The 246,846-nt window shown below is 38.2% G+C and overlaps 14 protein-coding genes and 4 long non-coding RNA genes across 48 annotated transcripts; 6 read left to right on the plus strand and 12 right to left on the minus strand.

The window, feature by feature from the left end:
* Positions 1–213: 213 nt before the first annotated feature.
* On the minus strand, positions 214–1,333 carry LOC124294958. Its single transcript, XR_006904864.1, has 4 exons — positions 1,273–1,333; positions 900–1,032; positions 577–659; positions 214–244 (listed from the first exon to the last, which is right to left on the minus strand). It is a non-coding gene; the product is annotated as an uncharacterized LOC124294958 (long non-coding RNA).
* A 5,122-nt stretch (positions 1,334–6,455) lies between these two features.
* On the minus strand, positions 6,456–10,906 carry LOC107220204 (tudor domain-containing protein 3). Of its 2 annotated transcripts, none has more exons than XM_015658695.2 (11): positions 10,644–10,906; positions 10,398–10,473; positions 10,067–10,266; positions 9,835–9,982; positions 9,509–9,742; positions 9,288–9,433; positions 8,973–9,215; positions 7,932–8,634; positions 7,703–7,816; positions 7,521–7,620; positions 6,456–7,349 (listed from the first exon to the last, which is right to left on the minus strand). In XM_015658695.2, the coding sequence occupies exons 1-11, from the start codon at positions 10,667–10,669 to the stop codon at positions 7,189–7,191; spliced, it is 2,151 nt and encodes a 716-aa protein (XP_015514181.1). In that variant the 5' UTR covers positions 10,670–10,906; the 3' UTR covers positions 6,456–7,188. The 2 variants fall into 2 exon arrangements, with proteins under 2 accessions (XP_015514181.1, XP_015514182.1); XM_015658696.2 differs by having other exon boundaries at positions 6,456–7,346; positions 10,644–10,905.
* Positions 10,907–13,575: 2,669 nt separating this feature from the next.
* LOC107220205 (CD151 antigen) lies at positions 13,576–22,202 on the plus strand. The gene is made up of 7 exons (XM_015658697.2): positions 13,576–13,779; positions 17,765–17,864; positions 17,975–18,169; positions 18,459–18,629; positions 20,629–20,721; positions 20,860–21,000; positions 21,610–22,202. Exons 2-7 carry the CDS (start codon positions 17,787–17,789, stop codon positions 21,655–21,657), a joined length of 726 nt encoding a protein of 241 aa, XP_015514183.1. The 5' UTR covers positions 13,576–13,779; positions 17,765–17,786; the 3' UTR covers positions 21,658–22,202.
* Positions 22,203–22,906: 704 nt separating this feature from the next.
* Positions 22,907–29,508, plus strand: LOC124295208. 2 transcript variants are annotated; one of them, XR_006905104.1, is made up of 6 exons: positions 22,907–23,239; positions 25,101–25,370; positions 25,721–25,839; positions 26,059–26,192; positions 27,952–28,074; positions 29,061–29,508. It is a non-coding gene; the product is annotated as an uncharacterized LOC124295208 (long non-coding RNA). The 2 variants fall into 2 exon arrangements; XR_006905105.1 differs by lacking the exon at positions 26,059–26,192 and having other exon boundaries at positions 22,911–23,239.
* Positions 29,509–31,324: 1,816 nt separating this feature from the next.
* On the plus strand, positions 31,325–40,106 carry LOC107220202. 10 transcript variants are annotated; one of them, XM_046744321.1, is made up of 18 exons: positions 31,328–32,463; positions 33,027–33,132; positions 33,362–33,495; positions 33,577–33,675; positions 33,766–33,879; positions 33,941–34,048; positions 34,142–34,516; positions 34,598–34,873; positions 35,058–35,306; positions 35,400–35,526; positions 35,619–35,762; positions 35,869–36,346; positions 37,286–37,429; positions 37,887–38,183; positions 38,380–38,554; positions 38,730–38,921; positions 39,591–39,707; positions 39,766–40,106. In XM_046744321.1, the coding sequence occupies exons 1-18, from the start codon at positions 32,311–32,313 to the stop codon at positions 39,952–39,954; spliced, it is 3,477 nt and encodes a 1,158-aa protein (XP_046600277.1). In that variant the 5' UTR covers positions 31,328–32,310; the 3' UTR covers positions 39,955–40,106. The 10 variants fall into 10 exon arrangements, with proteins under 10 accessions (XP_046600279.1, XP_046600277.1, XP_015514170.2 ...); XM_015658684.2 differs by having other exon boundaries at positions 31,330–32,463; positions 35,394–35,526; XM_015658686.2 differs by having other exon boundaries at positions 31,331–32,463; positions 35,394–35,526; positions 39,769–40,106.
* Positions 40,107–40,509: 403 nt separating this feature from the next.
* LOC107220196 lies at positions 40,510–42,623 on the minus strand. Its single transcript, XM_015658677.2, has 2 exons — positions 41,892–42,623; positions 40,510–41,023 (listed from the first exon to the last, which is right to left on the minus strand). The coding sequence occupies exons 1-2, from the start codon at positions 42,313–42,315 to the stop codon at positions 40,929–40,931; spliced, it is 519 nt and encodes a 172-aa protein (XP_015514163.1). The 5' UTR covers positions 42,316–42,623; the 3' UTR covers positions 40,510–40,928.
* A 2,154-nt stretch (positions 42,624–44,777) lies between these two features.
* On the plus strand, positions 44,778–52,151 carry LOC107220203 (lysophospholipid acyltransferase 5). The gene is made up of 9 exons (XM_015658694.2): positions 44,778–44,848; positions 46,844–47,038; positions 47,374–47,481; positions 48,403–48,525; positions 49,361–49,476; positions 49,561–49,719; positions 49,837–50,064; positions 50,155–50,463; positions 50,871–52,151. The coding sequence occupies exons 2-9, from the start codon at positions 46,939–46,941 to the stop codon at positions 51,141–51,143; spliced, it is 1,416 nt and encodes a 471-aa protein (XP_015514180.2). The 5' UTR covers positions 44,778–44,848; positions 46,844–46,938; the 3' UTR covers positions 51,144–52,151.
* Positions 52,152–53,806: 1,655 nt separating this feature from the next.
* Positions 53,807–57,680, minus strand: LOC107220208 (extensin). Its single transcript, XM_015658699.2, has 3 exons — positions 57,542–57,680; positions 54,613–55,089; positions 53,807–54,514 (listed from the first exon to the last, which is right to left on the minus strand). Exons 1-3 carry the CDS (start codon positions 57,554–57,556, stop codon positions 54,371–54,373), a joined length of 636 nt encoding a protein of 211 aa, XP_015514185.1. The 5' UTR covers positions 57,557–57,680; the 3' UTR covers positions 53,807–54,370.
* A 5,819-nt stretch (positions 57,681–63,499) lies between these two features.
* On the minus strand, positions 63,500–69,243 carry LOC107220209. The gene is made up of 4 exons (XM_046743123.1): positions 69,205–69,243; positions 68,324–68,380; positions 64,372–66,985; positions 63,500–63,787 (listed from the first exon to the last, which is right to left on the minus strand). The coding sequence occupies exons 1-4, from the start codon at positions 69,241–69,243 to the stop codon at positions 63,735–63,737; spliced, it is 2,763 nt and encodes a 920-aa protein (XP_046599079.1). The 3' UTR covers positions 63,500–63,734.
* Positions 69,244–78,340: 9,097 nt separating this feature from the next.
* Positions 78,341–80,901, minus strand: LOC107220197 (glycine-rich cell wall structural protein). The gene is made up of 3 exons (XM_015658678.2): positions 80,817–80,901; positions 79,362–80,021; positions 78,341–79,200 (listed from the first exon to the last, which is right to left on the minus strand). Exons 1-3 carry the CDS (start codon positions 80,829–80,831, stop codon positions 78,928–78,930), a joined length of 948 nt encoding a protein of 315 aa, XP_015514164.1. The 5' UTR covers positions 80,832–80,901; the 3' UTR covers positions 78,341–78,927.
* A 12,391-nt stretch (positions 80,902–93,292) lies between these two features.
* Positions 93,293–94,811, minus strand: LOC124294994. The gene is made up of 3 exons (XR_006904897.1): positions 94,384–94,811; positions 94,150–94,310; positions 93,293–93,790 (listed from the first exon to the last, which is right to left on the minus strand). It is a non-coding gene; the product is annotated as an uncharacterized LOC124294994 (long non-coding RNA).
* Positions 94,812–101,443: 6,632 nt separating this feature from the next.
* On the minus strand, positions 101,444–122,983 carry LOC107220198 (polyamine-transporting ATPase 13A3). 3 transcript variants are annotated; one of them, XM_015658680.2, is made up of 10 exons: positions 122,643–122,983; positions 108,997–109,081; positions 108,675–108,902; positions 108,457–108,587; positions 108,204–108,360; positions 107,922–108,126; positions 106,355–107,651; positions 105,735–106,254; positions 104,345–104,526; positions 101,444–103,713 (listed from the first exon to the last, which is right to left on the minus strand). In XM_015658680.2, exons 1-10 carry the CDS (start codon positions 122,656–122,658, stop codon positions 102,254–102,256), a joined length of 4,281 nt encoding a protein of 1,426 aa, XP_015514166.1. In that variant the 5' UTR covers positions 122,659–122,983; the 3' UTR covers positions 101,444–102,253. The 3 variants fall into 3 exon arrangements, with proteins under 3 accessions (XP_015514166.1, XP_015514165.1, XP_046600380.1); XM_015658679.2 differs by lacking the exon at positions 122,643–122,983 and adding an exon at positions 110,604–113,337; XM_046744424.1 differs by lacking the exon at positions 122,643–122,983 and adding an exon at positions 109,295–110,295.
* A 3,424-nt stretch (positions 122,984–126,407) lies between these two features.
* Positions 126,408–141,985, minus strand: LOC107220207. The gene is made up of 4 exons (XM_015658698.2): positions 141,517–141,985; positions 129,673–129,758; positions 128,664–128,888; positions 126,408–128,077 (listed from the first exon to the last, which is right to left on the minus strand). Exons 2-4 carry the CDS (start codon positions 129,751–129,753, stop codon positions 127,499–127,501), a joined length of 885 nt encoding a protein of 294 aa, XP_015514184.1. The 5' UTR covers positions 129,754–129,758; positions 141,517–141,985; the 3' UTR covers positions 126,408–127,498.
* Positions 141,986–142,987: 1,002 nt separating this feature from the next.
* On the minus strand, positions 142,988–146,535 carry LOC107220194 (hyaluronidase B). Of its 2 annotated transcripts, none has more exons than XM_015658674.2 (5): positions 146,282–146,535; positions 145,836–146,050; positions 145,355–145,781; positions 144,618–144,828; positions 142,988–143,690 (listed from the first exon to the last, which is right to left on the minus strand). In XM_015658674.2, exons 1-5 carry the CDS (start codon positions 146,518–146,520, stop codon positions 143,388–143,390), a joined length of 1,395 nt encoding a protein of 464 aa, XP_015514160.2. In that variant the 5' UTR covers positions 146,521–146,535; the 3' UTR covers positions 142,988–143,387. The 2 variants fall into 2 exon arrangements, with proteins under 2 accessions (XP_015514160.2, XP_046599038.1); XM_046743082.1 differs by lacking the exon at positions 146,282–146,535 and adding an exon at positions 146,125–146,238.
* Positions 146,536–152,180: 5,645 nt separating this feature from the next.
* Positions 152,181–209,717, plus strand: LOC107220200 (probable phospholipid-transporting ATPase IA). 16 transcript variants are annotated; one of them, XM_046742811.1, is made up of 23 exons: positions 152,181–152,359; positions 153,469–154,164; positions 181,629–181,980; positions 194,253–194,464; positions 194,544–194,642; positions 194,739–194,849; positions 194,943–195,190; positions 195,318–195,598; positions 195,700–195,994; positions 196,089–196,327; positions 197,040–197,404; positions 197,627–197,764; positions 197,977–198,129; positions 198,224–198,421; positions 198,692–198,791; positions 199,761–200,005; positions 202,621–202,746; positions 202,911–203,051; positions 203,387–203,505; positions 203,600–203,734; positions 203,953–204,057; positions 207,544–207,641; positions 208,871–209,717. In XM_046742811.1, exons 2-23 carry the CDS (start codon positions 154,162–154,164, stop codon positions 208,966–208,968), a joined length of 3,861 nt encoding a protein of 1,286 aa, XP_046598767.1. In that variant the 5' UTR covers positions 152,181–152,359; positions 153,469–154,161; the 3' UTR covers positions 208,969–209,717. The 16 variants fall into 16 exon arrangements, 15 of the variants coding, with proteins under 15 accessions (XP_046598767.1, XP_046598765.1, XP_015514168.1 ...); XM_046742809.1 differs by lacking the exon at positions 152,181–152,359 and adding an exon at positions 152,428–152,578; XM_015658682.2 differs by lacking the exon at positions 152,181–152,359 and having other exon boundaries at positions 153,410–154,164.
* Positions 209,718–215,379: 5,662 nt separating this feature from the next.
* LOC107220195 lies at positions 215,380–218,466 on the minus strand. Its single transcript, XM_015658676.2, has 2 exons — positions 218,162–218,466; positions 215,380–218,093 (listed from the first exon to the last, which is right to left on the minus strand). Exons 1-2 carry the CDS (start codon positions 218,464–218,466, stop codon positions 215,582–215,584), a joined length of 2,817 nt encoding a protein of 938 aa, XP_015514162.1. The 3' UTR covers positions 215,380–215,581.
* A 5,565-nt stretch (positions 218,467–224,031) lies between these two features.
* LOC124295002 lies at positions 224,032–225,150 on the minus strand. The gene is made up of 2 exons (XM_046742910.1): positions 224,821–225,150; positions 224,032–224,403 (listed from the first exon to the last, which is right to left on the minus strand). The coding sequence occupies exons 1-2, from the start codon at positions 225,116–225,118 to the stop codon at positions 224,348–224,350; spliced, it is 354 nt and encodes a 117-aa protein (XP_046598866.1). The 5' UTR covers positions 225,119–225,150; the 3' UTR covers positions 224,032–224,347.
* A 2,206-nt stretch (positions 225,151–227,356) lies between these two features.
* On the plus strand, positions 227,357–229,037 carry LOC124295003. Of its 2 annotated transcripts, none has more exons than XR_006904909.1 (4): positions 227,357–227,412; positions 228,401–228,476; positions 228,560–228,625; positions 228,979–229,037. It is a non-coding gene; the product is annotated as an uncharacterized LOC124295003 (long non-coding RNA). The 2 variants fall into 2 exon arrangements; XR_006904908.1 differs by lacking the exon at positions 227,357–227,412 and adding an exon at positions 227,752–228,293.
* The last annotated feature ends 17,809 nt before the right edge of the window (positions 229,038–246,846 follow it).

The raw sequence follows: 246,846 nt of genomic DNA on the forward strand, positions 1-246,846 counted from the left end.
GAGAAATCTCAATGTGAGCTTATTTCTATAAGATTTATTGTAGTGCTATATTCGTAGCTGTACCTGTTATTCTATATTATATACTGTCCTAAATTTTAAACACACAGCACAACAATGGCTGAAAGCACAATGGCAAGAAGAGAGGAGCAATTTGCATCTTAATAAATCTTTTCTTCTTTATACGTAGTACAGCGATGTCACGTCGGAGGATATGTACTGGTGGATCACTAGGTGGGGCACAGAACTGAAACATAATTATGTTGAAAATCTTCAACATCTCTTACAGAAAGTAGGTACGTTGCCAGACCTTATATACCAACAATGAATATTCATGGATGCTATATTCATAAATACTTACAAAAGTAAGCTAATATTTTACCCGCAATTGCTTATTACTGATAACTTGATATGATAATATTCCCTCCCCGCCCCTCCCCGCATACATCTACTTCTACTCCTACTCTACTCCAACTCCTACTACTACGACTACTCCTATTCCTACTCCGACTTCTACCACTTCTACTTCTACTCCTACTACTCCTACTCTAATGAATATGATAAAAATGATATACTCACAGTGTACAAGTCCTGGTCATCCTCGTCCTCTTCCTCGCTCACCTCGATCACCCGGAACCACCGCGAACTACCTCGGGTTATACCTTGAATAGTAATGAATATTTTTAGTATAAGAACACATCAAAAATATTGTTCAAGGATTAATATAATCAATTAATTAATTGATAATATAATCAATTTTATTAGCGCATTTCAAGCTACTGAACATGTGCTTGCGCGGAAAATGAATTGAAATAATTTATTGTAAACGTGACAAGTTTGTAATATTTCAGATGAAATATAATTACAATTGCCATCAAATATTATAAAAATGTTTTACTCACCGAGCACTAATCCTCGTCCTCCTCGTCCACCTTGTTCTCCTCGTCTTCCTCGTCCTCCTCCTCGTCCAACTCCGAACACCTGCAATCACCGCCAATCACCTCCAACAACCACCGATAACCACCACGGGTATACCTGCAATAGTAAGAAATATTTTCAGTATAAGAACACATCAAAAATATTGTTCAAGGATTAATATAATCAATTAATTAATTGATAATATAATCAATTTTATTAGCGCATTTCAAGCTACTGAACATGTGCTTGCGCGGAAAATGAATTGAAATAATTTATTGTAAACGTGACAAGTTTGTAATATTTCAGATGAAATATATCTACAATTGCCATCAAATATTATAAAAATGTTTTACTCACCGAGCACTAATCCTCGTCCTCCTCGTCCACCTTGTTCTCCTCGTCTTCCTCGTCCTCCTCCTCGTCCAACTCCGAACACCTCCAACCACCGCCAACCACCTCCAACCACCTCCGACCACCTCCAACAACCACCGGCAACCACCTCGGGTTATACCTGAAATGGTTATTAATATTTTCAGTATAAAAACACATCAAAAATATTGTGCAAGGATCAATATAATTAATTAATTAGCAAATAATATAATAAATTTAATTAGCGCATTTATAGCTACTAAATATGTGCTTCCGCGAAAAATCAATTGAAATAATTTATTATAAACGTGAAAAGATTGTAATATTTCAGATGAAATATAATTACAATTGCCATCAAATATTATGAAAATGTTTTACTCACCGAGCACGAATCGTCGTCCTCCTCGCCCACCCTGTTCTCCTCGTCTTCCTCGTTCCCCTCCTCGTCCACTTCAAACCACCTCCAACAACCACCGATAACCACCTCGGGTTATACCTTGGAAGTCGAGTTTCACCAGGTAGCGGACCTGATGCGCAGAAACTACGGAGCGCTTGTCCCGGAAGTCGAGTTTCACGACGTAGCGGACCTGGAGCTCAGAAATTACGGATCACTTGTCCTGGAAGTCGAGTTCCTCCAGGTAGCGGACCTGAAGCGCAGAAAGTATGCAGCGCTTATCCCCGAAGTCTAGTTTCACCAGGTAGCGGACCTGAACTGCAGAAACTACAAAGCGCTTGTCCCGGAAGTCTAGTTTCACGACGTAGCGGACCTGGAGCTCAGAAACTACGGAGCGCTTGTCCAGGAAGTCGAGTTTCACCATGTAGCAGACCTGGAGCTCAGAAACTACGGAGCGCTTGTCCCGGTAGTCGAGTTTCACCAGAAAGCGGACCTGGAGCGCAGGATCCAAGAAGCTGAGAACCCGGCACTCGAAATCTGCAGAGCGCGATTCTCATCCGTCCGCTCTACTGCGCGGTTGTTTCCAGACTGAGGAATCCGGCTAGCAGATTTTCAAGCAGATCGATCGGCAGAAAGTTACATCTAAACTTTGGTTTCGAACTTTAATACTATGTGTGATGATGTATGGTGATATGATATGATGTACGAGTACGGATTATTATTATATACATACTCGTATAATGATTTTAGTTAAGTTCATACAATAAATACGCACTTTATCCTTCCTGCCGATTCCAGACTCAAACGGCCAGGCCCTTCGATAGTCAGCCGTTGACCAAAGATATATTCTTCGGTGAACGGGTCAGCTAATAACGCTGCGGTTTTCTGGCAGTTGAACGATAAAAAATTTTGCTCGTACCTTGCAAATGTGTATTAAAATACACTTGAAGTTTCAGGAAGCTTCGATCTATCTCTCCCTATCACCTCATTATGTCTTTAAATCGCTACACTGCGTTAAATACTGTCTCATATACGGAGCATCCATTTCATCTCGATCAAAATTAGCGCATCCGTGATGTACTCGTATTACAGCTACTCTGAATTTTTTTCCAACCGAAGATTTTTCGAAAAACAATTCTGCTTCTCTACCCAACGTAGATACATCACTTGCAACTAGCTAAATCAGCGTTTTGATTTTATGCTAACGAAAACTTAAGATCGAGAGAGCAAATGAAAAGTTTTTGGAATAATTACGAATAATAATGTTATGGAATATATCGAACGCGTGTCGTATAGAATCCCATTTCGAAATAAATAATCCTTCTATTACCATATTATAGCCGTATTATTGTAGATAATCTAGTTTATCTCCAGGAAAATTATAAAATTTATAGTATGCATCACGTATTAATCGTAAATGGATTATATATGTTGATACCGTACATGGACCGCATATACGTATATACATTTGGGTCTCCGCATGATAATTACATCTGATCCATTATTATTTATGATCCGTGTATAAATTTTTCTCTCGGGTACCTATACTTTAACTAAATCACTCTTTTGCTACGAATTTTGCAAGAAATTTATTCTCATTATTAATTTCTTGTATCGCCGACAAGTCGGTAACGCTGCAAGACTATAAGTACAGACAGGCTATGTACTGGCTTGGGCTTATCATTGCGAAGACTGTGTTACTCGGATGGTGAATGCAGCCCCAGCATCAAGTCGAAATCGAACTCTCTGATGTTCTGCAACAAGTTTTCAACTCTACCGTTGGAATATCTCAGGGGGCGCAAGCGCACGACGATTTTCGGTTGTCACACTAAAGCCCATTAGGGCAACTGTCTATATCACGGTCTTACATACAGGTTTTGAAACTGTGGTGGTGGGGGTAGGCTAGGAGTGACTCAGATATTGAATCAATTTGTAGTTTACGGTTTCGGCACTGCGTCGCTACTATCTAGTAGGGCTGAGTTACAGAACGTCAGAGGTGACACGGGTGACCCTACTAGGTTACAGCGACCCTTGCGGCCAATCTAAGAATTATTGAAAGCGCACTCAAGAAGTGGGTCACCCCCACCACCAGAATTGCAAGACCTGTATGGGTGCTTTCCATTTATTAACTCAAATCGACTTGTGTCGGTATTTCTGTTGTAACCGGCTAATCTGGGCAAAGGAATACACCAAAAATAGCGACACAAGTCGACTTGAGTCAGTAAATGGAAAGCACACTATGTAAGACCGTGATCTATATATTCTTCAGTCAACGACCATACAGAGACCTAGTCACGCCGACGGTCGTACATACAAGTATGGAAACTGCTCGACTTTTTTGGCGGAGGGGGTGTCCCGCTTATGTGTAGCAAAGTCCATAGTTCGCTGAATGTTCGTATGGAACGCTACATGCAAGGGGTCCACAGCCGCGCCTGTTCAGTTTCCTTGCGAGTCAAAGATGGATAGTTATTTTGTTTTCCACTGACCCTACTCATACCACTTATTTCTTCAAACCTTGAAATGAGAGTTTATTAAAGTATTTGTGAAAAATTCATCACAATTAGTACAATGAGTTTTGAAATTTTATTTATAGAAAAAATGATATAAAATCTCATCACCAACAATAAAACCGCAGTTATTATATGCTCAATAGCGGGGATGAAAATTTGAAGCATTTTTTACATTTGTGTATTTCAATTCAAACGCTCAAGCTTAAATTGAGTATTTTGGATTCCGCCTCACCATGTAAATTACTTTTTTGGAAAAAGCAGGCAAATAACATTTTGTGCAGAAAAATTTCATTTTGGATAGAGAATATATATCAAAAGCATATATAAACAGAGGTATTTGAAGAGAAAAATGCATGCGTCATTACATTTTTCAAACGTTTATTGATTTACACTTCGGCACACAGCACCATCTCATCATTATCTCGTTATATAATACTTTTCGGAACAAACTTTAAAATACAAAAATTCTCGAAATAAGATTGCGTATGATAATTGTTTAGGACGCCGCCATCTGGTAAAATATCGGAACCCCTTGCATATCGCGAACCATGTGGCCAATATTAGAACTACACAATTCACGGACCACGGTCATGAACAGTAAGCGGGACACCCCCACCCCAGAGTTTCCAGACCTGTATGTACGACCGTGGTCAGTTCCATAGACACGGTCTTATATACAGGTCTGGAAACTCTTATGCTGGAAGCCACGATTCATGGAGACTAGAGTAAAGGAGTGCGAACGCATATGGCGGAATCGTCGAAAAGTGGTTCGTGAAAGCGATGAAAGATCTTGTAGTCCGGGATGTATCCGCAAGCAATACCGGCGCCTGATTACGAATAGGATACATACGTGAGGATCGACGATTCAAAATCACCGCGCTGACGGAGCTCGCAGTGGTAGCGCTGCCAGGCGGTTACAATCCGCAGATCGTTCATCACTCTCACCGACCATTTGGCTAGCATTGCGTTCGGACCATAGACATATAAGAATAGACCGCGCGAGCTCGGAGGTAGCCCGCTGGTGAGTGCGATAGCGGGATGCGCGATTAGACAAGGATAGAGGAGGGCCTATGCGCAGCTTTCTCTTTCTACCGCGCTATTCGCCTTCTCAGCCCGCTCACGTGGTCAATTCTTATATGTCTATGGTTCGGACTCCTGACCTCTAGTCTCCTTGCCCCGATTATTCGTGTCGCTTAGCGAGTGCAAAATACGATTCTGACGGCACCACCAGTTGTCGCTGCGGTCTAGTTACCAAGATAACAATAACCTCAATAAATACGATGAATGAGCATGAGTGGGCAAATATACCCATATACATATACGCGAAACCACGGCTTGTCTGGACCCCCCCGGCCCCGCCACCGCTGTTGATAAGATCGCAACGAACCTAGTGGCGACTAGTGTACACAAAAATTGCTTCAATAAGCGACATACCCCCTCCAATGAAGTTTCTGGCAGAGAGAAACCTTTTCTGGACCTGTATATGAGACCGTGTCTATAGACTTATAAAAGTAGACTGAGCGCTCCTATAAGAGGTACTGAAGCGTACATATAAAGCACAGAGATATGTCGGGAGTACTGCTCTCTCTTTTCAATCGGTTTCCATACCGGGTGACAAGAGCGTAGTGGAAGTGAAATAGCTATAGATATAGGCGCATAATTTCGCCTCATTTTCCTCTACCGCCTCGATCCTCGCCGCAAATATCGTCAGAGAGAGAAAGGAGTACTCCCGGCATATTTCTGTCCTTTAAATGTTTGCTTCAAGCGGCTCATAAGAGCGCTCAGTCTATCTTTTATAAGTCTATGGGTCAGGTCACGCCAATGCCAGCGTTTTGCACACGATAGTGTTGGTTATGAAGAACTATTTTTGTACCGGCGGGATCAGTTCCTTGGTTGATGATACGTGAAACTGCGAATACCCTCCAACCTGCCCAGACCCGCCAAACTGTTTTAAAACGCTAAAAATGACCACTCTCTATTATAGTTCTGTAATTATGCGATCAGTGAAAATAAGCCAGGGCTGTGAGTCTTTATCTAGTCTTTATACCTATATTTTCAATCAACGCCCATGGAGCTTCCGTATATTCTAACTGAAGGTATTCTGTTTACCCAGCGTCCACGCCATTCCAGCACAATTATAAAATCAAGTCAGTGACATGTAGTTCTACGTAGTCGACAAAAAATTGCTTCTATGCCAAATTGAAAACCGTTGACGGAAAAAAACATCAGTTAAAGTGAAAGCCAACCAAGTGAAATTTTTTTGACAATTTCTTACATTATTAATTTTATTACTGTGTTAGGAAGGTATACAAGGTACAGAGTTATCGCTTCTTCATAGTTGGTAAAATTATAAATATTACTGTTAATACGAAAGATACATCAGACGCAAATTAAAGTATTCTTGCTTATTACGATTGTAAATTAAATGTAAATCTTGCTAAAGCCACAGTCAATGTACAATTAATACCTTTTTTCAAGTTTATCACCTGGTTTACGATTTTCTACTCAACATGTATTATCGCGTTATGCTGCCTCTTATTACAGTCGAATCGAGTTACAAGCATCATTATGAAGCTCCTGTACTCTTTCTTTGCATGAATTATAGAATCGCACGCGAAAATGGGACTCTGGCACACGTGTTGCTTACAAGGAGATTCGACTGCATTAATATTTTAGATTCTTATCTTCATTCTTCTTATAGCTATATTCGATGAGGGTAAGAGTCAGAATATTTTAGATTCATGATTAATGTGCAAGCTTTAGGCATAAACTTATACCCTCCAACAAATGAAAGTATTATTCGATTAAATTATATCAATACACGTTACACAACGCTCTTAAGTAATGCGCTGTCATGAGACAATGTTGCAGATTGCGGCTGCTGCTAGCTGAGTCAGTCTTTGGTTAATTATATGACAGCTTTGAAGTATTTTGTTTTTCTAAAAGTTTGCATGATTAATATTTGCATTAATAAATTTAATCGAGGCTACCAATACTATGTTAAGAAGCTGAATTCGTATCCTTTTGTGCCCGACTTGGCGAGTGATTACGTTGACCTGGCGGCTGATATATAGGTCGAGTACTGCGATGCTGCGGCCTTCTGTTGTAGCCTCTGGTACCAGTTCCACTACCTCCACCCCCTCTTCGGAACTCCATTCCTGCTACGTTATACGTTTAATCTTTTAATAAGAGTCGATTATTATGGATTTACAAAGTAATTCATTAGAATTTTCTGCTAATAAATGATTTCCTCTCACACTCATATCGGAAAACAAAATAATAGATCAAACTAGAGACCACTGCTGGTCGATGGGTTATTACTTATTACTTACTAGTTATATGATTGCCTTGATTGTTGCGTTGCTGACGATTTTCACCACGTTGTACATGTTGTTTAAAGTCTCGACTACCATCTTGCAGAATGGGACCATCCTAGCAATTTGAAAGTTATTTAATATCTAATGATATGCTTTATTTCAGATGGCAAAAAAGAGAGGTTATTGTAGTCAAATACCTCGATCGTGATTGGTATACAGTCGGCTTGTAACACTTCTTCAAAATTGTTAAAATCCTTGAATAGCACCACGCAAGTCCTATGTGAAACTGCTGTGACCTCTGCGTTGTAATACTACAAGTAAAAGAAAATACAATTAGGACTTCTAATTCCTCTTCAACGAATGAGGGCATGTATTAGTTGCAGATAAATAAGAAGAGACGAATAGGTATATATCCAAGTGGCTCACCCTGTTGTCTTCCCAATATTTGGCCATGCATTTGTCACCAGGCTGCCAAACCCACATACCTTCAGCTTGAGGGATAGCTAATTGATTATTATTATTGCCACCACCTTTTTGCTCATTCAAACTACCAGTCTCTTTACTGTTGTATCGCCCATTAGATACAGTAGGCAGGTTTCTGTTTTGACGATTTCGGTAATTTTGTTCACTTGAACTCCCATTCGGATTTTGATAGCTCTCTATAGAAGTATTTTTATGGGTTTGATAAATCGTGTTTGTTCGATTATGTACATTAGGATTATACGGATTATGATCTTGTTTCTCTCTAGGTTTCGGTTCTGCTTGATAATGGTTCTGCTGTCTATTATTGTTGTAGTTATTTCCTTGCTGTTCAAGTCGATTTCTATTGTTACCGTTCTCACTGGAACTTTCTAAACGAGGAGGGGCAATACCATTTTTGCTGTCAGGAAAATGGGAACTTTTATTAAAGCCCATTTTGTAATTATTTTCATGCTGGAAAGTAGCGGTAGAATTTTCTTGTGATTTTTGAAACCTAGGTGGTTTCCTTTGATTGGAAGAAGTATTTGCAGAATTATATTGCGGATATTGGACTGCTGCAGAGTTAGCTTTACTTAGCTTCGGCTTACTAGATTTCACTTCTTCTGAATATCGTGGTGCAGGCTGATAAGATCGTCCTCCCCTTGGATTTCTGAAATTTGTCAGAAATATTATTCAAAACAATGAGAATTTTTCTAAAAGGGAATCGAAACAATTTTATACCATAACGAAAGCAACTGTAACAAAGTATAAAAAAGAGTCAGGCTATAATGCAATTTTTTCTGACTCTAGAATTAGAATACTGACATCCTAATATTCAGGAAAGAAACTTGATGCGACCACTAACAATTTACTTTAATACAAGCTCTGTGTAATTTTCATTAAATAGAAAACACAGTTCTGCACTGCATTAACATAAAATTCAATATACAAAGTATAGAATATTATTCTGTTTTTAGTTTTTCGAATGGTATGATTATCATCGTTTACCTTCCACCTCTCCCCATTTGATCGGTACTTCTTGATTCAAATCGATCATGGGGTCCTTTACTAGTGTAAAAATCATTCGTTCCTTGGGGCTTGGTTTCTTCTGGTAAATCAGTTTGGGCAGGAAGCTTGTCTTCAAGGAAATCAAACAAAGACACTCTACCACTGCTGGGTTTTCCATCTTCTACTTTTTTCTCAAATCGTTTTCCCTTTGGCTCTCTGACCTCCCTAGCGCTGGTAGAATCTCTGTGAAACACAAATAAAAATTATCCACTTTTGTAACTCATTTTACACCCACCCTCAGATTCTGAAACGTACCCAGGCTCTTTATTATATCTGTTATCGTTACGCTGTAGACTCCGTAATGCACGATCAACATTGTTTCGGCTTAGCTTTAAAGCATACTCGGCCTGTTCAATCGAATACCCTTGATCAACAATCCTCTGTACACTATGATCCAAAAGCTGAAAAAACAAGTGAAAATAATATGGTTGAATTTCACTGAAGATTAATCGTGCTGATCTGTAGTTGACTCTCACCTGTTTATTTCCACCTCCAAATACTTTTTTACTTCCCTGTTTAGCAGCCTCAGCAATAGCATCTTTCCTTTGCGCCTCAAATTCAGCATTCTCTTTTGATGCCCTTTCCTTATCAGCAAGAGCCTTGAAGTTCTTATCTTGTTCAGAGATTTTTATGATTTTTTTACCAAATGGAATCCACGGTGGTGGACCACCCTCTTCTGCTGGCCTGACTCGGGTATGTTGAGCTAATTTCTGTGGCGAATATTAAAAGAATATAGGTTGATATTCACGTCAGTCATATTCAATGCTTTTTACAATGCAAAAGTAGATTCAGACTCCATTACTTTGTTCATTTCCCATTTTTCCACGAGACTAGGTACTTTTCCTCCAAGTACAGAAAAGATGTGCGATGGTTTTAGTAAGATAATACCATGAGATATTGACAACACACCTTTTTTCATCAATAATTTTGTACCTGGTGGTGTATTGATGCTGTGGATTAAGAAAAAATCCCTCATTGTTTAAGCAAGACTTGAAATAGACTTTTTATTTCTGGTTGTATTTTCAATATATTACCTCAGGGAAGATATTGGTTCAATTTCTATAGCTTGAAAATTGTTTTGTCCATCTGTTAGAGAGAGTTTTAACAAACGCGGAGTTGATCGAGATTCCTCGTTACCTTTTGGTGCCGCTACATTACGCAACTTTTGTATTTGCCACACAACATTTCCCTGAGTTAAGTCTCCTTGGCCACTGCTAATTTCCTTAAGATCATACTGTAATAAAATCAGCTCTGTTAATCCATATAAATACAAGTTTTTCTTTATTTCGAGGATCATCACTGAATAATGTTGATACTTTAAAAAAAAAAATATACTCAAATGGTAAACATAGAAAAACTGCTTACATCTAAAGCCTTTTTGATTATTTTTTGTACGTCTCTGGTATCTCCCAAGAGGTTGTAACCTTCGTCTGACAGATACCTAAAAATTGGAGAAAAAAAATTTTAAATACATCAAATCAGCGAGTTGTCTATGCGTTAGACATTTTTGAGGGGTAACATCGTCGTGAACAAAATGGTAAGACTTGTTTACACAAGTGTTGTCTGACACTTATAAACGAGCCTATAAAATAATAAGAAAATCGAACTCACCAGCCCTGTGCACGAAGTTCATCCATTTCTGCCAGGTCGTTAGACGACTCGCCGAAATATTTTCAAGGGGAATTATTTGATGGTTGGATGTGAAGTGATGTGCCGGGATGATCAAAGTGTTTTATTTAAGTTTGGGAATTGTTTACATTAATTATTCATTTTTATTATTACAGCACTTGACTACACTAAAACCGAAACAGCTAACCGTGGTCAGGACACGGCAGATGCGTGTCGGCCATTTTGGATGACCATAGATTATGCTTCGTCGATTCTCGAAAAGACGCGACTCTATCGCCACAACTTTTTCACCCGAAATCGACGCTCGAATTAGGCGGCGACATTGAATCCCGGCGCTGCAGGTTTGTAATACTGTATTACTGCAAAGCAAGGCTGTAAAGATTTTTCGAATCTTTTAAGCCATCGAGTAACCATATATTCGTAACAGATTAATACAGATCCGATTACGTATTCATATGAAATCATACTGAAGACACTGGTATTGACGCTTTTATTGTTGGCATAGCCGTCTAAGAATAAAAGAAGTTTTTTTCATAAATTCATACATGATTATTAGGGTGGAGCGAATTTTGAAAGCCCGTCCCGAAGAATGTTTTTATGGGACCACGTCTTCAGGTTCCCAGATAGTCGTTAAATTTAAACACTTTTCGGCGATTTTGGATCGTACACTAAACATATAATAGCATAATAATATACTACATAAAACATATACAGTACCTAGTTGATAATATTTTAACTGACCTGATGCCCATAATGAGCTCATTATAATATATGTTATAATAATGTTTTTTTAATTAATCTATGTGATGTTACCCGCAACCTTCGAATATGTTTGAAAACAAACTCATTATTATAACGATGCTGATAATTTTTCGGCTTCACGAGAGGTGTCTCTTTTGCAATGCATTGCGGCAATAAGTACATAGATCAAAATATTATTCAATCCTAGTCTTGCTTTTCGAATAAATTATTTTTGCAAGGATCATTCCAGCAGGATTATTCTAACTGAAATCGGTGGTAGCGTATATCAGGTATTGGGTTAATTCTTTGCACAGCAAAACTTGGCAATTAACGACCTATTTAATATAAGAATGCCATCTGTTCGGAGGATAACTTATTATTACTAATTTTCCACGTGGTATAAAACTCACTCAGCAAACTCATTGACCGAATGACACGATTTCACGCGAAAACCAAGCCAACGTAACGGAAGTTTACTGTAACTGCAAAGCGAACAATGACGCATCTTCTGATAAAGGTTTAATTGTCACCACGTATGTATTGATTCATTTGAAACAAAGGTCAGAAATATTTACATTCATTTGTAAGGTACATATAAATCCTCGTATTGCTAATTGTAAGCCAAAATTCAATATAGTCGCTGAGATCCCTGGAGCGAGCATGTGTACATCTATAGATTTGGGCATGATTAATGTTTTGGAAAACCGTCGAACCTCTTTGCAGTAGAGAACTACAAAATAATAGCTCTGCAAAAGCTTAAAAGTAAATGGGTATCTCATTATTTCATATCCCGCAATTTGCAAGTCAGTTATACTCTGCCAGGTATTTTCTAATATCCACTACAAATGAGATTTAAGAATTTGAATATTTCTTTCAACTTTACTCAAGAATACTTCTTCAATATATTATAACCCAAACCAATTTATGCATTCATGTATAACATAGGTGAATTGCTTGTAATCGTGAAACATGTTTTTCTTGTAATCGTACATTGAGTCAACTATATAAGATATTCTGTAAGATGCTTTGTAAATATACATCAATGATATTATCTAAGAAACAACAGAGAGGTCCAGCTATACAGGGCGTGGCTTTTCCGTTGCCGATGGATGCGCTGCTTACAGATTTAGGACATCCAATATTACTTGTACAGTTAGGTATATGGACCAGTGTCATTTTACACCGGATATGTCATCGACTCACACCGTAAGAAGTTTACGATCGTCTTGTCATTCAATATGTAAAAACTGTACAGACATTTTGGTGTGGTGTACGTTACACCGACAGATACGACACCTCCCGTACAGTACAGACTCGAAATAATGTTCTAAGTACAAAAATAATTGCCGCTTGAAGCTAACCGCAGGTAGGTGAGATCGGCAATCCCAAAGACGTTATACGTATTACTCTAAGAGTAAAGCATGTTATTGTTGGTAACGGGTGCTGCCAAGGTATCGGAAATCTGTACGTGACCCCGTGAGTTTGTAATATAGTATATACAGAGAAAGCAGAGAGTCAAACTTATACCGGTGGAATGTATCTACGATACACTACGGCCAAATGCTTAATCGCCTGAATTGGGAAGTGGGAATCAGGCTGTGATCATCATATACCTGTAAGAGCCTTATATATTCTTGTATTATATCTGTACAAGTACGTGACGTACACAACGGAAAAATAAATGAATTTCATTGAAGTGATGAAAATGATGAGATTTTCGTATAGGAACATTAATTTGTGCACCACGATACAGCTTGAAATAAATGACGACGAACGAACGTATGAAACGAAAAAACTGGTTGAATTATTATCGCATTATACGGAATTACACTGTTCTTACATCAAGAAATCCGAGCCCTGAGAATAACTGTATATTTTGAATTTTATCATACACGTTCATTATCGTCAGTTCTTCATACAGAGCTCGAAGTTATAACGTAGATATCATAAATACGCGTAGATTCTTAGGGAACGAAACTTATAAACACAGTTGTGAGCTTTGAGTATTGCATGCAGATGCGTAATGTCGACAGGTGAGTGTGTAGCATCTGTGATCGTAACCGAACCCCACCAGGTCTGAAGAATCGTAAAGTTTACCAGGATACAAAGCGAAGTTTAGTACAGTTGTGTATGGTAGCTTGCATACTGGTGTGGGTAAGCGTTCGTCGTTGCAGCGAAAGTAGCTTCAGTTCAGTTCGTTCCTAAAACCCGTCCCGCGTAGCTGTATAACGCCTCTCCAAGCGTTAGCCGTTATAACATTTTAGATTTCTTATTTATTGGTTCTATTATCGGTGTTAAAAATCAGTGCTATTCGACTTGATTTGTTCCTGAGATACGTCGTGCGGTTAATCAAATCTGCAGATACTTTGTAAAGGAGGTCAGAAAATTATTCACAACCGTTCGTTTATTGTACATAATAGATTGTTAATCTATATATCCACTGCTTTGATGCAAGATTTCGATTTTTATTTTCGTTTCCGAAAAACATAATATTTACGTCTTATATCTTTCACCGGGTCTAAACGTATTGTACGCACAATAAAATATAAGTATACTTGGCTACAACGTATTCATACATAAATCGCGTGTAAATAGCTGGTATGTTCAACTACTCCAAAAACCGTTACGCATTACGACGACACGTATAGACTTCACTGTATACCTCATTCCCTGGTGTGTAAAAAAAAAATCGCTGGTACATCAGGCAGAGGAATAAATGGGTAGTTTTTTCACTTCCCGAATTAGAATTCTTTTCAGAATGCTACAACATGTAGGGAAAAATACGGCGTGGGTCACGCCTATTCAAACTACGGCACCCAAAGCATTTCCACTAAAACCGACCCGCGACAGAATTAACGATTATCCAACTTCATCGAGTGTGATGAGGTATTATGTCAGCTCGAAAACAACGAGACTCAAACATTATTCTGCATCACGAAGCTTCCCCAAATAGCGTCGTTTTCGATATACTCTTTACGCACGACGTAAGCGTCCGCTCTCGGCATTTCGTGTTATAACTGGCACATACAACGCTCGCGTTTCCCACGTATCGAAAGGTGTCGGAGCTGCTTATACTACCGATTCACCTATTGCGTCGTGCATGCTTTTACTACAATGAATTATACCGTGCATCATCTCGCGTCCGTGATCGAGTCTGCGATATACGCACGCTGTACTCGAAGCGTAGCGTAAAACCCTACGTAAAACCGGATGACCTCGCTTCGGGTAACTTTCGGAGACCATCTTTCGTGATGCCGGTCCTGCATCTCTCCGTCTCCCTCGTCCTCGGAACTAGCTGCGTAGAGCCGCGCTACCGCTCCGACTGTTATTCCGCATTACTCTGCACAGCTGCAGCTTCCCTATTATACCTATTCTGCTTCTCGCCCACTCCCAAGATCATCGCGTACAATGCCTGCGACGATGTGTGTCTCACCATTTCGACGCAGCGTCAGCCGCTTGTTACATATTGCAAGCGGGAAAGACCGTTCTTAACTATAACGAATTGGTTACGGAATGGCAACCCTGGATTTTTAAACTTTTAATTTCAAAACTACGATTTCCAAGTTCTCAAACACATTCTTAGATCGGCAATATTAGATATAATAATGGAAATTCACGTGAAGCAAGCGGTTGCGAATGTGCAGGCAGAAATTGCGTTATCGCAATCGAGAAAGAAATCATGTTGTTTTTAGGGTTATAAGTTAAAATAATAATACTTCAGCAGTGTCTTCTGACAATCAACACTCACAAAACTTAAGTACATTCTTACTCGAACTTTTCTGAATTAATTTTAAGTATAATTTTCCAAGTAATATCTCGATTATTCGATTATACATCACACTTTCCTCACTCGGCTTTAACGCAGATGCCGATAGTCAATAAATATGCCTGAAATTAGTCCACTTTTAGTACTCGGTTGAAAGATGACTCGACAAGGCGACTTATCGCAAAGATTTAAATTACCCAAAAAACTGCTTGAAAGAGTCGACTATACGCAGGCATTTTGTCTTCTGTACTGTCTATATATATATGTATATATATATTCACTCTCCCATTCCCGCCGTGAAAGTCAGCCTTAAGTGCGCAGCATGCCGGTTTTGAGCGGCAGGGTAACGTACAAATTTAGGTCTTACCCGAGTGATGCGAGATGTAGGAGTTCTTCGAGGTGCAAGTCAAGTAGGCGTACATGTATAACCAGCTAATCTAGCATCATATCCGCCCGACTGAATGGTTGCACCGAGAATGAGCCTTGGCCCAGAAGGTCAAAGTCAAACGATTCGCTAATTGACCTACTAATTTAGTGCATAGCAAAAGGTAAAAAAATAGTACGAAATTGAGCAGTACATTGATGAAGATACGCATACAAGGTCACCGCTCACAATTCTTCAAGATACTAAAATTACATCTTACACGAAACTTGTGCACAATTCATACAGCATTCAGTGTATCGATTTTCATCAAACGCGAACTTCAGGCAGCGTTTTGTATATACTTTTTTCATTTCCTATCATATCTTTTAAGGAGCGGATTCCTTTCACACAAGAATCGGAACTTGTATCTACGTATCCCTGTTGCATTATCTGTGCTGAAGTTCTTTGTTTTTCTTTTCTTCTTCACTTTTCTGTGCTTGAAGGTAAGTTCTCTCAGTTTCAACTCCTTCGTCTTACTTTGTTTGTTTGTTTACATCACTATCAATTGTGATTCTTGCTACTGATCTTTGTCCAATATTGATATGGGAATAATAAAGCCACCTACTATATTCTTGGAAAATATCACGAATGTCGTAAATTGCCGTCGGTCATAATGTCAGTTACAAGCGACGATAGACGTAAAAATAAAACTGATTCATCTGGTTACCACAAGGCTGGTGGATAACGTGTCATACGTGCTTTTATTCGAAGGCTACACAGTTCTCCCCAGATAACAATTTCCACACTACGATATTGCTACAGAAACAATAATATACGATCGATTCAAAGTTTGAAGTGAATATATTTTTATAACGTCATATATTTGTATAACGTACTTCACTCACGCGGAGGATCAAGTGCGCAGGGTTCAAAAGTGGGATGATAAAGAAAAAAAAATAGAAAAGTCACTTTAAAATACAGTGATAAATATTACAGCTTGACTTTGATAAAAGTATCAAGCACAAGTTCAGCTTCATCTTGCGTAACTTTTGGTGCGAATTTTTACACTTCTGTAACTTTAAATAGTAATGACAAAGTACTCGTTCGTATTTTACGAAAAATATTGCAGAGTGAAAAGATTAGTATAGATATCTACGTGTACAAATATTACCAATGACCGGACATTCGAGTTAACCAATAATTGACTAATTTCAAATAATATTATTTCTCTCGTCACCTAATTAAATATCGAGCGAAATAAATAACAGTTGTTCGCGAATACATTTCGTGATTATACATCAATGAGTACTTTGAGAATTACAAAATCAATCAAAATATAAGTTTCACGTGTCTGCTACCGTAAAGCGAGGTCACATAAAAAGTACGTACTGGACGTACATGTAGCTAGGTATTTGAATAACCAAGTGGAAAATCCTGACATTTAAATGCGTGATGAATCGAGCGCGTAATGTTCGTCTTCTTAGTAAAAATTCTGTTTAACGCGTACAGAAAATGTGCCAAAAACCGCGAGGGAACGGACAGAAAACTGATTCTATGCCTGTTTTCTATGCGGTTCTTGGCACAGTTTTTGTGCGTATCTATCTGCGTTTAACGGAATTTTTATCAGGGCTTGATTGCGCATTACAAAATGCACTCACCACGATTGACGAACCATGGTCACTTCGAATCATTATTGTCAGTGGGAGGACAAGCTTGGAAAGGAATCGTAATTAGTTCGCGCATTTGCAAGCGATGAAGAGTCAGAGGTGTAGCTTGGTTTTTAAACTATCCCGATTACGTCATCGCCGTATACCTCGTACTGCTGTACGCGATTACAAAATAATTTCCTCCCGGTGGTCACCGGGAAAATAATGTGGAGTCACCGATACCTACACGTTCATACGTTCAGTAGAAGGCCAAACCGGACTTGAACTAGCGTTAAATAATATTAATAACTTGTGAAACAATGCAGCATGAGAAAGACAATCACGCGCCGCTATATATGCTGATTCTGCACGTTCTTGCAATGGAAAGTCGGTTAAGGAATATGAGTGTTGAAAATTTTCCACCCGAAATACAGATATGTTAGTTTTAAATTGATATCGTACATATCGGTATAGGAAATGCCTACGTTGCACTTTATGCATACTAATGCATCACTCGTTTTTTTTCAACAATCATTACCATGCATTTTCGCATGAATAAAACATAAAGTGTACATTTTGCTTTCAGTTCAACAAGTAATAACGCAGGAATGGGCTACGGCACTGAAATAGACGGCTGCGGCCGTTTTATGAAGTATTCGCTATTCTTCACGAACTTCATCATCTTCGTGAGTTTACTTTATTAAACATATCCCCATGCTTGGATTTGAATAAAGTAGTAACTTTGACTATAGAAATAATGACAACCGATTCGAATGTTATTGATGATCCCTTTCAGATCGGAGGTGTAGCTATTGCTGGACTGAGTATTTGGTCACTGGTGGATAACGTGACAGCGATCTCGGAATTAATCGGGACGAACTTGCTGACAGGGGCTGTCTACGTATTACTTGTTGGAGGAATCGTAATCGCCTTCATATCTTTCTTGGGATGCATCGGAGCGTCGCGAGAAATCAAGTGCATGCTTCTAAGCGTGAGTAAAGCACCTGAATCATAACATCGGATGGCATAACTGCCTGTACCAAATGACGCCAATTCTTCAAATCTTACTTAAGACGGGGAAAATTTGTAGTTCGAACACGCGCGCATCGCATAACGCCTGTGTAACGCAACCCGCTTAGCACATAAGGATTGCGGTAACCGATTTGTGCAATCGTACAATAGTTACAGGCGTAAATCGACGAGTTACGATATGTCGAGACAGATTTCGTAACTATTTTCTCAAAATTGCAATTTCTACGTTTAACAATTTTTCCTTATAGTACTTCATCGTGGTTCTCCTGCTTTTCGTCACCGTTCTGATCGGCGGAGTTCTCGGCTATGTGTTCCGTGAAAAGGTAAAAACCAGCGTCCAACAAGACTTGAGGAATTCAATGAGCCAGTACGACAAGCACTCACGGGTCAGGGACGCCTGGGACGTCACTCAAAGCACGGTACCTTATTAAGTTGAATTATTATTTTTGGGGTTCCTAACGTCACGAAAAAAAAGAACGGTACCCTTATAGAATCACTTTGTTGTCCATCTGTTTGTCTATCAAGACGCTTTTTCTCACGGGTAGATGTATCAAGTTAAAATTAATATCAAACATTAAGATCTACGGCCTGTTGGAGGTGTAAAAAATTAAAGTTTTTACGTCAACGCGAGCAAAAGATACAGCTATTTATATCACATATTTTAATACTCGCAAACTCCCTTATGAAAACCTATAGGGTCCTTCCCGTTGACTTAGAATCATGAAATTTGGAGAGAAGCAAGGTCTTACAGCACAAGTAGGTGAAGGAAAAAGTTAAAAAATAGTTAATTTGTGGTAATATCACATAAAAAAAAGAACTAAGTTTGTAGGGAACCCTCAGGGCGCGAATTCTACTCGCAGTTATCCAGTTTTTGTATTATAATTACCATTGTAAATTTTTTTCTATTCCAGTTATACATATACGTGCAATACTTACGTTTACACGTTATACCCGTCGACTGATCTCATTCGCCTTAATTTAGTGCGTGCACTGCATAAGAAACTCTTTAGTTAGTACTAATATAAAACATTACTTTTCTGGATTCCAGGGTTGGGATGATCTATCAGATCGATTCCTGCAATTTTTTTTATTTTTTCGGAGTCTCAAAATTGAAACGTGTTTTGTCTAAACATCGTGTATTTATAGGTTTCGCAGAGTGATTATTCATTTTGATTCTGTCCCGTGCAATTTTGTGTCGTTCTTCCGCAGTAACTGAATTTTGTTTAGTTGAATTTGAATGTGATGACTATCAAATAAATTTGACAAATGTCATATTTACGTTTAATTTTTTTTTTTTTTTTCTTTATAATATAGATTTATGTTCAAAAGACTTTAGCCATCCCCTTGGAATACCACTGTACAAAATGTAGACTTACTAAATTAAAATTGATTTTCATTTCCTGGTATCTACAAATACATGGTTTTATCGTCAAAAAGTGATTTTTTTATGTGAAAACAACCCACATGGAAAAATAGGTATTTCAACCCGAAAATTTAGATTCTGTTATATCAACGATATTTTTCTACTTTATACTTTACGAATAACCTGTAGATCTAAGAAACAATCGTACAAAGTCAAAACTGCGTTGCGCAGAAAAAAGGCTCAACATTTTTCTCGAAGCTACAAATCATTGTCTCGTTTCACGTAGAATGAGGTAGGGTACTAGCAGGCAAATCAAACTCTTTATGCCCGGTCGCTATTGGTGAAAATTGCAGTGTGCTGAGCCATAGTTAAAATTATACATTACTCGTATCAAGAATTTTCTTTTCACCGCAGTATTACAGTAGATATAATCACATTTTAATTTCATGACAATTTTTTTTTTTTTTTTTGGGGGGGGCCAAACTGTATAACATATCATTCATAGCGACATCTACACTAATGAGTCATCTTATAGTTGTAGTAAGTGGCCTATTTTTCCAACACGCCTTTTATCAACCACTTCCGTCATTAATATTGCGTAGAAGACGGCTCGTGATGCGGAATTACTGGAGGCGGTATTATTCAGCAGACTATTCACGCATATACCTAAGTTGACGTCACTGATTACTATAAATATAACACGGTGACTCGTAAAGGGACCATTTTGTAAAACTGCATTATTAAATCATTATTCGTAACTATCTGCAAGTAAAGAAGAAAAAAATTATTGCAATTGGAAGGTGAATCGCACACCGTGAACTTGCTTAATTGTATTTAGATGTTAATAAGACCAATTTCATGGCATTTGATGGAAGAGCAGCCAAATGAACTGCAGATAATCCTTTCGGAGAATGGCTGTTAAGATCCTCTTGACAGGTTCTCTACGTTTAATTGTATTACAAATATGCCAATCTTGTCCACTTTTTTCATTCATATTCACCGTTGAAAGAAACACAAAGTCATACTCAAAATAATCATTTCTGTCTCTCACATAGCTCCATTGTTGTGGTGTGAACTCCTGGAATGACTGGAGGCAATTTGAACTTGAAATACCGAAAAGTTGCTGCAAGGAAATATCACCAGGGCGGGTAATAAATCCTTGGCTATTATTATTATCGTTGTTTTTGTTGTTGTTATCGTTATTATCTTTATATCTAAACGAGGCTTTGCGATTTATTGAAAATCGTTGAAGCATTTATAAATCATGCGTCTCATTCTGCTTCCAGTATTTCGACTGTAGTGGAGGACCGGACAAAGTCAATCCTTCGAATACCTACATGGTTGGATGTCTGAACGGTACTCAACTCTACGTACAAAAACACGCTGCTATCGTCGGCGGCGCGGGAGTTGCCGTTGCCTGTCTGATGGTGAGTTTTTTACCGAAGCGTTTTGCCTTTGATTTCAATTTATATCATGTAGATAGTGAACACGTTATTTTTGGTACACTCTAGAGCTATGCGATTAATCGATTCATCATAGAATCGATTAATTGTTTATTAGGGTGTGTCAAAAATAATTATTTTTTTCATGGAAGCAGGTTGAAAAGTTTCATTTAGGCATAAAAATACGTCTGTTGAAATTTGAGCTCTTAATATTAACATTAAGAAGTGGTGCTTCGCACTTTTCTATTTTTCCTAAGACCAACACGGGAAGAATTGTTTTTGTTCCTTCTGATTTTTAAAACTAGCTAACGATGCGTCGTACAGCAAATTCACATACATATTTTTGTAGGTCATTAAAGCTCTACAGTAAACGTCGGTTATCATCTTACGGTAAATTTGCTCTTTCAAAAGTTATTTGAGATGAAAAATTATTTAAGGACTTTAGATAACTTTTGAAAAAATAGATTTATCGTAAAATGCTGAAGGATTTTTTTTCTGGAGCGTTCAATTCCTTACAAAGGGCTGAATCGGTTCACCATGTATAATTTTTCCGAAAAGTTGAAAAATATTTCAAATTACGTGCGTTATTTTTAGTTCTTCGGCATGGTCTTCTCGTGCGCTCTATTTAAAATGATAGAATGACGCCAAGACGACTACGTCCTTTAAGGGGAGAAATCGCCACCTGCCGAATAAGAACTACCTCATGTGTTGTTCTGCGCATTATTTCACAAAAAATCTTCATAATTATTATAGATATAAGTAATATTATTTAATTTCAATCCGAATGATATTATTCAGCAATCAAAATACAGCCTCATTTACTTCATTTTCCATATCGACATGATTACTACATTTTTTCTGTACTTTATTCCTGATTCGCACATTGAATATTATACTATTATATAAGGTTTAAGTATATTTTCAAATTGTCCGCATATATCTTATATTGTATTCATTAATATCATAATAATATATTGTACTATGACATATAACATAATGTGCATAAGTATAAGTCTATAACACGCTAGAGTATGAATATGTAAGCATATACCAGTTTATATATTTTGCATATGATAAACAATACTCGTTCGCACAATTTACCAGTAATTTTACTTTTTATATAATTACACTTTTTGTAAGTTTTTTCCAACGATATTACAATAAAACGAATATCTGGTTTACAGAAATGATTATTATGGAATATTCATCATCCCTATTAATCCCAGCACTATCGATAGGTAATCAAGAACTTTCAAAGCCATCACGGTACTTATCGTGACTACTGTACTGTTGAAGTTATCGGAATTTCGTTGAGATGATAAAAGCATCATTTTATTTCACTTTTAGTCGTTGACAGTGAAGATTTGTGTTTACCTGTATAGATACATGAATAATGAAAAAAAGCAATATCAGGCCGACAGATATTGATTTACTGGGAACGGTATAAATTTTTATAGAGAAACTAACATGGTTACTTTAAGGCAGAGTTTTTCAACGTTCTTCAACTCGCGACCCCTTTACAAGTAAAAAAATTTTGGTCACCTTCCAGGTCCATAATAAAACTATGTCAGTGACTTCAAATAATTTTAAAAATCAAAGGATTTCTTGCAAAACTTGATTTGTATTTTTTACTTTTACCTGACTTGCGACCACAACACTCCGAGTCCCACATGTTAAAAAACACTGCTCTAAGGTGTATGATATAGTATTGTCCATATGTATTTTGATCCGGCATTATATCATCACGTATCGTTCATCTTCCACAAAATATGCTGTATAAATAGTATCTGACCAAACACATACTTTACGATATCCATCACATACCTACTTGTAGCTATTCGTAGAAATAACGTCACGTTTCGCGACTGTTCAGCTTCAGCGCACGGATTGGTATCAAAGCGCCCGAGTCAAAGATGAAATCATAAATCATAATACTTGTTGCGGGTGTGCGAATACAGTTCAATCGTAAGGGCTGTATCCTAACGGAAATATTTTATTTCTTGTTTTCAGTTTCGATTTTTGGATATTAGGATACTCGGTGTAAGATTGATGTCTGATTAATTGAGAAGTGCAGTGAGTTCGCTTATCGTTACTGTTTGGTAGTTAAATTCTTTCGTCTTATCGGAATACAAGATTCGTAAACATCATAATTCTACATGTAGTAGGAAGGCTGCTAATGGTTCATGGAGGAGGATATTGTATTTAGCATTGGCTAAAAAATTTTGTAAGTAGGAGAGTACAAAACGCTATATACGTGCATCGTTTAATTGAACACGAATGGTCGTGTACCAAATTCTGGGAACATTGATAGAAAATTTCGAGTATCATGATTTTTTTCGAACTACAGACCAAAACGATTTTGTAACCGAAAGTTGATAAATAGTAAATATTGTGTCGTATTTCCATTGAATAGGTGATTTTCTTTCCTAAACTTCAGTCTAATCGATCTGGCCGTTTATTCGGAATTCAGGATACAATATTTTCTGCACACACACACGCGCGCGCGCGCTCCACATGCTAGAAAATGCTAGACAACGGTTGTGTTAATAGTGAAATGTGTTTTGAAATAACGAATATTTTTGTTGCGAGCAGACTTTTTTTCGCCATGACGATACAATGTCACTCCGTTTTACAGACATCCGGGGTGCCTAAGATTGTATGTAGAAGTAATTTGATGAAGCAACAATGCTATTCTTAGCATACTGTTATTTGGCGATCGTAGGTGTGCGATTGCGTTCTTGCAATAATCTACAAACGTCTGACAAATTGCCGCTATGTATTACGCGAGGTGTAGTTATACATATAATTCACAAACTTTCACATTTCATATCAAATTTTGACCAGATTGGAACTAGCTGATTAATTAAATTACAGTACTGATTAACTGAAGAATAGTGAAAAAGCAAATTTCAGAGTAACTGAAATATAACATCAAACTATCATTTGTATAAACAAAAAAAGAAACGACTTTACTTTTGGCTATTTTCATTTTGCAACCATGTTTTCTACAGATCAACTCAATGCGATGTAATTGGACTATTATACCAAATCCAACCAATGAATTTTTTTTAGCTCCAAGCTTATTACAATTCTAATAGCGTTACCGTATTTCAAAATATGAGGTTTTAGTTTAATTCACACAAGAACAAAACTGTAATTCGATAAAATGTACACCGTCGGTAGTTCACCGGTAAAAGTAATTTTTGGGGTAATGACTTAAATATCTCCATCTTTAATGATACCAATTCATTTTTTGGTATTACATATTCATCCCCTCGTTTAATGCAAATTCAATACATTTTGCCTAATGTTGGAAATCAATTCACAAAAATCAGCAAACGACCAATAATCGATTGCGATAAAAATGTATTGAATTTGAATTAAATGAGAGTCTTGAATATGTAGAGTTAACGAAAACTCGTTTATTTTAACTTATACACAAAGCTTACACATATGAGATAAATTACTTTATGAAATTTGTACACTCGTTAAAAGACTCAATCACCCATTCTGAAAATTTTTAAAAACATAACAAGATAAAAAAAAATCTGTAATATCAATTCATAGTTAATTATAATATAATGAATTATAGATATGTGTACGGCACCTATGTGGAAAATTTTATCCTAGATTCGGATTCAATGACGCGAAAAGTCTTTAGTTACTCAACCACAACCATGGATCGTTCTAGTATGAACATGTGATTATTTCGGACGCGCCCACATGTGAATTCATATACTTGTAATAAAAAAGTGATACCATTTTCTTTTATCTTATTGGACACCAAAATAATTGGAAGCTGCATTGGACATAGACCGATTGGACACAGAGATTTATTGAACACAGCCCGATTGGAGATCAAGATTTCTTCGACACAGTCCCCAATTGGACACGCAGAATTATTGGACACAAGCGGTGTTACGGACCCGATCCTATCGGGTCCGAAAGATTAAAAATATATTTAGATGCTCGATTAAAACCAAAATTATCGGACGAGAAAGTCTTATTTTTTAAACGAAAGATTCTTCTTTTTGAAGTTTATGTCCAATAAATCTGGTGTCCCATAGAACTTTGATTTATTTTAGGTGTCCAATAACACTGGTGTTCAATAGGCTGGTATCCAAACGGGGTTCACCCTTCCGACTAAACACCTTCATCTATTTAAGTCTCGACTGCTCGTCGAAATGAACTGGGCATGGTGACCAACTAGGTAAGACAGCCCGATGTTTACCGAATTGCCGTCATTCGTAGCATCAGGCGAAAGGAAGCCGCGAGCGAAGACGTAACAGTAGCTATAAACGATAATGCCCTGGATTACACAGCCCATTGGAGATTCATTTGTACTAATTTTAAAGGTAGTAATATCGTTGACTGAACATATATGTAAAGGTAATATCAGACTATACTATGTATAGATATCACGGGTTATAATCTTTAGCGTTAAAGAATTCCGGTATTCTACATAACTTCATGTTCTTTGATACAAATTGCTCACCCAAATTCTTCCATTATAAAGCACAGTCGAAATTTAAACCGATCTCATTCGGTTGTTTATCCTGTAACCAAAAAATTGGAATGAGATAACTCCGCCGATAAGGGAAAGATCGGTATATGGTCTTAGGCTGATTTACATTTACGGGTAAGATAACTAAGAAAACAACTCGCCGCGAGCATTCATTAAAAATGGTCCTGTTGTTGATTGAAGAACGGTCTTGAATACACGTCTGGAAACGATCCTAATCTTCAGATGGTGAGGGAGGCCCTCATTTTGAGGCCAACTTGGTAGTTTCATCAATGGCTACGCGGGTCACCACGTATGCGAGGGTATGATATACTATATTCATCTATTTTAATATTTCACAATAAAATTTGGAACTAACAACGGTTATCTTATACAAAATATGCAAAGAATTATGTAATCGGATAAAGTGTAGACTTTTTCTAACGATCTGTCCAAAAGCGATACAATTATTTGTGTTGATTGCAGTCATTGACTGACGACTATAAAGACAGTTAACCCATGGATAAATTTTTGTGCATCAGTTTTCGGCGGGCAAGTGGGCCCAGGTGGGCCTGGGAGCGTAGGAGGTTTCTGCTCTATCGACTCTATCTAACGGTCTTGTACCGACATTCGTAGCAGCGTAGTAGTGTCGGTATGGAAGCTTGAGATTGAGACGGTACGAAATGAGTACGTAAAACTACGTACTGATTGTAAATGTTAGTACCATATCTTTATCGACACAGTCATTATTTTATTCCAATAATACGGATATGCATTTTCGTTCCATTTGCCCGCAAATTCGGCATTACGCATCTGTTTTCAGACCGGATAATGTTTGTTTTTAAGTGCCAGCTCAGAAACCTTATCCGGTCTGAAAACAGACGCTTAATATCGAATTTTCGGGCAAATGGAACGAAAAATAGAATACGCGGCTTGCACCGTAAAGAGGTCGAGCAGGACTTGCGTTTTACCGGGCTCGCCTTCGGCTCGCCCGGTAAAGTCGCATGCCCTGCAGTGACCTCTTTTCGACGCTTGCCACGTAATATACCATTTCAATGTGACATCATTTTCTTAAAGTCGCTTGCCCTCATTTCTCTGTATTCGACCAAAATTTCTTGCAGAATTGAATACAACGAATTAATTTGAGACATGAGAAATTGTCATAATTATCGAAATAATTATATTTGTTACAATCATTATATAAAAACAACAGTTTCGATTCCTGGCTCGGTCGTTAATTTTTCAAATGACCAAAAATTTTCGAATTTACATTCGCTAGCATTTTTCTTCTCGCTAAAATTGATATGACGTATTTTCATATCACTTCATAGACGGCCGGAACCGTCTTACGTGGCTTTTTAGTCCAGGGCATTTGGATCAAAATCAGCCGGAATAAAGAAATTTTTGGTGACAGCAGATATCGAGATGCGGTTTTCTGCATTGTGTTCAGGAAGGTCCCAGGAAAAAAGTCTATATCAACTGGTGCGGCCATTTTTCGAAATTGCATTCTCGGCCAATAAATGCATTTTGCAATTGCATAATTACTTGTAATATTATGAGAACGACTGGACACTCGGAAAAATCGCTCGGAAATCGTTACTCGTGAGTTTCCGGGGATGCCGAATTCAACTATGGCATTAGAATTATTGGGCTGTATAAATTATAAACGTTTTAATTTAATCTTGAGTCATATTACATGTATTATAAACAATTGCTTCCGGTTTCTCTACGGGAAAAGGTAATGGAGAAAATGAAAAATCACAAATTATGAAAATAACGTTTTATTTAAATGATAAATCGTAGGAGTTTCTATTAATATTGAATTTGGCATCCCCAAAAACCTCCGAGTAACGATTTTCGTTTGTTTTCATGGACGCTGAAATCCCCTCCCGGCACGACCGATTCATTCCAACGCCAGAATTGAATTCAGCATCCCCAAGAACCCCCGAGTAACGATTTCCGAGCGATTTTTCAGAGTTTCCAGTCGTTCTCATAATATTTCAAGTAATTATGCAATTGAAAAATGCATTTATTGGCCCAGAATACATTTTTCGAAAAATGGCCCCACCAGACGATATAGACTATTTTCCTGGGACCTTCCTGAACACAATGCAGAAAACCGCATCTCGATATCTGCAGTTTCCAAAAATTTCCGATTTATTTCCTATCTTCCCTGGACTATTTAACAAGTAGTGTCATACACTTGGTAAACACGTCACATACATACGAAGATCTATAATTGTGCTTTTTGAGTCGAATTTCATAATATATACTTATTATTAGTTCCGTATTCATTTGAATTGTATGATATGAGATCATGGAATAGATTGTGACGTAAATACTTGAAACTTATAATTGTGATTACTGTTTTGTATATTGATGACGTACTTGTGTTGTCAGTTATTAGCTACTCGTTTGCTCACGACCATTTTCAGGGGACGCAACGAGGAGGTCAACTAACATTGCCCCGCATACGTCGATCAGCTCAATCATCCCCGTGAGGAGACGCGAAACCGCGACTTGGTCGATCAGCAAAAATAACTGAAATTCGGAATCAGGTAGGGGGGGGGGGGGGTTTATATTTTATATTATAATTAATAACTCCTATCAATGTAGCTAATTCCAATTTTAAATCGCGAATATCTCGAGAACGGTGATGAATACGGCAAAAATAGCAATAATTCGGGGTCAGGTGGTGGGGGACATTCATTTTCAATATTATAATTAATAACTTCTATTAATTTAGCTAATTACAATCTTGAATCGCGAATATCTCGAAAACGGTGATAGATACGGCAAAAATAGCGAAAATTCGCGATCACCTGGATGGGGGACATAACTTTTTCTATTATAATTAACAATTCCTAATAATTTAGAAAAATCCTAAGGTGCAAACTCACCAATGTTGTCGGGAAATGGAAAAATTACTCGGAAGTCTCTGCTTAAATATGTGAAAAACAAAACAGAACATTTGGATTAATTCAGGAAGTTGCTTTCTTAGTTTTCAATATAATCATCACTGTTGTCCAGTTTTTATAATATTATATAGCGTGTTATGCAAGAGCAAAAGTTTGGCTTAACATGTTGCACCTTGGATTATCAATCAATAATTAAAATAAGTATTGTTACCTCGACGCGGGGCTGGTCCACACTTCCACATGTAGTAGTTCTTGTAGCATCTCATGTTTATTGGTGAAACGACGCACTTGTCAGGTCATTTAGATCTTCACTAATCACTTGTAATCCAAAAATCCGCACTGCAATAACACTCGATTCTACACTCACTTTTTGTACTGTTGCTGTCTGTTTGAACCGACTGAATGAACTTGCTAACAATGCAACTGCGTATTTGCCGAAAATCAGCCAAAGAAATAATTGACACTCGACTCACCGAAACAAAAGTAGACTTCACTGAAATCTGAAGTTATACAAAACAATGGAAACTAGAGACACGAAATTCACTTTCACCGTTCGTAGAATGTTTTTATCTCAGTAACTCGGACTTTCTTCAGGCTACGCACTGACCCTGGTGTATCATTCACAGATGAATATGGTGAAAACACACTGATTGAACAAACAACGCGACATAACTTGATCAACACGGTTTGAATGTTGAACTGATACTGATAACACGTGATTCTGCTCCGATTGTTCGGAAACGACTGATGCCGCACGGCGCTCAGAAGAGTCTGATATCAATTCTCTGAATGACGGAAGATAATAATTCTCCCTCCCTCTTTCTTACTCTTCCCATGGGGTGGGGGTAGATTCGATTCGATAGCGAAAGTTTATAAATTTCCAGAGACCATTCTTCCTGCTGCATGGAAAATTAAAAAACGTATAAAGCAGATACATATAGCAAAATATTATGTGTATGTACTATTTTAATAATATAATTGGAAAAATTTGTCACATTTATAATGAAATTACAAACATTTCAATATGTGAAGCCTGTTATAGTATAATAAAAATTATAAAGGCCCTTTAATAAGTTCACCTTTTTGTTACAAGTTCACGTAAAAGTCATGATTCTAAAATAACGTGAACAAACTATTAGTGTTCCTTTAATACGACAAAAACATTGACGTCGTCGGTAATGTAGTTTTTTACGAAATTTCTACACCATTGCGGTCGTGCTGTGATCGGTCATGTATTTAAATCACATTGACGTGCTGCGCGATCACACATGACGATTTGGAATACGGATATCAATTATATCTCCCTATGCGATCAGTATTGATCGATTCTGTTTATAACACTGTAATTTACGTAACAAAAGGTGAGCAAAATTGTTGGTATACTTAGAGTACAAAATGTGGAAGTACAATCCAACTTCCACGGTATTATAAACTTGTTGATAGTTCCATATTCTCAAATCTATACAAATATCAACATCTGAATTAGTAATTTCAATTGTTATTCTGTCACAGGGGTCACCATCTCAAAAACGGAAAGAGATACGGCAGAACTAACTGAATTTTAGCGGATTTAATAAAGAGGGAAGTATATGACGCAGATCAGAAAGCCGCCATAATCATAATCCAGGATTCGGATGTTCAATGACGAATATCTCGAGAACGGTGATAGATACCGAAAAAACAGCCAAAATTTAGAATCGGGCGGGGGGGGGGGGGGGGGGGGGGGGGAAGTTATATAAGTACGCACAAGCTAAATATTGACTGCCGCTGGAACACCGCAGAGGGCGCAAGCGCGCGACGAATTTCGGTTGTCACACCAAAGCCCACAAGGGTAACTGTCTTTATAGTCTTCAGTCAACGATGCAGTGCACGTTCCATCCATATAGATATAAGAAGTTCCATCTTGAGCACGGTCTTACATACAGGTCTTGCGACTCAATAGAATTCCAATGGTAGAGAGTGGCCCCTCTGTTGTAGAAAAATCCAGATGGAGCTGCGATCGAGGGATGCATCAACATAACCTACAATGTTTGAATAAGTCTTTGACGTTAGGATTCCACGCCCATGTGACGCGCGAGCGCGACTATCGTCATCCTTGTCGCACCGGGCATCCCTCGATCGCAGCGACGCTAGCGGCTTGACACGTTAAGAGGCCCACGTCGAAACTCAGAGTCGCAAGACCTGTATGTAAGACCGTGATCTTGAGTATAGTTCGGTGCAAGAAGGCTAGAGACAGGAGAACGAACTCGGGTGGTGGGGGTAGTCCCATATATGACCGCCGCCTGGCGTCGCTGCTAACCGTAGTGTACATGCGCAGTTTGGTACTGCGCAGTCAAGTAATTCGAGTCCTCCCGTGGTCTAAAAACAGAATGAATGTAAAGATGCGCAGTATCGGATTGCGCATGTACCCTACGGTTAGCAGTGACGCCAGGCGGCGGTCATATATGGGGCCACCTCAAACTCACATTACAATAGGAGTTCGGTCTCCTGTTCTCTAGCCTTCTTGGATCGGTGGTTGATGGATGGTTTTCATAACACTCTTACCTATCAACGCTTTAGCGGCCAAAGTATGAACGCCAAAGCTAGCTTCAAAATGAGGGCCTCCCCACCGCCGACCGTCTCCAGTCGTATGTAGAACCCACGTGTATATATATATCAGTGGTAGAACCCTGTATACAAAACCGTGACTAAGGATCACGGTCTTACATACAGGTCTGGTAACTCCGGCACTTTTGAGTGGTAGGGGGTGTCACCGTTAGTGAGGCACACGGTCTTGTTTCATATCTATCCGCTAGGGGCGCCATTGGCCCGGAGTATGATGGATACAGATATATACCGATAAGATAACCTGCTCATCGAAGTTTTTGACAGTTCATAACTCAGTGTAAAGTGTGTAAACGGTGTAAAAAACCGATTCATCCGCGTTGAGAAATGCCGGAAGCCTGCATCGTCTCGAACTGCTGGAAAACGTTCAAGAACGACAGTGGAAAGTGTTCCGTGTTTAAAGTTCCACAGGATGAAAAATTGCGTCAAAAATGGGACACAAAGATCTACACAAGATCTCAAACTATCTCAAAAGTTGTGAGCCCTCGCTTGATGTTTATGGATTTTATTGACTTAAACATTTGAGGATTCCGTTAAAATAAAACAATTATCACGCCCGCCATGGAATGCTAGTAAACATCTCGATCATTTTTTATTCGCATCTTTCTTCATTTTTGAGTGTTATTCGGGATTGTTGATTCCGAAAAAATCAGCTGTTCGGATCTGATTTATGATTGGCTCACCCCGAGGGGGCAGCGCTGCAGACGGTGAAGACGAGAACCACGGTTTTGCCTCATTATCTGAGTCATTCCCCACCCTACTAGTTTCCGGACCTGTATGTAAGACCGTGCTAAAGATATAACAGAGATCCAGTAGTGGATATCGCTGTTCTTCTGTCAAAATGGATGAGTTAAGTGTTTTGTTTAGTGGTTAAACTGATGAAGCTATGTAACAAAACGATATTTATTTATAGTTTTCGTCCGCAAGGGACGTCAATAGCGAATACCGTTTTGACATTAATGACGGTTATCGAATAATTACATTACTGCAGTATTAAATGAAGGCGCAGTACACAGAAAGTGCACGCTGACATCTAGTGAAAATAACCAAATATATCTACACAAGTGCGCACACTGCATACACATATTCATATACATTAGTTCATAAACAACAGAAATAAAAACGTCATTGACAAGTACTTTTGACCCCTCATTCCTACCAGTTTAAATAATTTATAATAATAGTTATTTGAAGAATAACTAGAGACTATCACGTTTTTACTTATTGACGTATAACCGAATCGAAAAGGATAATAAAAAAAATTAATAAAACATGTCACCCGGTATAAATGATCGCCCACGTTACACAGGTACCGTCCCAAAAAGTAATCGTAGAAATGATAGAAATCGAGAAAGATCCAACAGTAATCAGGTAATGATTGGGCCAACTGATCCGAGGGATGTTTCACACCAACCAAATAATCTGGTAAGCTGAAATCAGTCATTTCAATCTGCATTCTCTTTCTGATAATGTTGAAAAAATACCTATGAATCAAATGCCATTATTATTCACTGTATATCAAAGTAGATTTGAATACAAGGCGAACTTTTGACATGCGCGTGAGCTTCACAATGGATTTCATACTACACTACATGAATAATTTCCTTAATTAATTAATCATAACATAAAAATTATTTTTTACATCAAGACTCACACCTGAATCATTTATCATTTTTGTTAAGCGCATCACACAGTATGTTCAGTATAACGGGTGGTAAACTTTCACATTAGATTCAAGATCTGTCTATAAATAGGGTATGAAGAGGCGGGGAGTTTTTTGCGCTAAGAATATACATTGCCGACACATAAATGTAGTCAAGCTTGTATTCTCAGCTGCAAAGCCACCACGGTTTAGATATCTTCAGTCAATCCAATCAATCGGGCCTCAAAAAGGAAAAATAATCTTTTATTATAGGTGTTTTTACATTTTCCAATTATTGTTAATCCTGAAATTTCATGTCATTTATTCATTCGTACATTTGTTGCAGCTCGAGTGGCATCTGGTAACTGATCCACACAGGTCGGAAAAAAATAGTAATACTCGACCCACCTCATCCACACCTTCCATTAGCTACCAGGACCTCGCAGACTTCGGTATTGATTTCACATTGCTATAATTAAGAAGTTACGGATGCAAAAATTCTTAATTCTACTCGTGGGAAATTATCCTTTTATAAAAATGATCAATTTATTTGAAAAATATTAAGATAAATTTCAATTTGCTAATACTATTCTTGTGTCTGTGGTTATCATAGTACAAGTTGATCTCAAAGTCTATTTTACAGTGCTTCATGTTGATTGACATATTTGAAAATAACTTTAGATTGCAGTAGCCAACAGCGTAACCACATAGGCGAAGATCGTTCTCAGTGGCATAGAATGGCACCACCAGACTCTCACACCCAATCACCACCACCGCAGTTACAGGCGAACAAGCCTACAAATGTAGATAAAATGGTAGAATATTTTGGTTTCAATGAAAAAAAATATCATTGAATGGCTGTTCGTAATAATATCAGAACATTTCAATTTTAACAGCCAGACAGAGGACAAGTTGAAAGTCGACTTAATCAAATCAAGGACTACATTCGGGTGACTTCTACAATGATGGATTCATTGAGTCAATCCAGTGACCCTGTAAGTAAATCAGTTTTGTTCATCCATTTATTACTACATCGCAATTTTCCTGATGTAAACGGATGATACTTGAGTTGGTTGTTGATTTAGCGCGCAGTTATGCAACATGACAAGTTGTCTAAAATGGTGGAGGATCTTTATGACAGTGAAAAAAAATTGACCAATCTTCTAGAGACTTATCAAAATCGGGGAATTCCTGATGAGGTTGTTAATACATTACTTGTGTGATGATCTGTTGTTTACTAAAACTTGCATGCAATTTTAGTCTGGTGATCATCCAGTACAGCAGTCCGACCAGATGAGACGATTCAGTGATTTAATGGATGTTCTAACTTTACAAGAACGATGCATCTTGACTAACCCTAACTGCATGGTGCGTTATACTTTCATAACTCAACACAAAACTTATAGTTTGGGTGCATCAAATCAATTTCAATAGATTTAAATTGTGGTTTACTCGATTCAGAATGGTGAAATTGACGAACACGGAGATGGCGGCAGAGAAGCTCAGCTCCAACGCAAGGTAGAAGAAACTCAAAGGAAGCTTGCCCAGCTTCAGGAACAAGAAGCTTCTCTTTTAGGAATGCATTTGCGAGCTAAAGAAAGATTGAATGCAGCACGTCAAGCCCAACAAGTATTTTTGCAACAGGGTGAACAGGGTAATTCTGCCTGGGAAGGACCAGATAGGCGACTGCATCAAGGGCAATCAAACGCCGATGAACTGGAGTCCGAACACGCTGCACTGAGGGGAAAATTGGTCCAGTTACAAAATAAGAAAAAAAGAATGGATCATCTCGTCGCAGAGTTGCAAACTGTGGACACTTTTGATAGAGGCAGCTGTGTTAGTATAAGATCATTGGTACCTAATCATTTCAAATCTACTCATTAGTTAATCACATCAATTTTTGTATCTTGGTTGCAGAGCTCTGAAGGTTCACGCGCACCGGGAAGAGATAAAGTTGCTGAATTGGATGCAATGAAAGCACAGTTGGCACGCCTTAAGGCTCTGATGGAAGATGCTACACGAGATCGACATCCATCAGAATCTGAAGTCGAACCGGAAGCCGATGAAGAAGTCAGAGTAGAAGTGTCTGCTAATAGTTCTCGTAATTCGATAGATCGGCAGAGTGAGCCTGATGATTTGTCGAGAAGGAAGGCTGGTAACTTTGGAGATGCGCCCTCGGTCGACCAAGTTCAAGTACGTCGCTCGACTAAATTTTTGTTAAGTTTCATACATCATGAAACGTGAAACTCACACTCCAGCTGAAAAGTTACTATACAAAGTTTACTATACTTCATGTGCAACTTATGAATTTCTTCCATCTACGTTTTAAAAAACGAAAGATTTTGAAAAAACATAATTTAGTCTTTTCGATTGACAGGCTGTGACCAGGGAACTCAAAGAACAGTCCGTGTTACTGCAGGCAGCTCGTGCTGAATTGCAACGCCTGAAGCAAACGACTCCTACACCCGTCATTACATCATCAACTCCACCCCCTTCTCTTCTTGGACTGAATTTATCTGAGAAGAAACAGAGTAACAACAATACTAATAGCAGCAGTAATGATGAACGTTGTGAAATGCAATTTGCACAAGCAAAGAGACGTCAGCTGGAAGACTTGATGAGAAAGGTCTGGAGTAGATTTTATACCTATTACCTAGTGCTCAGTAAAATATGAATAGTTTTCTTTTTTTTACAAAAATATACTTTGACACAGGAACAGGTACACTCATCTAGCGTGAATCAAGATGTTGGTAGAGGAGATTGGGGTGGTGTTAGAGAAACCAATTCACAGCTTAGTCACACTAGCGTTGCAGCAAACTTGTGGCCTTTGCCGAATCCTGCCACAGGTTAGCAACGAATATATAGTAACTACGAAGATAAAATCAATTTATAATGTTCATAAATTTGGTTCCCCTTCATTCCTCTTATTTCCTTACAGGGGAATCTAACGAACAAAGTGTAGATGGTGCGTCGATTTCGGAAAATTTATTAGATGTTGGGCCTAATGGTAATGCTACGGCGGCAAATGGTAATTGGTGGGGTGTTCCCCCACCAATTGGAATGGTCGAGCAGCCTCCACAAGGTGAGCTTAAAATCTACTTCATCTCCCAATTCACATTTTTGAAGCTAAGAAATGAAACTCAAATTGTATTGCAAAATTAAGAATCGACGGATTGAATACTGTCTAGCAGGAGTGGTGGGTATGGCTGAATATTATCGACAGCTGTTATTGGGCTCTCAAGCACAACAATTACAAATGATGGGAATGACTATGCAGCAATGCTGCCAATTACTGTGGGCTCAACAACGAGAATTACAATCAATGCGAGCAGCAATTATTCAACTACAATTACAGCTACGACAACCACAGCAGCTACAACAGCAACAACAACATCAACAGCTACAAGGACGGGCCAATAACAATTATAGTAATGTGGGAAATGCTGAAGAGTATTCCAATCTTAACCGTGTCGTGCAACACAATGGGAGTTCATTGGACGCTACGTTGCCACCGAGCTCATCACTCCCTAATCTTGTTGCTTTACCCACACCTACGCCCACACCGGTACCCGTTCCTATACCCAATCCTCCACACCAACAACAACAGTTGAACAACCAAGTTCCACCAGGAAATAGAGCCAACAACTATTGGGACAACTTTCGAAGGTAATTCGTGAAAGTCTTAATGTAGGTTTATAAAGTTATAGTCATGTTTCGATGTTAGTACCAAACTATTCATTTGCTTCGTTTCAATCTCTTAACTCTTCGTATGAATGTTCGATGACCATTTTATTTAATTCATGGTGAACTGGCTGCGCGTCTTTCTGTAGATGTTGATTTTTTTTTTTACATATTACACTATTTAGTATTTTATCATTTTTTCAATTTCAATTTGATAAGGTACCTATTTTCTTTAAGTTTTTCAATTTTTATTTCACGTGCATTATTGTTAAAAATTGAGAGACACCCTACAAGTTCATATCCCCAGTTTAAACACAAATGTTAGTTGAGTGTTTTTGGTAAACGCTCTTTTTAACTTCTTGTTAAGTACCTGATTACCGATTGCTCATTTTTTTCAAAATTCTCAACTGCATATAGAACGTATGAATTTAATTTCGAACGCCAGAGTAGAATTAAAATATTGTACAGCTCCGACGAATATATATAAAATAAAATCATGTTTTGTGTATTCATTTTCGTGTATTTCTATTTACTCGTAACCCCTGTTAAATCATGTTCTCAAGCATTGCTTGTAATATCAAAAATTGAAAGAGTTTCTCTTTAAAAGGCCCTAGGTAGGTTTACATTATACACCTCTTGCCTTACTTTATTGAAACAGCTTAATTGGTGTGTTTTACATTTGATTTTCACTGTAATCACTAACATTAAATTCGTTATGTCACCCTTTTCTTGAAATTAGACTGCACAGCAAAAGTTGTAGCAATATCTTGAAAGATTGATTAACTATTTAAAAGTGTTCCATCTAACAGTTCATTACAATTAATTAGTTCAATTAGTAGTCCCTTTCATATATTTTTGAATAACAGATTTTGAATATTAATGTTTTACGCATGAGATTTGGGTTTGCCGATTGTTCCCTTTCAGTTACTCGAGGCAAAACTTACTCTCTGTGAATGGAAAAACTGCATCGGACCGCAACCCACATACAACCGCAAGTACTCCAACCACAAACACTGTGTCTTCTGCATCAGGTACTGCGTCTGGTGGGGGAAACAACACTGGACTCACGTATGCACAACTTATCAATGCATTATTCATCAAATTAAATCTTGTACTTAGTTGTTCATGGAAGAAGTGGGGAGTTTTTGGGTCAGATCGACTAAATTTTAGACCACCACTATCGATTTGGTTAAAATTAGCGTGATTATTATCTGTTTGAGTTAGGATAAGTCTGTTAAGATTAATTAAGAATAATCCATATTAGTACGAAATGTTAATTTGCTACCAAGGTGTGGTAAATTGAATAGGTCTACTAAAAAAAATTCTATTATTAGAATAAAACTAGTTACCTAGATAATAATAATCTTAATGTATACAAATAGCATACCAACTGGTTTCAACTGAATTAGTGACGGTAGTCCAAAATAAAAGCGGTTGGACTCAAAACTGATAACATATGAAAATGGAAGATTTGAATCTTTGAGTTCACAAAATATCCGATTTATGAAATTATGTTGACTTACAGTAACATTGGATTTAGGTCTAGGAAAGACAAGCGCAATAGGGAGCATGGATTGGAGAATTTGACATTACCAACATTGTTATCGGCTGAGATGCAGTACCCACAAAATCTTCAGCTGCAGTCTAATTTTCAACAGCAAGAAGTTGTTAATTCAAGGAGCAGCTTAAATAATGTCTTAGCCAATGATATGACCTTACAACAGTCGCATCATGTGGACAACTTTTTTGATGAACAACAGTTGGCTTGCACTCGATCAGTATCCGCAAATAACGATGGTCAGGTTTGTCTGCGTCAGCTTAGGTAAGATTGTTATTCCAACAGATGATTAACCTACTAATATCTTAAAGAAAAACTACCGTTAATATCATGTAACGAAGAATGTTTACTAATTCTTAGCACTAAATTAAAAGTCTTCATTCAAAACGCTTCATTTATAATACCAAAGTATTTTACCAAAAGGTCGCAGAACCCTTGAATCACAATTATTCTGATACAGCAATGAAATGAGCGACGCAGTGTCATCGCTAGTAACTGTGAATACTTCAAGACCTGGCTACCTCGTTCGGGTGCTGAGGGAGGTTAAAATTATTTGTGAAGATCACAGGTTGCGTCCTCGTCTCTTGCGTTCACTGAGGGCTCTGCGGGATTCACATTCATCCAATAATCCCTTGGTAATCGAAATTATTATACAGTTGATAATCATTTTCTCAAAATAATAACAATTAAAGGATCAGCTTTTACTCGTATTTTGAAAATAAATTTTAATTGGTTCTAAAATTTGTTAGCGTTACTCAACTCAAATGTTTAAGATCTACTTATTAATCCGATAAAATTTGTTTTGCCTAGGTTGACTGGTTACAAAATGAAACAACTGATCAGACAGCCAGTGAAAGTTGTCAATCTAGTGATGAAGATTCTGATACGGGTACCCTCAATAATACAGTAGGAAATGCAGTGAACCAAGCAGTTGGTGCTTTGTCACTACCCCCACCTCCGTTACCTCCACCGCCATTGTCTATGACGTTACCACTTTTGCCGGTAAAATCAGGTTTAGAAAATTTGGTGATGAAAGCAGTAGATATAATACTAAGACCTAAAAATTCTGTCAACTTTGCTGATATACTACATCTCTGTCATTCTACCAGAGACAATATTTATATCAAAACACATAGTCACTTGGACGTGGTAACGCTTCGGGGTGACCACTAAATCTCCATCACGAAATTCCCTGACTTTTCCAGGTTTGCCAAACAAAAATTTGATAATTTTTCCTGACCAATTCGGATAAATTGGTTATAGCAAATTGATAAAAATATACGTTTTTTTACGTATCATTTTTTTATGAAAGTACGAACTGTCACTTGAGTCGCACTGTCCCATCTGGTCGATGCGCACAATCGTTTGTATTTAGGAATATTCAAAGTTTGAAAAGAATTTTTCCAGCGATGGTAAAAAAATTTGTGTTCGATCTAATTTATCTAAAGCTTGCAAAAATTGTGCGACATATTTGTATGAAAAAAAATATAGGAAACGATTCTCTGACGCCGCAAAAACCCCTGAAATTTCCCTGACTATTTCGGAATTTCCGAATTCTATGTCATTTCCAGATTTTCTAGAATTCCCTGACCAGTGGCCACCCTGCGCTTACATCAGAAGAAAATAAATTTTATCGCAGATAATAAGGAACAATTCTTTCACATCTTACAGGGAGGATTTCAACCAGAAGGTGTGGGCATTAATGCGTCAGCATCTGTAACACCGGGTTACAATGAAGACTTGGCGGAAGCTGATCAATCGCGACCCGAAACTTCTCACAATCCCCAGGTACCTTTCTATTTTACATTCGTATTTTAAGTTTGATTATTACAATTGCATTTTAAAGCAGGTTGCTAGTGAAGAAAATGTTGGTGAAGAAGGTGGTGGAGATGCATCAACAGCTTCTGCCAATGCTTTGATAGCTGATTTGGTAGCAGAAATGGAATATATGGAAGAAGATGGAGAAAGAAGTGACGATATTGGGCTTGATAGAGTTCCTACTCGATTATATCATCAGGCAAACGAGTCAATCTGAAATCTGGCAACTGGCTTTATTCCCGCTTACATTGACCCCATGCCCTCGGTGCTCCCACACTATTATTGAGAATTACAATCTATGTTATTGTTTAAGAGCATCCATGGTGAAGGCTATGTACGAATGAAACGATAAATACGAGTAAATAGGTGCATGGTCGTACTTTTTGTTGCCTGTACATTTGATTTGAGCAATTCGAAAAAGACTATCTAACATTGTATAACTCAATGTGCTGATTGCAAAAAATTTTTGTTTTCTAATATGGCTAAAGATTAAATTACTGTTAACATTTTGCTCAAATATTCGAGATTACCGGTTTGTCCTTGAAATATGCTTGACTAAGCGCATCGTTACCCGATTACAGTACAGAAATATAGTAAGTTCTGGTATACTCACTGCTCTCAATACACCCTAGTTTCATCAACTTTTCCAAGCCCATTATAACGTACTTGACATGAGATATGAAAACCCGCAAAACGCATTATTCTGAACAGGGAAAACATTTATAACACATGTTTGTTACATAGAAAAGTAAATATTTATTCATTTCATATATATAACTTGGTTACTTAATATCGTACCAATTGTAGTCCCATACATTGAAAATCTTGACAAGTATGAGTGGTAACGACATACTGCGTGTCAACTGGTAGTAAAAACAATTCGTGAAAAAAAACATTGAACAATTATTAAATGATTGTTAAGTGCCACAAAATTCTAAAATTCTGCTTCTTCAATTCCACTTTGTGATTGAAATCGTTGATGATGATACACCGAGCACCCATGTGTTTCTAACAACATTCTCTCGTACTCGGCGTCATCGTGGCAGTATTTCAATTTTAAATTACCATTCAATGGATTATTACATTTTTTACTATCGTGATTAACTAATTTACCATGGTTACCTGCTGCGTGGAAACAGCTATTAACCGTAGCCATTAATTCCTGTTGCTCACGATATTTCAATTCACCATTTATGCATAGTCGTGCCGATTTACAACGCATCTCGGCCAATCCACAGTCTTTGGCGTACGTTCTACCATGGTAAGTGCAGCAGTTACCACTACCTCTGAAAAGAAATACTCTCTTATTTAGTGCCTAATTAATTGTGCCCGCCACAGAACAAACAAAAAATAAATAATGGCTGTATCATTATATCAGAATATCATAACGACGTGCAAGTATTATATTATGAAAGTTACAGTCGCTTAATAACTAAATTATTACTAGTCTTAATATTAATTACTTGGGCTCATTCGATGAGTAGACCCAGCAACCTGTGGTATGCTTTACTCTACTATTGATAACGCAAGGTGTAGTTCACAAAGGATTGGAAGGCTCTCAAATTATCTTCGTCTCTCGTTCGATTCCGTTGGCCATCGTTTTTAACAATAAAAGAGAAAGAAGAAAACGCACAGAAAAACATTTTCAAAACTAAATTTGGCTGTTGGAAAAATTGTATGATCAAAAGTTGTCTGTGTAATTGATTTGTTCGTTTGTTCATTCGTTTACACTACTCGGGAATTTTAAATGGTGGATTTCGATTAAATAGGCAACTTCAACGATTAAAGGAAGATTCAAAACTATCTCGCATCAGCGGTATTTTTAGCAATCATTTTCAACACTGGCGCTCTTTGTTCCCGTAAAAAAATACACACTTCACGCCACCAGACAGACGGAAGTTTTTATGTTCTATTCGGCGAAATGAAGCCGAAATATCGTACAGGTAAACGAATGCGTATCTGTATGCGTGATAAAAGATATATTGTATATACAAACACGTATGCAGATAGGTATGTAAATGCTGATAAATATAACTTATGACACATGATTTACGTACATACATATACATATATAGCGCTCGATTATTTCGGGTATAATCCATGAAATCCATACTCAACATACGAAACAGGAAAATGGATAATCAAAAATTATACCTTTCCGTAATCTTTTGAACTGATCCGGGTCAGCGAGCATCAGCTCTCCGTTATTGTTGCGTTTCCGGTTGTATCGGAGCGCGGCATCCTGACACGCTTGCTGTCGGTCCTGGCCGAAAGCGCCGGGTCTCGATACCGGATGATCGTGATCATCCGAAGTATAAACAGCCGGATTAACCCCGCGCAAAGCCTCTGGAATCACGCAATAGTTATTTACGAGATCAGCGGCACGGCCTTCGTCGTCGGTTTCCATTGCACCGTGGCAGTTTCCGCTCGTCGTATCTTTCATATTCACGTCCCAGCAGCTACTACTACAATTACCCGGCTCCGGGTTCACGTTATTTTGCGGCACAAAACCGTAGTACGCATTACCCGATACGTAAGATGCACCGCTGATACCATAATACGCCTTGCTAACGGCCATCGTATTATTCTATTTGATATACAATATATTCACGAAAGAAGTATCAAAAACGGGAAACAAACCACACGCGCAATGAGACTACACGATACTAGAACTGAAGGCTCAATATTTGCACTGCTACTACCAATTACTACCTCACGACACCGTTGCCTGTGGACAACTGAACACTGATCACTGAATCGCTTGGTCGAGAACGGAGGACAACGCGTCGCGTCCTATAACCATTCGCTCCTCCCTAACCCCAACGGCTGGTATTTCTTGTAAACCAGAATTGACTTATCCGTAGCGCCTGTGGTAAGTTGTACAGTTTAGGGTTGCCAGATAAATGGTACTTTAAGTCGCCAAGAGGGAGCGCACAAAGAGCCAAATGTAGCCAACCTCCCAGATAAAATATATATATAATGAAAATATTGGCGGGTATTAAAAGATGAAGTATTATCCAAAACGCAAAATACGAGCACTGATTTTGGGGCTGTACTCAACGTTGATTGTAGTTGATTAAATGTTTTGTCTACAGGTTATTAAAGATTTGCATATTAATTCAGTATATTTCAAAATGTGTTTACGTGGATTCAGGCTTTCCGAGCGTTCGTTCCGTAATACAAATGAATGTTGCGTCTCACGCATAGAGAACGTTTACTTGGCGCTGTTATTTGGGATTTCAAAATGCGTGTACATAAGGCATTACATTACAACGGATATAACGGATTAACACGCATTCTTAAATCCGGTATTGCTACGTCGCTTATAGTAAAACCGGAATAACAGCCGCCGTGTAAACGTACTCATAGACTGAGGCTACGTTCAACATAAGCGCGGTTGAGCGGTAACGAATCAAAATGCATGAAATATGTTATTCACTAGATATAATGAAATTCAAAATAAAAATTCCTCGGAAAACCATTGGCACACCGTTAGGATGGGCCCGAAGGGCTGGTATGGCAACATGAATTTGTATTTAAATAAAAAAATTGTCCACGTTTTAAACAGGCTGCCACTGATAAGTATACAAGTTCTTGTTATAAAACTGCTTAAGAAAAGATGGCATACCGATTGTGTAAAAATTTTGTACAGCTACGGAATAATATTCCGTAATTTTAATCAATACAAAATTTGTTGTAATATTAAGTTAGTACCCTAAATTGTTGATATGTAATATGGCATACAAGTTGTGCGGGCTTATCGTATTAAAAAATGTAATCTATCGTTCTTTACTAATTCGATTTTCCGACGTTGTCACGTTGGTCCACTATCGCATGACCGTTATACATGTGATGGTCATAAAATCGACATCGACGTGGAGAATGACATACGAGAAAAGGAGAATGATAACGAGGATGAGCCAAACTTTGAAATAAATATTCCGGAGTGATGGAAGAAAAATTACTCCATAATTATGATTTATATGCTTGATTTCCAATAAACGCTAATGTCATAAATTCTATTATTATTCTCTAATTTTATAAACCTGAGACCTCGTCAATTGCTATGTTATTTGTTATTCCACCTACATATACCATGATTATAATAAAAACAGAAAGGCATAAAAAAATGTTATGTTTATCTTACAACGGATTTCTCTCTGTCTGCATCTGTTTTTAATATTTTCCTCAAGATTGGACATTATCGACCTGTATACCATTTCTTATTCCACCTACATATACCATGTTTGTAATAAAAACAATAGGACATACTGCTTAAGAACGCAGAAATTTTTTATTCTATCTTGCAATGTTTTTTGGGCATGCCTGTAGTGTTTACCCTCTCAAACGATATACCAATTTAATGTACATCATACGTTTCCATAAACTGTATGAAAATAAAATGGTATAATAATTAAAATCACGGAATGTTATTCCATAATTGTACAAAATTTTTGCAATGTAAACAGTACTTGGGCATATGCAATCGACATGCCATCTTTTCTTAAGCAATTTTAATACAAGAACTTGTATACTTATCAGTGGCAGCCTGTTTCAAATTGCGGAAGTTTTCCTTATTCAAATACAAGTTCACATGACTATACCAGCCCTTCAGGCCCATCCTATTGGTATGCCAATGGCTTTCCGAGGAATTTTTATTTTGTATTTCATTACAAAACACATGAAAGCCTGATTCAAATCGTATTAAAACACATCATTTTCGAACAAATAACGAACCATTTTTTAATATGAAGAGCCCATGATTACTTTTTAATTCATGCATCATTATCATTAGAATATACGGATAATATTGTCCTCTGAAAGTCATATTGAGTAAAATCGTATCCTAAAATCTGTCGGTATCCCACGGTCTATTATAGATTAGAGAAGACAGAGGTGTGCTGGGAGAACTCCTCTCTCTTTTCAATCGGCGTGATGGTGGGAGACAAGACAAGAGAGCTGGATGGAACAGCCATGGATATAGGCGCGTGATTTCTCCTCGTTCTCCTCTACCATTTCGATCCATTGAATTCAGTGTTCGATCCCTGCCACAAATATCATCGGACAAAGGGTCACTCCAGTTTTTCATGGACAGATAGATGGCGCGGATAGTAAGTCGTAGACTGCGGAGTGAGAATTCGATCACACGTAATAATTATGTAATATAGCATTAATTTATTCGTTCCGAAGACCCATTTGTGAATCAGGCACAATTTCTCAAGTTTGTCTTTAGCGGATTCACACGTTATTGACAATTCTTACTGTTAATTGTTCATCGATGACCACAATACCACTATAGTTCGAGTATAATTGTTCCTATCTCATATTCTAGATCCTGATTGATTGTTTCATGTGGTCGCGCCTCCTTTTCGCTAACGATCTCTTTAAGGATAGAGAAGAATTTTTTCAAAGAATATTTTTTGTTTATCGCAATGAAACTGAAAAAAATATTTTTATTTATATTATTATACAAGCTGGCCTGGCCGATCATGTTGTTCTGTTTTTTCCGGTAGGTGCGCCATAATTCGTTAACAATACGCAAAATAAGTTATCAATCACCGCCAATCGGATCTTAACTGAGCATAGCCATGAACCGTCCTCTCGACAATATAAACATATTGTATGAATACGACCTTAATCGATCAAGTAGTTCAGAAGTTAAACGAACACTAACAGACGCAGGGAAGAATTTTATACCTGTATAAAGATAGTGCAGGAATTTTTTTGTCACACAAGATTGCATCCTTAAGGTGGTGCAAGCTGAGCTGTAAGACTGCTGAAAAGTAAAATCCAGGCATATTTGTAATCGGAAAACTAGTCTCTATCGTCTGAACTATGATGGTTTTTTTTTTTTCTTAATCAACAAAATGGTACAATTTTAAAAACTTTCTGACTTTTCATATGATGTAAAACTCATTATTGCCCTACAAATCGGAATTTTCAAATTTGATAGTTGTCTGTAATTCGTAAGGAGGCAAGGTGTTCTTTTTAAGTTGCAAACAGACAGTTTCGAGATAAATGCGTTAAAAGTTTTTTTTGCAGCCTCGATGGGGATAAAAATAATATTTTTTTTCTTCTTTTGCAAGTTACACTTAATCAGTAATTCGCATGCCATACTGTGGACCTTGCACCTCTAGGAGGGGGTCAAAGACCAACAATACAGCAACAACAGCCGCTGCCCGTTCGTTACCTGGGACGATGAGCTTTAAGGTGCACAATGTTTGATAAAAACGGAACCATAAATTGTGCGTTGAGAAAATTTTCAGCCTGTTTGTAGATGAATAAAACACAAACCTGGAAATCCTAGCTGATTCCCTTCGCGAGATATTTAATTTTTTATGATTTTTTAATTATTTTTCAATATCAACCACTTTCGGCATTACCCAGGACCAACGGCGAGGACGTTGTCGTAATATAGCCCCATTTTTATATTTTTTGTGTTTTTTTTTTATTGTTTTCTATTTTCTATTTTTTTTTATGTGAGGTTTTTTTGCGCTGCGATGCTCTTAGAAAGTGCTCATGGTCAACGATTTAAAAAAAAAGTTAATTATATGTAAATTCAGTAAAAAAGACTCGATGATCCATTAAAAAAATATGAATAATTCAGGGACCATTGTAATGATTGGGACATAAACACAACTGTTTCCGTCGCTTTTATTTATTTTTTTTACAAACGTCTTCATGTATTCATTTACAAATGTGTTGCCTTTCATTTTAAACTCTAAATGTTTCCGATTAAAAGATTCGACCAACTTTTTCAGACATATCTGTACAATGATACGTAATCGATGAATGACAATTCATAACGAACTACAAAATACGGTAACAGTCAGCTGTACCAGCTAATTCGACTTATATATTGTTATTATGCACCTGTAAATTATCAATGCGCGTACGTAATACGTCGATGTCGATTTTTTGCTTTTCAAATGAAATGCACACCATGGTTGTACATTCTGTATTAGGCCAAACGAACTTTGATTGGTTTTTAGCGGAGCGATATTCGTTACTGACCAATAACAACCATTTAGTTCCTACGTCACGATTTTCCTCCAATCGAAGCTTAGTACACCAGAGTTTCAGAATTCGAATTTATGTCGCGTCAGTCGTTGCGTCGCTGGACTCCCGTCAGCGGTCAGATCATCGCGCAAATTGGTGGCGACAGGTGGCGATAGCCGCGAGCGCATTTGGAATTTCAAACATGGCCACCGAGGTGATTAGCCAGAGCTGGTTGGCAGGCTTAGCGACATCATTAAACGTACCTGAAGCTGCAGTTCGACTTTTGGCTTCTATTCTACTAGGTAAGTGATGTTTTATATTTCAATACATATTACTGGGTAGTTGTCATTAATCGGACTACAATAAAATGGCGCTTTTCTGAAACGGCCAGGAATCTCGGTCATAACCTAATTCGTACGTAAATTTCCTTGACATTTGCAGATCGCTGCTTGTCATTTTTATTTCATTGACTTTGACAACTGAAGTAAAAATCTTCGATATCGTTGTGAATTTGGGTTGCGGTTATTCTTTGTATCGAGTATTCTTGTACCGAATGTTGACACTTCATTTTCTGTAAATATTCTTATCAATACAAACTTTAACTATCAAATACTAAAATGTTTTGTCTAATTTACAGGTTTTCCATTGGCACTGTTTCACAGATATAAGCTATATGGCAAGGAGCAAACCTTGCAACACATATTTTTTATAATCTCCGGGTTGAGCATTGGGTATTGGAATTACGGTAAGATTGTTATGCTTGAGAAATTTCATACACATTGTGTAATCCTATAAATGTCGTTTAAAGATTTATCTATAGTTATAAACACAATTACACAACTGTTTCAGCCTCTTAATTTCTTGCCTTTTGCTTTACTGCGAAGTTTTTTCTCTATGAAATGCTTCACGAATGTACACTTGGTTTCTTATTAATCAGAGTATGTTCAAGAATATAAAAGGTCATAATCTCAATGCAAATGCAAAATTTTTATAAAATATTATACACTCAAAAATAATAGCTGTTTGAAAGATTGTCATATTTTAGTTTCAGTTGTTAGGGAAGTTTGTCCGGTAAAAAATTAATTACAGCTTTGTGTAAATCTGATTTCATTTCATTTCTAACAGTTTCACAAGATTCCAAAAGAATTCAGTAGATTTCAATACATCAAGAAGATGATGCAAAATTTCTCAACACTTAATTTAGATTTGAAGATTTTGTGGGATTTTAATTTTTTTAAAAAAAGACTTCATACATTTTCAGCAGTTTTAGAGAATTTGAATATTGTAGTAAATTTCACAAAGTGGATTGTAACAGAGTTACAAGTGGCCCTATTTGTTATTTGAGTCAAGAGAGAATTAGTAGTAGAAACTGAATAATGCACAATTATAAAATTATCATCCAAATTTACTTATGCATATGTGGTGAATTAACAGAGTTCTGTCAGCTAATAGTTTTATAATATTATATATTTTAATTCTACAAGTGTAATACTTATCAGTTGATAGCATGAGGCTGAACTACATCTCAGATAAGATAGCCATTGCCTTACTCATGGTACATTTCCTTTTTCAAGTTTTTACACATTGTAATAACGTTATCTTTATTTCGAGTTCAGATTTGTTGTTCATTTTAATAACGCTCATTTTCAATTATAAATATTTCTAGGTACGGATATCCTGCACTCTGCATTTTCACTATGTGTTACCTATCTGATATTGAAGATAGTTGGTGGAACGAATTTATCGGTGATCATGTCCTTTATATTCAACTTGACATACTTGCTAGTGGGTAAGCAAACTTCATTGTTATTCTGAATAATTAGACTTGGAACATATGACGTCTGATGCTATAATAATCGTAAGAATACAGTCAATACAGCCTATAATTTGACTTTCAGTGCCCCTCAATCCAATAGAATGAATTTTATTTTTTTTTTTTCCTTTTGTAATAGCTCTTACTGCTCATAATTTAATTGTAAATTATTTGAAGTTGTAGTACTGCTCAGGAATGCAATGGGTACAATTACAATCATGGCTTCATCTACTCTTTGTGAAGATAAGCTTAACAACCGATACTTTGTTCTGAACAAGAAACGCTATTTACAAAGAGCTCCCATTAAAATGCTGAAGTGGCGATTAAAAGTGTTTTATTCACAAACTACATGTCCCGTGTTCATCGTAACATAACAGCATCATCCAACCTCTGATTGACAATAATAATATATGGCTTATACTGTTTATAATAACATGATAGAGCCAAGCCATGAGACAAGCACATATTATCAAAAAAACAACAAACCTGTTTACAAGTGCAAGCAGTTTGATGAGAATGACGTCATTTTCTTATTTATGTTGTGGGTCAAAGTTGAAGTGTGTGAAGACATGAATTCGATTCATGTGTTATTGCATAAACATATAATGCACTTGATGATAAAAATTTTAGGATAATTTAACTGTAATTTGGAATACACACAGGTAACATATTTTTCCAGTGATTGCAAAAACTTGATCATTAACTGAAATATGTTTGGGCATTATGAAGTTTTAGTCAAAAAATGTTCCCATTATTTGATTTATTTATTTGCTAAAGCATTTATTCATTCATTCTCAATTTTTGTTTGAAGGTTATTATACAACAAGTACAGAGGAATACGATATAAAATGGACAATGCCACAATGTGTATTGACCTTGAGGCTAATAGGGTTAGCATTCGATCTATACGACGGCAGAAAAAAAGAAGTACGAATAAAACTATTTTTATGATTACAAGTTGTTAGGAATGTAACGCACAATTCATTATTTGTTTTTGGGTAAAAAATTTAGGAAATGCTATCAGCATCCCAAAAGGAGACAGCCTTAAAATCGGTGCCATCGTTTTTAGAGATCGCAGCCTACATATATTTTCCTGGTTCGTTTTTAGTCGGTCCGCAATTTAGCATGAACCGATATCTCAAGTACGTCAATGGCGAGTTGAGGGATCCGGTATGTCAGTTTTTACTTAATACTTTCCTCATTCGCTGGTATTTCCATTTTTGAGAACAGTTATTCTTCAATCCTGTTTTACAACGTTACTGGTATTCAATTGTTTGTGTGTTATAGGACTCCTCAAACGAATTGCCACCTTGTATAGTTCCTGGTTTTTTGAGAGCTCTGGCTGGTTTTGGCTACATTGTAGTTTTCCAACTTGGCTCCATGTACGTTTCTGACGACTATATAGTTGACTCATCGTTTTCTAACGAGAGCTTTTGGAAGCGGTGGTTCTTATTGGGACTGTGGGGTCGAGTTAATTTATATAAGTATATCAGTTGCTGGCTGATAACTGAGGGGGTAATAACTACTTACTAAATATTGAATCAAGTTATTTGAAGAAAACTGAGTTGAAATACTTGAACGTAACGCACTATGATTTTTTGTTAGGTCTGTATTGTTTTTGGTATAACTTACAATGGAAAAGACGAAAACGAGGTCCAAAGATGGGACGGTTGTGCCAATGTCAAGCTATTGGTATTCGAAAACGCGACACAATTCAATCATTACATTCTTTCCTTCAATACGAATACTAATCACTGGTGTGCCGAGTATATCTACAAGAGATTGAAGTTCTTAGGATCAAAATTCTACAGCCAAGCAGCGACTTTAATATTCCTTGCCGTTTGGCACGGTTTTCACAGTGGATATTATATATGTTTCTTCATCGAATTCATCATTATGTATTTTGAAAAAGACGTAAGTTTCATTAATATTGCCTCTGATTAATTACCATTATCTCATCAAAGTTCTCAGCGTCAGCAAATGCAATCGTTTCGTTTTTTCCTATTAAACTACAATTAGTAACAGTGGGGTGTCAGTGCGCTAAGAAAAAAAAGTTAAAAACCTGCTTGCAAAATACAGTTTATCGAATTTGAATGTAAATTTGCGTTCATGGTTTTTTTTTTAGATTCCCGAGTTTTATTATGATGTCTAAATTGTGACTCTTGCTTTGCATGAAATGTGTTATCGTCTGCAATCATTACCGCAGAACAATTTGGCATTGTTGGTTGAAACGTATCTGGGGTGTTTAGCATTTCCATCCTCTACCATTCGATACTCGGATCTAATGCAAATGGAAACTATGATGATAATTTGTTTTTCAGATTGGACCTGTACTTAATTCAAATAAGAAGTTGCAGGCACATTTGAGCAATCCTATAATAGCAGTGCTGGTCTGGTTTGTCATGAAAATATACACGTTTGTATTCATGGGCTATGCGCTAATACCATTTGTCTTACTTAAGCACAGTAAATACTTACAAGTATTTGCGACTTTTCATTTTCTCGGACATATACTATTCATGGGCTACCCATTGATAGCCCCATTTCTGAAATCACTTATTCGAGAAAATCGGCAGAGATCACACAACGAATAGAGGATATATGTAAATTCATATTCCATGCGAATTTATGCCGGGTACTTTTTAGAATCAACGTTCTTTTTCACTTTGCCAAATAATCAAAGAAATTAAACGTTTGACACTTAAACTATTGTGATGAACTTTTATGTCGTACTCGATTTAAATGGTCAGTAGATTTGAGTGTTCTTGTATCAATCAACATATTCTGTCCATCTATTATCAATGGCAAAGACGAGAATATTCGATCACATATTATTGTATCGTCATACGCAGTTTTAGTTGAAAAAATTGATTCCTGTATTGAATTTCCAATACAGTTAATTCTGAAACTATCTGTGCAAATTTTTTATTGTTGCGACTAACAACCTGAAAACTCTACCTCCAAAGATTGAGATAGAAAAGAGTATTATAGCTGTAACACAGGTATACAAGTATACATGTAATTAATGGATAAAGTGAACATTATTTTATGGAAGAGTCAAATCCAATAGGAAATTCAATCGAAAGAATATACAATATGATCGAATAGTAGATCCAACAGAGTATGACAGTGGAACAGAGTATTTTGTAATTTTGTAAGTAAATCAGTGAAAAGGTGGAAAATACGTAGAGGCTTCGGCACGTAATTACTTCGAGACAGGGATTTGATTCATGTATACAAAGTTGCGTGATACATGGGCAATTTATTGCGAGTTGTTGAGAATAACGAAATATCTTTTCCTATGCAATCTTTTTGGAAGATGGTAAAGAAATTTCAGAAGCTTTATTGTCCAAAGCTCAAATTTACTCTTATGTCCCATAATGTTTATCATGGTACAATACATTATTTATTTATTTATAATAATATGTATATTAATATAATTTTTCGGTCAATTCATCAATGGTCTTCAATGTACTTTATTAAATTATGCTAAACAAAACTAGGACAAATCCCAAAGTATTTGCCACAAATTAGCAATTAAGTGTGACTTTGTAAGACTATTTCTCATTTGTTCCATAAATATATTTTTGAGCATTGTAAAATATTTTCGTTTATTTCCTAATTCTAGAAGTTATACTACTGTTTGACGACTTTCTTCATCTCTTTTTAATGTGAATTTACCTAAAAATTTATAAAACTGCACGTGTGAAATCTAATTAGCAAATCGTGACCGTTTTATGGTATCGAATTATCAGATAAATTTTATTATTCCAATTGTTGCTATTGTGAAAGCACTGTTTTCGAAATAGTGAATTTATTGTATCATTCAACTTTACAATTGCTATCTATATATGTATTTATCTTCCAGATTTCCTACATTGATCTCATGAAGCAGGGTGATTTAGAATATTTTTGATTGAAGATTATGAAATTAGGTATGAAATTATCCAAAAAAACTAAAGTTGGTTCTACACAATAGTAATACGGAGAAGAAAATTCAATACGACAGCAAAAATTTGTCACCTTAGATTCTATGGTCAAAATAACAAAATATCACCTTAAGACAAATGTTTGATGTATTGTTAATTGTCAGTTTTTCAACTTCAATGTGTACATCAGGACATCTTGTTAAATGATTTAATGGCCGCTTCTGTCATTGCTATGTGCTAAAAAATATTTTTTACGCTACCACCTCCAACAACCAACTAAGTACTTTGTCGTTTTTGACTGGAGGTATCACAGAAAATAGGATTTGTGGCATGTACTCTTCTTGACTCGTGAGTTTCCGTTTTATTCGTCAAGAATTTTATGCGCACTTGCCACGAAAATAACTGTTACATATTATGTATTCAAAATTTTGTTTGGGTCAAGTGGCATAGAATTCTAACCGAACAGTTGATATAGTATATCGATTTTGCAGCAGAGCCGATAGCTCTCATGCCCACATCACAATGATTGCTGAGTTGTTCCACCTCAAATCAACTAACAAACGTTCGCATCTGAACGCCAACTTTTCTCGTTTTTTTCTCTTTACACATTTTTTTAAATCCTCCGCTTTGCAGACAATAATAATTATGGTGCAGCTATCATGTTAAGAATTGATGTCATCTCTGTTAAAACTCGTGGAACTTGCATTATTTGCTTGACGTTGAAGGAAGAAGTCGTAACGAAAATTTGGAGACAATCACAAATAGTTAGGAATCTCTGTGGTAGCATTCTATACTATAGATGATCTTGAATTTTATGCTATTTTGAAACTCTAATAAATTGAGATACTTGGAGAATTCGAGTCTTCGAATTGATAAGATCCGATTTAATGGTCACGAATGTCAATCACATTTGCAATTTTGATGTACTGCCGTTTGTGTGATGTGTCTTATTGACACCGGTGTTGACGAAACAAGTTGAAATTGAATATTTAATGTGTTTTCATCATTTTATAACGTATTTACCAGTTATTTCGAAACAAAACCGGTTGTTCATTAGTTATTGAACGATGATTAAAAGAAAAAGAAGGTCCCAAAATACCAGACTTCGATTGCACGCTTTTCTTCGTCGTTGTCTCTTTCTTTTCTCTGCAGTTTTTTTCTGCTATAAGCATGTTCCGTTACTTGCGATAAATAGGTCTTACAAAATGATTCTCTCCACCCGCCACAAAAATTTATAACACTATTTATTTCTTGATGTATTGAATTGTAATACGCGTTATGAGGCTGTTATTAAACGCGGAATAACGGGAGGGACACATTGAGAAGTCTTTAAATATTGAAATGTTGTATTTTCATAAGTTTTCTTACAAAACAGACAACTTAATATTTAGACTTACTGCCTACATTATAAAAAATATAAAATTACAAAGGTACTTTGAGATAGGTTTATAAGTAAGTATTATGAGTTTCCGCGTTTGCTGATTGACTTTTTACCTTTGTGCTCTGATTAACTCAGTGCTATTAAGAAATTTCGAGTTCTTGTGTTGTATCTGTTACCCTGCCTTTAGTTCGTTATTCCAAACGTCGTCTCATCGTTGAAAATTTCGGTATTGAATTTAACATTTGGCAGTTGCAGCAGTATTCGTATCGCTGTATGTCAGGTTGTCTATATCTCCGACGTTGCTCTATACGATCGCGGTGCTTTGATGTTAACTTTATTCCTAATCTCTACATATTGCCTACTGGCTACTAGTCGAATAGCTCTCTACCATTGAACCATAAAAGCGCAGTCATCAGGGTCATACCGAAACTCGACGTTACATATTGCCAATTGACGGTGATAAATACGCGATAGTGATTAACGATCACCGTTGTATACTGCCAACATATGATTAGTAAGGTCCGCTCGCCGATGGCGCGGGTGCGCCGTAGCTGTCGGAAACCGAACCTGCGGATGAAGATGATGATCCATGGCCAGATGGTGCTGGGGCTCCGTATTCGCTTCCAACAGATGCTGGGTATCCGCCCTGTTCCTTCTGTTCATGAAACATTAAATGAAATGTTATAAAATCACGTAAACAACAAATCCGTCAATTGCGTGCGCCTGGTCTCATCAGCGAATCCAATCACTCACCTGCGTCTTGTATCTGATGAAGTAAACTTCCGGTTTGCTCGGTTGAGTTGGCTGCTGAGTAGGAAGAACGACCTCTGGCGCCTCCTCTGGTTTCTTCACCAAGACGTAGATCAGAGTCTTTTCTTCGTCCTGTGGTGGCAGAGGTGGCAGGACAGGAGCAGTTGGGGTTGGCGGGGTAGGTGCCTTGATGAAGACAATTTTGTAGTGCTTCTGGGGCGGCGGAGGCTGGTGCACGGGCTTTGGGGCTTTGTACTCCGGAGCTTCTGGCGGCGGTACGTGGACGTAGACGTGTTTGTGGATCACAGCCTGTTGGGCTGGAGGTCCGTACGATTCCTGGATGACTGGAGAACCGTAGCTCGCGCTGGGCAGCGACGGTGCCGGGGCGCCGTAGGAAGATGAGGAGCCGAAGCTAGATGGCGGAAGGTACGATGGCGGTTCCGGCCTTGCCAAGGACACTGCGCAGACCGCACTGAATACCTGGAACAATCGAACGATTTCTAGTTTCACGAATGCCTCTGTAATTTCACCTCTGCCTCTGGCTCCTCAATTCCCCGGATCAGCGATCGGGCGAGAGTGTGCTGTGTTTTATTACAGAGAGCGTTTCACCTTCGGCATTTATATGTACCACGCCGTGCCCGCATGTGAGAGAATAATTGGTAAAAGGTGTAGCGGGACAAATAATGTTATATTATAGATTAAGAAACACACGAATTTTATGCCTTTCGAGGCTGGCGGGTATGCCGTCTTGATGCCCGGCGATGTTATATATAGTGCAATGATGATGGATTTCACGCTTTCGTAGGCATCGTAATGCCCTGCCGTAATTACCACAATCTCGTACACGTGTTACCTACTAATTACGTCCGGTAGAAAATTGAGTCCAACCCATCCCGGAAAATAAGTCCCGAACAGTATAAATGTTGCGTCAGCAAATTATAATCTATGTCCTGTAGGATTATCCCCTTCCTAATTCTGTATCTCAAAGTGAGGATTGCGAAATTTGTTGTTGTGCTACTTTTCGCATTTCGAATTTTTGAGTTTTGACCTTAGTCCCAATACGATCTACGCCTACGATTTATTTACGCATTTTAAATTCTTGGTATAAAGAAGACCGTAGAGATAAACGATGACCTAGGAATGTCAGAGATTGTGTAATGTGACAAAATATCATATACATCTTCGTTCACGATAGTTTTATACCAGTTCCACAACCAGTTTTTTTTCGATCCACAGAATTTTTTACGAATTAATTTTGTCATCTACTGTGTAGTTGCATAATAATTGGCCAAGTATAACCAGCTACTGATAATGATAATTAATTCATATGTTACTAATCGTTGCATTAAATTCCTAGAGATGTAGCATGGTACTCCATGTATAGCTAATTGAAATACTGCTGTAACACTTTCAATATTGCATTCAAATATTTTTTCGGTTGGGTAAAAGATCATTATTTGTGGATAGTCTTAATTAGATGCAAGAGAAAACCAACGAAATGGAAAGTTAAGTGAGATGTATAATTTATAAGCATTCCTCTCCTGGTTCATAATTATATGTTTCAATGTGGCTCGGTGGTATTTCTTGCTCTACCGGGGATCTCACGCTGGATGGTCAGATATTAATGATAAAACTATATGTGTAGAAAGGCCATATATTCGACTGCCGTTGGATATAATGATTCTTTCGACCTTATTTTTAGCTTCGCTTCAAGTTCAAGAACTCCTTAACGACTCGTCGCTATGTAAGTACCGATAAAAATTACTCCTTTTCCTACACCTAATGATCATTTCGCTGGTCACATTAAATATTTTTATAGCTTCACACATAGCGCAAGCTCCATAGAACACAAAAACTCTGTTGCATTTTTTCTTATGCATTAATAAGCTAAACAAGTTTTCACTTATTTTTAGTCTATTTCTCCGTTGGAACAGCAGAAAAAAAATAACAAAAATAAAAAAATAGAATGTAGAGCAAGAACTTTCGTTTAAGAAACTCCGATGAAAATTCCTACCCTCAGCACAAGCGATATCGCTTGTCGAGAATAATAGAAGCAATTGTGTTCATTAGGACAGCTAGTTTGTCATCCACGTAACAGAGCTTCTTGGCACATGTTCATCCAACTATTGGCTGGACGTATTGTCCGTAGACAAAAAAAAACAAAAATATATATATTAGCGGTACACTAACTTCTTAAACTGACATTTATAGTTCTCAAAATCTGCGTTAATATACTAATTGCGCACTTGCGAAGGCGATGAAATCAAAACAAAAATTTCAGTATTTGTAATATATCGGATGACACGAGATTATACAGCGCATAAAATTTTTGTACGTCGAGAAAATGAATTGTACAGCAATGATAAGTACATCATTTATTTCCAAGCATTGCCTCTCAAACCGTTACTCAGAAATCGTGGTCAGAAATCAAATCATAAGATTAGGTCTCATATCAGGAAGAGGAAATAATGCAGTAATATTGTGCACGTTAAGAAAAATGATTCTACGGATTAATTGAGAAGTTAAAACTTTGACAAAATACCCTCAATCTGCTTTGTTAAACCTCCGTTAACACTCTTTCAGTGCGATCCACATCGACTACACCAGCGCAAACGAAAAGTGATTCTTTCGAAAGCTACAACTTTTTATAACGAAGTTAGACGTCCCCTTGAACAGCCTTACCCAAAAACCAATGATACGTTCTAAAGTATGGCTAAAAGTGAATTTCAAGATTTAAACTTCGAGTTATGGTTTACTGACGCGTTTTCTTTTAACGGAAAAAGTTGAGTTTATCCGGACTGGAGGAACAATCACTTTCTAGAAACAATTTCACGTGCGATTCGGTGTTCATACGACATCCGTTTCGGTTAAGGTCCGCGAAATAGAGATGTTTGCATTCGAATTAGAGACACTCAAAAATAATATTACTTACTAATAGGACCTTCATTATATCGCGCTTATTCGAAGGTTTGAACGGATAGCCTTTTACTCGATTCAAAGCTCGACGATGATGGACCACCTTAGCTCACTGCCTGGGTCATACACAATCACTGACTCGGTATGCCGCGGTAGCGCCTCTTCTTCACTTTTATACCTTGGCCAACTCCCCCAAAGACCAGCAGCACCCCGCGTGTTGCATGGCCTGTCCGGTTGATTACCGCGTCAGAAGTTGCCGGTGGAGGGGACATGGTAACCCGTGCATGGTGCAAGGCAAGCCAAATCAAGGACCCGTTTGATTGGGGCATGAGGGCCGTCCCAGCGAACCTCTTACTCAACCCTGGGGACCAAGGGATACCCTACTGCGGTACTTTATCTTGGTGGTGTAATTCATGACCCGCAAAGTGCCGTAATTTAATCGTTACGATGGAATTCATCGAAGAGTTACAAATTTAAGTACACTTTTCGTGTAGTATGGATCTAAGATGGTTGAAATATAGATTTATGTAGGATTGGGTCAGTTCGTGTCTAACGGCTTTGTTCTGTATCGAGCAATCAGATGAATCCGAACTCTAAATGTGCAGGCCTGCTACGGTGTTACTGATCTGTTAAGTACCCCTCCACCGAAGTCGGAAAGAAATTTTATACACGCACCAGTAGTGTTAATGGATGATTTGTTGAATTCACATTGCAGATATAAACACCGAAGAGCAGAGAAAAGAAAAACAGGATGTGTCAGCGATGACCTTGTCCCCCTTTTTGTAGCATCCGTCCGTATTTCGTTTATATCTACATAGGTATTTAACTTTAGAACAGTTTACTTTTTGGATTAAGTTCAGCCTAACCTCCCCTAATGTATAGTAAATTTAGATCGAATGTGATTTCTTGAATCTATATTGTGCTTTGATCATCGTAAAAAGTTTACACCACCGTAACTTACCTGGTCACGGTGTGAAAATCTGCTATCGAATCTGAAACCGTTTTCGATTTCTCAGATTCGACTCGTTCCACATGATAGCTAATGGTACTGGACGTTTTGGAGTTGAATCTACACCGAATCGTGTCGGGCTTGAATGCTGGATGGATTACGAATTTGGGATATATGGAAGAGTTTGGATTTGGCCTCAAATTTGCACCACTGAAGGCTCATGCTAATGTTATCTGAAATTAAAACCAACTCGTTAAAGTGTAGGACAGTCGATTATTTACTTAAAAAATGTAAAAGATACAGCATTGAGATGCTTAGGATTAAAGAATTGTGTCTTTTCTAACCGCAGTGATAAATCAGCATAAATTGTTATTATTATTTTGGCTCAAACTGGTGCACTATAAGTTGCATTAATTTGTTCTTATTGTATCGGGGAAAGGGGTTTAAAACCGGTGTGGTTAAAATGTCTGGGTAACTACAAAGATATTCGCCAATGACAGTGGTGAACAGTTTTGAGATAATGCGACGACAGTAAATAAGATTTAAAGATAATAAGCAGTGTATTTTTTCATAATGCACCCCTGAAGCCCATTGCTGTAGCCATAACACAAGCATTACGGAATAGCGTAGACTCAATTTGAACCTATAACCTATCATATTAACAAACTCTTAACTGAGCTTTGGATCCGTAGATTTTTGCTCGCTTGGAAATACCACTATAGTGATCCACGAAACCACCACGTTGTAAAGCTTTGCTTTGCACCAATCACCCGCGATAATCGTGTCACCTATTACGGTACCCTTGTGCTTTTTTTTTTTATAAACATGTATCGAAATCATTGAAATATGTTCTGTAACGTGGAACAGAATGAACCAACTGTGCGGAACTGCGAAAGTCCTTGCTCCGCCTCTTTTTAGTCATCAGGTATGTGCATTGTATCCATATAGGTATAACGGCATGCACTTATAAGTTTGTGACAGGTGCAGCATGTAATTACTACCCCAATTCGAAGAGATATTTGTATGAGTATTTTTCGCACGGATAATTGTTGCGACATCACTCATACTTGTACGAGTACCTATTAATTGTACTTCAAGCTAATTTTCAGCTTTTTGCAGTCATCGTTTTCTTTCTGTTTTATTTCTCACTCTTCTATATAGCAGTTTGTCGGCATTCTAAGTAATACAGAAGATATTTATTTCGAAGAATTCATTCATAGTGTACGAAGAGTAAGGTAGTAGAGATTCATTTCAAAATAACAAAATCAACTTGATGTGGATAATTGTCGGATATTTTTCTTTTTTGCATCTGGTCTGCTACGGTTTCCACATTAATTCCTCCGTCAGACTTTCTCCGCTGACCAAATAATTACAAGGCGTCCTCACCTTGGGATGAAGTACTCACTGTAACCTGCATGTAGATCACATATCCTTACGTAGCTGATGGTTGGTATGGTCTATCAAATTATATGCAACCACGTTACGAACTATCATAGGTTTTCGTTACGACAATCATAGATTTATGATCAGTTCAAATCATGATTCAAATGCTACCAGCGGGCAACAGACGTGATTTGGATGGGCAAGTCGCGTGAAAGAATTTCACTTTGGTATTTTATTTAGGCTTAAGCGAGGTAGTATGCGGAGAGTCGAAGCGCCTTGATAAATGGATCATCTATGCTTGGAGGGGGGCTGTCGTAGAACTTGCGTACTAGGAGGAGATATTCCTCGATATGTTAATTCGAGTTACGCTAACTTGAGAGCTGCGTATAGTTGTTAACCAATAGCTGGTTGCGTACTGTATTTAAAGGGAAGAAAGAAGAAGAAGAAGTTTGAAAGAGAAAATGCGTATATTTATTTGCTTATTAACTACCGTAATGATGACGCGAATAAATTGAATACTCGGATGGTGAATGTTTTGATCAAATTTCAATGTCCACATCGATTCTGAAATCCTTGGGCATAAGTTCATCTCATGAAAGATAAATTTCCATACCAAGGTATGAATTCCTTGATTAGCATTTACTACGTTGGCCAATTTTATTTAAACGTATATGTGCACAAGGATCTAAAGTGACACTGAAACGATACGTATTTGACAATGGAGAAACGAACGAAAATTAAGATGCATTTGAACTTTGAAATCTGTCCAAGCTAAATTCCACGACTATCGCATTACGAGATTGAATCAAAGACTACCGGTTTACCTGTGACAAAAATATTTCCCATAAACATTGACAGATTATAATCATTAAAACGCATGCATGTACCTATACAATGAACCCACGGTAGGTTTTATGAAGTAAGGGTCGGTACTACTTTGCAAATAGAAGAAAAGATCTGAATTATCCGAATGATAAAACTATACCATGCATGGCAATTTAGGAAAATTTATTCTACCTTTCATTTCATTTTCACACGAGAAGGGTGGTGCGATTGTACCTCCTCAAGTTCGTACGTCGTTACCTGCATACCTGACACAACTCTGGATTCACGGTGCGAAGCGTAACGGTTTATGGTCATTAGCCTAATTAGAATCTAGATTCGTCACGGATCGGATCGTTTCTCATATATATTCACAAAAAAAAAAAGAAATTCCATACAAACTGTGTGTTTTCAAAAAGAAGGAAGTCAGAGAAGCTTTAAAAAGTTGAAAGTCATTCCGCGCAATTGGATTAGGATCTGTAAAAATTCAACAGAATATACATTCTTAAAGTTTGCTTGCCCCTAGTGCAGTCTGGCGAGATATTCTCTGACCAGCGTTCACTCGCGACATTTTCCCCGCGTAATTCACACCTACGTGTTAAACAATAGTGAGAGTTCAGTATGTACCTGTTGTGCATTCTATTATCGCTGTAAAATCGTGATTACTGTCAACGTACTAAATTAAGTTCACTACGTGCAACCTATGCGACTAGAGTACTGTTATTGTTATTAGGTAGAAGAATAAACCGCAGGTCGATATTCGCAACGTAACTTGATCGCGAATTTTTTTCCCACCAGCAAGATCAGTACTTTACTCGTTGTAAGAAATGGTCTCAAGGTCTCGATTTCATGTGGGCGAACGTATATGCAGTCATGTCCCCCCGGCGGGTCTTGTACCCGTGGAAAATACACAGCTTAAATCGAAAGTGATCGAAGCCACGCGGCATTCTTTTGAATTGAGGTTATGCAAGTGTGATGAGGTAGGTACGTACGTATGCGTATCTTAAATGTATGAAATTTGTAAGCTTTGACCGTCCGTTTTGCGTCGCGTCGCGTCGGGTCTGCTCTTGAATACCGTCAACCGACTTTTATGCCATTCACTTTCTTACTGCATTAATCGCTAACGCGGGGACGAAATACCCGTCAGATATACTCTCACACTGTACGCATACGTATCCGATATTATCCACGATGGATTATAATAGATGCACTGTAAGAAACAATTTGGGCCAATAATGAATTTTTCATGTCGAAATCAACACGTTTACCAAATCCATTTTACTCCTCCGTATGATTTCGTCCATTTTCCGATCACGTGGTGAATGATGCATTTTACAGAGATAAACTGTAGGCAGATTTCCACACGATACATAAATGTCATTGATACATCACAAGATGTAACGAGTCATTAAAAGTACTGCGAGCGGCCATCAGACTTCGCAAGGCGTTCAACATTCCCGCGATGAAAGTAGATCGGGTATTGCGACAACAATGATCGGAGACTGAAGCTATAAAACCACCCCACATTTCATCTGGCGCCTAATGGGAATTATCATTCTGCCAATGCTAGATCTGCTTCAAATAAATTTTGCCTCCTAAACACTGATTGCATGTTCGGAAAAGTTATGTCCTGACGCGAACTTGTGTTTGTAAATTATTGTTGTATTGGTAGACGCTGTTCAACGCATATATTAGTAGTTCAATGAAGACCCGTTTCCAGACTCATTGTCAGTATTGAAATGCCCATAAACCACTGTTCAAAACTCGGCAATGTTACCGAAAGAATAAGGTTAATTTTGCGTCAAATATGCGAGTCGTTAATAGATTGAAATTGATTTAAATGACTAATTAATGTATAGTAGCTCGATAATTTTTTTCACGTAGCGAGACTATTTCGAGGTCAGTGTGTCCCGTATCAGTACAATTGTATTTGTTGGTAATTGCCGAGATTTTAAGTATAAAAAAAATTCTCAATGGTATTTTCCTTCATTCTTGACTTACACATACAGGTTCGAATCCTCTTGTTTATTCACCGCATGAAGCAGGTACGTACCTACCGGTTGCGTTTTGCAACGCTCGTAATTGTAATTAGCACGACTTTCTCCAGCCGTTGTTGCGGTTCGACGAAATTGGTCTAAACGTGTACATACCCGTCTTACGTATGGTACATCTGACAACAAGTAACGGAATTGTTCAATATAATGCGGTAAGACTTTAGATATTTTTGGAACGCAGTGAGGAAAAATTACCATACTTATCCACGATGTTATGTGTTATAAACGTGTGAACGCGTGTGATGTAGGCATTTCATACGCGTATAAAGTGAGGCGATTGGATATACTGTAACAGTTTTTGCCACCGTTTGTAAAAGTTGAACTGATCTTCAGCACGGTTTCACTTACTTTCAATGAACATGTACCTCGACTGCGTCTGGATTCACGTAATCGTCTGCGGATCTTTCATCTTTCATCAGATTACCAGTTATACTTGAAATACGGCTAACGATGCACGATGATGATGATGGTGGTGCAGGCTGGTTACGCCGCAGCAATATTGGTCAAGATATCTTCTAACGATCGGTGATACGTCTAACGAGAAGCCTTGCCTCTTGATAAATCATTATCTTATTCATGGCAATAATTCGTTATAACCCGCGACGAAGTTTATATGGTATGCAATATACGTACCGTTTTCTTCTTTTCTGTTGAAAGTATTCATATTCTTGTGTCTATGTATATGTATGGACAGAGGTATATTTCGTGGTCGCTTCGAGACTTCGATCATAAACGCTAGAATTATAAATACATATCTACTCGCATATTTCACATGTTTAGAATATTTTATTATATAAAATATACAGCCGGTCGACGTGGGCCTTAAAATCTAATCGAAGAGAGATCCCGACATTGGTATTATAACGTCGCACTCGACGCAACAATAATTTACTAATAAATAAAATTACACATCTGGTTTACTCTGCTCAGGATAATTTCTGTATGCGATTTCTTCTGCAAACCGGCACTCTAGGACGTCGTGTTTGGCTCACTGCACGGACTTAAACGGCTTCTGGCGCATGGTTAACCGGCAGCCCCATGGTCTGATCATTATCTGCGACAGAAATACACACTCTTGTAACGGAACGCAGGTTAAATACGTCGTGACTCTGTATACAATATCCCTAATGGTGATTCCCTCAGCGAAGGAGCATGGGCATATTTATGCCTTACGACTGTTTCGCGTGATCTCGTGTGCTCCTATCTAGTCAGCGCAGAAACCTGATCGCTGTAGTAGACGACTGGTGTGATTTCGACAAAATTTCGCATAAAACTCAACTTTCGTAACCATAAATGCATCCTGTGAATGTATATGTATATATATACACACACAAACACACATATTCATATACTTGAATTCGGTTTTTGAGCGGAACTTTCGTGTTTATTTTTTAGTCCATTATACAGCTCCTTTTTTTATCGGACATGAGAACGAGAGGGAAAAAGAGAAGCAAGTAAAAAAGGAACTCCGAAAAAAAACGATCGCTTTCAACTTTCAAACGAGGTTTCGGTCATTGTGGTGATAAAATTTTGTAACATCTCGTGAAACTATCCCTACCGATGGCGCCATGAACCTGGAGGATAGTAGGTTTATATAGATAAATAAGTAAAACGTTGGCGAAGCGTATATTTACTCACCTGGTGCACTAACTTGATGGTGTTCATGCTGCACTCTCGAGTAGCCATCGATTACGGTCGTGCCACTAAACTGTCGGTTGCCTCTTACTTCCGGTATCGAATCCTTTTCACTTCCAATTACCATCGACACGTCAGTTTCCTGAGTAGGTGTCTGTCCCTCCGGCGTGAATCTCGTCTGCGCGTTACTACTCATTATACCATCAGCGAAATTCCTCCGTTTCGTAACCTTGCGCATGAGTCCGGAGCCTTTCTTCGTACCCGATTCTTGTTCATCTACAGGTGCAAGGCGCACCGTGTCCTCGTCCGCATTGACGCCGACCTCCGACCTGTCGATGACCTTGTCCGAATTCGGCGCGTCAACGGCAACCCTTATCACCTGCGAAGACGCAGAAACGAACGGATCGGACTGATAAGAATTCGTCGGTGTTCCGTACGAAGTGAGCGCCGACAAATCTTGTATGAAACGGCTGTTGTCACCCTGTTCGAAGTACGGAACATCTTGAAAATTCGTTGCGTCTTTCACCGGCGGAGTTGTGTAGGTCCTTGCTGGCCCTAGAGGATTCTCAGGACTCTGATAAGTCGAATACGAGATCTGATAAACCGGGACGGTGGTTAATGGCTCGTTATTCTTCGGTGGTACCAGTTCTTCGACAAGGGCTTCTGTGTCGTCCAAGTCCTGGGACGAAATATCACCGCTATTACCGCGGTTTCGTGGATCGCTACCAACGTCGAAAGTCACCTGATTACCTATGTTACCTGTACCCTGTCCGTAGACCAAGGAAGGTACAAAGTTATCGGACAGCTGGGGAGACGACTTCGGCTCATTTTCGTTTACGGCCGCACTTTGTACAGCCTGGACAGTATCGTAATCCTGGTACTGCTGGTCTCGGGTGTTCTGATCCTGATCGTAACTGGTTGAGTTAGTCAACGCGAATGATTGTCCCTCCGTTTGTAAAATTTCTTGAATATGTTGACTCTGATGCCGTGTATCGGAATTTCCCAAATTCTGTGAACGATCTTCCTCCTGGTAGTAGTATATCGGTTGACCCGATGGAGGAGGAACTCCTTTGTTTGACTGCAGGTACTGCGCTTGCGCAAAACCTTGAGCGCCACCTTGGTACGGAGCAAATGCAGCCGTTTCATAACCCGGGGGCTTGTAGGTGTCGCGATTTTGCGTGTAGTAGGGATGCTCGTTGGGAGGTGACTGTGAGGTCCGACCATAGATGACAGGAGACTGAGAATCTATGTTTGTAGCCAAGCCATGTGAGCCTGAGTTCCGCACTTCCGACTCTGCAAGGTTGTAAGGATATTTAGAGTCCACGGTCAGACCAGCGACGTGTGGGATTTCGTACTGTGTGAAAGGTACCGAGGGTGCTTGATAGATGGCGATGTTCGACACACCCTTGTAAGGTTCAACGATTCTCGTAACGGTCTCTTGTGCAGTGTTCGCCGGTAGTTTAATGGCAATGTAGGAGCCCCTGGTCTTCGGCAGATAGTAAGTCGTCGGTGGGATCACCACTGTTCTCTCCGTTTGTGGCTCATACAACAGCGACGACAAAATGTTCCCTGATGACTGCGTCGTCGGAGCGTCGTCCTCGGGTCGCGGAGTCGTGTTGGAACCCAAGCCGAATACTGAGGATAAAAATCCCCCGCTGCTGGCTGGCTTCTCTTCCTCAGCAATCTCTGCAATCGGCGCTTCGGTCGTTCCACGGAATCGGGAGAACAAACCTTCGAAAAATCCTGAACTTGAAGTGTCGGTGTTTTCTTTGTTACTAGCACTCTCGTCGTCTTTAACTTCCGGCAGAAAAGCGCCGAGGCCACCGAGATTGTCCAGGAAGCTCAAGTCGGGTTTTTCTCCGTCCACCGACTGGGGCTGGGCCAGAGAGCTCTGGCCTTCGCCCAAGCCGTACATCTGCATTTGCCCTTTCTGGTAGTCAACGTTCTGCAAGTTCGGTGGTCCATAGTTGATTTGTGGAGCCTGTGGGTAGCCCGTGAGTGGCTGAGCCTGAGTTTGCGACTGTGGCGAAACATAGGTCTCATACTTCTGTTGTGTCTGGATGTTGTAGTCGTCGGTTTCAGCTGTGAAACTGGAGCTGTGGTATTCATCAGATTTTTGGTTCGCTACTGCGGGAGGATACGGTGCCGACTGGGATGAATACGTCGGTAAATATCCGGTGGGATAAGTCTCATGGGCAGGTTGCGATTGCTCGTAACCGTTGGAGTAACTACTCGAAGCATAGTCCAAGGACGGACTTGCGCCCGGCGCATATCCCACCTCAATAATGTCCCCTTCCGGCGGGTACAGGTTCTGTGGCTGAAGATTTACCGGGTGAAGATCGATGCCGTTGTACTTGTGGATTTTCCAAACCGGATATTTGGTCAAATCGATTCCCTCGGGTATTGCCGTCTCACCTTGGACGAACCATTGGTTGTTCTCGGGCACCGAAGCTGGGTAGATTTCTGGGGCCTCAGTTGTGGTTTCTGAGGATGTGAATGGCCATATACTTCTCAATGTTCTCTGCCTTTGTAGTTTCTCGAGTCCTTTGGACGCTGTTAAATCGATCTGGTTTGGTGGTCTGGCCAGAGTGAGTCCGAGGATGGAAAGCCATAAGATCTAGGAACGTAAAAATTCAAAAATCCATTAAAATCGACGAAACGTGGGCGTGAAGGAGGATTAAAGTGTAGTTGGTCCATACTACACACTAGGTACTAGACACTTTGATGGGATGAGAAAGGCGTGCAGGTAGATATTATGTGTCTCGACGTTTGTCGGTACGGTACATAAAAGTAAGGTCTAGATTATTACCCACTATGAAGCCGTGACTCCGTGCTATGTTATTACGCGGATTACGGCAATTAAACAACATGATCGTACGTATTAAGTGTGTCATTCTTACGTCGAGAATAGCGTTCTTCAAATGGTTAATTTCGTCTTTTGTAATTATATGTTCTTCGAAGAGACGCTATTGACAGCGATAATTATACGATCTGCCAGCGCCGGAACGGCACTCGCTGTTCTCGATATTACATGATGATAGTTGCAAAATGATATTGGCAGTACAAGATCCAAATACATGTAGCCTGAGCTTCGAAAAAGAGAATGCCGAGTTTTTTGAGAAGCATTTTCATCGTTTTATAGAGTGGATCGTGATTATCAGTTTGTGGAAAAAAACATGAATTCTATACCGAATGTCTTCCAGAATTAAAAGAGGAGTTTAAAAATTCACAACTTAACAGAAACTCAATCGGAGAGGATGTTTCGTCCTGGATGCATAAATGAAAGAATTTTAATCGTTGATTCGATTTCTCTTTTTTAATATAGTAAAAGCAAACAGCGTGAATTTCTTCTCATGATTATCACCAGCACCATAGAATGTTGGAAATGATATGTTTGACAACGTTTTGAGATTGAAGGGCTCCTTGATTAAAATTTCTGCTTTTTTATGTAGCACGACTATCAAACTTTTATACATATTTATATACTTATGCGCTTACGTAAATCACTGATTCCGTATTTTGGTAACAATGAATGACAGAACTGTACCGCAAATGTGGATTGGCAATTAAAAAAAAATATTTGTAATATATATCGCACCTGGTTTCTCATTTTTTTTTTACACACCCGCGCACTTAATAGTACCAAACGAAAGTTCGTAGTTTAATAATAAATATAAATATATATTATGTTATGAGTGAAATAAATAAAATAAATAAGAAGACTTTTGCACCGTACTACGGTTTTATATGGACTGGCCACGGCTGATTTAATCCACTGACTTATATAGCCGAAAAGTGAAAACTACCCTTCTATTGTAACGGCCGAAATATCCGTTAGAATTTTTGGCTTTCCCGTAATTGTTGAAATAAGTAAGAGCTCGGTACTTTCACACGAAGGAAAACCGTGTCATTGAGGACCGATAAGACGCACTGAAATGAGGGTAGGTTTGCTTACCGGTGCAAACGACGGCCGCCCAGCCTGCTGAAGGTGATTAACGATTAGCACGACATTCTAAACCTGAAGAGGAAAATCCAATTTGACCAAATTATTTGCGAGGCCAAGGCTTCGGCTTTACTCGGGAAAACTTAGAGCGTTGTTATTCGGCCAAGTTACCAGCACGCGAGTGCCGATGTTTTAGGTAGGTAATCCAATATATCAGGATAATTTCGTGAAAGCGTATCTAAGGGTACCTTGCTCATGCAGCTTATATCGGTCAGTGTTACATGTGTTAATAGTTTTAATGATAAAATCATTAACACAATATCCAGGCACGCAAAGTGATCATGTTCTCGCCATTAATTCGCATTATCGAGACACGAATGCACGGGACGAAGTGTTTTTAATATTTGTTTAACGTGCAAAACATCACTCTAAAATGAGATTCAATTATTCCTTTTAATTTTGTCAATCACGCTTCGTTACAAGTATATTCGTGTACTAATACTTCTTTACTCTTATGCGCGCGTGTGTGGTGAGTTTTTGTTTACGGGGACAAATTGCCATCCCAAATTTCACAAAAGTTACTTAAATGCATTCGGATGATATTCAGCCGAAGAATCACGTATTTTGTGATGACGTGACACGTAAATTTTTAAACTTTTACCGACTGACAAAGCTTTGAAGGCCCCGGTACATCGTATACGATTTTTTATAAGCCTCCACGGACGTTGATGCGTGATGTTTTGCTATCGTTTGAAATCTTCCACAATTGTTTTAGAATCCTCTATGCATAACCGGGTTTCAAAACGTTCGAACTATTCAAACGATTTAGATTATTATTCGTATGACAAACCCTGTTCATTTTATCCTTATCCGTTATTTAGTGAAGAATATACCTTAACATCGTGTACAGCCAAATATTTACATTCCACCATATTACCGTTGATGATGATCGAAGTTCAATCGCTCCGGCATACTCGCAGCTGTGAGTCTACAATTAATGGCAACTTAAATTCCATAAAATATTTACGACTTTCAGTGTTGCTTAGGCTTGAGTATCCGATTCGTTAATGTGCGTAAAACGAACGCTAGACTTTCAATATTTCGCAGACCATAAAAAAGGCAGTTCTCAACTTTTATAACGACAGAGCTAGGTAAACAATCCGCTCTGTCGTGATAAGTATAAAATTATGGGAAAAATGTAGAATAGCATATTTCGTTGGGAATTCCAAATTCTACATAGTCTTCACGTTTTTTTTTCGATCGTAATGATCGAAAGACAATACCTGTTATCACTGAATGATCTTACCGTCGTCCTTACACCATATAATCTGTCTCAATTTTTTACAGAAAAAATATGCCATTTTGATCACCTGCAATTGCGACGTTCTCCGATGAACGAAATAATTTCGCTTCCGGGTCGGCTAACTCTTCATTTATGCCAAGAATTCAGACTTTCCATAATTGTTTCCAGGTGAGCCAAACAGACATTCAATTTGACAGGATTTTGAACGAAGGCAGAATTTCACTAGGGTATACACTACACGTAAGTATACATATATTTGTGGGTATAACCTGCGCGTTTTGTAAGCGGAAGCAGAGGCGAGCGGAGTGCGGATAATCGCTTAGTTTCGCGGAAGCATATAACTCATGTGAACCCGTATCAGAGCTTTTCATTAAAATGGATCTCAGTGTTTAAAATTACCTCTCATCACGCTATACGGACTCGCAGGCGAGTTACCGAAAATATGTAAATTATCCGGACTGTTGAAGAGAGAAAAAAGAAGAAAGAAATGTAGAAATAAAAGTAACACATAAATTTGAGGCTCGAATTTCTTTGCCTACCGTACTTTCTTTTCTCAACTATCGTATTAGGATCTAAATAATATATATATATATTTCGTTCGGTTTATATTATAGTTTATATATTAGGTTCGTAAAAATTCTAACTACTTTAAGATTTAAGAATTTTATATTTTTCAGATATTGTTACACTGCAATATGCGAAAGTACCCTCCCTGGTATTTTTAAACATTTTTGTGCCTTTTTCGCGGTTCTCATCAGTTTAGTTTATTTTTGAAATTTAGCGGTTGTTGAAGTTCCGTAACTTTCGACTGATGATACATCGAAATTGAAAAATTATATCCACAAAAACAAGGCATTGATTACATTTATTTTAAATCTAAATTTTTGGCAAACGATAAACGGTAAATTTATTTTATTATTTTAACTAATGTTTTGGCGGCTCAAAATTGATTTCGAAGCAAAAAACCATTTATACGACTTGGACATCAACGATTTTTTATTTGCAAAATTTTGAAGAAAATCGAAAATCTCAAGTACCTGACAAAGAAGGTATATCTTTAACGCTTTAGAAAATCTGTGTCGCAATAATTGAAAAATAAACTGCAAACGGTGAAACATTCATCTCTTGAAATTTTCAGCGATAGTTTGCCTTTTTGCACAGTAAGAAAATTATTTCCTTCAAGCCAATAAAGATATTCCTATCTTAGGTAGGAGCTTAGAGTTTTTGGTTTTCCTCAAGAAATTGTGGGAAAAAATTTAAATTTTATAATTATCGAAATGTCAGTTTTTACGTTTCAAATTAATTTTGGTAATCAATAGATTAGAATCAATTTGTAGTATATTTTCTTTCTAAAAATATGTAAAACTGATTCAATCACTGTATGTTGTGCTTGTTGATACGAGTTTTAAATTCCAAAATATCATCGATTGACAATGATTGGATTTCAACGATTGCCAGTAATCTTCATCTGGTGAAAACTACGGAACAGGATTTCTAAAATAAAAAAAAAAATCAGGGAAGATCTTTTCATATACTAAACTACTCTACAGTTTTCATGTACTACAAATCCCAGAAGGAAAAAAAACGCAGTTGTTGTGGTTTGGATCGTGGATGATCGCGTTAAGTTGGATCCCTCGTTAAACAAAAGAAACAAGAATAAAGCGGAAGAAGGCAGAGAAAGGAGTCTCACTACAACGTTTTCCAATTGAGCTACAGACGGTTTGAATGTCCAATGTAATTGGAGTTGCAGCATTATCAACGTGCGCTCACGCATTCTACTCGTATACTCAACTTCAGTACAATGAATTGTTTCAGCGAAAATTCATACCAATATAAACTGTTATGACTATAAGTAAATTGGTCTTCATGGAGTCTCAAACAATTCAGCGATCATTCTTCAAAAATTTAATAACAAACAAATTTTCACATAATTCATAAGCGTTGAAACGTTCTGCTCAACTTTAATTGCACAGAAATATGAAAGACATTTCAAAATTTGCTACCAATTTTTTTAGCCAATTGCGTACTATTCTAAACGCTGTTCTTCGAACGATTTTTACTATTCACACGTCAAGATTTTGATCTAACATAAGTAGTCGGATAAGGTAATATTACACTTACACATTGATTCAAGAATACAATCAGTTAATCATCATTTTTTCAAATGAATTCAGGAGAATTTCACGTCCGAGACAAAGGTGTATCACTTTCTCCTTAATATAGATATATTTTAAACCCCAACTTGGGCACCTGCTATACGGTGGAGTGGTTTCATACAGTATATTTAATACTGATTATCTTGAATGTGAGTTTCCCTTGAAATACAATTCAACAGAGATCGCTCTCAATTTTTCCCTTGAATCTTTCTGCTTCTGTGAATACCACTTTGATCCGTCAACGTCACGAGACACAAAACGGTACGTTAATTTTCTAATCCCAAAATTGCAAAGTGCAAAAGTTTCCGAAGCTATTCTTTGAGCTATTTGAAGAAATAGACTTAGCCAATAAAAGTGAAAAATTCTCAAAAGCTTCATCACAATTTTGTGATTTATCTTCTCCGGTAAATCAGTCGTAAGTGCAACAGAGAAAAATCACTTTATCTCAGGATTGCGGAGGCTGATACTGCGTGGCCAAAGGTAACGGATCCTCAAGGTAGCAGCGGTCGATAGCATATAACGTCGGAAGGAAAGAGAATTGCGTCGGTAAAAAGAGCTGGCGCCTAATTCAAAATCACAAGATCTTAGGGCGCCTAGATGGTACGGTAGAAATACTTCTGAGCTATGATTTCGAGTACAAATATTCTCCCAGGGATGTCGCTGCTGAAAGATGAGCAATTTTTTCCTACACTTTTTGTTGCCTGTTTTTTGGTACCCGAAAATGCAATCATATATCGTACGGTAAAATGTAGATCTGTAGATTCACCTACATATTCAGTAGAGCAAAATGTTGATTGACAATGAACGCATTTGCCGTAACACAGATTGCATTCGATAACGGAACCAGTTCAATGAGAGCCACTTATACAAATGGGTATACAGAGTACGAGTTCGGTCAAGTTTTAATTATTTTCTAGTAAAACTTATTTTTTGAAATTAATGAATCGAATTTCTGATAACAATTAGGGATTTGGCTTATTAATGTTCAGGAATCGATTACAGTTGCAAGCAGTTTCGGGAAAATTATATAAATTATCACAAACATATTGACTAATGCGTTTCGTATCAAAGGTTTGAATTAGAATTATCGTGAGATTTAAGAATCCCTCTTGTTCTCTTATTATTTTATAATACTTCGATAAAATACGATATTTTTAACATTCAAAGATTTCTATTCAAACCACTCTCAACCTTTACATTCTTCAACTGAAATTTAATTTACTTTTCTTTCTGTACGATTCCGTAAACGACGTTGATTGGCCTGGTGTAGATGACGTCACTGTCGCCATGTGGTGACAGCAGCTGTCAACGAGTAGTCGGTTTTTATGCATAAAGATGGCACGCAAGGGCGAAATTAGTCTTTCCGATTCTTTAATCTGGAATGCCCTATTTTCAAGATGTGTAAAAAATAGTTGTCCAAAAATCATCTCGAATCATTGTTCGGGTACTTGATCTTTTAGAAAGAAAAAAAATAACATAAGGCGCTGTACAGTGGAAATTTGACAAATATTCATTGACTGATCTACCGCTAAGTTATGCTAAACAAGAAAATGCAAACTTCTCGTTATTGTCAGTTATACCCACCAAAATTGAATTGTCTATGAAAAAAAAAAAAAAAAGAAAAATACTTTCTTCTCAACTGAAATTTGATTTGTCTTGACAATAGGGTGACTATCTTTTCTTTTTATTTCAGGTTTCACAACCTTGGCAATTGATATCTCCAGATGAACAATCAACTGCGAATCCTATACGTGAAACCTACAATCGTTTTCAGTAATTGCCGATGACCCAAAATCGTATAATGCTTTTTTCATTCCTCTAACACATCAGACTTTTCAGGAAGTAATTACGACATAACCGAATTAGCATCTCCCTGGTTTACCAAAGTTAATTCATACTGTGTTCCCCACTCATTATTTAACGAAATGAAACCTGCCACGCGAATACAACCCAATACTTCTTACCGCTGATGTGATGCAGGCGAGTTTACAGAGTGTGCGCGTAATTCGTGGATAAGAGAATTACAAGCCACGAAAAAAAAAAAAAAAAAAAATTAAGAAGATTGGGAATATCGCAATATAGCGTCCACGCTACGGGCCGAAGCTTCACCAACTTATAAATATGTAACATAATAGAACAGCGCGTGAAAGATTTGGCGTAATTTTAGTCGGAATTCAGTCTCTGTAACGATATAATTGTACGGTTCTTGGGCGTTACGTCATTCCGCGGGGCCCGAAGTAGGTGACCACCGGAGACGCTACCGGGTGAAAGCAAGGGTCAGCGTAAAGGCCATACCGACACTCCGATACATGCGATGTACATCGACGTCGTCCCCACATACTCGGTTTACGTTGGCAGGTTGTTACGCGGAATGCTGCGCCTCTGACACGTTCGCATCCCCGTCTCGAAGCTTCGTCATGCGTCTCTCCGGCTGCAGTTAACTATTACGTCTTAACTATGAGAGACTCCGTCGATCCAGACGAACTAGGAAGGTAGGTATGCCTGACGTCACGCAAACGCGATGATCGCATTTTCAGAGCCGTTACAAATCCGGAAACGCAGGGAATACATGTTTGCCATAAATCAATGATTTGATGTGTCGCGTTGATTTATTCATTTTAAAATAGTTCTATAGCGATATATTTTTTTTCTTACACTATTTTTATGCATTTATTTACAATTTCGTGTACGTAATATGGAGGCTCTTTTTACCTCTCTCCGAAAAGCTCGTTAATTACCACAAATTCCATATAATTGTTTGTAGAATGTTTCATAGATATGTCTGTATTGGCAGCGAACGTATGTATTCAGAAAGCTGCTGCAGGGTTATCTGTAAAAGAATCTTGTGAAACGTCTAATTATACTTATTCTCTGGGATAAATCAGTTGATCGGGGTACAGCGTCTACATATTTCAGGAAATTGTCGGTGAATTTCATATTATTCCGGGAATAATGGACTTGTTATACAAGTATGTGTGAATATTTTGTTCTGGAAATATTTCACCAGTGTTGAATTCTATCTAGTTGCCAGCGTATGTAATTTGCGTATATTTTTTTGTGTTTATGTACGGGCTTTTTCATATCTAGGGCACAGAATTTTACAGAACAAACATTATTCAAATAGCTAAAATAGATATGTAATCTGAAGTTACGGTACGGTTTTTTGTTTCTGAAGAAATTGAAATATTTAAAAATATATATTAATAATAAAAAAAAAAAAATAAAAAAAAAAATTCCAAATCACATAAACTTTTATTGCACTCATGTCACCACAAATAATTTCAGATCTACAGGATAAACTCTCGAATTTGACCTTAACTGATTCTAGGTTTGATAATCGCAGCTATAAGACATGTGAATGTATATAATATTAACAAAAATAAAAACGTCGGTGAGTTCGCATAAAACACTTTCAGTGAAAGTCACCCCTCCAATTTCCATTGCATGGTTTCATGTAAATTGCCGAAGGTTCCGGGAATGCTTATTAATATAAATAATCTTTATTTTGGAGAAAGTCGTAGAGAAAAATTTTCTTTCTCATTAACGAATGAAAATTTCTGTCACCTTTTTCAGAGTCTTCGATTTCTTTAAGACAAAACTGATGAAAGTAAAAAATCTCTATAAAGCAGCCAGCGAACACCTTTCAATCTTTTGATCGCAGAGATGTTGAGAAATTGTTTTTCAAGAAACAAGAAAGAATTTTCATCTTTTTGCAATGCTTTGAAAAAAACCCTCCCAAAAGAAAAAAAAAAATTTCTACACGCTTCTGCATGCGTGATGAAATCATCACGTTCCAAGAAATTCAGAGAATGTATGTCGCGGCCAGTGTCAACGAATTGGAACAGCACTGCTTTCTTGCCCCGCAAATCTTAGCCAGCCAACGGAAATGCGGAAAGGATACAAAGATGCAAGGATGAGCAATATTAAATTTGAAAAGAAACGAAAATAATATGTCAATGTTGGAGACGAATCCCTCGTTATCAATCAGATTTTTTTCCGTTAACTGTATCACCGGTGTTACGGGACACAAATACAAAAGTTGGTGAAAATTATTGGCGGGTAATTATGTGTGCGATACAGCTTTTCCACTCGCATTTACCATTTACAATACTTCATCGTTCGCCTCGCACAATTACCCCGTCATAACTACGACGTTATAGTCTACGTGAGATTTCGCATGCAATTCCGGGTACCCGGAAAAACCCGATGTACACACATGTAGAAGTCCTAACGCACACTCTTGATTTGCGCGTGATACATGCGTACGTGAAGACACCAAAAAATAAATACCTTTGCAAGACAAACGACTGGCGCTAATCGTGTAAAAACGCAGAGTGTAGGTCGTCATACGGTAGTCGGTAGTAGAATGCGTAATTTATTACTCGCATATGGTTTGCCTGCAGGTCTATTATTTCTGTACTCTCTCGATGCGGCTGATTTGCATCGAGGATGCGAGATTACGTATCGATTCTTTCGACTGCTTCTTACAGCAGAAACGCGTATGCGTCTGGAATACCGTTTTTGCGAACCTAATTCAGCCAGCGGCACTGTAGAATGTGCTACCGCTAATAAGGTGGAAGAAATAATCGTTGAAAGATCGTTCAACTCTGATAACTGGATTATCGACTCGGGCGTGCCTACCAACTGAGAACGCAATGGCCATCAAAAGAGCTTCAAGGAATATCTTAGAAGGATCGACCGGTACAGCGTATAATATTTGGATTCCATGTAGGTCCTATCAATTACATGTGATGATTAGTTTGTTAGATACTTTTTTCAAAACTGTTCAACAGTCATTTGTTTTCTTCCGTGGTGAAATTCTACAAACTTCATGTTTTATCGGGATTTTATGGCAAAAATAAAAAATTACTATTCAGGACGTACGCGAAAATTAAAAAAATGCAGCAAAATGTTTCCTTGCTTGCTCATTTGCACAACCAACTATTGCCAACCATAAGTGTGCGCTTTTCTACGAAATAAAAACTTATATCTTGGGGCTTCCTAGTTTCACTTACAATACTGACACAAATCTGATTCATTCATTTTATTTTCTTATTAACTACGCCTGTTTATAATTAGATTTGCATAGAAATGGTCTAGCGCCATTGTGCTGTTAAAGATACACATACTTTCATCGCTACTGGTAACGTAGATGAATCTTTAATTAAATATCCACTTTTAAATTGTCGTCGCAAAAATTTTCATGTTCTGCTTGAAGAAAATAGAACTATAACAACATTATAACGATTGGTTTGAAAAATCTAGAAAGTGGCACTGACCTGACTTTAATGCATATTCATCGTCTCGTTTTAGAAATGAATCTGCCTGAGGTGAATAAGATTCTCTGTGTAGAGTTTGAAGAAATTTCTTCCATCATCGATGCTGTTCACAAACAAGATTTATACGTCCAATAGATTATCCATCTAAAGAAATATTGTTTGGATCTATTACGAACAGCTAAAAAGCCCCAATCTGTTCACGTGTACTTGAAATTCCTTGATAATGTTCAAAAAATAGGGTAACAGACTCCTAAAATAAATATGCAAAAACGGTGTAATTTCTGAATGTGCGATGTTTTACAATGTATAGTAAAGAATTCGCCACGTGTCTGTGTGATATCTCTAAGCCTGTAGACGAGGTCAATAAACCGCGCTATTTTCAACCTCTATTATTTTACGCGGATGGAGTTGCGGTAAATGTGAGCTTAGAAAACAGAAAGTAAATAAAAATATCGTAAAACTGGGAGTACATCCGCGTTTAGACTGCACGCCGGGTGCGGGGATATGGGAGAATACCTGTTCCCTTGCAAAACAGTAGAGAAATGTATAATGTATCCGAGTGTATAATAACAGGTGGGTAATTTAAAATACGTGAAACCCGTAGAAGGAAATGATTAAATTGGCGATTCCCTACTTTCAAAATCGATCGCTTTCACGGTGAGTGTGCGCGCGCCGTCGCGCCATCGGAATTTCAAACGTCGAAACGCGAACAGCGTATGCAGACAGAATCTGCCTTATATCAACGAGAACGGTGATCGCTCAACAGATGTCCCGGTTTTTGAAGGAGGCCGTTGGCTAACCTTTCGAAAGTATATTTTTTGATCTTTGTTTTTTTTATCAGGTGGTCCCCTTCCTCTTCGTTCGACTTCTATTTTCTCTTTCTCTCTTTCTCTTTTTCTTCTCGTTGTTTACACCTTTTTGTGGGTCTTGACGAAAAAATCAAGTCCTTCTTGTGAAAGTTGCCCCCTGGCAACGTGGGCTGCTGCAAGACGCGCGTGTGTAACGTGGAGCGCGATAAACCTCGGGTTGTATGGATATTATCCACGTACGTGTACGTAATAAGCGTATTAAGACGAGACTCGAGGCGATCGCCGCGGTAAATTTCATTTGTTTTCTTATTCAATGGTCTACGTAGATCCGTATGATTCATGGCGCGAGTTACAAGCTGGACGTGGTTTCAATTTACCAGGGTTAGGGTACAGATGTAGGGTGAGCGGCCTACATGAGTCAGGCAATCACGCTTCTCACTTTCGCTCATTCCTCCCCAAGTATCCTTTTATGGACTTTTAGCTTGCGTTCTACGATTTTACTCCTTTATTATTGATATGTTCTTTTTTCTACCTGTTTCAGCTATCCGGCAACAGTTTCCAGCAAGGTTACTACCGTTCAACTAATTTTCAGCAAATTTCGACTTGAGACTGCAATAGCTACTGGAGCGATTATAGTTTTCGAATAGCTGTGAATGTACAGATTTGCGTGCAGGTGAAAATATTGTTGATTAACATCATTGGGCCTTGCGACGAATGCATATGCATACAGTACATATACATACATAGTAATTGAATACATTTTTTAATTTTTATGTAAAACTACATAAAAAAGCTTTATTTCGCCACCGTTTTCTTGCAAAAAATATGTATAAAAAACATCATCATCATCATCATCCTCTCATCATATTCGCTTATATAATACAGTCGTATAAAAATAATAGTGTATTCGTTTCGTATAATTATATTACAAATGGGAAACGAGACTGGGATTGGGCGAGTCCCGGGCCTCGTCCCTGTGTGTCTGTGTACGTGTGAGCATCGCGAGTTCGTATGAGTGGGATTTGGGGGTCTTAAAGGCTGGGGAAAAGGGACCGCGAAATATAGTTGACTAGTAGGGGCCTGAGGCACCAGGGGGGCCGTAGTTTGAGCTCGGTCCGCTGGGGCCGCTGCCTCCGCCGATCGATCCGTGGCCGTCGCTGCCGCCGTGACCGCCGCCAATACCGCCGCCGATACCACCGCCGTGACCGCCGCCGATTCCGCCGCCGATTCCACTGTCGAGTCCTCCTCCGATTCCTCCGCCGATTCCTCCGCCGATTCCTCCGCCGATTCCTCCGCCGATTCCACCGCCGATTCCACCACCACCGCCGGACGTGACCTCTTTCTAAAATGGAAAAATATCAGGCCCCAGGACCGTTAGCTTTGTTCAACGAGTTGAATCCACCTTACATACTTATTATAAAGCTAAACTCGGAGAAACTCTGCAAGGAGTGCAACATTCGTGTTCTCAATTCCCTACCAGCGCGACTTTTTTTTTCCACTCACCTGGGTCTTGTACTTGATGAAGTAGACCTCTGGCTTGCTGGGCTGGGTGGGAGCGATGGTTGGCAGATTGATTTCTGGCGCCTCATCGGGTTTCTTGACCAAAACGTAGATGAGGGTCTTCTGCTCGTCCTGTTGCGGCAGAGCCGGGATGACGGGGGCGGTGGGGGTGGGTGGGGTTGGGGCCTTAATGAAGATGATTTTGTAGTGCTTCTGTGGGGGCGCTGGGGGCAAGATAGGCCTGGAGGGTCTGTCTTCGGGCGCCTCTGGGGGTGGGACGTGGACGTAGATGTGCTTCTGGATGAGGGAGCCACCGCCGCCTACGGCGCCGCCTCCGAATCCGCCACCGAATCCACCCCCAAATCCACCGCCTGATCCGCCGAACGAGCCGCCTCCTCCGGAAATACCGCCGAACGAGCTGCCGCCTCCAAACGAATGGCCTCCGAAACCTCCGGAGCCGCCGGAGCCTCCGAAGCTTGTGAAACCGCCACCTCCGCCGCCGCCGCCATGGCTGCTTCCGAGGCTCAGACCGCCTCCGCCGATTCCACCGCCGAGGCCAAGTCCTGCCAGTCCTCCACCGGGTGCGCCGTAGCTTCCGCTAGGCTGAGAGTAAGAGTAACCGGCCTCCGGCCGTGCCATAGCCACCGCGGCTAGCGCCACGATCTGAAAATATTCAAGATTAGGTTAGGTTTGACGTTAATTTCCGGTTCGAGGTGTGAAGAAGACATTTTGGCGATTCGATTTTTTTTCCGATTGAAAGAATTAGACGAAAAACAACCCGGGCTTTCTTTCAGGTTCGTTTTTTGTCTTGTGTGACATGATAAAAGAGTGTGTAATTATTCGTCGGAAGTACACGTTCGGTTTAGTGCCGGTTCACCGAAGATGATTCCGTCGACCCGGAACTGCACCCGGCAGCGGGAGGTGAAAGTGAAGTGACTATAAGAAAATATAATACTCGATCTGTTCTTCTTAGTAAAAAAAAGGTTGAGTTTTTTCTTCGTTAAATAACGAAAATCACAAATTTACACGTATATTCCTGTGCGAGTGAGTGAAAGAGAACAAGAGTGAGTGATAATTTTTTTCACAGATTATAAGAAAAATCTGTTTTTCGCAATCTTTTTCGTTTCAGGTTCTTTTTTATTTCGAAATTCTGCACTTCGTTATTATTTTTCACAAGCCATATAATCCGTCTCGTTCCTGATTTGTTGTTAAATAATCCTCAGAATATTTTGAGAGTATCCTTCCTTCCTTCCTTCCGACGAAGACGACGAAGAAGTTCGTATGGTTAATCTCTCGTTATACGTTTATTATCTTCCGTCACATGCACCGCGATTCGTCAGTGTAATTATTATCGTTGCTTAGCGGATGGGTAGAGGATGAGAAAAGAAAAAACGAAACAACGAGAACAAACACGTTGCCGTAGCTTCGAGGATTCCGTTGAGTATACGATGTACTCACCATGAATGCTCTCATGGTTGCTGCGGTTCCTTGATTTGAGGACTGATGCTCCGTGGATGTCTTGAGGCCCCCTTTTATACAGACTAGGCCCCACTCGCTCCGACCCATCACCCATGAGATGCGGTAGAGTTATTGCAAATCCAGTCATTGTTCGTTTATTTATTTACATCTGTTAGAGTGGTCGGAAAAATTTGAAAAAAAATCCGTCATAACCGCACTTCGTTTTCCAATAAATGAAATTTATTCGAAAAATTTATCAGTGAGATTTACACCTTTAGCGGCAATGCATTCTTGGAATAGAAAGTCATCATTTAAAAAACACCGCATCTTCACTGTAGAGCCACTCGAACGAGAGGTGTCGCACAAAACTTGGATTTTAATTCTTTAATTGAGAGTCAGCCAGCAGTCTTCTTTCTTTCTCAATTTCTCTTCAAACATCTCATTACCTCTCTCCCTCTCTCTTTCTGTCTCTCTCTCTCTCTCTCTCTCTCTCTCTCTCTATCTATCTATCTATTTTTGTCTAATTCTCTTACTCTCTAACTTTTCACCTTAATTAAGCCGATATCCAAAACAGCTCGATTATTACCTAGACGATTGGGGAAAAAATTGTTTCAGTTAAAGAACAACAAAAAAATATGAAATTTACGACCTAAATCGAAAGTTAAGTGAAAATTTTTTGATGCAAATTCGTAGAATAATTCGGTTAGATCGGGTGAAAGGCTCCATATTATGAAATCATGGTAATACTGTGTATCTTTCTAGTGGCAAGTTATCGCCAACGTACGCACCTTTTTGTATTCCAACGTATTACGAGACTATTTAAGATCCGCAGGAGTGAAGAGGCTCACTGACCTTGTACCACTCTCGTTCATACGTAATTAAAGGAAACTTAATTACGATCTATTTGTTGTACAGCAATCGTTGCATGCAGGGTATAATTCGGATAAACGTAGGTACCCGTGAAGGTTTATACCTAATCTATCTTGCGAAACAAAAGACAAAAAAGAGCAGTAAATAAAAAATCACCGGACATCTAGTTGTCTGTAGAAAGGCGTCGAAATACATCTGACCCGGTTATATTCATTTATTCTTGACTCGCGCTATCATGATCAGTTTTTAATATAATTACCAAGACAAAAATAAAAAATAAAACTAAAAAGCAAAAAGCTGAGGACCAGCTCGCTTGCACGCCTAATTGCACACGGATTCATGAAATGAACTTCGACTTATCGATTTCCCTGCGGTGTAACTCTGGATTCCGATTGATTTAAAATTAATTTATCAACCGGACTACTTTTCTCCTTTAACGCGTTGCGCCTCCATCAGGTTACATGTGTGTGTGTGTGTGGTATGCATATACATGTGGGTCAATGATCAATGGTCTGCTACTCAAGATTTGTTCTAGCTAAAAATTATCGACCAAGTCATATGAGTACATCCCGGAATGCTGATAAATATCTACGATATTATTTATCAACGGTTTCACTTCTATGTTTAGTTGAGCATCAAGGTGTAGAGGGACGATTCACGTTCCGATAATTTGTCGAGGACACGTCGTGATTTCCGAATCTGGAGACGAATCAGCTTGATAAAAGTTGACAAATGGCATGGGTTCTTCTTTTTCAATTTAACTGAACTTTTTGTATCAGCAATACGGCGTCCAAAAATAAAAAAAATATAGAAATAGCAGGAAAAAATGAGTTGGAAGGATGAAAGGAAAGAGCGAAAAAAATTTAATTTCAGCGGTGATTCAAAGTTACATAGTTAACTGCAATTTGTGGTCTAACCTTTAAAACTACTCTGTAGTCTACGGATCGACATTATAAAAAAGATCTCCGTGAAAAGAAAACGCACTTCACTGAATCAGAGTTCAAACTTTCGAGCAAACTGTTTCTAAATAATATTGACCCAACTTTCCCACAAGATGAGGCGCCAAATGATTTTGTACGCCTAAATGTAAAAAACTAGCAAAATACCTGATAATTTAATGTCATGCCTATTACCCAGAGATTGCATAACGCACGCTTCTGAGTGCGAATAGCTATAAATAATGTAGCTGAAATTAAACGCTTGTGCTGCGAACCACTCAACACCTAATCACCGATTGTGAGCAGTCTCGAAATATTTTGAAGATGAGATTACCCTAGGTTTACAATAGAACTGTAGTGTTAAATGGCGACAGATACATTGTCACGGCACGTACATCAGCTGACTTATTGTTAAAGAAATCTCACAAGTGTGAGGTAATCAAAAGCTGTTCGCATCGCATGCTGTAAGGATCACGCATGTACACAGCTTTTATGCCAGGCCATCAAATTCCAAACAGCTTCTAGAATTCTGTAGACTAGTTTCAAGACTTGAATAACGAGTTTAGATCCTAACACTGGACGAAAATGGAGAGGATGTAAAAGAAGGAATGAAACAAATCGGCTGCCGAAAACTCGGCGTATTGTTAAGTATTTCAAAATCTCATATTCTCTGCCCGTTAATTAACTGTGTACAGAACGATTCTCCTAGTTCTTATTACTCGATCGTAGCCTCGAGCGAACACTTAACCGAGTAATATTTGTCGAAAGGGGAACCTAGTTCGAAGATTTGTGTCTTGTACGCTAGATAGAAGCGGTCGCAGGATGCCTGACGGGTCGGGCTCGAATTGGATACGGCAAATTGAGAATTACGTCAATTTACACAGTCTGCGGATGAGTGTGTGGCCATCCTAAAATCAAGGATGGTTAACGTGGAGGGAAAAAATGACACGAAACGGGATTACGATGCTGCTGCAGCAGTCGCAGCAGAGGCGGTGAGTAAAAGTGAAGAGATGCCTAGGCTGCGTTCCACATATGGAGTCGGACTTGAAGCGGATGGCCATTGGCTCCGAGGGAAAACCACATCTTCGCCCCGGCATCATCCGGTCGTTTCAAGTCGAATGCTCCAGGGCAGAAAGGCAAAGTCCTTCTGTAAGCGTCGGGTTCATCCTCTCCTCATTCCTCTCATGGTCGCAGATGCGGTGAAACCAAAAGACGCGACCGCGCTTCGAAACACCTGAATCAATTACAGCCCCGATAAACACAGTTACATATACTTACCAGCCGTCGCATTACACGCGCATTATGTCGCTTGTTCCCGGAGATATAACAAGTGGATTTCGCCGTGACCAAAAAGTTCACGCGACCTTTACGAACCTCTGCCTTTGATACTTACAATCATCACAGCTCGGCAGATGCCTGTACAGCGTACGTAGGAAATAACGCGATATGTCATTATTTGACATTATCTGTGCGCCAAGTGAAACCGAAACAAGCCAATCCATGCTATTTAGGCGGCGTGCAGCGTGCCTGACGCCCTCGCTATGGTTTTCGCAAATGCAATCGCTCGGGTATGTAATACGGGTGATATATTCCAGTGCCTAATTGGCTCCCTAATTGATTTTGTAATTTGAACGCACCACGTTGGGTATCCATCATCGTGAGAAAACCAGCAGAACTCGTTATAGTGGAGTAACATCATCGTGGATGCGTAAGCCCCGTTTAGATCAACGCCGCGAGTCGTCGAACAGGCACGATTAACTAGAGCAACTCCTCATACTTAATGTGGTTACTCAAGCATACGCATACGAATCATACATGCGCTGCGATCAAACACAAGGGCGAAGAGGTCAGGCTAGGCGAAGCTAGTTTTCCGAACATTCTCGAATCACAAGCTGTTTCGCATCATTTTCTTGGACCGACGATCCGTCTGATGTTTTTCACCTGTATAAAATGTAAAATTTCTACAATTGACGTTTGATATGAACATTCATGCTAGGTATAGGGAAATAAATGTATAGGGATTGTCAAGCCAGGAAAGTTGCGATGGTTGGATTAAAACTCGATGTACATGTATGCGATAAAAATGTTACTGTCATCAAGTGTGGTTGAGAATTTTAATGCCAATCGAGTTTGCCGCGCGATTATGTACATCTATACATATGTGCATAGAGTAAGTGTTTGACAGGAGTTTATATGGAACTTTTATTCCGTGAGGAGAATCCAACTAGACATATAAATTTACCGTCGCGGCAGACTTCGTGCAGCCTGAGGAAGCAATACATATCGAGAAATTACTATTGTCGCAATTTAGAGAGTGGAAAATCTTATGGAGTGTAATGAGAGAGCGAGGGGAAATAGGTTGGATTGCCGCTTAACTCTATACCGTCAGTAATTTTCGCCAACTATATTTCGACACGACGGTTCTGACACATTTGCCTTTTTTTTTTACCCGGTCAACTTACAAATAGGCTTCAGTGGGCAAAAGTGTAACACGTAGAAACGTTTGCAAAAGTAGCCTAACTCGGAATATATTCAAGCGAAATGAACGCACCCGGTGCCAGCCTTTGACCTTTAACTCTCTAGGAAGAAGGAAGTGTAGATACATGTATAAAGAAGAAAGGCAAGTGCCACGACGAACATTCTGAGCTATAGGCTGTGACGGCTGCCCGAGTAACGATGGCAAAAAGAATTTCCTCGGTCGACGCCGCGTTTAACCAAAGGAGAACAAATTTCACGTCGTAGGACCAATTCGCGCCTGCAGATCACAGCATGAATACCTGCAGGTGATTGTCGCCGAGCGAAGACGATTTCCTGTATACTGACTGGCCAGCTGAAAATGTTTTCTTGTAGATGCTAATCACCGAGTCACACTCTCTCTCTCTCTCTCTCTCTCTCTCTGTCTCTCTGTCTGCACCTATCGAACTTTCCGTGTATACCGCCGCCTAGCCTGGCGTGGGTGCGTGGCCGTCTTCTCTTACATCTACATGCGTTTGAAACCAACCTGTCCACTCGGACGGTGCAGCAAGCGGCATTCATGTGGCAGCTGAGAGAGGGAGAGAATCACAGCCTGGCGAACCTGCAATGATGGTGCAATTGCACATTGCCATGTCTGCGCGGTGACACTTCGAGGCAGTTCCTGGTGATCCTCCAGCCAGGAAGGCCGGTCATCGCTTCCTAGTGACCCGCATTGTGGAAGATACTCGCTTCCCATTTGAAATACAGACGCGCAAAGAGCGGTGGAGAGCTCGCGAATTCCCCGACTCGTACTCTCACTATCGTGATTTCTTTTTTTACTTCCTTTCCTTTTTTCATTTGCATTTCGATAACAATAGGAGAGATAATCCATTTATCGCAAAGGGGGACAGATATGTTTTACGATCGTACGTATACGTATGCTTATACGTACATACGCGCATATACAGTATCGAGCATATATTCGAACACATGGGAGGGCGACGCATCGGAAGACGCGCGGGCACATTTCTATGGCTGCTGAAGAAAGTTAAGAATTTTCACCTCTTAGAGAAAGCATATCATCACACGTGTGTGTTTCTCGCACACTTCGCCTGCTCCTTCGGAGTAACAGCAACAGTAGCAGTAGCACCGACAGCACGTACTTTGTCTTACCTCATTCTTCATCCGAGGATGCATAGGAAGAAAAAAAATTCCTTCTGTGGGTTCAAGTGACTGCCGATTACCGGTGTTACGCTTAATGAGACAACGTTCTTTCATTCAAATAAGTCCCTTAAGCTATATGGCAATTTCCAGCATACTTTACGCCGTGAATTGAGAACACTTCTTGCTGATTCTTCATTCTCAAATAAGAACTTTTGACACTGCAAAGTATACTCATGCTCCCGTGGATACAGGTTCTTCCATTTCGAAGTATTCTTGAGTCTGTGACGAACATGCGGCGGCTGTTTATAGTCATAATGACGACAAATTGCAGGGTAAACACGTTTAACACAGTTGGCAGTTGCGTTTAGCTCCGTTTAACGTAGGGTCACCAAAATATTTTGCATGTATGTTTAGAAATTCACAGATTCCTGTTTAGTGTGTCATTGGGTCAATCCACTGTCTTCGGGGGCCGTTATGACCCAGGTGGTTGTTTGGATATTCGTTGTAGTTTTATCTAGGTTGAATTGTTTAGAGAATCGTATCGTTCAACGACCTTTCGCATCATCTCCGAAATTATTTATACTCATCTTCACGCGAGTAAATAAATATGGTTTTCTATTTTCGACGTCCCGGCAGTGAATGAAGCCTCACAAAAATACTCGTCAAAAGTACGCTTATAGATTGATCAACCTTGCAATTATACGCCTGCAATGCTGGATTTTTTTTAACTAGTCTCAAGTCCATGCGCCATTTACACAAGAGAAACGAGGATGTTCACACATTCGATACATTTTGCATTATCTTTTTCATAAGTACGTTGTGGAAGTGTCAAATTTTTCTCACGAGATCACGCAAACCTTTGTGTGAAATTCGCAATTCTACATACGAAATCAAAGTTTCATATTCCGTATGTAATTTGTTGAATTACCGCAACGCTTTCATTTTCAACTATAAAAGATAAAGGGTTCGCTGTAATACACATAATAATTTATAAAAAGCGTGTTGCACAATTTCTCACTGATACTTTTCTTGTATACTCTTCTTTCGTTAACCGTCCGTTAACGATTATGTATCACGTAGTATATTTTTCACGTAACATTATACATATATACCCTGCTTTGTGCATTCCGCCAGTTCATTTCATGCTACGTTAACGCCTGTCTTGTTTCGTGAGATATTGCTTTGCTCGCCTTGTTGTTAGGTGCGTGTTATTCTCTATACTATAGGTTTCCACAGTCCGTAAAAGGACTACATACCATCAATTTTAAAATCAGTTGTACAACGTGTTAATCGAAAGTTGGAAATTTATTTTTCTTGTTCTTTTGTACATTGTTATTATTATTACTTTTATTATTTTTCTTTTTTTTTTTTACTCAAGCGAAAAATTCAGGAGTGGTGATATATTTTTTCTCACATCCATTGCTTTCAAGATCTTATATTATACATACAATGATGTGCTGTCAATGGTTTTTTCCTTTTTAATTTCAGAACAAGTGGGTATATCATATCGTCCGTCATTTTTTCAATTGGAGATATCGATGCTTTTATTGGATAATACTCAACTTCCGAAGCATCGATCGCGTCGTTACGATTTGAAACTGCGGGGTTATCTCGAGGAGATCTCGGTTAAAATGGAGCAACTGGAAACGAACGTGGGCGTGCTCGGTTAACCGAGCCTCTCACTTAATCCGACCGATCAAATCTTTGCACCGCAATTCTTCGACCTGACCAATGCGCGTCTACTTTGTCTTAGGATAATTTTTGCGGTCAGCTGTTTCTTACTACTTTATTCCTATCTCTCTCATGATTTTTCAATCTTTTATTATTCGCCGATTGCAGCAACCACAATATTGTGACTGCGTGGTAAAAGTGTGCAACACAATGAAATTCACCGATGACTAACAAGTTATACTTCCAAAGAGCCCTGCACAAAATTACAGCTCGAAAGAGCACGAGGCATGTTACAATTAGATCATTATGGACCGAGAGGAGGATTTGCACCAAGTTTGTGAAGGTCGTTCGTGAACGAAGTGAAGCCACCGATTTTACAGTAGACGTCCCAAAATGTGTTCAATTGAGACCAAAGTTGATTTGATATGGAAATAATTTTTTGCCCAAGACTAGCTCGGTCCGATTCGAAAAAATTTGAAATTGTGGTTGTGGTCTATATCTTCGACGACCCGCTGCAATTACATCATAAAAACTACTAGGTATATCCGCCAATGATAAGCTACACTAATATCTTTTCGTAACGTTCAAAGAAATTAGCAGACAATTGGGCCTGAAACTATTGTACAAAAAATCATATTCAGTCCGATCCACGTTTGTATCATGACTCAGAAATCTGGAAAGCTCGTGAAACATCATAATGTGCAGATATGGTTTCAGGAGGCTTAGTTTCCCAAAAATTTGCCTGCAACTGCTTTACTGTAGGCTTGATAGGTAGAGTGATAAAATAAACGATAATTTTGTATGGGAGTTTCGAAATCTGTGTCTGAAATATTGGCTAGGTCTGGTTTGTATTAAAAAGAGAAAATCACGTGAGCAATAAATGAACTAACCAGTTTGACCGACCGTCTTAAAAATAATTTTGGAAGGTATTGTCACCGGCTAAACAATTACCGCGACGTAAATGGGTTTTAGAAGTTAACCCGTCACTGCCGTTGACAGGATTATTGTGCATGTTCCCGTGAGTTGATAATTCCGTCACGCTACGACCGTATATGCAGCAGGTGAATGTTATAATTGTGTTTTATGTAGGGTAAGATTAAATATTTGTCTTTACACACGTGCATACACATGTACAGCGTATTGCAGAAATGAGGGGCAGACGAATTTATGGCGGTACAAGGTGTGAGCCTTTGGCGACCGGCGTTGGGCAAAGGAAATAAAAAAAAACAGAACAAAAAACAAGAACAATGATAATAATAATACCCGCGACGACAGGTGTACAGGCACACAACCGTGTACCTCGAATTTACAAATACGTGGCACGTTAGTGAAACTGAGAAATATCTCTTGGTATTGCGCAAAATGGGATGCAGAGAGGCGTAAAAACGAACATTGATATTTCAGCTTCTAAATAGAAACGGCGTTAGAAAAGATGTAAATGGTGAGTATTTTGCTATGCCCATAATACCTCCGGTCAGCGAAACGTTTCAACGCACGCGTTTGGTGAATATTAACTAGAGTTGAGGTGAGAGGCTTTAACACATTTTACGACGATCCTAATTAAGCGAGTTGGAATTTCGTAAAATCGAAATTTTCGACCCGGCGAAGAAGGCGTCATTCATGGATTATGAGGAGAGTGGGCATAAGGTATGACGTGGGTTTTACGGCCGAAGCGCGATGAGTTTAGCCGTTATTTCGAACATAGCTATTTACCTAAACGTTGCATTACGAATACTCGCGTAGACAGTCTATCATTTGTGAGTCGACGTTTGATCGTTTCGCCACGGTGCAATAATTCATAATTTAAATTCGATTACGTGTAACAGCCCGGCGCTGCTCGTCGAGATTTGTGCAAGACTCCTATTCGTTTATTTCTGCACCTATCCACCTCCGACTGCCCCTGTACATGTTACGTACGTGTGTATGCATGTATATTGTATAAGGTTGTATGCAGGTACGTGGGTACGCGGAGACTCGTGATTTTCGTAACAGCCATCTCGTGTTATGTTATATTACTCCGTGTTGCACAAAGCAATTTGCACCATCTTTTGTTTTAACCGAGTCACAGAAGCAGTTTGCCGACTCGGTGAGTGCGGACCGGCAACCTGCATGCAGGCCAGACTTGAAAAAAGCCACGAGGTAAGCACGTCACACACTGTTATGTGAAAAGAATGAACCGACGGAGAGGATATAACACCCTGCGTATACATGGTGCAGATTCTAATCGTGGGATAAAATGGGCGGGAAAAATGATTTATATCGCGTGAAAGACATTCGCGTATAGTCGTGTTACGCGAACCGCGGTGAGGCCGATTTTTCCTCGACAAATGGATAATGTGCGTTTCGCATAGGAACCCAAATGCGAACGGACGAATTAAAGTCAATTATTTTCGCCCGATGCTTGTTCCATCGTTCGTCTGCGGTTCGCATATCCCTCCATTAAGCTCGCCGCCAAAGTCTGAAGCCTGGTTATGTCAGTGGACTCGAGGTGGTGCACGGGATACATAAGCGAGTTGAACCGTGAAAATAAACGGCCCGCTGCTCATTGTGAGTGTTCTCGTAACCTAGGAAGAGAAATTATGAGAATCTTCCCGGTGAGAACGAACTCACCCGTAATTATTATTATATATACGGATCCGTATACGATTGTGTACTTATATTGTTGGTTTATTTCGTAGTAACCGCCATCCATTCGGCTTGTTAAACGTCGTATGAACACCTTTACACCTGCCCACTTCACCTCCACGTTTACCTTCTTAGTCAAGATTCATGCTCAGGTATAATGCAATTCTGACAAACAGATATCTTCGACAGTCCTGAATTTAACTGCCTACATGGACAAGTAATTTACTATCTCTTCCAAGTTCCAGGTCCGATAAACTGAAAGAAAGTACCTGCAGATAACTTGAATTCAAATATCGATGTGTCGCAATGCAGGATCAGGATTTTTTGATCAGGGTGTGAAGATTTGTGCAGATTGAACATCTTCTTTGAGAAGATTCTAAATGAAATAATATCTTGTACTTCTATGAGAATGTTCATTAAAATTTGTGTCACCGCCTGTGAAGAATTCTGAAAGTGACGATGAAAGCAAGTTGAAATACTTTTAGCGGTCATAGAATGTATGGAAAAGGGATTTGGTACTCCGTATATTCGTTATGTTCATATCTATAAGCGTTAGAATTCTTTTTTATATAAAATATAAAACAATAGACGGACCTATAAAGGGCAACTCGTATAATTCGGCGAAATTCGTGCAAATATGGAATGTAAAAAATGCACAGTAGGATGTGAAAGTTACTTTTTCGCAGCAGCTACCCTCGAATAAAATGAAAGCGAAAAAATTATGAATACGATTTAACACTTTGATACGCAGTTGTTACGTTCATATTGTTATCTTAATAATAAATCGTTTGTAATTACATCGACCGTTGGCCTTCAGTTATAAAAAATAATCGCTGAAACGATTTGGGACTCGGTACCATGCAACTTTATTGGATCCGTAAACTTCTAACAAAGTCGTACGTCACCGGAGAATACATTCATAATGTGCATTTCAGTTTGAAAATACTATTTATCATTAATCGACAGTCAGAATGCTAAATTGTCAAATTTGTGTAAAAGGTTTCAAATTTCTCGTATGCTTCAAGTGCGTCCCTATTCAAATAATGAAAATTCTTCTTGTTCGGCCACTATTTGAAACCCCGCTGCGTGAACTGGCATGTTACATACTTTCATATTCATATTATGTTATATATTATAATTATGTTTCAAAATTTTCATAAATATTTTCTGTAACTATATACTGCGCGGTCCAATTTACTTGAACGTAAATTTCAGAAAGCTACCAAGACTCGTCTGTAAGAGTGTTTATTTTTATTTATTTTTTTTTTCAATGCGGAAGCCGAGTGCCGCGAATGAATTTTTTTTTTTTTTTTTATTATACTTCGGTGAATACCTGTCGAAATTACATCCTGCGAGGATGAAACTTTCAAATGTAGATGAGTGGAATCGACTATGCGACAAGCGAGCAAAACAGCGATACTGATTGAAGAAAGAGGAATTCTGCAGAGAATTGTCGGCTATTACGCAGGTTAACGTTCGTTTCTGTAGTGCCTTCGAGCGATTCTGAAATGGTCAACTTGAAGGAGGTATAGGTGAATAAGAAATTGTGATTTTATTTTATGCAAAAGTCTGGTACGCATACTTTATTACATTGTCGGTACAGTCAGGAATTTATAGGGCATTCCTTGCACGATTTTCTTATTTTACTTACCTGCAAAACACGTTTGTTTCAGAGAAACTATCTCTGGGAATTTTATTTTCTTCCCTCACCTGCGAAAAATTAATTTAGGAGTCACTGTTTGCAGTTCAGAAATTCATTTTGTATCAACAGTATTCTTGAATGAAATCTTCTCATCGCAAAAAAAATTCTAAATTTCAATTTCGGGATTTGCAAATTTTTGAAAAATATAAAAACTCTAGTTACGCGATGGAATTAAATAAATTATAGACATCTACCTTATGTTTTTTCTGTAAACGCATCACCGTAGAAATCCATATTAAATGCCCAGGCATATTTTTCCTATAAATTAGCCGATTATTTGAATCTATTAATTGATGCTTCACAGCATTATACAATATTAAAAATGTCTGAATATATGACAATCAAATTTTTTTTTTTTTAAGTCTTGAGCTTGAAGCTGCGAAAAAACAGCGTGCGTAATAAAAGGAAATTAAATAAAAATAAATGAATAAACAAGTAAATATGAATATCATCGTACCCTGCACAACTTTCGAAATTAAATACTGCCTAATTTTTTTCATTAATCCTGTTCTGCGCTGAATAAACGTTACACTATACAATAGACTTCCTTGTAGGATCTGCAAGCATCAAGTAAAGTATAGTAATAATTTGCGTCCGAGATTCCGAGGCTGGTGGAAATGAGCTGGAACGTCTTTTACACACTCTAATTTGTTTTCGTTTTTCTTATCCCGCAATAACATGTTTTTCTTCTACCATACCTCACATTGCAAGGAATATTACGCCAACGAGTAACGTGAAACGTCTTCGCGTCGAGGTTGAAAGTAAATCGCTTTAAACAGAGAAAGAGAGAGTATAAAAAATTGACAAAAAAAAAAAAAAAAGAAAAAGAAAACCTCAAAGTAACAAGAGAAATAACATAACGATAATAATATCAGCGGCAACCACAGATACCGACAGATAGGATGTAATAATTATTCATCCAATATACCACCATCATTAATCGCAGCGGAATATCCATTGCCAAAAGTTAATAACGCCGGAAGTTGCATCGTAGTATAGTGGTAATGTATATTCAACTAGCCACATTCACCTGAGATATCTGAATTCGTCGCCGTTGAATATTTTTCATTTCCGCTACAGTGGAATTAATTCGTTACACACGTTTGTATCATGGACCAATCGCTCACATGCTGCATGATCAGTGCCTCGTATCTTTTACGGGCAATCGCATTATATCGCATATTATTTAGTATAACCTGCGGCAGGCTACACATCTACCGGGGCATCACACAGACGTATAGACGTGTACTTAAATCGTAAGATGACCAGATGACCGGCGACTTTCACATTCTGTTACTGGGCACCGAGCTGCCACAGACGTTGTCTGCCGGGGAGATGTGAATCCTCTGTAATAATATCGACGTCGTGCAGGCTGAGGGGTGCAGGCGAATATTTCTGACTTTTACTTCATACCGGTATTTCAACGGTTTTTATTTAATCTCTTATTTTTCATCGGTGCGTGATACAACGTATGCGTCGAATACTTTCCATCTCTTTCTCACGATACAAGCAAATCGTTTCAATCAAGCTTTACTCTGTTCATTTCAGGGCTGTAATAAAAACGAAACTTATTACAGTCCTAATATTTCCAAAAGTAGTTTTGACACTTAAAATACAAGCACTGGAACAATTTCGAATGATTCGATTCCTTTCGTTTTTGTACCGATACTACGTGTTCTTCATTTTGTGGAGCTAGTGACGAATCGAGTTGCAATGCAATGGATATGAACGCTTATGGCCACACCGTGACTTGAAACTTTGAACGTACTGTTTACATCATTCTATTCCGATGACATATTTTATGTCACTTCTGAGTTTAGTTTTCACAATAAATTGCGTTGTGTTCAATATCTCTGCGACGATTCGACTAAATAATTGGAATCAATTTCGTACAATCAAACCTACTCACAGCCTGATCAAATCGCCGTAAGTGTAAATTGCCTAAGATGTATGTTCATTGTCTAAAGCTGCCGTGCACATGACTCCGATGCTTTCTGTTGGTCCTTCTACACAGCGTCAATACACCGCACATCCTCTAGATTCAGCTCTCCAAGTTCTTACGAATACCTGCTGCAATCATCGACGTAAAGATTATGGCCAAATCTATTGCCCGCCTCACGTACCAATATTACTACCACGTTACCTGAGCGATCAAACAGCACAGGGTGACAAGGATGGACTGCTGAGTGACCGGTGGTTCGAGGTGAAAGTTCGATGTCTCGGAACGAAATCTGTTCCAATTTGAACGGGAAACATTTCGTTGGACATCGAAAGTCCTGCATTATCTCCGCTTCATTTACCTGCCCCTCCTTTCGCTTCTTTCCGCATCTCGCTCTCTCGTTCCCTCATTCTCTCCCAGCCCATAATACGGTCCCATTTTGAAACACGCTCATCTTGTTCCCCGAAGGAGTGAACAGTATTCGTCGTCTCGGTGTTTCAAAGAGAACGTCCGCCGTCTTTGCTGTTACATATATACACTCGTCAGAAAGCGACGAGGAAGAATATCGCGACGCCTCGACGCTGCTCTCTGTCCGTTACTGCAGAAAAGAGTTTCATTTTAACCTGTGACGTCACATTACCAGATGTTCACGTCACTTGTCCAAGTCTTTCACGAAGCATATTGCGGTGGGTATAGTGTTTGATACATGCCACTTCTTTCACTACTGTATCAAGCCTGCCCTGGTGTTCCATCCGACGGCCCGTCTACCGGTCTGTCCGCCATTGTAAAACGTGGCTTCAAATTTACTTCAAGTTTTGCATATTCGCTTCACTGCAAAGTTCTCCCTCCATACGTACCTGCAGTGTAGTTTTAAAGAGTCGGCTTTTACTTTTTCTTCTTGCAATGAAGTCTTGAGATTCGATGCCATAAACGACTGCTGTTGCCACTTTAAGGACGCGTTTCAAAATACCTGTTCATATGCATCTGTTTTATCATTTTATGACAGATAAAACAGACTATCAATTCGCAAGTGCAAACAACAATTACACCCGGCATTTGTGAAACGTTCTGGGAATATCATATTTAGAATTTGGTCGCATGAAAGGAATATTCCAGGGCACCGCTTGCACTTTCTAGAAATATATAAAGAACGTGCAGTCAATGTCCGCGGGTATAATGGCCTGATTATCACATCGAAGACATACCACTTATGGAATGTGCTTTTCATATTCCCGCCAGGTTTATTAATGTCTGAAACATAGAAAGAAATATTAACGGTTCTATCATCACGTTATTAGTAACAATTCATTCATATTGACGTGCAAATTTCATTGTTACATAGAGACTGTTATTATTATTATTGATGAGAGTGGTAAAATATTGCAGGAAGCAAAATAAAAATATCTAATCGCTGATCTTGCAATATTTAGATAATTTTCAAGGAACTTTTCTCTTGTTTTTGCATACAACCGGAAGGTATCGACTTCCCGTGCCTGCGTGGCGTTTGAAATGTTTGCAAAATTGAAACAATATTCAAACGACTTTAATCTTGTATATACTTATTCAGTATTTTGTAGTATGCTAAATTAATTGACAATTAATACCAATTGCCCTACTAATTTACATATTATATATTATAAATAACTAATAAACTTTTCGGTTAATTTCATAAATCCCATGAAGTTTCAGGGTAGTCCAGTGTCAAGAAATTATGTTTGTCATTGTCATACGTTCACCATATTTTTACGTTGAAAAAGAGCTCAGAATAACGTTCAAAAACTCATGAAACATAATGAAGGTAGTTACTTAGTAATTGTATCATGTAAGTGGTAGTTGTTTCAACAAGTTAGTTGTATAAGGTTTTATCTTCACAAGTATTTTTGTGAGTAAATGGATCGCAGTAACTTCATAGGTGTACCTACATTGTGGTTGAGCGTTTATTGATCTAACGATTGACACACTTGATCAATCGTTGTCATTTTTAAGAAATTTTACATTAACTCAGTATTTAACGAGGCAAAGGAATAAAAACGACAACTAGTGAGAAAATATACTCGTTACGGTAATTAAAATTGCAAGTTCGATTAACGTCCCAACATAATTTTGATGACCAGCTATCCTGAATGGTTTCAGTACTAATGAAACCGAAAGTATAAAAAATATGGTAATTCCGAAATATGCTGTATATCTGCGGCATTACCATATGCTTATAGTTACAGTTTTAGACATTATAACACACCCGATATGGCAGATGGGTCATGTCGTTAATCCGGATGCTCAACCGTCGACATCCGTTGGATTATTGTTACCAGAAACGAGAGTCTTGGACGTTTGGAATGTTATACCTAACTTAAGTGTAAACGATATATATAATTTTTAGCGTTCTCCACTTAGCCAGTAACCAGCTGGAGCAAGCTGCACGTTTGCATCGCTATGAGCACCGGACATTTACCCGACTCGTGCGTCAATCAAAGTTCTTTTATACTGTACGCATGAGAATAGTGAGGAGAATTATGATCTCGCCTATGATGCTAGTCACCTAGCGGGATAATGAAAGAAAACATTTTAATCAACGCGCTTTAAAACTGCAGCAAGTCAGGTTGAAATGAATTACTGCGTGCCCGACAGTAATTTTGAGTGTATCGTTATATATATATATATTGCAGCTTCTGTGATGAGTATCTTTACACCGCACAAAGGGCAATACAACAGATTCAGTATTTAGTTAATAGAGCTAGCAGAAGAAAGGATGTCAGCATTATCAAGATCACGTCAACGACCCAGCATCGTATCGTCAGTAACACTGGGCTTATTTCTTACAATTTGTTTAACGAAGTGAGGAAAATTTACACTGTATCGGGTCACTGTGTTTACCATTAAAATTTCTAACGTATCGCAGTGTCAGTAAAACAGTGGTCAGTATACCCCATTATACACATAGCAGTAGGTACCTCATGGACCAGAAATTATTTGCTGCTGGAATATCGACAGCTGATACCTCTGATCCGATGGCACCTAGGAACCGGGACTTGGTGGGTATCAAGGAATTCCGAGCGGACGATTTATCCTCATAAGACTCCATCTGAACATCCTTGTCCCAGATTTGGGTAGCCCACACACCATTTCCGACCGTCATTCGTCTGTCCAAGATCACACTGTCGATATACTAGCTGTAGGTGCATACGAGGACCGTTTACGTGTCGGATGAGATATAAATTGGACAGTCGTCCCCCGTGCGAGTACATGCGTGAGATGAAAAGAGGTGGACTGGCCGGTTGTTTCATTGTATGGTACTGTGAGGAACATGAAGACGAGGTCGTGGGAAGCGTCGACTGACGGTGAAAGTTTCCTGCAAGGTATACTAAACTGACTTTAACAACTTTACCCATACATAGAGGTACCTACACACATATTTCGATACAATCTCTGCACGCCAAACGCTTTACGTGAACGTGGAGCGGAGAAAAAGGTGCATACTTCTGATAGCTTCCGTTTCCGGTTCAATTATCACCATGCAGATGCATCTTCCTGCTTCGAAGCGAAGGAGTGATGGTTTCGCTGACCTAAGCGAGTGATCAAAGTTGGTTCCTTATAAAGTCTGATTGAAGATTTTCACCCGGGATTGGACTGAATAAAGTGAATTCTAAAAATAGGAGAGAAGTTTAAACTTTGGCAATCTCAGAAATTTATTCGAACGACGAGACCACGATTCGCACACATTAAGGTATAGCGTAAGTGCAGGATTATATCATGTTTGACAATACTTCAGACTGTGTACCTACTGTTGTAGCAATACCTACCTCATGTTTGCTGACCGAAATTTTCAAGATTAGTATAATATTAAATCAATACAACTGACTAATTCACGTTGCCTCATTTTTGTTTATAAGAAGTACACTTCAATGAACGTGATTACGTAAGAATCGACGGATTTTAGTAATTGTAAAATTGAGCTGTCTACCTGAAAATTAGCCAGCGTAATATGCAGACATTCCGGGTTAAATTGACAAACAGGTACCAGATCCTTAACCTCGCCACCATTCTTTATGCTCCTTTTATGTGTATACGTGGTATTCCATACGAAATGTAATATTGTAACATCAGTCCTAGAACAAAAAGTAAAATAGAAAGGCCATAGGGGAATAAACATGGTAAAAATACCTTTTGCGACTATCTAAACGATATTTTATGGATACATAAGTACTGTTAATATACTAAAATCCTGAATGTATCAAACCTCAATCTCAATCGGTGTTTGGGAATGAGAATATAAACTAAAATGTATAAAATAATTTTTTCTCAGGCTTGACTGGATCGATCAGTTCGAAAATTTAATATGTTATTGAGGATATCAAAAGCTTTTATAGACACAATGGACAGACTTTTAGTTTAATAAATTCACGATGAAAAAAATTATTTTCTCTTAAATTTTGGTTATTCACTCTGATACTTTTCGAGCAAAATTATGAAACTATTATTTTTACGTTTCTTATAGATTCTTATTAGCTCGAATTTTTTTAAAAATTTTCTTAATGATACATCGTAGTGAAAAAAAAGACAAACCATCTGTTTCAGAATAACTCAATTACTAAATAAGTCTTCGCCGCATTTTTGTAAAATTGTACTCTTAAATTATTTATAAATTATTTACCGAAATAATTCATTTACGTTAAAATTAGTGAAAGAAATGTGCATTTTTTAAAATATTTTCTACAACTTTTTATATAAATAATAATGTAATTGTTTTTGAAATTGTTTACACCTTTTAATCTAAGTGAATTATTTTAGTGTATCATTTATGTACAAATAGGAATACATTTTGAAGTAATACGGCTAAGACTTGTTAATTATTCAGTTTTTTCTAAAAGACGAATGGTTTTCTTTTTTTTAACCTATAAGAAATGTAAATAGAATAGACGCATAATTTTGCCCGAAAACTTTCATAATGAAAAAGAATAAATTAGAGAAAATAATTTTTTTATCGTGAACTTATTGAGCTCAAAGTCACTCTACTGTATCTATAAAAGCTCTTGACTCCCTCGATAACACAATAATTTTTCAAACAAATCGATCAAATCAATCTTGAGAAAAAGTTGTTTTATATATTTCAGTTTTTTTTTTATTGCTCCAAAACGAATTAAGATTGAGGTCTGGTAGTTTCAGGATCTTAGAATTTGGGTAGTGCCTACTTATCCATGAAATATCATTGTGATATTCGGAAAAGGGATTTTTACCCTGCTTATCCTCCTATGGCCTTTGTTGAAAGAGATCTGTCGGATTTTTACTAAATACAATTTTACCGTCATTTTATTCAGTAGACTCTCCGTGTTACTTCAAAGACAAATTTTGCAACATAAACATCATTCTGTTTCTATTGTGTGCGCAGATCTATACCAACAAATAATGAACGGTAATTCTCCCGAAAAATTTATCACACTATAATATTTACTCGTTTATCTTCAACATAATACGATAAGACGTGAAACGCACAGAAATTAAATGTAGGAATCTTAATTGAAAAAATTAAGCATTAATAGCAAATGATCTACGCTACTTGCATTAACAAGTTGGTCTTTCTGATTTTCAAGGCGCCCATCAGAAGATTTCGGAATAATACATATATCTGCTACTTTTACTTCAGATGATTATTTTCATTAATTTACCATCGAATTCAAGGTTGTTCTTTGCATGGTTGACTCATGTTGGTTATGTTGTAAGCTCCGAACAGTGAATCATTGCAGAATTTGCTTGTATGCAAAAAAAAATTAACTAACCTAGACACCACTTAACTAGCTCACGGCTAACAGACAGAGCCGTGACCAGATGAGCAGTCTGAAGCCGCTTGAGCTTTTATGTCGCATTTAAAAGTTACAATAGTTTAAATCTTACTATATTTCTTGAACGTCTGGTTATACGATGTTTATTGTTTATATTCGAGCTCTCCAGGTCCTAATTACTCGAGATGGTGTCCCAATGATTAAAGATTTAACAAGAATAATTTTTGGTTCAGAGAATGGCAAAGCTCTTGTTCATATCGAGTCTCATGCTGAAATTGTGCTCCCTTTATAATATTATGTTATGCCTGCGGTAAGGGTCCAACTTGTCAAACCCTAGAAGTTGCCGCTGAACCACTATAATGTTTTTTTATTATTGCGTCAGAAAATTATTATAAATATGAAATAAAAATTCAACCGATGAAGGAAATATTATATATAATTATGTCATAATTTTTGGTATGATTCAATTATTTGACGAGAGTTGATCGAACAGACCTCAGATACAAAAAAATAATAAATGGCTAATCTGAAAGTTCAACATTAAATGTAAATATACTCAGAATAACCGGAACCGATTTCTTTTCTGTTGCAATTTATTTATGTTCTACTGTGAATAGTTGTGAAATAGTTCTACGAGACTATCTATTGTATTCGCAAGTTGGTAATAGAACAGACCAAGATAGTTCGTTTGAAATTGCACGAAGCCATGCGCAGGAATGCTTACCATTGATTTGAATAGGCGCCCATAGATGCATGTAATAATGCCTGAAGCAACGCTGCCCATTGGCTTTTAATACCTGATATATAAAATCCGACCTGTGAACTGTTATATCCTGCAATAGAATAACGACCATGTCGCAACGAAAGTGTACCATTCTTTTCAGATTATATTTACAATGAGAGTAAAACCGTATATGTATAATATAGCCACAAGGGGCGCGTACGCGTTCAGAATAGATAACTGACGTTGAGCGAAAAAATTCTGCTCGTATACAGTACGCGTCACGCGTGATCAAGTTTCGAGAAAAAAACGAAGTATAAAATGTACGTTGAATATTTTCGACAGTCACTTTCAAAAGAGATCTAATGTTTCCTTTTTTAGCATATTATCATGAGTAAATGACTTTTTTTTCACTTCTACGTCTTATTACACAATACACAATTATTCATTGAATGAAGTATACTTATATATTGAAATTCCGTTATAAATATATTTTATTCAATATGTTAAGTGTTGCTCCAACGCTAAGTGTAAATTCATACAATTAAGTATACATATCCATGTATAAGTACACGTTACTATATATTATATATATATATATATATGTATACACACATATATAATATTCATTTGTAAATATTATCAGTTAAATTGTCTACCAAACTATATATTATACTATAGGTAAAGTGAACATCACCATTTTTTCACCGTATCCAGGCGACTAGCGCACGACGGCGATAATTAATACATATTTCGTCTATTCAAATATTAATTATCTGTTACATGTCAGTTTTTTTTTCTTAATATTTTTCTATTGGCTTGAAACTTCTTTTTTTCAATATTTGAACATTTTTACTCACATTCTATAATTGTTTACCATAAAATTGAAGTATCTATTTCAGTTAGGTTATGTTGACACATGGCATATAAAAAATTAACTACACATACAATGTCTTCTACGCGGTAGAGAGTTACTTGACCCCTGATTTTAGACATGTTACTTTAAATATTTATTAAATTTCTTGTTAATTGTTGCTTCTCCCGGTCAATTCAATTCCTGCATCATTACACGGATCGTTGCAAACAAATCCAAATAGAATTAATTAATTAAGTTATATTGGATTTGAAAGTGAAACAAAACTCACCGTAAGAATGATGTAGAGTAAGAGACACATAAAGAGAAATAATAATAATACTTTGAAGAACAGCTTCGTAGTTTAGATTAAATACTAATAAGTAACAAACAAAAAAAATAAAAGAAACAATCGAGTAAGAATACGCAATAAATGGTGCCCCAACCATAAGAGAGACACACAAGTCTACCTAGAATTATTCCTAGCAATGATAGCAGAGCCAATGTTTTCCGCACATTTCATTTTCACAAACATTCGGAAATCCTAGTCCTGCACAGAATTTCCACTCTAATACAATATCATAACGCGTTCATAGAAACTTAACAAATTGTATAACGTGTAAATGTAAGTAGTAGAATATACGATTCTTGGGCGTGATGTGTTCGAAAAGTGAAAAATTCTTGTCAGCTGATTTTGAAAATTAACCCTATCAACGCTCGACCTCAGGACGGCAAAATGTCCAACTCGAGAACACTTTGAGTGGCACTTCGGAAGTTGCTTTCCTCGCTTTTATGCACCATTACGCTTTTAAACTCATCCGATGGTGCGACTTGCTGGCTAGGTGGATGTCTTGGCAATGTTGCTATTGGGTTTGTGTTATAATTTCGGTACGATTTCTCGTATGGATAAATGCCGTTCTCTGATTCGGAATTGTGCCTCCTCTTTGCAGGAAGTTCCAGCTTGCATGAACTCGGCGTATAGCGAACTTCCCTGTCGATCTCTCTGCCATCGTCAAAATTGGGAACAGTTTGCATGGAAACCGCTGTTCGCCGATCGCTAAACAACGACCTTGGATTCAACGTGACTTCTCTAGCAGAACCAAATCGCTTGAAATCAGAATTCGTTTCTTGAATGACGTTCGAGTTGATAAAATCACTGGTCGGATTAGTCTCGGTGATATTCTCGATTTTGATTTCCGTTAAATTCTGACGAATCAATATGTCCGGCGCTGCTTCTGGCAAAGGCTCTTGCGATATCGGTGGCCACTTGTGATTTGAGGCCATGTCCCGCTCTATTGCAAGATACCGTTTCTTCGACTTGTAAACATCGTGCCAGCGGTATCTCAGTTTTCCAAATATTATGTACTCGACTACAAAGTACTCGACGACCATTGACAAAACGAAATTGGCCAGCCCGTAACCAAGCAAGACGTACCTGAAGCCCATATCCGGTGGCAACACCAATTCGAACTGGTCCGCGAGCCACTCAAAGGGGTTCAGTGCCATGTAGATTGAGAAAAGTGACATAAGTATGAAAGAAGAGAGGAGACCCCAGTTCGTCCATATCGGCTTTCTGTAAGGTCGACCCTTCGAAAATGCAACGGCTAAGATGATGTACTGCATCGAACTGATTATGAATATGGTATAATTTTCGAAGCATCCAACCTCCTCTTCTTCTGTTGCGTTTTCTTCGAGATTCTCAATACAAGTCTTGTAGCAATCCTGTTGGCCCAGGTGGAAAAGGCTCATAAATTGGAATATTATCACGATTAAGATCTGAAATATCAAGCTGAGAATCGGGGATGTGCTGATGAGACTTGTTAGAGGTGCTGTTTTTGCCAGGGGACCATCGTAGGCTTCGGTCCGACCAAAGAAGAAGGCAAATATTGATATAACGAAGAGATCGATGTAGAGAAACTCTATGTCCGTGAGGTTCGACCTGATATTGTAGAGCAGCATAACTGAAACGAATTGTGTGAGAGAATAAGCCGCCATGTACTTGAAGATTCCAAAGGAAGTAGATAGCGCTGCTCGTCCTTCTCTGATGACGGAGAGTAGACATGATATGTCCGTGTCACGGCTCGTGAACGGTGAAGCTACCGATGATTCCGTGTCTGACAATGAGATGCCGGTGTGCGCTGCCTTCAAAGCACCGCAGTCGTTGGCACCGTCTCCGACCATCGCTGCAATTAAATTGCCCCAATTACCAAAGGCTTAACGAGCACCCAGCGAGACATGCTAGACAAAGGCTTGACCGAATACCATGCTGTCATTAGATATATATCTGTCGCGTGTATACGTATAGGACAAAAACGGTATTGCTGCTAAATGGTTACAGAACATGAACAATTCAGATTGTAGTGACATGTCTTTGAATTTCTGAACGAATATACGAAATGTAGTTGAACTCTTTGAACTTCAGATATAAGCAGCTTAGAGTACAATTAGCTTTCAACGAAACTTTTAGCTAGTGTGGACTTTATTCGAAGGAGCTCAACCGCGTGACGAGCATTATAACCGAGAACTTTATCAAGATTACGTGAGATGCGAGATCGTTATTATACTTAGATTTCATGATTTTGCACGTATCATGCTACTTTTTACTAGCTAAATGTGATGCGTAGTGTATCACGTACGCGTTGCAACAGACCGTTAACGAAGATATTCCAATGCGACGTAACATTTCGCACGTCTATTTATTTATGAGCTATTCGCAACAGATTTCCCATTAATGAATTTTCACTTGTTGTGCAGTACTTAATTTTGCGGTAATGGTTATTGGAGGCAATCGTAACAAAATAATTGTTGACTTACCGACGTAATATCCCAATGCTTGTAGCTCTTGTACGAGTTGTTGTTTCTGGTCCGGTGACATTCTCGCAAAGATGGCTCCCCGTGTAGCTAACTTTGGTATCAATTCTGGATGATGCTGCTTAACCATTGACCAAGTCTTTCCCGTCAATGAGAATACGTATTTGTTTGTAGAAATGTGCAAACTGTAAGATAAAAGGCCACACGTTATGTAAATCTTATTGTACAATTATCATACAGGGTAGCCAGAGTAATTCGACATGAATCAAAACTGAGATCGTTGAATAGTATCGATTTCTGAAAGCTGGCGGTCATTAATGAAAACTCAGAAAATCATTAAAAAATTAGCGACTCTATGGTAAAGTTTATTATTTTGAGAAATACTGATGGGTACTAACGATGTTTTGTAACGATTATCAATTACTTCAAAATAAAGAAGGTTTTTATCCATGACCGCTGGACTTAAATACTATACTACCAAACAGACGCAGTTATGTAACCTTAAGGTAACATTTATCAAACCCAATATAACGTGTTTTATAGCTGGCTAGTCCCAGCTACCGATTCGCTACTTCTAATTTCCCGTTCAGTTCAGGGTGACGGGTACATAGCATACATGTAAATATGTTATATTTCCAAGATCTAACAGCAGCACTGCAGTTAGATAACGGGTAGTAACATCTTATATAACGTTGCGATAAATATGTATGTAGTGGGCCTGTATAGGCTGTAAATCTCAACTTGAATCTGTTGAGGAAGAATCCGCGCACAAACTCGAGCGAATATACCCAACGGTTTTGTATATTCGCTGGACTTTTGTGGTAGATTTTTCTCAATGGATATTTATATCACAGCACTTGAAATCATCTGCGACCGTACCGTTTACGAGTCCAGGAAGTACATGCGTAGTACTCTCAATAATTTTTATACATCTCAATTCGCTGATGCTCAAATATACTTTGTCTTGTCAGATTACGCTGGTACATTTTGACTATGTATGATTAGTTTGCCACTTATTTCGGTTACGAATTTCAAAAGCGTCATGAATATGTGTGCAGTATTTAGCTGATTTTACAAGCAGAGTAAATTGAAAATATTTAATATCAATATGTACCGTAATTGTTTTTAGTGCTTAGTCCACGGAATGGTACCAGAAATGAACGAATATATGGCGATACTACTTTACTATTTCAAACAACACATCAATTTTCATAGGTGCATAAAGTTACACAACGAATTCCTGCTAATCTCTCATTGTCTTGACCGTAAAATTAAAAGAATCTATGTCATTCTACACTTGCTTGTAATTGGATAACTCGGCAGCCAGTTGAATGCATAGTCTTCCTTACAGATATAACCACAATTATAATACTACAAGCAAAATCACACTCACTCGTCTGACAAATAGTTGATTTGATTGCCGGTGTGATTGCCTTGTGTGGATCCATTTTCCACGGTCTCCAAACTGGCTACGCTGTTTAAATCGGTCATTTCACTTATGTCATTTCCCATAGGCGATGTTGGACTGCACTGACTATTACTTTGAGTAAAATAAATCTGCGGCTTCGTGAGGTTTTGCTGCGTAATTGCAGCCACGGCAATTACAGTGACGTGATGTTTCACAATTCCACAATCCCTGGCTACCGACAAGGCAGTTAGCATGTTGTCCCCCGTCACCATCACTGTTTTGATACAGGCTTCGTTCAACAATTTGATAACTGGCGAAGTACCAGGCTTCAGTCGGTTCTCTAATATCACGAAAGCCAAGAAGTTTAAATCCGTTTCCGCTGACTCTCTACTTATCCGCTGTACTTTAGCGTAAGACAATCTATTCAACGATTTATGAGCCAGGGCAATTACCCTGTATCCTTCGGAAGTGTATTCTTGCAGAACGGTCGCAAAATTTGATGGAACTATATGAGAAGAAGAGTAAAATCATCAGTTTGAATACAAAATTTTCAATTGCTCTGAATCTACTTTCGTATAATGTATAACGATGAATTTGTCACTCACTCGATTCGGGCTTGGACAAGCTAAAAATCATCTCAGGGCTTCCTTTGCAGTACAGGTCAAAGTGATTGGCTCCCAACGTTCTCGTGATAACGCTCATTCGCTGCAAGCTCGATGTAAATGGGAACTGCCTGACAATACCGATTTCAAGAGACTGTTCACTCAGCTGCATCGTCGACTCACTAAGGGTATCCTCAAGATTGCTAGTTGTGTCTGTCATCTGGTCGTTCATGGCTGATCTTTTGGAATTCTGACGTTCCGGCGATATCGTGAGATTGTTACAATTAACTCCGGCGAACTTTGACCCTTTTGGTGGCCTGACGACAGTTGGAAAGAGCATAGAGAACTTGGAAGTATCAGAAACGTCTGGCTCTTCCAGTGTCCAACCCGTCGATTCAAACATCTTGAGATCCAGGGGGTCTCCGGACAACTGACGGTCGATTAATGTAATACTGTGACAGGTGACCATACCAACGAGTACTTCGTCTAATTCAAGAGTAGATATGTCTTTGACTGGACTTTGAAACATTTTGTTTGATATGGGAACGACCCCCCACATATCCAATCCGTCTTCGGTTAACGTTCCCGTTTTGTCAAAGCATACGCAGTCGATTGAACCCGAGACATTGATAGCTCTTGGACTGGTGCAATAAATCTTCTTATTTTGCAGCCTGTTCTGAGCGACGAGTCGTCCAACCGTCATAGCAGCCGGAAGAGCTGGTGGTACCACAATAGTGATCAAGTCAAGTGCTTCCAATGCTATTCGGTGTCCGGAAATACCTTGGAGCACTTTAGAGATAATTGTATATACGAAACCAATGCTAGCGATGCAAGCTAAGAGTATTACAAACTTGTAGGAGTCCTGCTCAAATTTAAAGTCAACCGGTGGTGGATACATTATAGATCGCACTAGCCCACCCTTGCTAGTATTAAATCCGGTCCTGATTACAACAGCGATTACTTTTTCCGTACCGAAGTACCTTGTCTGAATTACCTGCGTTCCACAGTACAACGTGTGCCTCGCGTGTTCTTTTGTGTCGTACAAAAGCTCACTTGAAGCGGGAATAGGCGTTTTTGTTACCGGTACTGATTCCCCGGTTAACATTGATTCGTTTAAGATACAATTCCCTGTCAACAGGACAGCGTCGCAAGGCATAATGCATCCGTGAGATGGAATCACGAGCACATCACCAGGTACCAAATGTTCCGTTTGTACGGTCGCAGTTTTTCCACTCGATGGGTCGCGAATAACCGTTGCCACATCAGATGCGTGAACAGTAGACCTCAAGTTGTGCTGGTTCTGCAAGAAAAAGTTACAATGTAAAAAAAAAAGTTAAGGATGTTCATACGTGCGGAACATCAACACTATTCCTTTTTCCTACCATTTTAAGGGAGACTACAACTGTGATACAAAGTCTGACTCGTTGTCCAGACTTTGCATTCACCACAGGAAACCATTTTTATTGAATGTAATCAGGGCCTTGTTCTACTCGGTTATTGGAAGTCACAAATCCTCTGTGCTTTCCTTACTTGTTTAATTATACATAGTTATGAATAAAATCAAACTTACCCTCCTTGTTTGAATCACCGCTATAATAATACCGAAACTAGACATAGTCAGAATAGCCATAGCGTAGTACAGATAATCGTCGGCAATCCAAAGACAGAAGCTGAATAATTGAAATATATAGAAAGGATTCAAAACTTCCAAGCAGAGAAGTGTCAGTATACTTTTAACCGGGATAACAATTTCATTGCTCCCGTAAACGAAACGCCTGTGAAAATAATGGAACATTTTCAATCTAGGTATAGTTAATCGGTTAGGAAAGTGGGCGATGGAATGAGTATTCACCGCATAAATTGATCCTGTGCTGTCAATCCTCGCATTTGGTGAAGCGTTGAGGTCAGAACCCCTTCGTCCAAACCTTTTAATTTTAAAAATTCACACCTGTCCGTGTCCCAAACGTAAGTGAGTTTCTTGCAGGAAAATGTTAGGATAGATTTGAAATCTGCAGAAAAAAAAATGTTCAGTCATCTCTTACAAAATCAATCGGCAATCTTGACTCACGATACGTTAATACGTAACAATCTCGACATGTTTTTACCTTTAAACTGACCACCGCTTAAATGAACTGATAAAGTAAGCGGACCTCGATCTTCTTCGACTTCAGTCAAGAAATCATCCTCTGGAAATGTGTCCTTGCCAATTAATGATTCTCCATCTTTGGACAGTCTTCTGCATAAGTAATAGAAGAGTTGATACAAAAAGTGATAGTCTGCTCACTAATTAGTAATAAAATCAGAACTGTTATTTTATACTAACGAGACTTCCTCTGCGCTGATGGTAATCAATTTCTTCACGTAGCGACTGGTATGTTTTCCTTGGAACTTTTCTACCAAAAGCACTGCCTCTGCTTCTTCCAATGAGCATTTCGAATGTGTGGCAAGTAACATCAAATGCGGTATCCAGTGAAAGAATAAGCGTAACAGACCCGCTGTGCAGATGATAAATATCCATGTGATCGATGTCCATAAGTGATTCCTTTTGTATCTGCAGCAATAATTGTTTGATTCATATTGAATCGACCCCATCAAAGAAAATTTCTTAAATGATTCAACAAAAGTTGGGTAAAACGGTTACCAACCCATAAATTTCCATTTGGTCCTCTTCGCCCGCGTTGATATAGTCAACGCCATTCTTAAGATGAAGAAGGCCATTGCCTCGAGTACCTAATACACAAAGCATGAACTGTTAATGCAATATAATGTTTCACCTCAATATTGCAATACAAAATAGACCCAAGGGACTATTTACTTCGTGAAATTATGGACCACCACGCATTGGAATCGAAATAGAATGTCGAATAAAGTCACTTGAAATATATTCAATTATTTGCACTGAAGGTACTGATTGCCTTTTGTCAGGATTTTTTTTGAACATACCGCGACTGACGTCGGTGAATTTGTTAGTCATCCGTAACGAGCGCTCTATTATTATCAAAATCAAACTTGGGTTGGTCATACATTCATGTTATTTTGATGAAAAAATACAGCTTCAGTAACCAGTATCGGTGGAAAGGTTGCGCCTTCTTTGATCAACGACTTAAAACCATGTACTCATTTCATGTGTTGAAAAATTGCTCAGTGACAGAAATGATCTCATCATTATTCTGCAAACGGTTGGACGAATTAGGTGGATGAGACAAAGTTTGACAACCCAAAGTAACTGCGTGTATCACAGTCTCCTGCATTGAATGAGCTTGCGCTTTGTCCTAATGGTTTCTCGTAACTACGTTAGGAGGTCCCAGTAAAATTTTTCTGTAATGCTTTGGTACTTATTTGGCACAGATTGGCACAATCTGTCAGGCGAACACCACATCACTCCTAAAACACGGTTGACATCACTCTTCCCATCTTCGCCTTTTCATGCGGAGGTGAGAATGACATACGACGCTTTGGGTCGTAAAGTTTCGTGTCATCACTTTTATTTGCCGAACATCGCACTCGGAAACTACTTCGTCTTTTCCCGTATGGAGAGCCCAATGACTGGAAAGCGTTTTCAGGATAACCACTGAGATAGAGTAATTCTCCGAAGTACAAGATAAGAAGTTCTCCAATATTGATCTTCGCCGACTGATCTATCGATGGCAGAAGTGCATATCCTTGGTCGGCGGATATGTAAAACTGTAAAGCTACCCACCGATACCCGTGACTAAAGTTCTATTTTTACATTGTAATAATACAAAATTTATGACCAACACACGGAACATGATAAGCGAGCGACAGAATTATGGAAACGTCGACATCTAGCTGTGACCATATTCGTCAAAGTGTACTCTGTTGACTGTCGGTGGCAGTACTGGCTGTTGGATAGTTTTATATCGAACTTGGCATCGTATGAAAAATGTTCGGATCGTTTTTTATGGGAATATAAAAACTGACAATCAAGTGAGTCGACAGGTGTTCCGGAAGTCAGTTTTTTGAGGTAATTAGCTAGTTGTGCGCTACTTGACTCCAATAATTGTTGACCGTTGGTCGAGATTGATGTGTAGCAAATAATATAACAACTGCAGAGCTACAAAATATGACTATGATTTATTGCATAGAGAATCTTAATAATGTAACTGCGCAACTCGGACATAAAATCGTGAACTTCACCGCGGGATATTAAAGATATTTTTTTAAGCGTTGTTTCTGATTCAAACTAGGTATCATTAAGAAATAATTTGCAGTTTAAACCAGTTATTCTCACCCTCTAATAGTTCTGTTTTCTGTTCATGTTGCTGTTCGGTGGATGGGTTGGCGTTGCGGTTACCAAAAACACTATAAGCATTTCGAGCAAAGCTCAGATTCAACTTGTTCGGTGTGCTTGGCATTTTAACTTAGTCCGTTACAACACAATTTCAGTACGATTAAATAATTCTTATTCGTGGTATTTCATACGCAAGTGTAATTAGAGGCGTTGTTTCTCTGGGAGGTTTCTTCAAGCCTCCTTTTTCTTCAGCAACGCGTTATCTTCAGTTCACTTTACCGCGATAAAAATGGTGGCAATTTGCCTCTTTGATAGCAAAGTTAAATTTAAATTAAACACACTTCGTTTGAATAATTTCAACATTCATCAAACACCGACACCATATTATAGTATGTATATACTGGTATTTATTGTCTACGTGATATCTATCATATGTGTATAGTCTATGGTAATAAGTAACCAATCTTTAAATGAACTAAGGTTAAATTTCAATCGTTCAACGAGCAGGCGGGGGTCACAGTTCTCAACCGAATCAGCTCCTTCAAACTTTTTTCTCACTTCTCATTCGGCTTGACTCAAGTGATGATATTCGGTGACAAAGAAACGGAAGATGTAGAATGACCGGGAAGAGCAAGCAAAAGCAATAAGATCGCTCGCTATAGTCAGGAAAAAATACTCTTGGATTCCAGTTTTGCTGACGATAATTGCTAACTGTTTATTTCAGCACACGGAAAAGTATGGAAGAAACCTCTGAGCATGTGTCAGAAAATCATCGTTGCCATTGTGCATACGGGAGTAAAGGGGAGCAGTGCCAAATTCTTTCTCGCCCAATCTGCTACCGCCAATGATTGAAAGCTGGCATTGTGTTAAAAAATTAGTTTTCAACTATGTCTCTTTAACTCATGCGGCAAGTGCTAGTCTACCTTATGCTTTTCGCCTAATGCTAGCTAGGTGAGCTAATAATTTCGTGGAAGCGAACGAGACAGCGGCACATCAATAACGTGATATCGAGTTTCGGTAGTTTGAAAGATAGCTGATGCTATCGCTTCGGGTTTTCCCTTTTTGGAAATTCCTGTCAGTCACCAGGATCGGCGAGTTTTCTCCAGCCAATTCGAGGCGTCGTAACCGCTCGTTCACCCTCGCTCATTCCTCGTACCAATGCGATGATATCTTCCAACGCGTTTCCAGCCGTTACCGACAATTGGAGAACGCAGTTCTTCCTCTCAAAGTCGCAGGACGAGTGCCGAACAATATTCCAGCTATCAGCGATCAGTCTTGCCAAGCTCTTTGCTGTGATCCTATCACGGACGCAACGGCAATGGCGATCAAGCTTCCTATTGGTTGTCTCTCCTCCGTTTTCCTTGGTACCGAATCCACTCCACGCACCTCCACCGCGTGGCGCGGTATCTACTCGTGCTGCAAATGCTGCAGTTATCGCGAACCTCCCGTTTCCTGTATCGTTCGACCTCAAATACATTACGGGTTAAAAGTATATATGGAGTGCGATCGAGAGCGACCGACAAAGTTGATAAATAACTGATCAGTAATACTTTAAAAGATAAATCGATAAGTTCTTGAAAGTCTTTTGACTTTTAATGTCCCACCGGTAACAAAGTCAATGATATTTACCGACGACGTGGCAATTATACACGCTACGATGAATCAGACTTACAACTATTGGATATAGCACCAAAAGTTTTATGACACTTTCTGGAGAAATGTTTCTTTTAAATTTAAAGTAATCAACGGTTTATAACTTGTAAAACTATAATTCACGTACAACACCTTCCTCACTTGTATATTAAGTACGTCACCGACTGACGATGCCGGTATTAATAGAAATATCCTTATTTTAGAAATACTAATTTATATTTAACTTGAACGGTACGTCACGCCAGACTCAAGGTATGGCGCCTGCTTTCTCGTAAATTATGTCACAATTCAAATGTTTGATCACTTTGTAGGTACTATCAACCAATCGCGTGTCTAAATACCGACATGATCTAATCACTCGGGTATTCTGAATTTCATTCGGATCTTCAATATGGCTCTTTCGCTGTTTATTTCACACTTTAATACGCTATTATACCGTTCACTTCTCTTTGCGAATGTAAATTCTTAATTTCTGCATCAGGCAAGAATTACTTGCACGATTACTGTTATTATAAGCGGATTGCTGTTTCAGCTTGAATAAATTTGAATTTTTAAAACAAGTCACATTTACCGTAGAGTTAAAGATTTTATTATTCAACCGGTTTTTCGCACTTCGATAACTTTGCTATTGTTTTTCGTATAAGAAATGTTTAACGAAAATTATTATTCGAAACTTTTTTCACATCAATAGCTTAAATGATTCGCCATGTTCGGGACTTCTAAGTACAGAGAAAACTGTGCAATAGTTTATGCCTAAAATTTTATTCATATTGTCGGATTGAACGGCGGTCGTTTCAGCGAAAGTGAGATAACGTAAAACGAAAAAAAAAAGAAACGTTACTTCCTGCTCCGGAATCACTTTCGTCACTTGTATTTCACATTTATATAGTTTACAGGCTAGTACGGGATCGCAGACTTTTTTATCCACGGCTTTAATATCCGCATGTATTTGCTATATAAAATCTCCATGCAACGTCAGCTGTACAGACGTCTGGCCGCTCTATACGATTAATTTCAAGTACGATAGCTCACGTCTAGGGAGACGACAACGTGCCGAACGTGCTCTGAGCAGGCGAGTAACTGACTTGAGGTACAAGATGGTGGTAAAACGAGCCTGGCCAATGCCGGAGACCGAGTCTTTGGAGTTAAAGGTGTCAGAGTATCTCAGAAGCTCCTTTCCAGAGCAGGATTTAGACACGGTTGGTCATTAAATGATTTTCTGTGGGAAAAATACAAAATCCTGATTGATTTCATCCATATTTCGAGACGGGATATTCGATGCGGGCACATTTTCTAGCAGAAGACATGCGCGTAGCCATATTGCCTCCCCTTGCGCCTCCTGATCGCCGCGGCAAAGGTTCGAGCAGAAAGAATGAAGCAGCCCGCATTCGGAGCGGCCAGGAGCGTCCATTGACTCATTTGTTATCGTTACCGCCAAAGCTTGTTCTTCTTTGCCCATATATACATGTCTAAAAATCATACAGTGCTCCCTCACTAATTAATCGAACTGAAGTGAGCCAAGTAACGTCGAATACCAATCAAAACCTGACGTTCGGGAGTTGACTCTTTATTGTTGAGTATTGACCGCCTGACGTCACGCGCTCGCCTTCTATGTGTATGCCATACCGAATCTATACGGCAGGTGCGTACCTTCGTACCTGCGGACCCGTTCATATCGTATCAAGTATATTCAAGGTATATCCTAATCGATCTGCGACCCGTATTCAATTATAAATTAGCGGATCATGAATCGAATGAAATTTAGCTCACCAATGCTGAGATAATATGTGACAAGGGTAATACGACCATTACAGTCGTATTTATAGATCATTCTCTGTAGCTATAACCATACGATCATCTTCATTCAATAAAAAATATTCCGATATAATTTGCACTATAATACGAATTGGACTTGACGCAAGCTGTAATCTGATACAGTTAAGAAATTGGCACTCCGACAATTTGAAGTGGGATACAACCTTCGTACCTTTATACAATTATTTCTCCCTCGTGCAACCACAATATGCGACATTTTTTTTCTCCAAATCTCAACAATAACCTATGTTTGGATTCTACTTGTTCGTTAAGCGAGGAAAACATTTTTTTATTTCATTCTTCATTTGATTTTTTCATTTACCACATTTATACCAAAAAAAAAATCGGAAAGCTAAATGAGACCATTCAAATATTACGTCACGTTCTCAGGCGACGTAGGAGGTTAGATTCGCTGCTAGGGGGGGGGGGGGGGGGGGGGTCCAAAATGGTTGAAAACAGCGTGACGTAATATTTGAATGACCTCAAAACACTTTTGACACTTGCTGAAAAATTACTTCAATTCCAATAATTTAAAACAATTGACCCCAATTGTATTTTGCTCCATCAACAACCTGTTTCTTCAAAATTACTGATCATAGGCATTACAAATCTAAACTTCTAAGAACGTATAATTATTATCATGTTATCGGTTACTATGCTATTTACGTATCGTTACTCCACAATTTCTAGTTGTAAGTTACTTGATTCATTCTTGGAACGACCCACACTTACACAGCCGTAAAACCGCATTATTGATGCCTCTCGTTAATATGATTTATAACAATACTTCATGACATCATTCATTTTTTCGTCTAGCAGACATTCGAAGCAGTTCACATTTGCCTTATCTGATCGCTGATAAGCTTAAGCACGTGCCTGACTTCTCATTCCAATTGTTCGGTTCACTTTGATTCCTTGGCGTCTTGAAATGTTAAAAATAGGTGGGGTATGAATTTTATAATAGCTGTTATTTGTAAAAATAACATAGTTATTGTCTAACCTTATGAAAGCCAACAAGACAGTATAGTTGGTTACAGGGAGCTTTTAGAAGCGATTTTTCGTGGTACTAATTAAAGACCTTTGAATTTTTTAATGACCTGCAACGGATTTCAAAAATTTTCCCAAATATTACATCGATCATAATGGAAAAACACAAAGTCACATTCTTTATAGTTTTACTCTCCATACATTTCTTTGTTTCAGTTCTTGCACGTGTAGTGAATATAACTATAATGAGAAACAGTTTCTCGAATAACATGAATGGGCTGTTTCAAAGTAATTCAAGATAAAAATAAGTCGTTTCGCTTCTGCGCAAAAATACCTACGTGAAGTCTGAGTTACAGCCGAACGACATATGCAGTCATACATTATTTTACAGCTGCGGTACTTCAGTGACAGAAAATATAGAAGTGAATTGTTCGTGCAACGTTGTACACTAAAAGTGGATCGTACTATTCGTATACAGGATGATTGATTTGATTTTTCAAATATCGCAATATCCATCAGAGGTCTCCATTGAATTGCGCAGTTATGCCGGCCCTGAATTACACCTAACGGCGAAACCTACACCAGCTTATTGTAAAACTAAAGACAAGGCATTCCTGAAGATCGTACGTATCACGTACTTCACAATAGCACTATGCAAGCCAAGGTTTAGCCTAGGTTAGACTTTAGATGCCACCTACAAGCATAAGCTTCAACTAGTTTGATCAAACCCGTATTATCGACTGAGGAAAGGATAAAACAGAGTGGGAGAAAATACCTATATAACCGTAAATCTACATGGTGGTATTTCATGTCAGGCATTTCAACAGAAAAATTCGCATTGGAAAGTGATACCGATAATCTCGTTTCTAATCGACTGTGAAAATGCAGATCTTTCATATTGATAATCTGATTTAAACGTTACGGGGTTACTTGTATTTAACAATATTGCAACGTATGAAACCAAGAAAAAGAGCTGCCCGCTGATAAAAAAAATTATTAAATTAAGTAAATATTAATTAATCCAAATAATCCACGCGTTTGTATAGCACTGAGAGCACACTTATTTAAAGCGACAATTCATGTAGTTTTTAATTTAAAAAATACGCATTTACGACAAATAAAAAATAATTTAAATGAATTAAATAGAAATTGAGCGACATAAATCACTGAGTTGCTCTTCTGGTTAGGTATTTTTAACCAAGTGCTGCATGACTCACGTAAAAGAAATAGTCTCTTCATTCACATAGTATTAACAAGGATCTCAATGGGATATTTTTCAAATCAAAGATATGGCATTGTACAGAAAAAAAACTGAAATCATAATACTAATTCCCTTCCCCATTTGGATTACAATTCATTTCAATATTCAATGATTCCTTTAGTATTTGTGTATTATCCCAGTTCTGCGACACGTCATGTACTGCTCTAGGATATATAAGTGTAAATACAAATTTGCTTGGATTATATTACTTATTATTTTTTTTACGCGATGTGTTATTGTCATTCACTACCTCCAAATCACTTTCTGTAAATTATGGTGGGATCGAGACCAGAATTCATAGAGATCTAAGTTTTCCCACTGCGTAGGATTCGGGTATATAAACATCTTTGTAGCTACTTTTCAAGCGGGAAAACTTGCTGCCTAGTTATCGAAATTGGTACTACTTCGAATGAATTATCATTTCGGTTTAAAAACGTGAACCATGCACATCGAAGAATCAGAAGACTATCGAATCACTCAAAATTTTATTTCAGTGAAATAATATTCATTTCATCGGAGCGATGATTCATTTGTTGCAAGCACGTATGCAATGGTATCGAGAGTTCTTGAAATTAATTTCAAATGTATGTTTGCAATTTTCAGTTACACTTGATTGTTTACAACTGAGAAAAGTTTCATTTGACTGTCTTAGTCAACAACTTGAATTAAATATGGTACTTATAGCAACTGAAGGACTTTTTCTTGGTTCCACTCAAACATGTCCTCATTTACTCGGATAGAATTTTTTTTGTTTGAAGTAGCTATATAATCTGAAGAACAAAATAATTTTCTTAAATGAATATTAAAACCTGTCTTGTGAAACGAATTCTTGTTTCAACATATTACACATTTCTTTAATCATAGTTATTACTCATTATGTCCGACAAACATCACATTCAGTCAAATATACTATTTGGCAATAAAGTTCATATTTCAGCATGCGTGGCATTATTGTTTCCAATCTCTCGGTACTTTTGAACTAACGTTTTCAGCGGTTAAAGTACTATTCGTTCACGAATTAAACGAGGTTTGTTGATTCAAGCGAAGTTTTTGTTCCGATAGTTCTAGTTTAATCGTAGGAGATAAATGTGTACTTATTTGAAATACGTTAAACTCGGAGGCATATAGCATTTAAATCAATGCATCAATATTTTTGTTCCAACTAAAAAGTGATTAGTCTCAGTGAGAAATTGTTTGAATCAAATAAACTGGAAATCGAAAAAATTAGCTGTTGGTGTCAATAACTTTTTTTCTCAGTAATATATTTGGGTTTCTGACAAGCTCTGTTTCTGTTCTACTGAGTTTTCAGCATTTGCAGCCCATTTCGGAGCACATCCCAAATTAGGAATGATAATGAAGAAATAAGTGAGGAACGAAACTCTCCGACAATACTTTTGCTAATTCATCTAGTTTTCAAAATGGAAACTAGAGAAACAGTACCTGTTATCAGCGCTTCTTTCGTTATTCACAAATTCTGGAAACGGTTGGTCTGAAACATATCTTATAGTCAGTCATGGATGCCAGATGGTTGATTAGATCGCTGGTTATACTGTTCTGCAATCTATTCCGTTTCATTGGTAAAGAATAAACTGCATATTGAATTGATTTTTTTTTACTTGTAACGAAACTTGTGCTTTTCTCTACACCTGCGTAGAAATGAATCAGTTCTGGGATGCCACACTAGGAATCTGTGACTACTACCACGTTTCACATGAGAAATCGTGTCTTGAATGGTTATACCGACTGTACTGTTGAGTATTTGAAGCGAAACATCGAACTCTGTGTCTGAATAGTTTAATCCAGTTATTACCATCAGCCAAAAAATGTGTGCCCAAATTTCCGTTTATAAAATACTTATAAACCAACATTGATCCTAATCACCAGTCATGGGTGGTGGAGATCACGCAAAACGAATATAGGAAAGATTCAACGCGTGCAATCTACAATTAGTCTTGGTCCTAAATAGAACTAGACAATATCTAGAGCAGGATTATTGGAAATAGAGTTAACATTAAATTACGTTCAATTAGTGAATTACAAAACAATCGGTCCAGTGCTAGCTGTGTAAAATTTTTTCTGCATACAGAATTCAACACAAATAGTAATAATCTGCCTGCCAATGTGAATAAGGAATATGAACATTACGCTCACACTGTCACTGATAACATCCTACAGCTTTTCGAAAGAAGTTATTCTAAGCAGAAACACTACGGATGATAAGAGATTCAGTAGTCCGAGCGTTGTTCCCCGGCTTGATTGACGTTTATAAATGTTTGACCTCCGTTTGCCAATCGGTATTTCAAAACGAATCGGGTCTATCATGTATGGTTCTTAAGCCACATCCTCTTCACAGTCTTTCAGTAATACGTGTATCGCGCTCTCTTTTTTTATTTTTTTTCACTTCCACGAATGTGACTGGTACAGTACACTGGTTGACAGTTTCACCAGCATGGGGATCTATTTCCAGGATCTCGTCCGATACATTGGATGTGGGATTCTTCAGGTACTAATTTTTAATTACAGCAGTTTTTGGAAAAAATTTAAATGTTTCCGTAATAAAGTTACTTAACCGAAGTGCACCCGGAATATGTCTGCCATAAGGTTTACGTAAAATAATTTTTAATTTCGAACTATGAACTTTTATTATGTTGCTCAGTAATGGCCACCCATAGTTTGTACATACGAACATTAGATTGCCTCAAAAAAACCATTATTTTTTTTCCATCTCCCACTTCATGCAACCATAGTTTCTAACATAATATTCAACTTGGTGAAAAGAAATCGCCGTGCTATTTTTTTAAGCGGTGCCGCATTGAGTTTTTGTATTCGCCATTTGATTATCACGTAAGAAATCTAATTCTAACGGTTGGAGGTAGATCATGTTTCTATACAACGGGCGGAACTCTGTATGATAGCGTTTGATAAATTATATGGTTTTCTTCGAAATGGCGCTTCGATGAAAATTTTTAAATTGATTAAGCTCAACAGAATTTATCTGTTGCAGAATGGAAGTTCTTAACGAAGAATCACTGAAAAACATACTTAGGCTTTAAAAGTTTTCCGTTCAATGAACTGTGACGTGCGATGGACGACAATAAAAAATTTTACGGGCAGCAGTTGAATTACGACCATAACGATAAGAGACGTGTAATTTCGAGGAATTTTCAAATGAGTGTCAAGATTATACTCTGTAATTTCGTTTTGTCTTACAATCGTTTTCCCTAATTCAAAACGATAGAAATGATTTTTTTACTTGTTTAGTGTGGAGATTGTCATATCTAAGGAATTACTTTTATGATGCACTAATATGCGGTTATGTTTGCGTAGTACTTAAAGAACCCAAGGTATTGGTTTTTAATTCTTCAACACTGTGCCAGGATTTAGAATGCTATACCTTATTCCTTATTAGCTATTCCGTCCCAAAATGAATAAATCTCAACGAAAGTTTGATATTTAGCATTTGCGATTTTTATAGAATAATTTTGTGAAAGAATTTTCGTCTACTGCTATGTACAGAAAAAAATGACAACACTTTGAGTCAATGGATATAATGCGAGAAAAAGAATCCCAGACCGAACAGCCTTCAAAAACGGATGAATTTTATGAACTCATTTGTAGGATTTATATCAGTCATAGAACGATTTGTTCGAAATTAGTTGATTAGTTGATCGAAAGTTTTTAACAGATAAGACTATACAACGAAGAACGAGCTTTCGCTTATTTTAGTATCAACGATATTTGAACACCTGATTTCAATCAAACGTGTTGCTATCAGCAGAAAACCATGCGAACCCGTACGGATTACTAGCAGTATATTAATGCCATTTTCGGTTGTAAGACATTATGTGTTGAAACATGCAGTAGGCTTTTTCAAAAGCAATTCCAGAGGAGTCTACCAACTAGAAAAAATGTTTATTGTATGCTTTTGTTTCTACGCAACTACCGGCTTCAGCTACGACATCAAACAGTGGAAATAATACCTATCAAAATTACGGCCAGTTTTTCTTTATATTCAAACGCCACTGAGTTTGAAATGAACAGAGTGAACTTTCAACAATTGATTGCGCTGTTAAATTTGTCATACTAGGTTCAAACGAACACTACACCACTTGCCATGTTAATTGTGCCAATGCCAGCCCTATACTATTGTCACGAGCGCCGCATATTTACCCGGAATATATCACGGATTATGTCAATTATTATCTTAGAAACAAGGAAGCATAGCATAAATATATTAGTTAGTCTATATGAAATATTTCATCATGAACAGTTCGTGGAGTAACCGAGCGCAACGGCGTAGTTGGACGGCCAGCAACGTCAGCGTCTTCGCGCCCGCCAGATCCCGGGTGTAATCAACACCGGGATGAGGCGAGCGCGAAATCACGCGCTTCAAGGATGACTGTCGCGAGACGAGCTTTTGTTCCAAAATTGTGTATTCAGCGAAAACCTCGTGTCGGACGAGCGAGCGAAGTCAGTCCTGTTAGAGACAGAGTAAAATCAACATCTACGGAAACAGGCTCCTTCAGAGCTGCCGCGTGTAGAGCTGTAAGCGCTTTTTCGATACCGACGATTAGAGCGTAGTTCTCTAATCCTACCCACGGCCGGAAAGGTTTCTCGCGGCGCGGCGTCAGTCTCCGAAGTTAGTAATAAGTGCAAAACGTTAAGCCACGAACTCCATAGAGAAGTGTAGTGATAAGCGTATGTGAGTGTTGCTATAGAGTATAATCGTGTGAGAGTGTGAGCCATTCGGACTGTAACCACCGAAAAGTGAGTAATTGAATGAGTGGAACCAACTAGATTTAGAACAAATTGTAAGCTCCCTTGTTTCAAGAATTCTCTGCTTTTGGTTCACATGACTTATTAAACATTTTTAATTTGGCTTTTCCATCATAAACATTGGTAGGACAAATTTAAATCCTCCAATCCTATTCCCGGGGAACGCCCTGTAGAGGACGTTCGCCTCCTAACCCACATAGAAAATAAATATAAACCTCTGCGAGTACTTAGAGGGTTGAAGTCGTCGCGTGCGAGACCGCTCCGCACGTGACACTATCTAATACCTCAACTCAGTCCTAGCCGGTTAGTATAATGAACGAATAGACCTGAAGTCTTAAGTAATCGAGCATCGCTGTTAATAAATGAGAAATATAGACGAGCCATATACCAATGCAACATGAAGCAGCAATTAAGTTCACGTCTAGCCAAGGACTTGCCCACGAAGATAAGCCTCCATGTTTATTGTTTACACGTTAATGCATTCATATCTTGAAAACGGACAATCTTCAATAACAATGTCGACGTATATTTTGCAATCTTTCCGAGGTTTCAAAGCCATGCAGGAAAGAGTTGCCAACTTAGGTATGAATCTTACCAATATGAACCGAAATACTTCTTGAGCTTATCGTAATTCACGTAAAGTGTGATAAGTGTGTAATTCCACGTAATAAAGATTGTACGGTCTGGACCATTTACTTAATTCCCAGGGTGGTATCACTCGTATCAAAACCTACACATAATATAGATCATTGATAACGATACGCTAGTCGTTCTCATCTCTAGACCGTTAGTAGCATGTGTTAGATTTCTTCGACTGCACGAAGTTCGCCCGTTGCTGGAGAAAATACTACGAATCCGGTACACATTGAACGAATACCTACAGGTATCAGATGGAAATAGAAAGGCAGAGAAGGCTGTTCCAATTCTTTCATTCGTTACCTATTTGCTCATTTTCATAGCTAATAAACTGTACATTCAAAATACTGCACTATGTTCAAACAGATTTGAGTTTATCCTCATCGTCTCACTCAATACCGATTTTCGATTCAACTGACAGATTATATTAGATGTACGAAAGTTCCATTCAACTTGCAAATGTGTACATATCACATATATATGCCATGCAGGTGTCGGTTGAGTACATGCATGTACGCATGTACAACTGCTGACACTAATCTGCAGAGGTTATCGTAATTGTACGCAGTATCGGGTAAAATTTAAACAGCGTTACATCGACTTACATCGACTGGCCGATCCATCCAGCGGCTTCAAGTGTGATAACAGTAATTTTTTCATATCTTTATATGTGAGATACGCGTACAACGAAGGTAAAAGGAGAAAAAAAAACGAATTTTCAAAGAGCGAGTTGCAGTGAAATATGAAAGAGCCGTAGAAAATACTTTCGTGCGTTCTGATATCTCGTCATTTTTTTTTTTAACGCTGACCGTAGGAACCTGATCCAGAACCTGATCCTGCAGCCTGGCTAGGATGCAACGTGATAGCAGAAACGGACTATGCATGGCCTGCGTCCACATTTTGCAACTTACCGTCCATAATATCCATATTGGGGCGAGATTGCACGAAAACTTGGCAGGAGTTGATAATCGTCGATCGGCATCAGTACACAGTTCAGAAGTAGTCAACGACCAACGACCTCTTAGGCCTCATGGCTGCGGAGCCCTGTGGAAAGGCTGGCTCCAAGTGAAACTACATTTTACGAGGCGTCGATGCACGCTGTGGCGAACTGTCACACTGTCACACCAGCACTGAAACCACAACCCGACTCACTCCGGATACGGGGTCACGATCTGACTGACTGAGAGTGAAATCCAGCATGCGTAATGTGTGAATCGTTCTTTCAAGTCCCACAGCCCGCGCCAATCGGCCGACGTTTGAGAGGGTCGCGCGAGATGTTGTGCCCTTTAGCTGCAGGAGTTATCAGCGCACCGTTCTGTTAGTGCTGAACTCCGAGCCAATTGGGGCTTTCGAAAGTCGGAATTCCATCGCGAGTAGATTCGTTTTCATTCGACCAAGTCTCAACACAGCCGTTCGTAAACTTCCTCGATAAAAAATACAGGCGTGGGTGTATCGATGTGTAAGCAACTGCCAAGTGGTATGTACGTGAACCTGAGTACGCGTGACACTTCATATTTTATCAATTCGATCGAAACGGTCGTTCGTCAATATCTCATTTTTTAATTACACGTATTCTCGTGTATAAATAATCGCACAATCTTTGATTACTTATACCAGAGGTATGTATACAGGTATCGATGTTGTTAATTTCGGTCGAATTTCTCCTGCCCGCCTCTGAATCGAGTTCCAAATCTCCAAGCAGTGCAATCGGAGTCTGATGGAATTTTGGTAAAAATATCGTTCGTTCTGCAGATGGATTCCACACAATTTTTCTCAAGTCTCCGTCGCTTTCGGTAACGTAATGATGCTGATCTAAGCTTCACTGGCTTTTGAACATTGCCATAATTTATTTTAATTTTTCATTTTAAACTTCGATTCGACTTATGCTGTACATTCATGACCGACTTAAACATCTTCGAATATTTGTGAAGTCTTCTGAAAAAATTATTCAACAACTGTTCGGATCCTCGTTTGAGAATTGTGACTGCCTCAAGATATAGAAAACCGGCCACCTTTGCCGTTTTTTATGTGGTTATGGCCAATACGAAAGTAAAGTTGATCACATGTTTATCTTGCGATAATTTTACGTGAGAAAATTTCGGAATCAGTCTCATGTAATTCTAATCGTTTGATATCTATTACAAATAATTTCTGGATTCAAGATAAGGTCTTCGATTTATATCGGTAAGACACACTTTGTAATGTTCCTAGCTTAACAATTTTTATTCAAAACCTTATTTATAAGCGTAATTTGAATTTCAGATTGTTGCAAGTCCAATTTTTACTATAAACAAATACTGAGCAATTCGAGACGATCGCTGGTGCGTGGACATTGGGCACACGAAACTCTGTACTTATAATTAATTGCGGCTAACTATCCGGTTACGATCTTACCCCCAGGTTGAGAGGTACTGATTAATCTTGCGAGAAGCATACCTCGCATATTCCGAGCCCTACCCACATTCGAGCAGCAAGACATACCTTACTTAAATTGACCGTTATCGCCGTTGCGGCATGCAGGGCCGCATCAGTGGATATTCGCAAAGCAGTTTATTGCCAGGGTATCATTGTTATTATTATGTGCCAGGCTGTACGAGAAGCCATTGAAAGTACTAAACTCGTTGCACTATGCACTCGATTTCTCCGCGAAAACTTCGTTTCGCAGCCAAACTTATACGTGGACAACTGTCCAAGCTTTGGTTATTACACTATTTAAATTATTTGTTCCTACAGTAGCGCCCAATTTCTGGAAGAGGTTCGTGTCAAATTTTGGAACGAATAACAAATATATTATATAATAACGTAAAACTAAATCCTCCAAGTCCTCGTCAAATGAAATGAATACATTTATATTTTCTATTTTTTTTTTTTTTTTTTGAGTCTCCGTATGCGTTGCATGCATACGGCTCTCTTTATTACTTTTTACTACTTCGGGGAATGAACACCCTAAGCTATCAATAACCTTACTGTTTAGATAATTCTTCGGGACAATCCTTATCCAAACAGACTCGTATATACAAACTCCCTAAGAGGAACCAAATGACCTAACAGGTACAACGGATTAGATCCGTATGGGTCTATCTCAAGTGTCTGTCTGGGCAGTATTGGCCCGAACATAAAATAAGGATATCTTTATTATATACAAAAACAAGCACGGAAATCCCTACCCGCACGAGTGGAAAAGGCGGGATAGTTCACGATAAATTCTCATGTTACACCGTACCGGAAGGGCGGGGGTAGCTTAGACAAATGAAAGGACTCAAAATTTTATCAGGACCTCCTTATTGGTCCTTAAGGATACTGGGAACCAATCAGGAAGTAGTTTATGGAGAGTCGTCAGCCAGTCGTCAGACAGTCGTCATTCAGTCTTCAACAAGAAATCATTCTCTCAGTTTTAGATAATCCAATCGTATCAAGTCGAAGAGTCTGTTAAATATCCGTAAAAGGTCTTTTACGAAATCGATACATCAAGCGCTAAATTAATTCCGTGTTCTGTTACTTAAATATAAACTTTTTTTTTCTCCCATTATTTATAACTAAAACCATTTTAACCACCTTTATAAACCTAAATTAAATAAACGAATAATTGTGTTTTAAAACTTATATCATGAGTACACCAATCAATTACCTTTAACGCATCCATTCAATTAATCCGTCTAGCATAATTATTTTTCTTTTTTTTTGAAACCCCACAAATAAAGTAACACAGTTTACAAGCTAATAAAAGCTCAACAATCAGTCAATTAACACCGTATCCAGTCCTCGCCCAGCACGCAGAGCCGCCCCACAGAGCCCGAATCAACAGTTAACAACAAAAGGTAAGTGATCATTTTCAAGTGATCAAATTCCAATAACTCATATTCGGGAAAATTAGTCTCAACTAAGCGTTATATTTATGGAGTGGTTTGGTCATCAGCCAACTCAGCCCATAACAGTAGAAGTTCAAGATTTATACATGCGATAAGACGAGATATGCAATTTAACTAGTGTATCACAATACTTGAAACAGTTGGTTGAACTGAGCACATGAATTGAGATGACATGTCTTCGATTTTAATTAAATTTTCCATGCAAACATTGACAGATCTTTCTGTTTTTAATAGTATAATCTGTGTGTCAGAATGCTCACTTTTGTCGACGATGACCTGCTACAAGATATATAATGGCTTATTGACTTAACATCTATTCTCTAAGTTACGGTGCAGAGTTTACTTTGTGTATTTAAAAAATTCACACTTCATGAAAGTTGATTATTTGATTGACCGAAAGTCAGACAATATTACAAAATTTCATGTCGAAAATAAAATGCTAAAAATATTACGAGTCTTGTGTATTCAGTGTTGCTCCATACTTGTCCGGATCTAAAAACTTTTGCTCTTGAAGGAGTGATTTCGATTGTACAGTAAAAAAATTCCCAAAATTTTTCTACGGTTGAAAATATTAAGATTCTATTTCTGATTATTTGCAAAAGATACCGTAAAGTTGTACATTTATGTTGCTCATCACGTCATGCAGTATTTTCCAGAAATTAGTCACCAAATTTTCCAAGTCCAAGTAAGCTGTTTATCTTGTTAGTAGTTTTCACGACATGTGCTTTCACTGTATTTATATTCAATGAGAATAAATTTCCTAGTAGAAAACGGAAGGTACTGATCTACAGTAAATATAGCAAGAAGTTATCATTGGACTGCGCATTACGAAACGAAACAAAGTTCGACTTACATAGGCGCTATATTTTAAGTCAAGTAATAAAATAAGACTCGGTTATACATACATATATGTAATACATGATACATATCATATAGCTACTGGAGAGTATTTTATATAAATTATACAAAATAATAATAAACAAATGCTTAAATTTATTGTTAAATAATTAAAATAATAATTATTATTATTCATTATATATTAAAATTTTCCTCAACAACGAATATTATTATAGATAATAAGAATAATAATTACGCAAAGAATAAAAAAATAATAATAATAAAAATCGCATTGACTCAAACAAATTGCCTTTTGCCGCATTGTAAAAATAAATAAATTCTTCGGGAATGTTGAAATTCTCAATATAATTTATATAATACATGTGTTTTATTTTTTCGCTAGTCGATGTACGTGTACAGATTACTATTCGATTCAAACGAGCGACTACTTGGTAGAAACCAGCGTTACATAAGACATAATTGGTAACTAAAATCATTAACACCCCAAATATTAGTGCAACAACTAAAGCTTAGGAACCAAATTCTTTTTTCTGTTATGTAAAGATTGAAATTCAGCAAGTTTTTTAATAGTTTCAACGATCGCCGTTCCTCTAAATCGAATATACAAACTGTATTCGTATCACACTTGTAGTTCAGTATGTGACAATACTTGATTCGTAAATATCAAAATTAGGTGAAATGAAAAAACCGTGGCACCTAGGCTTACATATTTACGTACATATAACAAGTACAATAAGATGTCGAAAAATACCCAGCGTTCTACTTAAGATCTATTCAATCCTTGCCTTCCACCTAGTTGCACTTAGAGAAATATTTTCAGTAGTCTTCATCGGGTTCACCACAGCTCAATTAATATAAGAACATTATTATAATATTAATAATTGTAATAATAGTAATAATAATTCATTAAGTGAAAAGGTTTCTTTCTTTTCCTAAAAGAAAAGGCAGTTTATTCCGTTGCCTTTTTGGCGACCAGCGTCAAAGTGCGTACAATTCGTACAAAATGACTTTATAAAATGGCGTTTAGCAAGCCCTAATTTTCAGAAATCCTTCTTTTTATCCTTTTCGCCGAGTATATTGTCGTGGTAGCTGATCTCCTGACCCGCAACAGCTGGATGGAGGTGATGCGGTTCAACGTCAATCTTCTCCTTGACGTCGGGGTCCAAAACAAGGGAATGATGGGGTCCTCGATGCATCGATCCGACGTGATGCGGCTTGTGTTCCGGTTCTCGCTTCTCAAGCTTGACGAGTAGTTCCTCAACGTTTTCGAAATTGTCTTGATTAATTTCTCTCATCACCGGACTGACCTTCTCTACACCTTCCGGTTCCTTCAACTGTCCCAGTAATTGCAGAACCTTTTCGGGGTCCAGTACCACATCCCTGGAATTATTTCCCGAAGCGTCGATTGTTGGTGTCAGCAATATGTCCGGAGTGTCGTCGACGATGTTCAAATTCTTGTCCAAATTTTCCTCAGGCAATGGCTCCTGCAGCAACGGTGCGTAGTCCAACTTAATCTTCGATGTTTCGGTACAAGAACTACAGGAGCAATTTGTGATTATCTGCACCTGCTTTTGCATTGTGATCGGCTTGCTCTCCTCATCTTTGCAATCCAATGTCACCTAAAGGTTGTTGAAAACAAAACATATAAATACACGCACGCATATACAGACATAAATCCTGGAACAACACGCCTTGGTACCGACTTTTTACCAAGTCCATGGTATCGTAAACTTCAGAGCATTTTTAATCAATTGTGTAGGTTACTATTTTTCTAATCAAAATAGTAAACATTTCGTTTACAATCGGTGACAACTGCTCGAAAGTAATAATAACGATTACGTTTTTTGCTGACTAAACATTTATTCCATTGAAATCTACCGTAGACCAAAGAAGTAATAATAAGATTTCATCTTGAGACAAATTCCAATAATGCGAGCAAGAAGATATGAATGTCTGTGAACTATTCTAACTATTATTTTCAGCTACCACAATCGATAATGAAATTAATTATGCAACCGACAATAGTTTGATTGACAAAATGTTTGTACTAATAACGCGCAGTCACGTCACGTTCTGGTTGCAGTGAATGCCCGTTGAGTATGACTAAGATGAAGTGTACCACGATTGGAAAATCAACCAAACAAAACTACAACAAAATACCGAAGTGCATATAGGTATGTATACATCGAGAAAGTGTTTTCTTACCGTGTGCCAGATGCTGTCCAACGGTTGGCATGAATCGCAGTAAGGTCTTATGAGGTCACCAGGTGCTGAAGGTTCGCTGTGCGGTACCATATAAGAGAAGCACGCACCCACGCACACGTTATTATCCAATTCCTGGGAGGAACATTGCGGCGAGGTAACGACCTGCTTGATGGGGGTTGTCTTGCACCAGCTGTGCTTGTCGGGATAGAGTACGATGTTGTGCACCTGAAAACAACAACGCCCCAGTACCGCAGGTTAAATATCCGCACAGTAAAAGGCAGGATGAAAATTTGCATATGGAATGGTTGGACGCAGAGCGGGGAAAGCCCCCACAAATTCTTCCTCGCATCAATAAACGCCACGACGGCAGACATTTACGACTGGGAGGTGTACGGGTTACCGTGCAAGTTAGCCCAACTCGCCTTGTGTTTCTTTGTGACTTTTTAACGCGTTTGCTCGCTTAACCTTGTCCTCACCAATAAACCTTGTCTTCTAAACAAGCAGGATATAACGCCCTGCAGCAACTCTGGACCCGGGAAGCCGAACGCCCCAGAATCATCACCTTCGATAAATAATCTCTCGTGCTTGCTGTTTAACTCAAAAACATCCGACGACTGTTTTTGGCTACTATAAGCCGAAAAATCCTTAGCCGAACAAGTTCTCAGCTTTGCTATCTTCCGACTTGTTTCTTGCAAGAAAGGTAAAGCAAACCAAAGTGAAGCGTTCTTTAGTACCGCCGAGACGTAGCTTCGTGCACTTCCCAAGATATATCGCATCGTGTACAATCGGGCCTTGATGCCCATAGAGGGTTGCGAGTCTTTTAAGGACGGGGGCTGCCTCTTGGGCCTCGATTCATGTCTGAGACCCTTCTATGGGCAGGAAGAGGCTGCGGACGTGTAAGCCTATAAACGCACACGCGCAAAGGTATCTACCGCTTATATCGAATGGGAATACATCGAAAGGTGAAAGGTTGAGATAGGCATCACCTACCTGGATAATATCAGCGTACCTTATGCTCTCGATGGGCTCGTAGAAGCGAGAATTGCACCGTCAAGATTGCGAGAAAAGTCGATATTGTTGTCAAGCCCATGTTTGCTGAAACAGTTGAAAAGTTTTGCATTTAAGTACGACTGTCAAACTTCCAAGATCTGAAAGCTCTCTGGATAGATAAACAAAAATTAGAGTAAATCTGCATGGTGTTAAAAAACAAAATGGACAAAAAATTCAATCATCATAATGAAAAGATGAAGGTCTATTTGAAAAGCTCAGAACAATGCTTTTGGAAGTCGACCTATGGCGGCCCTTCGATAGGCTCTACTATCATGTGGCGACGGGAGTTCTGGCTAGACGGACGCAATGAAACACGGTCATTTAAATTCCGTTGATTTTTTCGCATGAATGAAAGTTAATGGCTGCTGCAGATACGAGGGCCTCGTGCTGCAGGTGAGGTTCCAGGTCGACCAAGGTTCGACGACCGCTTCGAGTTGCGTCACTTGCTGGTAGGAACACAACCGCACTGCCCTACCCGACTATTATGACCATCCAACAATCGCTCTGCATTAAACCTGCCCAGACTGTAAAACGCGTAAGATGAACATAAAAAATTCTTCTTCACACCCATATTCGACGCGGAAGCTTGTTCATCGCGTTCAGCACCAAATTGCTGTAGCAAAAATATCGAATCGTGTTCTAAATATCACATCCCGGGAATTCGAAACTGTCACTATTGATGGAAATTTAACTTGTCTATAGGCGAAAGGAAAAAGGAATACGATTCTAGTACATTCAACGATTTACTTGACATAAAGTGACCACATGCAGATATAGACAAGACTGTGTATAGGAATTTTCATGAGAAACAGGGTATTCAAGCAATAGACTCAATATTTGACTTCGTTCAAATTGTTCGAGTCAAAGCAACGATTAAATTTTACAACTTTTCATTTCTGCGTTCTTTGAGTTGGGAATTCAGTATTTCCAGACCGTTTCCTGTTATCATTTTATGCGGGTCTCGTGTAGATCTGGAAAAATCATGTAAAACCAAAAACAAGAGATAAAATTTGTCGCACTGCTAACTTCAGTAATTTCTTGTAAATGTTTCCGATTAAATTGCAGTAAAACACATGATTTTTCTTCACACTGTGTTTAAAACCAATGCCTTAAGTATTTTATAACCAGTTGTGAAAACTTCTGATGTGATCTCACAATGGCTCTCGGCACTAATTTTCAAGCATATTCGGATTTCGCAGCCGAGCATCCCCGAGACAGCCAGTTTTACGAGCATTGATGGAAAAAAATTGATGTATGAAAAGACACGGTGATATGCTTACATGGAAAGATCTGATTTTTCCAAATTTCTGATTCAAAGTACGATTTACGGCTTAACGAATTCGAAAAACATCAAATAAATATCGTCTTCCTCAACACCTGCAGGTACCTTGAGTGCAAAAATGTGGAAAATCACACACGGTTTAGCTGGCTTTACGGTCGTTTTGAGGTGCAAAAATGCTCATTATATTCGTGACATTGTAGCAGACATATAGTGAAATAAGAAACGAGTTGCCGACAAAACGGGGCTAATTAAACGCCGTGGAATCTCACCTGGCTAATACGTGTATGCACGCACACCACACACCATAAACGTGGGGACCAGACAAGCTGACACTAACGAGCACAGATCGGCTGTATCAGATGCTGTCTGTTGACAAAGGTGACTTTCGTTCTTTGATAGCACCAATTTTTCTTTGAAATACGGTGCATTCCGAACCTTTTGGTTTCGCTCCAACTTGTTGTGTTTCCCTGTTGTTTGTTTGCTCACGTTTTTTCTATTTTGCGTGTGGCGCTGTATTGCTTTTTGTGCCTTTTGCCTCGACGTTCAGCGTCGGTGATTTTCAACCGTTTCTTATTTCAAGTTCTGGGAACTTGCAGCAGCCTCCGCCAAGAACGATTCTACACGAAGGTGCCGCAGCGCAGTGCAGGATGGTGGCCCCTGTAGCCTACCTGCGGAGCTTACGGTGTCTTTCAATAGCGCTAAATTGCATGTATACAATATATGTAGGCATGCATCGGTACACACGTATTCTCGCAGTTCATACACCCACATATATATAGGTATATATGTATATGCCAGCTCATGGAGCCGCGGTTGCAAACTCGCATGCATTATGCACATGCGGTAGATATTACATGGACGACTCCGGCGTACGGGGAACCAGTAATTCTTGTCTGCGGGATTCAGCGAAACCTTTATAATGTACCAATGCACCGAGCTGCAATGGAACGGGTGTATAAGGTATCCGGTCCTCATCTTAACAGAGGCTTCGCGCCGAACGAAGATTTGAATGGCAGTGGACAACGTGATAGGGACGGTCCGCAGGTATCGAGGGGCCCAAGGCTGATTTACGAGGGCCAAAGGACAGCCTGCTATTGTTGGTCAACACCTCACAGTAAAGGTACTGCCGTCCCCGTTCGTAAGGCTTTTTTACCGAGGTGCACTGCACAGCCATGCAGCTGCAGCCCCGAACTAAACGGGCCGAGAATTTAAACCGGGGCTCCATCTCGATGGCCGGATAATAAAGGATAGAATTAAAAGTATACCGACACAGTGAAGCGTTCTTCACTTTAGGGTTTTTTCGAATTTTTTGGGAACATTCAGGAGTTGAGCATTATTACGTCGGAAATGAAGAGCGGAATTTCGTCCTTCACAAGTTATATCTAGCAACGTACTCGACCTCATGTAATGCCTGCCAGTCATCGTTTCTTCAGCAGAGGTCGTTTAGGAACAGGCTATGCGATAGGTTTTGAAATAACGTCGAGGAATTTCATTCGCAATTGAAGGAACCCTTGCAGCATTAGAAAACAAAGAATGTTGGTAGAGTGAATCGTCTCATATGATTGAACAGTATTCTAGGTAAAAAATCCGCGATTTCCGATCGAAAATGTTTTTTGCATAAAGTCCTGCGTTAATGAGAAAAAGAACGAACGTAATCGTATTCTAATTCAATACAATTTCACTACATTTTTATTCAAATGCCAAAAAATCCAAGTTATCGCATCAAATTTCTTGATACATTAACTTTTAGCTGGCCCCTTCATCTAGCATTACATTACTGGCACGTTGAGGCCATGCACCAAGGCAATTTAATATTTTGACTTGAATTTATTTTCGGATACTCACTTAAGTATCTTTTACAAGATAAAAAAAGGACGCACAATAATTTTTAATTCTAAGGTGGTTAAAATTTTTCTAAACGGCAGAAACATTCACGTTACGAATGTCTTGATTAAGAACCCTTAGGTCGCGAACAACCCCAAGGTGCCAGCTAAAGGATAAAGAAGTTTTTCTGGGTAAAATCATTGCACGATGATCACGCGTTTCCAGAATCTCTATAATATAGTATTCTGGTAGAGAATTACAAGTCAATCGTAAACCGCAGATGTTCAACGTCTAAGCATCGTTTCATTCAATCCCTTACGATAATTGGTTTCAGTTCGCGATACAAAACGTAAAACTACATATGACAGAATTATCTCTCAAACTTTTGTACCTCATCACTGAGATGAATTTTCGTAATTGAGAAATTCGTTCTGCATACTTCAGCTCTCAAAAGACGCATTCTTCGAAGCTGTATAGAACTCGACGAACGTACGAAATTTCTTCAACATTTGTACTATGTAGACAGAGAGTAACACCGATCGTGATGTTCCGTGAAGAGAAGTTTCTGTAGCGGAAGTAGAGTGACCTTTCCTTTTCACATGGATATAATTTTCTTCAGTACACTATCAAGACGATATTCTGCACGATTTAATGTTTGGTTCGATAAACTTTTCAGACTGACATGAGTTTCATTGCCGTAGCGGATGGCGCGGAGCAGAATAAACGTGTATCTACTGCAAGCAGTATCGGTGAATATGGGTTTAGATTACTACAGGTTTAGAATACCGGCGTTTCGTCAACGAGAACAGAACTGCAATATCCTTGCTGCTCCAATCTGGGGTTCACTGATACCTGGTGATTATTGACCGAAAACTTGCAAGTTTTCTAAGCAGAAATTTTTTATTCTACAACGTGCGTAATCCCTGATCTATAAGAGCAAAATGAAGTCACTTGAAGAAACTTGGACGAGCTTTGAACTGTTGCAAAGTTGATTATGGGACATGATTTCGTTCATAGCACACTTTAATCTTTATAATGTATTTATTAGGATATAACAAGAAACAGAACTTCGTACAATTAGCATAGCGTCTGTTTAGCTTCACTGATGGCATCTGTTACAAGAAGGTAGTGTTGTATTCGACAAACGAAGAAGACCACAGAATAATAACTATCTAGAGGGTCAACTCAGAATCTTAAGTCTTAATCTTAATTCTATCTCAAGTCTATCCTTGTAGTTAGCCTCTCTTTCAATGACTTATTATATTTCCAACATGAACAAGATCCTAAAATACAAGTTGCAATATAATAACTAAATATTTGGCATAAAAGAACACGTAAAAAGCTCTTATTTATCGTTATTCAAAGATTCCATCCACCTTTCCCATATTCGAGTCTCATATTAGCCGTTTGCAGGATTCCGTACATCAAAAAGAAAAAACGGAACCCTTACAGGATGACTTCGTTGTCCGTCTGTCAAGAGCCGTTTTCACAGTATAGGGTAGAGGTATCAAGTTGAAATTAATATCAAATACTAAGGTCTATGCTCCCTTGGAGGTGCAAAAAATTCAAGCTTTTAAGGCAAGACAATCAGAAGATGCGGCAATTTATGTCGTATATTTTGATACTCGCAACCTCACAAATCAAAACCTATTCCCGTTGACCTAGAATCACGAGATTTGGAGTGAAGTAAGGTCTTATAGCACAAGTAAAAAAAAAACGTCAGAAAATAGTTAATTTCCAGTTATATCACATTAAAAAAAAAAAAGAAGCGAGTTTATACGGAACCCTCAGAGCGCGAGTTCTACTCGTACTTGTCCGGTTTTCAGATCGGAGCCATATCAGGTGCATCACGCGAGGGGATATAATATTTTCCTGAAGCTGTATGCAATTTTTTTTTATCGGGGCGATTGGAAAAAAAGTGATTAAAAAACATTGAGCCAATCTATGCCGAAGAGAGGAGGGAGGGTCTTGAAATTGACGCCAGCGAAGCCCGCCCCTGACAGCTGCAATCTCCGGTCGAAAATCGCACCCCGGCTCAATAGCTCTTTGTTGCTCCGTTGAGCCCGGCACCTCCTCTTCGCACCAGGTTCGCTTCGTTCAGACTCTCGCTGCAGGATTCGCTTTGCTTATTTTTCAAAGGGAATAAAAGGGCTACGTTCAGCCGTGAGTTTAATTTGATTCTTAACAAAATTCGACGCGCTCCGAAACCGCAAAGTGCCCATCCGCCCCCTCCGCCCATTCCGACGCCTTTACCTTCTCTCGTAACAATAAGGACTTACCTATATTATGTGCACCTCGCTGCCACTCAACGGCGCAACCTTCCTATCGCTTCACAATCAAAGAAACCGTCTCTTATAACGTAAACCGCTCCTCCGCAAAGCTTGAAATATAATTCAAAGCTTCCTTCAACTCTGACGGACAATTTTTCAAATTAACTTCTCCCCTGTATATCCCCATTGTACACTTGTTAAATTCTTTTTCATTAGCCGTTTTTAGGAAGGTAGGCAATTAAAGCGAACTTTCAGATTCATATTGAGTCAGAAGTGTATCGATTTTTTCCCTCCTGGTATAGAAGACTGAGCTAAAACTACTTTTCGTCCAGAGGAGAGGTCGCATAAAAATGAAAATTCTATTAGGTACATGAAAAAGACTTGAGGAACTCGCCGTTTTAAACGGCGTTGCCGCAAAACATGTAAAGGACTCCTGCACACCTTGATTCTTTTTCTTTGAACTGGTTTTTGTCAAAAGCGAGATACATTTTCATTGCAATGCCGATGATCTCAGATTTTTGGCTACATCGTCGTAAATTAAACAGATGGAAAACCAAACGCTAGTTCTATTTCTGATATAGCAATCCTTTACCACCCTACGAGCCATACTTTCCACGTTCAGCAATACCGTGAAGATACTAATTTGTAGTTCAAAATCAACGTACGAGCGCATAACGGGCTTGGTAAATCATTTAAGCTAATTAAATAATAGCTTGCGATCTAGCTAACTCCCGCGTATAATAGTCCAAAGTTCACTTCCGTATATCCCCTCGAGTATTCTACAATTGCCGTTAATTTTCATAACCACTCATTTGCTGTCCTGTTTTTCACATATAAATTACAACGTCAATGTATATTTCTGATTGATTCGATCCTACGTAACAGTTTCATGCTGCTAAAAAATAATAATTTATTAGCTACATTATAGGGTTAACGAAAGTCTCGGACAGTAGAGTTAGGAGTTTATCATCTCTTCGTTTTCATTCTATTTCAAAATTCTCGAGTGACACAACTGAGACCAATGCTATAAATTAAATCACGAATACTTTTCGCTCTTCGCTGCTCAAATTTAAATAGTTCAAATTTGAAATTTGATTTGTTCTTGGCTGACGTGCAATTTCAATCTTCCAAGCAAAAATGAATCGTCGATTAATGTAAGCTGACGCGGTTCTGTTCTTCAAAGGACCCAATATAGAGTTAATTATTCAAGCGACTTTGAAGTTCGTCGGAGACGTGTGTAAACATAATTTACATTTAAACACATCAATTTAAATTGAATGCTTGAGATTGGGATGAAGCTGTCCGTGATGGCAACACCAAAAGTGCAAGTACTGGTATGAATATACATATACAGGTAGCCATCGATATAATAGGTATACACTTGAAAGACCGAATTTCATTAGCTGGCATTTGACTGCAGTATACATATAATATAGGTATGTGTTCGGTGTCCATACTTATATACATATAGTCTCGTGCAATAGTTGTCAGTTCAGAGTAAATACATCAACGTGAGCATGTGTAAACAGGTATGTATACCTACGAATACGAAATAGACGTGTAAAAGCGCAACGAGAAAGTGCCGAAATTAAAAAATAACGGAGATCTTGATAAACAGCTATACCTTATTATGTGCCTACCTATATATATAACCACGTGTATTTATACAGGTACGTGAACGCTTAACGATTATGCCACCATGATTTTACCTCGGCACACACGCACGCATGCCTATGTTATACGTATATTATAAGGTTATCCGTTTGTTACACCACATATCGCAGCAATTACGTAGTACCCGAATAAACGATTTAGTAAGGCGTCGGCAGAATAGTTTACAAGCCGAACGGTTAACGTTCCTTTTAATCTATCCGATCGTGTCCGTAATTACACGAGATCGTTCCACAAGCTGCATCCCTTGACCATCTGCGGGCTCGTTTAATATACATTCGAAATACATAACACACGTTGTAACACCGTTTGTCCTCCAGCTATCTGCTACACGTTCCTCTCGTAAGACAGAGGCGGTGTGGTTCCATTACTTGATACCTGTAAGTGCGTCGCACGCTCGTCAGATTTTCACTCAATTTCGATTACCATTACAGATATTGACGGAAATGTACAGCAAGATTTTACCGAAAAATGATTATATATGTATACTCAGAAAATCCTGAGATTTACGAGTTTGGGATTCGTTTCACGATTAAAATTGTTACTTTCAACGTGTCAGCTGGAATGAAAAATATGCTTTGCAACAATTTCAAGTGAAATTGAAAGCCGAACATGCAGCTCTTAGTTTTGTATTTTTTGTATCTCTGGGGCCGTTCCGTAAAAATAGACAAATTTTTTATATCGTAGTTTTCTGAAAGAACCATAGGCTTTCATCAATTTCTCTAACATTCGATGTGAATTTATGTGGAAATGTTGAACTCACTTATCGAAAGCAATGATTCTGAACCTGTACTTTGTTTTTTCCTTAAAAAATTATTATTCCTCGTAAGTGTGTTTGGCTTTCATCGTTAATTTGTGATATCTTATATTTTTCATTCACGTAATCAAGGAATCTCGAAAATCGCAACAACGAAAAAAGTCTAGAATTTAGTATGCAAATATATTCTCACGGCACAGTTGGTATTTACAGATGTCTGTAATGACATTTAATTTTCAAATATGTAGTATCGATCAGGGTATAATATCCAATCAAGAACTCAGAACGAAAATTGCTGGTGCAAAGTATGTAACCACGTAGCAGCAGCTGCAGATGAGAAAAAGCGGTCTTCGAGATCATCAGAATTCACTCGAAACGTTTAAAGGCTTCCAATCACCAGCCGCAGTCGCGTACTGCATATTCGCGATTCTTGCCGTGAGTCGACGGTTGAGATTTCACAGAATTATACAGTATCGAAGAGAGGAGTAAGAAAAAAAAAAGAAAGAAGAAAAACGGGAAAGATAAAATAAAAGGAAATAAAACTGAAACGAACGAGTCCCCGCGCAAACGGCATCACCACCATCTGCCCGACCGTCCGTCCGTTCGTCTGTAATCTGATATTGGGATAGGTAGATGCCTTAGCGCTGTACCAACACAGACTTGCGTCCCATCACGCGTACTCGTACGCACAACGGCATTAATGTCGCGGCATGCTTGTGGCTGTATACGCGTGTATAATACACACCAAAGATCCATGCCCCGCCGGGGCCGGATCACCTTCGACGTCACCAACCGCAAGCTACCAACCCGTCGTTCCAGGTGCGCTCTTGGTGTAGGCTTACGCCCGGCGTTCATGTGCGCAAGTACCTTCAAACGCGCGAGTCGCAAATCAGTCACGCAAAGTAAATTTTGCGCGAAACCGTGGCGATGGGCATCATGGAGGCTAGCGACAAGTAACCGCGAGTATCGGGGCTGTAAGCGTCGCACGAGTGTAGATAGGAAGGCTGTCGCCACTATAGGCTTGGCGAGTGACATACACCCGTGAAAACAAATACATTCGTGAGATTCTTAGGTATTTGCCGACGGCTTTGATGTTTGCGTTCTTCGAAGAATACCTTACAGTACTACGCATCCTCCTCGGGCATACCTACCTACGTTAGAATTCCTCCTCACATTTATATTGGCTACACCTCGCTTAATCGTAGGCCTTGCAGGTACCGCGACGCAATTACACAGCCATGATGTGCATGCAACGCAGTGTGCCACCGGATGATTCTTGAAAAGATAAAGACAGCCGCAGCCCTTGGGTCAAGTACGAAATATTGTGTTTTAACCGGTGGGCTGTTTTCATTTCACGATCATCTTTTTTCGCATAATTTCGCTTTTTCAGCCTCTGAACGTCGCGGCAGGTTGCAGCCTTCAGTGATGAAATCGACGAGCGAGTCGCCAAAATGGCGTCGTAACGAAAATGCAACGAGCGTCGCGGCGGGACGAAAAATTTCTACAGAATGCAAATGCTGAGTAATACGTTGCATACACAGTGCATATATTGTTTCTATTCGCCGTGAGAAGAAACGATTTTTCTCAAGAATGCCGCAAAGGCTTCTTGGGCTTCAATTTAGGGACCACATCACTACGTGGCGACGGTTCGCCGTACAAGCGATTGTTTTTCGAATGGTAACCTTGAAAGTCACGGAGAATCGGACAACTGGTCGAATGAACGATGATGATGTCGAAATTACAATTTGTGAACCAATGAGAAGAAATGTTTGAACTGCGTAAACCAATGAAATTGCAGAAGGAGGATGTTTCGATGTTTCTTGTATGACGTGATGGTTTAACCTTTCGTAGCCGTACAACAATTCTTAATCGACAAAACGTAGATGCGTAGAGAGAAAGAAAGTGAAGGTTATGTTTATCGAATATGTTTTTAAATTAGATATAAAAACTACGATTATTCGATTACTTGACGGCTGAAAATAAACAAGTTTAAGAAAAAAGAAATACCTACATGTGTTTTGACATGTGCTGATTTTTTACTTTTTTCAGAAACAAAAAAAGAATCATGAAACGTTGGGGCAAATTCATCGGAAGAGGTTATGTCGTTATGACCTTTCTCACCAAGGTGTCGGAAAGGTGTTCGCGCCACCGAATGCGCGGTTGTTAATTTATTTCTAAGCGATGCTATTATAACATAGGTATACGGTATACATATACGTACATATACATACACCTACGTATCCCTGCGAGACAAGCCTCGGAAAAAGATGTGCAGTCCCCTCGGATATACCCGCCCATTTTTAAGAGGTGGGCATTAAAAACAACAATGTCATTACATTTTAACGATCTGTTCCGCGCTACCCAACTATAAAGAGGGTATTCTCGGTGTTGGTCCGTGCATGAAGACACAGAGGTAGAGCACTGGCTCCTCCACACGAATTGCTTTCTGTATTGGGAGGTATACGCGCGTGGTGCGCGGGCGTCGAGCGTCGAACGTCGGGCCCTGGGCCCCCCTCAGGGCCCGTGGGGCTGAGTTTGGGCCGGCGAAGAATCTCCCCCCCCCCCCGCCGGGGCCTCGTACGCGGGAAGAATCAGTATGGGTGAAACAGAAAAGGAATAAGAAAAGTTGAGATGGCGCCACACGTCGACCGTGTTTTCGGGGCATCCTCCCTGCTGTTGTCGCCTTTTTTTTTTCTTCTTCTTTTACTCTTTTTTCTCTTTCGTCTCTCGACGTCCTATCCACCCGCCTCTTTCTCTCCCTTCTTATTCGTAAAGCTCCTCCGGGCACCGGCATTTTTCCCTCCTTCTTTCTCCCTCGCGTGACCGCCTTTTCTTCATGTATCGCTATCGCGTACGATCTTATTAACTGGCACCCACGCGCTCCGGTGGACCACAGAGCACCGTACGTCATTACCATATTTATGTTTGGAAAATGCGATGCATTGGTAATCTTTCTAGCTATACGTATACCAAGGCCCAATGACCGCTCTTCCGCTGGATCCTCATTGCGTGGGCAACAATCCATGCAGCACGCTGTGGTTTATTGTACCGATCGCAAGATATCTTTCACTTTTATTCGTTTCAAATGCAATTAATATTATCATGACTCGACTGTTTCGAAATCCTTGCTCTTTCCCTAGCCGATAATTATCTTCACTTAAGCATCAATAACATATTAGTATGTGAGTATCCATAATCGTCGTCGTATTCTACTATAATAATTGCTACGCCGTCAGTTTCATTTTTTCTAGAGATCTAGTGTTGAGCTCAAACTATCGCATCGTGAAATTTTTATTATTTTTGCTCAAGTGTGAATGTGTGGAGCATTTTCGCACATCCGCTGAGAAGAAACGTGTTGGTCGTATGTATACGTCAGTAATTATTGGTGTTATACCTATACGCATGTGTACCCAGCGTCTGCCGTGGATACAAAAATCTAAATTTCTAATTCGTCGCGGTAGACGACTTATACAGTCATCGTGTCTCGGTGTATCAGTCGATTTTCAACAATCGGTTGGATAAATTTTACGAAAGGCGATCGAGGGAAGACAGGAAAACAATCTTAAATCATGAAAATTAAACGAGTAATGCATGAAAAAATTTGCAAACGATCTTCGGCCGATCGTTGTTAAACATTTGTGCGGGTTTTGTTCGACCGCTCGTCGGTCGTTGCCCTAAGTAAGAAGCAAGCCGGTATAGGAACTTGCTGGGAAATCGGCACGGAATATTAGCGAGGTAAAACATGTACATATGGTGGGGGAAACACGGCGTGTGTGTATATCTGCAGCTCGGTAAGGCCGCAATTCTTTTGCGCCTAAAGCCAACCAGTCTGACAAGGCTCCTAGCTAGCTCAAAATGGACAAATATCAACGATGACGTAAGTCGCGAATCGAGGATTAGCACGACGTATGATGAACTGATGCCTCGATTTATTGCCGATAAGCGAGAACGGGGTCGAGAGTAAATGAGGATGATGAAAAACAAAATATAGAGACTCACCGGAAAAGAAGGTTGTATCTTATGTACCACCTCCGCTTCAGTTAGCTAGACGATAGGAAATTGGAATATCGCGATTCGCGAACCGATTTACACTCGCGTGCTGCTCCCGCTTATCAATTCGATTAATATACCTATTACGTACTTCTGCGGTTACAAGTATACGTACAATTCAAAGACGCGGCTGTTAATACCCGACTCGCGTGTCGATCCTGCGTGTAGAACAATTCGGCGCAATTGGTCGCGTACGCGATCGGATCGGTGACCGTCCTCGTCGCGATCGGAATCCTGACTCTTAACGAGGTCCCTGGTGCGTCGCGCGGAGGCTGCCAGGAGCCGACTGAGCCTGGTCAAGCTGCAGATCTCGACGGCCCCGTGGCGGTGGCGGCGTGCTGTTCTTTCCTCTCCTGGACCCGGGGCCCGATCTCGACTACCTACGACCGTCGCAAGAGACTGTTCCGAGGAGACTGTACATATAGGAGGAGACTGTAAAAAGCCACATCGCCCGGGGCCTTACACCTCGAACCAGTAAAACTTGTCTTGTCCTCTGACGCTAAAGTGCATTTTACACGAGGTTCGACCGAGCGCCGCATTGTCGCTATCGCACACGCGAGTCTACTGGCCAATTAAACGAGGATCGAACCGTGCAATGCACCGCGGAGAGGGTGACGATCGCATGCGTGCGTTTTCGACAAACACACCTGCAAAAACAGAAATCAACAAATGGAAAAACAAAACGAAATCGCGGAGCGCCGACGCGTCGCGGACCCCGGAGTTCAGAGAAACGGAGTTGAAAAGCGCTGCCGATTCTCACGGCCACCCGTCGCGTTCGCGCGGCGATATCGCGCATGCGTGTTTCGGGCCTGACACGTGCGGGCTCAAAACGTAGAGGGCCTGTGCACAGATGCACGTTTATGCAGGGCGTGTTAGAACCGAGGTGTTCGGCTCAGCGGTTCGGATGTACGAGTTCCATTGTAGGGAATAATAAATTGATTACAGAGCGTTCGTTGCGAACGCGGTTTGAAGAGTTTGTCTCGGACGGTGTATATATACCCACGGCTTCCGCGCCCTGTCATAGGATTCTCACTTTTATTTTACACGACCGCATGATTAATAGCAATTCTTTTACCTTTTTATGCGACGGCGTGTACGGCCTATAGGTTGATACCTGCAGCGCACACGTCTTTCGCCCCACAGGCACGTCCGCGTCTGTGCAGATGTATAATATACGAGTTCTCCAGTTCAGCTGGATTGATTTCAAATTAATCAAACGCAAAGTGACGAATTGTACCCACACTATATCGCATACTCACACGAGCGCACCTTCGGTCACTGATTTATTAATCCCTCGTTCGTTTTCTGCAACAGCGGATCGGCATCGATTCTCGGTATGTCCATAATATATGTATATAAATTCTTGCGAGATTTCACCCAACGTATGTGATGTGACAGGTATAACTTGCAATTTCTCCACTTGGGTGGTAAGCCATAATTTATTCGAGTTTTATTTTTACAATATACCTATACATCGAGTTACTTTACTATTTTCTTTGGTTTTTTATTATTCAGAATAATTTGATCGTTACCCTTACACTTGTAAATACTACATTATATAATACGTTTATGCGAAGACACATCTATGAAAACTAGGTAAAACAACCGTATGAGTAAAGCAAAACGCGTCGATTCAGCCATTGGCAGGTGTACAGACGGAAGAGCCTAATTTACGAATCAGTTGGAACTGTTCGTTGCGATTGGCTTTATTGTTCGCGCTCTCTGTAGTGCAGTGCCGCTCTGGCTTTACACGGTAACTGGTCTAGGATCAGTTGTAATAATTACATAATATTTGTAATTTCGCATAAGCCTCATTAGCGTCAAACCTTTTGCGCTATAAAATTGTACCTCGCACTCTCCTCTTCTTCGGTGTTCATACTCGCTGCCGTTGACACAGTCGAGGTATAATCGGGATCTTCATTTTCTTTTTCTTCAAGTTTCCCAGAGTCCAATAGAGACCTTCCCACGTTGAATTTCCTTGCGATTGGACCGAGCGTCTCGTTCAGATAATCCTTGAACGCCTGACACTTCAGTCTTGTGTCCAGGTCGCCGGAACTTCCCCATATCACTATTCCGTCTCCTCCCAAACTTTTGATTGTTTTAAAACCGTCGTGCACGTCATCCTGTAAAAGATGAATTTCAATCATGTATAGTCTACCGATAATTGAAAATCTTCAAATTATCTTACGATTAATAGGTTTCAACGATTTCGGTAATTTGTTGCTAATCATTCTCGACGACAGTGCACAGGCGACTTCATTTAAACGAATGAGTACCTCTTCGATTCAACGATACATCAACAAGAAATGGACATGTATTGTGGAAACATTGTTATGCAGTCAGTCTAGTTCGTTTGATATTTGCAAACTTTAATTTGATTGTTAGCGATCCCTATCTCTGGGTCGAGGCAACTCTGATTTACGTTACGTCAAGGCTCGTTGACGGTTGTAAAAGACTCATTCATGAAACCGCTGATATCTAGTACTGTCTCGTTATCAAAGGCGGCTGCAGCATGAATCACTGCGAGCGTCGTAAGAAGCATACATATACGTCAGATAGGAACAATTTATCTAAGGAGTATTGTGGTCCATAAACGTCGGCAACATGCGGAAAATTAGACACGTGGCCTTACTTCTATGCCACTGAGTTGACATTCTTAATTTTGCATTCTATCATATGAAAATACGACTGACAGCATTTCAGCTTGCACGTGAATAGTTTCAGTTGCAAACTTGGTACTGAAATGAAGTCTGGCTATATCAAAAAGTCATGAATGATGTTTCAGAATTTTCGACGGCCGATAAAATTAACAATTTTGCTTCATTCCCATTTATTACATAAATGGTCGCTCAACTCCCAAAAAACTGTACAAGGGACATGAATTTCTATTACTTGTGAATTATTGAGCTTTAATCGTAACTAGTCATCATCAAATATGCAAGTACGCAAAGAGCTGGACAATTGTCTTCATCGTTTGATTGACTGATCTGCAGCCAACATTTTTTTATGAAAATTTACGTGATCAATTATCAAATCAAATAATGACTTACGTTTGTCAAGAACTCATTCCTACTATCCTGGTACTTGTACCAAAAGTAAGCAATCACCGGTTTTTTTGCATTCTGCTTAGACCTGTTTGAAATCCTTATCGCCTCCGTTACTCTGCCAGTGATAAGTTCCATTCTCTCTTTGTGACGCAAACTTGCTTGAAGATAAACGGATGGTAGGAGAACGTTCTGCAAGTTGAACATCCAAGAAAGTCTGAAAATTAGATCAAAAACGATACATGTCAAGTGGAAAACAGCCCATTCGCTCAAAAGCAGAGCACTTAAATACGGACACTCGGATATTGTGTTTCACTTCTGCTTCGATTTCTACACTCGATTCCAGTTCCCAGTTGCAGAGTGTATCCAACTCGAATGAAAATTCACAGGGGGAAAACTATTCCGTGTAGTCATTATGCAACGCCAATTGCGCCAATTACTAACAATTATTGCGAATGGCGTCATTACTATGTCTAAGTGTTTGCAACCACATACGTATACGACACTACTGTTTGGTGCAACTTAAATATATAATCACTGTCTTCTTATGTGAACGAAATCTCAAGCGTTACTGAAGTCAACTACAAACCGCAGGTATTCTCCTGTAGCACAAGTACTCAGTACCGTTACATAACGTGTATTTACTGATGACCCGGAGGGAGAATGGATTTCACCATTTTTTCTGTTAGTAAACGTGTAAATTCTTTGAGATCGTTTCTTTTTTTTTTGTTGCAAAGACACACCTGTTGTTCTCCTGATAAACTTTCGGGTCGCAGCCGACGGTTGGAACGTTTGGCGTCAAATTGAAGCAGTAAGGATAAGCGTAGTAGCTCCATGAAGCCTTCGGCCTCAGAGTACGGGCGAGACGCAAGGTGTCCTCCATGAAGAGTCGGCCTGATTTTTCGAATCGCCTCGTCGCCTCGCTGACGACTCGATTCTTATCCCAGAACGGATGCCTGGCTCTTTCAATTTCCGTTGACAAGTCGCGATATGGAGCAAGCGAGGCCCAGTTCTGTCTGAATATGGGCCTCCAGCTTTCAAAGTCGATCACAGCGAGACCCGAGAAACCGACGTCCTCGATCTGCTGGTCCACGTGCTTCCGAAAAAGTTCCAAGTGGAAAGTCACGTTTCCTTCCTGAGGAACGCCGCCATTCCTCCTCACAGTGTGCCCTGCAATAATCGCATTTTAATAACCGTCGTGTCTGAAATTCGGGAAAAGCTTACCGTTCTCGTCCTTCAGCAACGCTGGAAAAGCACCCGGGTCGTAAAGTATCGCAATCTGGTCACCGCGAAAATGATCCTTCTTGTTCTGCCGTATTCCGAACTCGGGTACTTCTTCGAAGAACATCCCATGCCGGTGACACATGAACGTCGGAACGTTCCAGTAGATGTAAAAGTCGCTTTCCGAAGCACCCGAGACACCAGGCACCTGCATCAAACTGAATCAGATTAGATATCGTTTTGTCTCTGAGCCTGGACCGACGAAAATGAACAGTGAAGAAGACATGTGCACCTTATTGTTTCCAACTCAATTGATCAACTGATTCACCTCGAGTTCTTGCAGCGGATGAAGGTTTTATGATAACAATGATGACGATGATGATTATGATAATTGCGCCGGCGTCATAAGCGGTGTGAATTAAACGGAAGTAAAAAAGTTTGTGTTATACCCAAGAAATGTGGCATTTGATACGGCGATGAAAACGGCGACCAATGCGCACTGATTGAAAGTTTTATAGTCCATTCCAACCGAACATTTGCCAGAGCCTTTTTTTATGTACTCTACTTTTCTGCCTGGCTGAGGATTTTTGTACAACGGCATGTCAAATGGTTGCGTTCGACTGAATTCCCCTTGATCTAAGGCCACTTTATATTCCGCATCACATTCCCCACCATTTCCACTCGGCATCCGATGTTATCAGCATTGCATTTTTTATTTACTCGACATGACCGTACCTTGTATTTTTATTTTACCTTTTTTCTTTGTGCTCTACAACCTTTCATTGAACAATTCGATTAGTTCCCAGCTATTGTGAATACGTATACCTATCGGTCATTCGGATCGGCCATCGGCTTAAATGACATATATCGCGTTTACCTTCGCACGAGCAAACTTAAATTTACACAGTGCTGTCAAAGCATCGGTATTCGCCTACGATAGGAAATCCCGCTTGTAGTTGAGAAAGTAAATACAAATTTCGAAATCATCGAAATATCACCAAATACCGAAATTTTTGCTGTATGAAGCCGTTCGGTTTTGCCATAGCAAACTAATCACGATTGTAATTTGATAGTTCTGATGTTATGCAAAATCTCAATCCTAAGAATATTTGTAATTCAGTTCATCTTTTTCACGTATTTCCAAATGATCAGTATCTAACTTTGAAAAATTACAATCGAAACAATATCTATCGGTTGTTGAGAAATTATCCTAAATTACATACGGAAAAATTACCTACATGATTTTTCGTAATTTCACACTTATCGTAATGAATGGAACGATTGGCCTGTCAGTGAGGAAACTTCCGAACAGCTGTGTTTACCGCTTTGTCGCAGAGACAAAGGACAGAAGTCTGACAAGCAGGTTTGAGATACGGATAACACCAACGTAGATAAACTGGTCTCTTTTAGTCCTCGTATTTATTTTAATTTAAATTTGGGAGCAGCATGCGGAGGGTGATATTTAGACGAAGACATTTGAACCGCCACAGGTATCAGAGGAGCTGATTACGTAAAATATAGGTTTTTATTAAATACGTGAGGCGAAAAGACCGTTGCTTCCTTGTTGCACACGATTCTTTACATAACAAGAGTATGTTACGCGTTTTTTGTGAAGCACGAAATCGAGGTTGGGGTCGCGTAATGTCAGACTTGTAGGCGACAGCGCATGCGCGCAATACTAAAGAAATCATATTTAACTCCTAGGACTTAAAAGTGGTGTTTTCAGTACTCCGCACATGCGCATTCGCAGACTCACTCGACCGTCATAAAAACGGGTACTTTGTATACGAAAAACACGTACGAAGAAAACGCATAAAATATACTCGCGTTATATAAAACTATGGTTACACTATTTTACTCCACCTGTCACGTTTTTTGTTTCCCTTTCGATACCCCAATTTTGGAGATTGTGAATGATGACAATGTTCAAATTTGTATTGCTTGATAACAGTTGCTTTCGAGGGTCCGTGATGTATTTCAATGTTAATTACTTTTTCAATGAACTTCAAGAGCATACCAGTAAGTATCGGACGTGGAGTGATAATTTTTACATCACCTTGATAATTAAAGATGTTCATTACGATCAGAACTATCTGACGTAAGAGTATTACAACAATGCCTTCGTCTGTCAGTAAGATGGACATTAAGTAGCGAAGCTTCCGAAATATCAACAGATGTGAATAAATATATTTCAAAATCAAAATATGCATGTAGAGAAAAATTCTATGAGATGCCGATTTCGTATCAAAACTGTGGTTCATTCAACTGAACCTTGAAGCTCGTCTGTACATAAAATAAATAAGTAGCACCCTGTCTATGACAGCACCTCTGATCGTCAATAAATTTCTCAAAATATATCGGATGCAACTAATTTAAATTTATAGAAAAAAGAACCCTTTCTGTTATACACAGAACGAAATACAAAAAGCTGGCTTTTTCGGAGTAAAAATTACCTGGACAATGGTATTTGATTAGGTTGAAAAAAATACAAAAACTTTCAACAACTAACAAAAAAAGCATACAAAGTATGCCTCACCGATTTTCTTCATTCTATAATATGATGTAATATGTCAAGAAATATTGGACACGTATTTTTTCAGTGGCTGATTCGGCCGTTTAATTGGTAAAAACCACGTCTAAAGTTTACAACCAACAATCAATTTTTAGATTTTCACCGTAACAGCGTAAAATCTTTGGATCAAACCAAGTAGACATTACTTAAAATCAACAAATCATAAAAAGCGCACTGTTTTTACCCTCAGGGGTTGCATCATTTATTCTTTGAGGGTAAAATTTATGAGTGGTTTTTAGTTCTTAAACGTCTGAATCAGCACGTAAGGAAATACATCTCTTACATTTCTCGATTCACCACAACATGTCTCAGATTAAAGGAAATCGGTGAGGTACACCACAGGTACTTTCTCTGTAAGTGCTAAAAAATCACGGGCAAGCGCGTTTACCACCTACAAACTTAAACCTGATGTCATCTGTAAATAACATTTTGTATCTGTTATAATTTTTACAGTGCACGATATAGCAATTTTTGGAGTTCTTCAAAGTTAAGTTACAAAATCAGCCACCATCTGATCGTCCAAGTTAAACTTTGACAAGCGTAGGTCTCCATACCACTAGGTAATGCTAATTTGTATTAATGAGGATACCTACTAATAGTTTGAAATTATTTCTATCCCTTGTGAATTCCATAAGAATGTGTTACGGAAATATGTAATATGTTATGTAATAGGGGTAAAATATTATGAAAGGTTTTCTTATGAAAGGAATATTAGGATAAGTTTTCCAGAACAAGGTCTGATTCCGTAACCCTTGAAGAGTTCTTTGACCGAAGTACAATCATAATAAATACTTTCGTGGAAAATTCCATGGCGTAACAGTCGTTCTGACAGCTGAAGGCAATAGTTTAATTTCAAATTGATGAAGCCCGGATGTAGTGACAAATGTAATCGCGATAGGAGCTTCGGTTGCCAGAAACTAAACGGGCAAGGATCTTCTAGAACCACATATATAAATGTGTGGTAAATACATCTCCATACATCCTAGAATGGTTACTTCAGAAAAATGAAAACATCAGTCAAAATGAAACTCAATTCGAACAACGCACGCGAAGGTTACTTCTAGTGTACTGTACCCTACCTACACCCTTGAAGAGGAAATAAAAATGTTATATTCGACCATGCCAGAGGCGATTTTCCTTGAAGAGATAGCATTGATAAAAGGTAATTGACACAGTTTTTATATCTTTGAAAATTGTTTGACTTGCATTGGGAACACCCGTGCTGTAGGAAAAGACCATAAAAATGCAAAATATAGAATTTTCAAGTACACAAATGTGTTATCAGGATGAATTCTTGCGTCCTTCCGATCAAAGCCACCCGCCACAGCCTTACTTTTATTATCTTAGCATAGCCTTGGATACGATATGCGGCTACTCAAATCAATATTCACGTAAACAGACCGACTTTCAGATTCATAAATACAATGCACGTATTCCATTGCACAGCGTAGCGTAGTGGCTCGGACTCATATTTTGGTTATCGTTCATTTTTTTCCCCTAAAATGAAATGCCAGTTACCAGTGCACTTGACAGGTATGAGCCTCACTGAACGGTCGATAAGTTTCTGTATGTTAATTAGATGTACGGCGTGCCGTACACTTGGTTTGTCCATAATTACACTATGTCGTATCAGTCATAATTAGTTAAGAACGCGGAAAAAGTGTCAGCTGGCAATGAGCCGGCAATCCGCGGACATGCTTCAACTGCAAATTAGTTGGGTCGAGCTAGGCACTAGATCGCAGGAATGGATGCCTTAACTTTCCACCTGCTCATAAGTGAGTCAAATCAAAACGTAAAGTGGCGTGTAACTTAGCTCCGCTTATTAGGATGGTTGAAGTAGAATGGTCTAATCACAAATAAAAGCCGGTTTCACTACAAAAAAATTTTTTTTTTTTTTGCATTTCTTGTGTAATAGAAATTGCGGCCTTATGTGTTAAAACGTATGACTACGTACACCGATCTCTAGATTGGACGAAATACAATTGGACAAAAAGTTCATCTTGCTGAATCATCCAAAGAGTTACTCGATATTTCACTGTAACATTTACTCGATAATGATCAACTTTGTTTTCCATTCTTTCTCATTCAGTACAATTTTTCCTAAGTGTCCCGGTGATATGCCAGTGCTTAATTTCCAAATGGGATATTCGAGGTAAACGACCCAATATAAGTTTCGATAGTCATTTATCATTAACACTAAAAGTTCGTATGTTTTCAATTCAAAGTCCATTTAAAAACAGTATCACGGTGTACCGGTGTGCGTATCCTTAACTGTTCGGCTTTTGCATTATGCATAGGCATTTACACACATTTTTTTAATATCTCTACCAAACCATTTTAAAAACACATATCATTAGAATGAATTACGATAAGAATATTGTGAAAATCTATGTAGTATTCAGAAATGAGGGTCAATGTTTTTATTTTTCTCGTGACATTTATCATCAGCCCCTTAGTTAATGTTCTATGATACACTTTAGTGTTACAGAAATTGCCGCTCGCAAGGAGGAAAAGTTATCGATGCGCCTGCATCGCATTGTTCCGTCTTTAGCCATACTATCATGACATTGATACAGCCCGCACTTTGTGTACGCCTATGTGTATTTTTCGCACTTGGTTGACATGAGTTATACACATGTATAAGTTGATCGTACACAAATTGAGGAAATAAAATATCATCCATAACGGCAGTTTGTCTTCGGAACAAGAGAGATGTAAGATGTTTTTCTCATGTCGCCAAAGTGTCGAACTTCGTACCATAAGTACACAAATGCACATATATTAACCTGTTACCAATAAGACCAGCTAGATTTGATTTCATCAGTTTATGCATGCAGTGCAATATCAAAATTTAAGTGAACAACAACAGTACCTGAGTACTGGACTGTAATTGTTTTACGGTATTTTAGTGAGCCCATTTGTAAGTGAAAAAGTTACAAAAAAAAATTAAGAAAATTAATAAACCTTAGTTGTGATTTTCATACGGTATTTAAGTTCATTTATAGCATATTCAACACCAGGTCTCCGTAATCTTTGTAAAGTGTGCAACCCACGTACTTTATAACCACGAAGTAAGAAGGATACTTGGTGTTTATAACTCTACAATCGTCGGTAGTATCCCTAGTGGATTTTACTTTATCAGCAAACACGTATTCAAGCGGGTTCTTTGCATATGTCGGTATTCAGGCAAATGACTTGTTCGAAGAAATTGCTAGTTCAGCAAGCTGTGCACAGATGTCACTACGTAAATTTAAAGCATTTGCCCACTAGGACCACTGATCTCTATCCTCTCGATCTAGTCACTGGCCTAGTGGCCATATTCTGTACCAGACCCCTGGCACTCCTGATTTTACTGTGTCTCCGGCCAGTACGTGGCGCTAGTAGTCACCTGCGCACTTTAGAGAGGAACCACGGTCTTACATACAGGTCTGGTAATTCCGGCACTTTTGAGTGGTAGGGGGTATCACCGTTAGTGAGGCACACGGTCTTGTTTTCTATCTATCCGCTAGGGGCGTCATTGGCCCGGGGTATGATAGATATAGATATATACCGATAAGATAACCTGCTCATCGAAGTTTTTGACAGTTCATAACTCAGTGTAAAGTGTGTAAACGGTGGATCATCTACACAAGATCTCGAACTGTCTCAAAAGTTGTGAGCCCTCGCTTGATGTTTATGGATTTTATTGACTTAAACATTTGAGGATTCCGTTAAAATAAAACAATTAGCACGCCCGCCATGGAATGCTAGTAAACATCTCAATCATTTTTTATTCGCATCTTTCTTCATTTTTGAGTGTTATTCAGGATTGTTGATTCCGAAAAATCAGCTGTTCGGATCTGATTTATGATTGGCTCACCCCGAGGGGGCAGCGCTGCAGACGGCGAAGACGAGAACCACGGTTTTGCCTCATTATCTGAGTCATTCCCCACCCTACTAGTTTCCGGACCTGTATGTAAGACCATGAGAGGAACAGACGAGTATAAAGGGCGTGTTCGGAAATTGACTGAAAGTACTGTCAGTACTGAAAATGGTATAGTCCAAGTGACGTATACTGCAGATTTTCAGTACTGACAGTACTTTCAGTCAATTTTCGAACACGCCCTCAGTGTTTGATTACCACAAAATATATGTACCATATGCGATGCTGAGAACTGCAATTGTCGGTATTTTGGTCGGTATATATAGTTTTTTTTTCGATCCCGCTCAATTTATCTAGGCTAAAATCCATCCTATATCTCTTAAATTACTCATTGAAAAAATCAACTTACTATCTTGGTTGCGAGTTATTTGGAAAACTATAATGCATACCGACAAGTCTAACCTCCGCGGGTATATAATCGTCTTCATGCCCTAATAGAAACTTCAGTGTATGTTGTATGTAGGTATGTAGGTATGTATGTACGTATGCATTCAGCCTAAATCAATGGAGACTTGGTGAAGCCAAAGTTGATTACCCATCATTTATACGCAATACGTAGCGCGTTTCAACGTTCATTTGTTGAAATCAAAATTGCAGTATTGTCGTTAGTCCTATAGTTTTCGATTTACAATACAGTCATCACCTTTGCGGCTGTATCAGAAAGTTTCGGGAATCACTTGCACAATAAGATAATACAAGTTTAATAATTTTCATTAAAAGCCTTTTTACTGAAAGCGAACCTATAATATTTATCAGTAAATTGAAGAAAAAGATATTATAACCGAGATAACTTTGAGAGGGACGTCAATATGTTTATTGCTATATTTTTGCGGGGAATCAGTGTTACAATAGAACAAGGAATCGTGGTTTTGAAAAATGGTGCGTTTTCTGTTCCGAAATTCGTGTAAACATCGTTGAACCTATTAATGCTATAGATGAGTTTGACGTTTGTGACAGTATATTGTTGATATATGAATTAATTATGGTTGGGTGAACGGTCAAGGATGAAAAGATGCATTATTCGCACTAGATCATGCTTTTATTCGACGTTTCGTTATTTAATGCTATATACCAGACTACAATAAATTTTTACTGATAAGCAAATCATCGTTGCATGATTCGTTGATTTAAATTGATTTCAGAGTTTCCAAGAGAACAACACTGCTCCCGTAATAATATTGGCTCAATTGTATCAACATAAACCGCTTCCGCATGATGAACTGGCCTAGGCCAGAGCCGGCTAGGACTCCGCTCGACGCAGCCAATTTAAGCAACTCCCAGAGAGCACAGACTGTGACGCTGAACGTTAAACCCAGTGCGCAGCTTCGAAACTGAAGCTACAACACACAGTTCACAAAGCTGAGAACCACCGCATTTAATCGTTCTGTCCGGAACTCCGGAAACACGTTGTATACCCAGTGCAGTATGAACGAATGAATCAAGTATCCTGTACGTTATAAATTTGGCTTCAATGCTAAACAAGGAGAAAGGGAAGGCCCTGAAACGCGAAGTTATTTGGGGGCAGCGACACACCTCGCTGTTGGAGCCCCAGCTTAGCTCGACAACGTGCTATCGGTAAAGTCGGTGTGCGTTGATGTGTCGCAGAGACGGAGGAACCACCTGGCTCACCTGTCCGCGCTACCTTTCCAACCGTATAGCGCGTCGCGTCGGTGCAGTGTGTAACGCTTTGTGTTTACCGTAGAATAGTGACCAGTTTTTGTTATAATTAATAAAATTTGAAGGTGGTTTTGAAAGTTGGATATTTTGGAGTTATGTGAGATGCCGAATATCCACCAACACGTGTGTCATGGTATAAATTACTCGTCACTTTCAAAATGGTGAGTAATTCTGATTTCCTTTTAATTTTCAGGTCAACGATCTCTCTTGTCGCGTTTCAGGTTATGGTATTTTACCTTGTATTACATACGAACTCTTGCTGTTTTATGCGGGCTTACTTCATCCTCGATAATTTTGACTACAACCTGTGGCTGCCCATTTATTCTCAGCATGCACTTACACATAAAACATCCAATGCCAATAGCCTCTCTCTATGTTTCGATCGGTCAGTTTTTATGTCTTGCTAAATTTTCATCACTTGTTGCGATACGTACCGGGTGGCCCGATTATTTTGCATTTTTTTTTTTTTTATTTCGTGATAATTCGCTGAGTGAATTGAGTAATAGTTTGATTGTTTGATAACAAAACGTTCCACCTATAATTGTTTTGATTTATAAAGAAAAATCAAAAGTAAACACACCAAAGCTATACCTTTCATGTGACTTTCTTTCGTAAGCTCGAGTTGAATTTGTTTGAATACATTGACGAAGAATAAATCTCCCTGCTGAAAATACGAATGAAATGTTTGATGTACTATTTTCATTGTCACAGTATGATGTCACGTTTATCAATTGATCGATTATTCAGAACAGCGTGATAGAGTTTCAATGTTTCGCACGTAGCATTGTCTTATTTTTCGATATATATAAGTACAAACTTGCCACTAACACTCAAATGGTTACAAGTTACTGTAGCCCCTGTACATGCGGATGTATGCATCTAATGGCAAATCGATACTTCGATCTATTTTCGGAAGTTTCTATATAGTCTTTACACCGTAAGAATAAAGACTCGTACCCCAGAGCGTTGAATATTTAATTACTCATACTGATATCACCCACATACACATGGATCGATTGGGATACAAACGTGCGGGTAAGTCGTATAATGGAGCACATTTTTTTTTGTGTACACAAACTTGAGGTAAAAAAGTTCACCAATCAGTAGTGTTTGAAAATAATTTAAATTTTCACCAATCGTCTTCAAGAAAGGTTTTCAACTAGCGCGCATGCGCGATATACACTATCCACAGTTCCCGCGTTCTTTTTTCTACTATCAGCAAACTGCGATAAGAAATTAGTCAATTTCAACTTGTTCCTGATGGAAAAATGTCACGTATCCAAATTTCGAGTTGCCACCACCTTATGAAATATGAATGAAGTATTATCGTCGGTGACTCTTTGTGACGAACCCAGAAGTTACAGGATGACGTTAGTATAAAATTCAAACGTATATACTACGTTAACTTAAGTGTATCTGCACAAGGTTAAAGAAAGAACATCTACGGGTTCATTTCGTTGAGTTGTTTCAGTAACAAATTATGCTTGGGAGTGGCAACAAGAATGCCGCGCCCATTCGGCATTTGGCATGTTACCACATTTCCGTTGATGTCACGAATGTATGTAACTATATTTGTGTACGATGTCATATTCATCTAACGTGCCGTGGAGGCCGAGGGGTCGATTACCCGTTATTATTACTTGGACATACAAAAATTCGTATTGTTATATCCTTATCGATTCCATGTATGACATACGAATTCGCATGATGAGTGACTGCACGCGCACTTGACAAGTCAGTGGCAGTCGATATCTATATGCACGTTATACGTGTCGAATAATGGCACACCGGAACCATACCATAAAAGTCAAAGCTTGTACACTATAGGAGGTACTATTTATTATACATTCATAACTTGTAAATAGTTTTATTGGTAGTAAGTATTTGTAGTTGGTACAATAAAAACATTTCGCCAACTTCTTTCTATCAAAGGTAACTGTACTATACCAATTCATTGTTTTCCGTTTTCATCTTGTGCGTATGGCAACAAGTAATTGAACTCTTATTTCAGGATATGGTCAGATATCGATCCATCAAACCATTACTGTCTTTTCATTCAATTGCAAAGATTTAAAAACGGGTTACGCCGATTTTACTGCAGTTGTCAACTGATTTTATAAACCGGTTTGCAGTTTTGCAAAACCCTCATTTCGAATAAAATTTGGATTCCGGTAAACAAATACAAAACTGAAGAAAGGAGTATTAGGGCCTTGCTGTTGATAATCACAAGGATCGTAGATTAATAATAACGAAGGAGTCTCGCTTCGCAGCTTTGCCTACAGACAGGAAAAGAGTCTGTTGGCAGCGCTGCAATGAGAGCGCTTGGACACCGTTGCTAATGGCTACTGCATTGAGGCATCAGTTTTCCTGGTCTAAATTGATTATAAGGGGGTTCTACTGTTGTTGCCAATAGTGTGGACGCCGGCGGTAAATTATTACGTAGAAAACAACTAGGACTTTAATATGATATATGTTTCCGGCAAAACTAGGCTATCAGAGACTGTGATGTGATTACTGTTTAGAGGTTGATGCTTTGCTGCTACATTCTATTAGTGTCATTAACTGGTACAAATTAACTTACGACATTGTAGCCAGGAATGTAAACCACAATTAGCAACGTCACGGCAAGACAATCATATGTTAATGTATTATTTATTTTATTTTTTTTCGCCTTTTTTATGTAATTCAAGTGTAGAAATATCTAGAAGAGATCAGAAGATGACGACACATTGGAAGCTAACATCAAATGCAATAAAGTTTGTTGTGACGAGAGTTTAATTCTTGAATCCGTAAACTTGGCACTCTAAGAAAGTGACTTTAGGGCTGAAAAGGTGAATTGGAAATAATCAAAGACCTAAAAAATAGGGCATTCAGAAAGACACGCGTCTACAACTATTCATGCCTTTGAGGTTTTGTTATACTATAGTTATTGATTTTAAAGTCTCTACACGCTACGTGTTTGCAGGCATTATATACGTATTAAAATGGAAAACCACCCGTCACGATTACATTCTTCGTTTCATTAAAAGCTTTAAAGCTGAAGAGCTTTACTGCGGCATAATGTACGGCAGAACGTGCTGTATCATTGTGTTCCAATTGCAATACGTTTACAAAAGATTATGACCAACAGTGCCACGTACAGGTATAATAAAGCAGAAAGTGGGATGTTGTTCGGAAGTATCGTATCAATAATGTTAAGAAGTAGTATTTTAACAGAAAATGTATTTCTTTCAGTCTGGATTTTTCTTATTCTTTCAACCGATTTCAACGACAAAAGTCAATGCACTATATTATTTATTCATTAGGCAATATCCTTAATGGAAAAATCCCGTAACATAATTCTTTGTACATTATAATTCTGTATGCTTGCCTCGAATGAGAACACCACACAACTTACCCCGGACACGTACCAAAATACATGTATACATGCATTGTACACGTTGTAATCCCATAGAATATCCAAGTAACTTCGTGAAATTGGCTTAATTTTTAACAAAAACGTATTCTGCTTCGCAGCGCGCACATTTCGTGCTTCTTTTTTTTTTCAACGAGTCATTGAATGGCAGGTGTAATACAGATGGGTGAAATAAATTTATAAAAAAATCGACGCCTTTCACTCTTGAATAATCGATGTCAACGACGCTAATTTTCTACCTATAAGCGTGACATAAACAAACGCGTATACAATACGTTAATATCTCACGCAGGAGAACGAACCGGTCGATAGAGTTCTTTTTTTGGTAACATAAATATAAATTATGCCACAGCCGACCTGTTTTTCATCATATTTCACTAGCAGTAACAAAATCTTTTGTTTAGATGGTATGTGTCTCATAATGGTCTATACTCACGACTTATAATTACAATTAAAACAGTTCATTATCCTTCATATAACCCTCTATGTACGAGGCGTCGAAACAGCCGGGGTGGTTTTTTTTTTATTGTCTTTTCATTACATAATCATAGTCTCGTACAGGACTCTTGCGTCACTAGAAGGATAAACTCAATTTACACCTATAAAGTTCGCTCCAGGGTTTTCTATTGATCGCGTTTACCACGGTTACTATTTTATTCATCATTTACAGTGTGCTTCTCATTTTATGGGTGGCTGAGGCCGATAAGTAAACCTCAAAGGAAATGAATCATAGCTATGCCTGTAGGGTACAGGCTGTACCGACGGAAAAAAAAAACTTCTCGCCACAAAACGGTGTTGCGTGTATTCAGTGAACCGTAAATATAAGTGCTGGCAATCAGAAAGATACGACATCAGACTGTGTTACTGCATGTGATCAGTGATAGGCACGCAGGTCCAATTTGAACACCACACAAAGTGAATGCAAAGATTGGCAATTGTCACAGTAGTCAGAGAATCACTGAGTGAATCGTTGTATTTATTCTTACGTCTAAAGCTCCGTTACATGTACTCTGAACAATTTTACGAAGCAATGGAGCCAATTCGATCTTCTGTTTTCATGCCTTCGTAATTGGCATTCAGTTTCCGAGGTGTGTGCGTGTTTTTGTGTGTACATTATATGCTGGGTGACTGTATAAGTACACATCTGCAATCGATCCGTGTAGACAGAATGCTAAATCTGTTGTTGATGTGACAATGCAGGTCTCATTACCATGTCTTTACTTGGTAAGTTTCATATTTATTCAACCGTTGTTCATCAACGTAACTATGAGGCGTTCTCCACCAACTCAGACACTTTTTTTTTATCCTCTCGCATCTGTTCCGTAATTGGTTATACAGCAGTACTACTTAAAGGTACTGTCTGTGAATTTTTTCATATTTTTTAAGTTACTCGTTTATTGTTCAGGCATAAAAATATAACATATATTGCATTAAATAGTTCATGGAAAAGAGGAACTCAGATGTATCCTAATTCACCTTTCTCGGTAAAATATTTTTTCTACTATGCAAGAAAGTCGAGTTTCACGATGCCAATTTTTTTTTAGCCGTTCCCAATACACTGCCAAATACCCTGTTAAATTTACAGCAAAGTCAAAGGTGTCGCTTTGGTGTATTTTGATCAAAACAGAATTTATGCATCGCGGACAAGGCTTATATAATTTATTAACACCGTTCACGTTCGTACACCATATTCAAGGTTGAATTTTCAGCCTCCTTAAATTAAGCTACCAAGTAACATGACACTTGTCATTACAGTGTCTGGCAATTGCTGTGAGCTTAGTGTAAAGTCGGCCTAGTCAAAGTTAAATCGATGATACATCTTCGACCAGCTCGTTAAAAGTTAGACTGCATTCGACTATAGCTCAATTTACACGGAGATTTACACTCATTCAGGCTTCGACATTGCTCATCTACGGTTTATTTTAGAGGATGTCCCTACTCCGTCTGATAAAGCTGAATCTAGACGAGAACTCAACTGCGCAGAACTCTTCGGTTCATAAACACCAAAGTAAAGAGGTTAAATACACACTTGGTGTCAGCTATCGGTTCTAGGTTCAAAGAGGTTCGCTGTACAAACTGCCAAGACTCTACGATAATCGATAAGCGAGCTAATTGGCCTAGATTTTTTTTGCCGAATTGACGACAGTCGATCAATAATCATCCAAGCCTATTGTGCCAAGACGTTTCGTGTAGTGCAATCATTTTTCATTACGCATGACAGTGACAAGTGTTTGTCGACGGGAAGGTTACGTTTCTTATTCAGCTATCAGAGCTTCCAATTCATACAACATTTTCATCTGATGGGCATTGTTTTCTTGTGATAATAAACTAGAAAGGACGAGCATTGCGTCACGCATGGCAAGCCCATGAAACGCGGGTTGATGTTACTTTATTTCTTTGTATGCTGTTGTAAAAAAAAAAGGCTACCAATCTCGCAATCCAAGTTGGGTGTCGCGTCATTGACATTTATATTTCAAGTTTACCTTCCCGTCTGAATTAAATTGTGAATCGAAGCATGATGATTTGGTAGTACGATCGGTTTGAGAAGGTCATATTCTTACCGTAGTTCATCTAAATTCAGCTCTGCACTATGAATAAGTCTGGTAAAAACAGCAGTTGAGTAATACAAATTTACTTCTCGTCACTGTTTTCTTTTCTTACATCAAATATCTCTTTACCTCGAAATAAATTTTCTTTTGTCATACTTCTATAGATACTACATATCATCAAATTTGGCAACCCCAATAAAGCCTCTCATTGCGTTTGGTTTTGAAGGTATAAAAAAAAAAAACTTCTCTCGCTTGACGCATTTTTCTATGATAAGTTGAGAAAATAGATCACGTACTGTTATCGTCCCAGATTTAACAACAGTGTGCAGAATACACAATAATAGACGGCAAAATTCGCGTCAATCAAGTGTTACATAATATTTTTGAGTTTCATTCACTTTTCATCATCGAAGCCGTCTGGCATAAAAAGAACGAGTCATGCTTGAGATGAAATAAAACCAGACATCCTTTAGAAGTGTGCTATTTTTAAACCAAGAGTTCAAGAAAGATCCGAGCCAGCTTAAAGTGTAGTGGAATTTATAGATCAGCAATTTTGGTGCTTTCAGAAGAAGCACAGTTGACGGTGTTTAATTCAAAGTTTGATTTTTTTGCAGGTAGTAAATACATAAGAATTCATAAATAGTTTGTTCTAAATCGAATTAACCAGACTTGTTTTCTCTTCTTAATTTTTTACGTTAGAGAAGTTAATGCTTTGTAAACAGTTTCTCCTTAGACGACATGACGCGATCTATTATGTTGAAATATTGCGATAGTGACCGCCGACATCACTGATGGGAATATCAAACTCAAGCTTACAGTGTGACGTTTCATTAAAGACAGTCTGTTAGTGACAAGCACCGAATCAATGCCTCTCAATTCCACTTGAGAAGTTCGCTGTCAATGAATTCGTGAACGCTGCGTAACTTCAGTGCACGCTTAGGAATATAATGATCGTAAATATATTCGCAAGTCAAATATTCACGGTGCAAACAGAGTTAATATTACTGTAATCCAAAAGTAACGAGTAATGTTATATGTATAGCGTGATAGCGCGTGAGCTTATTACGAACCCGTCTATAATTAAATGCTGTATATCAGTGAAAACGTGATTGTACGAAAAGAAATAACGCATGCAGTGGTCGTGTAAAAAATAGTGTGACGTACAGTTTTTATTTTCAGCTTATTTTTGCCCACAGTTTTGCTGAGCTGTACGGTAATAGTTAGTCGTAGAAGATCTACAGATGTCTTGAAAGTAGTTGAGACTGGCCATAATATATATTTGACTGTAAGGAGAATGAAACAATTTTTCGCGAGACTTAAGGTTGTCAAAAGTGAAAACCAGGCACGCCCGATCCACCCTAATTCGGTTACGTAAAATTCAACCTTACAACGGTAATCGAACGATGCCTAGAAACAAAAGGAAGGATTGAAGTCAAAGGAGTGCCTCCAGGTTACGTGTTCCGTATCCACTGAATCAACCAACCCTAGATATACAAACAACTGGGTGCAGTATTAAATGTGACGTTGACGCTGCTGGGCCAGGGGCCACTCCTTCAGAAGAGAAGCTTTATCAAACTCATTGTCAAGCTTGACTGACGTGAATCTACCGCCAGATGATACGCGCGATGCCTAATGTAACCTGAATGGTTGTTATAACCTGATCCTGAAACCACGTCCGGATCAAAAACTGTGCACATAGTACAAAATGGGAATATGAGACGGAAGATTTGTCAGTGAGTCAGAAAGCTATTCCGAGAGTATGAAAGCCGAGCTTCCATCCCAGATCGCTGCCAGTGCATCGTTATGGATGTATGTCGGGTGCACAGGGCAAGAGATAAATGATGATGCGTTAAATGGATCAACACTCGTTTTGGAATTCATCGTGGAATCGTTGATCTATATCCTTTAGTTCCAAATTAAAAATTAACCTACCGCTTACGAAACGATCGTTGTCAGGGGCAGAAAATTCTCACAGAAAATTGCTGATAAAACTCGAAGAAGACTTCTAAGTACTGCGTCTGGCAGCATCTTCAAAATGAATTCCTTCCTCAGGAAAAATGTAATTTTTGCATTTAATATCGTATACATTCATAATTTTAAAGCATGAATTTAGTATTGAGATCATATAATAAGTGTATTTCCATATTTCACTATCTTTAATCTAGTGAAGTGATTCTGATGGTGATGAGTTGCTACATGTGTTCGCCTAATTCGCTCAACATGTGATCTCGAAGAGGTCAGTACCACTATCAACGTATTTGTAGAACGTCAGAATCAATTCAACATACTATACAGAGTACAGAGAGTTGTCTTCCGTCGTGTCTGGTAGCTGCTCGTGAATCACAAAGAGCAAGCTTAGCCTCTGCAAGCTGTTTGTAACACTTCTTTTTTTATCCTCTACTTGCTCTGGCATCATGCTGGGGGCCCTCATATCGAAAAACACGAATTAACGACTCGACGTAATTGAAGGCTAACTACACATCACTCGTAATATAACTATATTATAAATGCCGGATCAATAATTTCTCAGTTGTTTTGGGAAACAATATTGGCTCCTGATTTGAAATAAGAAATTTCTAAATTTTACCGTACATACGTTCCATTCCATATGGATTGAAGCATCTTGGCCATGCTGCTATCACAAAAATCTTTTGTAATTCCTTGTAATTTCGCTCTCTCATCCTCTCTTTATAGTGTTTGGTTCGTTTTCCCATTCTCGAAAGAGCCGAAAAATGGACGGAAACGGACCAACCGATGGACGATAAAACTTTATTTCGATAAGCTGTCCCAAGGTTACAGCGAGTTTTCGGAGCTTGTAGTACCGATACGTTTTAGAGATATGGCTTTACGAAGAAATGGAAATTCACAATATCCTGAAGTTTCGTATCGCAGTCACAAATTTACTCTAACTGTCATTCGGATTCTAAAATATGTATTGCGACTAGCTCGTCAGAGTGACAAGATATGGTGTACTGGTAAATTCATTTCAGTTTCAATTTTGACGTACGGAGTCAAACTTTATTGCTACTTGTGTGGACCATATGTATCAGAATCTAACCTCTCGAATCGGAGAAATGTCGAATAAAATATGAAAACTCTTGGGCCAATTAAAAATCTGAAATTTCAACCGTCTTATTATCGAGTATTTACAATCATCGGCCTGTGTTAATGCAGGATTTCATTATCAGACGGCAATAAATTGCTATATACGGTAGATCTTGGCACGTCTGTGTCAACTTGTATCACTTCTTATTTTGCCCAATTTTCTTGAAATACTAGTCAGGCAAAAGTCGAATAATCATTTGGACGGGGGTCTGGGAATTTTTTTAAATCGCGAAACTTGATTTTACAACGCGCGGTGACGGCGCGCGGTTCGTTGACTGATGTGGAATATTCTAGCAGCTCCGCAAAAATTCGAAATTGATTAGGTAACTTCGATTTTAATCATACTAATTAGTAAAAGACGAATCATCGCTCGGAGGGGGGTGTGGGAAATTGCGTGAATCGCGAAACTTGATTTTACATTTCTTATAAATCAATTTTTCGATCTATATCAGACGGAGAGTTTTCTCACGATCGTTTTTTGTTTTCTTTTCTTTTTTTTTTTAATGACTGGGTATAAATCGATCCAGTGTGACAACCGTGACATTCTCCGGTGGTGTGGTTACGGGGGGTTAAAATACATACGTTTTTACTACAGTTAAACTGCTCGATTAACGGTGCTGATCTTTTTATCAAATAGTAGCATCAATACTGATCAATTTAATTACACTTACAGATTTTTTGCAAATCGTTAGTCCCACGATCAATTAGACATATACTGAAAGTTGAGTAAAAATGTTGATATTTTAAATGGCAAACCTCACAGAACTTGCGAGAGGGTTTAAGGTTGCGATAAAGACCTGTACTTTTGAGGAGATTTCTGTTTAATCATCGGGAAATAATTTGGGGGGCGTCCCGGTTAAATTTCGTAAAAGTCTAAAATAAGGACCACCCTATAAATAGTATACTATATAACCCACACACGTGCTCAAAACTCAACTATTCATTTTTGGGGTGATTATAATAAATTCTTTACATGCATTTAGTTTTTTCCATAGATGGTTAATTCTTCCTCGAGGAATCCCATTTGTAATTTAATCGTCAAAACGTCATCAGGTGGTAACGATAGCACCATGCCTGCAGGATTGTTCGTCAATTGCTGATCGCTCTACTCTTAATATGTTTACTACGATGTGAGCCGGAATGAGCTTTTAATAATAATCAGAAGACCATTCTCTGCAAAGTCACTGAAACAAATTTTCGTTTTTCCCAATGTTCAGTTCAAGATTGACATTTGTTGATTATACTAAGTATCGGTGCAATGATGTGAAATTAAATATTCAACGATGTCAGTATTACGAAAAAAAACTAGTTCGGAATCAATTGACGCGGTTCTTTCCAACTTAGAACTGGTCAGATTTTGAATAATATCGGTCAAGCTAGCGGTCAAATGGGTGAGTTTATTCGGTTGGTAAAGGTAGTACAGCTACATGACCTTAATGAGATCGATTTCTGGTGTAAAAAACTTCTGAATAGCGATAGAAATTTTCTTTCACACGTTCCTCAGGAAGGTCGTACGAAAAGAGATAATCCCACCATTGGACGCTTTTTGATACGACTATGAGATTATAAGCTATAGGAAATAGAAAAATACTTCCAAAATCACAAAATTTTTAAAAAAACTTTGCCCACGAGTAGTTGGTAAAATATGAAATAATTCACGAGCGGTTGTTCACGTAGGACTGTACCTGTGATAAAAAATCGTAATCAATATCAAAAAGGATATCTAAAGCTTGATCGAAACGGCGTGTCGGAATCCGCCATGTTTATATAACCCTCTCGGAAGATAGGTTGATCCGAGAGCCCTGACATTTCGTCAAAGAAACAATACCCGCCGGCAAAGGGCTCTTTAGCCTTTATATTTTCAAAGGTTACTCTCGCTGCCTTGTCCTGCTTTTACTCCGGTCCGTCTTTACCCTGCAAGTGCGGCAAATTTAATGATTTCAAGTCTTTCAGAAGGGTTTAACGAATCTCGCAGTTTTCCTTATTTGTAGAACAATTATAAAGGGTGTGGCGAGTCTGGACGAAATTATACTGGTAGCCCAGTCGAATTAGGATTTGACATCTTGAAAATTGCCAGTAGTAATTTTCCTTCGGAAATCGTTGGGGGGGTCAATGGTAGTCTACATTTTGGTTTTCAGGGTCCGCACGGCGTTGCATTTTCCGCCATTTTGAATTTAAGGGTGAATTTTTGTTTCTTGAATAACTTGTTTATTTTGAATTTTACACGAAAAATGATTATTACCAAAGTTATTAAGAAAAGAGGAGGTGAAATTTTGTTATGCAAATGTGGGCTGGTCGTCTGTCAAGGGGATGCGCGTACGGCATGGAAGAGAGTGTGAGAGAGAGAGACGATGTGCATGCTGAACATAGTTTCTCACCGCTTCGCAGTAGGGCCAACCGTAAAATAACGAAATATCGCAGTGACATTATTTTGACTTCTAAAAGTGATCTAATTGAAAATATGACTTTACTAATGATTAATAGTATATTTTATGCATTTTTAGTTCTCATTTTATGCTTGGTATGCATCAAATATGTCTCATATGGGCGACAGTTTTTTTTTTTACAATTAGATTCAGGTCAAATTCATGTCCAAAAGTTTTCAGCCAACCGTTACAAAATAGCAAAATTAACTAATATAACAATATCTGGAGCCGAAGAAACATGTTCGGTAACATCATTGTATTCCTTTATAACATATAAATGCCTATGGTGCGTATTTTATCTTCGTAAACCGAAAAATTTCATCTATTTCGAATTTCAGTTACTTTTGTCTGGGATTGTACACCAAGAACATCCTTAAGTCTTCCAACTTTTATTTCCACGGTTCAATTTGGATCATTGAGTATACTGTGAAGCTTATTTTTTCCAAAGGATTAAGTGTACAATTGCGGAAATTTAAATATTCCTTCACTCTCTGAATCTTGCATAAAATACTAAAAGTTTCGACCTTAGTCACAGAATTTCATGTAAAGATATGAAAATTTTAATAAATACTATCGTATGAAAAATTTGAATACCAAGAAGTCAAATTCGATAGAAAGCTCCGAAATGGAGGCCTGTATAAATAAAAAAAGTCTAAAAATAATAATAAATAAAATAATAATAAATAATTAGACGATTTTGCACAGTCCATTCAATTTATTTGTATTTCGTGAGAGAAAAAAAAAGTATCGGGCGGGACTTGAAGCCGGGACCGTCAGAGTCGGAGCCGTGAAACTTGCTCACTGGGCTGCGCTCGCTTGCTCGGAAATTATACTATTTTACCGATATATTAGGTACGAGTTAAATTTCCGAACGATTTTTCTCGAAATCTATGAGCCGTTGAAAAAAATTCCTGTACTCAGGTACTCAGGGTAGATCCCTCTACAACATATCTGAGACCCATCCAAATCCGTGAGTGACAACCTGTAAGGTCCCCTTGTTAGTGGTATTTATCCTGCAATATATCCTGGGATGGAGGATTGATTTCGTTAATAGGCATAACTGTGTCAGGCCTAACTACCATAATTCACTGTCGTTATCAATTACTTAGACTATAAGCATTCGGCAAAATTCTTCAATGAAAGTTCGACAATAGCTTCGATGACTGAAGGTAATTATTGGATGGACTACTCCTATAGTAAGTTGGAACGGGAGAGGACCGTTTCTACAAGTACGTTTCTACTAATGCCGATGCTTACAAGTTCGTTTCTACAAATGGCGATCCTACAAGTTCGTTTCTACAAGGGCCGGTCAAACAATTTAAAACAATTTAAATTAGATTAAATGAAATTAGATCAAAATGTACGAAATTGACAATTAAATGTATGATAAACGAACTTGTAGGATCGCCACTTGTAGAAACGGACTTGTTATAGGTTTCGGCACTTGTAAAAACGATACGCTCTCGATGGAATAAATCCCAAGCCGCGTAGAGACTTGACTATTTTTGCGCACATCCACTATATTCGCTTCCTCATGACCCCAGAAAAAAGAAAGGAGACGAAACACGTTCGTGAGCGCAAATATGCTTAAATCTGTACACGTCTCAAGTTACTACCTCAATTCTCGACTAATCACTGTACTTACTAATTTGACCATATTACAATCATTAAATGTATATATTCCTTACATCAGGGGTGCAAACCTCTCTCTTTTGCGTAATTCGCGAGGCAATTCCAGATAGCAGATATTCACCGCTTGTATGTCCACATCAAACCAAAAAAAAAAGACTACCAAGTTCCTGCTTTCCTCTATCTCGAAACGGAATAGCAAATGCTTGTGCTTTTAACGGTGGGTTTGCTTTGGCAAGGCTATAGGATGACCCTGTCTAGGTACTTCCTGAACAGTAATTTGTCACGTCCACTTCACGGTCACTTGGACAGATGGACAAATATGTACAAGGTGTCGTCCTCCCCGTTGCCATCGCCATTAGCTTCAAAAGTGTCCGTCGCAGTGTTACGCAAGCCAACAAACATCTGTTATCAATACTTGATCATACGTGTACGGGAACCGAAATTTCCGTGACTAACTGTAAAAGACGCGACGTGTTGGAATTGCTATTATTCTTCCGAAGTAGAACGGATCCATGTTATTCCAAAGTTGTCTGCTACCGCATGTTTCAGCGATGATCGCGTGAGCTTTTTTATACGATTGAACTATCCTGCAATAGAAAAATTTTAATCAAGTTCCGCAACAAAAATAATTGCTGCGAATTTATTGGCATTTTGTTTGTTACGTTACGTTGACGAATTCTGCAGAGAATTAGGGCAGATCTTAATGGAATATCTTCGGCAGTATACAATGTTTGTATATCTACGTAACAGGCTTGGAGAAAGGATATCGATACCTTTTCAAACGTAATAATATATTATATGTGAGACATTCTATCGATAAACATTTGACTCTGACCAATTCATGGACGTGATTATACTTTTTTACAACACATGGAGAAAAATGCATGTTTTTGAACGTGCGAAGCGGGCTAAAAGTTGAAATTTCTTGAGTGGGAAAATAAAGAGGGAGATGTTAAAATAAGCTAAAAGCATCTGAAATCAAACGAAATCGACTTGAGTCAGCTAAAATCAACTAAAAACAGTTGAAATTGCTATGGAAATCACTCGTAATCACATGGAAATCTCCTCAAAATTACAATGAAATCATTCAAAATCACGTGAAATCCTATAGAATCATGCTAAAATCTTCTGATACAACGAGATCCTTTGAAACCGTATGAAATCAGCGCAAAATTGCTTCGAAACATCCGATATCGAAACACATCGAAGTCTCTGGAATCGTAAGACGCACAAGGCCTATACTTACAATAAGTATTTACTCAAATGTATTGAATTTTGATCTTTTAGAACACTTCATACTGGGTGATAGGTTTCAATCCTTCCGGGCGAATATCTCCGAAACACAGAGAAATTCAAGACAAAGTTTTGTACAAAATTTGAAGCGCCTGAAGGGAGAAGGATGACGTTGATACGGGTCGACTAGTGCGTTGTGCTATTTTTGAGATTTTGTAAGTAACGTGGGATTTTAGATAGGGAATTCGATTTTAGACATGCACAACTAATAGCAAGATCAAAGATGAATCGAAGGTCATAGATTTTTATTTAATTTTTTTTTATTATTTTCACTTCCACCTAGGCCTGAGCAAGTGTTCGTCGTCCCTTACCATTGCTGACAAGTTTTCTCGTGGATATAAAATTGGTTAGTTGGTAACGATGTAACATTCTTTATTATTATGGTAATCGTCAATTATCATCGCAGACTTTTTAACGATGGTGGAGTTCAAATGAATACGTACGAAATCGGAGGCAAAAAAAAAAAAAATTAATTAATGTAATAGAATTTATTGGCGAAGAAATTTCCAATAAAAAAATTATCTTTCCCCGTTAAAACCCTTCAAGTTTTGAATAAAATTTTTTCTCGTGTCTCTTCTTGTTCTTGAGATATTCGTTTGAGGCGATTAATACCGGCCACCCTGTATAAGTACCTACGATATTCAAAATTACAATTACTTTCATAATTTCCCGTGTCTGTATTGCCACATATTCGAATACACGCGTACATCCTAAATACCTAAATAAACGAATTGGGTAACAACTCTGTGGTATTTTGAGTCAATATTGATAATCATCTAAGAATTAAAATGTCAATGTTATGAAAAATCACTTAATTTATAACAACCATTGACTCTCGGTTTGGAGTGCAAACAGAAAATTTAATTACTAGTGTTTAAAATTAACCTTCGAATTCGTCAGTCTGTGATACCGTGATCAATCCAAGGATTTTATTATATTTTCACGTAATGTCTTCACAAAAATAAGTCCAAGTGATATATGGATGACAAATGAAAACACATATTTTTGCAAGCACGCGGGGTGGAGGGAAAATGTGGATTAGGAAATCGAAGGTCCGCAACATCGAATATTCAAAAACGCGAAAGTCTAGTTTATAGAAATTCAAAATGTAGAATGTCGAAGCATTCAAAAGTGAAAATGTAGATAGGTCATGTACATACATGACCGAACTATAGGGTTGTCAGAATTGTGACATTTCTAACTATATTTTGGTTTCCAATATTCATCTTCCTAATTCATTTTAACGGCCTCCCACACTTTGACCTTTCGATATTTTAACTCCTCTGTACTTCGAGTTTCTGGCTCTTCAAATTCCATGGCACAGATTTTTGCGTCTTTGAAAATTTAATATTGTGACTTCTACTTTTTGATCTTTCTACATTTTGACCCCCGCCTTTCATACTGGATATAAAATTAATTAAAAATAAAATGCAATGAATGCACAGCAGATCGTGAAAAAATCAGCGATGTGAAGTTGTACGAAATCTCATCAGATCCTGTTAAATCACATTTATGATACGTGAATTCATGCGAAATTTCTTGCCTGCAAAACGAAATTGCATGAAAATCACCATACTCATCACGAAATTATTTTGAAGTAAACATGAAATCCCATGAATTGATGTGACATCGATATGAAATCATGTGAAATCAATCCGAAATCCCGAAAAGTCACGTGTAATTGCATGAAATCATACTACGTATGAGAAATCACACGTAGTATTTTATGATTAACTAAATTTATTTGAAATCACTTGAAATTATCCATAATCACTAGGAATAGTACGAAATCACTTGAAATCATTAGCAGTCACGAAATCACTTGTACACTCGAAACTTACGATAAGTGAATAGCATCTTGGTTGTATTGGTGGAGTGAAAAAAAGTTCAAGAAGGAACTCGAGTTTTCAATAGCGACCTGAGAAGAAAGTTTTATCGTACAAACAGGTGGTATGTATGCAACTTGTTGCCACTTGAGAATGGAATCATAGAAATGGTCAAGGTTTAATACAACATCGAGGCATTAAGCGATCTTACTAAACGCACATCAGAAAAGGTTCTGCAGAAAGATGGGGTCAAAATTTTGTTACGTACATTCATACCCGGGGAGCTTGGGTGTATTACTGGATCAGGCTTGGAAGAACGTTACTGAAGAACGGTTAAAACGGGATGGGAAACTTTAGGGTTCGTACCACGTACATCTGCTGTTATTATAAGCCAACCAGCTGACTTGTGTGAATTGATATTGAAGAATATAGTGGGAGGGGAAAAATATATACATTCATTTCCAAGTAAAAAAAAGTCTCGAGAAAAATCCGACGAATCCACCAGGCATGCTTGTCAGTGAAGAACTAGAATTGAATTAAATGATTAATGGTGCAGTATTATTCAAACTTTCGAATAGATGTGTAAATTTGTAAATCTACATCTTTGGAGGTTAGTAATTTTTGACGAAGGCATCTCTTGCAATTTTAAAAAACATTCTTGATTGGAAGAAACAATCAACCTTATTCGCAAGGAGTTTCGTGTCGACTAAAAAGAAAAGAAAGAAAATTAATTCATGTTTCGGCAAACATTTTATTGAATTTTGTACGTTCATGTGTGGTCAGAAAAAAAAAAAATTGAAACTACATTTTCCTCAAAAAATTAACAAGTTTTACACATAAATTCGCGTCCTTTAATTGAGTAGTGAAGATTTGAGTAGTTAAGTACGGTGTTCAAACTGGCTGCTAGATTCTTAATACAAGATATCTAACTAGGTTTAGATACATATGTGCATCATAAAATGTGCAACCCTTCGTTGCAAGCCAGCCGACGGATTGTACGTTGATACTAGCGATTTATTGCTTCAATTCTTGCGCCCATACGTCGCAATTGAGTGGGTAATAGGAAGGAGGTTTCATTCGGCAACCTTGTGTAGATGGAATAATAGTAAGGTAAGGTCAAGGGGTGATGAATTACCAACAACGCGTCTACAGGGTACATCGCTAACTTGCACGTGAGGTTTTACTTCATCGAAGCTATTCTACTATAACAAGTGATTTGTTGTAGGCAGAATTTCTCATTCCCGAAAATATTAACATTGTGGCCTAGAGAATTGAATTACATGTAGTTCCTGTAATTGTCATCTTTACATATTTTAACCAGATTTGTAAATCACGCGAAATTATTTTACAACTTTTTAAAAAACTTCAAAACAGAGATAATTAAAATTTTCGAACAAGTGGTTCGTCATCAAATCATCGTATCATGAAATGCCGATACTCATGAATTAGACACGGGGGAAATTCTCGATTTCATGTGTATGATGAAAACGTGTTTTTACCTTACGGATTTGCAGTCGATAAAACATTTTTAAAATGTGGTTTCTTTTCGGAGATTCTTCGCTTACCAGAGATTTTATTTTTTACAAAATATTATTTATTACAAGAATAATTCAGTACGCAAGATAGAGGATAGAAATGACCATCGCGCTATTGGAAGTGAGTCGTCCCACCAGATGCCACATTTCCCCACTTTCTCCTTCTAGTGTTTACCATCTGATCATAGATAATATTTGTATATTTGTCGAGTGTTATTAGATACCTATACGAATACGCATTGAGTATTTCAATATTTTTGTCATTAACTCTTTATGTGTATGTAAAAAACTACTTGTTTCTAACTAAAACTGTAAGCGATAGCGTCTAGTAGCTGAACAAGTGCCCAAATATTGCCAAAAAAAAAAAAAAAAATTCTAAGCTGATCCGACGACGGTCAGTGAGTCAAAAATGTTATTACGAAATTAAAATAATACATTTTCAGTTAAAACTCTACAAAAAAAAATTGGCTTCTCTAAAAATGGGAGTGATCTTCGGGTCGATCACGGTTTTTTCTTAAATTACCGAGTATTTGAACAAATTACTCCCGTATACTTCCATTAATTACTAACGAACATGTAAATCAAAATGAAAATCCTACACGAATACTGTTATACGCCTTCTTGGAAATTCTGTATAAAATTTTCCGGTATTGTATTATCTTGTTTATTTTTGACTTTAGGGCATAAATGAACATAAATAAACTTCTAGGAAATTCAATTTCCTACAACTTTTGTCTTTACCATTTTTCGTTAAAATTGAAAATGGCCGAGTTATTAAACAAAAAACGTTTTTCATAAAATTCAAGATGGCGGCGATAGCAAGAGGCCGATTTGGTCGACTTTTGCTTGAGGACTCCCAGTGACCCCCCCAACGATCGAACCAAGAAAAAACGAAAACGAAATTAATGCAAAGTGAGCTCGATTTTTTGCCTATCTTGACTGGATTATATTTCCGTAAAGTACGATAGATCCCACAAAATTGAAAAATCAGTTCGCGTATGGGGTATCATGTATAAATTATAATCAAAGAATATTCGATTCGGAAGTTGAATACATTGTAACAGTGCGCTGCAGCGAACGTAATCTCACATTACATCCTTTCATCATTCAACATATCGGAGAGATAAGAGTCTTCAGTGAAACTCCATAAAATCGTTGAGATCATAGAAACTTCGTTGAAATTTTGTGAATTCTTTTCAAATCATATGATATTTTCGAAAATATTATTTAAAATTCTACAATGTAAAAGATCTTAGGGTCTATTAAAATTGCGATATTTTTTTTTAACCTTCCTTCTAAAAGTGTTCCGATATCGCATGGTCATCACATCGTGAAATATTGGGATCGCGAGAAATTCTTTCATATATTATTATTATAAACTTCCTGAAATCTCAATCAGCAATATCGGTGCGTAGTAGATGGGACCTACCGCCTGAATTAAAAAGTTACGGAAAGACAACAGACCGTTTAAAAAATCTCCAGCAATGTTATTTGCGCCAATGATTGCGATCACCAGTGAAGCAACATCCTTAAAATGTAATACAAATGAATATGAGCAAATTCGAATAGCACAGTTTGGTAAAAAAAAAAAAAAAAAAAAGGTCTAAAATATTCAATTCAGACCAAAAACACCGGCAGTTTATTCATTTTAAAAGTTCTAGTTGGAAAACTTTTTCTCAAATCGTCGATTTAATCTTAGCTTGTGTTATTCAAATTTGGTCAGATTCATTTTGTATCACGTGAGTTTGATCCTTAAATCTTCAAGTACACCTCATTATACCCCGGCTCGTTATAGTGCGTCTGAGCTAACGTTAATATCCAAGAAAAATGGGGTTCTTCCAGGCCAACAAGACATCCGGTATATAGTTGACCAAAGGGTTGTCAGACTTGTTCGTTAAACCAATGAAAAAAGAAACCGTCGGCGTGTTTACGTTGTCCTTCGCGAATCGCGTTGCCGATGGTCTCTTCCTGGCGGCCCCGATACTGCGTGGTGCGCGGTGCTGTTGGAAACGACGAGGCTTTCTATTCTGGCTTCATTGAAGGCGGTTTGTGGAAAAGGACAATATCCGATGAGGGTTGGAGTTTGGCGCTGCGTGGTGCGTGGCGCGGAGGGTGCAGAGGGCGCGTGGTTGGCGGAAGCTCCGGGGTTCAACCAGGGACAGTTCCTGATGGGAGATACTTTTGGCAGTTGGCTCGTGGCCTTCGCCATGTCGCGAGGATAGCGTGTCTCTTCGTGCTTCTCGCCCCTCTTGGCCGTTCGATTTCTATTGCGACTTGACACCGTGTGCCGTTAATTTTAATCGATCTGACCGATTTCGCGCTCTGAAAGAAAATGCCAAGAAATACGGGATAACCGGTATCAATTCAACCGTTGTGCGTACAACTGCGGGAAAGGATTTGAGGAAGTTTAGCAAAAAGGGTATCCTTTTACCGAACAATCGCAACAAGGCTCAAATTATCGCTGCAATCTTCATCCGTTATCGATCTCGTATTATTTATTGCGGTTGAAATTATCGACCGCTTTGTTACAACGCTTCAAAAGCTCCAGCCGTAACATGCGATGTGTCAGTTGTTCGACCGCTTTTAACAAAGTTCACATGCCGCTGAAAGGGAGATACCTTGGAAAAGTTCCTATCATCCTGTTGACGCGTTATTAATTTTCTCTCAGTACTACACGGTGACGTTTTTCCCAGTTTGCGTTGTACGCCATTATACTTGTTGGTCGTTATCAATTTCTCCTTGACACGTTAACTATATATTTATCACATTGTACGTACCTTCGCGCCGCTGTTTAAAGTTTGCAAAAGTTCGTTAGTAAAACGCGACACAAACTATGACGATAGTTTATTCAGAGTTATACATTTGACTAAGTGCCTTCAGTGCCTTCAACAAGTGCCTCAATTTTTCTCGCATATCTATACCTGCCTAAAAAAATTTAACGCGAATAAGTGATTTCTATTTCATAGTATCCGACTCGATGTATCAAACAATACATTCGTTACATAAAATTTTATACCATTCGTCGATGGTTTTAATTTGAAGTGTAAAGACAAAGTTTAAGGAAACAATAATATTTACCAAATGAACAACTGGTAAAAATACGGGCAACGGCAGAGCGCCTCGGATTACGCGTTTCAAAATCGTAAGTAAACGTTTGATCGCTTTCATTGTTCATAATTGCTGCAATTAGTCTGACCTCGCCGTTAATTCTTGTCTAGAAAACGATACAGTGCAAGGCAACAACACACAGCTGTAAATAACGTCTGAAATATCAAGTTGAAAAACGATTATTATAAACTTTTTCAAGATTCGGAATTTACGAAACTGGTTGAGCGACTTGGAAAAATCTATAAATAACAAGAAAATGATATCACGCTTAAACAATGCCGGAGATTCAGCTCCAATTGATCGTATCGCAGAGTTTAATGTATTTAAAAACTTAGGTATAAGATTTTGTGTCCGTTACGAAGTTGTAGGCGAAACTACCTTTTCAATGAGCTTGGCCTGAAAAATCTCAACATATTTGCTACCCTTCCAGAAAAGTGGCTCATAATATTCGCAACGAAGGTTGTAGTGGTTAATTTTTTTCCTCTTCCATTCGTTCAAGTTTTCGGTAATTTTTTGATGTAAAGTCACTACACTGAGTTGTTTATTTGTTAAGAGACTACCTGAAATGCTGTCAGTGAAATTAGTAACGTTAACGTAACGAAACATCAGGGAAAAAATCATTATTGCGCAATTTTAGAGTAACTCTCAAGGAGTCGACTTTTTAAAATAAGAGTAGGTTTTGTTCATCACGTTTTACTAAATAACAGATACTCCTAAAGGTGCGAAGTAACGATTTTTTCTAAATAAATAACGTTACTAACTTCACCTTCGCGTAATCCTACGAATTCGTGACGTTCGCACTGTACTTTGTACCTAGAAAAATTTTAAACAGTTTCTGATGTTTAAGCACATGATTCTTCTAAATATTGAAATGGCCTTTTACTGAAGAAGCACTTGATGAATAATTTTCTTATTGCCTATCTCAATTTCTTACAACTCATACAGTTTTCGTACCACATTCCGAAGCGCCGACCACATAACAGCGTTGTAATTCAGAGCCGTAATAACCGTTACATTATGCGTATATCTGGATTAGGGAAATAACACATCACAGAGTCACGGCTATATATCGCAAAACTTTTCGCAAGTGAGCTACTCCGGAACAGTATCTCTTAGAGTATTTGATTTCGAATCTATGTTGGAGAAATGAATTTTATCGTTGGGTTAATTACCAGAAAAAATGTTGCAGTGATAATTAGCTTTGTAGTTACGTGACTTACGTTGAAAATGCATTCATATTAAGTATATCGTAGATTCGAAACGCAACGTTCTTTCTACAACATATTTTTCTACGAATAAATAACCGGTTTACGGTGAAATGGACTGTTGCCAACTTCGGTTGGGTGTGTTATAACCTAATCAATCTCTTGTTGCGATTGTACAGAATATTCGTAGCTATCAGTTAAATATTGCAAACTTCCAAGGGAGTCCAGTTTCAAAGTTGGAGTAACAGTGGCGAAGTTTGGACCACTTATTTCAAGTACAGGTATAGACTTATCGCGTTATTATCAATTTACTCGCTGAAGCTATCGTACAAGATGACGCACGGAGCAATTCGTTAGAAATTATCAAGTGCATTAGAAAAATCATGTTCTATTAGTACTTTTTACTTTATAAAAAGAAAGAATTATGGCATACCGTACGAAATGAATATTAGCCTCCTACATGTAATGTTTACTTTGTTAGTCGAGTGGTACTTTTTAAGCGAGAAATGTTCAACCTCTGCAAGTAGGAATTACCTATAGTTGAAGAATTTTGAAATCAAAGTTTTTGTCTAAACTTGAAGTTATTAGGGGTAACATTTATATAAATGTGATGTATGATGCTTTCAATTTTGACCAACTCTCAGAAACTCAGAAAGTCTTCTAGATACGCATCAACTATTTATCAATTATATTGAAATTGTGGAAGAAGATTCGTTTCCGAGAAGCTTAAGCCACAAAATAATCTGAACTATTGAGAAGATACCTTCTCCATACGTACACTCGTTCTGGTATTCCCTTTTACACAATTAATGGCAAAAAATACTAAAATTCTTTGTGAACTTACCGCAAAAAGAACCTGTAAAAATACAGGAATCGTCAATCGATTTTTATGGCTGATAATTCTGAAACATTTCCATTTAATATTCAAGCTGATAAGCGCGTTTATTGATTGTACTTTTGTGAAAAATTGGTGCCTCGTAAAAGTTGATTGCGGCATCGTTTCTGTGATAAACCTATTTTTCACCTCCCGCAAGGATTCCGCGTTGTGTCGTTTACCAGTGATAACGAGCAAACACAACTCGTCTCTGCGAAGTACTGTTCATTGATCTATGCGAATACAATTATACACGTACGTCAATGTTGTGATATTTATTTGTCTGCATTATTTTTTTTCCCAGCCAAATGTATAAATTATCGAAAAAAAATATACAGCACTGTATCGCAATAACGATGGCATAAATATTACAATAACTTACGCTTCGTTTTTATCGGACGAGTAGTTTGCTTTTTACTACTCCGAGGCAACGATATTATCGAATTTGTAGACCTGGCAAAATAGAACTGTTTCGAAAACAGTGAAATTTGCATCGAGCTTAATGCGTTACAGCGTAAATCTGTAAAACACGTTCAATGGCTTATACGTTTTATTCCCGACTCACATTTCCTGAATAACCATCGAAAATATTATGTTAACTATACAAATCATCAAATATGCTCTGGAGCCATTCAACACTCAAAAAGTCCTCCTTTTCTACCGCACTAAATCTGTCAATCGCACAATCGAACACAAAGGTATATAAAGCATCGATAACGAAGGGTCTAGTGATTACTCTAATAATAAGTTATACATACCTACAAGTACAACAAGGGAATCGTACTCACACATCGCTATGAAATGATCATTGCATCAATGGACATTTTTTTTTTTCTACCACTATTGAAAATTAACTCCGTCTTCGAATTTTTGTGACTTGAGAGTGTCTCGAAAAACATCTGACTCATACTTCGGAAGCGACAGCTGGTTTTCGTGGTTTCGAGAATGAAAACAATCTGTACAATAAACGGATAATGACTTGTAAATACTTTGACCATCAGAAACCCTGAAATGAGAAAAATCCGAACTTTTTGAGATAAATGCCTAATCGAATGCCATTTGCTTGCGATGAACACCATCAATTACATATTGTGGGAGTTTAAGTGTCGGCTGGTTTAAAAGTTTGGAGTGACAGCAAGTAGCCAGTAAAATACTAACCGAAGTAAAATTCACCCTCAGATTGCCAGAAACTTATTGTACATCGCCATTCCACTTGATTACATATTTGTGGTTTTCCGTATGCTGCCTTATCTTTACTGTAGACTTTTTTTCCCCCAAAGTATTCCGCTCAAAGATCTTTAAATCCAACTGCGACGTATAACTAAAATTTCTTGCTCAGGAACAAACCGCTGTCCGGGAGCAGGAATGGTTTTCGCTTACGTACGTCATTATTGCACAAGGGATAATATCGGTCTTTATGATTTGAATGCAACGCGGTTCTTATGACCCTCTAATTAAGAATCATATGAAACTCGTGGAAAGAGAGTGAACGTAATATAAGTATATAGTATCAATCTCTTGAAGCAATTATATTACGTTACTCATAGTCAGAAAATCTGGAACGAATTGAGTACTTGTGTGAATCGAATCACGTTGAACAAGTTCACGAAGTTGGGATTCTTCGTCTCTGCAGTAGGAGTTATTTTGACTTATTTTTACACCTCACACCACCTTATGCGAAGACTAATTATATGCAATATAATAGTATATTGACAGGATTCTGAAGCCTAGTTTTGAGACTAAACTCGCGGCTTAAAATTAGCCTAGTCCCTCACATCATTCGACAGCGTAATTCTTTATCGGAGAATAAAACACACCTACTTATGTAACGATACAGAACAGAATCGTGGACGAGGAACGTCTTTCGGTATTTTTAGCCCAATTAGTTATGCGTGGAATAATTTGAATCGAAAAGTGTGTAGTTTTTAGTATAGGGAACTAACAAGATGGTATGAAAAATGCACCATATTACGTACAAAGTTAAAGTCCAATGAAATGACATGGAGTGATCGATGATTTCAGAATTTTTAACAGCGTACGACTTGTTCTTTGAATTAGATAATTGACCGACACAACGATCTACGAGTCTATTGGAATTTTAGTACTAAGAATCATCTCATTCAAATCTTTAACTTTAAACCCACGCGTGGAGTGTCAACAATATCGTTTGCGTCATCAGTATAACATGCATTCCCCGCAAAAGCAAACGAATTCCGAATCATCTTGACCCAAATTGATAAAATGATATGCTTAAAAAGGTTCATTCAATTCCGACTTCCATCCACTGACTCCGAATTAATTTGGCAATAGCAACGCGTTCGCTATGCACCTGATAATGTGGAAAAATAATGAAACTCAATCTAGAAGTTTGTAAAGCAAATTAAGAAATATTTAACTAAAACATCAGCCAGTTCGACACCATTTGCCACCTAATTTCCGGTGTGTTCGAACTTTTATTGAGAGAATCAACAGAGTTGATCGTACTTCTGCATCTAATGCTAAATTTAGTGTCAGTTACCTGCATGAATTACTACTACGAACCCATTTGAAACTAACGTCGGTTACGCATTACTAAGCTTTATGGGTATGACAAACTTGGATCACGCTATAATTATATGTACATTAAGTCACGAACGTGCAAGCACGAAAAACAGAAATTAAATTGCACTTAGAATTTCAATTACGTTAATGTAGCTACGCATGGTTTTATTTTAGAATTCAGGAAAATAATTATTCCGAATGTAAAATAAAGTAGTTCGTAGCTATGCTGGTCTAGCATGTATAAACGTAATTAAGACATAGTTATTTCAATGTTTGGAACTGAATTGCAAACGGATAGTAGAATCCTACGGTAGTTGTGAAATATATTAAAGTGCAAGTGCTTTAGAATTGCTATTCGCTAACAATAAGAATTGATTGTTAGACAATACCGATTTAACTGCTGAAGTACTTTAATTCGAGCTTTTTTATATCGTAGTTCGAATAAGCCAGCGTATTCGCAATTAATTTGGGACACACCGTGCAGACGAGTCTCAACGTGCAAAGAATTATTTGAAATCTCTGGGTCTTTGAAAGAAAAAAAAATTCCTAATTTACGGACACCTACACCTGCATGTTTTCGTGCCCTACACAATTTCATAATGGTCGAGTTGATTGAAAAAATGCCAAGAGCGTGTGAGCATTTTATTAAGAATAATGTTGTAATTTTGCCCTCGCGAAAGTTGATAAGATCTGTGGCTAACACGACCAACCTTTTATAATTAAAAATTTTTACTTCCTGCTTTGTGAAGTCTTCCTATCACAGTTTTGCTGTAACTAAAATATCTTAATAACCCATAATATAGTGATTACATTCGGAAACGAAAGTATGTACATGCATACGATTGAATTGCTATGAATAAAATTCTTGAAGAAACTATTTTTAGAACTTATGATGAAGAAATGATGCCTTGAGGTCAGGTGGATATTTGCGCAAATGTGTGATTTGCATCGTTTGTTCACCCTGTAAAACGTTCAAAGTTAACAAACGATACAGAAGTAATTTCCCTTTTTGAAGTAGGGGAGACCGGGGTAAATGGGCAACACGCCCGCGAAAAATTTCATAATTAAAAAAAAACAAGGTTTACAATTAAAGAGATGTACGCGGCACAAGGAAAATGAAGCAATGGGTCAGATGGGATTCACAGATAGAATTTGATGAAAATAAAACAACAAATTTCTAATTAATCAGCTCTTTGTTTTTATTTATAAATCGTATTTAACGGATAAACATGACGACATAAATAATAATAGAAATTAATCTACTTTAAAAAAATAAATTCAATTGAAATGATGTTTTAATTGAAAAGCAATTGAACAAAGCAAATACGTATAATATCTGTATGTATCAAAACGAGAATAAGTAAACAACCACCGACATTAAATACTTGTTACAATAATCACAATGTTACGTTATTTTCCTTGTGCCGCATATCTCTTGTTGAAACGATTAAATTGATTTTTTAAAGTCAGAACCAGTCAGGAAATATGTTTTTTGAAATCATTGACTTTTTTTAAATTTGGACATTTTTTCTCTCGCTACTGTTTCCCGTCCATTCATCTCGAGACTTTGCAGTTTTGCATTCTACACAGACCCATTTACCGACTGACAATGCGTCTGACCGAAACCTTCGATGTTCTCACGATAATCGAAAATATCCTATTGAGTAGAGTTCTAAGCCAAGTGTATCAGTTATTGATCCATTTATTTTAGAAAATTATAAATTAACGGCAGAAATTGGAGTTTCTCGATGACTAAAACCAATTGCTAGCGGGTTAGACACTAAAAATTTATTTTTTGATAATTTTAGAACCTCAGGATTCAACAAATATACAACCAAAAAGGGTCAATAAATGTTACATTTACCTTATTTACTTCCTGGACCGCGATCGGGCTTATAACGAAACATATTTGTATGGCCACTAAAAGTTCATTTTATGGATCCCGTGAAATTTTTAGCTCAATATTCAGTCAGTTTCTGTGACATTGGGTCTCAACTGCTAGTCCTCGAGTTGTGATATCGGATGGGGGACTAAGCTAATTCTCATTCAAAGATTTTATTCGCTTTTGCAGGTTCTGAATCCTATCATCAAAATGATTTTTTCGTTTTCATTACAGGCGCCTGTTCGGCGTACCCAAATGCCATCTGGGGTGGATTCGAGGTCTCAGCGTGCCACAGAGAATATTCATTCTCCCCGACCCTTCACTCCACCGGATCTGTCCTCCATCCCCAACATGGACGGAACCCCTCACCAACCATTGAGCACTAACAACGCATTGGATTCGAATGATAACAATGGATTACCCGGACCTTACATCGTCGGCAGTCCCATCGATCTGGGACAAATAGATAATGTTGACAACATTGGCTCCCACCTCCAAGATTTCGCTCCACCTTGGTGCGGCAAACGAACGAATGACGATCACATAGAACTTAGGGAAACCGGAACTTCAGGGTCAGGGGACGCAGGTGAGCCTATGAATATTTCATACTTTTTCTTGAACGTGAAAACGGAGCTGGTTGTCGATAATCCGCCCTCACACTGTTTTCAGACCTGTTCTTTCGTATGTTCGATGAAATCGAATGTACTGACAATAAATTACACGTCAAGTGTGATACAAGTAGAGTAGAGCCAAGTTGAGAGTGGTCATGCTAGTTTTTCAAATAAGCAAGTAAGTCAATGTCGGGCGGGCAAGTGAAATTACGAGACTTTTATGCACTGATCGCCTCCTAATTGTTATAGCTATACTAATTAAATTTAGTGCTGTAGGGACCGATTAAACGATTGAAATTTTTTGATAACGTTAGTAAAAGGTCTGTACGTATTCCGCTCTGCATTACGTGGTTAAAACTTGAACCTCCACTGCGTGAAATGAATATACATATACATCACATCACAATTTTAGCATTTTTCATAATAATCGATTCGTCAGTTATATCTTGATTAATAATACCAGGCATAAATTGGCTAACTTAAGGAAATACTCTTTTGGAACCTAGAAAGTCTTGTTTAAAAACGATTTCTTCTATCCTAAGGATATTCGGTTGTGAACAATATTTTGTATTTGTTGTACGGACAAAGTAAAAAAAGTTTTGTTCGGTAAACCTGAAAAGTGTATGTAACGGCCGGTAATTGAAGGAGTCTAGGTAAAGTATTAGTTGGTAATTGTTAGTTCTCGACCTTTTTCAACAACTGCAAGGTAAATAAAACAGAATACTTCAGTGTCGGTGTGTCAGTGCACTGTGTTGGCTCATATTTATATACAAAATATGGACATTTTAAAACCCAGGCATTTGCCTTTCTTACATCGAGATTTATGTTTTTTATATTCTTGTTTTCGTACCGTAAAATATTCACATGCATTTACTGCAGTCCTCGCGGATTTCAATTGCATGCTCTAGTAATAAATGAATTTAAAACTTAGTAGTAAGGTCCAATGAAACTTCTGTAATTGTAAGAACGTTATGAAAATCACCGATGTATCACGAAATGAAACGGTGATTGAGATACTTGGGTTTCAGTTTAATACAGGAAAATGTGGAATTAAATATAGCCACGCTACGACGTCGATTTTTACATATCATATTTCATATAAGGAAATGGTACCTTATATTATACGGAGTGGCATGATATCAGGTATGACGTATATTTCATACATGCCACATGCGTGATCCTTATCACGCGGTTAACCATTGCAGGATACGCAATACCACGCACAGTAAATATAATTGAAAAAGTATGAGAAAGAAGTTAGTAAAGTCATAGTAACGGTGCATGCTACGAAAAATCGTTACTCCGCACATTTAGGATTGTTTGAATTTTAGTAAATCATGATAAACAAAACATACACATATATTTTGAAAATCAATTCCTTCAAAGTCGTTCAGAAAGTGCGCGATAGGGATTTTTTCCTCTGACATTTCGTTGCGTTACCGTTACTAACTTCAGCCTCGTGAAAAATTGCGAAGTTTCCATATGGTTGTGTAGTCGCTTCTGACGTGGGAAGGGATGAGGAACGCATTCTCAAATCACTCGACGTGTACGACACTTTCGTCTATCAATTTTTTGTCCATATTACACGGAGTATGTAAGCTTTCGTCTACCAAGTGAACGATATTTATTCGCATGCCTCGATTATTGATACAATATATTGATTTACGATAATAATATAATATTACTGAGGAAGTAACACATTCCTAAAATGCGACCTCACATCTCTGGACGAACGTTCCTAACAGTCAAGATTCTGAGACTCTAATTTCTATAATCTTGAGTATACGCCACAGTTGGGTTAAGTGCTCTGGATTATCGTGTCTGACCCAAAAATTTGCGATGTATTAGGAGTTTTGCCGTCTTCGATTTCCAACCAATCACGGCAGTTAATTTCTGCTCAAGCTTTTACACGTGATTCTTGCATATGACTGTGTTATCGAATGATTTTGAGAATTGAGCCTCTAGATATCCGCAAGGACACAATGCTGGAGTTACAATGAAAATAATCAAAGTCTATTCGGGTTGTTTTGGTATCCAGCCATATTCGTTTTGGTGCAATGATACGACGCAAATGTTCGATAAATTAGCAATTGTTCTCTCCATATGTGTGTATCGGTTAAAAGTATACCACTGGAGAAAATCAATGTGTACGTACGAATTTTCACCGACTGAAATTTAGAGAGTTTTGTTTGTTGATGCAAGGAAATAAAAATGTTTATCGCAGATTGAGTTGAACCAAAGAATTCATTTCTGTTCATTCTTCTTCTACATTAGATGTCACCCAAGAAAATCATTGTCAAACTGATATTATTTTTATATTATATTGCATGACTTTTTCCAAAGCAAAGTCAAACTCAACGGATCAAATACGGTTGGATTCGATGAAATGATGTGGTGTGACGTCGGTAGTAATTATTTTCTCAAAAGTCAAATTATTGTTATTTTTTAAGTTAGTTCAAACCATTTGCGAACAAACATGGTTCAAAAAATACCTTATGCCTGAACCTATGTACATTTTGGAAGTAACTATACCCATTTTTAATTCACGTTTCAAGCCATTAGTAGACTGATAGTGAGTTTGGAAGCACCAGCATTAAGATTTGTCCAGTTACGTTATTCCGCAATATGTTATTTTGAATCACAATTTTCCTACACCCTTTTCGTTCGCATTTCTCTATATCACTTTACAAGTAATGTGTATAAAGGTTCAGCCTAATTACCTAGGTCCATTCCGTTTATTCCATCTGTACCTGTACCTATATTCAAAAAATAAAATCATTTGTACATCTTTGAACAGCCCTAGATACAGATTGCTATATATATATATGATTCGTACGAGAACTTTGATGTTTGAAAGTAAATATGCCACTATGTCCTGTTTTTGACAGCATAATCTATTGCCTTACATCTAGTAAAGTCAAGAAACAGGTGATACGGTATCTAAGAAAAGTGCTCGCAACGCTAACTTGCGGAGAACGTACGCCTTGAACAAACAATAGGCAAAAGAGTGCTGTCTACTGGATTTCACACGTCTATTCTATGCAGTAATGCCAACTTAAAATGCGATCAATTCTATTTGTGCACATCTTCAACTTCTCCGACCTACTAATAACTCGACTAATAATTGCTACGTCGGTTTATCGAGTAAAGGTGACGTCCTACCAACAACTATGAGAGTTGTTATTTATTCAGCTTTACAACAGAACACTGAACTATCACTTGATCATGTCCCACAATCTGATTGGCATCACCTTTGTGATACGTTCAAGCTAATGTTCAAGTCGCTTTTTCATTCTCAGTGTACAATGAATCGCTTTAACAATTAAGTTTGTATACTCGTAGCGGTCGTAGTTCCTTCGATTATGGAACTGTGTCCATCCATCCTTGTAGGTGTGGATTTAGCGTATCTAAATAGAGATTATTCCACGTAGCAGTTATTGTGTTCACTACATGTCTTCATCGATGTCTTCGTGGCATTTGTCGCCGGCGTATCATTTTCTATTGCTTCTTGATATTTCCTCCATAGTCTGAAACGATAAATGAACTTTGCCATCGCCTTTGGCAAATTCCTTGTACCAAACCACACCAATAATTCTGCGTACGCTTTGCAATCGGTAGACTGTTTCACCACATCTTAAGTAACGTATCAGTATAAGCTATATGTGTACAAACCTCATGGAAATCCCAATTCGTAACCCAGTCGTAAGGTTAGTCTGCAGGCTGCATATTTATTTTTGCTATTCAATTATCAACCGATACATGTCACATCTGACAGTATCAAATGCTAGGGATAGGTCACTTCCATAATTTGTGAAGGTCAGAATGAGGCTGAAGTTAGTAACGTTAACGTAACGAAACATCAAGGAAAAAATCGTTATTGCACAATTTTAGAATAGTTTTGCAGGAGTTGACTTTTCATAATAGGAGTATGCTTTGTTTCTTATGGTTTACTATATTTTGGAGACTGCTATAGGTGCGAAGTAACGATTTTTCCTAAACATGCTTCGTTATACATATACAGTAATGTTATTAACTTCATTCTCATAGGTCAGATGTATTTGCACCTTTGCCACGCAAACGTTTCGAGTATGTTGGTCCAGATAAAGAATATACATAATTACGAAAATGACAATGCCAAAGATCCGTACCAGCAAAAACGACACCGTTACGTAATTATTAACGGGTTGAAATTGCTTTTATCTAAAAGGACGTCTGGTTGAAAATTACTGGCCCCTGAATTTTTTCGAATATCCGCGAAACGGTGCATCCAGATCGTTTGTTCATGCGGCCATGGATGTTCCTTGAGGAATAGATTCCCATAAAATTATAAAGTTAATTGAAATCGAAAAAATTTTACGTCGTGCGAATCGTAAAATGTGGACGTATCACTTATGCCGATTACAATCTGACAAGCCTAGGCACCCTTGATCCAAAAAATGTCCAACAAGCGCCATTTTACATGCAATTCCAAACGTATAGACCTAAAAACATGTGTGTTTCACGCTGAAATGAAGAAACGACATGCTTTTCAGGAAATTGTGACAATTGGCGATTGTTCGTACGCGATGGCGTGCAACTTCGGCCTTCCCGTATACTCGCACGGAACGATATTTGAACTGCAATGAACGGCAATTATCGCAAGAACAAAAAAATAATATTAAAACAAATTGTATCCATCCAATCCAAAATTGACCACCTATATGATAATATAATCGAAAATTTAGATTCACAGCGTGTGAACCATGTACAATAACGCATTTATTAAAATACGAATGAATTTCCGTAAACATACGGATGCGTTATTTATTAAACGAGATCACACATGACACGACATGTGTAACCACTTCAATAAAAGGTACAAAGCCAATGTGCTCGCAAAGTACGTAGCTCTTGGAATGAGGTTTCGATATCACTTATACACGAAGCAGAAATTTCCGACTATACGACGTATTTATAGTGACGTGTTTTGGTACTTGACGGATTTTTTTATATTTTAGATGTTTTGCTTGGTTTATAGGACTGCGCCCAATAGACACTCAGCCTCTGAATGCATAACGCAACAACTTGATATGACGTACCGAACTTTGAAGCTGGCAACAGCATACCGAAAACAATATCTGACGTTAATGATAGCTACTTACGGCATAAATATAGCGTCAATTACGCCCCTTTTTAGATACATTCAATACATATCACACTTCTGGTTTGTTATCATTTTCTTCTCGATTATAGTTTATGCTACAAGTAGAGGCATATTATAACGAAAAACACATTGATAAATATTGCTATAGTTCTCTTGGTGAAAATGATTTCTACGATTTTCTACGACTTTTGAGGGGAAATCGGGCCGTTTCGTACAATTTTGTAAAAAAAATTGTTTTCGTACCAAATTGTAAATATGCATAAATTTTCATAAAAAAAAGTAGCGGATTTTCATGAAATTTTATATTTTTCAGTTAACAACGTACAGGATACTACAATTTTTAACGAAAATTAATAATTCTTTACACTAAACTATGCATATTTACAAGTTTATACGAAATAGTACGAAATGTTCCAACTTCTGTAAAAATTCGTAGCAGTAGAAATTTTCACCAGGGTTACAATCAATTTATCGTCGAGAAGATACATAATCAATCTTGCGAATCCATCCTGCCGTCATTTAATAACTATTTTAACTGGTTTTACTCAGCACGCACTGACAAATAAGTGTGAGTTACCGAGTTTTCAACTATGCAATAGGAGGTATCATAACTTATCGGCAAAGGTTCTCAGCTTGCTATTAGGTTTTCGGTCCGCACAGAGTACGACGAGTTGAAAACGCTATAATTCTTGATACCCCTCTAAAAAATTCCCAGCATAATGAGCTTTCATTTTATAGTATTTTCACATAGATGTCCTACGCTTTTATTTGTATTCAGTCGTCAACAACGTATCAATTTTAACGTCTGGTCACCTTCAAACTATCGCCATCTCTCCCTCTCTCTCATTCTCTCTCTGCTCTCACGCTCGTCAATCCCTGCGGATAAATATCATATGCATATTAACACTTTGCCGTCCGCACGATTCGTAAATATTTATTCGCCTGGCGCCGGCAGCGCTTATTCGGATCACTTGACTTGTCGCCGGCCGTTCTTGACATTATCGGGAGATTATAAATTGTTAAGTTTTACTAATCTCGTCGTTAGTTCTCATAAGTTCTCAACCCTGTTCCCCTACTTTCATGAAATTTCGAAGATATAAATATGTAAATAAATACAAATTTTGTTTCTTTTATATATTTGTTTATTTGCATTTTCTTTGGTACTTAGTATTTATCTTTCGTATGGTACGCAGCAAAACAGTCTCCGAGATGTAAGGCAACTCCACAAGACTTGCACATTAAGTTTGTTGTTTTTCTTTTTTTGTTTTTGGAACATACGTGGCAGCTTCTTCGTTTTCGTTTGTTCGTTTCGGAAATAAGAACTAGTTGGTGTTGCTTTACTTGACCGGAAAGTCTGTCAATCGGATCATAATGAGACGCACGCGATGTAGTGGCAACCTCCAAGTTTTGCTCAACAGCAGGTTCATGGTCTTTTATCCACGAATCGCACACTTTCAATAAAAAATCGTGAAACCGAAGACTCTTCTGTTCTCTATTGAAGTATTGAAATGTACGGAACGCATTAAATAATGCGCAATTAAAAAAGTACATGCACACTTTTTTTGACCATTTTATAGATTTTCTGTAGATTGGGTAATAGCTCAAATATTGGTCGGCCCGATCCACTCCTTTCATGTATTTGTTATAATCTAATACACTTTCGGGTTTATTTATTGTGCAATTATTCTTTTTACATGTTCTTTGCGTGTTAACCAAAGTGGCATTGTGTATTGTAGAGATCATTCGTATTGTTTTAGTTTTCGAAGCTCTCCATACCTGTGCAAGTACTTCACCTTTCCGTTCATGACAAGCTTCAAACACATTGAGATTTGCGCGCTTTAATTTTTCCGGAAATCCTCTATTTTTCCTTATGGTTCCACAAACTCGTATTTTTTTCTCAAGCAATTTCTCTGTAAGTTCCACACTATTATAGTAATTATCCATGTAAAGATGATGCCACTTTCCATAGCAAGATGTCAATAGTTCCATTACTGTTTTTCCTAATGGCTGTCTAACGCCGGAATATATTTTGAATGAAGAAATGTATCCCGTAACTGAATCACACATCATCCGAATAAGTATGCCATATTTCGTAATTTTCGACGGATTATAAACTTTAAAATTCAATCGTCCACGCCACGGTATCATTCCTTCATCGATTGAAATGTTTTGACTTGGATTAAAATTTTCTTTAAATTTTTTGGAAAAGTAATCAATTATAAATTGCACTTTGCAAAGCCGGTCGGGATTATTTGGTTTATTGTTGTTGTCAGAAAAATGTAAAAATGATAATATTTGTCTGAATCGGTTGCGAGACATCGTTTTGCGAAATATCGGCGTGTCTAATAACGGATTTGTTGACCAATAATCATCGATCCTTGTTATTTTTACGATACCCATAAGGATAGCAAGCCCAAACCATTTTCTCAGTTCGAGTGCCGTAACATCCACAAATTTGGCATTTTTTTTATCCAGTTTCCTTTTATCGCAATTTTGACGGTGGTACTTGTTGGTTTCATTGCAAATGTATTCAAATAAATCGTTCCCAATATATAATTCTGTGATATCCTCGACGCTTTGTGTATCTTTGGGAAATATATATGGACCCGGAAATCCTTCGAATTCATTATTGGTCCTCGGCAAATCAAACTCTGACCATTGTGTACTGTCTTCTTCGTCTGACTCATTCGAATCAGTTGGCAACCGTAGCGTTCGCCGAATTCTACTTGTAAGTATCTCACTACCGTCCGACGATTCTGCTTCACTCTCACTTTTTTGATTTTCAATGTCTTCCCAATCGGCCAAGTCGTCCGGAACGTCAGACAAATCGTCCGCGCATTCGTCGTAAATATTTGCATCGTCTCTTTCGTCTGCCATTATAAAAGGGCACAAGAACTTGTACAAATAAAAAGTTTGATCACTTGTGTAACTTATTGTTACCGAAACAAAACACCAGCAGAAAGCTAAAGACACTAAAGTGTTGTCACCGACCCCGAGCGATACTGTGCTCACAACACCACTGTGTTGTCGCCGGCCGTTGGCCACCGGTTTGCGCACGTCACCACTGTGGTGTCGCCGGACGGCAAAGTGTTACATGCAACTGCATACAACTACGGCACTTTAACGCTTCGCTCTCGCGGTTTATTCGGGCAATGTAGTCACGAGGAAAAACCAAGTCACTGACATTTGGACAAAGATGAATGATATAACTTGTTGCCCGTAGTAAACTTTCCTACCTTTCCTATTTGCGCATGCGCTAATGCGCACGTTAAACCAACAGAGGGCGTCTTCAGGAGTCTCCACGGTCTCCACTGATACTGTATGTATGATGTTATGGAGTAGCGGTGGAATGTATAGTATAGCACTGTATTTCGCCGGTGACATATTCTCATCAGAGACTAGTAGAAATAATTCCTTGCCCAGTTTTTATTTCGTCCTCCCAAAAGTCTGCGGTATATTGTTGTGTCTAAGCAGCGCCGTATCTAGGCGGTGGCGAGATGAGCGCCCGCCAAGGGCGCAGCTACCGGAGGGGCACAAAATCGGCCATGAAAAATAATTTTTTTTTTTAGATTAGTGCATTTTGTCAAGGACAAACATTTCAAGTTATTAAAATAAATTTTATTCCCGATTGTTAAAAGTTACTGTACGTAAGTGGTGTGTAATTACAGTAGAACCTCGATTATCCAAACCAATTAGGACCGCGACTAGTTCGGTTAATCAAACATTCGGATAATCGTATCGTGGGTTTTTTGGGACGAGATCATCAACAACACCTTTTTACATAAAAACAGTACATACATATATACATATATTAAAACTGCGCGACGAATCTCCGTAAACGGACCAACAACGTTTGATGAAAGAAAGCGCGTTTCAACACGCTCGATATGCGCCTTTGCATGACTGCGATTCTCGCAAAGATACATTGTTACTCACGGCGATGGCAGCGAACAACAATGTATCTTTCGCGCCAACGTTCGGATAATTGAGCGTTCGGATGATCGAGGTTCTACTGTATGTCAATTACTCTTACGGTAATACTGTGAACAGTCTAGTTGGCTAGTTACAACGTGACATTACCTTCATCTCCGCCCCTCCCTTGCCGACTTACAGTTGAAAAAAACACAAAATTTAAGCAAGCATATCGTAACTTGAACAATATCATAACTGATCATAACCCTCCCGCGCCACCTGGACTTCTCCATGTTTCATAGCAAAGCTTTCAAATAGTTTATGTAAATACATGTAATATAAGTTTTTAATCGAATATTTTTTCGCATTTTATTCAATTTATTAAAGTATAAATTTTACGTTTTCGTAGGCCTTCTATGCACAGTATTTTTGTAACTACGATTTTATTGTTGAGAAAATTTATTGTCAGTATAATTGTCTGCGAATAATGATGTATAGTCAATTTACATTCCACTTCTTTCAGTCAGATACAGACAGTTGTTTTATGTGAATAACGTCTCTTACAAATAGTAGGCTCATATTTTCATATAAGAAAAATACGTAGAATTATACATAGAATTTGACACAAATTCCACCAAAAAATTGGTATTTTAAAAAAGCGGAATTCTCGGATTAAAAAACTTTAAACCTACAACTTCGCACTTTAATTTTGTAAAATTTCCGTGGAACGACCCCCGGATCCGTTTTCGTTGGGTAGTATTCCATAACCACCAAACCCCCCGGTGTGGGTGGGCGCAAATGTCAAGTCCCGCCAGGGGCGCGGCTATACCTAGATACGGCGCTGTGTCTAAGACCGTGGTTGTGTCCGTCGGTTGTGTCCTAGAAGTACGTGCACACTGGCAGTTTGATAGATTAAAGAATTGGTAAAATATGCGTATTCGGTTAGCAAGAGGTGCTGCCACCTACCGGTTACTACTGTGAACCAACAGCTGTATACCGCTTAGTCTCAACTAAAATTATTAAATCTTGCCGGCGCTCTGTAATTTCGCCGTGATAGCGAAAAAAATAGCGTTTTAATCAGAGTTAAATATGAAAAAAAAGTTCGTTTTTTGCTTCGCTGTGAATGTGTCGTATCCGAAAGAGCGTTTGTAAGACAAGCGATGGAAAATATTTCTGTCACCGTGATGACTAACTTCGTAGGGTGTGACGCGTGGGGTCTTGTGACGCAAGCAACCCTATTCTAATCGTTATCGCATCGCACTAATCGTTGTATATTGCTTAACTAATTGTCGCACTCGCGAAATCTAGCAAGGCATTCCATTTCACGGTCATATTGTAAACTTACGTGTCAATCCGTGCGGAACCAAGCATATTCGTATTATTGCAATCATATATATTTGATTTGAAAAAATTTGACCAATGATTGAATATGACTGACAGATAAGCAACAGTAGTAAACAAACGATTGTACGAACGGTACACAATAATGGTATTAAAATTTTGCAATATTTGCATTACTAGATAAACATAATTAATATATTATTATCAATGATAGAGGATTAACAAACCTAGGAAATCCATCAAAATTTGAATGAATGCGGTTTCTTTAATAGAGAAGAAAATGGTTGAAACGTATCGTCATCTGTCTGCGTATAGACAAACAACAAAATTTATTACAGTATGTTCCAAAACAGCTGAATATTCTCCTACCATCAAAATTCTCATCAAAAAAACAAACAAAATATTTCACAAGCTGTGCCAACGGGAAAGTTATCCCATTTAAATGCCAACTGTCTAAAGTCAATAAATCATATTGCGATTGGACACTGCTCCTAGGTATTCGAAGCACGAAGGCTTAACAATAATTTCAAATCTTATAGATTGGTCACAGCTGCCAGGGCATGGTCCTTTCACAGACTTCAGCTGTTACTAGTTCGGCAAAAGTTTATTGAAAACTAGCGATTACTTCTCAAATTATCGAGTCATATTTAATGCTTAATCATATATGAATCTGATGTGATGTTATATACTTCATTCATTCGTATTCTAGTTTTAATTTATGGTCTATTAATTTCTTTCAATATAATTTTGTTGATTTGAGTGTGTAAATTTGTACTATATGCTATCTGTGCAACTTACAGACTTTTATTATACGTTACAGACAATTCTTCTTTTCTATCAATCATATAATTGATTATTGATCATTATCTGTTGTTCAAGTAAGAATTTTCAAAGGATTCAAAAGTTTTAATTGCACTTCTTCAATGAATCATATTGTCAGAGCTTTGCGTAAAATAAAACATGATCGCAACGCCCCACATCTGGCGTACGTGAACATGTAAGAATCATTTGTTTGCTTTGATAAAATTTGTGGATTGCTCTTAATCACTCTAATTAGTTTATACCATATTATGCATAGTCTGAAGGTATAAATGTTTTCCTCTTATTTTTGCATGTAAAAACTACTGATGCAAGGAAGTGAATAATTTTCAGAATAACTTGTATTTATTTTTCTATCATTACTGCTAAAACAATAGGTTGATTCTCAATTCAATTGTCATAGTTTGTATGTATGGTTGGTTTGTGCAGTAGCCAAATCGATGTAAGTTTTTCCAACATCTACGTGTTAGATAATCATCTTGTTTTCTATTTAACCGGGTATTTTAGCTTTGAAGAAACTTTGACAGCTACAGTTTTAAAAATTAAATGTACGAATATGCAAACGTACCTGCGTACATGTATAATGTGTATGCTCAATAGGTCTGATAAGCAACCACAGGGTGGCAATCGATAACAAAACGAAGTAAAATGGAGCTTGTACATAGAATTGCGCAATCCCTTGATGCGCTGAAATTTTATGTCTATCACCGTATAAATAATCGTAAGTTTATGCGTCTGATATCAGACACATCACTCATATTCAATAGAGTTGAAATAGTCGTTTGATTGCCAATACATATTGACAATAATGATATAGTATTTCCCACTTCCCACTGACATAGATGTCTACAATGATAAAAAGGCTCTTTATCTTTATTATCAGCTCAGTAACGATTCAGTCGGACTCAATGTAAACTCGTAATGTAGTCCACCTTAGTACATTCTTCGTAAAATCATGAACACAGGTAGTAATGGCAAATCCAGTGGATGTCTTTTTCTCCCTTCAACTCACACAACTTATTTTTGTTTCAGATACGGTAAATGTGGGGAACCACCCTTTACCGCCAGATGACCAAGAGGAAAGAGTTGTTTTCATAAACCTGCCTTCTCAGCAACCAGCAAAATACAAAACCAATCACATTACCACCGCAAAGTATTCTGTATTTTCATTCATCCCTTCGTTTTTGTTTGAACAATTTCGAAGGTATAGTAACTGCTTTTTTCTCTTCATCGCGCTAATGCAGGTAATAGACCTACTTTTATTCTCAATTTTGTATCTCAGTTTGTACGATCTATATTATAACCAAGATTTTTATTTCTCAGCAAATACCTGATGTCTCACCCACGGGACGCTACACCACACTAGTGCCACTAATATTCATCCTCAGCGTATCTGCGCTCAAAGAAATCGTTGAAGATATTGTAGGTACACCTTCATTATTCAGATTTTAATTCAGATTCTAATTTTGTCGGCATGGCAAACCCGGTTCATTATTAACAGGTTGCTTTTTTTTTCAGAAAAGGCACAGAGCTGATGATGAAATAAACAAACGTGAAGTGGAAGTTCTTAGAAATGGTAAATGGGAATGGGTTCAATGGCAGGCTGTGGCTGTTGGCGACGTAGTTAAGGTTCGTTGGTCTTTTTCAGCAAAACGCAATTATATTCATTTAAAAGAGGTGACAAAATGTGACTTTCGAATTTAATATTCGAATTCTATGCAGGTTCATAATAATAAATTTTTTCCTGCCGATTTGATTATGCTGTCTTCGTCCGAGCCACAGGGTATGTCATTTATTGAAACTGCAAATTTGGATGGTGAAACAAACTTAAAAATTAGACAAGCTGTGCCCGAAACCGCCAAGTTGTTGGATACAAAAGAGTTGACAAAATTTATAGCAAGCATACAATGCGAGCCACCTAATAGACATTTATATGAATTTTTTGGAGTTCTACGAGAAGTCAACAAACAGTAAGTTTTTCACTCGTGAATTTTTATCTTTCATATTTTCGTACATTAAGCACAGTTTGCATTAACACATCAGATTAAATGCACACATCATTATACTTTTTTGTTTCATTCGTATGTTTTCTTGTAGAAGCATACCGTTGGGTCCTGATCAGTTACTTCTACGTGGTGCAATGTTACGGAACACTCGTTGGGTGTTCGGGGTTGTAATATACACAGGCCATGATACAAAACTGATGTGCAATAGCACCAGTGCTGCACCCCTGAAACGATCAACTCTTGACCGCCTAACAAATACCCAGATTCTGATGCTGTTTTTCATACTTCTGATGCTGTGTTTGATATCGGCTATATTTAATGTTATTTGGACACATGCTCATGAGCAGGATTTATGGTATTTAGGTTTGCATGGTGAGTGTCTTGCGCTAAAATACTTTACACTGTAGTTCGTTCGCCAGTTTGAAATCAAAAGGAAACAACAATAATACCTGTGTGTCTTTTTTCATTTGCAGAAGCAATGACCAAGAACTTTGGTTATAACTTATTAACTTTCATTATATTATTCAATAATTTAATACCGATATCGTTGCAAGTTACGTTGGAGGTAGTACGATACGTTCAAGCAACTTTCATCAATATGGACGTGGAAATGTATCATGCAGAAACAAACACTCCTGCAATGGCACGTACCAGTAACCTCAATGAAGAACTTGGAATGGTCCGTTACGTTTTCACAGATAAAACCGGGACCTTAACTCGGAATGTGATGGAATTTAAACGGTGTTCAGTCGGTGGAAAGCTGTATGAGTGAGTAAATGACTTTCGAATTTTTATCAGTATTGAAAACCTATCAATTCGAATTGTTTCATTTAAAAACTTGTTAATAAATTATACGTTACAGCCTGCCAACATTGACAGGAAACAATGATGGTCTGAAAAGAATAAATGCAGATATGAGCTGTTCGTTAGTTAAAGATATAATGGATGGTAGAATCAAAGCAGATAATCCGTCAAATGATGATTTGGCTAAACAAACTTCTGCTAAAATTTTACACGAATTTATGGTCATGTTATCTGTTTGTCACACAGTTATACCTGAGAAACTTGATGAACAAATTGTTTATCATGCTGCATCACCTGGTAATTGCATTAAGAGGGGTGTACGGTCTATGAGAGTCAAAAAAGTAAGGTATTTTCAAGACTTTGTGAAATCAGTAATAAGACATTGAAAGAAATTGATGCTAACTGGCTTGGAAATATAGGACTTACAATTCATTTCGTTCAACGAAAATTCAATTTTCAATCATTATGCCACCTACCTCTGCAATTTCTTGTTTATGGAATGTAGTTGAAAACACTTTTAAAAATTGCCTGAAGTGGAATTTACAGTTGCAAAGTTTATCCCTAACTTTGACGATACAAACGCAATGTTGTCAATTGTGACATTTGTGGTCAAAGTAGTTCGGATAAGTCACTAAGCAAGGCTTCTGGATTATGGATCTTATGGATCTCTCTGTCAATAAATTAAAATGTTGCTCAGGTGTTTCTTGACTGTTGCGCAGCAAAGGCACTCATATGCAGCCCTAAACTTACCCTAGGGTTTACCCTAAGCCTCACCTTACCTCTAGCAGAAATTGATCCCGCATGTCGATTTACGATCTCTTTCTGTAATTATTATCGACTCCATGGAATTTTGAGAATAACATATTTTTTTAATGCTCTTAGGTTCCATACCCCCTTCAAGATATTCACCATTACCATATTTATGTATGAAGAAAATAGAAGTAACCACAATAATTTTATTAAACATTACGTCAAGCATCTATTATACGCTAAGATTGTTTTATTATAGATGAAAGAGCTCTTGTGGACGGAGCAAGGCAATTTGGTTACGTATTTAATACACGAACACCTAGTTCGGTAGAGATAACTGCATTAGGTGAATGCCAACGTTACGAGATTTTGAACGTCATTGAATTCACTTCTGCCCGCAAAAGAATGTCTGTTATTGTACGAACACCAGATGGACAGATAAAGTTATTCTGTAAAGGAGCTGATTCAATCATTTACGAGAGGCTCGCTAGTAAAACAACCAACAACCATGAAGATGGCGTAGATTTTAGCGAAATTACACTAAACCACTTGGAAGCTTTTGCGACTGAAGGATTGAGGACACTTTGCTTCGCTGTCGCTGATATACCTGAATCACTTTATCAAGTGAGGCACTTCGATCAGTCCCAATAACTATTAAAATATTAACTTATTATCCTTGAAATCCAACATTAGTGAAAAAAAATTCTGAAACTGTCACACTTCATCGTATATTAATCAAACTTCTCATGTTTTTCTGCGAATGTTTATAAACAATTCAGCATAACTTGCAGTGCTGCTGTAGGATATAAAAAGTACTTTGAATAATTTACATTTTTTCCTAAACAGAGGTGGCGAGAGACTTACCACAAAGCGGCGACCAGTATGGAAGATCGTGAAAATAAATTAGAGTATGCCGCCAACCTCATAGAAAATAATTTATCACTGTTAGGAGCCACTGCAATTGAGGATAAACTCCAGGATCAGGTATAGTTAATTGAATTATTTGTGTCATATTATTTTCGTTTTAAATGTCAGCGAATAGTCTGGTAAAGTTTTCAAAGGCTAAATTGCGAACTCTCTAACATTGTCTACACTGCTACCTTTACTGTACTCAACAAAAATAAAAATTTCTCACTCACTCATTCCACTGTCTTGTTTTTATATAGGAAAGTAATGAAGATTTTTAACTCTCGTAGGTACCAGAGACTATAGAATCTTTAATACAAGCTGATATCAACGTATGGGTTTTAACTGGCGATAAACAAGAAACAGCAATAAACATTGGATATTCGTGCAAACTCATTACGCATCCAATGCCTCTAATTATAGTCAACGAAAATTCTCTGGATGTAAGTAATCATGTAAAGTTTTTTAGCTGCATAGCTTTGTATGCAACAATTTTTGTATCGATTAAATAATGGATGAAAATTTTACTCCATGCAGAAAACGAGAGCAGTAATCAGACAACACTGTACCGACTTTGGACAAGAATTAAGATGCACAAATGACGTAGCTCTAGTAATTGATGGAAACAGTTTGAAGTATGCTTTGCTGTGTGATTTGCGGCAGGATTTCCTCGATTTATGTACATCCTGCAAAGTTGTTATTTGCTGCAGAGTATCTCCTATGCAGAAAGCAGAGGTGAAATTTATTTCCTAATATTTATTTAGTTTATTAAATCCATCTTATCACTATTATGCCTGTAAGCCTGTCGTTCTGTGGTATTCCGCCATCAGTATCTCTATGAATTTTACTCGAGTATTACTTTCAACAAATTTCAATTAACAATGAAGTCATGCTTACCTTTTCTGAACTTATGATTTCATTAGTATCATTTGTATCAGTACAATGCCTCAGAGATTTTTATCTGAGGTTGAATTTCAACTTTAATTAATCTGTGAAAAAATTCAGGTTGTAGATTTGGTCACTACTTGTACAAAGGCAGTCACTCTTGCAATTGGCGATGGTGCAAATGATGTAGCCATGATTCAGAAAGCTCACGTTGGAGTTGGTGAGTTTTCATAATGCAATGCTATTTATTACATTGCGTTTGTATGCAAACCAAATAACTACCTTGTGTGAATGACAATGAGCAAAAAAATATACAACTATGAGAGAGATAGATTTTATAGAAAACTTCATAATTTGTCTACTTTTTGACCACTTTAGCTATAATGCACAGACTACACTGAATATACCGTTTTTTTATATTTTTTCAAGATTACAATATATCATACGAATCAAGGTGAAAATGCACTCGGTGTAGCCAGTAAATCACAAATGAAACCGTTATCTATGTTTTCACATCTAGCTGGTAGAGATCAGCAGCTATGGGTTGAATGCTAAAACCACAGAGAGTGTTTGCGCAGTTGGACGTATATGTATATATAATGGACTGACCGCTCAAAAAAAAATTTTTATGCTCCAAGTTGAAAAGTAGTCATCAAGGTTCAATGCTCTATCTCACTATTAAGGGGTGCCAGTATTTTATTTATTTGTTAAAAATTTTTTTTCCTAATAAGATGTTATTTGTTTTCAGACTTGATCTTTTTGTATTTTCATAACGATTCAAAAGAAACAAATAGTAGGCTGATAAATCTAGGATTGAAAATACTTTTTTCTAAAATATTTTCAATTTCTCATCCTGGACTATTCAATATGGCATCAAATAAATATATAGCTTAAAAATTAGCCTATAAAAAAACATGACATTTTTTTTTTTTTTAAATCACTGACACCCCTTAATAATGAGACAGAGGATTGAAACTTTGAGGATTTTCTTTTTTCAAGGTCAACTTAAGTTTTTTCAACTTGGAGTATAAACGGTCAGTCTAATATATAATGTATGGCTCCGTTTGAATGTTTAGCGGTCTAGAGGTAAGCGAATTTGTAATTTTGTGCTGGTATGGGATGCATGGAAAAATTTGATGTCATTTTGCAAAACCATTGTGTATAATTCATTCCATGGAATCAATTACAGGAATATCAGGAGTGGAAGGACTTCAGGCAGCTTGTGCTTCGGATTACTCGATAGCGCAGTTTAAATTTTTAAAACGATTGCTGTTTGTACATGGTGCCTGGAATTACAGTAGAATGTGCAAATTAATTTTATATTCATTTTACAAGAATATTTGCCTGTATGTTATCGAACTTTGGTTTGCCATATACTCAGGTTGGTCTGGTCAAATCTTGTTCGAAAGATGGTCCATCGGTCTTTACAATGTGGTAAGTAAAATCACGATATTTTTATTGTGTTGCTGTAGATACAGCACCTCAGTATTGTTTCATATTCTTAACAGTCTTGGACCCCAGAATTCTTTCGTTTTTTCCTGACACCATCTCGGATCGTTTTCACACCTGGATAAGGACTGTATTTATCATATTGGCTACTAAAGCAGCTGCTTACCTATTTTGGAGGCCTCTTTAGTATCTGTGATTTACAGCGTAATTTTTCATCAATATTAAATACTGTGTAGGTATGATTTGTGAATTCTCTGATTATTTCTGTTTGCTGTAAGTGCCTGGATAAAAATTCACTCAAGTCGTTCTTTGGATATAAAAAACTTGCTGGAAAATATAAACCATCAGAATGGGTATTCAAATATTGAAAACTGAATCAAACGACGAATTTGCATTTATTAATTGATATCCAAGAAATATCTGACTATTAAACGAATGAAAGTACCAGCGTGTACTGAAATTATGGAAGTTACTGGTTTCACATAGACTCCTAATAAAAAAAATCACCCGAAACGGATGCAAAAGGAGAAACGCAGCACAAGAAGTCAAGTCACACAATAAAAAATAAAAATTCAACAAGTTTGAAAACTTGACTTCTGACCTGTCCTTGCGCTAACTGCTTGCGCAACTTTCGTTACACGCTCTGAATTCTATGCCTAACTCCATGACTAATCATTCCAGCATGCAATACTCAACGCAAAGATTGATCTCTGAGTGTATGGATATTTGAAAACACTCGACCATTAAGTTGAATATTCAGTTCTGCAGCATTTATTGTATGCAAGATATGAATACTCATAGATACCAAGGATAGCAGACTATTATTTGATGCAATTACAATGTGAATATCACAGTATTCACTGAAGATTTTTCCGTAAACGATCAGCATTTAATTGCATACATAATCGAGTGATCAAGAAGATATGAACAGCAACTTCATACACGTGGTATTATTAGCAGTGAGCATTATTATTTATGACTCTTAGAAGATTCGATTATACGGTTGTTATTATCTCGTGTGCAAACAGCATTTCGATCTATATTGCGCCATTCTTTCAAGCCACGTTTATCCATCATAAACTTCGAACTAAAGGATTTGATCCAAATATCATTACACTAAAGATCTGAAGACAACGAACTACATAGCGAATGATCTAAAAAAGTGATCGTAATAAACAAACTTGAATCTTTATGAGTTGAGGCTGTTCGATAAAAAAATTGTACAGAGCATATATAGATACACAGGTGTAAATCAAGTTTGTCCATTCAACAAAAAATACCAAACGATAATTACCAAAAGGTGAATAAATGAATTGCTTGAGGATAGTAACAAAAGTGAAATTCAAGAAAAGCAAAGAATACTATCAGTTCTGTTGCATGCTTGCATCATTCTGAAACAACAGCTTTTAATGTGCTCAATATCAAAAAATTAACGGCTGCAATAGAAAAGCATCCTGCTGGATTCGTCATGCATAATATTGGAATTTCATAAAGAGGCACATTACTTGAAAGAGAAGATTGAAACAAACCAGCTTGAAGGTTACCTAATGCCTCTCATTTCCTAATTATTGCCTACATCAAGTCAAAATATGTACAGTTTATTCAAAAGTATACACGAAGCAAGTGATATTAAACAAACACATGCAGAAGAAATGCATCAATGCATAAAAATTGATTGGACCAGAAACTCATCCCAAATTCTGTGATATTGAAACTACACTTGAGTGAAATATTTTTCTATAGAATTCGTTAATGGTTAAAAAAATCAGTTTTAGGAATCAGCTGTTGAAGTGTTTAAATGAAAGGCTGAATCTGTGTAATGAATGAACAGTAATATTCTTAAAAAAAAACTAAAGATGCAGAAAAAAGATCTGCTAAGAAACTGGTGCTCGCACTCAATTGTTCTACAGTGACATCGGTACTTTTAAAATTACACAAATTTCTTAAATTCTATAATTTGACTTGCAATAAGAGCGAGGACATCTTGAACACAAGTTACCCAGTTTCATTTAATAAAAAGAACAGGAACTTAAGACCAGTGCACAAGAAGATAGTCGATACTTTCCTATTGATCATTCTGGAAGTACCATTCCATATGGAGTATGAAGACTTGCTCGGAAAAGGACTGGGTGATTTTTAGAACCAGTGTTATATTCTGAGGCTCGCAACACCTGTTTTTTTATACATATTTATAAAGGTCACAATTGTGTTGACCACACTATACTCTCATACAGCTATTTCACTGATTGTGACAATTTTTACCTAAGTTGCAATCTCTTTGATGTGTCCCAATACTAGTTATTGGTTTCGCAAATTTAAGAAATAGCACAATCCGACTTTTCTTCTACACTCTTCTAAAACCACTTCTCTATGTAGCCAGCACAGTTTGAGAGATACTGGAAGAAAGATTTGATAATCATTTTAACTATAGCCCCAAGAGACTATAGAAATTGTATTAGACTTTTTTTCATCCAAATATTTCGAGTCACTAAGAATGCAAGAGTATTATTAGTAAAGCAGATCGGAGATGTCACGTTACAACACATGAATCCCCAATCATAATGATAATTTAAAAATGATGGATCATTTGGTATGTTAAGGTATTTACAGCAGCACCACCCTTGGCAATGGGACTCTTTGATAAGGTCTGTGCGGCTGAAACTCATTTAGCACATCCAAGATTATACCATCCACCCAACTCTATGGACTCTATGTTTAATATAAAAGTTCGTACTATTATTTATTTATATTACCATTTTTATTTTTATTCAATTTATTATAAGTAAGAAATAATTTATCTTTTCTGTTACTGTAATCTATTGCCTAACATTGAATTAATTTTATGTTTGCATATCATGAATTTTGACTAATTAAATTCTTATTGATTTAGGTATTTTGGATGTGGATAATAAATGCATTGGTCCACTCTGTTCTGTTATACTGGTTACCATTATTAGCCCTTGAGCAAGACGTAATATGGAGCAATGGTCGAGACGGAGGTTATATAGTGTTGGGGAATTGCGTGTACACTGTAAGTTTTTCGAATTTCCTACTTCTATTGCAAATAACTCATTCTAAATCTAACTATTGGATTGATGTTGACAGTACAGTATAATGCTGTAATTATAAAACATCTTTCTTTGATAATTGATCAATTGCAAACAAACTAGAAGTACTATCTGTCACGCCTAACGTAATATTTTATTGTGTTCAAGATTGTTGGGCCACCGGATTTATCCTATATGTATATATATTAATATATATTTTAATATGATCATATGTTACCGGCACTAGACAACCCGCAATATTATTATTATGTATGTAGTTGTAGCTTTAAATAATGAACTAACGATTTTCTCAAATTAGTATGTTGTAGTGACGGTGTGTGCAAAAGCTGGATTAGTCACAAACTCATGGACATGGGTGACACATTTAGCGACATGGGGATCTATTCTACTCTGGTTCTTATTTATTCTTACGTACAGGTAAATTTACTCTTCCTTGAATAATTTTTTTTATCATTTATCACTGACTGCAATTCTCTATACGTCATATAACATCGTTCTTACATGTTTGAAGCAATTTTTGGCCAACCTTCAATGTCGGTGCAGTAATGGCTGGTAATGACAGGATGCTCTTCACTTCTCCTGTCTTTTGGCTTGGTCTCATTCTTATTCCAACAGCAGTCTTACTGCTTGATGTTACTGCTAAAGCGTAAGAACCTTTATTCACCTTTTACACAGAGATATTAATTTTCAAGAGTTTTCAAGTCCATACGCAAAACTTCTTAACAGTAGTTTCTGTATTCCATATTTATCATATGTAATACATCGGCATAGTATTACCTTTTTCACTAAAAGAATTACTTAATTTTTCATTCAACAATGATCAATTGAAAACATCATTAAATTATTTTAATTATCCAAATACAGAGTCGAAAATACAATCTGGAAATCAATAACGGTAGCGGCACGGGAACAGGAGATCAAAAAATCTGATCCAAGTGACGTACTTAATAAACAGGACCACAGAAGCTCGTAAGTTACTGTCAATTGTTTATCAGTTTTTCATTTATCATCTTATGCCAGTATTCTATCTGACAATACGTCCATGCAGCTGTTGCAAAAGTTTGGTAACATTTTCAAAGTTATTATTACTATTCCCCTTTCGTTACAATTTGCATTGACTGAAGATATATAAGTTAGCCAACTCTAGGAGGAACTCACAATAGATATGGTGGTTACCAAGTGTCCCGAAGGACATTTCTATTTTTTGGATTGCCCGATTACAGGAAACGTCTCTTGAAACTGAACGGTCCAAGCCACGCGGTGATTGCCACCACCAACATATGCACAAGTTTTCGTTTGCAGCATTTGTCCGCTAAGCTTGGCTCAAGTGAAGGTTATGCATGGGTTGCTGCTGGCAGTCACCGTATGGCTCGGGCTGCTCGGTTTCAATTGACTTTCCCTACGTAAATCTAAGATGATTATAGCACTACCAATTTTGTTTATTCTTAATTAATACAGACAGAATACATGGAATACATACAACAACATGCAAAGACCAGGAAAACTGATTCTGCAAATTAGTAGTGATGTAATAACTTCTGATTCATCCAGTTTCGCAATGTGAGCCAGCACCAAACTAATTAGAACCCAATCGTGACCCTTGGTGTAGACCCACCAAAGTAGCTTGGTTTTATATACCTTCAGTAAACGCAATTACAATGAAATTGTAGTTTTATAAAATAATTAGATCTAAACTGATAACTGGACTTGTCTACATAAATGTGGTCAGAAAGTTCAAATTTTTCAGTTTCAAACTTCCTTAGAATAATGATATTAAGTTGTACTATTATGTTTTCGACAGTTCGATAATTTTTGTTAAAACGTCTTAAATAACTTTTATTTCTTGGTTTTACTTCTACCCAAGTCTTGTTTCCAAATGAAATTTTATTAGGTCTATTCAAAATCTCAAGTCGGGTAAATTAATTTCAGGAACCCAGATTATTCATTTCGATACATATGCAATTGTTAAATGGGGATTTCTGGCATGCGACTTTCAGTTGCTTACAGTAGAACAATGTAGATCGCATGGCTTCTCAACATTACTGCATTTGATGTTTTTTTTATCCTGTCTCGTTCACGCTTTAACCATAAGATACTTTATGAATTGAGTATTTACTTGATTTTCGAAAGGTATAACAAAATTAACAAAACAAGGATTTTCACTAACAGCAAATCGTGAGCATGCATCAAATTTCTTCTATTAACAATTTCACAAAGATGAGTACTAAATCCAAAAAAAAAAGTTGAAACAAAATTTTTTTATACCGAAAATTGGGTGATTTACCTTTATTAAGAATCAAGCTATAACTTTCATCCGGGAAAACGATGACAGGAACTGGAAAAAATGGTCACCCAGGCGATGTTTCATCCGTCGTTGGTTTTTGACATCGCTATGGCCACCGCCGCGTCGAAGTTTCTTGAGAATACGAACGCGAATGTTTCCATTATCACTAGTAACTCAAGGCCTGTTAAAACCACGCAGTTCTACACTACGTGTATAACATATCTCTCCCTGCACCTTGTCAATCCTTCGTTCCAAGAAACCAACATGGAATGCAAATTTTAACTAACAACAAAAAATCAGGGCTCGCCACTCTGGAAATATCTATGAGGCATGCATCCCTATCAAGTAATTATATCATTTGAATTATAATTTCATAACACTACATGAAATAACTTTTCACTTGTCACATCTATTTGTTAGTGCAAAGAAGCACAGCCGACTATTTTTGCACAAATTTATTTGATTGTGAATAATCTTGTACATCAGTCTTCGTGTAGGACGGTTCTAATTTTTGTCTAGATTTCTATTGTGAATTATAGTTCTTCAATTTATTTCTTGTTTTTATTTTTCTCGAGTGTGTTTTCTCCTCTTTGATAGACCCCGAAGCTAAACGACAGCTGGAATGTTGAATAGTAGTATGTCGTATATCCTTAAGACTATTTTAGTAAATTCGTACAATATGCTCATTTGACGTAATTTTTAGACAAGTTACAAATGTAAAGCTCCTTATTTTTGTTATTACATTAATTTTTATTTTTGATTCATGTATTGTCCCACCTAAATGTTAATTTATTTTGTTACAGAAAAAAAGTGAAAAAATAATTTCCAACTACCTTGTTATCCTGATCCCTTTTATATTAACTGGTGGGCTATTCCACACGGAAACAATCACTCTGGTCTCAAATGCTAACGAAATCCAACTTCGAAAGGGCTAACAAAATGGAAAACTGAAAAATATATGAGACCTGATTGACTTTTTGCAACTGAAATAGCCTTTACACTATTTGACACATTTTTTCATTAAGTGTTTCGCATCCAATCTTGCATCGCTTTAACTATTTTGGTAATATTATTCTGCAACTTATAAACTTACAGCATTGAAAGTACCGAAGTGGGTATAAGTTGGATCATATTTCAATATATTGTTGTAGATAGGTTTATTACAATCAACATTTATATAAATTAAATTACAAATGAATAGTAAAGGAACCAGTTACACAAAGTAAATATTCCTACCACTATATTCTCGGTACTGTTTTACAAAATACTGATGATTGTTACCATGCTTCGAATAATCACTCATGGACCAATGATCTAACAACAAACTTTCCAAAATACACTAACAAACATGAAATTAATACACCCTATGTGTGCTCTTCATTTGAAAAATGTACTAATAATTGAATATTGGTTGTAACCTGTACGTTAGAGTAATTCTTGGTAACTATGGATAAAAAGTAATTACTGTCGTTATGGTTATTTTTCCTTTATAATGTGAGCTGTGTTTGGTATGTTTGACCATGGTACCCGTCCAGACCTGTGCATGCCATCATCGATCTTGCGAGGTGTAAGTACCAAGTAGCAAAATGTTATATAATTTTAATTGTTGTATAATTTGATGTCATTAGTTAGTCGATATTTATACATGATTCAGTATCAATGATTTTTGATTATTGTTTATTATTCGTACGTCAGTTTACTATCCTACTAAATGTTCTGCATTGCATACACCTGTTGCTACTGTCACTGCCTTGATATATTCAGTTGTTGCCTTCCTAATTTACCTGTAACTACAACCGTAACTGTGGTTCCACTACTTTTACGCACAAGCGCATCGACACTTAAGATTTAGATAGAATGCTGCCAGCTACTTGGATGTATTTCTAACGATTTTTGACTATCAATTTTTTATCATGTATCTCTACGTCAATTTGGCGTTGTGCCATTGTCGTTTACGATTCGAACTGGCACTCATACTTCACAGCGATCACGAGTAAGTTTACGGTAGTAATATAAGGTTTGATAAATCTTTGAACATTGCACAATATATCGTACACATATGTATATATTCCAAACGAAAATGTCAAAGAGGACGCCAAATGTCTCAAAAATTGAATGGTACCGTATTTAGTATTCCAAAGAGAGAAAAAAAAAAAAATGGCCGGTTGCAGATTAACGGAGACTGCAAGGCTTCTGAAAAACGTAAAAAGCGTCTTCTCCAGACGATCCAACACTGCGTCCAGGGTAAATAATGAGGTGGAACTATCGCGTAAGTAACACAAAATCCAGAATTGCATACATATACTTCAACGTGTAGTCACAGATTATATACCAGGCCTAAACGTGGAAACGGAATCACCTCGGTGCCTACAGATAGGTAATCGGAGCTAGAATTGCTATCTCACCCAGTTGTCTACCTATAAGCGCCGAGGTGGCTTGTTTCCACGTTTTGGCCTGGTATAGACACCTGAATAGAATTGCTCTCAAAGAGTCCCAGTGACATTTTTCTTTCAAAATTTTAATAAATTATCAGGTAAAATATTTTTATAGGACTAATAAATTCATATTCTGAAAAGATAATATTCAGATAAATTCTCTATGATCTTCTTAGTTTCCCTTACGCGCTTTCTACGTACTTAAACTTGTCTCTAAAACCTTTATGATTTCTGTACTATCTTTTCTTCAAACAAAAATAAATATATGTATACTTATCCATATGTTGCTATAAAGTTATGCGAGTTCCTACATTCCTTCGTTGCATTTCTTAATTTCTGCTGAAAAAAATATTAAAAATGTATCGAGAACTATTTTATGATAAATAACGAATAAATCTAAAACTAAAAATGGCGGTAGAAGATCATAGAAAAACTCGGAATTAGAGCATTTTATCGAAAAAAATTTTTTAAATTGAATACCTCGACATTATAGGAGCAAATTTGACAGTAGGGATCTGTAGAGAAAATGTTCGCCCTAAAAACCATAGATCATACGATTGAAATTAATTACTTATGAATTATCCCTGCGAACATTCATTATCAAAGTACAGTTTGATGTTTAAAATATCCAAACATTGATTTAATTTTTTTATGTATGACATGATCATATAGCTTATTTGTGAATCGTTATTCAATTATAATTTACTCCGTGTAAATATGCATTGTATTATATACACCACGAACTGTATTGAAAGTAGAAACTTTGATTTCTTTCATATAATCAGTTGCTCACCTGCAATGCTTTTTACAACATGATTGCCGAAGATAATTTGTGTAATACTCGTAGAATGATGATGAGGATGAGCAAAGCATAATAAAACATTTTCAGAATGTCAGTTCACAGCATCGATTATCTTCCGTATTCAACAAGTTTTTTTAGATTCTGTTTCTAATGGTCATGCTTGCCAAGATGAAATTCCAAAATGTAAAATGAGCAGTTTTTAGTCCGCTAACGCAGATGCATAAGATGATAACACCACGTTTTTAATTTGCCCGTGACTAGATGGCTTTGCTTTTTCTCAAGAGGAAGGAGGCTCCGTGACGCAAACAGATGTGATCAGAGCTTACGATACAAATCTCCCCAAACCTGTCGGGATGTAACTCACATTTATACGTGCCATTATACAATGGACTTTTTTGGTTGGTTAATTAATCTATAGTAATTAATTATTATGTATATTCTGTCTGCGATCCAACCAATTTGTTGGCAATACCCAATACTCGTCTCAGCATCAGTCAGATTTAGAAACGAGCATAGGTCATTTTGGGTTTAATTATTCAGGTACTCAATATTAGAATAAGGCTAATTCATTTCTTTGTTATATTTATTGTTGACACGTACATGTAGAGATTGGACCAAAACGAAAACGGAGCCGATTTTAAACGTAACTAAAATTCGAACGCGCTCAACCGGTTTCTGAAAACTTTGTTTTGCTTGAAACTAGAAGAAAGAATCTTTCGTGTCGTGTTTAAAAATCTGAAAAATCTTTATTCACTGCTGGAATACACGCTCTTGAAATCGGGTTTTGAAAAGTCATTGGGAGACTGAAAAAAATTGATATTAAAGAATGTTCAACCTAATTTCGATCTTAAATTATGATTCAAGGTCGAATTTATTTTGGTTCGAAGTTTCAAAAATCGGTCAATACGTTAGGATTTTATTCACGTTTCAAATCGGCCCCGTTTTATTTTGGCCCACCCTGTATACGAGGGATTCTCCTTCAACTCAGCCACTTTTTTTTCAACCATCTCAGATCTGCCCCATAATTGGTTATATCAAAGTACTACTAAAAGGTACTCTATGTGAATTTTTTCAGATTTTTAAATTCATTATTTGAGAAATTCCCGTTTTTTTCAAATGAATATATCTCAGAAACTTGAAGTAAGTGAAAAAAAATGACTCTACACAAAAGTTGTAGTTTTTTGTTAGCTTTCGAGAGGAATTTTTGAAAAAAATTTTACGTTCCGGTAACGCTGATTTTTTACCAAAAAAGGAAGAAATTATTTTTTTATTCAAAAAGAACCCTTTTTTTGCTGAAAAAATTACAGAGTCTTCCAATATGTGTGACAATATCGCCAAAAAATCACCAGAGTGGCACGGATCGAGGTTCTAGGGTAAAAAAAAATGAAGCTACACAAATCAATTTTTTTATACCGGAACCTCAACCGAATTTGTGTGGCTTAATTTTTTTTACCCTAGAACCTCGATCCGTGCCACTCTGGCGATTTTTGTCGATATTGTCACACATATTGGAAGACTCTGTAATTTTTTCAGCAAAAAAAAGGGTCCTTTTTGAATAAAAAAAAAAATTTCTTTCTTTTTTGGTAAAAAATCAGCGTTACCGGAACGTAAAAATTTTTTCCCGAAAAATTCCTCTCGAAAGCTAACAAAAAACTACAACTTTTATGTAGAGTCATTTTTTTTCATTTACTTTCAGTTTCCGAGATGTATTCATTTGAAAAAAAACGGGAATTTCTCAAATAATGAATTGAAAAATCTGAAAAAATTCACACAGAGTACCTTTCAGTAGTACTTTGATGTAACCAATTATGCGGCAGATCTGAGATGGTCAAAAAAAATGGCCGAGTTGACGGAGAATCCCTCATATATGCTCATAAATTCGAATTTCATACATTATCGATACGCTTGGAATGATCAATGAGATCATAAGGTGGAATGTAGATAACGGAAAAATGATGTACCTTCCTATTTTATTGATGTCCTCGATTGAAAGTCAAATGCGCTTTCAAACACTGTAGTCAATGTATTTTTATCCAATTATTCAAACGTGTGTTTATACACATGGCTTTACTTGTCTACTGGTCCACTTTTTCCCTCGAAATCGTGGGTACTTCTCAACTTGACATATTAGGAAATTAATTGAGAAAATCACCTGTAAAATTTGTCACATTTGTAACCATAACCCTTATGGAAATGCACATTCCTTTTCGAAATCCATGTATCACTCAAACCACGGAATGTACAGACATATGGGATATTTTATTTGGAACGTGTTATTTCTTTTTCTATGGCTCCTACAACACAATTGAGGCTTTAGTGTAAACTAGTTTCAACAACAATGAGTCTGATGTTTCTCTGATCCAATACGATCGCCGTGTTTCTTATTACTCTTTTTTTATAATTTCTACTCAATTTTTTAATTAGCAGAGTTTACCAACGGAGTAAATGTTCTGATAGTTTATTAATGTTTCGTGGAAGAATCTCGTAGAAATCTCGAAGAGTCGCAGTTCTAATCATTTCATACTAACAACTTGATGAAGTGTTAAATTGCGAAAAAAGTTGTCGTTTTCAAATACTCTGCTACTTTGCCCTCATTTCTTTTTGCGTGCTAAGTAACTAACAAAACTTTCAATTTTAATATGATGGGTAAGAATTCTCGACCTCGTGGATAATATATTATTGAATCTTGGTGAGCGGTCAATTATATGTATAACGTATTTTTTTCTTTTACTTTTTTCACCAATGTTCCGACAGACCTTGCTATGCACGCAGTAAAGAACCGTTGGGCCTCTCTAGATAAAAAGATCCCAATTCCACTCAGTGAACTAGTTAAAGCCTTAAACAATTGTTTCGATTCGGCAATCTTTAAATTTAACAACGACACATATGCACAACAATTCGGGTTGCCCATGGGATCCCCTCTCTCTCCAATCCTGTCAGATCTTGTGATGGAAGACCTAGAAAGGTCATGCATTAGCAATCTAGATTTTGATTTACCCTTCCACTTCCGATATGTTGACGATATTCTAACTGCAGTCCCTAAAGAAAAAATAGATTACACACTGAATATTTTCAACCAATATCATCCACGACTACAATTCACCATTGAAATAGAAGATAATAACGCCATCAATTTCCTAGATTTATTGCTGATACACAACATCACTAAAATCAAAACAGATTGGTTCTACAAAAAAACCTGGTCTCAAAGATATTTGAATTTCAATTCCCACCACGCGATGTCCTACAAGATAGGCACCATCTTTAATCTTGTTGACCGAGCCATCAAACTTTCAAGTACAGAATTCCATGAAAAAAATCTGTCACTCATGTATAATATATTAAGATCGAATGATTATCCTCACGGCCTATTACACAAACATATAAATAAGAGACGCTCCCATATCAACAACTTACTTGACAATAATATTGACTCTGCTCCCGCAGACGACAACAATAGACCTGCCACTACATTTATTCCCATCCCATAAGTATCTGGTCTCTTTGAGTCACTGAACCGTCTATTTACTAAACATAATGTCAAGTTTGTGGGAAAAAATTCAAAAGACTTACAAATAGTCTTTGATTCGGGAAAAGATAGGATCCCTATGGGCAAACGATCCAATGTTGTGTACAAAATACCTTGCAATGATTGCAATCAAGTTTATATCGGACAAACTGGCCGCCATCTAAACACCAGAATCAAAGAACATCAACGCGCAATGTACATGAGAATGAAGAACGTCACACTGCTCTAACAAAACATGTGACCAATAAACCGCATACTTTTAGCTATGACAATACAAACATCCTCTGTGAAGAATCTAATTATTATGAAAGGTTATTACTAGAAATGTGCAATATTGTAGGACACACTAATTCCGTTAACCTTAGACAAGATGTTGAACATCTTAGCAATATTTACAAACCGCTAATCTCCGCGCACCTATCACACATTGTTTAACCTTAACTATACACATAAAATTATTGTCCCCATCGCACAGTTTTTTTTACATAATTTTTTTGTTTTTTTATATATGTTTATATCTGGTTCACCTTCACTCTGGGTCATATTTGTTTCTCCCATCAGTCGTTATTCACCAGTTGACCCAATCGGTTCAACAAAATTTTTGTTAGACATGGAGAACAGGGTCATAAAGATCCCAGTACCACTTTCTTGGACATTGCGTAAACTAATTTAACTGCTATAAAAACTTTTCTTTAAAACTTTTTTAATACATTGACATATAGACAGTGATGATACATAGTTTTTTTAATTAATTACCTCCAATTTGTAACTCCTACACTTTAAACAACCGGAGGAGCCGACAATGACTACCGTTACTCGAAGAACTTTGTCTCGACAAATTGTATTTTATGAATTCGACTTGTATCTTAGTCCCCTTCCTATAAAAAAGTAAATTACTCTCTAAGCCTATCTTCTTTTTCAATCATAACAATTAATCAAATTGTACTCACTAAGAGTATTACATCTATAGTATTTAATGTCTGATTGTACTTTTCTTATAAAAAATGTATTTTGTTCTCGACAGTTAAATAAATAAATCGTTCTGAGGAGGGCCCATATCCGGGCCGAAACGTTAACAAAAAATACGTTATACATATGATTGACCGCTCACCAAGATTCAATAATATGTAACAAAACTTTCACTCACGGATTCGTCATGCTTTCCAGAAAATGAATAAAACATGCATAAATAATGAGAGTCGTCAAATTAAGTGAAAAAACAAAACTTCAAAAATTTCAAACACAAATTACAGTTTAAATTGTATTTAAAGAAGTAATACGCAAAAAAAAGTTTTTTTATACAAAATAATTGTAATACGCTTACGATTTTTAGTTTGTTATATACTGAATCAGACGAAATCAAGATTGTATTTTAATAATGTAAAATGCTTGGGCTTAGGGAACTAAACCAAATCACAGTGGGTTTTCTGAATTAATACTACAACCCAGGAAATTATCGAAATCATCCAAAAGAGTGATAATAAAAGTATCCCAGTAAAAATGTGACATGTTTTCACAATTTATTCGTATATATTTATGATCAAAACAGTTGGAAAGTTATCAACCCGTAGAAAGTCGTTATTATCCTTACATAAAAAAACTTGTAATTCCAAAACGAAATTTCTTGGTGTCATATGAATTTTTAATTTCCATAGCACCCGTTTTTTGCTAATTCATTTCGCATGGTCGTGAGCACTTTTAGTAGCAGGGAGGATTAATTCTCGAAAATATGTTTGATAATTCTAAAATATTCTTCGACAAATGAAATCTTATCTAAACATGTCCAATGAACTCTTGGAAATATATCTGATTTGATTGAAAATATGTACCTTAAGTAATTGATCACTCAAAAGTTTTGCTCTTTCTCAAATAATTTTATGAATGTTGTGTGTATCATCTACAAAAGGATAATTTGAATAGGCAGGCCAGAGTTGAAAGTTTTCAAAAAATTTTCAACGATATCGATATAAATCCTTGTACACTGTTGCTATAAAATAAGTATTATGCTGTGACGATCATCCGAAAAGAACGATCTGTTCTGTCGATATCAAGTGCATGTAAAATGAAGTAAAATGTGCTCTGTAAATTATTCTGGATGGATTTAGATCGCAATATCAGAAAATACCAGGATTCCTAAAACAAAAGAAAATTGAAACCGACCAGCTGCATCACCTAGGACAGAACTTTGATTAAGTAGTCAGAAAACCATGCTAATGGTGTCTAGTTTGAATTTTCTTTCGGGGTAAAAAGCTGCAATTTTAGATTTCTGTGTCTTCAATGATGTATAACATTTTTTGAGTTACCACTTAGTGGTCTCATGATGGTTTAGATGCGTCTTTTGACGCGTTTCCACGAAATGAAAAAGTTTTTCATCGAATGAAACAAATGTCATAATTTTCTACGATTGGGTTTTATTTTATGAAAAATAAGAATCACCAAATTCTATGATAGATTGTATTCGTATACATTCTGAATAAAATACTACATAAAATGTCTCGCCTTTTACTGTTAAACGTCATCCTTAGGAAGGTATAACTTTTGAGCCTTTTTTCAATTGATTTATCCTAACACACTGTAGAGGCTCTGTTTCTTCAACGAACTGCGAACTGACGATATTTAAAGAATTCCAAGTGGTTTGCGAAATGTAACGCTGAAAATTTTGTACATGCAAACTTTGTATACTAAACATTCGAAAATTTTGGCAATGTTGTGTAATAAATTTACCATAAAATGAAAGTTTAAGCACACAATGTTTCAATTATAAATTTAATCATCTGTATATTTTCTTAATTCTCCGTTCTCGTTGATGGAAACTAAAAGTTTGAATATTTTCGTATTGTGAGTAATGCGTGCAGTTCAACTACAACATATTTTCTAAATGAATTGTTAAAAACTGTAAATATTTGAAAACTGTATTCTAGGATAAAGTAAAATATTCACAAACTTTTAATGGACAATAGCGACCGTCTGGTGAAACGTACTATCCTAGATGCGTGCCAATGTAACAATAAAATGACAATCATGAAAAAAACAAAAACAGAATCAATGTGTTACAAATGATGTAAAGAATATGTAGAAAAACCATGCACTAATACTTCACTGCACAAGTAAACAACTTTGATATTTTTCCAATCGATCTTGATAAATGCTATAGTATCCACCTTCTCGATTAGAAATCTATCATAATATCAGCAAGACAAAAAAATATCACTGTAATAATAAACGATCCAAAATATGTGTAGAAAAGCACCAAAGTGTTGCTAGATACATAATTTATATAAATCCTTCTTGCGAAGCGTAGCCGTAACACAAATTGTACACACCGGCGACTTCACGTTGCGTGTTTGCACTTCGTCGTAGCGAAAGATGATCGGAAAACGCATTACTCGATCCTCACATATTTTTCTGTCGAAATAAGAATGTCCGTTCAATCATGACCATTTTTACTCATCCGTGCATGCAGACGCGGGTGGCTCGAGTTTTAAACTGACAAAAAAATTGTCTCTATCCTCCCTGTATCGAGCCTTGAGCAAAAACTCCCAGGCTATTGAATGCCCGAGATATGAATAATTTTGCGCCGATCTCTGGCACTCGGTCAGCCAGGCAGTGACCTCGATCACACGTTTCTGTCGTTCATCCATGTTTCTCAGGTTTAACTCATTCTGTGCGATAAATCCGAGTTCAATGACGTAGCTGCGCCATCGATCGTAGGCCATTCTAGCCAGAATTCGTTGCCTGGTGTTCCAAGCCCCACCATCGCCGGACAAATTACAATGGAGCGAACCTGCCTTGCCATTCTTAAGTTTTACAATAGCTGCGGAAATAATTCGTCGGGCGAATCCGACGCAAGGCTTAGGTTGCTCGAGATTGGCGTCATCGCAAACATCTGGGGAAGACGAGGCACTCAGTTCTTTCCTAACCAAGGACTTCACGGCCGGGGTATTGGCAGGACGAGAATCAGAAGTAATGCCCAGCAGCCGCGCTAAGAGGTCACCAACGTACGGCAAAGCGGGCGAGTCGAGCTCAGCCCTTGCCCAAGTCCTACGGTACTTTTGGGTTCGAGGGCTCCTATAAATCTTCGACAATTGTTCCATCGCTTGATACCTCGTGGCATGGTGAGCCCTGAGATGATCCCAGGTGGCCTTGAGCCGATAAATGGGAGGGCTCTGAAGGCCAGCCAGGATGGATCTGCATGACTGGAAGTTTCCGGTGGCGTGAGACTTTCCAGCGGCGTTTATCAGGCGAGCAACAAGACGAGCGCGAAACTCGACCTTCTTTACAGCCAATATCTCGCTGGCAACAAGGCAGGAGATCCGGTGACTGAAAGCGATCCAGGCACCGAGGTTCGACGCGTTTTTGGACGACCCCTGGAATACGATTATCTCCATCTCCACCGGCGGAATTCGGAGAAAGAGGTCTCTGTCAACAAGGGTCAGCTGATGAGCGATCGTGGTGCTGTCCAGGTCCCAAGCACTCACCCTGAAGTCCATTTTCAGCAAGCGTCGCAGCTGGTCAGTGGTAGCACCACCTCGCGACGGGCCGCCTTGATTTTTCTTCCGCTTCCATGGCTGCGTCACAACCTGCGATGAGAATATGCGACCGAGGATGTGACCGGCTCGCTCATCGTTCGTCGCAAAAACACCAGTGTCACTTTGTAGCGAGCTGCGCTTCCGTCGGCCAAAGAACGTTCTGCGATTACCAGCAAACTGCTCTCTCTCAGACTGGGATCTAAACTCTCGGAGGAGTTCAAGGTGCTGTCGAAGCTCTCGATAGGCCGCCGTCGCCGCCCGAGGCCTGTACCAGTACTCAGGAGTCCAGAAGAGCACGACGCGTCCTCGCGTCGTCGCTCCCATCGCTCCACACCGCCCGCGGTCAAGGGCCGTTGCAGATATACTTGCAGCAAGCTGCCTTCTGGACACGGGCAACCGCAGCTCAGGGTCTATCGGCTGCCGCCGTACCCCGACGGCACTCATGGACCGTCGTCTTTGAACGGAATCGCGTTCTCCAGGCTGTACGGACCATGGGCCAAGGGCGTGAAGAAAATGGGCCGCCGTCGCCAGCCCGTAGCGTCTCGGGTGTCGCCCGAACGACTTCCGGCGATGCTCATTATCCTTCCGCCGATCGCCGCTCTCCCACGCGACGACACCGCTTTCGACTAGTTTATAGGGGTCCGAAGGCATGTGCGGAGGCTGCGCAGCGTCTCCTGCCTTACGCGAGTCGTAAGACTCCAAGTAAAGACCAGAGCGGCAATTTTCGCGAATGCCGAATCCGAACCTTGAGATCTTAGGTGCGAGGTTGATAATCTTCTGGGCAGTTGAGTGGCGGCCTAGTTTTTTTGGCGCGGAGTTTCCTACGTCCGCAGAGTCTTCGGTGAACTCAGTAGTCCACAGGTCGTCGACTCGGATCCCCTGAGTGAAGTTGAAATTCTTGTCTCGAGTAAAGAGGACGTCGCAAAGACCCCCAGACTGATGATTCGACTTATCTGCCCGGAAATTTTGACCCACAGGCCAGCTGTAGCAGCCCCTTTTTATCGGACGCCTCTCAGGTGATCCGTCGATCAACTCGTACCTGAGGTCGGCCAGACTAGCACCTGCAAATCGCACTGGAACTGGGGCGTAGTAACCGTAACCCAACTCGCCATGGGATGGGCCGAGAAAAAGGTCTTTCTGGGGCCAGGAAGGAGCGAGCCCATCGCCCGCGCCACCGTAGTGAGCCCAGACCCGGCAGATCGAGTGATCACCCCGTTTCTGCAACCTTCTAGCGAGCTCGACTTCTGAAGAGACAAGGAAGAGGGTACTGGCACTCGATGAACTCGCTGCAGTGGTCTCGGACAAAGAACTTCCACCTCCTTTCTGGGCTATTATGTTCTGAATTCGCTCGCACCATATGTTCCAAAACATTTCACGTCGTTCCATTCCTCCGAGTTCGTAGTAATTCGCTCTCCCATCGATCAACCTGGTAAAGAATCAACGAGAAATGACATTCAATGTTAATGCACTGGCAAGAATAATTCGCGCGTATACCTTGCCTTCAAAGTTCGCCGCCTTCGTCTTCGAAAAATACTCAGAGCTACGAACTCCAACGGATAAACCGAAACGAGTTCGAAGCTCTCGATGCTCGGATCCAAGTCCGGTGGACACATGAAGTCCGAGTTCTCATTAAGGATGTCGGCAGCGACTACTAGCCTTGACGGTGTCAAGCCTAAAGCAACTTCCCGCAAACCTCGCCCGTCGCGAGTCGTCTGAGCAAATGGAGACTCAACCAGAACTGTGTCAGAGAAGTCGCAGTACTCGGAAAGCAGGAGCTTCTGAATCCGATTATGCTCCATCGTGGAATTTACTTCATCTAAGATCCTAGGCTATTTAAGATGAAATCATTAACGGTGGAGAATGAACACTTGGCAAATTATCGACGAACAAACATCAGATGAAACTTGAGTTGTGAATATTTTTCTTTTTAATCATTGTCATTAAACTAAAATTAGTATCGATTGAACGAAATTTTACAAAAGGGATATTGCGACACTTTGGTTTGGTTGGAAAATGCAAACGAAGACGAACCGTTGACATGATCGCAGCCAACACGACTACGTAAACTCGATCCTTGAACTGCGGTATCATTTTTTTTGTCAAATATATCGCGGTCAAGCGGTGTCACAAAGTGCTCCGTAATTTATTACTAACAATAAACCACGATCCGGATAGCTAATCGCGTACAGCGACGAAATTGTTTGTAGTACATAATACATTTGACGTGACTCTTACGATTAATGTAGTTCTGTTAAATAAAAAATTGATTCATTTTCATTTCTCGTATATACTTTTCTCGATATATAACCCAAACCTCGGAAATATGCTTGAGAATCGTCACGGTCACTTCAAATACCTTCCTATAACTCTGAAAGATTTTTAAGGTAATAGTGACTGCCGTTTGACGTGTTCCGTAAAATGAAATTGTAAAACCAGTCATTTTGTCTGGTCTGGGATTTCTAGTGTTAAACGGTTGATTAACTCAACTTTGAATTCCTCCCAGTTGACTTCCTTGGTGCCTATCCTAGTGCATATGTTTTCGTTGTGGAAGGATCCACTCCCGACCGTTAATTGCAGGGGAAAATGATCGATCCGTTTGGGGTCCGGTTCGGTAAGACTATATTTTATGCTCAATATGCTATAGGAGGAGAGGGTAATATTCGGTGGGCTCTTTCTTACCGGTTCCGAATAGGTCTTTGCGGCATATCCTATATTTAAGACCCTAAAATTGAGCTCGGTAATAATATACGCTAGCCAGTCTTCGCTGGAAATTATAAGCTCGTTTCTCCATGGAGAGTGGTGCGCGTTGAAGTCACCCGTAATGATTACGTTTTTCCATCCCTTGATTTTCGTGAGGAATTGCATGACCTCTGGTTTGTCAGTCCTGAGTTGAGAGGGGATATACAGAGTGAGTCAATTGAACCTCCGAGAATGGGAGGAGCTTAGTTGATGAATTAGGCTCTACCCCTCAGCCAGTCTAGTGAATGCTCAGTACATACGCCTATGAGTAATCATGACTTTCATATGCCAAGACGAACCTAATTGCTGACATTTCGTGCTGTCATTTTTCCGTTGCTGTCATATCTTTGTTATCATTTGCCAGATTGGCTGAGGGGTATTGAAGGTCCTAATTCATCAATTAAACTCCTCGCATTCCAGAAGTGCCAACTGACTTGCTCCAGATTGGTTGAGGGGTGCGGCCTAATTCATTAAGTAAACTACTCCCATTCTCGGAGTTTCAATTGACTCGCTCTGTATACGTTAAGGAGGTGATACTTGGTGTTGCCGCTTGTTATTTTTAGCCCTATTACCTCTACGTTTTTGCGGTACTTCCTGGAGGATAATAGTCCTGTATTTCAGGATCTTGGGAATTAAGACTCATTGTTCTCCGGCGTTTCCGTGAGTCTATCTTATGGTGTTAAATCCTCGTATACATGGATTGTATCTGGAGGCGGGGAAGAGTGCGCTCTCCGTTAGGCATATGGACATCGCATTCGTCTAGCAAGTTGGTTACTTCTTGGTGTTTGGTGGAAATACCGTCGACGTTTCAGCCTATAATTTCCATGTCGATTTTATGAATTGTCTTATAAATATTACTAAAGTATTATCTTGGGACACGGTCTTACATACAGATCTGGTAACTCCGGCACTTTTGAGTGGTAGGGGGTGTCACCGTTAGTGAGGCACACGGTCTTGTTTTCTATCTATCCGCTAGGGGCGTCATTGGCCCGGGGTATAATAGATATAGATATATTCCGATAAGATAACCTGCTCATCGAAGTTTTTGACAGTTCATAACTCAGTGTAAAGTGTGTAAACGGTGTAAAAAATTCAGGATTGTTGATTCCGAAAAATCAGCTGTTCGGATCTGATTTATGATTGGCTCATCCCTAGGGGGCAGCGCTGCAGACAGCGAAGACGAGAACCATGGTTTTGCCTCATTATCTGAGTCATTCCCCACCCTACTAGTTTCCGGATCTGTATGTAAGACCGTGTCTTGGGAGAACTGGTGTAGTGGTTCCGGGACAGGTCTTCTCGATTCCTTCTCTTAACCTGGAGGGGGTCGACAGTCTGTTTGTTTTGATCTATTGGGATTATCTTGGGCCATCAAGATAGACCAGTCGTGGCCTCGCCTCTAGTAAAGTTAATCAGGTATTGGAGTCGGGGACACCTACGTCCCCGAACTTCTACCACTTCGCTTACAATTAGTGCCAAGGCCTCGAATTGGTCAAAGGCTCTGAGTAGGTCTGATTCTCTTGCATATAATTCAGTAATTTTTTTCCTCAAACTCAAGTGATTTGGTTAATTCGAACCTTTGGCGGGGTGGGGGGAGTAATCCTTTCCTATTCCGCCGGGTAGTTTGACAACCCCGATGTCTGCATCAGGAGGAGACGCGGAGGACTCCTGGTTAGTACCGATGAGAGTGGCTGTACCGTCTCTGAAATTATTATGCCATGCGTCTGTGTAAATGATTCTTTGGTCCACGCTTTTGCTTCCCTGAAGTTTATTCCTAATGGAATCTCAGGCTCTCTGAGGGCTGCCACAGCTTGTGCAGAGGAAATCTTGGATGCCATCTTCCAATTCTCCTCATCATGGTTAGCCCCGCATCTATTGCGCCAGGTAGGATGGTTGCAGGTTTGCCCCTATACATATAACCGTATCGTTGACAATTCAAGCATCTTTTGATTTTTGGAATATACTCATCTACTATCCTAAGGTTTTCATAGATTTTGACGGTGGAGGCAGGAAAGTTCCGAGCGAAACTTACTTCGCTTTAATTCAACGATTTATTTAAAACTAAATGTAAGCTCCAGTTGTCAAGTAAACAATATTGAACAATATGAATAACAGATTATTCGTACAGGGCTTGATTATATGCACGATATGGCGATTTAGGTTGATAATATGTATAACTGAGGAAGAGCGCAACGTATACTAGATGCGTTCTATGGCTTAGATATTGCTCATGTTGTGCCTTCGTGTGATGGAGTGGATGCATAGCCCTGCATCTTAATTATACCATGGTTTTCTCTGTAAATCAAGACACTGCGTTCTTTGTATGTACATCCTTCGGTATACATCACCTTAATGCCAAGTGCTCCAGAGAATATTCCAAATGTTTATGCTAGGATTTCCGTGACAAGAAATATATTTTCACTCTTTTTCTTGAGTTCATAACATGCGATTTCTGTCAGACTGTTTGGATTCTAGTCTATGAACTTATCGGACAGTGAAGTAGACCAAGTTGTTATCAACTATTCAAACCTCTGTAGACTTCGTTCGTCTCTGTCAAAATACCATTTGAGTTAGAGGGTGATCACCACTATTTCTAACAATTGAAATAAAAATCGAACTGAGGATCACATGTGCTCTTATAATATTCTTTGTTTAGCTTATCATGTCCATTTGCAATTTATTTGGGACAAATGGGACAAATTCTCCGCGGGCAATTGAAATTTACATGCGACAGCCCGGTGTCAGTGTTATACATTCGACTTGTGGTAGGTATACGTAACAGCTTTTCGATTTTGCAAATGATTTTTTTTAGAAGTTTTATTGGTCATGATTCCTTTTCAAAAATGAAATTTTTCAATTCCAGATTTATAAGTTATTAATTCAAGATATTTACATTTGTGCTTTTACAAGAATTCAATTTGTTAACTATAGATTTATCTTTACAGCCTGCATTTTTCTAATGGTGAATTCTTTTTTTAAATCTTTTATGAGTGTTTCAATGCTTCAATTAATAAAGCAGCTATAGTATTAATGAAATGAATTTGTTAAATCCACGTAATAAGTACTGTAACGCTAATTTTTGTTACCCTCAGATGAGGACTTACCGTTGACACTTTGGCCCGATTCTCCTTATACATATATGTTGGGCGCCAGACGCTTTGGCTTCGAATTTCAAACAACCAGGGCCGAATTTAACGTGTAAGAAGCCCGGGGCTACACACATTTTTGAGGCCCTGCATGGGGATAATATCTTTGTAAATAGGGGAAAATCATACGAATACATTTAACAAGCATAAGAATTAAACATAATATAATAAATATTAGAAGAATAGAGAGTATTTGTGAGATAGTACTATATATTTATGCATTTTTATTTATTGCACATTGTTAATATTATATAATATTATTTGAGTGACTAGACATCCGAGATCGGAGATCATGAATACAATGATAAAATTATCCACCAGTATCAGAATAACTTAAAATTCGCAGCCTAAAAGGTTTTCCTCCGAATTTTGGCGCTGACGAAATCTTCAATGATTTGAGAGTGATCAAGACTGTCTAGGACAGCACTTTCAATGCAGCAAATAGATAGTTTTGATAGTCTATCATTCTGCATACAAGCTCTGAATTTATTTTTTATAAAAGAAAGTTTCCAAAAAGTACGTTCCGATTCACAATTTGCAATCGGAGTTGAGAAATATAATCCTGAGCGGATACAATCAGTCTATTTTTATTTTTATTTTTCAAGTGCAAGTAGCTCTTTTGGGGGCCCTTGAGCATACGGGGCTTGGCGCTATAGCCCCTTTAGCCACCCCCCAGATCTAGGCCAGCAAACAACAATACGAAACAATACGAAACACTACGAATAATAATTAGAGAACCAGTTGTACGGTTGACTAGAGCCTAGTCCTGAGCCAGGTACTCACAAGAAATGGTAGATTGGCGGTATTCAAGACAGCTAACGATAATCATCATACATCATATCCTATCATCATACATAGTATTAAAGTTCGAAACCAAATTTTGGATGTTCGGATGTTTAGAAAGTGACGTCACCCAAATTTTTTTCTCTCCTGACGTCAACGATCTATGGTAATCGACGACGAAAATCAGCTAGCCGAATTCCTCAGTCCGGAAACAACCGCGTAGTGGAGAGGACGTATGAAAATCGCGCTCCGCAGATTTCGAGTATCGGGTCCTCAACCTCCTGGATTCTGCACTCCGGGTCCGCTACCTGGTAACTTTTGACCTTCAGGACTAATTTTCCGTATTTCTGGCTGTCCAGGTCCTCCACCTAGTGGATCTCGACCTCCAGGACTCGCGCTCCGTAGTTTTGGCTGTTCAGATCCTTGACCTGGTGACTTTTGACCTTTACGACTAATTTTCCATGGTTCCTGCGCTTCAGGTCCGCTACATGGTGAAACACGACTTCCAGGACAAGTGCTCCGTAGTTCCTGTGCTCCAGGTACGCTACCTGGTGAAACTCGACTTCCAGGAGAAGCGTTCCGTGGTTCCTGCGCTCCAGGTACACTGCCTGGTGAAACTCGACTTTCAGGAGAAGTGCCCCGTGGTTCCTGCGCTCCAGGTATGCTACCTGGTGAAACTTGACTTCCTGGACGACCGCTCCGTAGTTTCTGCGCTCCAGGTACGGTACCTGGTGGAACTTGACTTCCAGGACAAGCGCTCTGTAGTTCCTGCGCTCCAGGTACGCTACCTGGTGAAACTCGACTTCCAGGAGAAGCGTTCCGTGGTTCCTGTGCTCCAGGTACGCTGCCTGGTGAAACTCGACTTCCAGGAGAAGTGCTGCGTGGTTCCTGCGCTCCAGGTATGCTACCTGGTGAAACTCGACTTCCTGGACAAGCGCTCAGCTGTTCCTGCGCTTCAGGTCCAAAGCCCGGTGAAACTTGACTTCAGGAAGAGGACGAGGAGGACGAGGATTTCTCATGGAATGGTTTCTTTGTGCTTGAAATTTTTAAACTGCAGTATTTTTTCCTCATCTGTAGGTAGAATAACTTTGGTTTTGTTTAAATTCATGCAATCTACATTATGCTTTGTTAAACATCTTTCAGAATGAAAGTGAGTCAAACATCTATCACATAACCAAGTACGACATTTATGCTTAGAAATTTTAAATCTTGTTAATCGGGACAGATTTTGAGCACAAGTAAAATGAAAGATTCTATTTTTTTCACAACTTTCCATATCAACATCATCATCGTCATCGTCAGTGCTTTCAGTTTCTATCGCTAAAAGATGAATTACAGGTTTGTCAGACTTGTTTCGGCTCAAATAAATGGGTACGATTTCACTGCGCTTTTGTTTTTCCGTACTATCTATACCATAAACGTTGATTGAAAGTTTGTCAAGTTGCTCAAATTTTGGAATCTGGTCTAAAAACATTGGAAAATGCAAACCTTCGTATTGTATCACTGAGCTGAAATACGGATATGAAGTAATTTTACTGGGATTGTTGTTGTCGGCTGGGAACAGAGCTGCGGTGACCGACCAAAGAAAGTAATACGAGTCGCTGTTACGGATGTTGACGACAGCCTTCTTATCTTGAATATCTTTGGGTAGTGGTGTGTATGTGAAGACACCGCCTCGTAGTTGCACGTACTTGTTAATGTTGACGGTAAGATTTATAATTTCAAGTAACGACCAGCCTGAATCCTCTTCCTGGAAATCTTCGACCTTTTTCAACAAACGCTCCATCGCGTTTTCGATGAACCATTCGTTGATATCCGTTGTCTGGAGGATGATTTCATTTCTCGTATTAAAAAATTTGATCTCTTCCACCGTGTGATTATCTTTTCTAACTTCAAATTTACAAGCCAGGATAACGTTGGCTTTCAAGCTCCTGTCTTTCTTCAAAGCGTTTTTTAGTCTTGTCACAGCTAGTACCTTTGCGTCTTCTAGAAATCTCTCCACATCTTTATGCTTCAAATTGACGATGGATCCAGTTCGAATTTGGCTCTCGAAAGCTGCCTCCAAATCTTCCCACCGTACTCGATCGCTTCTTCGTCGGCTTCGTAATCCGTGACCCACTCTTTGAAATTGTTGAAATTTGGCTGTCAACGATTACAGAATACCAATTGTAGTCAAAATTCTCGTCTTCTCCCCGATCGTTGAAACCTTTCGCAAAATTTTGTTCAGAAGGCGAATATTTTGACTTCCGAATTTTATCTATTTTTGAATTTCTGCTGTTGATGATGATTTGTTCAAGATCTTGTACGCCGATTCCATAATATCGATCAATCTCAAACACTTCGCGGATTCCATCTTGAGCTTTTTCCTCACGTATACTTGACAAGTTGAGACTTAATGATCGTTTGCATTGCTGAGCGTCCTTTTTATAGGACAGCTGTACGTATGTTTGTGTATGCGCGCGCACCTTTTAGCATTCTTAGAGCTATAGTAACCAGACACCGCAGATCCATGGCTCTGAATGTACCGCGGCTATCGGTTGACCTTGTACTCTGGTCTTGACTGAACCCGTTCAGCATTCATCGTTAAGTTCACATGACAGTTACAAGCTAAAAAGAATGTCACGCGGTTGATATCAAACCGGCATCCGAGTAAGTGAAAAACAATTCTCAGAACCATTAATTTTGGAATGCCGCGTGGTTGATAACGTGGGAAAGAAATGTGGGGTGGTTGATGTTACACATCAGCAGTCCTACCGTGGGAAAAGAATTCGAAGTGGTTGATGTTACACATCAACAGTCCTATCGTGGGAAAAGAATGCGGGACGGGTAACCGACATCCAGGTCGGTAAAAAAGTTCACGCCCCTGCTGTGCCCTCTACCGTTGGCAGGCGAGCACCACATAGAGACTCTGACCGTCGGTCGGTGAAACAGCACGATTTTGACCTTCTACTGATAAGAATTGTCGGTAAGACAGTGCGATTTTTACCGTCGACCGATACAACTGTCGGTGAGGTTGCACGTTTTTGACCTCAAGTCAGTACGACAGAGCACGTTTTATGTGACGAGAGTGGGGGTAACCTTCAAGGGCTTGCGTCTGGGATGCGCAGAGCGGCTCGGTCGGTAAAGAAGGTGTTTGTACTCAGAACCCCCCCTTGCTATACTACTAATCCATACACAATATTTTTGATGTGTTCTTATACTGAAACTATTTATTACTATTCAAGGTAACCTAAGGTGGTTATGGGTGGTTGTTGGAGGTAGTTGGCGGTGGTTGGAGATGGTTGGAAGTGGACCAGAAGGGGAACGAGAAAGACGAGAAGAGGGCAAGGGGGACGAGGAGGACGAGGATCGATGCTCGGTGAGTTTAACATTTTTATAATATTTATTTAATGACAATTGTGATTATGTTGTATTTAAAATTTTTCAAACTCGACATGATTACAATAAATTATTTCAATTCATTTTCCGCGTAAGCACAAATTCAGCAGCTATAAATACGCTCATGAAATCTATTATATTATGAATTCATCATATTAATCCTTACACATTATTTTTGATGTGTTGTTATACTGAAACTATTTTTTACTGTTCAAGGTAACCTGAGTTGGTTATCGGTGGTTGTTGGAGGTGGTTGGCGCTGGTTGGAGGTGGTCGGAGGTGGACAAGAAGGAGGACGAGGAAGACGAGGAGATCAAGGTGGACGAGGAGGACGAGGATTTGTGCTCGGTGCGTAAAATATTTTTATAATATTTGATGGCAATTGTAATTATATTTCATCTAAAATATTTCAAACTTGTTATCTTTATAATAAATTATTTCAATTCGTTTTTCGCGTAAGCACATATTCAGTAGTTTCAAATGCGTTAATAAAATTTATTACATTTTAATTATTAATTAATTATATCAATCCTTACATAATATTTTTAATATGTTCTTATAGTGAAAATATTTATTACTATTCCAGGTATAACCCGAGGTGGTTAGCGGTGGTCGTTGGAGGTGGTTGGCGGTGATTGGTAATGGTCGGAGGTGGACAAGGAGGAGGACGAAGACGACGAGGAGAACGAGAATTTGTGCTCGGTGAGTTTAACATTCTTAAAATATTTGATGAAGTAGGATCAGGATGAGGAGTAGGATCAGGAGTAGGAATGGGAGTAGTATCAGGAGTCGAAGTAGCAGTAGGAGTAAGATCAGAAGTGGGATGAGGAGTAGTACTAGGATCAGGGGAAGATGTAGAAGTAGGAGTAGTAGTAAGAATAGGACTACGGCAAATGACTGATGGAATAACGGGTAATATATTTTGTAGTATTTGCCTTCTAGCAGGCAGATAAAATAAGGTAAAATAGGTAAAATAAGTAGTAGTAAATAGTAGAGTAAGATTAAATCTAAGCGACGGCTGTTAAACTGTAGGACAAGAGTAGACTGACCGGCGCGGAACCCCTGCGTTGGCAAATTCCGTGCCGGCAGTAGGACGTGAGCCGTAACAACGATACGGCAAAGTGACAAACGAACTGACTGACGGGGACTCACAAAACAGACACGTAATAAATAGGACAGTAGAGCAAGGGCGACGGGAGCGGAGATGTGGGGCCGACAGGCCGGCGAGGAGCATGCGAGTGCAAGCCCCGAGCCGACAGTAGGTCAAACCACGGGCCAGGCGAGGGAGGTTATGACAACAAGCCGGCCACAGAGACGAGGTGAAGTAATGCGAAAGCGGTTCCGCCTCGTCCTGGGTGATGAGCGGCGGAGGGGTTTTAGCCGGTACAAATCCGGCACTATCCGAAGACACCAACTTGAACTTCCGGATGTTTTTTTGAAGATTTTCCATTCGCCGCTACTAGAAAAAAAAAGGGGGAAAAAAAACCGGTAGGGTAGGGTAGGGTAGGGTGACAAAAAAGAGAAACCAAATACAAAATAGTAATAGCCCTTTGCCGCAGCATAGAACCATACAAGATTCCTAGGTGGGCAATCTTAGATTTACGAGCAAAGTCTGATTAGTACTTTGTCAATCTTGTTCGACCTATGAGATACGTTTCTAACCAGAGAAAAATATATTGAAAATTTACAGTATTTCACGACAGTGATACCTTATCACATGGACAGTGGCCCACCTGATAATCAAGCTTTACAAGTCCTCATTAAGAGTAAGTTTTACAAGTTCCTGGTAACAGTACCAACAATTACTTAATAACTTCATTCGAAATTAATAATATGTTTTTGTTTTCAGTATTGAAGGCTATTAATGAGGATAGTCCAACGGTGCCCACATTATTAACGGACTACATATTGAAAGGTGGGCTGATTTCTTTCACCTTGTCTTGAATTCGTGCGAGATAAACACTTGTATATTTCACGGTCCAGTTATTATCATGAGGTTGAAGTTCGTAATGTTATTCAGGCTATGAGTTTTTAGAAAAACTAGGAATACAACTTCAGGATTGTCTAAAAATAAGTAAACCGTAATAAACCAAATTATAATCATATCAAGTTATCAGTAATAAGCAATTGCGGGTAAAATATTAGCTTACTTTTGTAAGTATTTATAAATATAGCCTCTATGAATATTCATTGTTGGTATATAAGGTGTGGCGACGTACCTACCTTCTGTAAGAGATTTTGAAGATTATCAACATAATTATGTTTCAGTTCTGTGCCCCACCTAGGGATCCACTAGTACATATCCTCCGACGTGACATCGCTGTGCTACGTATGAAGAAGAAAAGATTTATTAAGATGCAGATTGCTCCTCTCTTCTTGCCATTGTGCTTTCAGCCATTGTTTTGCTGTGTGTTTAAAATTTAGGACAGTATATAATATAGAATAACAGGTACAGCTACGAATATAGCACTGCAATAAATCTTATAGAAATGAGCTTACATTGAGATTTCTCTGTATTTATAACTCGACGCGAGAAGGCAAAAATCAATGTAATGCCATCTGTAAGGTAATTGGACTCGTATTTGCACTACGAGAACTCGTTGGGCATTTTGCGGTGAAATTTGAAGAATTGTTGTACAAGAAATTAAATAACTATAAGAATGGATAAAAAATATTATCTCTAATAGTGAATGTAGCTAATACAGCTTTAACCGTATATTGATTATGTTAATGATCTATTGTGACAAGATCGGAATTAGATGAGCTCTCTAAATACTCTTTTTTGGACTATTAATTTATATCATGTATATGTTAATGTATATTTCTTCAGTTTATACAATCACTGCACTAGGATTACCCTTGCCACGTTTTATGGTGCGCTTGTGTAATTTGTACATTATTAACCTTACGTTTTACTCTATTTGCGACAAGTTGTGAGTGTTTCTAATTTCTTGGCAATTATTTATGTACATGTATGTGTATATATGTATATGAGAGGGAGATACTTATGCATGTGTATATACATATATGCACGTATTTAAAACTGGACTTTTACAATAAACACAGAGGTTTTAGTATATTCACATACGGATTTCTGTGTATAGGTATACTTGAACTAAAATATTCTTATCTCTAATACGGAGTTCTTCGTAATTCGCATTTGTTCTTGTAACTCAATGTCCTACATACGATGGCAAAAATCGAGATCCAACTTGACTGAGTCTAAAAGCCCTGTTGACATAAAAGCAGCTATTTGATAGAAATTATAGTTTATAGTTTACACAGCCCGTTGCATGATATTTCATTATAAATACATATGTTTCAATGTATTTAGGAATAATTTATCAAATATTATAAGATTATTTGAAAATTAAAAATTATTCGAAATCAATTTTAAAAATCTTTTATAAACTATGAGTAGTAGAGTGAAAATTTTAATTTATTTATAAATATATCCACACATGAGCCGGCATTAGGTTTAAAATTCATTCATTCATCCATTCCACGATTCATTCATTCCAGGTGTATATTGTTTAAAACAGTGTATATGGTTAAAATTGGTGAATATTCTTGAGATTATAAATAATTGTCAATAACCGTCTTTCGTCAAGGCACTATATTTGTTTATTGCACTTTTATTATTTCTCGTTCTATATCGTCTCTTTTTAAATTTGGGCTTGGGTTTTGGAGTGTTTAATTTTTAATTTAATAGCTATGTCCTCGTAGTTTAGATTTACTTTATTATTTTTAATTGGTCGATTTTGGATCGATTACGATTTCTTTTCAGAGAGGAAAACCTCCGCACCTCCTTCCTCCTGGAGAGACGTAGACCAAACCACCTAATTTTCTCCTTAAATTTGCGACCAGGTGCCCCACTCCTTGGGTCTAACCTAATCCGATCGTGCCGTGTACAGTGAGCGGTTATATTTGAATCATTACAATATACAGAGGTCATGTGCAAATAATAAATGAATTCGACCGCAGTTTGATGTATTCATTAGAGCTTTAACAATAAATTTAAGCTTTGTTACTTCTTTTATTTTATTATGGATAATCAAAAACATTTCCGACTATTCGTGCTGTGGAAGCATGGGGATTAAACCAAATGTAGCGAAAGATTAGAAACAGTGTATGTAGAGTACGGGTATTTTTCTAACAATGCAAACACGTGCCGCTAGCTTAGTTTTGACATATCTAGAATACCACGCCTTGCGAATTAGCTTTCCGGACAGAGATGAATGATGAATTTTAAGGATTGCATTATCGTTGTTGAATACTCTATGCCTCATGGGAAAAGAAAATCTGTAACGATAAAATTGATGCACCGGATCATCGTCGACTTTAACTTTCGAAATGTCCTACCATTTTCGAACACCTCCTACCTCCCCCTGCCACCTCCGACCATCAGTGGCCACATTCGACCACCCCCTATCACCTTCTGCCAGCGCCGACCACCTCCTACCATTTCCGAACACCTCCAACCATCCTATTTACCTATATTACTAGATTAGCTATGATACGAAAAGAGAAGAATTATTCATTTCGAAATGGGATTCTATTCGACGCGCGCTCGATGTATTCCATAACATTAGTATTCATAATTATTCCGACAACTTTTCATTTGCTCTCTCGATCTTGAATTTTCATAGGCATAGAATCGAAACGCTGTTTTAGCTGGTCGCAAGTGAAGTATCTGCGTTGGGTGGAGGAGCAGAATTGTTTTTCGAAAAGTATTCGGATGGAAAAAAATTCAGAGTAACTGTAATACATCACGGATTGGCTAATTTTGAACGAGATGAAATGGATGCTTCGTATATGAGACGGTATTTAACGCCGCGTAGTGGTTTAAAGACCTAGAAAGGTGATAGGGAGAGAAAGAACGACGCTTCTTAACACTTCGAGTGTATTTTAACACACATTTGAAAGATACGAGCCAAATTTTTCATCATCCAACTGTCGCAGAACGGCAGCGTTATTAGCCGACCCGTTCACTGAAGAATATATCTTCAGTCAACGGCTGACCATCGAAGGGCCTGGCCGCTTGAGTCTGGAATCGGCAGGAGAGATGAAGTGTGTATTTCTTGTATGAAATGTGAAAGCTAAAATCATTATACATCATATCATATCATCATACCTTATACATCATACATCATACATCGTACATCATACATCATCATACATAGTATCAAAGTTCGAAACCATAGTTTGGATGTCGGATGTTCAAAAAGTGACGTCACCAATTCAAAATCAGCTAGCCGAATTCCTCAGTCTGGAAACAACCGCGCAGTAGAGCGGACGGATGAGAGTCGCGCTCCGCAAATTTCGAGTACCGGGTTCTCAACCTCCCGGATCCCGCGCTTCGGGTCCGCTACGTATTTCGAGTATCGGGTTCTCAACCTCCCGGATCCCGCGCTTCGGGTCCGCTACGCGGTGAAACTCGACTTCCAGGATAAGCGCTCCGTGGTTCCTGGTTCATGTTTACAAAAAATTATTTCAATTCGTTTTTCGCGCAAGCCTAAATTCGGTAGCTGTCAGTCCGCTAATATAATTTCTCGACTTCCAGGATAAGCGCTCCGTGGTTCCTCGTTCGTGTTTATTATTTCAATTCGTTTTTCGCGCAAGCCCATATTCAGTAGCTGTCAGTCCGCTAATAAAATTTCTCGACTTTCAGGATAAGCGCTCCGTGGTTCCTGATTCATGTGCAACCCCAAATTCGGTAGCTGTCAGTCTGCTAATGAAATTTCTCGACTTCCAGGATAAGCGCTCCGTGGTTCCTGGTTCATGTTTACAAAAAATTATTTCAATTCGTTTTTCGCGCAAGCCTAAATTCGGTAGCTGTCAGTCCGCTAATATAATTTCTCGACTTCCAGGATAAGCGCTCCGTGGTTCCTGGTTCATGTTTACGATAAATTATTTCAATTCGTTTTTCGCGCAAGCCCAAATTCGGTAGCTGTCAGTCCGCTGATAAAATTTCTCGACTTCCAGGATAAGCGCTCCGTGGTTCCTGGTTCATGTTTACAAAAAATTATTTCAATTCGTTTTTCGCGCAAGCCTAAATTCGGTAGCTGTCAGTCCGCTAATATAATTTCTCGACTTCCAGGATAAGCGCTCCGTGGTTCCTGGTTCATGTTTACAATAAATTATTTCAATTCGTTTTTCGCGCAAGCCCAAATTCGGTAGCTGTCAGTCCGCTGATAAAATTTCTCGACTTCCAGGATAAGCGCTCCGTGGTTCCTGGTTCATGTTTACAATAAATTATTTCAATTCGTTTTTCGCGCAAGCCCAAATTCGGTAGCTGTCAGTCCGCTAATATAATTTCTCGACTTCCAGGATAAGCGCTCCGTGGTTCCTGGTTCATGTTTACAATAAATTATTTCAATTCGTTTTTCGCGCAAGCCTAAATTCGGTAGCTGTCAGTCCGCTAATACAATTTCTCGACTTCCAGGATAAGCGCTCCGTGGTTCCTGGTTCATGTTTACGATAAATTATTTCAATTCGTTTTTCGCGCAAGCCCAAATTCGGTAGCTGTCAGTCCGCTAATAAAATTTCTCGACTTCCAGGATAAGCGCTCCGTGGTTCCTGGTTCATGTTTACAATAAATTATTTCAATTCTTTTTTCGCGCAAGCCCAAATTCGGTAGCTGTCAGTCCGCTGATAAAATTTCTCGACTTCCAGGATAAGCACTCCGTGGTTCCTGGTTCATGTTTACAATAAATTATTTCAATTCGTTTTTCGCGCACGCCCAAATTCAGTAGCTGTCGGTGCGCTAATAAAATTTCTATAACTTTACAATCTTCTCATAATCTTTTTGGTAAAATATGTCGATAAAAAAATTATATCAAACCTTACAAATTATTTTTGATTTGTTCTCACGCTGAAAATATTTATTAGTATTCGAGGTATAACTCGAGGTGGTTGGCGGTTTTCGTTGGAGGTAGTTAGGGGTGGTTGCGGGTAATCTCGGTGATTCGGGAGGAGGGGGAACGAGGATTTGTGCTCGGTGAGTAAAACACTTTTATAATATTTCACGGCAAATGTAATTATATTTTATCTGAAATATTTCGAACTTCTCATGTTTACATTGAATTATTTCAATTCATTTTTCGCGCAAGCACAAATTCAGTAGCTATGAATAAGCTTATACAATTTAGTATATTATTAATTAATTAATTAATATTCTCATAATATTTGATGGCAATTGTAATTATATTTCATCTGAAATATTACAAACTTGTCACGTTTACAATGAATTATTTCAATTCATTTTTCTTGCAAGCACATATTCAGTAGCTATGAATAATCTTATACAATTTGTTATATTATTAATTAATTATTTAATCAATTACTCAATTATATTAATCCTTACACAATATTTTCGATGTGTTCTTATACCGAAAATATTTATTACTATTCAAGGTATAACCTGAGGTGGTTGAAGGTGGTCGGAGGTGGTCGAGGAGGAGGACGAGGAGGACGAGGATTTGTGCTGGGTGAGTGAAACACTGTTATAATATTTGATGGCAATTGTAATTATATTTCATCTGAAATATTACAAACTTGTCACGTTTACAATAAATTATTTCAATTCATTTTTCGTGCAAGCACATATTCAGTAGCTATGAATAATCTTGTACAATTTATTATATTATTAATTAATTGATTAATTACATTAATCCTTACACAATATTTTTGATGTGTTCCTATACTAAAAATATTCATTACTATTCCAGGTATTACCCGAGATGGTCGGCGGTGGACGAGGAGGAGGACGAGCTGGACGAGGAGGAGGACCAGGTGGACGAGGAGGAGGACGAGGTGGACGAGGAGGAAGCGGGGTGGGTCGTGGGAGAGGACCTCTCCTCTCCTCAGAGGAGGGGAGGGGGAGGGGCAGGGAAGGGGGAGAGGTGGGCCGGGAGGGGGAAGGGACGGGAAGGGAAGGGAAGGGAAGGGGAGGGGAGGGTGGCGGGGAGGGGGCGGGAGGGGGGAGGGAGGGCGGAAGGGCGGGAGGGCGGGAAGGAGGGAGGGAGGGCGGGAGGGTGGGAAGGAGGGAGGGAGGGAGGGAGGGAGGGAGGGAGGGAGGGAGGGAGGTAGAGAGTGGAGGACGGATGTCGATGCGAACCCGTTAGAGTCAATAGAGCAGTACACCCCCCCCCCTCCCGCGCCCGCCCTCCCTCCCTCCTTCCCACCCTCCCACCCTCCCTCCCTCCCTCCCTCCTTCCCGCCCTCCCGCCCTTCCGCCCTCCCTCCCCCCTCCCGCCCCCTTCCCGCCACCCTCCCCGCCCCGTCCCTTCCCTTCCCGTCCCTTCCCCCTCCCCGCCCGCCTCTTCCCCTTCCCTGCCCCTCCCCCTCCCCTCCTCTGAGGAGAGGAGAGGTCCTCTCCCACGACCCACCCCGCTTCCTCCTCGTCCACCTCGTCCTCCTCCTCGTCCACCTGGTCCTCCTCCTCGTCCAGCTCGTCCTCCTCCTCGTCCACCGCCGACCATCTCGGGTAATACCTGGAATAGTAATGAATATTTTTAGTATAGGAACACATCAAAAATATTGTGTAAGGATTAATGTAATTAATCAATTAATTAATAATATAATAAATTGTACAAGATTATTCATAGCTACTGAATATGTGCTTGCACGAAAAATGAATTGAAATAATTTATTGTAAACGTGACAAGTTTGTAATATTTCAGATGAAATATAATTACAATTGCCATCAAATATTATAACAGTGTTTCACTCACCCAGCACAAATCCTCGTCCTCCTCGTCCTCCTCCTCGTCCACCTCCGACCACCTTCAACCACCTCAGGTTATACCTTGAATAGTAATAAATATTTTCGGTATAAGAACACATCGAAAATATTGTGTAAGGATTAATATAATTGAGTGATTGATTAAATAATTAATTAATAATATAACAAATTGTATAAGATTATTCATAGCTACTGAATATGTGCTTGCAAGAAAAATGAATTGAAATAATTCATTGTAAACGTGACAAGTTTGTAATATTTCAGATGAAATATAATTACAATTGCCATCAAATATTATGAGAATATTAATTAATTAATTAATAATATACTAAATTGTATAAGCTTATTCATAGCTACTGAATTTGTGCTTGCGCGAAAAATGAATTGAAATAATTCAATGTAAACATGAGAAGTTCGAAATATTTCAGATAAAATATAATTACAATTGCCGTGAAATATTATAAAAGTGTTTTACTCACCGAGCACAAATCCTCGTTCCCCCTCCTCCCGAATCACCGAGATTACCCGCAACCACCCCTAACTACCTCCAACGAAAACCGCCAACCACCTCGAGTTATACCTCGAATACTAATAAATATTTTCAGCGTGAGAACAAATCAAAAATAATTTGTAAGGTTTGATATAATTTTTTTATCGACATATTTTACCAAAAAGATTATGAGAAGATTGTAAAGTTATAGAAATTTTATTAGCGCATCGACAGCTACTGAATTTGGGCGTGCGCGAAAAACGAATTGAAATAATTTATTGTAAACATGAACCAGGAACCACGGAGCGCTTATCCTGGAAGTCGAGAAATTTTATCAGCGGACTGACAGCTACCGAATTTGGGCTTGCGCGAAAAACGAATTGAAATAATTTATTGTAAACATGAACCAGGAACCACGGAGCGCTTATCCTGGAAGTCGAGAAATTTTATTAGCGGACTGACAGCTACCGAATTTGGGCTTGCGCGAAAAACGAATTGAAATAATTTATCGTAAACATGAACCAGGAACCACGGAGCGCTTATCCTGGAAGTCGAGAAATTGTATTAGCGGTCTGACAGCTACCGAATTTAGGCTTGCGCGAAAAACGAATTGAAATAATTTATTGTAAACATGAACCAGGAACCACGGAGCGCTTATCCTGGAAGTCGAGAAATTATATTAGCGGACTGACAGCTACCGAATTTAGGCTTGCGCGAAAAACGAATTGAAATAATTTTTTGTAAACATGAACCAGGAACCACGGAGCGCTTATCCTGGAAGTCGAGAAATTTTATTAGCGGACTGACAGCTACCGAATTTGGGCTTGCGCGAAAAACGAATTGAAATAATTTATCGTAAACATGAACCAGGAACCACGGAGCGCTTATCCTGGAAGTCGAGAAATTATATTAGCGGACTGAGAGCTACCGAATTTAGGCTTGCGCGAAAAACGAATTGAAATAATTTTTTGTAAACATGAACCAGGAACCACGGAGCGCTTATCCTGGAAGTCGAGAAATTTTATTAGCGGACTGACAGCTACCGAATTTGGGCTTGCGCGAAAAACGAATTGAAATAATTTATCGTAAACATGAACCAGGAACCACGGAGCGCTTATCCTGGAAGTCGAGAAATTATATTAGCGGACTGACAGCTACCGAATTTGGGCTTGCGCGAAAAACGAATTGAAATAATTTATTGTAAACATGAACCAGGAACCACGGAGCGCTTATCCTCGAAGTCGAGAAATTATATTAGCGGACTGACAGCTACCGAATTTAGGCTTGCGCGAAAAACGAATTGAAATAATTTTTTGTAAACATGAACCAGCAACCACGGAGCGCTTATCCTGGAAGTCGAGAAATTTTATCAGCGGACTGACAGCTACCGAATTTGGGCTTGCGCGAAAAACGAATTGAAATAATTTATCGTAAACATGAACCAGGAACCACGGAGCGCTTATCCTGGAAGTCGAGAAATTTTATCAGCGGACTGACAGCTACCGAATTTGGGCTTGCGCGAAAAACGAATTGAAATAATTTATTGTAAACATGAACCAGGAACCACGGAGCGCTTATCCTGGAAGTCGAGAAATTGTATTAGCGGACTGACAGCTACCGAATTTAGGCTTGCGCGAAAAACGAATTGAAATAATTTATTGTAAACATGAACCAGGAACCACGGAGCGCTTATCCTGGAAGTCGAGAAATTATATTAGCGGACTGACAGCTACCGAATTTAGGCTTGCGCGAAAAACGAATTGAAATAATTTTTTGTAAACATGAACCAGGAACCACGGAGCGCTTATCCTGGAAGTCGAGAAATTTCATTAGCAGACTGACAGCTACCGAATTTGGGGTTGCACATGAATCAGGAACCACGGAGCGCTTATCCTGAAAGTCGAGAAATTTTATTAGCGGACTGACAGCTACTGAATATGGGCTTGCGCGAAAAACGAATTGAAATAATAAACACGAACGAGGAACCACGGAGCGCTTATCCTGGAAGTCGAGAAATTATATTAGCGGACTGACAGCTACCGAATTTAGGCTTGCGCGAAAAACGAATTGAAATAATTTTTTGTAAACATGAACCAGGAACCACGGAGCGCTTATCCTGGAAGTCGAGTTTCACCGCGTAGCGGACCCGAAGCGCGGGATCCGGGAGGTTGAGAACCCGATACTCGAAATACGTAGCGGACCCGAAGCGCGGGATCCGGGAGGTTGAGAACCCGGTACTCGAAATTTGCGGAGCGCGACTCTCATCCGTCCGCTCTACTGCGCGGTTGTTTCCAGACTGAGGAATTCGGCTAGCTGATTTTGAATTGGTGACGTCACTTTTTGAACATCCGACATCCAAACTATGGTTTCGAACTTTGATACTATGTATGATGATGTATGATGTACGATGTATGATGTATGATGTATAAGGTATGATGATATGATATGATGTATAATGATTTTAGCTTTCACATTTCATACAAGAAATACACACTTCATCTCTCCTGCCGATTCCAGACTCAAGCGGCCAGGCCCTTCGATGGTCAGCCGTTGACTGAAGATATATTCTTCAGTGAACGGGTCGGCTAATAACGCTGCCGTTCTGCGACAGTTGGATGATGAAAAATTTGGCTCGTATCTTTCAAATGTGTGTTAAAATACACTCGAAGTGTTAAGAAGCGTCGTTCTTTCTCTCCCTATCACCTTTCTAGGTCTTTAAACCACTACGCGGCGTTAAATACCGTCTCATATACGAAGCATCCATTTCATCTCGTTCAAAATTAGCCAATCCGTGATGTATTACAGTTACTCTGAATTTTTTTCCATCCGAATACTTTTCGAAAAACAATTCTGCTCCTCCACCCAACGCAGATACTTCACTTGCGACCAGCTAAAACAGCGTTTCGATTCTATGCCTATGAAAATTCAAGATCGAGAGAGCAAATGAAAAGTTGTCGGAATAATTATGAATAGTAATGTGAATACATGGCGGAGCAGTGGGACGAAGAGGACGAAGGTGGCCGGAGGTGGTTAGCGATGTTCGAGGTCAAGCTTCTTCTCACGGGGATGATCGAGCTGATCGACATTTCTAAGTCGCAGTTGACAAGAAGTCTTACGTACTTACTTTGTACCAACTCTAGTTCTCCTAGGTCTTGGTTTTGGATTTCAGACTTTGTATATAGCATAACTTTGTATACTTTCGTATTGATGTTTCCCAATATTGTTATGGGAAAGATGATAATAAAACCATCAAACCATCAAACCCTTTTGCATTTTTGGCGAAAATTTTCGCGATTTTGAAAAGTGCTGGAATAAATCATTTGATTCACCATTTCGACGTATTTTTGATAGAGGAAACGATTGTTTTCAGTTCAGCGTCGCTGTAAGCAACGAAAATTATCTCCATATTTGCTAGGTTATCCCGTAGTAGTTGGTAGAACTTTGTCGGAGATGTTCAATCTTAAGTCTAGATCGATGAGTTACCAAAGGATCCACGACTTACGATCGCAAACTGAATCTTCAGATGAAGAATCCAAATAAATAATGATTATGGAGTCTCAAAATTTCCCTCACAGTTAAAAATGTCATTTTTTTTACGAAATAAAATCGTAAATATTACATCTAGGCTCTCACATCACTTACACCGTCGTCGCTATTATATTCATGCAAGCATTTGGCTCATGCTTCTGAAGAGAGAAGCCATGTCCTCCAGTCACATATCGCTGTATCACAAGCTTACCTCGCGCAAAAAACCTCATCTTGGGTGTAAATCCGCACCGTCAACTCGTAGATAATGCTTATTTCCCGTAAGAAAAAAGTTGAGGGTTGTTTTTCGTGAAGGCTTACACACAGTTGCAGTTTCAGGTTCATGTCTCAGTCCGTATTTTACTGCAGTTCCTGCATCTGGTTTTTACTCCACACTCTTAGGTCAGGCTAATCATTATCTGCGAAAGACGAATGCATGTGTTGAAGAGCTTTCACTGTCATAAAACGTAGTATTCACATTTATTCATTTTGAAACTAAATTTAATTCGTAACTCCATTTGTAGATTGGTCGAAATTTGGGTCCCACCAGTCAGTAATAGCTAATGTAAGACCTATCTGCATCAACTATCATAAGACTATCTATTATATCTAACGTGACGTTTTTTTGAATAGAAAATAAATAATAGATATATATATATATATATATATATATGTATTTGCTTCGGTTTTTGATAATAATAATATGACGAGTAGGTTATTATTTCTATCATTATTATCATTAATCTTATTATTGTTGCTTGTTATATTATTGTTAGTTATATTGTTTTTAAGTTCTCAATCTGGATGCATCATTCACGGTATATTAATTGTAGACAGATTATGTGCTTACGTAGCTAATAATTTCATGAAATGATAATATTATATTTTACAACTGAGTTCGAAATCTTCAGTAATTACAAATATAAATGTATAATATAGGCATGTTTCTTTACAATAGGAAGTCGGGATTTTTCTGTCTGTATTGTTATACCGCTGAATGACTTGCCATTAAAATGATTTTTAAGGTGCATTCTGATGCGTACTCAGTGAAAGTGTAGGATTGGGCTCGATCAGCTTAACGATTAAGCTCACACATGCAAGCATTAATTGTCGAGAAAACCGAGCAAGGTTGATCTCGAAAAATATTGGCAGTGGCTTTCGTAATTAAATATTCAATATTTATCTTAATCGTTATGTTTCCAGTTCTATGCAAGTGTGAAGAAAAGAGTTTGTAAATTATTTGTCAGTTCTTTTATTACAGTAATTGAATTTCTAAAATATCATGTATAAATATATGCAATGGAATGGCAAGCCATGAAAATTATTCATACCTTACAAGTTATAGCATAGTATAATTACAAGGGATATCTTATCGCTATCAAAATGCTTCATCAACTACTAATACATGTACTAAGTATTGAGGAAAAACCAAAGTGAAAAACGACAAACTTCTGCCCTTTCAAAAATAATTTCCAGTCCTATAAAACTGCACATTAGAAAAGATTATTCGCCTATGAAATTTTCTTTGCTGGGTGGCTTAATATTCACCGGTATAATTGATAAAATATTTCGCTAGCGAAGATCGAGTCTCTTATATTCATATTTATATATGCATATATATATTTTTCACTTTGTCATTAATTTTTTTCCGAAGATCCAATTTTGATTGATGATGTAAAGATGCACGAACAGACATTAATTTTTGTCGAGAATCATAGCGTTTCAGTCTTTAGACTATTTGTTACGATTTCGAGTGTTTACAGAAAAAAATGTTTGCAGTGTTTAAATTTGAGATAAATACTTTAATTATATACTTGCGTGTAATACAATGTATAAAATTTGGCGTCATGCGGTCTTGCGGACTTTTAATTTACATAACATATTTATTATTGAAGTTATACTTCTTTAGGCGCGTTATGAAAAACTGATGAGAGTGAAATTTCAAGATGCGCGCGCATCACTGTAACACAAAACTAACAGGATGAAGTTGCCCACTCAACCGAATTCATTAAGTCTCGAAAAATTTGTGAATATTATTGAAAAAATTGTGCTAAAATACTTTTTCAAGTGCTCCAATATAATTGAGGTTAGTTATCCGTATGTATTATTTAAGTTGCCCACTCAACCGAATTCATTAAGTCTCGAAAAATTTGTGAATATTACTGAAAAAATTGTGCTAAAATACTTTTTCAAGTGCTCCAATACAATTGAGGTTAGTTATCCGTATGTATTATTTAAGTTGCCCACTCAACCGAATTCATTAAGTCTCGAAAAATTTGTGAATATTAGTGAAAAAATTGTGCTAAAATACTTTTTAAAGTGCTCGAATATAATTGAGGTTAGTTATCCGTATGTATTATTTATTGATATAAATTAAAATATCATTATTTAATATAATTAATACTAAATATTATTAAATTATCAATGTTGAATATTTATTATTGGTTTTTTAATATTTACAAAATAAAGAAATAAATTTAATAGAACATTTAATAAAAAGTTCGTGACAAAAATTTAATAGATTATTTAAATATAATGTAAGACATCCGTTATTTGTTTTATTGTTTTTTAATGATGCCAAAGAAGTATAACTTCTCACGCGCGTACATAAGTACACGCACCCATTTTTTTTTTATAGGTATACTGATCTTTGAAGAGGATGTGTCCGTGTGTAAGAACTGTTGTACGTAGATTAATTACATATATACCACTGATTATCATAATTATTATTTTCTTACTCCGATACTGTAGTTTCAAATAGATAAAATATACTTATTTACAAACACCTCGATGTTATATAGCCAGCTCTGCCACTGGTCTATAAAATAATTTTTTTCATTTAGCACAACTACGTAATAACCGTACGAGCTATTGTATATAATATAAATATTGATGAAATCTTATCAAAAATTGTCTATTCGATTATTATTTACGCTCAACGCAGCATTTATATTTTATATTTGTATAATATCTATGTATAATATAAGAATTAAAAATCTTGGGAAGATCTCCCCTCTCCCCGCCCCTCTCCCCACCCTCCCCTCCCCCGACCCACTCTGCCCCGCCTACTTCCACTCCTACTCCTACTCCAACTCCTACTACTACTCCTACTCGAACTCCTACTATTCCTACTCTTACTCCTACTCCAACTTCAACTCCTACTACTAATCCTACTCCTATTCTTCCAACCACCGCCAACCACTTCGGGTTATACCTGGAATAGTAATAAATATTTTTAGTATAGGAACACATGAAAAATATTGTGCAAGGATTAACGTAATTAATCAAATAATTAATAATGTAATAAATTGTATAAGATTATTCATAGCTACTGAATATGTGCTTGCGCGAAAAATGAATTGAAATAATTTATTGTAAACACGACAAATTTGAAATATTTTAGATGAAATATAATTACAAATGCCATCAAATATTATAAAAATGCTTTATTCACCGAGCTTAAATCCTCGTCCTCCTTGTCCACCTTGTGTCCCTCGTCCACCTTGTTCTCCTCGTGTTCCTCCTCCTCCTCTTCCTTGTCCTCCACCTCGTCCACCTCCGACCACCTCCAACTACCACCAACCACCTCCAACAACCACCGCTAACCACCTCGGGTTATACCTTGAACAGTAATGAATAGTTTCAGTATAAGAACACTTCAAAAATATTGTGTGAGGATTAATATAATTAATCAAGTAATTAATAATATAATAAATTTTATTAGCGCATTTATAGCTACTGAATATGTGCTTGCGCGAGAAATGAATTGAATCAATTCATTATAAACATGACAAGTTTGAAATATTTTAGATCAAATATAATTACAAGTGCCATCAAATATTATAAAAATATTTTACTCACCGATCACAAATCCTCGTCCTCCTCGTCCACCTTGTTCTCCTCGTCTTTCTCGTCCTCCTCCTCCTTGTCCTTCTCGTCGTCCATCTCGATCACCCGCAACCACCCCTAACCACCACCAACCACCGCCAACCACCTCGGGTTATATCTCGAATACTAGTAAATATCATTAGTAATAAAACACATCAAAAATATTGCGTAAGGATCAATATAAGTTTTGTATTGACACATTTCACCAAGAAGTTTATAAGAAAATTATCAAAAATTATTGAAATTTTATTAGCGCATTGACAGCTTTCGAAGTTGGACTTGCGCGAAAAATGAATTCAAATAATTCATTATAACCATGACTATTCTAAAAAACTCAACCAAAGTATAATTACAATCGCCGCTAAATACTATAAAAATGTCATACTCACTGTGCACAAATCCTCGTCCTCCTCGTCCATCTTGTTCTCCTCGTCTTTCTCGTCCTCCTCCTTGTCCAACTCGATCACCCGCAACCACCCCTAACCTCCTCCAAGGAGCACTGCTAACCACCTCGGGTTACACCTCGAATACTAATAAATATTTTCAATATTAGAACACATTAAAAGTATTGTGTAAGGATTAATATAATTCTTACACTAACACATTTTAGTAAGAAGATTGAAAAAATTATGAAAAATTATAAAAATTTCATTAGCACAATGACAGCTACTGAATTTGAGGTTGCGTGAAAAATGAATTGAAATAATATAATGTAAACATGACAAGTTTAAAAAATTTTACATGAAATATAACTGTCGATAAATATTACAAAAATGTTATAATCACCGTGCACAAATAGGATCATAGCTTTTTGTTATTGGCTTACATGAAAATAGTTGAATATAATGATTTATTTTGTACTATCATCGTATACAAATGGTTAAACAAGAAAAATTTACTCATCATTAATTTTCGCAAAATGGCGAAGTTATTAGCTAACCATTGAAGCGCCTTGCCGCTGGAATCTCGAATTGGCAGCAAAGATGAAGTGTGTAATTTTTGTCTGAAATGTAAAAACTAAAATTACTTTGCATTGAAATATATTTTTATCATCAATGAACTAAAAAACTCAGAAAAAACGTTAAATCACATTCATTTTCGTTCAGAATTTTTTCGGTAAAAATCGTTACTTTTTACGTTTGAGCGCGACAATTAATATGATATCACGGATTTTTGGGTCATTGTCGTACATCAACAATAGAATGGTGCGCGAACTAAAAATAACTAGGTTTAAAACACTCGCTCCCTAAAGCTTGCTTGGAGTCGGATGCCTAGCGTAACTGGTTTTTGTGCTCGTGCGCTCGCTTACTCGTTGTCAGTGTTTTACCAGATGACAGAGTTGTAGGGGAGACTGGGGCACGATGACTCCCCAAAACATTCTGGTATTTGCTTCACAGTGTACAGAATGAACACTGCCTTTGTGCATGTGGCGCAAAACGAATCTGCCCGTAAGATTCTATATGTATAATGCTACAAATCATGTTCAGACATGCATGTAAGCATAACGTATTGTGATTTTATGACAATAAATTTCGTCAAAAAATACCACAGAACAATTAGCTAGGTGTTGACAGATTTGAAACACTACGCACAGCAATTTTAGCTCTAATTGAACGGCGTTATTGTTATGTATTCCTATGTATACAATGCCAAACACTCACCAATTGCAATTTGTTGATCCTGGTCATTCGGTTTTTTTGTCCCATTCAAAATGTTATCTGAAACATGCATATTGGTGTGATAGTATAAAACATGACGTTTTCAATAATCAAACTTGCAACCTTGAAAATTAGCCCGGAAGGTCAAAAGTCATCAGGTCAAGGACCTGGACTGCCAGAGCTACGGAGCGCTTGTTCTGGATGTCGGGTTTCACGAGGTAGTAGACCTGGAGCGCAGGAACCATGGAGCGCGAATCCTGGAAGTCGAGATCCTGCAGGTAGTGGACCTTGAGCGCAGGAACTACGAAGCGCTTGTCCTGGAAGTCGAGTTTCGCTAGGTACCGTACCCGGAGCGCACAAACTACGGAGCGCTCGTCCTGGAAGTTGAGTTTCACCAGGTAGCATACCTGGAGCGCAGGAACCACGGAGCCCTTCTCCTGGAAGTTGAGTTTCACTAGGCAGCGTACCTGGAGCGCAGAAACTAAGGAGCGCTTGTCCTCGAAGTCGAGTTTCACCAGGTACCGTACCTGGAGCGCACAAACTACGGAGCACTCGTTCTGGAAGTTGAGTTCCACCAGGTACCGTACCTGGAGCGCAGAAACTACGGAGCGCTCGTCCAGGAAGTCGAGTTTCACCAGGTAGCATACCTAGAGCGCAGGAACCACGGAGTGCTTCTCCTGGAAGTCGAGTTTCACCAGGCAGCGTACCTGGAGCGCAGGAACTACGGAGCGCTTGTCCTGGAAGTCGTGTTTCACCATGTAGCGGACCTGGAGTGCAGTAACCATAGAAAATTACTCGTAAAGGTCAAAAGTCACCAGGTCAAGGATCTGGACAGCCAAAACTACGGAGCGCAAGTACTGGAGGTCGAGATCCACCAGGTGGAGGACCTAGGCAGCCAAAACTACGGAAAATTAGTCCCGAAGGTCAAAAGTTACCAGGCAGCGGACCTGGAGCGCAGGATTCAAGAGGTTGAGAACCCGATGCACGAAATCTGCGAAGCGCGAGTTTCATACGTCCTCTCCACTACGCGGTAGTTTCCGGACTGAGGAATTCGGCTAGCTGATTTTCGTCGTCGATTACCATAGATCGATGACGTCAAGAGAGAAAAAATTTTAGGTGACGTCACTTTCTGAACCTCCGAACATCCGAACATATAAAATTTGGTTCCGAACTTTAATACTATGTATGATGTACGATGTATGATAATGTATGATTTACGTTTTCCACAATTTATCCAAGCGTAAATTGTCTGTTACGAATAGACGTGATTGATTTCATAAATAATCTATTAAAGTAAATGTTATTTGACTATGAAAAGTAAATTTAAGAATTAAATTTTCTCGCCTCTTTAGAACCAGTAATAGTGCTGCCCTCAACTATGACAGGGTCCGAGTGAAGTCCATAGACTTATAAAGATAGACTGAGCGCTCCTATAAGATGTACTGAAGCTTACATATAAAGGGCAGAGATATATCGGGAGTACTGCTCTCTCCTTTCAATCGGCGTCATGGTGGGAGACAACGGAGCAGTGGAAGTGGAACAGCTATAGATATAGACGCATAATTTCGCCTCATTCTCCTCTACCGCCTCCATCACCGCCACAAATATCGTCAGAGAGAGAAGGGAGTACTCCCGGCATATTTCTGTCCTTTAATTGATTGCTTCAAGCGGCTCATAAGAGCGCTCAGTCTATCTTTTGTAAGTCTATGGTGAAAGACCTCTATAACGGCACATCAACATTTTCATAACGTTTGAAAAGAGCGAGAAAGAGAAAAAAAATAGGAGAAAGAAAAGATGACACAGCTGTCGGCCGTTCGTTCTGTTAACTT

The sequence above is a fragment of the Neodiprion lecontei genome, chromosome 6 (assembly GCF_021901455.1).
Source record: "Neodiprion lecontei isolate iyNeoLeco1 chromosome 6, iyNeoLeco1.1, whole genome shotgun sequence".
NCBI classification, from domain to species: domain Eukaryota; kingdom Metazoa; phylum Arthropoda; class Insecta; order Hymenoptera; family Diprionidae; genus Neodiprion; species Neodiprion lecontei.

What these genes read in the sequence shown, in the direction of transcription:
- LOC107220195 (XM_015658676.2), bottom strand. Translation starts at nt 218,466, where the DNA reads ATGGAGCATAATCGGATTCAGAAGCTCCTGCTTTCCGAGTACTGCGAC. An exon ending in CGGCGAACTTTGAAGGCAAG is followed by an intron (nt 218,094 to 218,161) that starts GTATACGCGCGA and finishes ATTCTTTACCAG; the next exon opens with GTTGATCGATGGGAGAGCGA.
- LOC107220200 (XM_046742807.1), top strand. Translation starts at nt 158,613, where the DNA reads ATGCAGGTCTCATTACCATGTCTTTACTTG. An exon ending in TCTTCATCGCGCTAATGCAG is followed by an intron (nt 194,465 to 194,543) that starts GTAATAGACCTA and finishes TTTATTTCTCAG; the next exon opens with CAAATACCTGATGTCTCACC. An exon ending in CTTGATGTTACTGCTAAAGC is followed by an intron (nt 203,735 to 203,952) that starts GTAAGAACCTTT and finishes ATCCAAATACAG; the next exon opens with AGTCGAAAATACAATCTGGA.
- LOC107220203 (XM_015658694.2), top strand. Translation starts at nt 46,939, where the DNA reads ATGGCCACCGAGGTGATTAGCCAGAGCTGGTTGGCAGGCTTAGCGACA. An exon ending in CATTGGGTATTGGAATTACG is followed by an intron (nt 47,482 to 48,402) that starts GTAAGATTGTTA and finishes AAATATTTCTAG; the next exon opens with GTACGGATATCCTGCACTCT. An exon ending in ATGGCGAGTTGAGGGATCCG is followed by an intron (nt 49,720 to 49,836) that starts GTATGTCAGTTT and finishes TGTGTGTTATAG; the next exon opens with GACTCCTCAAACGAATTGCC.
- LOC107220196 (XM_015658677.2), bottom strand. Translation starts at nt 42,315, where the DNA reads ATGGCCGTTAGCAAGGCGTATTATGGTATCAGCGGTGCATCTTACGTA. An exon ending in GTTCAAAAGATTACGGAAAG is followed by an intron (nt 41,024 to 41,891) that starts GTATAATTTTTG and finishes ATTTCTTTTCAG; the next exon opens with AGGTAGTGGTAACTGCTGCA.
- LOC107220197 (XM_015658678.2), bottom strand. An exon ending in TCATCAAGTACAAGACCCAG is followed by an intron (nt 79,201 to 79,361) that starts GTGAGTGGAAAA and finishes TTTCCATTTTAG; the next exon opens with AAAGAGGTCACGTCCGGCGG.
- LOC107220204 (XM_015658695.2), bottom strand. Translation starts at nt 10,669, where the DNA reads ATGGATGAACTTCGTGCACAGGGCTG. An exon ending in GAACTTCGTGCACAGGGCTG is followed by an intron (nt 10,474 to 10,643) that starts GTGAGTTCGATT and finishes TCCAATTTTTAG; the next exon opens with GTATCTGTCAGACGAAGGTT. An exon ending in TCAAGGCAATCATATAACTA is followed by an intron (nt 7,350 to 7,520) that starts GTAAGTAATAAG and finishes CGTATAACGTAG; the next exon opens with CAGGAATGGAGTTCCGAAGA.
- LOC107220208 (XM_015658699.2), bottom strand. An exon ending in TCATCAGATACAAGACGCAG is followed by an intron (nt 54,515 to 54,612) that starts GTGAGTGATTGG and finishes TTTCATGAACAG; the next exon opens with AAGGAACAGGGCGGATACCC.
- LOC107220194 (XM_015658674.2), bottom strand. Translation starts at nt 146,520, where the DNA reads ATGCCGAGTGGAAATGGTGGGGAATGTGATGCGGAATATAAAGTGGCC. An exon ending in TCAAATGCCACATTTCTTGG is followed by an intron (nt 146,051 to 146,281) that starts GTATAACACAAA and finishes AATCTGATTCAG; the next exon opens with TTTGATGCAGGTGCCTGGTG. An exon ending in GTTGCTGAAGGACGAGAACG is followed by an intron (nt 145,782 to 145,835) that starts GTAAGCTTTTCC and finishes CGATTATTGCAG; the next exon opens with GGCACACTGTGAGGAGGAAT.
- LOC124295002 (XM_046742910.1), bottom strand. Translation starts at nt 225,118, where the DNA reads ATGGAGCGTTTGTTGAAAAAGGTCGAAGATTTCCAGGAAGAGGATTCA. An exon ending in CTCAGTGATACAATACGAAG is followed by an intron (nt 224,404 to 224,820) that starts GTTTGCATTTTC and finishes TTCTACCTACAG; the next exon opens with ATGAGGAAAAAATACTGCAG.
- LOC107220202 (XM_015658684.2), top strand. Translation starts at nt 32,311, where the DNA reads ATGTCACCCGGTATAAATGATCGCCCACGTTACACAGGTACCGTCCCA. An exon ending in CTTTTGATAGAGGCAGCTGT is followed by an intron (nt 34,517 to 34,597) that starts GTTAGTATAAGA and finishes TCTTGGTTGCAG; the next exon opens with AGCTCTGAAGGTTCACGCGC. An exon ending in TGACGTTACCACTTTTGCCG is followed by an intron (nt 38,922 to 39,590) that starts GTAAAATCAGGT and finishes CACATCTTACAG; the next exon opens with GGAGGATTTCAACCAGAAGG.
- LOC107220207 (XM_015658698.2), bottom strand. Translation starts at nt 129,753, where the DNA reads ATGGGCTTGACAACAATATCGACTTTTCTCGCAATCTTGACGGTGCAA. An exon ending in GAGCCCATCGAGAGCATAAG is followed by an intron (nt 128,889 to 129,672) that starts GTACGCTGATAT and finishes TGTTGTTTTCAG; the next exon opens with GTGCACAACATCGTACTCTA. An exon ending in TGGACAGCATCTGGCACACG is followed by an intron (nt 128,078 to 128,663) that starts GTAAGAAAACAC and finishes AACAACCTTTAG; the next exon opens with GTGACATTGGATTGCAAAGA.
- LOC107220198 (XM_015658679.2), bottom strand. Translation starts at nt 110,727, where the DNA reads ATGCCAAGCACACCGAACAAGTTGAATCTGAGCTTTGCTCGAAATGCT. An exon ending in AAGCGGTGGTCAGTTTAAAG is followed by an intron (nt 108,361 to 108,456) that starts GTAAAAACATGT and finishes TTTTTTCTGCAG; the next exon opens with ATTTCAAATCTATCCTAACA. An exon ending in CTTGTCCAAGCCCGAATCGA is followed by an intron (nt 106,255 to 106,354) that starts GTGAGTGACAAA and finishes CTTCTCATATAG; the next exon opens with TTCCATCAAATTTTGCGACC.
- LOC107220205 (XM_015658697.2), top strand. Translation starts at nt 17,787, where the DNA reads ATGGGCTACGGCACTGAAATAGACGGCTGCGGCCGTTTTATGAAGTAT. An exon ending in TCAAGTGCATGCTTCTAAGC is followed by an intron (nt 18,170 to 18,458) that starts GTGAGTAAAGCA and finishes TTTTCCTTATAG; the next exon opens with TACTTCATCGTGGTTCTCCT. An exon ending in GGGACGTCACTCAAAGCACG is followed by an intron (nt 18,630 to 20,628) that starts GTACCTTATTAA and finishes TCTCTCACATAG; the next exon opens with CTCCATTGTTGTGGTGTGAA.
- LOC107220209 (XM_046743123.1), bottom strand. Translation starts at nt 69,243, where the DNA reads ATGGTGGAATGTAAATATTTGGCTGTACACGATGTTAAG. An exon ending in TGGCTGTACACGATGTTAAG is followed by an intron (nt 68,381 to 69,204) that starts GTATATTCTTCA and finishes CTTCAGGTTTAG; the next exon opens with AATGTCGTGCTAATCGTTAA. An exon ending in GGCGGCCGTCGTTTGCACCG is followed by an intron (nt 66,986 to 68,323) that starts GTAAGCAAACCT and finishes TTACGTTCCTAG; the next exon opens with ATCTTATGGCTTTCCATCCT.